This window comes from Oncorhynchus mykiss, chromosome 2 (assembly GCF_013265735.2).
Source record: "Oncorhynchus mykiss isolate Arlee chromosome 2, USDA_OmykA_1.1, whole genome shotgun sequence".
NCBI classification, from domain to species: Eukaryota; Metazoa; Chordata; class Actinopteri; order Salmoniformes; family Salmonidae; genus Oncorhynchus; species Oncorhynchus mykiss.
Genome location: NC_048566.1, coordinates 18,619,809 through 18,887,308, shown reverse-complemented (window position 1 = coordinate 18,887,308; position 267,500 = coordinate 18,619,809). Strand labels below are relative to the sequence as shown.

The window sequence follows — 267,500 nt, the reverse complement described above, 5'->3', positions numbered from 1 at the left end:
AGAGAGGGGGGGGGGAGAGAGAGAGAGAGAGAGAGAGAGAGAGAGAGAGAGAGGGAGAGAGAGAGAGGGAGAGAGACAGAGAGAGAGAGAGAGAGAGAGAGAGAGAGGGAGAGAGAGAGAGAGAGAGAGAGGGGGGGGGAGAGAGAGAGAGAGAGAGAGGGAGCATTTTCTTTAAAAAAGATAGATTAGGAGTTAGATAAACTTGGATTTTTTGTCAGGAACACATACTGGATTCTACCCTCTACAACATACCCCCTACTTCAAATCAAAACTTAAAACCTACAACCTGATTTTCGACGGATTTACGGAATCACCTGGAAAGTTCACAACTACCAAGGATTTATTACCCTATACAGCAAATTCTCTGGAAAACAACAGAAACCTGAAAACACCATCCAACCTGGAACTGAGTGAATAATGTTTAGTCTGAAACTATATTTTATTTCCAAAAGCCAAGAAGAAAAATACACAACATTACTTTATAAGGACTGAATTCTAACATAATTCTGCCAAGCTTGATACAGCTTCAACTAGCACTGACGTGTCAAGTGAGAGGTGTCAAAGCACATTAGCCCAACAATGGCAGGAGAGTCACACAGTCTACCCCAACCAAATGGAGAGGCCTTAGAAGCTCCTTCCCGCTGTTCAGAGGTAATTAAAATACAGTACCCTGTGCATGTAAAGAATGATAAGGCAAGAAAAGATTACAAAATGAAGCTCCTTATGGAAAATCAAGAGACACTTTTTGCTGACTATTACAAAAATGGGAACATCAGCAACCTTATCTTCCACACAAACCATCCACTGGCATGGCACAGTGCTATATTAGCACACTACCCCTTTGTTAAGAGAGGGGGGGTTAACGAGGGGTGGAAACTCAGAATACTTGATAACGAGGACTCTGAGTCAGGTAATATAAATATCTATAAGTCCGGAACAGTAATGGTACAGGGTAACCCCAAACAGTTTCAGCTGGACTTTCACCTAATCAAATAATTAGTCCAGCAGGAGAAGCTCTCCCTTGATAAAGATACCCCCACCCCGAGCGGGTCAGACCAGACCTCTTCATTATGTAACCCCACAGACGAGCAACCCCCAGCGGAGAGTCAACCTCCCAGCACAGATTACCACTCCCTCATTGAAATGAAGGACAAATTCACCCAGCTGGAGGTAAGACAGGTGGAGCTGGAACAGCAGGTAATTACACTTCAGTCAGCACAGACCCAGACAACAGTCCAGCACAACAACACCCCCTTAACCAGACCCGGAGATCTGGAGGTGGACAGAGACATATCTGCACTCTGGACTGTGGTGAGACAACTTCAACAGGAGAAAGAGCAGAATCAGGAGAAGAACAGAGCATTAGAGGAGAGGATCAGACTGCTGGTGGAGGAGAGGTTGAGGGGGATGGAGGAGAGGGTGAGGGGGACGGAGGAGAGGTTGAGGGGGACGGCGTGTGACAGAGAACAACCCACTAGAGAGGTGGCCACCCCCACAGAGAAGCCAGCAGAACAGCCCACCTCAGCACCTGACAAAAGTCCCCACACCACAGCAGAACAGTCCACACCAGACCCTGACCATAGAGTCGACATTAGCAGAACAGACAAAGAAAGAACCACAAGCCCAGCGGCTCTCACCCCCTCTGAGCACCCCCCTGTCAGCCACCCTGATAGCCCTTCTGACAACCCCCTCACACCCACTGAGGACAAACACAAGACACAGATTGTACTACTTATGGACTCAAATGGGAAATATATAGAAGAAAAAAAACTTTTTCCCAAACACAGTGTGTCTAAACTCTGGTGTCCAAACACCCAATGCGCCCTAGACCTTCTGTCTGAGGACCAACTAGGTTCACCCAGCCACATAATAATACACACAGGCACAAACGACCTGAGAGCACAGCAGGAAAGGGTGGCCACAGCACTGAAGGGAGTGATTGAAAAGGCTTCTTCTACTTTCCCCAATGCACAAGTGGTTATCTCAACCCTGCTACCACGAAAAGACTTCCACCCTGCCACAATACAGCGGGTAAACGCAAGTATTTCCCGTGACTGTGCCTCAAAACCAAATGTTTTCCTGGCCCACCACTCCACCCTGGACTTGAACAGTCTCTATGACCAGGTCCACCTCTACAAGGCAGCAGTGCCCACCTTTGCGCGGACTCTAAAGGACATCGCTCTCAAACGTATCCCCAACACTTCACACAGGAGCAACAGATCAATAGACACCCCACCCAGACCAGCGAGACACCCTCCCAGACCTGCAGGACCCCGCCCCTGGACCTACACATAGAGGACCCACGCCAAGAGGAATTACATCCAGACCACAGTACACCCAGACACATCCACACCCCCACCCCAACCAATCAACACCCCCCCACATCAACCATGCCCACACCCCATTTAGGCCCCCTCAGATCAGACCTATGCCACTCCTGCCCACCCCATGCACCCCACCCCCGCAAAGAGGGCCTCAACATGGAAGCCACACATACGCCCAGGTAGTGAGCGGGCAAACAGTCCCAACCCCAACTCTCACACTTGCCCAAGCCAATGGCATGTACCAGATGCTCAGCAGGCTCTGCTCACACTTACTGGCCTGAGGCCAAACCACGACCAACAACATTGGACACTCTATGGAACAAAAAGCCTTCACTATATCATCCTGGAATATCCAAGGCCTGAGGTCATCTGCCTTTGGCCTAAAGAGCAGAAACCTGGACTTCACCAAAGAAATCGGTAATACAGACATTGTCATCCTGCAAGAAACCTGGTATAGAGGAGACGGACCCACTGGTTGCCCTCTAGGTTACAGAGAGCTGGTAGTCCCATCCACCAAGCTACCAGGTGTGAAACAGGGAAGGGACTCAGGGGGTATGCTAATTTGGTATAGAGCAGACCTAACTCACTCCATTAAATTAATCAAAACAGGAACATTATACATTTGGCTAGAAATTCAAAAGGAAATTATCCTAACAGAGAAAAATGTCCTCCTGTGTGCTACCTATATCCCCCCACTAGAATCCCCATATTTTAATGAAGACAGCTTCTCCATCCTGGAGGGGGAAATCAATCATTTCCAGACCCAGGGACATGTACTAGTCTGTGGCGACCTAAATGCCAGAACCGGACAAGAACCTGACACCCTCAGGACACAGGGGGACAAACACCTGCCTGGAGGTGACAGCATTCCCCCCCACATATGCCCCCCTAGGCACAACTATGACAACATAACCAACAAAAACGGGTCACAACTCCTGCAGCTCTGTCGCACGCTGGGTATGTACATAGTCAACGGTAGGCTTCGAGGGGACTCCTATGGTAGGTACACCTATAGCTCATCTCTTGGCAGTAGTACTGTAGACTACTTTATCACTGACCTCAACCCAGAGTCTCTCAGAGCGTTCACAGTCAGCCCACTGACACCCCTATCAGACCACAGCAAAATCACAGTCTACTTACACAGAGCAATACTCAATCATGAGGCATCAAAGCCAAAGGAACTGAGTAACATTAAGAAATGCTATAGATGGAAGGAATGCAGTTTGGAAACCTACCAAAAAACAATCAGGCAACAACAAATTCAATCCCTTTTAGACAATTTCCTGGGTAAAACGTTCCACTGTAATAGTGAAGGTGTAAACTTGGCAGTAGAAAATCTTAACAGTATATTTGACCTCTCAGCTTCCCTATCAAATCTAAAAATCTCAAATAGAAAACCGAAGAAAATTAACAATAATGACAAATGGTTTGATGAAGAATGCAAAAACCTAAGAAAGAAATTGAGAAACCTGTCCAACCAAAAACACAGAGACCCGGAAAACCTGAGTCTACGCCTTCACTATGGTGAATCACTAAAACAATACAGAAATACACTACGGAAAAAGAAGGAACAGCATGCCAGAAATCAGCTCAATGCAATTGAAGAATCCATAGACTCTAACCACATCTGGGAAAATTGGAAAACTCTAAACAAACATCAACACGAAGAATTATCTATCCAAAATGGAGATGTATGGGTAAACCACTTCTCCAATCTTTTTGGCTCTATAACAAAGAATAAAGAGCAAAAACATATACATGATCAAATACAGATCTTAGAATCAACTATTAAAGACTACCAGAACTGGATTCTCCAATTACATTGAATGAGTTACAGGACAAAATAAAAACCCTCCAACCCAAAAAGGCCTGTGGTGTTGATGGTATCCTCAATGAAATGATCAAATATACAGACAACAAATTCCAATTGGCTATACTAAAACTCTTTAACATCATCCTTAGCTCTGGCATCTTCCCCAATATTTGGAACCAAGGACTGATCACCCCAATCCACAAAAGTGGAGACAAATTTGACCCCAATAACTACCATGGAATATGTGTCAACAGTAACCTTGGGAAAATCCTCTGCATTATCATTAACAGCAGACTCGTACATTTCCTCAATGAAAACAATGTACTGAGCAAATGTCAAATTGGCTTTTTACCAAATTACCATACAACAGACCATGTATTCACCCTGCACACCCTAATTGACAACCAAACAAACCAAAACAAAGGCAAAGTCTTCTCATGCTTTGTTGATTTCAAAAAAGCCTTCGACTCAATTTGGCATGAGGGTCTGCTATACAAACTGATGGAAAGTGGTGTTGGGGGTAAAACATACGACATTATAAAATCCATGTACACAAACAACAAGTGTGCGGTTAAAATTGGCAAAAAACACACACATTTCTTCACACAGGGTCGTGGGGTTAGACAGGGATGCAGCTTAAGCCCCACCCTCTTCAACATATATATCAACAAATTGGCGCGGGCACTAGAAAAGTCTGCAGCACCCGGCCTCCCCCTGCTAGAATCCGAAGTCAAATGTCTGCTGTTTGCTGATGATCTGGTGCTTCTGTCACCAACCAAGGAGGGCCTACAGCAGCACCTAGATCTTATGCACAGATTCTGTCAGACCTGGGCCCTGACAGTAAATCTCAGTAAGACCAAAATAATGGTGTTCCAAAAAAGGTCCAGTTATCAGGACCACAAATACAAATTCCATCTAGACACTGTTGCCCTAGAGCACACAAAAAGCTATACATACCTTGGCCTAAACATCAGCGCCACAGGTAACTTCCACAAAGCTGTGAACGATCTGAGAGACAAAGCAAGCAGGGCAATCTATGCCATCAAAAGGAACATAAATTCCAACATACCAATTAGGATTTGGCTAAAAATACTTGAATCAGTCATAGAGCCCATTGCCCTTTATGGTTGTGAGGTCTGGGGTCCGCTCACCAACCAAGACTTCACAAAATGGGACAAACACCAAAATGAGACTCTGCACGCAGAATTCTGCAAAAATATCCTCCGTGTACAACGTAGAACACCAAATAATGCATGCAGAGCAGAATTAGGCCGATACCCACTAATTATCAAAATCCAGAAAAGAGCCGTTAAATTCTATAACCACCTAAAAGGAAGTGATTCCCAAACCTTCCATAACAAAGCCATCACCTACAGAGAGATGAACCTGGAGAAGAGTCCCCTAAGCAAGCTGGTCCTGGGGCTCTGTTCACAAACACAAACACACCCTACAGAGCCCCAGGACAACAGCACAATTAGACCCAACCAAATCATGAGAAAACAAAAAGATAATTACTTGACACATTGGAAAGAATTAACAAAAAAACAGAGCAAACTAGAATGCTATTTGGCCCTACACAGAGAGTACACAGCGGCGGAATACCTGACCACTGTGACTGACCCAAAATTAAGAAAAGCTTTGACTATGTACAGACTCAGTGAGCATAGCCTTGCTATTGAGAAAGGCCGCCGTAGGCAGACATGGCTCTCAAGAGAAGATAGGCTATGTGCTCACTGCCCACAAAATGAGGTGGAAACTGAGCTGCACTTCCTAACCTCCTGCCCAATGTATGACCATATTAGAGAGACATATTTCCCTCAGATTACACAGATCCACAAAGAATTCGAAAACAAATCCAATTTTTGAAAAACTCCCATATCTACTGGGTGAAATTTCACAGTGTGCCATCACAGCAGCAAGATTTGTGACCTGTTGCCACGAGAAAAGGGCAACCAGTGAAGAACAAACACCATTGTAAATACAACCCATATTTATGCTTATTTATTTTATCTTGTGTCCTTTAACCATTTGTACATTGTTAAAACACTGTATATATATAATATGACATTTGTAATGTCTTTATTGTTTTGAAACTTCTGTATGTGTAATGTTTACTGTTCATTTTTATTGTTTTTCACTTTATATATTCACTTTATATATTATCTAACTCACTTGCTTTGGCAATGTTAACACATGTTTCCCATGCCAATAAAGCCCTTGAATTGAATTGAATTGAATTGAGAGAGAGAGGGAGAGTCAGTCTCATTAGAAGGTAGTGTAAAGAAGAGAGAACACCCAACCCTGTCAGTAAACATTAACAGTAACTCCACTCACCAGAGTCCATTTCATTTTGCCTTCGGTTCTGAATCCTCAACTGCAAGACTGAAAGACAAGCAGTAGAGAGGTGGTGAGTTAGATGTATGAGAATACCTGGAATAACCTAAAAGGTAACTCTGGGTAAAAGGTACTGTCCTATGTTCTGTAGTACAATATCCCTCTGTAATCGTATAGTAACATGTGACTGAGCAATCTCTACACACACATACACTGCACACACACTTTCACACTAAGAGGTTCATTGGGGGAGGGGCTGATAGGTTTGGTGATGTTTCCCACAATGCATTCCAGTGCTGAGTTTTGAGATCTGAGAGAAATGGAGGGAGGGATGGGGGGAGGGGACAGCAGTATGAGAAGGGTTTGGGGGGGGGCTGTAACTATTTATCCGTCAGTATGTTTATTTCTGTCACCCCATCCCCCCTTCAGCTGTCCCTCTCTCTCCAGAACTCTCTACCTCCCTCCCTTCATCACGGTCATGCACGCTAAGTCAATTCTTCTTCCACTATTTTCTGTCAGCCGACCGCCACTCGAAAAGAGACCCCATTACATTACTTGTGTAAAAACACCACTTAGCCTGGTTCTACAGTAAACAGCTACCTCTTAGCCTGGAAATACCTACCTCTTAGCCTGGTTCTACAGTAAACAGCTACCTCTTAGCCTGGAAACACCTACCTCTTAGCCTGGTAACAGCTACCTCTTAGCCTGAAAACACCTACCTCTTAGCCTGGTTCTACAGTAAACAGCTACCTCTTAGCCTGGAAACACCTACCTCTTAGCCTGGTTCTACAGTAAATAGCTAGCTCTTAGCCTGGAAACACATACCTCTTAGCCTGGTTCTACAGTAAATAGCTAGCTCTTAGCCTGGAAACACCTACCTCTTAGCCTGGTTCTACAGTAAACAGCTACCTCTTAGCCTGGTAACTGCACCTCTTAGCCTGGTAACAGCTACCTCTTAGCCTGAAAACACCTACCTCTTAGCCTGGTAACAGCTACCTCTTAGCCTGAAAACACCTACCTCTTAGCCTGAAAACACCTACCTCTTAGCCTGGTAACAGCTACCTCTTAGCCTGGAAACGCCTACCTCTTAGCCTGGTAACAGCTACCTCTTAGCCTGAAAACACCTACCTCTTAGCCTGGTAACAGCTACCTCTTAGCCTGGAAACACCTACCTCTTAGCCTGGTAACAGCTACCTCTTAGCCTGAAAACACCTACCTCTTAGCCTGGTAACCGCCACCTCTTAGCCTGGTAACAGCTACCTCTTAGCCTGGTAACTGCTACCTCTTAGCCTGGTAACTGCTACCACTTAGCCTGGTAACAGCTACCTCTTAGCCTGGTAACTGCTACCACTTAGCCTGGTAACAGCTACCTCTTGGTATCGTATTGGACTGGATATTCTGATTGACTCACATAGGCCTCCATGCTGACTCGGTCATGGTACTGTGTGTGTGTAATCGGTTGTGAGGTGGAATAATTGATTGGACTCTCAGAGGTGAAATTTGACCAGATTTGTGTACCGGACCCAACTAAAGTTCCAGACATAGGCCCTGGCCCGCTCCAGGGAACTAACACATGCAATCATCACTTAAAAGGTACCCAGAAGAGTTGATTGACTACTTATAAACCATTTATAAGCCCTGTACAGATGGTAGGTCAATTTAGTTTACTGTTAACAATTAACAATCTGTAACTGAGTGGAAACAAATGAAGCCAGAATCTTGATGACAGATAAGAGCAGGAAGGTGACTGTGTAAACTACTGAAGTTGTGCATGGATTTAGCTCAGTGAGATTATCTTCCCGCTTTGGGCAAGCATTCATGGACAGAGAGAAATAACAGAGATTGGATTGAGGTTATAATCGGCTCCTCAACCATCTATAATGTGATGTAATCTCATAGTGAACCTTATAGGTTATCAATGATCATTGATCATTTAACAGCTACCAAATGCAGCATTTTCGTTACCATGATTTCCCCGCTGATGTAAGTACAGATGTAAGATCTTAATTTGATCACCCTGTTGCTGCAGGAAATGTTCTGCACAACAGGACATGCACATTTGTAGTGTATTCAAGGTTTAAAAATGCTTCTAAAGTTTGTAATTTTCCCTTCAAAATGAATCAACCCCTACAAAAATGTCACATTTTTACCGTCCAATAACGTGCAGGATTATTTTCCTGCCTTGAGAAACTGATCTAATAAAATGGTTGCCTATCACTACCACTGTCCACAGGCACAGCACGCCTACCGCTTTTCAGCTTTGACCACAGTCATGGTAGCATACTCAGGGTATAGTAGTACATCTTCCTCAACACAAGTTACACAACCCATATTGACATCCTTCCATCCATAGGCTATTAATTCCACATCAACCAATCAGACAACATTCACCTATTGACAAAAGTATTGATTGGCCTTCATAGCCTTCAACTATTTCCTCCATAGCTGAATAGATAGTTGGTTCAAAGCAGCAGGACAGCTGATACTTAGTTAGCCAGTCTAACTCACTTAAATGTCTCTTCTAATGAATCCAATCTGGAAACCTCAAGACACTTCCTGGTATTTAAATAAATAAATACACTCATCAAATCTAATCTGAACCTCCAGCTGCCCAAGACAGGCCTGGTAATGAACAGCTGGTTGAAAAAAACAACAGCAGGAATGTCCTATGACCTCATTCCCTGTCCCTACCAAGCCTCTTTATGACAGCAGCAGACTGATAACAACAGAGGCGGCCATTTTTAAGGAGCATGTTCCAATTCTAGAACACAACTGCTGCTAGTTAAAGGACAGTAACCTATGGATGATGGACCTAACACAAAACATTAAGAAATCCAACTTGCAAAAGGATTCAGTAGCTGTACACATTTCTTGCTACAGTTGTAGGATCTTAATTTGAGCCAGTTTGCAACAGCAGGAAAATAATCCTACAGCAACAGAAAATGGAACTGTTGTTGTGGATTATAATTTGTAGAGGTTGATACATCTTTTGTTAGGCAAATCAAGTCAGACATTTTTAAGTGGAAATTGCAAACTTTAGAAGCCTTTTTAAACCTGCAACTACAGGATAATCAAATTAAGATACGGCATCTGTATAATGTCATCCAAACATTTTCCAATCTTATAACTGTACCTGTCACGTTCTGACCTCTATTTCCTTTGTGTTGTATTTATTTAGTATGGTCAGGGCGTGAGTTGGGTGGGCAGTCTATGTTTGTTTTTCTATGTTGTGGGGCAGTTCTATGTTTTCGGCCTAGTATGGTTCTCAATCAGAGGCAGGTGTCATTAGTTGTCTCTGATTGAGAATCATACTTAGGTAGCCTGGGTTTCACTGTGTGTTTGTGGGTGATTGTTCCTGTCTTTGTGTAGTGTTCACCAGATAGGCTGTATTAGGTTTCACGTTCCGTTTGTTGTTTTCGTATTCATTTAGTTATTTCATGTATCGTCATTCATTAAAGAACATGAGTAACCACCACGCTGCATTTCGGTCCTCTCTTTCAACAAACGAAGAACGCCGTTACAGTACCTCTAATGCTGTCTTATTTAATTAGTTATGTGTTTGAATTTTTCTAAAATGGTTGTTTTTAAATGGAGACAGGAGCAATGTGGCAGTGGCTATATGCCTCTTGTCTCTCATGACAGATTAAAATATAGCTAGCTGTAAAACTTAGTTCTGGGTTCTGAGATGAATATGCTACAAATACTGTCATTGGGAGATTAAAAGATTTGTGGTCAATCCTCTGGTATGTCTATTCAGGAGAGCTCTGTGGTTTCAATCAATAAATAGATATACAACGATCAATATCTTTACCTGATTAATCATCCTCATGATTAATATAACCAAGACTAGACTTATCTGCCACAATCATACAGGAACAACTTCTTGCCAATGATGTAGTCATCAATCATTACTAGTTACCATAGTGTCAGCCATGGGCTTGGCTGACAGAGAGAGAAGAGGCTGAGTGACACTTTATGACATAATACAAACAGCACTGTATATATGACCCAAGATCAGCCTAAGGGCAACTTAGTCCCACACCCCAGGCCTAATTCCTCCCTGCCAGCCCCACCCCAACCGTCCCGATCCAGCCCCAACCGGCCTGGCCTGATCCAGCCCCACTCCAACCGGCCTGGCCTGATGCAGCCCCACCCCAACCGGCCTGATCCAGCCCCACCCCAACCGGCCTGGCCTGATGCAGCCCCACCCCAACCGGCCTGATGCAGTCCCACCCCAACCAGCCTGATGCAGCACCACCCCAACCGGCCTGGCCTGATGCAGCACCACCCCAACCGGCCTGGCCTGATGCAGCACCACCCCAACCGGCCTGGCCTGATGCAGCCCCACCCCAACCGGCCTGGCCTGATGCAGCTCCACCCCAACCGGCCCAGCCATACACTCACCTGAGCGGAATTTGTTCCGGATGAGAAGCGACCTCTCAGAGGCCAGCAACGTCATGATGAAGAGGAGGAGGGGAAGGAGGGATGAGAGGAGGAACAGAAAGAAAGAGTGGAATCCTGTTTTTATTCCCACTTGGGTGGGAATCAGGAGGAATGGACTCTTCTGATTCTGTCTCTCTCTGTGTGGAAAGCAGAGAACAGATAAAGGGAGAGATGGAACAGAGAGAGGGAGGTCAATGCTTTTGTTTATCCCTTGAGAAAAATATATTGACACTGAGTACAAGACACAGACCAGAGCAGTAGACAGAAGAGAGTTATGGAGTGGAAAGAAGTAGAGAGACACACCATCTGACACACACAGGATAGAGTGGACAGTAGTAGAGACACACCATCTGACACACACAGGATAGAGTGGACAGTAGTAGAGACACACCATCTGACACACACAGGATAGAGTGGACAGTAGTAGAGAGACAACATCGACATTGACTAGACCACGCCTCTCACGGCAGACTGCCACAATCACAGAAAGAGAGGAGAGACACACACCGTAGATATAACGAGAAAGAAAGAGGAAGAGACAGTAGGAAGCATTTAGAACGACAGAGGAAAAGGAAGAGAGGCGAGGAGAAGAGAGAGACAGGGTGAGTTAGGCCATATGAGTGACAGAGACAGAGGCAGTGACAGATACCCAGATGCCAAACAGTGAGTGCACAGGGGACACTTATTATAATGGACACATAAAAAGCCACAACACCTATCACAGAGGACACAACTGTGCAGAGGCTGGATGCACAGATTTAAAAGCGAAAGAAAGTGAAAACTGCCACAGAGAAATAGATGTTTTTATCTACACACAGAGAACCATGGGAGAGAGACAGAGGTTAATACCACTAATTCACACACACTTCATTAATGCACACACACCATTTATTGACTATATTGACTATGTCGCTGGCCACCCATAAGACAAATTGGGAAAGCCTGAACCGCATGAAAGTGGACACACCGAGTGACTGAGATTATTTACACAAAATCACTGAGCTGGTGTTCATTAACACACAATAACACACACACACAGTTATTTACAAACTAGATTAGAGCACTGCCCATACAGTAGGATATTGATGAGTCCTCATATCACACAGTAGGGCACTGAGACACAAAAAGAGAGAGAGAAAGAGAGCGAGGAAGGGAAAGGAAGACAGAGAGAGAGAGAGAGAGAGAGAGAGAGAGAGAGAGAGAGAGAGAGAGTGAGAGAAAGATAGAGTAAATGAGGTAGAATGAAAGATAATACTTACTGAAATAGAGAGAGAAGTCCCTTGGGGGAACTTGGAGTGGGTTTAAGATTAAATTAGAGAGAGGTGCAAGAAGGAAGAGATAACTTCAAGTGCGTTTAATGATGATTTCTTTCATGTTCCTTTTCTTGTCATATTGTCTCTCTCTCTCTCTCTCCACACTCGTTAATCCCCTGGAAAAGAGTTCTAAAGGTGGACTTGGGGAGGAAAGGATCGGATGTTCCTTCCTTATCATAGAACTAACCTTATCCTTCTCTCGCTCTTTCTCTCTGGACCTCTCCCTAAAGCGTCCTGGTCACTCCCCCTCTCCCCTGTCTCTCTCTCTACCCCTCCCTCACCCCTCTACCCCTCCTTCACCCGTCCCAGCAGCATACATCTGTTGACTGATTGGCTGATTGATGGAGCGCTAGAGTGACAATAAGTGGTTGTGTGTCTTTGTCAAAAGTATTCACAAAATGGATGACTCATGTAAACATGCACTTGGCATTGTTACAAACTTTGGCCAGATACACTACACTAGTCTGAGGCCTATACTTTTTCCTCCCTTATGTATTTAAAAGCAAATAATGATTAGGGATATTGGATATTGCTGAGGTGTGATATGGTGTGGTAGGTAGGTATTACTGTAGGACTTTGCAGTAAGTACTACAGTATGATTTGATGTGTAGAGTTCCATCTGATAATGTTCTATGTAAATCAAGGAATGCAACTTTAGTAAGTCAGCGTCCCTGTCTAAATACCTACGTCATCCTCTTACACATGATGTATTCTGTGTGTGTGTGTGCGTGTCCGTGTGCGTTTGCGTGTGCATGTGAAACATATGGCAGGCACAGAAACCCAGGCCAAGTCAGTTTACGTCAGTGTATATATCTGAATATGAGTGCGAGTGTGTGTGTGTGTGTGTGTGTGTGTGTGTGTGTGTGTGTGTGTGTGCGAGAGACAGAGGTTAATACCACTAATTCACACACACTTCATTAATGCACACACACCATTTATTGACTATATTGACTATGTCGCTGGCCACCCATAAGACAAATTGGGAAAGCCTGAACCGCATGAAAGTGGACACACCGAGTGACTGAGATTATTTACACAAAATCACTGAGCTGGTGTTCATTAACACACAATAACACACACACACAGTTATTTACAAACTAGATTAGAGCACTGCCCATACAGTAGGATATTGATGAGTCCTCATATCACACAGTAGGGCACTGAGACACAAAAAGAGAGAGAGAAAGAGAGCGAGGAAGGGAAAGGAAGACAGAGAGAGAGAGAGAGAGAGAGAGAGAGAGAGAGAGAGAGTGAGAGAAAGATAGAGTAAATGAGGTAGAATGAAAGATAATACTTACTGAAATAGAGAGAGAAGTCCCTTGGGGGAACTTGGAGTGGGTTTAAGATTAAATTAGAGAGAGGTGCAAGAAGGAAGAGATAACTTCAAGTGCGTTTAATGATGATTTCTTTCATGTTCCTTTTCTTGTCATATTGTCTCTCTCTCTCTCTCTCCACACTCGTTAATCCCCTGGAAAAGAGTTCTAAAGGTGGACTTGGGGAGGAAAGGATCGGATGTTCCTTCCTTATCATAGAACTAACCTTATCCTTCTCTCGCTCTTTCTCTCTGGACCTCTCCCTAAAGCGTCCTGGTCACTCCCCCTCTCCCCTGTCTCTCTCTCTACCCCTCCCTCACCCCTCTACCCCTCCTTCACCCGTCCCAGCAGCATACATCTGTTGACTGATTGGCTGATTGATGGAGCGCTAGAGTGACAATAAGTGGTTGTGTGTCTTTGTCAAAAGTATTCACAAAATGGATGACTCATGTAAACATGCACTTGGCATTGTTACAAACTTTGGCCAGATACACTACACTAGTCTGAGGCCTATACTTTTTCCTCCCTTATGTATTTAAAAGCAAATAATGATTAGGGATATTGGATATTGCTGAGGTGTGATATGGTGTGGTAGGTAGGTATTACTGTAGGACTTTGCAGTAAGTACTACAGTATGATTTGATGTGTAGAGTTCCATCTGATAATGTTCTATGTAAATCAAGGAATGCAACTTTAGTAAGTCAGCGTCCCTGTCTAAATACCTACGTCATCCTCTTACACATGATGTATTCTGTGTGTGTGTGTGCGTGTCCGTGTGCGTTTGCGTGTGCATGTGAAACATATGGCAGGCACAGAAACCCAGGCCAAGTCAGTTTACGTCAGTGTATATATCTGAATATGAGTGCGAGTGTGTGTGTGTGTGTGTGTGTGTGTGTGTGTGTGTGTGTGTGTGTGTGCGTGTGTGTGTGTCTGTCTGTCAGTAGGCTTAGCATTGGAGGGGACATTGGGGACGGGAAGGGTAGTCTTTGCAGGAGCACCTGTTCAGTTAGTTTGACAGACAGGCTGGTGTGTGCTGGTTCAGCAGGTCAGAGGGGGGGGGGAGACAGGGAAGTAATGGGAGTGAGAGGTAGAGAGAGAGAGGGAGAGAGAGGTAAGGAGTCAGTACTACAGGAAGAGAGGAATGAAAGAGAGGAGAGGAAGGGAAGACAGGAGAGGAAGTTACAGCTAATGAATTATGTTATCTGGAGAGAAGCCCATATTGATCCACAACCTGACTACACTGAGCACAGCTAGGAGAGACTGACTGCAGCAGACAAGACATTGGTACAGACCATCCAGATGACCACCCATCACAGCCACAGTCAGAGCCACTGTATGGTGAATTGTGGTTGTATAGATTTAGATGACAGTAAAAGATTTCTACAATGATGAGGTTTACTCCTAAATCCAAACTTGGCAGACGTTCTACAGTCCCTTTCCACACCATATGTTGTGTATTGTAGATCCACCTCTAAGCTATATGTCTCACTACCTTTAATTATTTTTTCATTGGCAAGATTAGTAAACTTAGTCATGACATGCCAGCAACAAATTCTGGACCGACACATACACGCATAACTGACCAAATTATGAAAGACAAGCAGTCATTTTGAATTCCGTAAAACGAGTGTGGAAGAGGTGAAATTTGTATTGTTGTCTATCAACAATGACCTGGGTCTGACAACTTGGGTAGAAAATTACTGAGGATGATAGCGGATGATATTGCCACTCCTATTTGCCATCTCTTCAATCTAAGCCTACTCGAAAGTGTTTGCCCTCAGGCCTGGAGGGAAGAAAAAGTAATTCTGGTTAGTCTTCAGTGCAGCTTTTAATATTATTGATCATAATGTTTGTTCTGCTGGAATAACTTCTGTGTTATGGCTTTACACCCCCTGCTATACTGTGGATTAGAGGTACCTGTCTAACAGAACACAGAGGGTGTTCTTTAATAGAAGACTCTCCAACATAATCCAGGTAGAGTCAGGCATTCCCCAGGGCAGCCATCTAGGCCCCTTACTTTTTTCAATCTTTATTAATGACCTGCCACTGGCTCTGAGTAAAGCCAGTGTGTCTATGTATGCGGATGATTCAACACTATGCATGTCAGCTACTTCAGCGAGTGAAACACACACTGATGGCATTGGAAGAAAGATGATGTAATCGTTGATTCCTCTGGTTGCCCCCTCCCCCCGTCTGGGACTCCCTTTCTGATTAGCACCTGTTACCCTCCTCCTTTCTCTCGCTCCCTCTCTCTCTCTCACTCTGAGTGTTAATCCTATACTGTGTCTGGTGCAGCCTTGGTTTAGGGACGTAACCTTTCTCTGTTACTGGTGACGTGAACGGCTTCTCTCACACACACATTGCAGACCTAATTGTGCAGTGTGGCTTCTGCATACAGAAAGGCCTTCACATCTCTTTCTCCTTTCCCTCTTTCTCTCTCTCGCTCTCTCACACACACACACACACACACACACACACACACACACACACACACACACACAAGAATAAAGGAATCCTGTCCTGAAGCCCTCACTGGCCTTAGTAGAGTAATGCATAATGTGGGTACAGCACAGTGAATTATCTGAATAAGTGTGCCCACAAGTGGCCACAGTCTGCAATGACAGGTATTACCGATATACTATCACCATGGCAACCCAGACCAATTCTGCAGGCACTGAGTAGAAGAGACAGCTAAACCTTGCACATTCTAACCTCAACCACGTGTGTGTTAGTGGACTTTAGTACAAGGTAACAGACAACCTTCTATCCTGTGAGTTCTATCCATAGATCCTGATCCTTCTGTTCACATTTAATGTGGAACAAGATGAAGTAACAGTCAGAGGAGGCTGGTGGGAGGAGCTATAGTAGAACAGGCTCATTGGAATGGCTGGAATGGAATAAATGGAACGGAGTCAAACACTTTTTTACCATGTATTTGATGTGTTTCGTACCATTCCATTCTAGCCATTACAATGAGGCGTCCTTATAGCTCCTCCCACCAGCCCCTTCTGGTAACAGTGTATGTGCTGCTGCTAAATCTTTTAATTAAATGTTATTTTTTTTAGTTTGTGAGTGGTAACGTAAAGAGCTTTAAAATTCAACTCTGTCATTGAAAGTTTATTGGAATCTGTGTGGGTAACTGGACGGTTAGGATGAGGTAATTCAGCAATAAGGTTCCATAGGAATTCAATATGAAGCAGAATGGAGTCATTTCGGATCATAACCATTCTTCATAATCATGAGGCGGATAATACATATCGATCAGTTATTCAATCTATAATCTCCATCAGTTTGACATCAGAATTTATCAGTTCAGCAAACAATAATTACGTTTCATATTTCATCCTTTCAGGTTTGTCTTCATATGTACATTTAATTACATATTAACCATATATCAATGGCATAATTGGCCTGTGATGATCTGTAGGGCCATGATCATTGTCTATTTACATAACACAATAGGTTTGAAGTGTGCGCTCCAAGCCGCGCTCCGCGGTATTAACTATAGACAATAACTGATGGCCCGCTCTCCCGATTGCAACCGATAGTTCAGATGAAAGGTAACAGATTCGGTGGATTTACATTGATTCATGGACACACAGAATGTCTGGATTGGACAGAGTTGAGGATGAGAAAGCAGCGAGGTCGGGCGGTGGTGGTTTCCTCCTTTTAATGAGTTGAGATCTGTCGAACATCTCCACCTGACCTAATTAAAGCGCCCTGGGCCCAGCTGAGGCGCCCTGGGCCCAACTCCATGGGCCTTTCTACAGTCATCCTCCTCTGCTGCCATGTGTATCTCTTCAATCGCTTGGCTTTGAGCCCTGGGCCACTCGGAGGCCACAGCCTGTGCCACTTCACTTTTCTCTCTCTCTCTCGTCACACACACACACAAACACCAACCCCACAGCTCTCTGTGTCCATCAGTCCATCTGTCTGTCTGTCACTTCTCTTTGAAGCGCCATCCAAACTGGATGGGAACCAGACACACACACATGTTCATGGGCACGCACACTCACACACACACACGCACGTACCTGCACACAGCTGCACTGAGGCTTTCACACACCTACCCAGCATAAAATGCATCATCATCTCCATCATCAGACTTTATAAACTGTCTGATTCATTGGCAAGCGTTGCAATAGCCCAGTGGTGTCAACAAAGGGAGAGACTCTTTTGAATTAATTAGTCCTTTTTATGGTAGAGTCACATTGAATTAATGACCACATATGACCTCAGTTACTGTACCTCACAGTGGCCTAACTTCAGAGAAACTGCAGTACAGCGTGTCTCCGAAATGGTGGGTCAGGACCCATCATGGGCTCATGCCTTGAGGGTAAAAACAGGGTCATGACTTTAACAAAATTGATTCTGTACTTTGTACATTTGGTGAATCACCAGAAAAGTTCAAGTGGATTGCAGAACAGAACACACGTAAAAAAAACACCGCTGTAGTGTAATAATCTAGCAGTAATACAGTATTGGGGAACAGTGCTGTAGTGTAATAATCTAGCAGTAATACAGTATTGGGGAACAGTGCTGTAGTGTAATAATCTAGAGTAATACAGTATTGGGGAACAGTGCTGTAGTGTAATAATCTAGCAGTAATACAGTATTGGGGAACAGTGCTGTAGTGTAATAATCTAGCAGTAATACAGTATTGGGGAACAGTGCTGTAGTGTAATAATCTAGAGTAATACAGTATTGGGGAACAGTGCTGTAGTGTAATAATCTAGCAGTAATACAGTATTGGAGAACAGTGCTGTAGTGTAATAATCTAGCAGTAATACAGTATTGGGGAACAGTGCTGTAGTGTAATAATCTAGCAGTAATACAGTATTGGGGAACAGTGCTGTAGTGTAATAATCTAGCAGTAATACAGTATTGGGGAACAGTGCTGTAGTGTAATAATCTAGCAGTAATACAGTATTGGAGAACAGTGCTGTAGTGTAATAATCTAGCAGTAATACAGTATTGGGGAACAGTGCTGTAGTGTAATAATCTAGCAGTAATACAGTATTGGGGAACAGTGCTGTAGTGTAATAATCTAGCAGTAATACAGTTCTCCAATCTAGCAGTAATAAAGTATTGGAGAACAGTGCTGTAGTGTAATAATCTAGCAGTAACACAGTATTGGGGAACAGTGCTGTGGTGTAATAGTCTAGATTAACACAGTATTGGAGAACAGTGCTGTAGTGTAATAATCTAGCAGTAACACAGTATTGGGGAACAGTGCTGTAGTGTAATAATCTAGATTAACACAGTATTGGAGAACAGTGCTGTAGTGTAATAATCTAGATTAACACAGTATTGGAGAACAGTGCTGTAGTGTAATAATCTAGCAGTAATACAGTATTGGGGAACAGTGCTGTAGTGTAATAATCTAGAGTAATACAGTATTGGAGAACAGTAATGTAGTGTAATAATCTAGCAGTAACACAGTATTGGAGAACAATGCTGTAGTGTAATGATCTAGAGTAATACAGTATTGGAGAACAGTAATGTAGTGTAATAATCTAGAGTAATACAGTATTGGAGAACAGTGCTGTAGTGTAATAATCTAGATTAACACAGTATTGGAGAACAGTGCTGTAGTGTAATAATCTAGAGTAATACAGTATTGGAGAACAGTAATGTAGTGTAATAATCTAGAGTAATACAGTATTGGAGAACAGTGCTGTAGTGTAATAATCTAGCAGTAACACAGTATTGGAGAACAGTGCTGTAGTGTAATAGTCTAGATTAACACAGTATTTGAGAACAGTAATGTAGTGTAATAATCTAGCAGTAATAAAGTATTGGAGAACAGTGCTGTAGTGTAATAATCTATCAGTAACACCGTATTGGGGAACAGTGCTGTGGTGTAATAGTCTAGATTAACACAGTATTGGAGAACAGTGCTGTAGTGTAATAATCTAGATTAACACAGTATTGGAGAACAGTAATGTAGTGTAATACTCTAGAGTAATACAGTATTGGAGAACAGTGCTGTAGTGTAATAATCTAGATTAACACAGTATTGGAGAACAGTGCTGTAGTGTAATAATCTAGCAGTAACACAGTATTGGAGAACAGTGCTGTAGTGTAATAATCTAGATTAACACAGTATTGGAGAACAGTGCTGTAGTGTAATAATCTAGAGTAATACAGTATTGGAGAACAGTAATGTAGTGTAATAATCTAGCAGTAACACAGTATTGGAGAACAGTGCTGTAGTGTAATAATCTAGATTAACACAGTATTGGAGAACAGTGCTGTAGTGTAATATTATAGCAGTAATACAGTATTGGAGAACAGTGCTGTAGTGTAATATTATAGCAGTAACACAGTATTGGAGAACAGTGCTGTAGTGTAATAATCTAGAGTAATACAGTATTGGAGAACAGTGCTGTAATGTAATAATCTAGCAGTAACACAGTATTGGAGAACAGTGCTGTAGTGTAATAATCTAGATTAACACAGTATTGGAGAACAGTGCTGTAGTGTAATAATCTAGAGTAACACAGTATTGGAGAACAGTAATGTAGTGTAATAATCTAGCAGTAATACAGTATTGGAGAACAGTGCTGTAGTGTAATAATCTAGATTAACACAGTATTGGAGAACAGTGCTGTAGTGTAATAATCTAGATTAACACAGTATTGGAGAACAGTGCTGTAGTGTAATAATCTAGATTAACACAGTATTGGAGAACAGTGCTGTAGTGTAATAATCTAGCAGTAACACAGTATTGGAGAACAGTGCTGTAGTGTAATAATCTAGATTAACACAGTATTGGAGAACAGTGCTGTAGTGTAATAATCTAGAGTAATACAGTATTGGAGAACAGTAATGTAGTGTAATAATCTAGAGTAATACAGTATTGGAGAACAGTGCTGTAGTGTAATAATCTAGCAGTAATACAGTATTGGAGAACAGTGCTGTAGTGTAATAATTTATCAGTAACACAGTATTGGAGAACAGTAATGTAGTGTAATAATCTAGATTAACACAGTATTGGAGAACAGTGCTGTAGTGTAATAATCTAGCAGTAATACAGTATTGGAGAACAGTGCTGTAGTGTAATAATCTAGAGTAATACAGTATTGGAGAACAATGCTGTAGTGTAATAATCTAGATTAACACAGTATTGGAGAACAGTGCTGTAGTGTAATAATCTAGCAGTAATACAGTATTGGAGAACAGTGCTGTAGTGTAATAATCTAGAGTAATACAGTATTGGAGAACAGTGCTGTAGTGTAATAATCTAGCAGTAATACAGTATTGGAGAACAGTGCTGTAGTGTAATAATCTAGAGTAATACAGTATTGGAGAACAGTGCTGTAGTGTAATAATCTAGCAGTAACACAGTATTGGAGAACAGTGCTGTAGTGTAATAATCTAGCAGTAATACAGTATTGGAGAACAGTGCTGTAGTGTAATAATCTAGAGTAATACAGTATTGGTTTTAACAATGAACCAGTAGCTAGCACTGGAACTTGTTTTTTATTTTTTATTTGACCCCTTTTTCGTGGTATCCAATTGTTAGTAGCTACTATCTTGACTCATCGCTACGACTCCCGTAAGGGCTCGGGAGAGATGAAGATTGAAGGTTTTTGTTCCGGCCAAGCTCTAACTTACATGTAAGGGAATAGGTATGTTAGTGCTGTGCTGAATCAAAACCCTACACACTGCAGCCCTCCAGGATTGAGATTGCTAGCCCTTGCTACAGAGCAATGCATTATACATCCAGAGCCTGTCAGACTGTCATATGATATCCAGGAACACTGTGGTATGTCTGGTCAGCAGTAATGGTATGGTCGAGGTCAATAGAAATGGTAAGGTCCTGGTCAGAAATAACGGTATGGTCCTAGTCAATAGAAATGTTATGGTCCTAGTCAATAGTAGGTCAGCAGTATCGGTATGGTTTGGGTCAGCAGTAATTGTATGGTCTGTGTCAGCAGTAATGGTAAGTTCCTGTTCAGCAGTAATGGTATAGTCCTGGTCAGTAGTAAATATATGGTCCTGGTCAGCAGTAGTGGTATATGGTCCTGGTCAGCAGTAATGGTATAGTGCTGGTCAGTAGTAATGGTATGGTCCAGGTCAATATAAATTGTATGGTCCTGGTCAGTAGTAATGGAATGGTCCAGGTCAGTAGTAATGGTATGGTCCGGGTCAGCAGTAATGGTATGGTCCTGGTCAGCAGTAATGGTATGTTCTGGGTCAGCAGTAATGGTATGGTCTGGGTCAGCAGTAATGGTATGGTCCTGCTCAGCAGTATCAAATCAAATCAAATCAAATGTATTTATATAGCCCTTCTTACACCAGCTGATGCCACAAAGTGCTGTACAGAAACCCAGCCTAAAACCCCAAACAGCAAGCAATGCAGGTCTAGAAACACGGTGGCTAGGAAAAACACCCTAGAAAGGCCAAAACCTAGGAAGAAACCTAGAGAGGAGCCAGGCTCTGAGGGGTGTGCCGGGTGGAGAATATAACAGAACATGGCCAAGATGTTCAAATGTTCATAAATGACCAGCAGGATCAAATAATAATAATCACAGTAGTTGTAGAGGGTGCAAAAGGTCAACACCTCAGGAGTAAATGTCAGTTGGCTTTTCATAGCTGATCATTGAGAGTATCTCTACCGCTTATGCTGTCTCTAGAGAGTTGAAAACAGCAGGTCTGGGACAGGTAGCATGTCAACAGGTCAGGGTTCCATAGCCGCAGGCAGAACTGTTGAAACTGCAGCAGCAGCACGGCCAAGTGGACTGGGGACAGCAAGGAGTCATCATGCCAGATAATCCTGAGGCACGGTCCTAGGGCTCAGGTCCTCCTCCGAGAGAAAGAAAGAGAGAATTAGAGAGAGCATACTTAAATCCACACAAGACACCGGATAAGACAGGAGAAGTACTCCAGATATAACAAACTGACCCTAGCCCCCCGACACATACATTACTGCAGCATAAATACTGGAGGCTGAGACAGGAGGGGTCAGGAGACACTGTGGCCCCATCCGATGATACCCCCAGACAGGTCCAAACAGGCAGAATATAACCCCACCCAATTTGCCAAAGCACAGCCCCCACACCACTAGGGGGATATCTTCAACCGCCAACTTACCATCCTGAGACAAGGCCGAGTATAGCCCACAAAGATCTCCGCCACGGCACAACCCAAGGGGGGGCGCCAACCCAAACAGGAAGACCACCGCAGTGACTCAACCCACTCAAGTGACGCACCCCTCCTAGGGACGGCATGGAAGAGCACCAGTAAGCCAGTGACTCACCTGTAATAGGGTTAGAGACAGAGAATCCCAGTGGAGAGAGGTGAGCCGGCCAGGCAGAGACAGCAAGGGTGGTTCGTTGCTCCAGTGCCTTTCCGTTCACCTTCACTCCTGGGCCAGACTACACTCAATCATAGGACCTACTGAAGAGATGAGTCTTCAATAAAGACTTAAAGGTTGAGGCCGAGTCTGCGTTCTCTCACATGGGTAGGCAGACCATTCCACAAAAATGGAGCTCTATAGGAGAAAGCCCTGCCTCCAGCTGTTTGCTTAGAAATTCTAGGGACAATTAGGAGGCCTGCATCTTGTGACTGTAGCGTATGTGTAGTTATGTACGGCAGGACCAAATCGGAAAGATAGGTAAGAGAAAGCCCCATGTAATGCTTTGTAGGTTTGAAGTAAAACCTTGAAATCAGCCCTTTACTTAACAGGAAGCCAGTGTAAGGAGTAATGGTATAGTCCTGGTCAGTAGTAATGTTATGGTCCAGGTCAGTAGTAATGTTATGGTCCAGGTCAATAGAAATTGTATGGTCCTAGTCAGTAGAAATGGAATGGTCCAGGTCAGAAGTAATGGTATTGTCCGGGTCAGCAGTATCGATGTGGTCTGGGTCAGCAGTAATGGTAGTGCCCTGGTCAGCAGTAATGGTATGGTCCTGGTCAGTAGAAATGGTATGGTCCTGGTCAGTAGTAATGGTACGGTCCTGGTCAGTAGTAATGGTATTGCCCTGGTCAGTAGTAATGGTATGGTCCTGGTCAATAGTAATTATATGGTCATGGTCAGTAGTAATGGTATGGTCCGGGTCAGCAAGATTGGTATGGTCTGAGTCAGCGGTAAGGGTATGCTCCTGTTCGGCAGTAACAGTATGGTCCTGGTCAGTAGAAATGTATGGTCCTGGTAAGCAGTAACGGTATGGTCCTGGTAGCAGTAATGGTATATGGCCCTGGTCAGTAGTAATGGTATGGTCCTGGTCAGTAGTAATGGTACGGTCCTGGTCAGTAGTAATGGTATGGTCCTGGTCAGTGGTAATGGTACGGTCCTGGTCAGTAGCAACGGTATGGTTCGGGTCAGTAGTAATGGTAAATTCCTGGTCAATAGAAATTGTATGGTCCTAGTCAGTAGAAATGGAATGGTCCAGGTCAGTAGTAATGGTATGGACCGGGTCAGCAGTATTGTTATGGTCTGGGCCAGTAGTAATGTTATGGTCCTGGTCAGTAGCAATGGTATATGGTCCTGGTCAGCAGTAATGCTATGGTCCGTGTCAGTAGTAATGGTATGGTCCGATTCAGCAGTAATGATATGGTCCAGGTCAATAGAAATGGTATATGGTCCTGGTCAGCAGTAATAGTATAGTCCTGGTCAGCAGTAATGGTATAGTCCTGGTCAGTAGTAATGGTATGGTCCTGGTCAGTAGTAATGGTTTCGTCTTAGTTAGTAATAATGGTGTGGTCCTGGTCAGTAGTAATGGTACGGTCCGGGTCAGAAGTAACGGTATGGTCCTGGTCAGAAGTAATGCTATGGACCGGGTCAGCAGTATTGTTATGGTCTGGGCCAGTAGTAATGTTATGGTCCTGGTCAGTAGCAATGGTATATGGTCCTGGTCAGCAGTAATGCTATGGTCCATGTCAGTAGTAATGGTATGGTCCGATTCAGCAGTAATGGTATGGTCCTGGCCAGCAGAAATGTTAAAATCCGGGTCAGTAGTAATGGTATGGTCCTGGTCAGTAATACTGGTATGGTCTTGGTCAGTTTTAATGGTATGGTCCTGGTCAGCAGTAATGGTATTGTCCTGGTCAGAAGTGATGGTATGGTATGTTCCTGGTCAGTAGTGATGGTATGGTATGTTCCTGGTCAGTAGTAATGGTATAGTCTTGGTCAGAAGTAATGGTATCGTCCTGGTCAATAGTAACAGTATGCTACTGGTCAGCAGTAATGTTAAAATCATGGTCAGTCGTAATGGTATGGTCTTCGTCAGTAGTAATGGCATGGTCCTGGTCTGCAGTAATGGTATGGTGCTGGTCTGTGGTAATGGTATGGTATGGTCCTGGTCAGTAGTAATGCTATGGTCCTCGTCAGTAAAAATGGTATGGTCCTGGTCAGTAGCATCGGTATGGTCCGGCTCAGCAGTATTGGTATGGTCTGGGTCAGCAATAATGCTATGGTCCTGGTCAGTAATAATGGTATGGTCCTAGTCAGGAGTAATGGTATGATCCTGGCAAGCAGTGATGTTAAACGCCTGGTAAGTAGTAATATTATGTTCCTGGTCAGAAGTAATGGTATAGTTCTGATCAGTAGTAATGGTATGGTCCTGGTCAGTAGTAATATTATGTTCCTGGTCAGTAGTAATGGTATGGTCCTGGTCAGTAGTAATGGTATGGTCCTGGTCAGTAATAATGGTATAGTCCTGGTCAGTAGTAAGGGTATGGACCGGGTCAGAAGTATTGTTATGGTCTGGGTCAGGAGTAATGGTATGATCCTGGCAAGCAGTGATGTTAAACGCCTGGCAAGTAGTAATATTATGTTCCTGGTCAGAAGTAATGGTATAGTTCTGATCAGTAGTAATATTATGTTCCTGGCCAGAAGTAATGGTATAGTTCTGATCAGCAGTAATGTATGGTCCTGATCAGCAGTAATGGTATGGTCCTGATCAGCAGTAATTTATGGTCCTGATCAGCAGTAATGGTATGGTCCTGGTCAGCAGTAATGGTTTCGTCTTAGTTAGTAATAACGGTGTGGTCCTGGTCAGTAGTAATGGTACGGTACGGGTCAGAAGTAACGGTATTGTCCTGGTCAGCAGTAATGGTATAGTCTTGGTCAGAAGTAATGGTATCGTCCTGGTCAATAGTAACAGTATGCTACTGGTCAGAAGTAATGTTAAAATCATGGTCAGTCGTAATGGTATGGTCTTCGTCAGTAGTAATGGTATGGTCCTGGTCTGCAGTAATTGTATGGTGCTGGTCTGTGGTAATGGTATAGTCTTGGTCAGTAGTAGTGGTATGGTCATGGTCAGTTTTAATGGTATGGTCCTGGTCAGCAGTAATGGTATTGTCCTGGTCAGAAGTGATGGTATGGTATGTTCCTGGTCAGTAGTGATGGTATGGTATGTTCCTGGTCAGTAGTAATGGTATAGTCTTGGTCAGAAGTAATGGTATCGTCCTGGTCAATAGTAACAGTATGCTACTGGTCAGCAGTAATGTTAAAATCATGGTCAGTCGTAATGGTATGGTCTTCGTCAGTAGTAATGGCATGGTCCTGGTCTGCAGTAATGGTATGGTGCTGGTCTGTGGTAATGGTATGGTATGGTCCTGGTCAGTAGTAATGCTATGGTCCTCGTCAGTAAAAATGGTATGGTCCTGGTCAGTAGCATCGGTATGGTCCGGCTCAGCAGTATTGGTATGGTCTGGGTCAGCAATAATGCTATGGTCCTGGTCAGTAATAATGGTATGGTCCTAGTCAGGAGTAATGGTATGATCCTGGCAAGCAATGATGTTAAACGCCTGGTAAGTAGTAATATTATGTTCCTGGTCAGAAGTAATGGTATAGTTCTGATCAGTAGTAATGGTATGGTCCTGGTCAGTAGTAATATTATGTTCCTGGTCAGTAGTAATGGTATGGTGCTGGTCAGTAGTAATGGTATGGTCCTGGTCAGTAATAATGGTATAGTCCTGGTCAGTAGTAAGGGTATGGACCGGGTCAGAAGTATTGTTATGGTCTGGGTCAGTAGTAATGGTATGGTCCTGGTCAGAAGTAATGGTATAGTCCTAGTCAGGAGTAATGGTATGATCCTGGCAAGCAGTGATGTTAAACGCCTGGTAAGTAGTAAAATTATGTTCCTGGTCAGAAGTAATGGTATAGTTCTGATCAGTAGTAATATTATGTTCCTGGCCAGAAGTAATGGTATAGTTCTGATCAGCAGTAATGTATGGTCCTGATCAGCAGTAATGGTATGGTCCTGATCAGCAGTAATGTATGGTCCTGATCAGCAGTAATGGTATGGTCCTGGTCAGCAGTAATGGTTTCGTCTTAGTTAGTAATAACGGTGTGGTCCTGGTCAGTAGTAATGGTACGGTACGGGTCAGAAGTAACGGTATTGTCCTGGTCAGCAGTAATGGTATAGTCCTGGTCAGAAGTGATAGTATGGTATGTTCCTGGTCAGTAGTAATGGTATAGTCTTGGTCAGAAGTAATGGTATCGTCCTGGTCAATAGTAACAGTATGCTACTGGTCAGAAGTAATGTTAAAATCATGGTCAGTCGTAATGGTATGGTCTTCGTCAGTAGTAATGGTATGGTCCTGGTCTGCAGTAATTGTATGGTGCTGGTCTGTGGTAATGGTATAGTCTTGGTCAGTAGTAGTGGTATGGTCATGGTCAGGAATAATGGTATGGTCCTGGACAGCAGTAATGTTAAAAACCTGATCAGTCGTAATGGTATGGTCCTGGTCAGGAGTAATGGTATATAGTCCTGGTCAGTAGTAATGGTATATAGTCCTGGTCAGTAGTAATGGTATGGTCCTCGTCAGTAGCAACAGTATGGTCCGGGTCAGCAGTATTGGTATGGTCTGGGTCAGCAGTAATGGTTTTGTCCTGTTCAGCAGTAATGGTATAGTCCTGGTCAGTAGAAATGGTATGGTCCAGGTCAATAGAAATGGTATGGTCCTGGTCAGTAGTAATGGTATGCTCCTGGTCAGCAGTAATGGTATGGTCCTGGACAGAAGTAATGGCATGGTATGGTCAGCAGTAATGTTAAAATCCTGGTCAGTAGTAATGGTATAGTCTTGGTCAGTAGTAATGTTATGGTCCAGGCCAGTAGTAATGGTATGGTCCTGGTCAGCAGTAATATTAAAATCCTGGTCAGTATTAATTGTATGCTCCTGGTCAGTAGTAATGGTATAGTCTTGGTCAGTAGTAATGGTATGGTCCTGGTCAGCAGTAATGGTATGGTCCTGGTCAGTAGTAATGGTATGGTATGGTCCTGGTCAGTAGTAATTGTATGGTCCTGTTCAGTAGTAATGGTATAGTCTTGGTCAGTAGTAATGGTATGGTCCTGGTCAGCAGTAATGGTATGGTCCTGGTCATTAGTAATGGTATGATATGGTCCTTCAGTAGTAATGGTACGGTCCGGGTCAGAATTAACGGTATATTCCTGGTCAGCAGTAATGGTATGGTCCTGGTCAGTAGTAATGGTATAGTCTTGATCAGTAGTAATGGTATGGTACTGGTCAGTAGTAATGGTATGGTATGGTCCTGGTGGTCAGCAGTAATGGTATGGTCCTGGTCAATAGAAATGGTATGGTCCTTGTCAGCAGTAATGGTATGGTCCTGGTCACTAGTAATGGTATAGTCTTAATTAGTAATAATGGTGTGGTCCTGGTCAGTAGTAATGGTATGGTCCTGGTCAGTAGTAATGGTTTCGTCTTAGTTAGTAATAATGGTGTGGTCCTGGTCAGTAGTAATGGTACGGTCCGGGTCAGAAGTAACGGTATGGTCCTGGTCAGAAGTAATGGTATAGTCCTAGTCAGGAGTAATGGTATGATCCTGGCAAGCAGTGATGTTAAACGCCTGGTCAGTAGTAATATTATGTTCCTGGTCAGAAGTAATGGTATAGTTCTGGTCAGTAGTAATGTTATAGTCTTGGTCAGTAGTAGTGGTATGGTCATGGTCAGGAGTAATGGTATGGTCCTGGTCAGCAGTAATGTTAAAAACTTGATCAGTCGTAATGGTATGGTCCTGGTCAGTAGTAATGGTATATATTCCTGGTCAGTAGTAATGGTATGGTCCTCGTCAGTAGCAACAGTATGGTCCGGGTCAGCAGTATTGGTATGGTCTGGGTCAGTAGAAATGGTATGGTCCAGGTCAATAGAAATGGTATGGTCCTGGTCAGTAGTAATGGTATGCTCCTTGTCAGCAGTAATGGTATAGTCTTGGTCAGTAGTAATGGTATGGTCCTGGTCAGTAGTCATGGTATGATATGGTCCTGGTCAGTAGTAATGGTATGGTCCTGGTCAATAGAAATGGTATAGTCTTGATCAGTAGTAATGGTATGGTACTGGTCAGTAGTAATGGTATGGTATGGTCCTGGTGGTCAGCAGTAATGGTATGGTCCTGGTCAATAGAAATGGTATGGTCCTTGTCAGCAGTAATGGTATGGTCCTGGTCACTAGTAATGGTATGATATGGTCCTGGTCAGTAGTAATGGTACGGTCCGGGTCAGAATTAACGGTATATCCCTGGTCAGCAGTAATGGTATGGTCCTGATCAGCAGTAATGGTATAGTCTTAATTAGTAATAATGGTGTGGTCCTGGTCAGTAGTAATGGTATGGTCCTGGTCAGTAGTAATGGTTTCGTCTTAGTTAGTAATAATGGTGTGGTCCTGGTCAGTAGTAATGGTACGGTCCGGGTCAGAAGTAACGGTATGGTCCTGGTCAGAAGTAATGGTATAGTCCTAGTCAGGAGTAATGGTATATATTCCTGGTCAGTAGTAATGGTATGGTCCTCGTCAGTAGCAACAGTATGGTCCGGGTCAGCAGTATTGGTATGGTCTGGGTCAGTAGAAATGGTATGGTCCAGGTCAATAGAAATGGTATGGTCCTGGTCAGTAGTAATGGTATGCTCCTTGTCAGCAGTAATGGTATAGTCTTGGTCAGTAGTAATGGTATGGTCCTGGTCAGTAGTCATGGTATGGTCCTGGTCAGCAGTAATGGTATGGTCCTGGTCAATAGAAATGGTATGGTCCTTGTCAGCAGTAATGGTATGGTCCTGGTCACTAGTAATGGTATGATATGGTCCTGGTCAGTAGTAATGGTACGGTCCGGGTCAGAATTAACGGTATATTCCTGGTCAGCAGTAATGGTATGGTCCTGGTCAGTAGTAATGGTATAGTCTTGATCAGTAGTAATGGTATAGTACTGGTCAGTAGTAATGGTATGGTCTTAATTAGTAATAATGGTGTGGTCCTGGTCAGTAGTAATGGTGTGGTCCTGGTCAGTAGTAATGGTACGGTCCGGGTCATAAGTAACGGTATGGTCCTGGTCAGAAGTAATGGTATAGTCCTACTCAGGAGTAATGGTATGATCCTGGCAAGCAGTGATGTTAAACGCCTGGTCAGTAGTAATATTATGTTCCTGGTCAGAAGTAATGGTATAGTTCTGGTCAGTAGTAATGTTATGGTCCAGGTCAGTAGTAATGGTATAGTCTTGGTCAGTAGTAGTGGTATGGTCATGGTCAGGAGTAATGGTATGGTCCTGGTCAGCAGTAATGTTAAAAACCTGATCAGTCGTAATGGTATGGTCCTGGTCAGGAGTAAAGGTATATAGTCCTGGTCAGTAGTAATGGTATATAGTCCTGGTCAGTAGTAATGGTATGGTCCTCGTCAATAGCAACAGTATGGTCCGGGTCAGCAGTATTGGTATGGTCTGGGTCAGCAGTAATGGTTTTGTCCTGTTCAGCAGTAATGGTATAGTCCTGGTCAGTAGAAATGGTATGGTCCAGGTCAATAGAAATGGTATGGTCCTGGTCAGTAGTAATGGTATGCTCCTGGTCAGCAGTAATGGTATGGTCCTGGTCAGAAGTAATGGCATGGTATGATCAGCAGTAATGTTAAAATCCTGGTCAGTAGTAATGGTATAGTCTTGGTCAGTAGTAATGTTATGGTCCCGGCCAGTAGTAATGGTATGGTCCTGGTCAGCAGTAATATTAAAATCCTGGTCAGTATTAATTGTATGCTCCTGGTCAGTAGTAATGGTATAGTCTTGGTCAGTAGTAATGGTATGGTCCTGGTCAGCAGTAATGGTATGGTCCTGGTCAGTAGTAATGGTATGGTATGGTCCTGGTCAGTAGTAATTGTATGGTCCTGGTCAGTAGTAATGGTATGGTCCTTGTCAGCAGTAATGGTATGGTCCTGGTCAGTAGTAATGGTACGGTCCGGGTCAGAATTAACGGTATATTCCTGGTCAGCAGTAATGGTATGGCCCTGGTCAGTAGTAATGGTATAGTCTTGATCAGTAGTAATGGTATGGTACTGGTCAGTAGTAATGGTATGGTCCTGATCAGCAGTAATGGTATGGTCTTAATTAGTAATAATGGTATGGTCCTGGTCAGTAGTAATGGTTTCGTCTTAGTTAGTAATAATGGTGTGGTCCTGGTCAGTAGTAATGGTACGGTCTGGGTCAGAAGTAACGGTATGGTCCTGGTCAGAAGTAATGGTATGGACCGGGTCAGCAGTATTGCTATGGTCTGGGCCAGTAGTAATGTTATGGTCCTGGTCAGTAGCAATGGTATATGGTCCTGGTCAGCAGTAATGCTATGGTCCATGTCAGTAGTAATGGTATGGTCCGATTCAGCAGTAATGATATGGTCCAGGTCAATAGAAATGGTATATGGTCCTGGTCAGTAGTAATGGTATGGTCCTGGTCATCAGTAATGGTATGGTCCCGGCAAGCAGGGATGTTAAACGCCTGTCAGTAGTAATGTTATGGTCCTTGTCAGTAGTAATTTTATGGTCCTGGTCAGAATTAATTGTATAGTTCTGGTCAGTAGTAATGTTATGGTCCAGGTCAATTGAATTGGTATATGGTCCTGGTCAGTAGTAATGGTTTGGTCCTGGTCAGTAGTAATGGTATGATCCAATTCAGCAGTAATGGTATGGTCCTGGCCAGCAGAAATGTTAAAATCCTGGTCAGTAATACTGGTATGGTCTTGGTCAGTTTTAATGGTATGGTCCTGGTCAGTTGTAATGGTATTGTCCTGGTCAGAAGTGATGGTATGGTATGTTCCTGGTCAGTAGTAATGGTATGGTATGTTCCTGGTCAGTAGTAATGGTATAGTCTTGGTCAGAAGTAATGGTATCGTCCTGGTCAATAGTAACAGTATGCTACTGGTCAACAGTAATGTTAAAATCATGGTCAGTCGTAATGGTATGGTCTTCGTCAGTAGTAATGGTATGGTCCTGGTCAGTAGTAATGGTATAGTCTTGGTCAGTAGTAGTGGTATGGTCATGGTCAGGAGTAATGGTATGGTCCTGGTCAGCAGTAATGTTAAAAACCTGATCAGTCGTAATGGTATGGTCCTGGTCAGGAGTAATGGTATATAGTCCTGGTCAGTAGTAATGGTATGGTCCTCGTCAGTAGCAACAGTATGGTCCGGGTCAGCAGTATTGGTATGGTCTGGGTCAGCAGTAATGGTTTTGTCCTGTTCAGCAGTAATGGTATAGTCCTGGTCAGTAGAAATGGTATGGTCCAGGTCAGTAGGAATGGTTTCGTCTTAGTTAGTAATAATGGTGTGGTCCTGGTCAGTAGTAATGGTATGGTCCTGGTCAGTAGTAATGGTATGGTCCTGGCGAGTAGTAATGGTATGGTCTTAGTCAGTAATAATGCTATGGTCTTGGTCAGTAGTAATGGTATGATCCTGGTCAGTAGTAATGGTATGGTCTTAGTCAGTAATAATGCTATGGTCTTGGTCAGTAGTAATGGTATGATCCTGGTCAGTAGTAATGGTATGGTCTTAGTCAGTAATAATGCTATGGTCTTGGTCAGTAGTAATGGTATGGTCCTGGTCAGTAATAACTGTATGGTCCTGGCCAGTAGTAATGGCATGATCCTGGTCAGTAGGAATGGTATGGTCCTGGTTAGTATTAATTGTATGGTCCTGTTCAGTACCAATCGTATGGTCCTGTTCAGCAGTAATAGTTTGGTCCTTGTCAGTAATAATGAACCTTACCCTGATGATGCAGGGTACAGATTCAGTCAGGTCATTTTGGAGATACACCATTTAATGATGTACCGTCAGCGAGGTTCTATTGGCCGAAAGAAGAACTTAATGGAACAGAAAATTGTGGGAAGTAGGAGAAACAAACTGAAGCCTGCCTTACAAACCCAATTCGCCCCTGGAAACATCCCAACTCCACAGGTCACAAACCTAGCACATATATCAGCTACCACAGAGACCAGGACAGAAAGGCCTGAGTGGATTTCACGTTGAATGATGTCAACGTCATTAAAAAATAAAATGCATTATCTTAATAGATCGACACTTGGCCCAAAATAATTAAAGTTAATCACGTATTAAACTTGTATTTAACTTGATTCACTTAATGCCCTTGTTTCCATTTCTCCATGACTACTGATCTGACAGGATTTGATGGATGGTCCTGAAGGAGAGGAGACTAGTGAAGGATGCCAGGAATACCATGCACAAATCTTGTAATATACAATGTAGGTACAGTGCATTCAGGAAGTATTCACACCCTTTCACTTTTTCCACATTTTGTTGTGTTACAGCCTGAATTTAAAATCAATTAAATTTTGATTTTGTGTCACTGGCCTCATAATGTCAAAGTGGAATTGTGTTTTTCCAAAATTAATTTAAGTAATAAAATATGAAAAGCTGAAATGTCTTGAGTCAATAAGTATTCAACCCCTTTGTTGAGGCAAGCCTAAATAAGTTCAGGAGTTATAAATTTGCTTAGCATAGTCACAAAATAAGTTGAATGGACTTAAAGAGTGGTACTCTGATGTACTGTGTTTGATTTGCCCCAAACATAACACTTTTTTTTATTCAGGATATAAACTTAAGCACAGGCAAAATCCTAGAGGAATACCTGGTTCAGTCTTCTTCCCAGCAGATACTGGGAGACAAATTCACCTTTCAGCAGGACAATAACCTAAAACACAAGGAAAATATACTCTGGGGTTGCTTACCAAGACAACATTGAATGTTCCTGAGAAGCCTAGTTACAGTTTTGACTTAAATCGGCTTGAAAATCTACGGCAAGAGAACATGTCTATCTAGTAATGATCAACAACCAACTTGACAGAGCTTGAATTGTAAAAATAATAGTGTGCAAATGTTGTAGAATCCAGGTGTGCAAAGCTCTAAGAGACCCAGAAAGACTCACAGCTGTAATCACTGCTAAAGGTCATTCCAACATGTATTGACTCAGGTGTGTGAATACTTATGTAAATTAGATATTTATGTTTTTCATTTTCAATACACTTGCAAACATTTCTCAAAACATGTTTTCACTTTTTCATTATGGGGTATTGTGTGTATGAGAAAATAATATTTTTAATACATTGTTTTATTCAGGCCGTAACACAACAAAATGTGAAATAACTCAAGGTGTATGAACACTTTCTGAAGGCACTGTACACACACAGGGAGGTTTAACTGAAATACAGTAAGTTAACATGATGGGCATTTATCATAAGCTTCAATTGCATCAGTGGTGCAATCAGCAACAATAAATAAGTGGTCAGAATTCTGTTCTATGCATTTAACAAATTAGGGCACCTTGTTTTGAAGGCATAGGCAGCAGAAATCACAACGTAAAAACCATGTCAGAAGGACAAATTGGAGGCTATTGTTCTCACATTTGAACACATAATCCACTTTTCAAAAGTGCAAACGACAGTGTCTTTAATAGTAAGAAAGTTAAATAATCTCACTCAATAATAAGTACAGCTCCCACAAGAGAATAAAAAAATATAGTAATAAAGAACAGGGGGCCTCCCGGGTGGCGCAGTGGTTAAGGGTGCCGGGTTAGGGAGGGCTTGGCAGGTAGGGATGTCCTTGTCTCATCGCGCACCAGCAACTCCTGTGGCAGGCCGGGCGCAGTGTGCCCTAACCAAGGTTGCCAGGTGCACGGTGTTTCCTCCGACACATTGGTGCGGCTGGCTTCCGGGTTGGATGCGCGCTGTGTTAAGAGGCAGTGCGGCTTGGTTGGGTTGTGTATTGGAGGACGCATGACTTTCAATCTTCGTCTCTTTCGAGCCCGTACGGGAGTTGTAGCGATGAGACAAGATAGTAGCTACTAAAAACAATTGGATACCACGAAAAAAAGGGGTAAAAGAAAAAAGAACAATTTTACAATAAAACATTGCGACAGCGCTTTTTACAACATAATTGTTTGTACTTTGGTAGTGCAAAAGTATTGTTATAGCAGGATGGACATTTTTTAGAATGTCCATTAACATTTTCCGCCCTATAGTTGTGGAAATGACGAAAATCGAAGGAATACTTGATGGGAAATGGTTTATGAGATCAGTGATCATTTCAGACCCTGTAAGGAAATGGAAATAAAATACATTCAAGAGAAATTAATAAATAAATATAACCAATGTTCTCATTGGAAAGTACCGTTCTGATACTTATCATTCAAAAGTCATTTTCAATCCCTTTCAGTGTCAAGAGTTGTCCAAGTCGAACACAGTGAAACTACACCATCTTTGCTCTCCTTCTCCTTCTCCTCTTCCTCCTCCTTCGCCTTCTCTACCTCCTCCTCCTTCTCCTCTTCCTCCTCCTCCTTCTCCTCTTCCTCCTCCTCCTTCTTCTCCTCCTCCTTCTCCTCTTCTCCTCTTCTCCTTTCCTTTATTCAAGAGGATCAGCCTCAGGAAATGACCTCAGAATCTGGTTCAGAGTCAGAGTTGTCCAAGTTGGACACAGTGGAACTATACCATTCTTCTGTGCCCTCATCTCCATCCCCGCCTTCTCTTCCTCCTCCCCCTGCTCCTCTCTCGGACAGCATCTCCATAGCTGCCTGGTGGTAAGGGTGTTTGCGTCTGGTGTGTCGACGCAGGGTGTTGCGCTCGGCGAAGCGTGTGTGGCACAGCGGGCACTGGTAGGGCTTCTCTCCTGTGTGTACCCTCTGATGGCGCTGCAGCTCGCCCGCCTCCCTGAAACGCTTGGAGCAGATGGGGCACACAAAGTTCCTCTCGCCCGTGTGAATGTGCTTGTGTCTCTGTACAGGGTCAAAGGACGAGGGTCACGTTTGTTAGATAATACTATACATTCATGTTCATATATTATGATATGTTTATACCTACTTATTACATAGCAGTCATTACAAGATGAAATCTGACACAAAGGACCTAGTTCCACTTCAAACACAATCAAAACAGGTAACCTGCCTAAATGACTACCAACCAGTAGCACTCACGACTGTAGCTATGAAGTGCTTTGAAAGGCTGGTCATGGCTCACATCAACACCATTATCCAAGAAACCATAGACCCACTCCAATTTGCATACCACCATTTCAGATCCTGCCCTTTCCCACCTCTATTGCACTCCACACTGCCCTTTCCCACCTGGACAAAAGGAACATCAATGCTATTCATTGACTACGGCTCAGCATTCAACACCATAGTGCCCACAAAGCTCATCACTAAGCTAAGGACCCTGGGACTAAACACCTCCCTCTGCAACTGGATCCTGAACTTCCTGACGGGCCGCCCCCAGGTGGTAAGAATAGGTAACATCACAGCCGCCACACTGATCATCAACACAGGGGCCCTCCTGTAATCTCTGTTCACTCTTGACTGCATGGCCAGGCACGACTCCAACATCATCATTAAGTTTGCCGATGACAAAACAGTGGTAGGCCTGATCACCAACAACGACGAGACAGCCTATAGGGAGGTCTGGCCGTGTGGTGCCAGGACAACAACCTCTCCCTCAACGTGATAAAGTCAAAGGAGATGATTGTGGACTACAGGAAAAGGAGGACCGAGCACGCCCCCATTCTCATCGACGGGCTGTAGTGGAGCAGGTTGAGAGCATCAAGTTCCTTGGTCTCCACATCACCAACAAACTATCATGGTACAAACACCAAGACAGTTGTGAAGAGGGCACGACAATGCCTATTCCCCCTCAGGAGACTAAAAAGATTTGGCATGGGTCCTCAGATCCTCAAAAGGTTCTACAGCTGCACCATCGAGAGCATCTTGACTGGTTGCATCACTGCCTGGTATGGCAACTGCTCGGCCTCCGACTGCAAGGCACTACAGAGGATAGTGCGTATGGCCCAATAGAGCACTGTGGCCAAGCTTCCTGCCAACCAGGACCTCTATACCGGGCAGTATCAGAGGAAGGCCCTAAAATTTGTCAAAGACTCCAGCCAACCCAGTCAGACTGTTCTCTCTTCTACCACATGGCAAGTGGTACTGTGGCACCATGTCTAGGTCCAAGAGGCTTTTAAACAGCTTCTACCCCCAAGCCATAAGACTCCTGAACATCTAATCAAATGGCTACCCAGACTATTTGCATTGCCCACCCCCCCCCCCCCCCCCTTTTACAATGCTGCTACTCTCTGTTATTTTCTATGCATAGTCACTTTAATAACTCTACCTACATGTACATATTACCTCAATTACATCTGTACCATACACCCTTATTTTACTGCTGCTCTTTATTTATTTGTTACTTTTATTTCTTATTTTATTTCTTTATAAAAACTGCATTGTTGGTTAGGGGCTTGTATGTAAGCATTTCACTGTAAGGTGAAAGGTGAAACACCTGTTGTATTCGGCGCATGTGACAAATTAAATTTGATTTGATTTCAAAACAATATGTCATCATGAACCCACCAAATCACCACACCACAATTCAAACATTTATTAACAACTGAGCTCACCTGCAAATGGCTGGAGCGTTTGAAGGCCTTGCCACACTGCAGGCAGACATGGGGTTTGTTCTGAGAGTGGGTGATGGAGTGACGCTCCAGGTCAGACAGGTAGTAGAAGATCCTGGGGCAGAGAGGGCAGTAGAGGACCCTTCGTGGCCCAGAGGAGGGAGAGGAGGCTGGGGAAAGGGGGTCCAGAGGGTCCAGGGGGTTCAGGTTCCTGGGTCCGCTGGAGGGGAAGATGGGGGCAAGGGGAGGGGAGGGAGGAGCGGTGGCAGAGGAGAAGTAGAGATGGTCGTCCCATGGGAGGGAGGTGTGCTTTGACTCTGGGGCTTTTGATTGGTCGGATGCCTCCAAACGGAAGTCAAAGGACAGAGAAGGTGATTGCAGGTGTGTAAGGGGAGAGGTTTTAGTAGGAGATGACCCATTTGGGACAGACTCCATTTGGGTTTCTTCAGTAGATAGTGACTGATTATCGGTGTTGGGGTCACAACAGTTTGGTTCAGTGTGTTTGTGAGGAGGTGAGCTGAGTAGAACTGCTTTAGAACTGCCATCAGCACTGGTCTGCTTGGAGGGAGGGGAGGAGACCACAGAGGGGGAGGTCAGGGGGGCGGGAGGGTTAACGATGGGACTCTCTCTTGATAGGATGGTAGGGGAGTTGTTGGGTGTCGATATATTAACTGGGTGGGAGGGATTGGCAGGGAGGGATGACCCTGATGTGGCAAGCTGACCAGAAGAGAGAGAGAGAGAAAGAGGGGATGAAGAGGAGGCAGTGATTTGGGAGAGCTGACCGGTGGAGCGGTCAATAAGAGCAATGGGGGTGGAGGTAGAGAAAGACTGACCAAAGGAAGAGGTGGTGGAGGAGGAGAGGAGAAGGAACATAGAGGTGGAGGCACTGGGAGTGTTTTGGGTGAGGGAGAGGGGGAGAGAGAAGGCCAGGAGGCCTGGGTTGGTATCAGTCTTGGTTAGGGGAATGGAGGAGTGCTGGGGGGAGGAGGAGAAGAGGAGGATGGGGGTGTTGGAGGAGGGGTTAGTCAGGATCTGGATGGGCTGAGGGGGTTGGAGGTGTACAGCAGAACCAGAGGGTTGGGAAACAGCAGCACTAGCCTCACTAACAGATTTCACACCTGAATCTAAAACCTTAGGGGGTTCCGCATTCTGTGAGAGTTCTGGGTTCTTTGAGTGTTCTGTATTGTTTAGAAGTTCTGACTTCTGTGAGGGTTTCATAGATGTAACAGGAGCGGGACATGTGTTTTCCTTGTGTGTGTGTGGAGTTTTTACTAAACTTTGGCTGAGGTAAGTGACCCCTGCTGTGGTTATATGAGACAACCTGTCATCCTCTACCTCCAATGTGCTGGACTGCACCTTTGGCTGGCTTGAGGGGGGGTTGTCTGGCCTGGAAGAGTCCATTTGGGGAACTTTGTGCCCCTCAGGGGTGAGTGTGTATGGAATACCCTGGTCATCTATCAGGAGAAGACCTTCACTTTCAGAGTCTATGGAAGAGAGGGAGGTGAAAACGGAGGTAGAGAAAAACAAGGGAGACAAGAGAGGTCCCCCCAAAATGTCAGCTCCATCCATTCTCAATATAGAATCCTCTTCATCATCGCCATCATCTTCCTCTACTATGTCCCTATCTCCATCCCCCTCTACCTCATCTACCTCCATAAGCAGTGAGCTCTCATGCCAAAGGCTCCTCTCTTTAATCTCTCTCTTTTTAGGGAAGCTCAGATCCAATACTTCTCCCTCCTCTTCCTCTCTTCTCCCCCAAACTCCTTTCCCTGCCTCTGCTCTCTCTCCTCTATCCTCTCCCGGTCTCTCTTTTCCACCATGACATCGACTAGGGGGTAGGAAAAGAGGGATCACTCTCTCATCCTCTCTATCTTTCCTTTCTTTCTCTCCCCTTATCCCTCCATCCCTCTCTGTCTTGGCTGTGTCAGAGATGAGAGGCGTTTCAGGGACAATAGGACTACCATTCCTGTGTTGTGTAACATCACTCTCTCCATCTCTCCTCTCATCCCTCTCTTCTGTCTCCATCCTATAGAGAGGCTCCTCCGTGTGTTTTATCTCTTCAACACACACATCCTCCATCTGACCCGTACCAGTCACAGTAGTGGAGGTCAGGGCATTTCAACTGGTCCCAGACCAAACAGCTCTGGCTTCTAACGTACTCCCTTTAGAATCAGAGGGAGACACGTCTTTGGTAGAGCTGAGAGCTGCAGAGTCTGTGATTGGCCTGTTGCACAATCCAGGAACGTCTGATTTGACTCTGATTGGTTGATCGCACACACCAGGAGACTGTGATTGGTTGGTTGAGCCCGCAGGGTTCAACTGCTTCCTGTAATGCTGGCTGTGTCCCGCTCACATCTGGCGCTCTCCCAGCCCCTCCTCGTTTGGCCTAAAAAGGTTATGATTGGAAACCTGTACTGGAGTACACCTGTTTAAGGGAGCATTATTGGAGGTTACCTGGTGGGCAGGATAAGATCAAGGAGTCCACTGGCTCCTCATGGATCTCTGGCACAGTCCCCAGTCTCTTCAAGGATTGGCCGACACTCCTGTCATCTGAGCCACCATTGGTCAGAGCCCCTGTCTGTTGAGAATCCATTTTGGAACATGCCTGAATCTGTAAAATGGGGATTCAACATTTTATCATCTTAACAAGAGATTAATTATTACATTCAAATAATAAGAGGACTTGTCAATCAAATGACTATAGGCTTCATTGATAAGAAAGATGTCCTGAGGTGGCCAGGTGTCTTTATGCTGTTTCACAGGATATCAGAGCAGCAAAATTAGGAAGTTGATTAAATTAGTTTCATGTTGTTAGAATATCTTACTTGTTCTTTCATTGTGCATAATGAAATATGCCTAGACTCAAACTATTCACATAGACTAAATAGGCTATTATGAATTTCTTAAACTCCTATTCTTGTTTTACTTCAAAAACAGGGCCTTCAGGAAGTATTCACACCCTTCAACCTTTTCCACATTTTGTTGTGTTACAGCCTGAATTGAAAATGGGTTAAATGTAGATATTTTTGTCACCGGCCTACCACACAATACCCCATAATGTCCAAGTGGAATTATGTATTTCAAAAGTTTTACAAATTCATTAAAAATGAAAAGCTGAAATGTCTTGAGTCAATAAGTATTCAATCCCTTGGTTATGGCAAGCCTAAATAAGTCCAGGAGTAAAACATTGCTTAACAGGTCACATAATAAATTGCATGGACTCACTCTCCGTGCAATAATAGTTTTTAACATGAATGACTACCTCATCTCTGTACCCCAATGATCTGTAAGGTCCCTCAGTCGAGCAGTGAATTTCAAACACAGATTCAACCACAAATACCAGGGAAGTTTTCCAATGCCTCGCAAAGGGCATCTATTAGTAAATGGGTACAAAAAAATCCCTTTGAGCATTGTGAAGTTATTAATTACACTTTGGATGGTATATCAATACACCCAGTCACTACAAAGATACAGGCGTCCTTTCTAACTCAGTTGCCGGAGATTTCACCATGAGGCCAATGGTGACTTTAAAACAGTTACAGAGTTGAATAGCTGTGATAGGAGAAAAGTGAGGATGGATCAACAACATTGTAGCTACTCGACAATCCTAACCTAATTGACAGAGTGAAAAGAAGGAAGCCTGTGCAGAATACAAATATTCCAAAACACGAATCCTGTTTGCAACAAGGCACTAAGGTTATACTGCAAAAAATGTGCAATTCACTTTTTGTCTTGGATACAAAGTGTTATGTTTGGGGCAAATCCAATACAATGGCACATTACTGAGTACCACTCTCCATATCTTCAAGCATAGTGGTGGCTGCATCATGTTATGGGTATGCTTGTAATCGTTAAGGACTGCAGAGTTTTTCCAGGATAAAAACAGCTACGGAATTGAACTAAGCACAGGCAAAATACTATAGGAAAACCTGGTTCAGTCTGCTTTCCACCAGACACTGGGATTTGAATTCACCTTTCAGCAGGACAATAACCAAAAACACAAGGCCAAATCTACACTGGAGTTGCTTACCAAGAAGATAGTGAATGTTCCTGAGTGTCCGAGTTACAGTTTTGATTTAAATATGCTTGAAAATCTATGGCAAGCTCTGAAAATGGTTATTTAGCAATGATCAACAACCAATTTGACAAAGTTTAAAGAATGTTGAAAAGAATAATGGACAAATGTTGCACAATCCAGGTGTGGAAAGCTCCTAGAGACTTACCCAGAAACACTCACAGCTGTAATCACTGCCAAAGGTGATTTTAACATGTATTAACTCAGGGGGTTGAATACTTATTTAATCAAGATATTTTGGTGTTTTATTTTTCATGAATTTGTTAAAAAATATATTTTAAAACATATTTGAATTTTTCTTCCACTTTTGACATTACAGAGTATTTTGTGTAGATTGTTGGGGGGGAAACTGACAATTAAAACCATTTGAATCGCACTTTGTAACAACAACAAAATGTGTCAAAAGTCCAGGGGTGTGAATACTTTCTGAAGGCACTGTAGGTTAAATCATCCCCATCACCTTCATAACATCCCCACCACCACCTTGTCATTATCACCATTACATTGTCACCATCATCATCAATGATCGTCATCATCGACAACATTATCATCATCGGTTCCAATTCCTGCTATTATCTCAATAACTTGAGGCGAGATTTGTTTTAGGCTACAGCGTGTGGTCTCATGTTCTACAATCATTGATTACCTGATATGCTTAATTGCTATGAGTGTCAATCTTAAAAATGTAACACAGCATGCGTAAATTACGCACATGTTACATTACATTTGCTGTTATTATGGACTTCACTGGTTTTATATAATTTGCTTACCGGGCTCTAAACAAAGTCGCCAATATACCACATAGAATGAACGCGACAGTCTGCAGTGGAGGGTTCGAGAGAGCATGATGTCAGCGAAATCATACTATCCGGGGGTAAAGCCCATTTTTTCTTTCGATTTCAGAATTTCATTTGTCTGCCATAGTCTATTACAAAATAAGACATTCGTTAAATATCTGGCAACGGGTTTGGGTCGACATCATATTTGTTTTCCTCCATTCGAACCCTTATCCATCCTTGTACTGTATTTATGTTGGAATAAAAAGTGTCGCTGCTCATGGGAGACGCCATTGCGCGCAGTCCGAGGTCCGAATAGCCAAACCCTGTTTCATATCTGTGGATGTACTGCGCATCAATGGACACGACACTCGAACCTGGGCCAATGTTTGCTAACTACATTTAATGTAATATATTCGGCTCACTTATTTTGAATGACGCCGCGGTATTTGTCTAAATTATGTTGGTATTTTTGCCGTAATAACTGCCCTTGCTGTCTATGGACCCACAACCAGCCATTTTACAAGTCGAGGGTTCGAGCCCTGTAGGGAGCGCAGCCCGACCGCTGGCAGAAAAAGCGATGTAGGAAACTTTACCGGCATATTGTAATTTATTTCACTAACTTAATTGTCTGGACATACACTTGTCAATATAACAGGTGTGGGATGCGCCCGGTATACTGCCCATACATTTAAAACTGGATAATAAACTACATACTCCACCCATAAGTCACTCGCTGCATAGACACTGGCTTACCCGAGCTGTGGATACTTCCGGAGGACCAAATATGAATGAGAGGCGGACTAGTTAGGAGTGGAGATTCTGCGCGCAGCCTGCTGCACGAGCAGAGAGAGGTGGGAGCTCATGGTGTCGCAGCATTCGGCTTCGGTTAATGCTATTTCGTATCCTTGGGCCGTCCTAACTTTAACCCCTACCCATACCATAACCTTAGCCCTTAACCAAATGTAAACTTTAATGGGGGGGTATAGACGTCCCGAGGATACCGGATAGCAAGGACAATTCTGGGTCCGACTAGACTCAATCCATGTTGAGTAAACAGTGGGCAGCTACTGTATATGGTATGAGATCAGATCAGCTCACCATTTAATCCAAGTACATGTAACCTTAGAAAATACAAAAGAGGGATGTGTGTGTGTGTGCGTGTGCATGCTCGTGTGGGAGCGAGAGAGAGAGAGAGAGATATCAGGGTGTCCTAATTGTTGTGAAAATCAAGTGTTCATCTCTATTTCATTTCAATTACATGAAAAATCACATTCATCACATTACAGCAAAACGTTGTTTTTATTTCAAAACCGTCACATCAATAGAACTTCCAAGCCTCAGGGCTTGGTTTGTCAACAACAGAAGGAGGAGGAGTATCCTGAGGGCCAGCTTGGGGCAGGAACACACTATGTTAAAACAAAACAACAAGTAAGGTCAGTCAGATCCCGCAGTGGGAGGAGTCAGAGTCACACGATAACAACACATGAAGTGAACATTTTAACTATATGAGTCATGACTACGTTTTACTTCTGTATTAATGCATGTATTATCATTAACACAGCTGTTATTAAGACATGTAGAGCCTATCATTGGTACAGGCTGAGAGAGAGGGGGACAAGAGATAGAGATGGGAGTGTTGGGGTATTAGTCCAGGTCTACAAGAGAGCAGGCCTCGATCTCCGACACCAGCCGATGAGGGAACAGTTTGTACTGCAGCCAGGTGGGTTCTGGGACACAGAAGGAGGGAGGTGATAAGACATGTTACATCAAATGAAGACAATATAAGCACATACTGTCTCTGACTGAACCCTGAGGTCTCCTGACCACTGAACAGTCACATAGAAAGACTAGTAAGGCACCAAGGGGTTTTCCATAGATCCTGTTAGACAGGGCACCAGTTCTGGGTTCCCAACTCACCCAGGTAGCAGAAGGGGGGGTTGAGCCTGCCGTCGAAACAGGTCTGTGTGTAGGGGAAGCTGCACTGCTTCCTGGAGTGTTTACAGTAGAACGTCACGCTCTCCCCGTGAGGAACCACCGAGTCTGTCACGTCATAGGGCCAACGCTTCAGCCCACCAATCAGAACACGGCTCCGCTCCGCTATGATTGGACAGCGCGCTAAGAGCAGGAAGTACAGGATGAAGAACAAATAAAGAAGAAAGGTCAATATTCTACCTACACTCTCTCTGTCTCTCACTCACACACACACACACAGTGGGCCCTGGGTGTATCAGTTAGGACTCACCTCTGCAGTAGGGCACTGTGCTCCAGGTGCCGTTGGGCTGGCATGTGACCCGGTTGGGTCCATCCAGCAGGTGGTTCTTCTTGCAGAGGTAATAGATGGCATCGCCCACATCGTACTCAGTCCTCTGTACCGCCACCAGGTACCCCTGGTTCACCTCCTGGGGGGGCGGGCACCACACCCCTGGATCAGGAGAGAGAGGGTCACTGTATATACACATTTACTTGTTCTTCAAGCCTGCACACCCTGTGAGTCCCTAGGATCAGACCAGGATACAAGAACATTGCTGAATGAATTGGCAAGAGATGTTATTCTCTGTTTAGGCCAAAAGGTGGCAGTAAAGCACTATGAAACATAACAACCGACATTTCAGTCTCTCTCACACACATAAAAAGACACACACACACAAAGTAGAACGATTTCATGTGCAGAGTACAATAACCTCCTCCGCAAAATACAAACACACAACCACACTCAAAAGGCCCCATCCACCCACACGCCAACCATCAAATTCCATGGCTCTGATGCTCTCCCTCTGCTTGCTCTCTCTCTATCAAACACTATATATTATAAAACACACACACGTACTTTGACAGATGGGGTGAGGGTACTGCCAGGTCTGATCAATATTACAGAGATTCTCACTGTTTCCCACCAGCTCCCTGGAGAGAGAATGGGGGGAGAGAATGAGAGAGAGGGGGAGAGAGAGATAGGGAGAGACAGAGAGAGGGGGGGTGGTTATATGACTAATTGACCGGTAATACACTAAGCGGTGTAGCAGGGGTTAAATGTTCACCTCTCCATTGGCTCTGTTTCAGAAAGTGTGTATTTTGCATACAATACATGATTCCAACTGACATATGCATTGGGATGTGATACATTATTAGATGTGAGTCAGTAAAAAGCATATTAATGGCCTAGTTAACAACAGTAATGCAGACAGCCCAGTCTCTACATAATGAAGTTACTCCACTTCCACCCCTTACCACCCATCTCTCTCTCTCTCCTTTGTCTGCCATCTGTCTTTCATCGCTCTCTCTCTCTCTCTGTCTCAAACCTCTCATCCTGCCTCTCGCTCACCCACCCTGCCTCTTCCAACCTCTCTAGCTTGCATCCTCTCTCTCTCTATCTCTCTCCCTCCCTCCCTCTCTCACCCAGACAGACAGGTGTAGCGGATGGTTGTTCCAGCGACTGCGGATCCATCGATGCTGAAGGTGTTGGTCAACTCCTCAGGTAAAGGACATGAGACCTGGGGGGAGGTGGGGGCTACAGAGGGGGCAGACGTAGACGCACATGAGGGAGGGAGGAGGCAAGAGAAGGGTGGAAGAGAGAGGGAGGAGAGAGGGGGGAGGGAAAGGGAGAGTGAGAAGCACATCTGTAACAAAACACATTTGTACATTCTGTTCTGGTTCACACACACACACAGGGTGCTGATTATATTTTGCAGTGCCTTCAGAAAGTATTCACACCCCTTGACTTTTTCCACATTTTGTTGTGTTAAAGCTTGAATTTAAAATTGGATTACATTTAGATTTTGTGTCATTGATCTCCACACAATTTCCCATAATGTGGAATTATGTTTTTATACATTTTTGCTAATGAATGAAAAATTCAAAGCTGAAAGGTCTTAAGTCAATGAGTATTCATGTTACGGCCGTCGTTAGAAGGAGACCAAGGTGCAGCGTGGTAGGCGTACATTTTACTTTATTGTCAAATGACACCAAAAAACAACAAAAGACAAACGGCCGTAAAGTTCTGCAGGCTCCACACCAACTATGCAAAAACAAGGTCCCACAAATGAAAGAGAGAAAAAGGACTGCCTAAGTATGATTCCCAATCAGAGACAACGATAGACAGCTGTCCCTGATTGAGAATCATACCCGGCCAAAACAAAGAAATAGAAAGCATAGACTTCCCACCCAAGTCACACCCTGACCTAACAAACATAGAGAAAAAAGGGTCTCTAAGGTCAGGGTGTGAAAATTCTACCCCCTTGTTATAGCAAGCCTAAATAAGTTCAGGAGTAAACATTTGCTTAACAAGTCACATAATAAATTGCATGGAATAACTCTGTGTGGAATAATGGTGTTTATTAACATGATTTTTGAATGACTACCTCATCTCTGTACCCCACACATACAATTATCTGTAAGGTCCCTCAGTCGAGCAGTGAATTTCAAACACAGATTCAACCACAAAAACCATGGAGGTTTTCCAATGCCTTGCAAGGGGCTGGGTAAAAAAAAAGCAGATATTGAATATCCCTTTGAGCATGGTGAAGTTATTAATTACACTTCGGATGGTGTATAAATACAATCAGTCACTACAAAGATACAGGCGTCCTTCCTCAGTTGCCAGAGAGGAAGGAAACCGATCAGGGATGTCAACATGAGGCCAATGGTGACTTTAAAACAGTTTGTCACACCCTGATCAGCTTCACCTGTCCTCATTCTTGTCTCCACCCCCTCCAGGTGCTGCTTGTTTTCCCCAGTGTATTTATCCCTGTGTTTCCTGTCTCTCTGTACCAGTGTATTTATCCCTGTGTCTCTGTGCCAGTTCGTCTTGTATGTTTCCAAGTCAACCAGCAGTTTTCCCGTACTCCTGCCTTTACTATTCTCTTTTTTCTAGTCCTCCCGGTTTTGACCCTTGCCTGTTCTGTACTCTGTACCCGCCTGCCTGACCATTCTGCCTGCCTTGACCACGAACCTGTCTGCCACTGTGTACCTCCTGGACTCTGATCTGGTTTTGACCTTTTGCCTGTCCACGACCATTCTCTTGCCTACCCCTTTTGTATTATTAAACATTGTAAGACTACAACCATCTGCCTCCTCTGTCTGCATCTGGGTCTCGCCTTGTGTCATGATACTGTTATAGTTTAATGGCTGTGATAGGAGAAAACTGAGGATGGATCAACAACATTGCAGTTACTCTACAATACTAATCTAAATGACGGAATGAAACAAAGGAAGTCTGTACAGAATTAAAATATTCCAAACATGCACCCTGTTTGCAATAAGGCACTGAATTAATGCTGTATTATATGTTTGAGGAAAATCCAACACAGCACATCACTGAGCAACAGTCTTCCTGTTTTCAAGCATAGTGGTGGCTGCATCATGTTGTGGGTATACTTGTCATCGGCAAAGACTAGGGAGGTCTTTTTGAATATAAAGAAAATTAATAGAGCTAAGCACAGGCTGTCACGCCCTGACCTTAGAGATCCATTTTTTATCTCTATTTTGGTTTCAGGGCGTGAGTTGGGGTGGGCATTCTATGTTTTGTGCTCTATGTTTTCTATTTCTGTGTGTTTTGCCGGGTGTGGTTCTCAATCAGAGGCAGCTGTCTATCGTTGTCTCTGATTGAGAACCATGCTTAGGTAGCCTTTTCCCACCTGTGTTTTGTAAGGTAGTTGTTTTCTGTTTTTGTGTCTGCACCAGGCAGAACTGTGTCGGTTTTGTTCGTTCTCTTTGTTATTTTTGTTATTTCAGTGTTCAGTTCTAATAAAAGTATGAACACGAACAACGCTGCACCTTGGTCCTCTCCTTCCAACAGCCGTTACAGAGGCAACGTAAAAAGAGAACCTGTTTCAGTCTGCTTTCCAACAGATACTGGGAGACAAATCCCCTTTCAGCAGGACAATAAACTAAAATGCAAGACGACATTGAATGTTACAGTGGCCTAGTTACAGTTTTGACTTAAATCGTCTTGAAAATGTCTAGCAATGATCAACAATGAACTTGACAATGCTTGAAGAATTTAAAAAAGAATAATGGGCAAATATTGTACAATCAAGGTTTGCTAAGCTCTTAGACTCGTCCAGAGAGGCTCACAGCTGTAATCGCTGCCAAAGGTGATCTAACATGTGGGTTGAATATGCTTCTCTATTCAAAATATAATATTTTTCATGAATAAAAAAAACATGTTTCTTCCACTGAGACGTTACAGAATATTTTGTGTAGATTGTTGACAAAAAAAAATCTATTAAATCTATTTTAATCGCGCTTTGTAACACAACAAAATGTGGAAAAAGTCAAGGGGTGTAAAAACTTGTAACATGTAACTAATGTGCATAATAGGGTTCATAGAAAATACAGGAACACAACACGCAAACACACACAGACAGACACACACACAGAGCAGTGTTTAGCTAATGTGAATAACGGGATTGAGAGAAAGTTAACAGCTGGAGTGCATTCGGAAAGTACTCAGATGCCTTGACTTTCTCTACATTTTGTTACGTTAGTTTTATTTAAAAAAAAATAATAATTTAAATCCACATCAATCTACACACATTTTAGCTATTTTATTACAAATAAAAAACAGAAATAGCTTATTTACATAAGTATTCAAATCATTTGCTATGAGACTCGAAATTTAGCTCAGGTGCATCCTGTTTCCATTGATCATCCTTGAGATGTTTCTACAACTTGATTGGAGGCCACCTGTGGTAAATTGAATTGATTAGACATGATTTGGAAAGGCACACAATTGTCTATATAAGGTCCCACAGTTGACAGTGCATGTCAGAGCAAAAACCAAGCCATGAGGTCAAAGGAATTGTCCAGATCTAGGGAAGGGTACCAAAACATTTATTTAGCATTGAAGGTCCTCAAGAACCCAGTGGTGGAAGAAGTTTGGAACCACCAAAACTCTTCCTAGAGCTGGCCGCCTAGCCAAACTGAACAATGGGGGGGAGAAGGGCCATGGTCAGGGAGGTGACCAAGAACCCTCCCATCCCTGTGGAGATGGGAGGACCTTCCAGAAGGACAACCATCTCTGCAGCATTCCACCAATCAGGCATTTATGATAGAGTGGCCAGACAGGAGCCACTCCTCAGTAAAATGCACATGACAGCCCGCTTGGTGTTTGCCAAAAGGCACCTAAATACTCTACGGCCATGAGAAACAAGATTTTCTGGTCTGATGAAACCAAGATTGAACTCTTTGGCCTGAATGCCAAGCTTCACATCTGGAGGAAACCTGGCACCTACCCTACGGTGAAGCATGATGGTGGCAGCATCATGCTATGGGGATGTGTTTCAGCGGCAGGGACTGAGAGACTAGTCAGGATCGAGGCAAAGATGAACAGAGCAAAGTACAGCGAGATCCTTGATGAAAACTTGCTCTGGAGCTCTCAGGACCTCAGACTGGGGCGAAGGTTCACCTTCTAACAGGACAACAACCCTCAGCACACAGCCAAGACAACGCAGGAGTGGCTTCGGGACAAGTGACGGAATGACCTTGAGTGGCCCGGGCCGGGGCCCGGAATTTAACCCAATCGAACATCTCTGGAGAGACCTGGAAATAGCTGTGCAGCAACACTCCCCATCCAACCTGACAGAGCTTGAGAGGATATGCAGAGAAGAATGGGAGAAACTCCCCAAATACAGGTGTCCCAGCTTGTTGCGTCGTACCCATGAAGACTTGAGGCTGTAATCATGCTTCAACAAAGTACTGAGTAAAGTGTCTGAATACTTACGTAAATGTCCTGTTTCATTTTTTTTATTTTATAAATTTGCCTAAACGTCTAAAAAACAGTTTTTGCTTTGTCATTATGGGGTATTGTGTTTAGACCAATGAAGAAAATAAAAACGATTTAATCCATTTTAGAATTAGGCTGTAACCTAACAAAATGTGTAAAAAGTCAAGGAGTCTGAATACTTTCTGAATGCACTATAGGTGCGAGATGACACAGCAGACAGGGAGAAGTGGAATGAGGGGGACTCCTCTTCAGCATACATAGCGGTCAACACCTCACATGTCCCTTTAATGTTTGTAGGTTATAGGTGTTGCAGGTTGTCGTAGCTATGAGTCAGGAAATTGAATATCCTTTGTGAAAACAGGAATCTGAAAATAGATTATGATACCTAGCTGATAAGCATGCATACTGCTGCAGAGAGAGAGAATGACAGAGTGACAGAGAGAGTGACAGAGAGTGAGAGTGTGACAGAGTGAGAGAGAGATACAGTGGCAGAGATAGAGAGATTGACAGAGAGAGAGAGACAGTGGCAGAGAGAGAGAGAGAGAGAGAGAGATAGAGAGAGATAGCGAGAGAGAGAGTGGCAGAGAGAGAGAGATTGACAGAGAGAGAGAGAGAGACAGTGGCAGAGATAGAGAGATTGACAGAGAGAGAGAGACAGTGGCAGAGAGAGAGAGAGAGAGCGAGAGAGAGAGAGAGAGAGAGAGAGATTGACAGAGAGAGAGAGACAGTGGCAGAGAGAGAGAGAGAGAGAGAGAGAGAGTGGCAGAGAGAGAGAGGGAGAGAGAGAGAGAGAGAGAGAGAGAGAGATTGACAGAGAGAGAGAGAGAGAGAGAGAGAGAGAGCGAGAGAGAGAGAGAGAGAGAGAGGGAGAGTGGCAGAGAGAGAGAGATTGACAGAGAGAGATAGAGCGAGAGAGAGAGAGAGGGAGAGTGGCAGAGAGAGAGAGATTGACAGAGAGAGATAGAGAGAGAGAGAGAGAGAGAGAGAGAGAGAGAGAGAGAGAGAGAGAGAGAGAGAGGGAGAGTGGCAGAGAGAGAGAGATTGACAGAGAGAGGGAGAGTGGCAGAGAGAGAGAGAGAGAGGGAGAGTGGCAGAGAGAGAGAGAGATTGACAGAGAGAGATAGAGAGAGAGAGAGAGAGAGAGAGGGAGAGAGATTGACAGAGAGAGGGAGAGTGGCAGAGAGATAGAGAGAGAGACAGAGAGTGGCAGAGAGAGAGAGATTGACAGAGAGAGGGAGAGTGGCAGAGAGAGAGAGATTGACTGAGAAAGAGAAATATAGAAAGAGAGAGATGCTGCATTAGTTGTGTAACCACATGGATGGCTCATTCCTGGAAGTATGAGAGCCTCTCGTTCGTGGAAATATAAATATCAAGAGAGGCTCTTTGTAGGGGTGTTGAAGTGACCTCAGATTTATAGGGAGGGATGTTCGATGGGTATTGTGATATGCAGAGTAACGACAGCAGGTAGAGAGAGGCTCTCTTCTGTGTAAAACTCTCCCATAGACACACATGAGCAACATCAAAAGGGGTCAGTTCACTGAGTGTCTTTGAAATATATCTAATCCTATACGTAGCTATATAAATTCAGAATGGGCAGGGTGAGTGAGTTGAGTGTGTGGCTGTATGGGGAGTGAGTGTGAGTGCCTGGAGCTGGGTTGGTTCAGTGTTCTAACTGCGGCCCTCCTCTCTCTGTGTGCTCTCCAGCCTCCCTCCCTCCCTGCCTGCCTCCCACACAGCCAGGGCCCAGTGTGAAACTACTGTTGGCTGACAGGTAGCTCTGTCTTAAAGGAGTGATAGTGAAAGCAGAGAGATGTCCATAGATGACCAGGTGGTCAAAGCTGTGCACCTCTTTCCCGGTCAAGTCCACCCCATGCGCGCACACACACACACACACACACACACACACACACACACACACACACATTGCACACCTCTCTCTACAGCCCAGTTCTGCTTCACCAAACAAACACACTAAATAGCCCAGAGCTGCTTACTTGTCCTTGGCTCTCTCTGAGGGGAGAGACCTTATCAGGGGCCTCTCAGATTGAAAAGGATGAGAGGAGAAGAGGATGAGAGGAAGAAAGGATGAGAGAGGAGAGAGGAGAGGAGAAGAGGGAACAGCATGGCCCAGAGCTGCATGAGCAAGAGAGCTCTCTGACTGTGATCCGTCGCCCACACACATCACACACACACACACACACACACACACACACACACACACACACACACACACACACACACACACACACACACACAGCTCTTTGACACTATCTGTGATCCACATCCCACACACATTCAATGTATACACAAAATGTCTTCCTTTCTCTCGCCCCCCTCCCTCTCCCCCCCCCCCCCCTCTCTCTCCCCTCTCTCTCTCTGTCTCTCTCCCTCTCCCTCTCCCTTCTCTCTCTCTCTTTCTCTCTCTCTCTCTCTCTCTCCCCTCTCTCCCCCCCACTCTCTGTCTCTCTCTCTCTCTTAAACTCACACACATACACACAGCTATTTGACACTCTGACAGTGATCTACCGCCCACTGCCTCTCAATAAGCACGATGGAGCACAGCTCGAATACACAAATGTACAGAATACACACAGGAAGACACCCAGCCAACCTACTGCCTGTCTCTGAGAAGGAGCTCTGTGAGATTGGGACATGGACACACACACACACACACATACACAAACACAAACATATAACACTGTAAGTACACACACACACAAACATATCACACTATAATTACACACACACACACACACACACACAAACACAAACATATAACACTATAAGTACACACACACACACACAAACATAAACATATCACACTATAATTACACACACACACACACACACACACACACAAACAAACACGAACATATAACACTATAAGTACACACACACACACACAAACATAAACATATCACACTATAATTACACACACACACACACACAAACACAAACATATAACACTATAAGTACACACACACACACACACAAACACAAACATATAACACTATAAGTACACACACACACACACACACAAACATAAACATATCACACTATAATTACACACACACACACACACACACACACACACAAACACGAACATATCACACTATAAGTACACACACACACACACACACAATAGTGCACAGAGGACACGAATGCATGCAGACCTTCACACTCTTAAAATACACACTTGACTCACACACTGAAACACACAACAGTTAAATAAAGGTTAAAAGAACCCAGCCAGGAGGAGATGAAGACTAGAACATGCTCTTTCACCCTATCTGGCACAGACACTGTGAACTAATCAAGTCCTGCCTCTCTCTGGACTGCAGTCCTAGTATCAACAGCTGATAGTCCCGTTGCTAAGGCAATTTAGAGAACGGGCCCTGGTTACACAACGTCCCAGTCTATGCAAACAGACAAACTGCCAACAAAATAACACCATCACAGAGGGCCTCATTCCTGAGGTACACACACACACACACACTTTTTTTTTCCAGCACTATTGGATAGATTCTGTAAGTAAGCATTTCACTGTAAGGTCTACACCTGTTGTATACGTGACAAATAAACTTTGATTTGATTTGATTTGACACACACACAGACGCCTAGAACCTCAACGGGTTCTCCTATGGGAGCAGCTGAAGAACCCTTTTTGAACCCTTTTTTGTAAGAGTGAAAAACTGCTTCTGGGATAAAATATTAATAGAATAGAATATGATGTAACACATAGAAATGGACTGAATAGAACAGAGGGAGTGAAATATGTTCTGTTCCATTTACTGTGCAATCTACAGTATGTGCATTCCATTCCATTCTTTGGGGGCGGCAGGTAGCCTAGCGGTTAAGAGCGTTGAGCCAGTAACTCCCTTGAGCAAGGCAGATAATCCCCCAACAACATGGACATCAAGTAAGGGAGTCCCCCGCACCTCTCTGATTCAGAGGGGTTGGGTTAAATGCGGAAGACACATTTCAGTTGAATTCATTCAGTTATGTAACTAACTAGGTACCCCCTTCCCTTCCCCTTCCCTATTTCCAGGGTCCTTCTAATGAGCAGAGATAATGTTATCTAAATTGCATCCAGAACATTCTGCCTCTCTTCTCTGTTCTTGTACCCACCTGTGCAGTTGGGATCATCACCGCTCCATTGTCGGTCGCCTTGGCAACGACGGATGGCTGCATCCAAGCCATTGGGCAACATGTAGCCTGTGTCACAACGCACCTCGAGGAGGGCAGAGAAAGAGGGAGTGGGAGAGAGGAGGGAAGCAACAAAGCTGTTCCCTGAGGGCAGGGGCCAGGGACAAGTACGACCTGGGGAAGAAAGAGAGGAAGAGATGGAGGAGTGGAGAGGTTAACGAGGAAAGATCAGATCATCAAGAACAGTTTAGAATGGGCTTAGTGTGTTTCTGGGCAGATGAACTGAAAAGGCACTTCCAGATGGGGCATCACTGGTGATGATGTAAAGCCATGTTGAGTGCCCTCATTTCCTCATTTGGAACACACATGAACATGTGCAATGATTTAAATTAACCCCCGCAGCTAAGGCCCAACTGACAAACCAGAACACAAACACGTACCTGGAGCCACACAGCTGAGGTCCAACTGACAAACAAAGAACACACACATGTACCTGGAGCCACACAGCTGAGCACACACTGACAAACCAGAACACACACACGTACCTGGAGCCACACAGCTGAGGCCACACTGGCCATCACACAGACACTGGCGCTTGTTGCCACAGTCCTTGTCCTGTGTACAGGGTTTTGGACACGTCCTTCTCCGTTCGTTACCCAGCAGCCTCTCTGGACACGCATCAGATGCCTGGACTAGGAGAGAGACAGAGGTGGAGAGATGTGGCCCTCTAGCTCAGTTGGTAGAGCATGGTGAATGCAACGTAAGCATGGTGGGTTTGATATCCGGGACCACCCAAATGAGAAAATGTTTTTTATGTCTGCAAGTCACTTTGGATAGAAGTGTCTACTAAATGGCATATATTACTATATTAGGTCAGAGGTCTTCAACCTTTTCTTGCCCAGGGACCCTCTCCCAGGTAAACCGGCTCCCCAGGGACCCCCTCCCAGGTAAACCGTCCACCCAGGGACCCCCTCCCAGGTAAACCGTACACCCAGGGACCCCCTCCCAGGTAAACCGTCCACCCAGGGACCCACACCCAGGTAAACCGGCCACTCAGGGACCCCCTCCCAGGTAAACCGGACACCCAGGGACCCACTCCCAGGTAAACCGGCCACTCAGGGACCCCCTCCCAGGTAAACCGGCCACCCAGGAACCCCCTCCCAGGTAAACCGGACACCCAGGGACCCACTCCCAGGTAACCGGCCACTCAGGGACCCCCTCCCAGGTAAACCGTACACCCAGGGACCCACTCCCAGGTAAACCGGCCACCCAGGGACCCCCTCCCAGGTAAACCGTCCACCCAGGGACCCACTCCCAGGTAAACCTGCCACTCAGGGACCCCCTCCCAGGTAAACCGGCCACCCAGGGACCCACTCCCAGGTAAACCGGCCACCCAGGGACCCCCTCCCAGGTAAACCGGCCACCCAGTGTTGGGAAAAATGTATGTCCAAGACAAGTCAAGAAAGCTTACTTTCTTAATTGGCTCCAAAAAGTGTAATTGTCTTTATATTAGGAGTTGAGAAATAAAGTTGGCATCATTAGATAGAAGATATTCTCCTATTTTCTACTGTTGATATGTAATTCAAAATTCCTTTATTCTGTTGTTGCTAGCAATATTCATAAAAACACTGAGAGACCATATATACAGTACCAGTCAAACGTATGGACACCTACTCATTCCAGGGTTTTACTTTATTTTTACTATTTTCTACATTGTAGAATAATAGTGAAGACATCAAAACTATGAAATAACACATATGGAATCATATAGTAATTGTATTTTTTAACAAATCAAAATATATATTCTTCAAAGTAGCCACCCTTTCCCTTTATGACAGCTTTACACACTCTTGGCTTTCTTAATTTGGGGAATTTATTTCCTTCTTAATGCGTTTGAGCCAATCAGTTGTGTTGTGACAAGTTAGTGGGGTGTCGTGTCTTTACTATCATTAACTGAAGACTGATAGTTTTTTATCAAAGATTCTCTGTAATTAGTATTACGCGATTAGACTGATTCATCATGTAACCGTAATTACTAGGAAGTCGGGGCACCAAGGAAAAATATTCAGATTACAAAGTTATAATTTCCTAAAATAACTTTTCAGATATTTTATCTGATCAATTAGTCTTTGAATTAATGAATTATTTACTTTACCTCACGGTAGTTTCATTCCAAACGTCGTATATTGTTGGTTATCTGCACGAACCCAGTCTTCACTATGAGTCATCCATACATCAATTGTCTTAAATTATTTATTTATTACTAACTAAGTATATCACAGAAATGCATAAACAAACAAACAACAAGATAAATGTGGTTACATGAAATGATAGGAGAATGTGCCCTAGTGGGCTAAACCAGCCTGGCGGCTTGTTAGACAAAAGGGGAAGTGGGGTCGACTAAGAAGTCACTACAGAGTGATAATTATAACAATTGAAATGCTAATCCTTTGCACATGAACGCTCACTCATTCGGGAACAATTGCAATCAATATATATATTTACGCTCAGTGTGTCGTTTTGATCGCTGGTGAAAAGTTTGTTCATTTTGTAGAATTGTCCGTCTCTCTCCCTCTCTCTCTCTGTGGTTATAGTGAATAGTTCAAAGTGACCTTCATTCGTTTCGTTATAGAATGGATGTTTCGGCGGTTGTCGTTTTTCGCATTCAATGATACCGAATTCCTAGCTGCAGACTAGTAATTAATATCAAAGACTTGTTCTTATTCTGTCGGTATCGATAGTCTAAGAGTTTAACCACGTGGTATGGTTAAAAGATTCAGCAATGGTCTACAACCTTTGTCTCCCCTAATGGAGAAAAACATGGTCTGCAACCTTTAGCCATCTCGTAATTGAGGTAAGCTCCGTCTGCTGATCGAAAACCCGAGTGGGGGTTTTATTCGGAAGGGCCAAAAAAGGGCTGTCCCAGGAGGCCTGACCCTAACTGGGCTCAGTATTTTTCTTCATTAAACAGTCCAAAATCATATTACACAATTATACAAACGGTATCATATTCCCTCATTCATCTTATACAACAATTAGATGTAAACCTCATATCTGAGGCTATTATATAAACAGCGTTATGGTAATGTGGCCACACCGTCTCCCATGAACTACCCCAAGTTGTGACAAACAGACTAGTTTGTGGCTGGATTCTTCACCGATCTTTTATACTTTCTCCGGAACATGAAATTTGTTCGTACCTCAAGTTCTGTGAGATGGAAGGAATTCCTTTGTCTTCTATGAAAATGTACTCTGCCTCTTATACTGTGTGTCCATGAGGAGATCCTCAGGAATTTACGACGTCTCTCTGACCACAGCGACCTACTTGAAGGAGGCAAGGGGGAGGCAGGGAGAGGGGATGGGGCTTGCTATACCCAAAGAGGCCAACGTCATGACAGGGGGTAAACAGAAGATGGCTCAATTTGGTAAAAGACCAATACCTTATTAGAACAGCTCAAATAAGCAAAGAAAAATGACAGTCCATCATTACTTTGAGACATGAAGGTCAGTCAATACGAAAAATGTCAAGAACTTTGAACGTTTCTTCCAGTGCGGTCCCAAAAACCATCAAGCGCTAAGATGAAACTGGCTCTCATGAGCCATTTAGTTTAGTATTGTGTCTCATATTCCTAGCACGCAATGACTACTTCAAGCTTATGACTCTACAAACCTGTTGGATGCATGTGTTTTGGTTGTGTTTTGGATTATGTTGAGCATAATAGAAATGAATGCCAAATAATGTATTGTGTCATTTTGGAGTCACTTTTACTGTTAATAAGAATAGAATAGGTTTCTGAACACTATTACATTAATGTGGATGCGACCATGATTGCTAAAAATCGTGAGTTATTTGTGAATAAGGATGAGTGAGAAGGTTACAGAGGCATACAGTAAATATCATACCACCCAACGACTGCTAACCTCTGAGAGATTAGTATGTTTTGCATGCTTTGTACAAAACACAACCAAAAAAACCTGCAAATGCATTCAATAACTTTGTAGCCGGGAGTGTATCAGCATGCCCCAACCATAACACACAACCAAAACCACAGCCTATGTCAATACAACAAAGACAGGAACAAATATTCAATATGCAGTACACTCATTGAAAAACAAATGCAAGCTCTAGATTTTTAAATGATCTGAAATAATCAACTGATTTACTCATCTATCCAAGGGCCAAACCAAAGCCCAGCTCAGCCTAGGTGGGACAAGCTCTGTCTAGGAATCACATACAGTTCCATAGTGTCATAGACAATGTGTGTGAGAGAGAGATAGAGGAGGTCTGAGCTGAGCTTACCTGCAGTCTGCAGAGAGACAGAGCCAGCCAGAGCCCACAGAGACAGCAGCAGCACAGAGTCCATCCTTCCAGCCTAGACCCTGGTCTCAGCCGTTATGAGGGAGGCACACTGGGAAACAGAACATTTTGGGGAGAGGGGAACAAAAGGGAAAAGGGGGGAGAGAGAGGGAGGGATAAGGTACAGCCCGGGAACACACATCTGGTTTGTGTTGAGTGTTTAGAACACTGGGTAAAATTCCATTGGAAGAGACCTTTCACCCATTTATGTTGATAGAGCTGAGAGAAGGGGGTCAAGAGGTCAAACAGAGCAGCTGACATTACAGTCTCCCACTCACACACATACCTGTAATCAATAGGGTCTACTGATCAAACAGTTACAGGTTCTATTATTACTACCTGAGCCAGATCTCAAACACACACACACAATGATAACGTAAGGGGTGCGTACTGGCGGCAGAGAAGTCAGGCGCAGGAGAGCAGAAACTGTGTTAGAACGGCGCAGTTTAATAATAAAAATCACTATAAACAGAACAATCAATACAATGGGTACAAAACCAGTCACACACCAGAATACCGTGCACAAGCACTTACAATAAACAATTCTGGACAAGGACATGGGGGGAACAGAGGGTTAAATACACAACATGTAATGATGGTATTGAAACCAGGTGTGTGGGAAGACAAGACAAAATGAAAAATGGATCAAGGATGGCTAAAAGACCGGCGACGCCGACCGCCGAACGCCGCCCAAACGAGGAGAGGAACCAACTTCGGCGGAAGTCGTGACAGTATGACGCGCGGCTCCAGCAGCTGAAGCATTGAAGGGTCTAACACGTCCTCGACCGGAACCCAGCACCTTTCCTCCGGACCGTACCCCTCCCACTCCACGAGATACTGAAGGCCTCTCGCCCGATGCCTCGAATCCAGTATGGAACGAACAGAGAACGCTGGGGCCACCTCAATGTCCAAAAGGGGCGGAGGAACCTCCCGCACCTCAGACTCCTGTAGCGGGCCAGCCACCACCGGCCTGAGGAGAGACACATGGAATGAGGGGTTAATACGGTAATCGGGAGGAAGCTGTAACCTATAACAAACCTTGTTCACTCTCCTCAGGACTTTAAATGGCCCCACACACTGCGGACCCAGCTTCCGGCAGGGCAGGCGGAGGGGCAGGTTTCGGGTCGAGAGCCGGTCCCGGTCCCGGCGGGTACCCCAGTACGCACTGGAAGGGAGAGAGGTTAGTGGAGGAGTGGCAAAGCGAGTTCTGTGCCATCTCGGCCCAGGGCACGCACGCCGCCCACTCCACTGACCGGTCCCGGCAATAAGACAGCAGAAACCTGGCCACATCCTGGTTTACTCTCTTCACCTGCCCATTACTCTCGGGTGAAACCCCGAAGTAAGGCTGATCGAGACCCCCAGACGTTCCATGAACGCCTTCCAGATTCTAGATGTGAACTGGGGACCTCAATCAGACACTATATCCTCAGGCACCCCGTAGTGCCGGAAGACGTGTGTAAACAAGGCCTCCGCAGTCTGTAGGGCCGTAGCGAGAACGGGCAGAGGGAGGAGATGACAGGACTTAGAGAACCGATCCACAACAACCAGGATTGCGGTGTTACCCTGTGAGGAGGAGATCCGTAAGAAAATCCACCGACAGGTGCGACCAATGCCGTTGTGGAACGGGTAAGGGGTGTAGCTTCCCTCTGGGCAGGTGCCTAGGAGCCTTGCACTGGGTGCACACCAAGCAGGAGGAAACATAACCCTCATGTCCTTAGCCAAGGTAGGCCACCAGTACCTCACGCTCAAACAGCTCACTGTCCGTCCGATCCCAGGATGACCAAAGGAGCCCAATAGATCAACCGGTCACAGCAGACTGGACGGGAGCGGGCTCTGCACGCAACGCCTGCTCAATGTCCGCGTCCAGCTCCCACACTACCGGCGCCACCAGGCAGGAGTCGGGGAGTATGGGGGTGGGATCCATGGGCCTCTCCTCTGTGTCATACAGCCAGGACAATGTGTCTGCCTTCACGTTCAGGGAACCTGGTCTGTATGAAAGGGTGAAAACAAAACGTGTGAAAAACATGGCCCACCTTGCCTGGCGAGGGTTCAGTCTCCTCGCTGCCCGGATGTACTCCAGATTGTGGTGGTCCGTCCAGATGAGAAAAGGATGTTTAGCTCCCTCAAGCCATTGTCTCCACGCCTTCAAGGCCTTGACGACAGCCAACAGCTCCCGGTCCCCCACGTCATAGTTTCGCTTCGCCAGGCTGAGCTTCTTCGAGAAGAAGGCACAGGGGCGGAGCTTCGGTGGCGTACACGAGCGCTGAGAGAGCACAGCTCCTATCCCAGCCTCGGATGCATCCACCTCCACTATGAACGCCAAAGAGGGATCCGGATGGGCCAGCACGGGAGCTGAGGTAAACAGAGCCCTCAGGTGACCAAATGCCCTGTCCGCCTCAGCCGACCACTGCAAACGTACCGGGCCCCCCTTCAGCAGTGAGGTAATGGGAGCCGCTACCTGACCAAAACCCAGGATAAACCTCCGTAGTAGTTGGCAAACCCCAGATAAACCTCCGGTAGTAATTGGCAAACCCTAAGAACCGCTGCACCTCCTTTACCGTGGTGGGAGTCGGCCAATTATGCACGGCTGAAATGCGGTCACTCTCCATCTCCACCCCTGAGGTGGAAATGCGGTACCCTAGGAAGGAGACGGACTGCTGGAAGAACAGGCATTCCTCAGCCTTGACGTACAGGTCATGCTCCAACAGGCAACCAAGCACCCTGCGCACCAGGGACACATGCTCTGCGAGTATATCAGCTGAGTATATCAGAATGTCATCAATATACACCACTACACCCTGCCATGCAGGTCCCTGAAAATCTCGTCTACAAAGGCTTGGAAGACTGATGGCGCATTCATCAACCCGTACAGCATGACGAGGTACTTATAGTGCCCTGAGGTGGTACTGAAAGCCGTCTTCCACTCGTCTCCCTCCCGGATACGCACCAGGTTGTAAGCGCTCCTAAGATCTAGTTTGGTGAAGAAGCGCGCCCCGTGCATTGACTCAATCGCTGTGGCTATGAGCGGTAGCGGGTAACTATACCTCACAGGGATCTGGTTCAGACCTCGATAGTCAATACACTGGCGCAGACCCCCATCCTTCTTCTTCACAAAAAAGAAACTTGAAGAGGCGGGTGAAGTGGAGGACCGAATGTACCCCTCATGCAGGGATTCAGAGACATACAGTGCCTTGCGAAAGTATTCGGCCCCCTTGAACTTTGCAACCTTTTGCCACATTCCAGGCTTCAAACATAAAGATATAAAACTGTATTTTTTTGTGAAGAATCAACAACAAGTGGGACACAATCATGAAGTGGAACGACATTTATTGGATATTTCAAACTTTTTTAACAAACCAAAAACTGAAAAATTGGGCGTGCAAAATTATTCAGCCCCTTTACTTTCAGTGCAGCAAACTCTCTCCAGAAGTTCAGTGAGGATCTCTGAATGATCCAATGTTGACCTAAATGACTAATGATGATAAATACAATCCACCTGTGTGTAATCAAGTCTCCGTATAAATGCACCTGCACTGTGATAGTCTCAGAGGTCCGTTAAAAGCGCAGAGAGCATCATGAAGAACAAGGAACACACCATGCAGGTCCGAGATACTGTTGTGAAGAAGTTTAAAGCCGGATTTGGATACAAAAAGATTTCCCAAGCTTTAAACATCCCAAGGAGCACTATGCAAGCGATAATATTGAAATGGAAGGAGTATCAGACCACTGCAAATCTACCAAGACCTGGCCGTCCCTCTAAACTTTCAGCTCATACAAGGAGAAGACTGATCAGAGATGCAGCCAAGAGGCCCATGATCACTCTGGATGAACTGCAGAGATCTACAGCTGAGGTGGGAGACTCTGTCCATAGGACAACAATCAGTCGTATATTGCACAAATCTGGCCTTTATGGAAGAGTGGCAAGAAGAAAGCCATTTCTTAAAGATATCCATAAAAAGTGTCGTTTAAAGTTTGCCACAAGCCACCTGGGAGACACACCAAACATGTGGAAGAAGGTGCTCTGGTCAGATGAAACCAAAATTGAACTTTTTGGCAACAATGCAAAACGTTATGTTTGGCGTAAAAGCAACACAGCTGAACACACCATCCCCACTGTCAAACATGGTGGTGGCAGCATCATGGTTTGGGCCTGCTTTTCTTCAGCAGGGACAGGGAAGATGGTTAAAATTGATGGGAAGATGGATGGAGCCAAATACAGGACCATTCTGGAAGAAAACCTGATGGAGTCTGCAAAAGACCTGAGACTGGGACGGAGATTTGTCTTCCAACAAGACAATGATCCAAAACATGAAGCAAAATCTACAATGGAATGGTTCAAAAATAAACATATCCAGGTGTTAGAATGGCCAAGTCAAAGTCCAGACCTGAATCCAATCGAGAATCTGTGGAAAGAACTGAAAACTGCTGTTCACAAATGCTCTCCATCCAACATCACTGAGCTCGAGCTGTTTTGCAAGGAGGAATGGGAAAAAATGTCAGTCTCTCGATGTGCAAAACTGATAGAGACATACCCCAAGCGACTTACAGCTGTAATCGCAGCAAAAGGTGGCGCTACAAAGTATTAACTTAAGGGGGCTGGATAATTTTGCACGCCCAATTTTTCAGTTTTTGATTTGTTAAAAAAGTTTGAAATATCCAATAAATGTCGTTCCACTTCATGATTGTGTCCCACTTGTTGTTGATTCTTCACCAAAAAAATACAGTTTTATATCTTTATGTTTGAAGCCTGAAATGTGGCAAAAGGTCGCAAAGTTCAAGGGGGCCGAATACTTTCGCAAGGCACTGTATGTTTCCATAGCCACTGTCTCTGCCTGTGAGAGGGGATACACGTGACTCCTGGGAAGTGCAGCGTCTACCAGGAGATCTATCGCACAATCGCTCTGTCGATGGGGTGGTAATTGAGTCGCCTTCTTTTTGGAGAAGGCGAGAGCCAAATCAGCATATTCAGGGGGAATGCACACGGTAGAGACCTGATCTGGACTTTCCACCGTAGTAGCACCTACGGAAACCCCTAAACACCTCCCCTAGCACTCTCGCGACCACTCCGTGAGAGCCCTCTGTTGCCAAGAAACAGTGGGGTCATGACAAGCTAACCAGGGTAGGCCCAGCACCACGGGAAACGCAGGAGAGTCAATAGGGAAGAGACTAATTCTCTCACCATGCTCAGAGGAGCGGTGGCCTCCCTAATCAACCCTGACCCTAATGGTCGATTATCTAAGGCGTGAATGGGGAAAGGCACAGCAACGGGAACAATGGGGATCCCTAAACTATGGGCGAACGATCTATCTATAAAATTCCCAGCCACGCCTGAATCGGCGAGCGCCTTGTGCTGGGAATGCGGGGAAAACTCAGGAAAAGTGACATACAAAAACATATGTGCAACAGAGGGCTCTGGGTGAGAATGGTGCCGACTCACCTGGGGTGATGCCAGAGTTTCCTGCCTGCTGCCTCAATCCCCAGAGGAAACAACCCGGCACTGACTGGCAGTGTGACCACTGCCCACAGATGGTGCACGAGCTGGAACTGGAACTCCCTCCGGTCTCCCTGCGCACCGCCCCTCCCAGCTCCATGGGTATCGGAGAGGGGGTGCGGGGGGTGGAACCAATAGTCCCCGATCTGAACGTCCGCGGGTAGTCTGCAGGCCAACTCCCAATGGACGTCCTTGCGCAGACTGCAGCGATACTGGTACCCGGGGTACCTGCCCCTGCTGACTCCATAAGTGAGGTCCGGAATTCTGTAAGGGGTGCGTACTGGCGGCAGAGAAGTCAGGCGCAAGAGAGCAAAAACTGTGTTAGAACGGCGCAGTTAGCTATGTGAAACTAAATGAAGTCTCATGGGGACTGCTGTTTCACCACATGAAATTATTGAGTTTTAGTTCAATCTGTCAGGGGGCGACAGGACTTCCCATCAAGAATAAACAAGTTACAAGTTACAAAGTTGATTCGACACATGCACCGGATACAACAGGTGTAAAATAGTATGAATGCAAATATATATATAATACATATATATATATGTGTATATATATATATATATATATATATATACACAAGTTACAAGTTTCAAGTTGTAATATATATATTTGCATCATCGTGGTTCTTCAACTTATATCCTACTTCTTGTTTTTTATTATATTATTATTATTATTATTAGTAATAATATATATATATATATATATATATATATATATATATATATATATATATATATATATATATATATATATATATACAGTCAGTGTGAGCACCTTATTCAGTGTGCAGGGGTACTGGAGTGGTTGAGGTGGGTTTAAACTTAAAAGGTGACTGGTAGCAGGATATACATGTTAACAGGGCTGAAAGTGACTGGTAGCAGGATATACATGTAAACAGGGCTGAAAGTGACTGGTAGCAGGATATACATGTTAACAGGGCTGAAAAGTGACCGGTAGCAGGATATACATGTATACAGGGCTGAAAAGTGACTGGTAGCAGGATATACATGTTAACAGGGCTGAAAGTGACTGGTAGCAGGATATACATGTAAACAGGGCTGAAAGTGACTGGTAGCAGGATATACATGTTAACAGGGCTGAAAAGTGACCGGTAGCAGGATATACATGTATACAGGGCTGAAAAGTGACTGGTAACAGGATATACATGTAAACAGGGCTGAAAAGTGACTGGTAGCAGGATATACATGTAAACAGGGCTGAAAAGTGACTGGTAGCAGGATATACATGTAAACAGGGCTGAAAAGTGACTGGTAGCAGGATATACATGTTAACAGGGCTGAAAAGTGACTGGTAGCAGGATATACATGTAAACAGGGCTGAAAAGTGACTGGTAGCAGGATATACATGTTAACAGGGCTGAAAAGTGACCGGTAGCAGGATATACATGTAAACAGGGCTGAAAAGTGACAGGTAGCAGGATATACATGTAAACAGGGCTGAAAAGTGACTGGTAGCAGGATATACATGTAAACAGGGCTGAAAAGTGACCGGTAGCAGGATATACATGTATACAGGGCTGAAAAGTGACCGGTAGCAGGATATACATGTATACAGGGCTGAAAAGTGACTGGTAGCAGGATATACATGTAAACAGGGCTGAAAAGTGACCGGTAGCAGGATATACATGTATACAGGGCTGAAAAGTGACCGGTAGCAGGATATACATGTATACAGGGCTGAAAAGTGACTGGTAGCAGGATATACATGTAAACAGGGCTGAAAAGTGACTGGTATACATCAATAATCATTTTAGCAGCAGTGTAGGTGTGTAGTTGTTAGCCATTTAACAGTTTTATGGCCAGGGGGTAGAAGCTGTTTAGGAGTCTGTTGGTCTGGGCCTTGATGCACTGGTACCGTCTGCCAGACGTGAGCATGGAGAACAGCCCATGTCTCGGGTGGCTGGAGTCTTTGACCATTTCTGGGGATTTTCTCAGACAGATAATGTACTTCCTGGATGGCTGGGAGTTCGCCCCCAGTGACGTGTTGGGCCGTCTGCACCACCCTCTGTAGGGCCTTCCAGTTGAGGGCGGTGCAGTTGCCATACCAAACGGTTCTACAACCAGTTAGAATGCTCTCGATGGTGCAGCTGTAAAAGTTTCTTGTGATCTGAGGGGCCATGCCAAATCCTTTCAGCCTCCTGAGGGAGAAGAGACACTGCAGTGCCTTCTTCACAACTGTGCTGGTGTGAAGGGAGCATGTTAAGTCCTCAGTGATGTGGACAAAGAGGAACTTGAAGCTCTTGGCCCTGTCCACTACAGCCCTGTTGATGTGGGTGGCCCCCATGTTTCCTATAGTCCACAAACAACTCCTTGGTCTTGCTGATGTTGAGGGAGAGGTTGTTGTCCTGGCAGCGTGTCTTGAGGGTCAGTGTGGCGGAGGTGTTGTTACCTACCCTCACCCCCTGAGGGTGGCCCGTCAGGAATTCCAGGAGCCAGTGGCAGAGAGAGGTGTTCAGTCCCAGGGACCCAAGTTTGGTGACGAGGGTAGTGTCGTGTCTTTGGCTCTGCCGGATTAAGTGATATAACATGCTATTCTATAAAACAATTTCTCCGTAATTAATATTACATGATTGAGCTAATCATGTAAATGTAATTAACTAGAGAGTCGGGCACCACGAAATAATATTTATAGAGCTGTTATCTTCCGAATAAACTCTTAAAGACCTAGTAATATTTTACATCAATAGCAGTCAATATTAATCGTCATCTTAATTCAGTCTCATCTGAAAGTTGTAAATTCTTAGTTATCTACACGAACCCTGGCTAACAAGTTGAATCAGCAATGCAAAATTGTGTTTAATTATTTATTTACTAAATACCTAACTAATCACACAGAATTACACACAATTAAATCATAACTTGATTACAAATTACGTCATAAAGGAAAACGTCCCTGGTGGGCAGAACAGATATGACTGAAATTGCATCGTCTGTATATCTGTTGAGGCGGTATGCAAATTGGAGTGGGTCTGTAGAGTGACTGGGATGATGGAGTTAATGTGTGCCATGACCAGCCTATCAAAGCACTATATGATGACAAACAATGGCATTAACAATTATCAAATAGTTGCTTTGCTTTAAGCCACAAACATCTAGTTCATGGAGTTCCACCTAAAAACACAACCACTACCACCCACACCCACACACCCACACACACACACACACATATATACATGCACACATACATAGTAAAATATTAGCTAAAATAAATATAAAGAGAGGACATCAAACTATTGCTAAAGAGTAGTACCACTACCAGTGACTTTGCTGATAAATACTTTGTTGAGGGAAAATGTACATGATACGATTGTGATGTGTTGTTGTCTCACCTAGCCACACTACATGACCAAAAGTATGTGGACAATTGCTCGAAGAACATCTCATTCTAAAATCATGGGCATTAATATGGAGTTGGTCCCCCCTTTGCTGCTATAACAGACTCCATTCTTCTGGGAAGGCTTTTCACTAGACGTTGGAACATTGTTCTGGGGACTTGCTTCCATTCAGCCACAAGAGTATTAGTGAGGTCAGGCACTGATGTCGGGTGATTATGCCTGGCTCACAGTCGGCGTTCTAATTCCTCCCAACTGTGTTCGATGGGGTTGAGCTCAGGGCTCTGTGCAGGTCAGTCAAGTTCTTCCACACCGATCTCGACAAACCATTTCTGTATGGACCTCGCTTTGTGCGGGATTATGAGTGGCGCAGCGGTCTAAGGCACTGCATCGCAGTGCTAGAAGCTTCACTAAAGGTCCGGGTTTGATCCCGGGTTGTATCACAACCGGCCGTGATCTGGAGTCCCATAGGGCGGTACACAATTGGCCCAGGGTCGTCCGGGCTAGGGGAGGGTTTGGCCGGGGTAGGCCGTCATTGTAAATAAGAATTTGTTCTTAACTGACTTGCCTAGTTAAATAAAGGTTAAATAAATAAATACAAAAATTGTGCACAGGGTCAGTGTCATGCTGAAACAGGAAAGGGCCTGCCCCAAACTGTTGCCACAAAGTTGGAAGTCTAGAATGTCATTATATGCTGTAGCGTTAAGATTTCCTTTCACTGGAACTAATGGGCCTAGCCCCAACCATAAAAACAGCCCAGACAATTTTTCCTCCACCAAACTTTACAATTGGCACGATGCATTGGGGCAGGTAGCATTTTCCTGGTATCCGCCAAACCCAGATTCGTCCGTCGGACTCCCAGATGGTGAAGCGTGATTCATCACTCCAGAAAACGCGTTTCCACTGGTTGTGTGCGGCTGCTTGGCAATGGAAACCCATTTCATGAAGCTCCTGGCGAAGTTGTGCTGAAATTGCTTCCAGAGGCAGTTTGGAACTCGGTAGTGTGTTGCAACCCAGGACAGACTATCTTTACGTGTTACATGCTTCAGCACTTGGCGGTCCCGTTCTGTGAGCTTGTGTGGCCTACCACTTTGCGGCTGAGCTGTTGTTTCTCCTAGACGTTTCCACTTCACAGTAACAGCACTTACAATTGACCGTGGCAGCTCTAGCAGGGCAGAAATTTGATGAACTGACTTATTGGAAAGGTGGCATCCTCTGACGGTGCCACGTTGAAAGACACTGAGCTCCTCGGTACGGCCATTCTACTGCCAATGTTTGTCTATGGAGATTGCATGGCTTTGTGCTCGATTTTATACACCTGTCTGCAACGGGTGTGGCTGAAGTAGCCAAATCCACCAATTTGAATGGATGTCCACATACTTTTGTATATATAGTTTATCTTAAGATGAATAAGAGCGTCTGCTAAATAACAAAAATGTAAATGTAAAACGTGAGTAAATATAAAGAAAACAGAGAAGCAGTAAGTAAGAACAATCTTTTATTTGTGTTTTCGGGAAAGTTCAACGACATCCCCATTGCCAGCACTGAGTGGGCTGGAACAGTGGACACCACCGGTGCAGATGGGTAGCTGTAGTTCAAGAAAAGTCACTATAAGAGTTATCATCATCCACGTCAGGGAGATCAGGAACAACATCCAGTTGGGAGAGCATACATACAGTCACTGAGGTGAAAATAGGCTGCAGAAAACCAAGAGGAAAACTGTGGCTAGCGTGCATAGTCCATACACAACTAGAGAACTGAACAGACGTGAGATGAGCCAGCGAGATTGTGGAATCCATGATCAACAGAGAAACCAAGATGGCCGCCATCCTCTGGGAACTGTGTTTCAGAGAAGTCCGGATAGAAACTGTCCGTAGGGGTTATGAACAAACCAGCGGCCCTCGACGGACCAAAACAGGATGTACATGGTGCAGGGCAGGAAGTGACATAAAAACCGGGATGCATGTCTGAATAGTCTCTCTGTGAGGATAGCTTGAGATCAAAGATGCTTCAATACAAAACAAATCATGTTCATCCAAAGAAATAAAATCATTCAATTATATATAACAGCAACAATAAAGGGGGGTAACAATAATCATTATAATAGTAATGGTAGTTATTTATAACATGGTCGTTGAGGAAAAGAAGCACTATGACTGGGTTGACTGGGCCCTTTCTCTCCCCTGGGTTTAGTGAGTCGGTAGGGAAACACGACACTATGTGGATACTAAGACGATGCTCAACAACACAGAAATGCCGGAGAACTGACAGAAAGTATCAGCAACCTTAATAAGTCAACATTTAAAATTTTGGCTTTTTTATTAGTCCCAGAAATCTGAGAATTTAACACCATTCCGATCGATGGGGAGAGTAATAATAGCATCATCTCGAATGATAACCTATTCCCTGGGTATATGGGAGAATAGGGTCACATTTGATATGACACCCTACCACAAACCCCATCTCCTGGAATACATTTGCATATACGCAATCATACACGCATCTCATCTCTGCAACATTCACACTTAGCATATACCTATGTAAAATACACAAACTGGTATATTCAATATAGACAATATTTATCTTCTACCAATAATAAGAATGCTATCTAAAATCATGAATATAGTACAATAACACAAGTGTGCTTTTTCCTGGGTAGTTGGTGGACTATTTAGGAGGGTGTGAAGACATTGTGGTATTATGTATACAATCTAGAACCACAGAGACCGGTTGTTAGGATTGGTTAAAGGTAAAAGTAGCCTTTTCGTGATTGGTTGTAAGCGACATTAACCTTGTTGGGATTGGATCAATTCGATATAAAAAACATAGGAAGGAAAAAAACATCACAATGCAGAGAGAAGATCAAAACGGTCCACTGTAACCAGAACAACTAAAAAATCCTACCAACCCAGCTTGGGCAAGATATTCTATATCAGTTAGAACTGACAGCAATCTAAAAGGACAAAAAGTGACAGAAAGAGAGCGAGAGAGAGAGATGGCCAAGGGCTCATCAATATGAGTTCATAGTATACATAATAAAAACTAACAGTCGCCCCATCCATTAGCTGTAGTGTGATTGAATGCCCTGCTAGTCTTGGGGTCACATAATACAATTCTCTATATGACAGAGGAGATAGTGCAGCTGTAAGAGCTGTTGCACCAAAGCCCAGACATCTAGACAACTACTAAACAGTCCAAACTGTTAAAGGTTGCAAAAGTTGTAACAATATGAAGGACTTGTTATTTACAAACACTGGACAAGTGCTGAAGATTGTGCTGGGTTAATAGTGTTTCTCCCATTTCTCTCTCGCTCTCTCTCTCTTTCACTTTCCTACCATTTCAGCCCAAACCCCATCAGTTAGAAACACAACAAAGAAAACAAATTAAGTGCTTGAGTAAAATCCACAAAGAAATGTTGAACTGTACAATTTTAAAATCATTTTGCTCTCTATTTTACAGTTTAAAATGGCCACCTTGCCTCCTAGTCCCTGACTCTGAATCCTGTCTAAAAATCCCTGTCTAACACCTCTAAAATAGCATCTCCTTTATCAATTTACTTTAAAAAGATATTTTGTCATAGCCCTCCATTTCTCTATATCTTACATCTTTCCCATTCATATAGAAAATATACAAAAATGATTTCCAAAATTTGCTCCCCCTCTAGTCTTAATATAAAAATATACAATTCTCCGATATCAAAATCCTCAAAGTCACGTCTTCTCTTCTTTCGTCTAAAGGGGCAACAGTCCTCCGGATTATGTAATCTCTCTGTCCCTAACCTTTAACCCTGCCCACTCTGACATCATCAAAATGTGACACCTGAGCTTCTTTATATCACCCTTGTCATCGTCTCATACATTCATCATCATCATCATCGTTTTCATCATCATGTCACCCCATTCCACCCATCAGTTTCTTCTCTTTCTCCTCCTCTTCTTCACTGGTCTCCATGGCGATTCTCATATTTGTTGAGAATGTTGCGGCAGCGACCGAGCTCCTTCCTCATGTCAGCCACTTCCTGTCTGAGTGCCTGGTTCTCTCTCTCCAGGAAGGCGGCGCGGACAGAGATTTGGTTTTCCTTCAAGCGCCGCGCGTCACGAGAACGCTTGGCTGCCTCGTTGTTCTTACACCGCCGGGACCAGTACTTATCATCCTGAAAAAGGGAGACACCGTTAGATACAGAGCTACTGACATTACCTTGTAGAAAATCATCTGACCCTGGACCAGAGGTTAGGGACAACTTCTACCAACTCTTAATACTTCTACCTACTCTCTGACTACCAACCTTGAGGTCTGCTGGCACCAGCATCTTGCGGGCCTTCTTGATCATGGGCTGTGGTTTGAGTTCGTCCTCGCTGAAGCGGTGTCTGCGGGGGTCGAAGGCGTCCTGGCCGGGCACGCTGGACAGAGCCACGTCGGCCGCGTCGGGTTCAAAGCCACCCATCACATCTGGACCGTTGGATGTGGGCGTCATGAGAGGAGTGCAGGACGAAGAGGAGACAGAGGAACCAGGCGAGCCGCAGTCGTCGTTCATGCTCGATTGACTGCCTCCTGAAAGAGAGAGAATCGGTTGTTATTTTCTTATTAAACCTTTATATGAACCAGGAGATTCCATGTAGATACATTATAACTCACTGACCCCTCAGGTCCATCAGAAAGCAATAACACACAGCATTTATCTGCAAGTCAAAATCTGTAAAGTAAAAGAGCTGTAGAGCTGATAGGCTGCAGTTACAGACCATGTCCACCAGGTGGTGGAAGGGAGCTACTCTCTGCTCTGAGAAACTAATAAACAGGAACGTTTTTCTCCCTGCATTCAAGTGTGAATTCTACAGACCAACGTCTTTCCAAGTATCGTGAGCATGAGTTTCACTTCAATATGAATCAATTATCATGGAGAAATTGAACTCAAATGGGAACTTTACATATGCAAGAGCACTATTCTCAAGTTTTCTTGTGTATAAACATTCAATATCACCCTTTTAGTCAGAGTATATATTTCAATCCTGGTTTAATATTATTATCAACATGCCCAGACTCCTATAAGGCTGGTTTTGACAGTTTTCTTGAAATGTTTCTAAAACTGTTATACAACTGTCACCCCACCCCTTGAAATCAGTTCTTTAAAGCTCACTCATCCCCTTTGGGGCCTAATGCACATAACACCTTGACATTCCTATCATAAAGACTCCAACCAGCCTTTTCCTTTTCCTATTCCTCCTTTACGAGAACACAATCAGAACACAGCCTACACTACACCCACCTCCAGTTAAGTCAATGGTCAGGTGTCTGAATGAAAACTCAAATCAGATCATTACAAATACGTTCTCCTGTCTTGCCTCATAATTTGTGTTACACTGTAACGACTATGTAGCAAACACATCATCCAACCCGCAATATCAATTTTGGCTCCATCAATTCTTCTTTTACATTAATATCCGATTTGTCTTGTAAATGTGAAAGTGTGGTACTTAACTCATGTCTAAACTGTCTAAAGTGTATTATTGTGACATGTGACATTGGAATAAAACTGAAATGCAGCGAAAAAACAACCAGTTTATGAAGGGTTAAATACAATGGCTACTGACATTCCCCATCTACTGTACAGCACCACATCTTAATCATTACTATCTCTGTAAATCTCTCTCTTCTGCATTCAAACATTCCATTTGAACTTCAGTATCAGCAGGCAATGGGAACCTCTTCCTCCCCCCTCGCCCCCTCCCTCTCCCTCCCACCCTCGTGCCTCTCCGCTCCTCCCAGTCCTCCGCTTGGCCCTCCTCTCGTTCTCCTGCTCCAGTGCTCACAGCCTCGGCACGTGAAGGGACGCTGCACGTGCACATTGCTGTAGCGTGTGAGGTGAGGAGAGGAGAGATTTAAAGACACGCGATCACAAGCATTCACTACACACACCTACTTCCTCTCCTTATCTCTGTCTCGATCTCCCTGTGTACAGTAAGACCGTAGTGTTCAGTAAATGGCTGGTTGGACCTGAATTGAACATAAACCAACCAAACCAAACCCCTTTGTCAGTGCTGTGAGATGCATTTGTTAAATGTCTCCTCTGTCTCTTTCTCTCAGGCAGCCTAAATGTTAAACTTAGATCAGTGTGAAGGGTAGTTTGTAGCCTACAGGAAATTCCTGTCGTTGCTTTCTCAACCCCTCCTTGTTGTTCCCTCTCTGTCAAGTTAACTCAGCGTTAAGGGATTCCATTTGGCTTCACAGAAAATGATGCTTGGTCACCATAGGAGAGGAGTTCAATATGAGTACTGAGGACAACTTAAAGAGCTGAATCACATGAAGACTTTGTGCAGACTTTACTACAGCCTTCTCTCTAAGGACATAACCATCCTGTATACAGGGTCACCATGGTAACTGCCATGTCACTGATCCTCCATTTTAGTCCTTCATCTAGTTGCCACTTCACAAGGCCAAAACAACATGGCACCATAATCCTTGCTTCATTTGGCCAAACTGGACCACTGAATACATTGTCGATACCATGTCAACTACGATACATTCACCAATCACCCACCACCCCTACAATCCCTTTCCATAGAATCAGCATTAACCATCTCATCTCCACCCCTCTCCCCATGTTCCTACTGAAGATGTGTACAATAAACAGATGTACAATGTTCCGTATTGTATCCATGGGATAAAATCATCATAGAAATCCCTGTATGTTGCCCTCCCCTCCTCCGACAACCGGTTCGGGTTACTCACCATAGTCAAGTCCTCCCTGCATGTTGGACTGGGCCACCTCCAGGCCGATGAGCGACGGGGAAGATGAGGATGACGAGGAGGAGGCTGAAGAGCAGGGTGGGGGCGATGAGGGGGGACACTGGGAACTCTGATTGGGCACCGCCGACTGGGAACTCTGGGATGGGATCTGGGCTGTACTGGAACTGTTCTGGCCGTGGACTCCGCCCATGCCGTTCTCTGTGAGGAATTCCTCCAGGTCCATGTACTGCAGCTGGAAGAGGCCTCCTTCCACTGGCAGGGTCCTCTCCCACAGGAGGGGTCCCAGGAACGCAGACTGGTTAAATCCTCCAGCTCCTCCTCCGCTGACGTTACTGTTGCTGCTGCTCACCCCGCTGCTGCCGCTACGCATGTTGCAGCCGCCGTTCCCGCCACCCAAGGAGTCCTCATCCATGTCTGTGATGGTTCTGTCTTTGTCTGGGATGGTGGGAGAGAGACAAAACTGAGGTTATTGGTTAGTAAACGATGTACAGGGGTTGGAACTCTCAAGAGTTGTAGTTGTCGCATCAAATGTTTGACCCTTGGTGCTGTCAGAGGTGATTTGGGGATTATAAAAAAAAAAAAAATTTTAAGTGTCATGGTATCCCACTAGATACACTCCCTCAAGTCTGGTTCCTCACAAGGTTTCTTCCATCTACATACACTCTTTGCTTTTTAGTTTTGGGGGGGAATTTATTAGGGTCATATGACAGGATATAATTATCTTATGTCCAAAGCTGTAGGCGTTCTTGTAAACCTATTCAATTTAATTCAATGAGACAAGAGGGTGCTATGGCTCAAGCCTCATAGCTGTTGAGGTCCAGAGGCACAATGATCCTATAGATGTGTCAACTCTATAGATACTGAGAGATAGATGATATCTGTGGAATGGTGTGACCGTTGGATGCATCAGCTGCACTGCTCTGCGCACAAACACCACTGAATGCTTCAGTCAGACCGTAACAGATGGTCATACAAGAAACTGCACAAGAATCCAAATCAGAATGCTGGATGAAAAGCAATATGATTTTTACTACATGTCTGCATGTCTATGTCTATACTTGGTGAGACAAATTAATGTGGTAATATAGGCATCCATGCCACAGGCCTCGCTGGTACTGTTTAGCATGGCAGATATTATACCAAAAGATGTGGTCTTAATCTGCGTGCTAATCTAAAACTATGCCAGGGGATTGGAGGGGCGGAGATTATAATCCATATGAGAACATCATGCTCAGCTCACAGCAGAGTGCAACATGGGATGGCACCATCATTCTATTGGACATTTGGGGGTCATAATTGGACAGTGAGTGACCTTTGTGTTTGGATAAAAGTGTTTGTTATGCTTAATGACCATGTAATAACGTAATGGCATATTGGTTTCCTTACCCTGTAAACTGCCTATGGATAAGGTATGACTGTAGTTTCCCTGGCACTGTTTCCACATGCTAACGTTTTAGCATTTGTGGCACAAATCCTATTCAAGTCATGGGACCGATATTAGCATGTCCAAATCATCCAAAAGTATCTCAAGTTGACTGTGAAGCTCAACAAAGTCACTTATAGATGATTTGAACATGATTACTATCCCATAATATGCTTTCTGGTTTACTGCTCTATACTATAGGAGTGGTTGGATTCGATTAACATTTTCCAAAGAGCATTTGATCCTACACTCTTAGAAACAAGGGTTCCAAAAGGGTTATTTGGCTGTCCCCGTAGGAGAACCCATTTTGGTTGCAAGTAGAATCCTTTTGGGTTCCATGCAGAACCCTCTACATTGAACCCAAAAGGGTTCTACCTGGAACCAAAAATAGTTATTCAAAGGGTTCTCCTATGGGGACAGCCGAAGAACCCTTTTAGCACCTTTTTTTCTAAGAGTGTAAGTTCTGTTCTGAGACAAAGTTTCCTATTGTGGTCCTGACCTGTACTGTCAGAAGTGAAAATACAAAACTGACCATGAATCAGTTCTAAAGGACAACTTCCACCACCATGTATATCCTATGGTGTGTGTTGGTTGCAGAATGTCAATCATGAATCATCATTCAGAGCTGAGCTCTGTACTGAAGAACCACACCAGTATACCTTATCTGTTTTGTTTCCAAACAACAAGTCTGACTGTGGTGCATGTGTCATGTCATGTGCGTGTGACAATGGCAGGGCCAGATATTAAGTTATGCTGGTGAGCACAGCTGTCTTCACTGTACTGTACTCAATTGAGTCAGGCAGACAATAGAGACTGGTAGATATGATTTCATTGAATGTCAGTTACAAAATATGCTAAATAACAGAAATAGGATTGTACCCTGATGAAGACAGCTTGGCTGTCGAAACGTTGGTAAATTATTATTTTTGCATCTGAGCTCGTAGAGTGTGCGGCTCTCCTTTATTTTTAAATAACAGAAAAACAACATTGGCATGCAGTGTCTGTTGTAAGTGCAGCACACAGCAACATTCTTGCACTGTAGAACCTTTAGTGGGAACAGCATGATAACAATGTGCATCAAAGTTCTCACCTTTAACGTCGCAGCAGTCTTTGAGAATTGCACGGTCTCCCTTCATCGGATGCTGCAGGAGGGATTTCAAACTAGCCATGGAGTTGAGGTGTCCACCGCTGATGGAGCCACCAGACTGGTTGCAATTCCCGAACTGCGGGCTAGCGCCGGCTGGGAGGTCCGGGGTCAGGAGCTGGGTGAGCTGCCTGGACATAGTTGGCCGGACCTGGTTGTTGATTAGGATCCTGGGGCGCAGGCGGAGTCGAAATGACTGGCAGATTGATCACCGCTATTTAATTAACGAGAATATTGAATTAACATTTATTATAGTTAGAATTTGGTATAAACCAGGTGCAATATGAATAGTCTATTTGAAATGACATTACAAACTTGTTGAAGTAATATAAAACGCATATGTGAGTGCATATCTCGACAAGATATGAGAACATTAAAGTTTGACTCCCAGGCTCAGTATACCAGTGTAGCCTAATAATAACAAGCAATAGTTGCAAAACGTGTCCCTTTGATTTGTTTAGAATGTCAATAAACATGTTCTTACCTTTCCCTCTATTTAGGCTATGAAGTGTTCTTATATCCACTGTTGTATCATTATAATAGACCGTATTCCAGTAGATATGGTGCAACACTATATTATTTTAAATCCCCGGTGCAGATCAAGATGTTATTCTCCAATAGAGACCAGTTGTAAAACGTCAAACTAATGACTGGTGCCCATGGTCAATTCAAAGGTGGACAAAATAAAATCCGAGCTGGAGATCAATAAATTGTTGTCGAAAAATATCCTGAGTTGATCAACACCCCAAAAAATGACGATTCAAATATGATCAAAATGAAACTCGAAGCAAGGAAAAAGAATGTCCTAGTCCACAATGCCAAATGAACAAATAATGAAGAGCGAAAAGCGGAGAAGGCTCTGAGTACGCGCACTATTTGTCGGGTGACAAGCTGTATTACTTTTTTCTTTAAGCTTTCCTGTCGCTCTATCGTTCTTTCGGGAGGGGGGGTCTTCTTTTCACCCGCGTACTTTGTGTAGCCAACGTACTGAAGCACGGGCTTGGATTTGGGCTGCGCGACGGCTGTCCTCTCAGCTGGAACGAACACGGGCAGTTCACGTGACGTCACAACTCATAGGGCAAGGCGCGAGAGAAAGCATGATTGGCTTATTTGTTCAATATGCATGACAAACACACAACCCCCCTCGTGCCACACCTCGAGGGGGCACGCCAAGCACTTGTTGTTTGTATGCTCATGGACAGACGGACAACAAATGGACAGTTAGCAATCACCCGCCACCGTTATCATCATGACTTTGAATGAACGTCTTTAAAACATATCCTCTATAGAACGTTAATCTAGGCATACAGATTATTGCCCAAATAGAATGCCAATGTGATTATTTCATTATAATGGCAATGGGCCTTGCGCCATTCTATGAGCAAGCAACTGAGTGTAGACTACAGTTTTCCCAGTCCGCTTGTAATCCAGAGAAAACGTGAGTGGCTGCCGGGTTTTCAGGCGAAAGGAACACAGCAGCACGTTGCTTCCTAAAAGCAGAATAGCTGTAATAGCGCACATGGCCCAGTCACGAGGAGGTGCAACCCTTATGCATGTTGCTCTAGTTTCGATTGGTTGGAGAAAATAATGTCTCCTCCCCTAGTGAGCGCTTATTGGAAATAACTAGGCCACCCGCCCCGCCCTACGGATTCCCCCCATGCTACGGCCGCGTGAGACCGATTCAAAGCAGAACAGCGCGAGGTGTCTGCAGGACTGTATTTTAACCCACAGTCAAAGAGCCACAGGAAATTGTTTCCTTTTTGTTGACTGCTAGTCGGACATTGGAAAAACAATATTTAGACAGATCCCAGGAACAATATACATCCTTCTGAGGATATTACTGTGTGTACCAGACACTTGTTTTCTTTACAAATAGACATATGCCAACAGCATGAGTATAATTAATGGGGAAACAATTGATACACTGATTGATGATAAACTATCATACATGTGTTTACTGCAAAACGAACCTTGCATGCCTTTATGCCTGACCTAGTCATGATAATTAATCTGTTAGAACAATTTGAGAAGGTTTGAGAGAGCATAGAACAGACCTACAGAAGAGGTAGTTAGAATATAGAAAAGACTGACAATGACCTTAAATTACATTCACATGGTCTAAAAATTGTTTTCTATTTTAAATCATAATCAATTTTGCTTTAAGATATAGTAGGCTCTTGTTATTGTGGCAGCACCATCTCACCAGGTTAAATGTACTTAGCGAACAAAGGTGACTCTGATTTGATAGGTAGGCTATAATATGCTTCTTCGGCTGTAGGCCTACATGACATGTGGAAAATGCACTAACACACGAACAGACCATGGTATCTAGAAATTAAAATGATAGTTAGCATTTCATGTTTCTTTTTGTATTTAGACATGAATTATTGATGTTTAGTAGTATTTGGTGTTGAAACAGCGGGAATAAGTATAATGAAGCGAAATGTGCATATCTCTCTATAGCAGTAGGTATGACAGTGCTGCTGCCACCTAAAAAATACTTAAGTCAAACCAGAACAACAGACCACAGCTGTCATATTTCATTAAGGTGAACTCTAATACTGTAGTCTACATTACAATAGCCTATATTCACACAAACTAACAGAACTAGGTCAGTAGGGCAGCCATTACTGCCTTGCAATTCTGTATGAAGACTATGTATGTATGCATTTATGTTGATGTTCTATCTGTGTCGTACACAAATAGATTTATCTCACACTCGCATGCAAGCATGAGCCTGCAAACACACACACACATTTGTACACACTGGTCACTCACAAGCACGCACGGCTCAGACGTGCGCACTCACTGACACTAGCACTCACTGACACACACAGCTCAGACATGGACACTGCACGTTTCCGACTCTTGAATCCACCCCCTATTGGTGTAAAATCCATGTGACTGCCACACTCTAAAACACAGGGGCCAGAGTACAGTGAGCAGAAATGAGGTGCCTAATGCCATCTAGTGGATTTAACATAATACTGTAGGCTGTAGATGTCCATTATTTATTTATTTTGGGTGGTTGTGAGTTGTGGCTGTTTCAAATTGGGGTCATGGAAAGCAAAGCAACAAAAAAAAGCATTTCTGGTCGAATATACAACATTAATTGGATTGACCTGCCAATAAGTTGGATAACCATAGTGGTGCTGGATAACTATAGTTGTGCTGGATAACTATAGTTGTGTTGGATAACCATAGTGGTGTTGGATAACCATAGTGGTGCTGGATAACCATAGTTGTGTTGGATAACCATAGTGGTGTTGGATAACCATAGTGGTGTTGGATAACCATAGTGGTGCTGGATAACCATAGTTGTGCTGGATAACTATAGTTGTGTTGGATAACCATAGTGGTGTTGGATAACCATAGTGGTGCTGGATAACCATAGTTGTGTTGGATAACCATAGTTGTGTTGGATAACCATAGTGGTGTTGGATAATCATAGTGGTGTTGGATAACCATAGTGGTGCTGAATAACCATAGTTGTGTTGGATAACCATAGTGGTGTTGGATAACCATAGTGGTGTTGGATAACCATAGTGGTGTTGGATAACCATAGTGGTGTTGGATAACCATAGTGGTGTTGGATAACCATAGTGGTGTTGGATAACCATAGTGGTGTTGGATAATCATAGTGGTGTTGGATAACCATAGTGGTGTTGGATAACCATAGTGGTGTTGGATAACCATAGTGGTGTTGGATATTCATAGTTGTGCTGGATAACTATAGTGGTGTTGGATAACCATAGTGGTGTTGGATAACCATAGTGGTGTTGGATAACCATAGTGGTGTTGGATAATCATAGTTGTGCTGGATAACTATAGTGGTGTTGGATAACCATAGTGGTGTTGGATAACCATAGTGGTGTTGGATAACCATAGTGGTGTTGGATAACCATAGTTGTGTTGGATAACTATAGTGGTGTTGGATAACTATAGTGGTGTTGGATAACCATAGTTGTGTTGGATAACCATAGTGGTGTTGGATAACCATAGTGGTGTTGGATAACCATAGTGGTGTTGGATAACCATAGTGGTGTTGGATAACCATAGTGGTGTTGGATAATCATAGTTGTGCTGGATAACTATAGTGGTGTTGGATAACCATAGTGGTGTTGGATAACCATAGTTGTGTTGGATAACCATAGTGGTGTTGGATAACCATAGTGGTGTTGGATAACCATAGTGGTGTTGGATAATCATAGTTGTGTTGGATAACCATAGTGGTGTTGGATAACCATAGTGGTGTTGGATAACCATAGTGGTGTTGGATAACCATAGTGGTGTTGGATAATCATAGTGGTGTTGGATAACCATAGTGGTGTTGGATAATCATAGTGGTGTTGGATAATCATAGTGGTGTTGGATAACCATAGTGGTGTTGGATAATCATAGTGGTGTTGGATAACCATAGTGGTGTTGGATAACCATAGTGGTGTTGGATAACCATAGTGGTGTTGGATAACCATAGTGGTGTTGGATAACCATAGTGGTGTTGGATAACCATAGTGGTGTTGGATAACCATAGTGGTGTTGGATAACCATAGTGGTGTTGGATAACCATAGTTGTGCTAAGTTGAAATGTATTTGTATATCCATGATGACATCCTGAAATCCATCAGGCCCACACAGCTGTTTACCTATATCTGGGACAAAACTATTATACTGATTTTGGTATTTGTAAAATTCTTCTCATTATAGAGTCAATACCCACATGATTAGTTATCAGTAACTATGCCGTTCTTCATCATTAGCCTTACATGATACATGGAGAAAAAGCACAGCAGAGAACACTTATGTTTTATTCAATGCTGAAGTATAATCAACAACTATCTTTGTTTTAAGTAAATAAAGTGATAGAAATGTACTTAGAACTATTCTTTTTCTTTAGAAGATAAAACAAGGCCTGACAGGGTTATGAACATGATTGCAACTCAGCAAAAAATAAGAGAAGAGGACAGGATAGAATCCAGGTTTGGCAGGTAGACAGATAGAGTTAAACACACATTAATACATGTAATCATAACTGCTTTTGCTACTATGAAGGAACAGTGAAAGCTAAATAAAGTACTTTGTGAAAAGAGAAAAACAGCAGTGATAAGATATTAACACAATATACGTTACAGTGAGCTGTGTTCATCCTGTCTTGATCTCAATATCTTGGTATAAAAGCTACAATTGTTTCCACAGGCATGAAAATTAAATCAAGTCATGATTAGCAAGGCTTTTTGTAAGATACACTTTTTTGTCTGGAAGTGGTATTCACTTCAATCTATTAAGATTCTCAAATGTATTTTTAAAGACGTGATTAAATCACTGGGGACATTTTTCAGGACTTTGTTAACTTACGGTTAAAACACGTCCTTTTTAATCGTCACATAGTGAGTTCACAACCTCCGCAACAAACTGACCAAAAAACACACATGCACCGACAAACAGACTGCCTCTCTACCAACCAGAAGTCTGTGTCCCACCCTCTCCCTACTCCTACTAAATGCACTTTTTACATTAAAAAATCCCCAAAGGGGCTCTAGGTGAACATCAACAAGACATAGTACACAGCAGAGACAGAGTTATCATACAGCTAGGGGTATAGAAGGGATGCTAGTAAGGCTGAGGGGGTAGAGTTAAATTAGCAGGTCAAATCACCTAAACATGTCTAATAACTGCACAGTGTCAGCCAAGCATAGTGTCAATGCACTTAAGGGTTAATGATCATATGAAAACAGTCAAGTCTTTCAACATCCTCCCATACAGTTGGATGGAAGAATTCAGGGTGATCCTTGGTTGATCTACAGTAGTTCATGTTGTTAAAACACTTGTTCTAACAGTCAGTGAGTTGAGTTGATGAGGTCCAGACAGACACCAGACCAATTTAAAACACCCCCCCCCCCCCCCCCCCAAAGGCTTTTGTTTTTAAAAGTCCATCTTCTTCTATGTATAGTCCAAAACTGATAACCTCTCCCTTTCCTATCAATGAAAATCTAAACACGACTACCTTAGAATTCAGCAAGCTCAGTATCTGTACTCTGTAAGCAGGGAGTGCGACATCTCCCCCTGCTCCTCTCTGCTCTTCCTCTCCCCCGCCCTCTTGGACAACTTCAGGCGGATAGCGCCACCTCGTGGAAGTCCCTTGGCCCGATGTCGGCAGGTCACCTTGTGCCTGCGGAGGAGGGGGGCGTTCCAGAAGCGAGCAGAGCAGCGTCTGCAGGAGAAGGACCCTCGGGCGCGATGAGTCGCCCGGTGGATGAAGGCTTCCAGGAGCCTGTGAGACTGCTTCCCACACACACCGCAGCACAGACGCTCCTGGGGGGACAGGACTCTCTGGGTGTGTTTAGCTGCCCTGTGGGCTAGCAGGCCGGCCTGGCGGGCGAACATGGCGTGGGGACAAATGGAGCAGGCAAAACGTTTCACTGGGACTTTGAGAGATGACAGGATTTGTATCTTCATCCCTCTTGTTGTGACCAGCTCATATCCTCCCCCTCCTGCTTCCCCCCCTCGTCTAATCTTCAACAGAATCTTTTTCTTCCTCAGCTGTTTTTGCAAAACAGACCTCCTCTTCCTCTGGTCTTTCCTCTCCTCGTCTCTGACGAAGCCTGAGGACTCCCCCCACATGTCCCCCCTTCCCTCCCTCCTGTCGGACTTTCTCTTCTTCTTGTGCCTCCTTATGCCATCGTGTGATTGGATGTTCCTGTGATGTGGTTGCTGGGACTGTGGCTCTGAACGGTGGAGGTGATGTGAAGAATGGTGGTGGTGGTGGTGGTGGTGGTGGTGATGGTGGTCGGATGGCAGCTCCGTGAGGGGCTGGAATGGAGCTGTGGTGTGAAGGGTGTGACTACTGGACCCAGCTGGGTAAATGTGCTCCCCTTTCACCCTTGCTGGGGAATGCTGGTGCTGAGGGGGCATGATTGTGGAGTTGGGTGGCAGGGGCTGAGAGTAGGGAGGGATGCTGGAGGCTGAGGAGTGGGCCGTACCAGCATCATAGAAAAGGGGGGAGTAGCCAGCTGGGGGCTGAGGTGGCTGTTGTTGATGACTGTGGGTGACAACACTGTGACTCTGCTGCCCCCCGTGGCCTTCAGTGGAAGGTGCCATCTGAAGAAGGGCGTTGGTGGCTGCCTCGCTCTCTGACGCAGTCCCACTTACTCCACCACCAGCTGCACTGTTTACCCCTGAACCACTGCCGTCCCCTTGTGCGTTGTCAGGGCCGGTGCGGGCCAGGCCGTGCTGCGACAGCCTGTGTCGAGTGAGGCTGTTGGAGTAGGCAAAGGCCTTCCCACACACCTCGCAGCTGAACAGCTTCTCACCTCCGTTCTCATGGACCGTCTGGTGATGAGCCGTCAGGTGGAAGTGATGACGGAAAGACTTCCAGCATATGGCACAGGTGTAGAGCCTGGGCGGGGGCTGGCTGTTGGAGCCTTGAGGCTTGACATCTTGGGGGTATGAATAATAGGAGGAGGAGCTGTTTCCTTGGTTCTGTTCCCTGTCTTGGCCCATTCCACATGACGGGTTTGTGTTGAAGTTGTTGAGGTTCTCCCCTCCTGGTGTTGTGGGGACCTCTTCCAGCTCCCCTTTCTGATGGAGTTTCCCGTGCCTCTTGAGGCTCTGGGAGTAACCAAACTCTTTCCCACACAGGCTGCACTTGTAGTTCTTCTCCCCAGAGTGAACGGTGTGGTGCTTGGTGAGGTGGAAGGCCTCTCTGAAGTGCTTCCCACATGTACTGCAGCGGTGGGGCTTCTCCCCAGTATGGACACGGTCGTGCCTACGCAGGGTCTCGCGGCGTGCAAACCCCCTACCGCAAACACTGCACAGATATGGCCGCGGGATGTTGCTCGACTCCCTGGGAGCTCTGGGGGTGTACTGCCTGCGTTTAGGGGGAGCGTTGGGGTCTTTGGGCTTTCTGGGTTTCCGGGGACGTTTTGGTTTGGCAGCAGGGTTCTGTGGATCATTCCCCTGCTGTTGGTTGTGGTTCATATTACCACTCATACCATCCTGGTTCCCTGCTCCTCTATAGGTCTTATCCATCCCAGATGTGGATGAAGGGGACCCCAAGGGGCCTAAGTCCAGCCCCCCCAACAGCCCTCCGATGATATCCCTCCTATCGTCGCCTCTGTTCCCACTGTTCATATCACAGTTGGCGGCAGCTGCAGCGGCGATGGCTGAGATGGCGTTGTTGACAGAGCTGGTGACGTCGTCTTCAGAGTCATCCAGGAGAGAGGACAGGGGGAGGTGCTGCTGGTGGTGATGTTGGGTTTGACTCTGAGGGTGGGGGTGCAGCGTCGGGGCCAATGGTGCCTTCCTCAGCGCCGGGCCCACCATCCCACTGCCACAGGGGGAGGCTCCAGAGTAACACGGAGACGGGTTACCTTGAGAACGGTGGTCGTCATGGTAGCCTGTGTAACGATTCCGAGAGTAATCAGTGGGGTATTTACCATCTGGCCTGTCCCTGCTGTTAGCATTCCCTCCCCTCTCTGACTGAAACAGACCACCATCACACCCTAGCCTTGACTTCTGACCTCCCTCACCTCCCATGATCACACCCTCTTCATCTTCCTCAGTTTTCCCATAAATCACCCCTCTACTACCCTGGTAATCCCCACCTCCTCCACCTTCTCCTCCGCCCCCTCCTCCCATTCTGCCCTCCCCTACAGCTCCTTCCTTGCTGCTGCCCTGTTGTTTTGATGCCCTACCTGGCTTGCCGCATGTGCCAGAGGCAGCATGGTTGAGTAGAGAGGTACTCTCACGGAAGCATCGACCGCAGGCTGGACAGCGGAAGGGCTTGTCCTGGTGAATCTTCTCGTGTCGCGTCAGCGACTCACGGCGGTTGAAAGCCCGGGAGCAGATGCTGCAGCCATACGGGCGAGCCTCTGAGTGGATGACGCCATGCTGGAGGAGGTGCCCCTTTTTCTTGAAGTGCTTGCCACAATCTGAGCAATTGAAGGTCTTGTCAGGGCTGGGGCAGGAAGATGAGGCCTGGACTGAGTTGGAAGATTGTTGGGAGGACAGTGAGTTAGACTGAGAGTTCAGATCCTGGGTGGAGTGTTCCTGGGTGGAGTGTGGGAGAGTGGGGTCAGTTAGTGGTTGGATATGAGTCGGGTTTGGGTTAATGCTGGCATTATTGCTAGTACCTGCTGCCGTAGACTCATGCATACGCAGGTGCCTGCGAAGGCTGGAGAGGTGAGTGAAGGTTTTTCCACACTCACCACAGTTATAGAGGGGCTCAGTGTCAGCCTGTGTAGATGCAGATGGCATGGAGCCCATGTTATCAGGTTTGGATAGGTGAGAACCATTAGTAACCAGGACTGATGCTGCAGTGGAGGAGGGGCCAGAGGAAGAGGAGGATGAGACAACTGATGATGAAGATGAGGATGATGAAGAGGCAAGGAGGGATGGATCTCCTCCCAAACCTGACATGCCAACCCCTCCGCCCCCCCCAACCAGCCCTGGAGAGGGGTCGTGGCCCAGCCCCCCTGCACTGCTGCTAGCATTGGGGTTCCCACTACTGTGGCCGCTGCTGCTGTTACTGCCGCCATCTGACTTCCTCTGTGGCAGGTAGCCAGCCATCGCTTTCTTCCTTCTACTGCTGCTGCTTCCGCCCCCACTGCTGTCCCCCTTGCCGTCATCCTTGGAGAGGGACAGATGAAGCGGCAGGGGGAGCGGCAGGCCTGCTTCCTGCTGCATCAGAGAGGCCAGCTGGTTGGAGGAGAGCACTGGGATGCCCTGGAAGTCAAAACCACCCAGGGAAGAGGGCTGGGAGCCTGGGTGTAGGGGGTGGTGAGGGTGGGAGTGCGAGTGGGGGTGGGACAGGGTATGGGGAGGCAGCTGCTGCTGCTGTGGAGGCTGCTGTTGCTGTGGCTGAGCGGTAGAGAGGGAATGCGAATGAGAGGAATGCAGAGCTGGAGGCGGAGCAAGGCCTGAGCTGGATCCCTCACTCTGACCTAAACCTATCCCCAGGTGGTTGTGGGTTCCCTGTTGAACCAGAAACTGCTCTAAGCTAGTGTTAGCAGGCACCCCAGAGAGAAAGTACTGATTAGCAGCTAGCATGCAACTGAACTGCTGATGAAGACTCCGTGCATCAGACTGGGCCCCAACCAGCTGGTGTCCCAGAGAGGTGACTGTACTGCTACTGGGGGGATTGTTAGTTACCACTGAACTGGATGGGGAGGGGGAAGAGGATGAAGGGCCAGGTGATGCTTGGGGGACAGAGAGGCCTGGATGCAGAGGGGGTGGTGGAGGGGGGGCAACTCCCAATCCCCCAGCACCCCCACTACTGCTACCCCCAGAAAAGTGCTCGAAGCGGCCGACCCCAGAATGCAGTTGCTCCTGTGCCAGAGCTGCCTCTGTCGGGTGGAAGGAACGCAGGAACTGTGGGTAGCCCGACACATGGCTTGAGCTGCTGCTACTCATCTTGCTTGACTTGGATCTTGAGCTTTGTGAGGACGAAGAAGGTTGTTGTTGTAGAGGGGGAGGAGGGGCGCTCATTTTGGCAAAAATAGAGGCAGAATCGGAAAAGGCGTTGCTTCTGGCCCCTTGGAGGGACCCAAGGCCTAGCCCAGACAGGAGAGCTCCTGAGGTCTCGGCCTGCTGTTGTTGTTGCTGCTGGAGCTGGTGCTGGTGAAGCTGCACCTGCTGCTGATGCTGTAGCTGTCGTTCTAACCCAAGGCCTTTGAACTGATGGGCCTGGTGTCCGCTTAACATCTCTATTATGTCCAAATTGTATTTTCCAAATTGGAACATCTCCCACTCACTGGCACATGGGGGTGCAGGAGCCACACCTCCAGCACCAGGAGCAGCGACAATGATCCCACCACTGCCGCCAACGGACGAGCTTCGGCCGAGGGATCCTGCAGTGCCACTATTTGACCTGGAACTGCCTGAGTCGCCTCGGCTCGATCCCGAACTCCGCCCAATAACACTGCCGGTCCCCCCTGTTCGCGCACTTCGGCTGCTGCTACTTCCGCCCGATCGTCCACTGCCCCCACTCTCCATCCAACAGGAGAGGGAGCAAGTGTGTGGGGAATGGGGTTATTTAGTGTAAAGGGTATTTTTTCTCAAACGCAAACAGTTCTCACAGTTCTTTTCAACGTGGATACCGTATTCTCTTTTTATCTTGATGGGTTGGTGCCATTTTATTTAGTCTTAAACACTTTGTACAGTTTCATGGGGAGAAAAGGCCTTGTTTTGGTGTGCAATTGTTGTTGTTTGTTGGTCTCTTGGTATTTTATGGTACAGAACAATCTTTATTAGAGAGCATTTCAGTCAACAGCTGTTGGTTGGCTGTTTCAGTTACAGTGTTTCATCCATATCATCGTTTCCCTTCATCCACGTCAGTTTATTCACTCATTCTCTGGGAAGAGATGATGTTTTCTTCTCCTCACTGAAAAACAGAGACTACATTTGTCAAAATAGATATTTCTGTTTGATAAAAACTGTTAAATTAAAGAGCTTACATTTGTAAATACACCAACATTTGTACCATTATGATACACCAAAGTGTGTAGGATAAAATACAATTTTCTTTAGCTTAAAATAAATTCACACAACAAAAAAAGGTATATAATATATACACACATATATAGAGAGAGATATTTTTTTAAACAATGTATTTTTTAAATTATTGAAAAGGGATAAAGTAGGTGATGAAAATGCAATCACGAACCTTGAACATCACATTCATCGATGCCACAAAACAAATTACACATGGTTTTGTTAACAATGTGTATATTTATGTTGTATTATCCAGGGCGCAATTGAAAAAGAGACCTAGGTCTCAATATGTCGCACCTGTTAAAATAAAGGTTAGATAAAATAAAACGTAGTAATTATATATTTTTTCAAATGTCAGTCTTACTAAAATTAATCGTTTTCCAAATGTAAGTATAGTATGCTGAATGACTATTTTATTACTACTGTTATTCTAATGTATTTATTGTTTATTACTAGAGTATTACTACTGCATATAGTTTCTTATGAACTGAGTGAGCACTGTCACATGTTTTAAGTCCCCCTAACTGTAAATAAAACATTAATTATTATGAATTATTATTGCATGTTTATAAGACGTCGGCGAAATATTGATCAAGTTATGGAAAATCTTACCTTTGAATGTTGACAGGTGTCAATGAGTCAAAATATGTTTCCCCGACAGCGGAGGGAGATGGATTTTATTTCCCAATCGCATCTTTTTGATTACCTTTCACATTAGTAGTGTAGATGACCAATCCTGTGTGGAGGACAGAAATTCAGAATCAGCAACTGTTATTCAGCCACTGCAAAAATTGCATAATTGCACAATACTAGCTACGGGAACTACTAACTTTGGGTTGCACATTGCTTTGACAAACATTGGGGGTTTTGCAAAGAAGCGCTTACATGCAAAACTGACAGCTTTTGGTATAACATTCTGCTATTTAGCTAGCAGATATCGCATGCAACCCATTCAAATACACAACACACACGGCTTGCTATCTATAGCATAAAAAAATATGCATTCAAAAGTCAATGAATGCCTCTTGGCAGAATGAAATACGAAATTGATTATTTACCTACACATTCAAGTACAAGTTCAGGATGAGGCCTGTCACGCCTTCCTACCATCTAGCTATCATTCGCTTAGCTCTCCATTTCTGCGTACTGTTTTCGACTCGTTAGCCATAGCCATGTTCACTGATGCTGAGCTAGGTGAATGCTCGGCTCCCTTTCGCTTTTAAATACTCAGTATTTGAGTCTGCAACCTTTTCCTCGCCATTTGACAGCATCAATCCCCATTGGTAATGATGAGTTGGTGATGTTTTTGTCGGCTTAAATGTTTTGGACGGTCGGTTATAATTTTGGGGGGGTAAAAGGGAATGACGTGTGCTCACTTAACATTGGTCCTTTCCGGCCCGTGAAATATTTCCGGGTAGCATAACCTGTGGTTCAGTAGTTGTTTTGGATAGCAAGCATGCTATCTATAGCTAACTGATATTTTGCATTGAATTATTCTTATTTACATTTAGTAAAGATTTTTTATGGTATATTATGTCAAGTAGTCACCCGTATAGGTATCCGAATGACAAATAATGTGATAAAAATCCGTCAGAAATAGATTCAGACTCTGCGGGAGGTTGAAGCCATTTTAACTGGCTTCATGCTGCAGCTGGGCATAGCATTCACCAACCAGACGTGTTAAAATGGCTGCCGTGTATTTGCTAAATTGCATTTCATTATCATTCATATAAAAGTTTTTAAAAATGCCTAGATGTTTGGACATACTTGCTTGTCATTCTGGCACGTGCGGGGTGCAGGCTTTGTCATGCAAATGTTGGGTTTCATTGAAATGGTAATGTATACCTGGATCAGGGGTAACCCCTGAAGGCTATTGGTGCATGCTTTTGCTCCAAACCCGTGGTAACATACCTGATTCAGTTAATTAAGGTCCTGGGGAACCGTTATAATTTTGTTGAAATTAAAGCTTGCAGGACAGTCGCTCTCCAGGGGGGTGGTTGCCATATTAGCTAGTGATGTAGTTGTAGTCTACTGTAGATTTAGGAACAACTTCCCACAGAATGTCTAACATTTATTCAATCTTACCTGTCAGTAAAGTCACTTCATATGAGAATAGTTGAGTAGGATGGCTAGTTTATCACTACTAATATCATACAATTTCATCAGTACTTGAGTAAGACCCTGATGAAAGAAACAAGTCTGACAACCTTTTCCACCAACTTTATTTTACAAATGTAGTGTTTGATCACTGCTGCATCCAAGGGGATCAAAATGCATTGGAGAAATTAAAAGTAGGCCTTTGTATATTAAAATTAATAATAGTCATGAAAACATTCATGAAGTTCACTTGTAAATATCATCCCATACAAATCTATATAATCTCATACAAATCTAGATTTAGATTTATCCTTCCTCGTTCTATATATGTTTAAATGAATTAATGATGGTATCGAAACACACCTATTCATTCATCTCTTTGTGTCTTATTTTATTCACCATCTATTTATTACATGTGTTATGTGTCATTACTCATCAAAAATATCCCTGTTGCCACATAATAGGCTATATAGAAATATGTTAAATGTTAAGCATTTGGGTGGTCACTGTACATTCCACTAAATACTCACATATAATTTGTTGAAGCCTCAAATTAATATGTTATATAAGAGAGCCACAACCCATTAGAATATTCTGATTGTACTAGCTATACAAAATACAATATACTTACACAAAAAAAGGTTTACCATGTATGAAATAATGGCAGAAGTGTATGTAATGACTGTTTCAATGGTTATGGCTTGTGGCGATAGTACAGACATTGCTACAGACTTTCTGTGACTTGAATACAAATCTAAAACTAGGTTAGCTGTCCTAATTCCCTGAAAAAATACACTGTTACTGAACATTCAGGTAGTTACTGTTATACCCTTTTTTACCTACCTGTGTTTAAGACATTAATGTAAACACATACATTGTGACATCATGTGTTAACCCTTTGGGTTTTATTGGGTTAGGCTGTGGTGTTAGCAAGTGTTTCAATTTGGTCCCAAACCCAGAACTTTCCCCTCCCTAGTCCCTATCAATATTGTATGACCTTGTGAACGGTGAGTGTAATCAATCCACCCCCAACACGTGGAACCAACACAACTTTTGCTAATACCTATGCAATATTTTCAAATAGTCTAGATAGAAGGCTCCATCTAGGGAAAGGGACTAGGGAGAGGTTTGTAATTGGGCCTTTGTCTCAAAACATACTGTAATAAAGCCCTGTATTCAGGCATGTTGTCAATGCATTACCAAGCCATGGAGTTGACATGCATCAAGATTAGACAGTGTTAGTTTGAATCCCCATTTTGTGTTCAGATGTAACAAAAACAAACAAAATGTCATGAGAAAGATAGGTATCTAAAAACATGTAAACACTTCAAATCTCACTAAGAAAAATAACACCAACATCATTACTATAAGATAACCATTAATTATAACAACAATTATAATAATCATTAATAATAACACTTGTTGTAATCATGACAATAACCGACACGGACTACCCAGTGAACACCGTCTGACGCCGACGTCCATGGACGTCTAAAAGATACCATTTTGCTCACTGGGTAAGTTACCATTGTGTATAGGAAGATTGTCAAAAGAAAATCTGTATCAACATGTCAGTCATTTTATCTCCTGAATTATGTCAGATTTTTTTCTTCTGTCCATTTGTAAGCAATATGAGACACTTTGTATACTGTAGATGATATATATATACAGTTATACTTCCCTCTTAGTCGAATACAAGTCTGTTCATTTTCTGAAGTCCCTTAAGTTTATCAAACACAGCCCCGCGCATCACCAGTGACTGAGTGTCCTTTTTTGCTGAATGTAAACCACTAAGATGTGATACAAAATATGTCTGTCTTTATCTGGTGCAAATATCAGGGGATTGTGCAAAAACGTTTCTGTCTTAGTGTTTCCCTCTTTGAGCTGGGCTGGGAAAAAACTGCTCATGTTTTTTTTTACAAGTTTGACTCCAGGCATCTACAGGACATTAGTACTCACACGTCAGTGACAATATCAACACCACAAATTAAGTGAAAGCATTAATATGCTGTATTATATGGTCCAAAGCCACACATGTAGGATAGGATAGCCCTTAATATTAAGCATTATTATTGATATTATGACATTTCTACCTAATGGAGAACGGTTGGAGTGTGTTACTACGAACGAGCAAGGTCCTCTTCTGATAAAGGGCATCCTAGCCAACCAAGTCTCTTCTGAGTCTCACCCTCATATCTGACTGCTTCATCATTGGAGTCGTCCTACAGTATGCATTATAGTCCACTGCCTTGTTACAGTCAATTCCCTAGACACATACACTTTGGCTTGCTCTGAAGTCAATCATTTGTATTGTCCTGTAGAAATGTTGGCTTGTGTCAGTTCTCCACTGGTTTAGATTAATAAAATGGTGATTGTCAGACGTGCTTTCTCTGGTATTTTATTTGTATCCCAATGCATGGCTTTGAAGGTCAGTCGTATTATGAAGTGCAACACCTGCATCATACTGTACTTGTTGTGCTCTATGAAAGAAAATACCCTGTAGTTGCAGTAGCTAATCCTCCTATTGGTAGGCTGATCAACTCAGAAGTTCCTCGTCAAACATAGTGACTCATGGCTCAATCAGATTTGGTTGTCCTTATGAAGACAGGTGGGTCACAGGGGAGCTCCAGGTAGAAGTTGCACTTAGGCACAGATTTAGGATCAACTCAACCTCCCCAAATGCTGAGCATAACTATTAGGCGGTGGTGGGATGCAAAACTGACCTCAGATCAGTTACTGGGGGCAACTAGAGAATGTATGGAAGCAATTTTCCCAATGTCACTCACTCATTCACACAAGAAGCAACAATCGACAGCTCTGTTTTCCTGCGTCACAATGAGGCGGGCTCACTCGTACACCACTCCCCGGATTCAAAACCCTACATAATCCGACATTCCACATCATAGGTCATGAAGATCATCAGTTCAATGCTTCATGAGGAAAATAGCATCCTTTGATACAAGTGTAACCTGTTTTTCTATGTAACACTGAAGTACACAGTCTGGCCGTACACCACTCTTCTCTCTCTCTCATACTTAGATGTATTATCTTGGTCCCTCCTTTCTAATATGGCTCAAAAGTTTCTTTATTCTGTTAAACATTTGATATAAAACACAAGGTTATGCATGAACAAACCAGTTCCTTAACTAAGTCCTAGCTATCTAATTTCTCCCACGTTTTTTTTCAGTTATTCATGGATTCAGTGTATGGTAATATGGCACATTAGATATGAAATATGGCTGATGTATCACATATATAAAAATGGCAGGATAATTCCGTTCCTCTACCATTTTGACCTCTAAGCAAGTCCTTCATCTCCCTATATGTACAGATTGATTCACCATATTTCCTTCTCTACCCTTCCTATTCTCAAATGTCTACTCTCTTCATGAAGACCACACACACAGTAGGTAGAATTTGCCCTAACCACTGATACAGAGTCAGATATTTGTTCATCCCCCTAATGGTTAAGGGTGGGTTTAGGGGTGAGATAATCTGATCCTAGATCTGCAGTTGATGGCAATTTCTACCTGGTGCCCCTCACACTGTCACCTCATTCTTACTGCCTGTCCTGATGCCCTGACTGCCTCCCCCTCCTCCTCCACTTCCTCCTCCTCTACTTCCTCCTCCCGCTCCTCCGTCGCCCCCTCCTGGTATAAAGTGTAACTGCTCGATAGTGTTCTGCCTCTTGGCAGCGAAAGCCATCCTCTTGGCGCTGTGGCCCCCTAGCGTCCCTGTTCCCATGACAACCCCCGCCCCGGGCATCTCGCTACCACCCCAGCCCCCCATGCCTCCACTCATATGCCCTGTCATGCCCTGGCTTCTCTCCTGCTCCCTCCCCGAGGTGGGGTGAGAGTTCATCTTGATCATGTGGTGGCGGTCCAGGGAGGGCGTGGCACATACATTCTGCTGGGACTGGGCTTTCTGCTGAGGGGTGAGACCACCCCGGGGGAGAGTGGGGACCATGCCTCCCCCGCCTCCATGGGCGTATGGATCCTGCACACCCACTCCCATCCCTCCGACACCCCTACCCATGCTCTCCTCCAGGTGATCTGGGGACATGAGTAGGCGATCCTGGGGACGCTCCTGGGGCCAATCCTTGGGCTTCCTCGTCAGGGTCTGGTTGTTGGACTGAGGCCTCTCCTGGGGTCGATCCTTGGGCTTCCGTGTCAGGGTCTGCGTGTTGGACTGAGGCCTCTCCTGGGGTCGATCCTGGGGCTTCCTTGTCAGGGTCTGGGTGTTGGACTGAGGCCGCTCCTGGGGTCGATCCTGGGGCTTCCTTGTCAGGGTCTGGGTGTTGGACTGAGGCCGCTCCTGGGGTCGATCCTGGGGCTTCCTTGTCAGGGTCTGGGTGTTGGAGTTCTTAGTAGCAGCAGCCATGGCTTTGTAGTACTGGTGCTGCTGGTTCTTGGACATCCTGGAGAGGGTCCCAGTGTTCCCGGGGACGTCCCCCATGTTGAGCAGCTGGTCCTGCGACATGACCTTCCTGGCAGGCTTAGACAGGGTGTCGTAGTTGAGGTTGTAGTGCTGCTCGGTTGGGTCCAGGGGGTAGGGGTTGACCGTGGGGGAGACGGGAGGTAGGCCGGTGGGTTGAATCCAGGGGCGGGGGGCGTGGCGAGGGAGGGTGCCCCTCCCACCCATGGTGTTGTAGTCTCCGCCACAGGGGATGTGGTGACTGGAGGACTGGAGAGCGGGCTGGGCCGTGTGGGGACGCCTCTTGGTGGTGCAGTAGCCCGATGAATATTCATCAAGACCACTCTTCTCTGGAATCAGAAGAGGAATAGTGAAACACATAAGTCACAGAGCTATTGTTTTCTGTGTAACGGGGTCTATCTCTATGTTGCTACGTGGTACACTACTCACCCAGGCGTTTGAGCGAGGAGTATCTGTTGAGCTCTGGCTTGGTGGCGTTCTCGTAGGATGGGGGGAGCTGTGCCAGGTTGTGGAGGGAGTGGTGGAAGGAGGGCTGCTCTTTAGTATTGTTGTGTTTGCTGGACAGAAGAGTGCCTCCTGCCGCCAGCTGGGTGTTGTTCATACGGGCGTGTTCTGAGGGGTCAAAAGACAGCTATGTTATGGTGTGTTTGTTTCTTAATTGTTGTTTTTTGGACAACCTTTATCTAACCAGGTTGGTATCATTGACATCTAAGACATTATTGTGAAAAACTGTAAAACATGGAAGGGCACCAGATCCATACATTACAGTATGTCGCTGGAACCAACCATTTACACCACCAGTTGACTTACCGATGGTAGCAGTGTGATTGGGACTGGTTCCTGAATGGATAAAATTGTGTTGAATATTCCCCACTGCAAAACAAACAAACAGTCATCAGCTGTGGAGCAACAGTGTATACATAATGTGTATACATGATGTGTGTGTACGTGAGTGAGACAGCAGAGGGATACACTGTATGATGTGCTCAATTGTGGATGTTATCAGGTGATTTCTAGCTTCATGGTTTATTAACCATATTAAGATCAAGGCATCCATCCTCTTTTACATTACCTGGGCCAATTCCCCTTTACACGCTCACTCACTTATCATTTATTGGGCCTGTGGGAATCGACCAGGTAATTGCACTGTGTTTCAAATACACATAACTGTCCCTCTTCGAAAACTTCCAAGTTCCTCGACATACACATCTCCGATGAGATTAAATGGTCAAACCACAGGGACACCGTAGTAAAGAAGGCACAGCAGCGACTCTTCTACCTCAGGAGGCTGAATACATTTGTCCTGTCTCCGAGGGCCCTCACAGTGTTTTACAGGAGCACCATTGAGAGACTACTGTCGGTCTGCATTGCATCCTGGTACGGCAACTCCACCGCCGCTGACTGCAAGGCTCTACAGAGGGTGGTACGCTCAGCCAAACGAGCCATTAGGTGCTCACTGCCTGCCCTCCAGGACACCTACAACACCAGGCGTCGCAGGAAGGCCAAGAAGATCATCAGGGACCTCATGGCACCCAAGCCATCATGGCCTGTTCTCCCTGCTTCCATCGCTCAGACACTGGCAGTATAGGAGTATCATGGCAAAAACTGTCAGACTGGCCAATAGGTTCTACCACCAACCATCAGGCTGCTGAATAGCCACTAGGGAGCTACCTACTCCCTCCCCCTTGCTTTTCCCCCTATGGATATTCTACCCCCTCCCAATAACACTTACCCTGCCCCTTCCCCCAATAGACATTATCATTGCTACAGTTGTAATATTATTTGTATTATTGTCTCATTCACTTGTCTTTTTTTGACCTGCGCTGTTGGAGCTCGGATCATAAGTATTTCACTGAGCCCTGCGATTACATCGGCAACACTGTGCATGTGACTAATAACCTCATCTAATCTAATCCATTTTACTCCTTCCCCTTTCTTACAAGACAGTTTGAAATAAGCCTAAAGCCCAACAACAGCACAAAACAGGAGAAACGACTTTGAAACAGAAGTGTACTATTAGAGCTTGTCCTCATTTCCCCTTTTCATTTAAAAAACATGTTTCATGTTTGTTCCAACTGAATGCTCCCCTGGCCACTCACGTCTGTTGTCCTTGCTGGGCAGGCCAGGAGCGTAGAGGTTTTTGGGAGGTCTGCCCAGCGTACCCTGTCCCTCCCCTGAACCGCACAGAGCCACGCTGTTGTTCCTCTCATCCTGCTGCACTGGACTGGACTGGTGACGCAACATGTCCACCAGCGCTCTGAGAGGAGAAACCAAAAAGAGAATGTCAAAAATGTAAAAGTATAAGTCATTAGGTGGTGTAAAATGTGTTTTATTGCCTGGAGTAATAACAGTCGTCCCCCCCCCCCCCCCCCCCCCCCCCGGCATTAACGATATCATATCTTGTCTGATCTTATGAATGAAACATGCTATAAACATGTTATAACAACATTATGAAATGATTAAAGAATCTGTGTTTGTCTGTCTGACTGTCCATCTGTCTATCTGTCTGTGTGACTGTCTGTCTGTCTTACTCTCTGTCTGTTCATCTGTCTGGTCTGTGACTGATTGACCCCTCCCCTCACCTTGGCATGTTGATCTCTCCGTTGTTGGCCTGCTGCGACACCTTGTTGAACATTATCTTAATCCCCACGGCAACCGCTACCATAAACACAATGACACCTCCAATCACAAAGCCTGTGTTGTGGCTCAGAGGCTGCAGAGGGTCCAGTTCCGGCTCATCATCATCCAGGAGTATGGCGTTTGGTGGCGGGGTCTTGGCCCAATCCGGGGAGTCGTAGTTGGTACAGCTGCTCTGCTCCAAACGACGGGTGGGGTCGGGGCAGCAGAAGCGGTAGTGGCAGCTGCCACAGCAGTAGATGAAGCTGTCCTTGGAACAATTGAAGGTGCTGTCCAACTGGCCCATGACATCATAGTAACCATGGCACACGTCCACGTCCACCAGTGTGCGGGGAGGAGGAGCCACCTGGGCCGTGCCCAACGGCGGAGCCAGGGCTCCCGCTGCCGCAGACGTCACGTTCTTGGGGAACATGATCTGGGCCAGGGGTCGGGGAGGGGTCTCCAGAACCCCAGGGGATTCTGGAAGTTTCTCTGGAGCTTTGGGCCTGCCCCGGAGGGCAGCGGGGCGGAGGTTGGCATGGATGGTCAGGAGGAGGAGAGGGGGGCTGGGGGCGGACTGAGGGGGGTCGGTGGAGCCCCCCTGGCGAGTCCGGGGGTCGATACGTAGGGGAGAGGGAGAGGGGGAGCTGTCCTCAGCTGTGGTAAGTGGGGCAGCAAGGAGAGAGAGGAGGGAGACGGCGAAGACGTGGAGATTGGTGGTGGGCGTCATCTTTACATGACTAAGAGCTCTATTTTCTGTTGTCGACTCAACGCTGTTACAATGCTGTCCTTTTTTCAGAATTAAACCACTAAAACACTATTTGAAACATTTAGGTATCAGGTATGAGTTGTTTGGTACTCATAGTTTCAAAATATCTCAATTTAATAATGAATATGTCTGATGAACTTCGTGAATTAATTCTAGATATGCTTTAAGAGATGGAAGTCATGAGTGTCAACCAGTTGTTAGTGTCAACCATTGGTGACAGAGGTATTTACATGGCTTTCATTCTGTTACTCTTATCTTCAACATCTTCTGTGATAATATTCTGCACACCATTACAGTAAAATCAGATCTGTGTAAGCCTCACAGAGTAAACAAGGGTAAATTGAAAATGATGATCTTGATCAAACCCAGATCGTCTATTTCTTCTCCTAGTTCTAGAATCTATCTACTATACAAAACCTAGCTATGAATCATGTGAAGTTAGTTTGAGGTTATAACATTCACATGCAAAAATACAAAAATAGATGGAATCTCCTTGGATGAAAGGTCAAACAGAGGGTTTTTACCTTCACCATGACGTATTCCTGAACACGTTGAGCTTTGTTTAGCTGAAGACAAGAAGTAAGCTTCCTCAATGAGTTATGGCAATTTTATACATTTCCTTTCGGTTATGGCACTTGTAAAATAATATGTCAGAAAATGACACGTAGGCCTGTGTTTTAAGGGCAACAGTCCTCTGTAAACATTAATCCTAAAATGTAAACCGTTAATGATTCAATCATGTCGTTTTGGCGCTGGATACATTCCAAGTTTGCACTTAGACTCAACCTGTAAACTAATATTCTCTGAAAAAGTAGAAAAATCTCTACATATAAATGTGTAAATGTTTCAATATTATGCTAAATAAAAGATGTGTACTAAATAAATCTCATGCTAAATAAATCTAAATCATTTGTGTTCCTGTGCTTTTAGATGTTGAGGACCATTTGAATGGCAGTTGGAGAGGTTGTGGTTCTTGACGGGTCAGGGCACTGATTGGCTGTGGCGTAGTGTAAACATACTGTGTGACTGTAAAGCAGGACATTGCGCTTCCAGGCATATAAACATCACAGGTCACTAACTACATAATGCATTGGCCACTTATTTACTTAAATGTTTTATGGTCTTATCTAAAATGCATAGGCACTTGCTGTTCCTCTGATTGGGCTGAAGGCTACAGAGCCAGCGCCCTACATTAAGGACAGAGGACAGTGAATACCACAAATGAGGAGAAAGTATAAAACGGTACGACAAATCGTATTATATCAAATAGACAGCTAGTGGCTGGATGGGTACCTCTGTTTTTAGATGTACAAACTTAGTATGTATGGTCTAGTATAGAATATACAAGGAAAAGAGCTTGAGGTTTAGACGTAACTCTACAGATTGAATTCAGTTGTGTCTCATTATGATGGTTGAGGACTGAATAGCACATTGTAGTTCACATGTGCCATTCCTTCAATAACTCTGATTATTCCTGATTTGGTCCTAAAACTGAAAGAAAAGCATTTTTGGAGAGAAATATGTAAATGCGTGGAGTTATTGTGTCTGAGGTTACAGGTGATAATAGACAGAGACAGCTCCGTCTCCCACACAAATTATAATTACATACAATTATCAAAACAGTTCTTATCTGTTGCTGAGCATGTAGGCATGGATAGGGGAGGCAGGGGGGCTGCTGAAATCACTGATGGCTCTACTTGTTTCAATACATGTGAATAAAAACAATGGAGAATACAACCAGCAGTTCTCACTGTTGTTCCAAGTTTTTATAAAGAACTCTTCTATTCCCTGAAAGTTCTGCTTGATTTCCTGTATCGTCTTCAGATTTGGAAAAAGGGGATCAGGCCTGGAATGTCTTCACAGATTTGTGGATCCTGTATGGAACACAAAAAGAATTGATTAGGAGAATGGACTTCAAGCCCCCCCCCCTGAATTTGTGAGCTGTTGTGTGTGTGTGTGTGTGTGTGTGTGTGTGTGTGTGTGTGTGTGCAGGGCAGCCAGTCATATGCACCTGAATTTGTGTGCTGTTATGCGTGTGTGAGATAGCTGGCCCTCACATTGATGAGACAGAGATAGTGATATTGTAATAAATAGTGTAGTTTTATTAAAAACTTGCAGACATCCCAGCAGTCCCACTCACACACAGAACACCATCCTCCATTTAAACAAACTGAAGTGCTTCAGGCAGCAGGCCACAGGTGTGTGCAAGTGCAATCAGCTAATTAACAAAGCTTGAACGCAGTCAGCTCACACAATTAAAGGGGCATGTCACTCATTCTAACGTTCAAACCAACAGGTAAGGGTTGAGCTGATGAATAAAGATCAATTAACTGGAAGGATGTGATAATTCATTGACAGTTTAGGATACTATATAAATAAATACACAATAAATCCATGCATACAAAGCTACTCCTTCACGGTGTGAGTGCATGTAGGTATGCTAGGTGTGTCTGTGTGTTAGTGTGTCTGCCTTTTGCAGGAGCATCAGCTCCTGAAAAGCAGATGAGAGAGGGAGTGAAAGAAAGAGTGAAACAGAGAGAGAGAGAGAGCAGGGTGATAAATGTAGGGTCGGGATTTAAATGAGCAGAGAGAGTTGGTGGGGAGCGGGAAGAGCCAGAGGTATAGACGCAGAGACGGTCGTGAGTGGGAGGGCGGTGTGTGGGTGGCACAGAATCAAGTACATTTCTCCCAGCACTTACCAATATAACACCGCACAGCACAGCACATCACAGTTAGACAGACCCACAAATGCACAACCCAAACAACATAACAAGATAGGGTGACACAACTAGCATGAAATATGATGGAAGAGAGTGATTTGGATGTCCTTTCACTTGCATTTGCAAGATCTGATATCTGCACAATGAACACTGTTAATGCTGTTGTTGAAGTGGCAGCATGTACGTCAGTCAGAGAGATAGTGTGTGTGTGTGTGTGTGTGTGTGTGTGTGTGTTTGTGTGTGTGTGTGTGTGTGACTGCAGTATACTCTACAGGCATTCTGAACCTTTCTGTAGTCTATCCCTCTCTCCTTTCATTCCTCTCGCTCTCTCCTTTCTCCCATCTCCCTCGTTCTCCCTTCCTCTCTCTTTCTCAGATTTGGTGCGTGGGTTGAGGCAGCTAACTCTCTTAGAATAGCACTGCAGCTCTGTCTGTGTGTAAGAGAGAGAGATAGATGGAGAGAGAGAGAGAGAAAATGAGGTATAGTCCAATCTACACCTATTAGCCAATTCTGAAACTTCTACCTCCATCATCACTGGTAGTCCATGATACCATAATATCTTCCATTTCATCCTCTATCTATACATTGTTCTATCTCCATCACCACATTCCTTGTCACTTCCACTAACAACATCTATTCTCATGAAAAGGCATCCCAACCTGCATTTTCCAGCAGGAAAAACGAATCCAAAAGACTTGTCACGACTAAAGACGCAAATTAGAGTGAAACATCGTGCAGTTATAATTCCTGTAATGTATCACCAGTATCCTAACACACCTACAAGTAAAAATGTAAAAATGACATATGCTGTAACATAAGAAATGAGATATCTCTATAGTTCTATATCTATAGTTACCACCGTATACTGTAAGGTAGTCTCTATAGTTATATCTCTATAGTTACCACTATATACTGTAAGGTAGTCTCTATAGTTATATCTCTATAGTTATATCTCTATAGTTACCACTATATACTGTAAGGTAGTCTCTATAGTTATATCTCTATAGTTCTATATCTATAGTTACCACTATATACTGTAAGGTAGTCTCTATAGTTATATCTCTATAGTTACCACTATATACTGTAAGGTAGTCTCTATAGTTATATCTCTATAGTTATATCTCTATAGTTACCACTATATACTGTAAGGTAGTCTCTATAGTTATATCTCTATAGTTACCACTATATACTGTAAGGTAGTCTCTATAGTTATATCTCTATAGTTATATCTCTATAGTTCCCACTATATACTGTAAGATAGTCTCTATAGTTATATCTGTATAGTTCTATATCTATAGTTACCACTATATACTGTAACATCAGAAGTTAGATATCTCTATAGTTATATCTGTATAGTTCTATATCTATAGTTACCACTATATACTGTAACATCAGAAGTTAGATATCTCTATAGTTATATATCCATAGTTACCACTATATACTGTAACATCAGAAGATAAATGTCTCTATAGTTATATCTCTATAGTTACCACTATATACTGAAACATCAGAAGTTAGATGTCTCTGTAGTTATATCTCTATAGTTACCACTATATACTGTAACATCAGAAGTTAGATATCTCTATAGTTAAATCTCCATAGTTACCACTATATACTGTAACATCAGAAGATAAATGTCTCTATAGTTATATCTCTATAGTTACCACTATATACTGTAACATCAGAAGATAAATGTCTCTATAGTTATATCTCTATAGGTACCACTATATACTGAAAGTTAGTCTCTATAGTTATATCTCTATAGTTACCACTATATACTGTAACATCAGAAGTTAGATATCTCTATAGTTATATCTCTATAGGTACCACTATATACTGTAACATCAGAAGTTAGATATCTCTATAGTTAAATCTCCATAGTTACCACTATATACTGTAAGTTAGTCTCTCTATAGGTACCACTATATACTGTAACATCAGAAGTTAGATATCTCTATAGTTAAATCTCCATAGTTACCACTATATACTGTAAGTTAGTCTCTATAGTTATATCTCTATAGGTACCACTATATACTGTAACATCAGAAGTTAGATGTCGCTATAGTTATATCTCTATAGGTACCACTATATACTGAAAGTTAGTCTCTATAGTTATATCTCTATAGTTACCACTATATACTGTAACATCAGAAGTGAAATGTATCTATAGTTATATCTCTATAGTTACCACAATATACTGTAACACCGTAAGTTAAATGTATCTATAGTTATATCTCTATAGTTACCACTATATACTGTAACATCAGAAGTTAGATATCTCTATAGTTATATCTCTATAGTTACCACTATATACTGTAACATCAGAAGTTAGATATCTCTATTGTTATATCTCTATAGTTACCACTATATACTGTAACATCAGAAGTTAGATATCTCTATAGTTATATCTCTATAGTTACCATTATATGCTGTAACATCAGAAGTTAGATATCTCTATAGATTATATCTCTATAGTTACCATTATATACTGTAACATCAGAAGTTAGATATCTCTATAGTTATATTTCTATAGTTACCACAATATACTGTTTTTTATTTTATTTTTTATTTTTTATTTCACCTTTATTTAACCATGTAGGCTAGTTGAGAACTAGTTCTCATTTGCAACTGCGACCTGGCCAAGATAAAGCGTAGCAATTCGACACATACAACAACACAGAGTTACACATGGAGTAAACAAAACATACAGTCAATATTACAGTAGAACAAAAGAAAACAAAAAGTCTATATACAGTGAGTGCAAATGAGGTAAGTTAAGGAAATAAATAGGCCATGGTGGCGAAGTAACTACAATATAGCAATTAAACACTGGAATGGTACATTGGCAGAAGATGAATGTGCAAGTAGAGATACTGGGGTGCAAAGGAGCAAAATAAATAAATACCAGTGTGGGGATGAGGTAGGTAGATAGATGGGCTGTTTACAAATGGTCTATGTACAGGTGCAGTGAGTGCACAGGTGCATGTAAGCTGCTCTGACAGCTGGTGCTTAAAGCTAGTGAGGGAGATGTGAGTCTCCAGCTTCAGAGATTTTTGCAATTCGTTCCAGTCATGGGCAGCAGAGAACTGGAAGGAAAGACGACCAAAGGAGGAATTGGCTTTGGGGGTGACCAGTGAGATATATCTGCGTGCTACGAGTGGGTGCTGCTATGGTGACCAGTGAGCTGAGATAAGGCGGGGCTATACCTAGCAGAGACTTGTAGATAACCTGTAGCCAGTGGATTTGGCGACGAGTATGAAGCGAGGGCCAACCAACGAGAGTGTACAGGTCGCAATGGTGGGTAGTGTATGGGGCTTTGGTGACAAAATGGATGGCACTGTGATAGACTGCATCCAGTTTGTTGAGTAGAGTGTTGGAGGCTATTTTATAGATGACATCACCGAAGTCGAGGATCGGTAGGATGGTCAGTTTTAGGGGTATGTTTGGCAGCATGAGTGAAGGATGCTTTGTTGCGATACAGGACGCAGATTCTAGATTTAATTTTGGATTGTAGATGCTTAATGTGAGTCTGGAAGGAGAGTTTACAGTCTAACCAGACACCCAGGTATTTGTAGTTGTCCACGTATTCTAAGTCAGAGCCGTCCAGAGTAGTGATGCTGGACGGGCGGGCAGGTGCGGGCAGTGATCGATTGAATAGCAAGCATTTAGTTTTATTTGCGTTTAAGAGCAGTTGGAGGCCACGGAAGGAGAGTTGTATGGCATAGAAGCTCGTCTGGAGGTTAGTTAACACATTGTCCAAGGTGGGACCAGAAGTATACAGAATGGTGTCGTCTGCGTAGAGGTGGATCAGAGAATCACCAGCAGCAAGAGCAACATCATAGATGTATACAGAAAAGAGAGTCGGCCCGAGAATTGAACCCTGTGGCACACCCATAGAGACTGTCAGAGGACCGGACAACAGTCCCTCCGATTTGACACACTGAACTCTATCAGAGAAGTAGTTGGTAAACCAGGCGAGGCAATCATTTGAGAAACCAAGGCTGTCGAGTCTGCCAATAAGAATGTTGTGATTGACAGAGTCGAAAGCCTTGGCCAGGTCGATGAATACGGCTGCACAGTAATGTCTCTTATTGATGGAGGTTATGATGTCCTTTAGAACCTTGAGCGTGGCTGAGGTGCACCCATGACCAGCTCTGAAAACAGATTGCATAGCGGAGAAGGTATGATGGGATTCAAAATGGTCAGTAATCTGTTTGGTAACTTGGCTTTCGAAGACCTTAGAAAGATAGGGTAGGATAGATATAGGTCTGTAGCAGTTTGGGTCTAGAGTGTCACCCCCTTTGAAGAGGGGGATGTCCGCAGCAGCTTTCCAATCTTTGGGAATCTCAGATGATACGAAAGAGACGTTGAACAGGCTAGTAATATGGGTTGCAACAATTTCGGCAGATATTTTTAGAAAGAGAGGGTCCAGATTGTCTAGCCCGGCTGATTTGTAGAGGTCCAGATTTTGCAGCTCTTTCAGAACATCAGCTATCTGGATTTGGTAAAGGAAAAATGGTGGGGGCTTTGGCGGGTTGCTGTGGAGGGTGCCGGGTAGTTGACCGGGGTAGGGGTAGCGATGTGGAAAGCATGGCCAGCCGTAGAGAAATGCTTATTGAAATTCTCAATTATAGTGGATTTATCGGTGGTGACAGTGTTTCCTAGCCTCAGAGCAGTGGGCAGCTGGGATGAGGTGCTCTTATTCTCCATGGACTTTACATTGTCCCAGAACTTTTTTGAGTTAGTACTACAGGATGCAAATTTCTGTTTGAAAAAGCTTGCCTTAGCTTTTCTAACTGCCTGTGTATATTTGTTCCTAACTTCTCTGAAAAGTTGAATATCACGGGGGCTATTCGATGCTAATGCAGAACACCACAGGATGTTTTTGAGCTGGTCAAGGGCAGACAGGTCTGGAGTGAACCAAGGACTATATCTATTCCTAGTTCAACCTTTTTATGAGAGGGGCATGCTTATTTAAGATGGTGAGGAAGGCACTTTTAAAGAATAGCCAGCAATGCCATTCCAGGATACCCCGGCCAGGTCGATTAGAAAGGCCTGCTCGCAGAAATGTTTCAGGGAGCGTTTGACAGTGATGAGGGGTGGTCGTTTGGTTGCAGACCCATTACAGATGCAGGCAATGAGGCAGTGATCGCTGAGATCTTGATTGAAAACAGCAGAGGTGTATTTGGAGGGCGAGTTAGTTAGGATGACATCTATGAGGGTGCCCATGTTTACTGATTTGGGGTTGAACCTGGTAGGTTCATTGATAATTTGTGTGAGATTGAGGGCATCAAGCTTAGTTTGTAGGATGGCCGGGGTGTTAAGCATGTCCCAGTTTAGGTCACCTAGTAGCACGAGCTCAGAAGATAGATGGGGAGAAATCAATTCACATATGGTATCGAGGGCACAGCTGGAGGCAGAGGGAGGTCTATAGCAAGTGGCAACAGTGAGAGACTTGTTTCTGGAAAGGTGCATTTTTAGAAGTAGAAGCTCAAATTGTTTGGGTAGAGACTTAGATAGTAATACAGAACTCTGCAGGCTATCTCTGCAGTAGATTGCAATACCGCCCCCTTTGGCAGTTCTATCTTGGCGGAAAACGTTATATTTAGGAATGGAAATTTCAAGGTTTTTGGTGGTTTTCCTAAGCCAGGATTCAGACACGGCTAAGACATCTGGGTTGGCAAAGTGTGCTAAAGCAGTGAGTAAAACAAACTTAGCGAGTAGGCTTCTAATGTTAACATGCATGAAACCAAGGCTTTTACGTTTACAGAAGTCAACAAATGAGAGCACCTGTGGGGTGGGAGTGGAGCTAGGCACTGCAGGACCTGGATTAACCTCCACATCACCAGAGGAATAGAGGAGAAGTAGGATAAGGGTATGGCTAAAGACTATACGAACTGGCCGTCTAGCACGTTCAAAACAGAGAGTAAAAGGAGCAGGTTTCTGGGCACGATAGCATAGATTCAAGGCATAGTGTACAGACAAAGGTAAGGTAGGATGTGAGTACATTGGAGATAAACCTAGGCATTGAGTAATGAAGAGAGAGATATAGTTTCTAGAGATGTTTAAACCAGGTGATGTCATCGCATATGTAGGAGGTGGAACAACATGGTTGGTTAAGGCATATTAAGCAGGGCTAGAGGCTCTACAGTAAAATAAGACAGTAATCACTAACCAGGACAGTAATGGACAAGGCATATTGATATTAGAGAGAGACATGCGTAGCCAAGTGAACATATGGCTCCAGCGAGGGGTTGGGCTGGCTGGGGACACAGCGATTCAGACAGTTAGCAGGCCGATGCTAACAAGCTAACAGTTAGTAGGCCGGGGCTAAACAAGCTAGCAGCTAGTAGACCGGGGCAAGCTAGCAGTTAGCAGGCCGGGTTAGCAAGCAAGCAGTTAGCATGGGCTAGCAGTTACAGACCGGGCAGGTAAGCTAGCAGTTAGCAGGCCGGGGCCGGAAACTAGCAGTTAGTAGACCGGGGCAAGCTAGCAGTTAGCAGGCCGGGTTAGCAAGCAGTTAGCAGGGGCTAGCAGTTAGCAGACCGGGTAAGCAAGCAAGCAGTTAGCAAGGGCTAGCAGTTAGCAGACTGGGCTGGCAAGCTGGCAGTTAGCCGGCCGGGTTAGCAAGCAAGCAGATAGCAGGGGCTAGAAAGTTAGCCTTTGGGGGACGTCGCGATGGGGGTAAGTCTGCTTTTGCCTCTTCGTGCGGTGACGTTGATAGACCAGTCGTGGAATTAGTAGGATTCCAAGTAGCTCTCGGTAGCTAGCAGGCCTAGCTGGTTAGCATAATGGGCCTTCAGCGGGCGTCGCCTGAGGGGCCTGTTGGGAGTTCTCAGGCAGATTATGTAGGTATTCCAGTCGTAGGGGATCTGCGGGGTTCCATCTCCCATACTGGCTGTAGAAGGGGTCCGGATATTGTAGCCCAGGAGTATACTTCGGTGGTGGCCCAGGAGTATACTTCGGTGGTAGCACAGGAGCTGGCCGGGCTAGCTTCAAGCTAATTTATGCTTGCTCTGGGATGGAAAGGCTAGCCGGGAGTAGTCATCCGGGATTGCGGTTAGCTAGTTGTGAAGATCCAGATGAAAATGTTCAGTTTGCGGTAGGAATCCGGGGATAAAAATAACAGGTCCGTTATGCTCTGGTTAGAGTCACGTTGTTCGAACTGACGAGAGCTTTCCGAGCTGAAGGTTAGCTGATGACCGCTGGTAACGGTTTGCTGACTGATAGCTGGTAATTAGCTGGATAGCTTCAGTTGAGGGATTCCAGATCCGAAGTAAATATAAATACTTTAGGGAAAAAAAAGCAGATCCACGCCACATTGGGTGAGGCGGGTTGCAGGAGAATATTTAGATGTTGAGGATTAGCAAAATATTTTAAAGGATATGTGACGAAAAATATGTAAAACGATATATACAAGGGACACGACAGGACAAAGACGTCTGACTGCTACGCCATCTTGGAACGGGCCACTGTATACTGTAAGTAAGCTATAGCTATATCTCTACAGTTACCACGACTGTAACATCGAAAGTTAAATGTATCTATAGTTATATCTCTATAGTTACCACTATATACTGTAACATTGTAAGTTAGATGTCTCTGTAGTTATATCTCTATAGTTACCACTATATACTGTAACATCAGAAGTTAGATATCTCTATAGTTATATCTCTATAGTTACCACTATATACTGTAACATTGTAAGTTAAATGTCTCTATAGTTATATCTCTATAGTTACCACTATGTACTATGGCATCGTAATTTAGATGTCTCTATAGTTAAATCTGTATAGTAACCATTACATGCTACGGCTTCATAAGTTATAGACGTCTCTATAGTTATATCTCTATAAGTACCACTATATACTGTAACATCGTAAGTTAGATGTCTCTATAGTTATATCTCTATAGGTACCACTATATACTGTAACATCAGAAGTTAGATATCTCTATAGTTAAACCTCCATAGTTACCACTATATACTGTAAGTAAGTCTCTATAGTTATATCTCTATGGTTACTCCTTTATACTCTAACATCAGAAGTTAGATATCTCTATAGTTAAATCTCCATTGTTACCACTATATACTGTAAGTAAGTCTCTATAGTTATATCTCTATAGTTACTCCTTTATACTGTAACATCAGAAGTGAAATGTCTCTATAGTTATATCTCTATAGTTACCACTATATACTGTAACATCAGAACTTAGATATCTCTATAGTTAAATCTCTATAGTTACAACTACATGCTGTAAAATCAGAAGTATGATATCTCCATAGTTACCACCATATGTGGTAACATCGTTAGACGTCACTGTAGTTATATCTCTATAGTTACCACTATATACTGTAACATCAGATTTTAGATGTCTTTATAGTTAAATCTCTATATTTGCCACTGTATACTGTAAGTAAGCTATAGCTATATCTCTACAGTTACCACGACTGTAACATCGTAAATTAGTCTCTTTAGTTATATCTCTATAGTCACCACTATATACTGGAAGATAGTCTCTATAGCTATATCTCTATAGGTACCACTATATACTGTAAAATCAGAAGTTAGATATGTCTATAATTATATCTCTATAGTCACCACTATATACTGTAAGATAGTCTCTATAGTTATATCTCCATAGGACCACTCTATACTGTAAAATCAGAAGTTAGATATCTCTATAGTTATATCTCTATAGGTACCACTATATACTGTAACATCAGAAGTTAGATATCTCTATAGTTAAACCTCCATAGTTACCACTATATACTGTAAGTAAGTCTCTATAGTTATATCTCTATGGTTACTCCTTTATACTGTAACATCAGAAGTTAGATATCTCTATAGTTATATCTCCATAGTTACCACTATATACTGTAAGTAAGTCTCTATAGTTATATCTCTATAGTTACTCCTTTATACTGTAACATCAGAAGTGAAATGTCTCTATAGTTATATCTCTATAGTTACCACTATATACTGTAACATCAGAAGTTAGATATCTCTATAGTTATATCTCTATAGTTACCACTATATACTATAACATCAGAAGTTAGATGTCTCTATAGTTATATCTCCATAGTTACACTATATAGTGAAAGTTAGTCTCTATAGTTATATCTCTATACTTACCACTACATACTGTGAAATCGTAAGTTATATATCTCTATAGTTACCACCATGTACTGTAACATCAGAAGTTAGATGTCTCTATAGTTGTATCTCTATAGTTACCACTATATACTGTAACATCAGAAGTTAGATGTCTCTATAGTTATATCTCTATAGTTACCACTATATACTGTAACATCAGAAATTAGATGTCCCTGTAGTTATGTCTCTATAGTTAAATCTGTATAATAACCCTTACATGCTACAGCCTCATAAGTTAGATATCTCTAAAGTTATATCTCTATAGTTACCACTATATGCTGTAACATCAGATGTTAGATATCTTTATAGTTATATCTCTATAGTTACCACTATATGCATTAACATCCTAAGTTAGATGTCGATAGTTACCACTACATGCTGTAACATCAGAAGTTAGATATCTCTATAGTTATATCTCTATAGTTAACACTATATACTGTAAGTTAGTCTCTACAGTTCTATCTCTATAGTTACCACATAATGATGTTACATCAGAAGTTAGATATGTCTACAGAGACCACTATATGCTTTAACATCGTTAGACATCTCTATAGTTATATCTCTATAGTTACCACTATATACTGTAACATCGTAAGTTAGATATCTCTATAGTTGTATCTCTATAGTTACCACTATATACTGTAAGTTAGATATCTCTATAGCTATATATCTATAGTTACTGCTATAAACTGTAACACCTAAAGTTAGTCTCTATAGTTATAACTCTATAGTTACCACTATATGCTGTAACATCATAAGTTAGATATCTCTATAGTTATATCTCTATAGTTACTGTTATAAACTGTAACATCTAAAGTTAGTCTCTATAGATATAACTCTATAGTTACCACTATATGCTTTAACATAGTAAATTAGATATCTCTATAGTTACCACTATATTCTGCAACATCATAAGTTAGATGTCTCTATAGTTATATCTCTATAATTACAACTATATACCGTAACATTAGAAGTTAGACGTCTCTATAGTTGTATCTCTATAGTTACTACTATATACTGTAAGTTTGTCTCTATCGTTATATCTGTACAGTTACTACTATATACTGTAACATCTTAAGTTAGATATCTCTATAGTTATATCTCTATAGTCCCCACTATATACTGTAACATCTTAAGTTAGATATCTCTATAGTTATATCTCTATAGTTATAGCTCTATAGTTATATCTCTATAGTTACCACTATATACTGTAAGTTATTCTTTATAGTTATATCTGTATAGTTCCCACTATATGCTGTAACATCGTAAGTTAGATATCTCTATAGTTATATCTCTATAGTTATAGCTCTATAGTTATATCTCTATAGGTACCACTATATACTGTAACATCAGAAGTTAGATGTCTCTATAGTTAGAACTCTATATTTACCACTATATACTGTAACATCTTAAGTTAGATATCTCTATGGTTATATCTCTATAGTTACCACTAAATACTGTAAGTTAGATATCTCTATAGCTATATATCTATAGTTACTGCTATAAACTGTAACACCTAAAGTTAGTCTCTATAGTTATAACTCTATAGTTACCACTATATGCTGTAACATCACAAGTTAGATATCTCTATGGTTATATCTCTATAGTTACCACTAAATACTGTAAGTTAGTCTCTATTGTTATATCTGTATAGTTACTACTATACAATCAGTGGGCAGTTTACGAAAATAGTTTGCCACTACAGATTGAATCACATGGTAGTGGCGTGCTATATAAAGCAGTCAGACAGGCATTGAGGCATTCAGTTACTGTTCGATAGAACGTTAGAATGGGCAAAATTAGCAACTTAAGCATGGTATGATATTCAGTGCCAGGCGCGCGGTTTCGAGTGTCTCAGAAACAGCCGGCCTCCTGGGCTTTCACCCACGACAGTCTAGGGTTTACCGAGAATGTTGCGACAAACAAAAAGCATCCAGTAAGTGACAATCCTGTGGGCGAAAACAGCTTGCTGATGAGAGGTCGAAGAAGAATGGCAAGAATCGTGCAACAGGTAGGCCACAAACAGGCAAATGACGGCACAGTACAACAATGGTGTGCAGAATGGCATCTTGGAACGCACAACTCATTGGTCCTTGTCACAGATTGGCTATTGCAGCTGACGACCACACCGGGTTCCACTCCTATCAGCAAAAAAACAAGAAGAAGAAGAAGCGGCTCCAGTGGGCACATGATCAACAGCACTGGACAATTGAGGATCGGGAAAACTTTGGCTGGTCCAACGAATCCCAGTTCCTGTTGCGTCATGCTGATGGCAGAGTCAGGATTTGGCGTAAGCAGCAAGAGTCCATGGCCCCATCCTGCATGGACAGGCTGGTAGCGGTGGTATAATGGTGTGGGGAATGATTTCCTGGTACACGTTAGGTCCCATGACACCAATTGAGCAACGTTTCCATGATCCAAAGAATTCAGGCTGTTCTGGAGACAAAGGAGGTCCGACACAGTACTAGATGGGTGTACCTTAAACTGGCCACTGAGTTTATACTGTAACATTGTAAGTTAGATTCCTCTCTATAGATGTCTCTCTATAGATGTCTCTATAGTTATGTCTCTTCCTGACTAGAAGCACTGCAGTTGCATGAGGAGTGGGGGCAGAGGCAAGGCTGCCTCACATACATTGTTGCATGCTAAAGGATGAGAGGAAAGGAGGGAGGGAGTGAGAGAATAAAAAGTGAAGGACAAAACACTCAGTGCTGTGCAGATCAGAAAGATGTATCCATGAGTTCCATGTCCACTGAAGGAAGGACATCATGACATGACACTAAACTTATTCAGAACAAACACACAGGACTAATCCTGCATGCCATTGTATCACAGCAACAGCATCTTGCTTATTGATTTACGATACTATAGTGTGAAGAAGATGTTAACAAAACTTGTCCATCATGACTCATTGGTTTCAGGTGGCTTTGATCCAATCCGGGTGTGGAGAGGGAAATATCTCCACACCCTGTGAAGAGCAAAATGTTAAATGCTCACATTTGGACAACATTCCTTTCATATTCCATATTGAACAACAATAGAGTCTAATATGCACACTGCACAAAAAAATGGGTTTAGTTCTGATAAAAGGCCAGCAGAGAAGAAGTAGCCTAGTGCAAACAGACGTAAATCTGAAATGCCCATAGTGAGTTTAACTGCGCAATGAACCTGCAGCTGCTTGTGTACCCATATCTGGCTGTAACCGGTCTGTGTATGAATGGATTCCGGCACATCAATATCTTTTACAGGTTAACAACTTGTAGCTCAGCCACTGCACGCATACATTATTGCATGTGGGTTACGGAGGTATGACTTGCATGTATCATTAAGCGTGCGTGGGTGTATAATAACCCGAGTGTGTATACACTGACTGGAGGCGTGTGTGTAGTCTAATCACATATGAAGTATCAATGTATAAAAACTGTGTCAATGTGTATCAGCTGCGTCTTACAAGCGTGTTTGTGTGATAAATTGATTTCTGTGGCGCAGCTTTCAAATCAATACGCTTTATTGCTGTATCCTATATTTATCCATATTGATAGCAAATCACTTTGTGCCATATCTGGAACCCGAGGTAACGAGAAACACGAAGACAATTTAAACTATTACTGAGCATTTGTTTAATGATGTTCCTGCATCAAAAAAGGTTCATATATTGCCATGACTTACCTGCGCGTTCTGCCGGATAACAGCCGGGGAGACCGTGCGCACTGGATTGCTGCGATAAATTCGCTCTGGTTAGGCAATAACGACTGTCTTATAAACTGTTGAAGGAAGACTATTGTGACAAACCCTCCTCATTTTGTGGTCGATAAACTGCTGCCCAGTGTTGTGTACCAGCATATCCGTCGACAATATGACATATCTGCACTATTTATTTTTACTAGCCTGAGCTAAACTCTTTTAGTTGACTCTATCGATGGAATAAACTATTATTAGAATAGCAATGGCAAGTTTATGGAAATATTGTCTAACTTTTCCCGGTGAAATACATTTTGTAACTAAACGATGTGCATAAATTCCATGTGTTGCACATATAATTGTCTGGTAAAAAAAATCCGTACCAGAAAACGCAAATCTAGCTATCCTACGAAACTCACTATAGCAAGCAAGTGCAGCACAATAGGTATATCACACCGGCAAAAGGAAGGTCGCCAGATTTTTTTTCCTGAATTAAACTACACATTTTTCCTCTGCAAATTTACGTTCCATTTATTCCAGGCTGATATAAGAGTTCAGTCAGAAATTCCGACCGACCCCGATCATAAAATGCCTATGGGATTGTGCGACTGGTCTCACTAAGGTCCGCAAAGCTCAAGTGCGCTCCCATTGGTCGCTCGAACTGGTGTTGATGAGAGTTCTCTCCAGGGCTTTCGGATGCTGAATTCCAACCCATCCATGATGGTCTGTAATTGGCTTAAGGAAGTGATTATGCTTCCAATACGATTGGTTCCAATACCAGAAAGAATGTATACAGAAGACATGAGCTATCCTTCTCAATGATGCACTGCAACTGCTATGCAGAGCCGGATTATGGACCATTATGTACGGCAAACGTGCCACGGGGCCCCCGACTTCCAGGGGGCCCCCAAGATAGCATATGAACACGTCATAAGCAATGGCAAAGTGTGTAGAATTTCAGGAAATCAGCTTAAAAACTGCAAAGTTTACTCTCAGCATAATGCCAAAATGTGTAGAATAGCAGGAAATTAGCTTTAAAAGTGGACATTTTTCTCTCAGCCTCATGGTCAAATGTGAAGAATAGCATGAGATAAACTATAAACAGCACATTTTTAACTTTGCCCCATGACAAAATGTGTATAATTGCATGGAATTAGCTTTAAAACTGCAACATTTTCTCACAGCCTCATGACAAAACCCCCTGGAGGTAGGGGCCCCGGGGCCCAAAATGAGGTAGTCCAGCCCTGCTGCTCTACAGTGTCACAGGTGTTAGAAGAAAAACATGACAGCCATCAGTCATCATAATGCTGCTGGTCATCAGATGATAATGTGTAAAAATACATCAAAATGGGGGCCTTTGATATTTTTCTGCCTTGATACAGTCTCTCACTATCTTTTTGGTGTATGTCGGTATTAAAAGAGAGAGCGAGAGAGAGCGAAAGAGAGAGAGAGGGGTGCACCAACGGTTGCCACAGCAACTGTGTAATTATGTTGGTGGCAATTATGAAAGGATGAAAACGGGGTGGGGGAAGAGGACAGGAGCAATCCAAAGCCAGAACACTGATGATGCGCGTGAGTGAATCTGTCAACCATGACGGATAGGCCTACAATTTTTAAATGTGATGACGCTGATGTCTTCAAAGAAGTAAGTAAGTTTGAATCCCTAATTCCATGTAGTGTGCATAACACATAAAGGTATTTTTTTGTATGTGTTTCATTAGATTTCATAGAATAATGACTATGTTCATTTATTTTCGACAAAGCACATCATACTCCCAGATTACAATACTAGCTCTTGTAGCCTCTCAGCCAACAGTAAAGCATGGGGCTTATTCGTGGTGTTAAACCTCACAGATAATAAGAGAAAACAATAATAGCCCTGTATGACATATGTATGTTCTATACCTCTATGAACAGCCTGAAATGTTTCCCAAATGAATAAACCCATGCTGTGCAAATCCCAGAAAGAGATAACAGTATTAGGTTGTGGGTAAAAAGGGCTGGCAGAAGCCAGCATAGGGGAGAGAATACAGACATTGTCCCCAACCACAGAAACAGCAGGGTCAGATATTGGGCTCGTTTGAGTGGTAAGGCGAAAGCAACCGACTGTAGACGAAGGTTGAGGAGTGAAGTTGGGGGAGGTGCATCTGCGACAGCCATAAGTCGGACACTGATGTGGTTTTCCTACAGCGAGGCTCAGTGTAACATGGCAGTGTTGCCATTGATTAGAAAAGTTGTTCTTTACAATGTCAAAATAAACATGTCTCCAGCCCCCATATCACACACTCACAAACTGAAAATATACAGTGGCAAGAAAAAGTATGTGAACCCTTTGGAATTACCTGGATTTCTGCATAAATTGGTCATAACATTTGATCTGATCTTCATCTTAGTCATAATAGACAAAACACAGCGTACTTAAAATAATAACACACAAATGATTGTATTTTTCTTGTCTATATATAATACATAATTCACAGTGTAGGTTGGAAAAAGTTTGTGAACCCCTAGGCTAATGCCTTTTCCAAAAGTTAATTGGAGTCAGGAATCAACTAAGCTGGAGTCCAATCAATGAGACAAGATTGGAGATGTTGGTTAGAGCTGCCCTGCCCTATAAAAAACAACTCACAAAATGTGAGTTTGCTATTCACAAGAAGCATTGCCTGATGTGTACCATGCCTCAAACAAAAGAGATCTCAGAATTGTTGACTTGCATAAATCTGGAACGGGTTACAAAAGTATCTCTAAAAGCCTTGATGTTCATCAGTCCATGGTAAGACAAATTGTCTATAAATGGAGAAAGTTCAGCACTGTTGCTACTCTCCCTAGGAGTGGCCGTCCTGCAAGGATAACTGCAAGAGCACAGTGCAGAATGCTCAATGAGGTTACGAAGGATCCTAGAGTGTCAGCTAAAGACTTACAGAAATATCTGGAACATGCTAACATCTCTTTTGACAAGTCTACGATACGTAAAACACTAAACAATAATGGTGTTCATGGGAGGACACCATGAAAGAAGCCACTACTGTCCAAAAAAAACATTGCTGCACATCTGAAGTTTGCAAAAGAGCATCTGGATGTTTCACAGCGCTACTGGCAAAATATTCTGTGGATAGATTAAACTACAGTTGAGTTGTTTGGAAGGAAGGAACACACAACACTATGTGTGGAGAAAAAAGGCACAGCACACAAACGTCAAAACCTCATCCCAACGATAAAGTATGGTGGAGGGAGCATCATGGTTTGGGGCTGCTTTGCTGGCTGCTTCAGGGCCTGGACAGCTTGCTATCATCGACGGAAAAATGAATTCCCAAGTTTATCAAGACATTTTGCAGAATGTAAGGCTATCTGTCCGCTAATTGAAGCTCAACAGAAGTTGGGTGATGCAACAGGACAACGACCCAAAAGTAAATCAACAACAGAATGGCTTCAACAGAAGAAAATACACCTTCTGGAGTGGTCCTGACCTCAACCCGATTGAAAATGCTGTGGCATGACCTCGAGAGCGGTTCACACCGAACATCTTATTGCTAAAATGAAAGTTTTGTAAAGAGGAATGGTCCAAAATTCCTCCTGACCGTTGTGCAGGTCTGATCCGCAACTACAGAAAACATTTGGTTGAGTTTATTTCTGCCAGAGGGTCAACCAATTATTAAATCCAATGGTTCACATTCACTTTTTCCAACCTACACTGTGAATGTTTACACGGTGTGTTCAATAGACATGAAAACTTATAATTGTGTGTTATTAGTTTAAGGAGATTGTGTTTGTTTATTGTTGTGACTTAGATGAACATCAGATTAAGTTTAATGACCAATTTATGCAGAAATCCAGGTAATTCCAAAGGGTTCACATACTTTTTCTTGCCACTATGTGTGTACATTTGACTATCAATTGGCAAAGGAGAGCCTCAAATATCACATTAATGTGTACATATCCACTGTATCCATGAATTGCGGCAAAGTTGGTTCCTGTTTCAGTCATGTCTTTGGTCACATCGGTGTGGGTCATATAAAATAACCTAATGATTGGTTGACAATAGAGCCTCCCACAATGCAGGTGATGGCTGCAGGATGGAGTTGGTGAAGAGCACCTGCAGAAACTTACTGTCGACTGCAGTCAAACCTTCATGACCTTTGATCACATGATTTATGTAAAGTTGGGCGCGTTCAAGTGGATCACTTTTGCCAAATCGTGACCATCGTTGGTCACTACCATTGAAAGTATGTTGCATTATAGTTATAAAAATTGTCCGCCTTGCACCTACATGTTGACTGCATGAACCTTACAAGAATCATGTGATCAAACGTCATGCAGTTTTTGAAGAAGTCGTTGCAGTTGCTTCTCATCACCTGCACCATGCAGCCATCACCTGTATTGTTGGAGGCACTATTTGTCAACCAATCATTAGGGTGTTTTTGAAGGACCCACGGGAACGTGACCAAAGACATTACCAACTTGCCACGACTCTAAAGCTCCAGGGGTTACAAATGAAAGTGATACGAGACTTTCTAATCATTTAAATGTACACACGTTTTCAGTTTGTGAGTGTGTGATAAACTTCTACATTTATTCTGAAGAACTTTTGCAAACAGCAGCTATGTTGACACTGCCATGTGATCTGAGCCTTGCTGTTGGAAAACCACTAGTGTCCAACTTTCGGCTGTTGCAGATGCACCTCCCCAGACTTCAACCGAGGACTTTTGTCTAGTTTGCTTCATAAGTCTAGTTGGCTTCATAAGTGGGGAACACGCCCATTTTCTAAGCAGTGGCTGTCAATAAGACTTTCTGGACCTCTCTTCCGGACAGTTGAAGGTCCCGAAGCCTTTGTGCATGTGCAAGATTCTGTACTTAACGGTCTCTGATCTACGAACCTCCCTTCACAATTCTATGATAACTCAAGTATTACCGGTGAAACATCCATGCATCTGCATACCAAACATATGGTCTGTTTCAGGGGGATACGCATATTTTGATCTTGAGTCAGTGTACTTGCGAAGTACCCTACAGTGTAGTTACGAAGAACCCTAGTGTTGTTTTATGTAGTGAGCGAACGTGTTAACAAGCAGACAGAGTTTACAAACTGTAGCATAGCCTAGCTGCGCTTAGTTCAAAATAAAATAAAATATTTAGCCTAATGGAGCACGATGTTGTGTTGTAGAAAAATGTGACCATTTGTACAACCATCCTAAAACGTCATAAGAAATTACACAGTAACATACTACGCTATTATTTTTGGTTCTGTTATGTAGACCAGCGTCAGTGTTTTTGCAGACATCGTTTCAGCTTTGATCTAACTTCATCTAAACGAGCGCCAGTCGCAACAGTAGCCTGTTCTTTATGAGTAAAGCCAAGACTGAGTGTAAAGTAGAGAATTTCACACAAGCAAAAGCTTCAGGACCTTCAGCTGTTGGGAAGATGGGGCCAGAAAAGTTGGATCCGCAGCCACTCCATACGTTTTATCCCCATAATCAAGGTGGTAGGGTACTCCGATAGACAGTTGAATCAACCTTTCCACTGATGGGGACTAGAAGGTGAAAAACCTTTCTATAGGGGGGGTTTCCTGGCATCACCTCCAGCCCAACACCCAGGTGTCTGGGGGCAACTACCAGGATCAGGCAGATATTTCCACCCAGATGGGTAGCTGGTTGCTCTGCATGCTGCTCACTGCAGCCAAGCCAGAGGAAGGAGCGCTTCATTACGTACGTCAACTGACAGCCTGCTTGCTGGGGGCACATTCCACTAGACTAAACATGTGTGTATGGAATTCATGACAATGGGTGGAGCTCAAGAGTGTAGTGGCTCCCTCCTTCGACTCGTCTCCCCTGTTGCTTTTTCACCCATCCCGTGTACTCAGACCTTTACAGATTAAATTAATCCTGTTTTTACTATGAAATATGCCCCAGATAAACAACCTACATTGGGGGCTCTCTAAAAATCTGTATTCACACCATAATATGTTCAATATCTTACCAACACTGAAGAAATAACTAAATGATACATTTTCCCAAATTTTTCTAATTTATTAATTTAAATAACTTAAAATGGACACAAAAATACCCACCCATTAAGTTTCGCTCAATGACTGTTTCCCAGGCACCTTTTCCCACCGAAGTAAAAGACAACTGTTGATTGTTTCCCTGGGAAATGTAGGCGCCAACATGCATTTAGATCGGAGGGAGAAAACATGCCCAGGAAACCCAGCCAGAGGAGCATATCGACTGGGGAGTTCCTTTCTATCAAATCTGTTGAGGCTTCCCTATTGACAAATACATTGTTTTTTCCCAATTCTGAACAGGATAGGAGCTGGATAGTGCATATGACCGGAGCAGGTATTTGATCCATACAAATCAAATGAAAAACATTTTACAATAAAAAGGTTCACAAGTACACTATTGGCAAATCAGTACTAAAGACCAGATGTGCCACTATGACCATATAAATAAATATCCATAATTATATATGGGATATAATTAATAATCAATGATATGCACAATCCTGCACCCTAACCTAATCCTGTATGGACAATAACCTACTTCATACACGCACCAAGACATCTGAATATAGGCATGTCACTTTAAAACCACTCTGGCAAATACTGGACAATGAATAAACAATGACAATTTTGTAAAAACGCAAAAACAGAATAGTCATACATGGGGATAAACATTTACAAAAAAATAGGGGTGAAATCATTTTTTGAAGTAATAATCAGACCAAATGTTGCTCCCTTCGTGTCCATCTCATTTCGACCACGACTAGACAAACATTTTCTAGGAAAACTGCTCATTGCCGCTTCCTCATTTGACTACCCAATGAATGACCATCTCATCATGTTGTGTTTCACTCTATGAATAAAAAACATTGCATAATCTTCTAATAAGTCCTCAACCCTTACTCCCTTTCGACAACCTGATCTCGTATAAGGTAACTCAACTCAGACATGACAAAACATCTCACCAGTTTCCCAACACGAGGCTAGCTGGGCAGTACACAGTACCATTTCAGCAACAGGAGCCACGTCAAGAAGGGGTTGGGGAAAGAAAGAGGCATTTTCTGTTTCTGAAAAATATCCAAGACATTTTGTTTAGTGAACACTGAACAGAAAGAAGCCTCATTTCAGATAGGGGAGATGAGTCAGACTGAAGCTCGAACAGTGTTGAGCTGGGTAGCTACTATATGACACACACAATCACTAGTGCTGTGTATGAAACACAATAAACCTTACTCTGATCATGACAGCGAGGAACCATGGAGAGAACTAACACACAGCGGTGAATCCATTTGAATTCAGTCACTTTTTCACAACATCCCTTTTGTTTTAAACGTTCCAGACATGTTTTACCATGGAAGAAGTGGTCAGAAAGTAGTGACTTTTTGGACCTAAATGCCATAAACATTCAGGAGATCAAGGTGCTCAAAGTTGCCTCATTTTGCATACCCCACCCAACCAAGAAATGACTAAATCATTGTGTGGTTCGCAAAAGGGTCAACTTTGATGACCTTCATCTTTTGTGTTTTGACATGGAGGTCCAAAAAGTCACTTTCTGACCACTTCTACAACAGACAAATATGTATGGAAGGTTTCCTTCAAACCACTTTTACAACAGACAAATATGTATGGAAGGTTTCCTTCAAACCACTTCTACAACAGACAAATATGCATGGAAGGTTTCCTTCAAACCACTTCTACAACAGACAAATATGTATGGAAGGTTTCCTTCAAACCACTTCTACAACAGACAAATATGTATGGAAGGTTTCCTTCAAATCAAAAAGGGGTGCTGTCAAAAAGTCATTGAATGTATATGGATTTATCCACAGGGGATTGGGAGAATATATGGCAACAAGGAATGAACAGGGATACAAGATGCAATGAGTACAAAAGGGACAGTAGAGTCAGGGGGATAGAAAGAGTCTGGGAAGGGGAACAATATTCAGTATACACACACACACACACAGAGAAGACTCCAAACAGCATTAGAGTCGCCTCAACGCTCGCTTTTTATCAGTTTTCTTCTTCCCTACAACATTACTATTGCTACTACTACTGCTGGAGGTAGTACTGCTTCCATTGGCTCCGTTACCCAGAGCAGCAGAGGGGGCAACCCCTGGCCCCATCGCCCTCTTGGTAGGGTCCCCTGCGTGTTTTTTGGGCTGGGGGCCATCGGCGGGGTCCTGGGGCACCCCCGACGTCCCCCCATGCCCCCCCATGGCATGGATCTCAGTCAGGAGGCGAGCACGGGACGCATACTCTGTATAGTCCTCCAGGAGCAGACGCCCCGCCTCCTCGTTGAGAGCCGACTCAGGGTTGGGATGGATCATAAGGCACTTGATAGTCTGAGGGGAGAGAGAGAACACCAGTGAGTCATCAGGGTATATTTCAAGGTTTTCCTTGAACTACTAAACAAAATGTTGAGAATAGAAAATGCAGATACAATATTTTCTTTCACCCATTGCTATTTTGGATTATTAAAAGAAGCACCTATAGAGATGCTTAAATGTTTCTTACCAGTAATACATGTCTGAGTCCCAGCTCTGCCCTCCAGTCCCTTTTCAGGACGTTGACACAGATCTCTCCCTTGTGGCCCACATTAGGGTGGAAGATCTTGGTTAGGAAGTAGCCTTTCGGTGGTGCAGCAGGGAAGTCCTTCCCCAGGACCAGGCGCATCCGGAAAACACCCCCGGCAAACGGGGTTCCTTCTATTGAAGCACAATAAATAAACCACGTCAAGCAGGGGTTGACATTACTGGTTGTCCAGGGCAGGTAAACTGAACAGTCGGTAAGGTGGAATCTGCCTTTTGTCCTGAAGACTAGCGTTCATTCACGTCGACTCGTGTTCCATTTGTTCATGTGCACAAGTGACTCAATAAAAAAATTAATCAAGCCAAGTGATCACACAGTTCTCCCTACATTCTCTTTCACCTCCGTTACTCGTCTCACTCCATTCAGATCCGAACGCTCCCTCTACACAAACGAGTTGCGCACCCAAGCTCCCATTAAGACTATAGAAATTACTGCCTATAAAAATGCATCTAACAGATGGGATACACAAACAAAACTGTAGACAAGCTACATTCCTTGCCAAATCACGACAGCTTTATCACAAATTCAAAATGGACTGGTTGATTAAAGTAGGGAAATGTGTTCCAACTACAAGCTGCAGATTTGAAAAAAAATTATGCATCTGGTCCATTTAGCGAACTGCTAGTCTGTCATTTAGAATAGGTTACGGATGGACATATGTAACAAAAACATTGTTTTGATGAAGGCAAATAGCCAATAATAAGCTCATTACACCCTGTTAAAACAGGAGTAGGCTAAACGTGCAGTGAAATTAGTGAGAAAGACGCACCTGTTTCGGTAGCAAATGTCAGTGCTCAAATGGCGGTAGGAGTCCATAATTTAACAAATGACCTTGCAACTCAAGTAGGCCTAAGTGTTTTCCAGTTCAGACAGTGAAGATTGGACAACTAAATAAAATGTTTAGGCCTTTGTGCCAACTGCCTCTAGTAGTGTGTTAGCTAGCCAGTGTGTAATCTCAGCATAGTTGAGGTCTAACCTGAATTAGCCACAAAATCTAGAGTTTGAAAGCGACTTTTCTGGAAGCTGTGCTGCACCATTTCCCCTACATGGGCCAGCCCCAGCCCCTGGGCCCACCCATAGCAATTAGTTTCAGCAAATGTGCTTCAGCTCCTCACCATTTGAGTGACAGCCAACAAGATACACTCAGCAGAGCGATAGTATGCAATTTCCAAGTACCACTTTTGGCTGCTGAGCTTTACTTTCAGAACTATTGTCTAAAAAGTCCACAAAAGTACCGGAGACTTAAATTTCATGCCTCTATGGAGTATTTTACATGTGTGATCATTACTTCATACTTTAACACACACTTTAACCCTTTTCATCAGAAGTCTGTCAGAGTAAAGGCGTCTGCATGCTTCCCAGCCAAAACAGTTCGGAAGAGTTTGTGCATATATTAAGACAATATTTTGCACCGTTTTGTTAGTTTTGGACTTCAGTAATTTTTGTGTGTTGTTGTTTGGGCGTAAATTTTTTCTTGCAGCAAGCCAAAGTTGGTAGCCAGAGTCCGTATCCGAAGTCTACACCCCTTTGTCAGTGATTGGCCAACAGTAGCGATTCTTCAATGAAGTCGATTGTCATTCAACAAGAGACTAATTTTCATGAAAATGTTTAATTGCGAAATACTGCAAACATCCTTGTCAAAAACATCAAAACTATTGACAGATTTATTGAGTTATCTTAGATTAATTCTGCCTATGTTGAGGAAGTGTATACTGGCTATGGCGTTTAAAAATGGACAAACAATACTATTTCTGCTTTTTACTTGTTTTTCCAAGCGAAGGTCTTTTAAGGGAATATGCGAGCACACTCGTCTGGTTCGCCTAGCTGACTTCGGCTAATCGCCAGCTGAACTGAAGCATGCTGACGCCTTAAGAGAACTTCTTTACACAATTAGCATGAAACGTATGAAAAAACAGGTTTGAAGTGTCATAAGTGTGCTGACTCATTCAAACAATGTTCAAATTTTTTACATTTGTATGTGTAAAAGACCATTTTCGTTTTTTGGGCAAGTGACTATGACCTTTGCCTGTACTTGCCCGATGGACAAGCACCTTTGATAGCTTAATGTCAACCCCAGCATGTTCTACATTACATCTTCCCTAGGCAGACAAAACATTTCCCATGACAGAGGTATGCGTTACCTGGTCCCTCAATGGCTGTATGGAGTTCTGTGATGTCTTCTTCGCTGGGGTAGATCTTGATGCCCTCAGGGGGATCTGCAGCTAGTGCAGACACCTCTTTGTACACCAGGCGCAGAACCTGGGGCGGCAAGTTCTCTACATTGGAGTTCTATAAATGGGGCACACACATACATTACTACAGAAAGGTGCAAATATGGTAAATACTATAGATATGGAAACCACACATCCCATGATCACAAACACATTAATAACAGGAAAATCTCAGTAAGGGACAATTTCAGTAAAGCTGTCACCAAAATGGTTGCTCAGAATCAATGTAGCCATCTACTGTCTGATAAGCCTTAGGCCTGTAGCCGATTAAACTCAACTCCACGATTTATGATGGAGATGAGCTGCGATTAGTGTAAACAGACTGGAGCTCCTTAGTCACAAAATCAATTTGAATAAAAAACTACTGATTTCATTTAAGTGTAATTGCGGGCTATTCTTTGGATGCTATAATCCGAAGTTTTTGCTAAAAACGGAATTGTATGGGACTAAGGAATTCCAGTTTGCCCACACTAGTCGCTGCTCAACTCCATCGTAAATCGTGGAGTTGAGTCGAATACAGTACAGGCCAGGTGGTACGTTAATATCATGAGAGTGAGTGGATAAGCTGTGTGTCACAACTGACAACTGCGAATTCAGCCAATGTCTGGCAGTTTACTTCATTGATAAATGTACAAACCGGTCAAAGTTAAGATATTGTATAAGCATTTTCTAGCCATACAAAACGGACATCAAGTTAGCCATTCTGTCTTTGCCAAATAAAGCTAGGTTGTAGCTAGCTAGCGAATTAACAGTTAGCCGAAAGCTAGCTAATGGTAGCATTGCTGGCTAAAATTACTGACTAGTTCACATCATTGTCAAATAGCTAATGTAACGTTACCATTAAATCGCCCAATCGTGTAACATATTGATGTAGTTCTTATTACAACTCATCAATTTCGCTAAAAGAGAGGAAATAAGATATCCAACTAGCAAGCTAACATTAGGTAGCTAGCCAGCCAAATCATCATTAGGTAGCTAGCTAACTTGCATAGGTAGCTACATACGCCAACTTTGGGGTGTGCTAACGTTATGATAGTTAATTTGCTGACAACCGTGTAGAAGTTAGTTAGTGACTAATCTTTATGTTGGACAGTTTCGCATTTAAATTGTGTTCGGGAGAAGTGTCAACACTGAACTAGCCTGCAAAAGAAAATCGTAGCTAACGTTATATCAGCGAACATCAGTTAGTTAACTATAGCAAGCAAATAACCAACCAACGTTAGCTACCCAACTTAACTAGTTAGCTAAGTTAGGTCTCGACTAAGTAACGTTACTGTAGTTAGCTAGTTAACGTTAGCTAAACAGCTGGCAAACAATTTGACTTGCTTTGTTAGCTAGCTAAATAACCAATAATTGTATCCATTTATGAAAGTGTTTGTAGAAAAGTTTAACTTACCATGTCTTCCGAAAAATATTATTATTCAGGTGACTGGGGCTAGCTAACTCTGTGATCCTCGTCTAAATAGCAACGGTAGCTAGCAACTAATAAATAGTTGCAGCTTATGCTTGATCGATGAGAAAGTGGTCCACGAGACCTCAAATAAATGAATAAATGCAGTTATTGCCGACTATTTAGATCTCGAATGCCAAGCAAGCGATCAAGTTATGCTAACGCGTTAGCCAGCTGCAGCTTGCTAGCTGAAATTCTTCTCCTCAAAAGTTCAGACACACTGATAGCACGTAAACCCCAATTCGTTATTCTGCTAAAACCAGTCTGTTTTTTTTGGTGTAAACAACGTATACAGTGAAGGGAAGCGAGCTACTGGAAGAAAGTGTTTTTAGCCAAAGTTATGTGGTGGCCAAGTGCTAGAGTAGCTAGCCAGCTACTATTTTCGTTGACACGGAACACGACTACGTCTCCCAAATGAAATTGTGTTGTCTTGACCAATCGGTATTTTAGCCATACATCACGTGTACAAACAACCTAACCAACAAGACCAATCACATATCGTAGGTGCGCCGTCGTCATCATACTTGACATTTCCACCAACCATCCAAAGTCGAGAATGTCAAAAATGCTTCCAAGCCATAGGTGCGTTTGAAAAACTCATACCCACCCAGAGGGTAGGCCTTCATCTTGACAGACAGCCGCACACAATACAACGTTTTTCTAAACTTCAATATAACCTAATCCCAGTTAACCTAACTCTACCATACAATATACCTATAGACGGCAGTGTCGGAGGAAGGCTCAACAAATTATCAAAGGCTGTTCTCTTTGCTGCCGCAAGTGGTACCAATCAAATCAATGTACCAAGTCTGGAACCAACAGGACTCTGAACAGCTTCTACCCCCAAACCAAATACATTTCTGAGTGGTGCAGCGGTCTAAGGCACTGCGTCTCAGTACTAGAGGTGTCACTACAGAGCCTGGTTCGTTTCCAGGCTGTATCACAACTGGCTGTGATTGTGAGTCCCGTAGGGCGGTGTTGTCTGGGTTAGGGTTTGGGAGGCTCTCATTGTAAATAAGAAATTGTTCTTAACTGACTTGCCTAGATAAAATAAATAAGACTTCTAAACAATATTGAGAAATGGCAACCCTGACTACCTGCAGTGACTATGCACACTCACATATGCATACTGATGCCACACACTTTCACAATCACCACATATGCTCCTGATATTATCTAGCCTGTTGCCTATTCTCTTTACCCCCACCTATATGTACAATACATAGCTTCCTGAAATTACGTTGTACCCCTTCACATCGACATCGGTACATAATTATTCCTTGTGTTACTATTTATATTTTATTTCTATTTATTTTATTTGATCTTTAACTATGTTGGAAAAGGACCCGTATGTAAGCATTTCACTGTGAGTCTACGACCGTTTTCTACAAAGCATGTGACAAATACAATACAATTTGATTTGATTTGATTTTAATTGAATACTAGTTGAGGTACCAGTCTTTTTAGCTAACATTCAACTCCTGTCATTGGGTTTGGCAAGGAGTGGAATGTAATAGCTGAGCAGAGACACAGAGATGGCAACCAGGCTAGAATGCAACAAATCAGAGAGAATTTAGAACGTTTGATGATATCAGAAGCATGAACTGTTAGTCAAAATGTTAGATATGCTTGGGAATTACTACAATAGCAACTTTTTCTAACAATATGGTCGTCATTCTAATGTTCACACATAACGCCATCCATTCCAAGGCCTTACAACAAATGTAGCTATTTCTCAAACCTGTCCACATAATTCTTTAGGATCTTCCACAAATCAACTTTTCACTCTTCATGACTTTTGGTGAGCAGCACAATAAAACCTGGGTACGTAACCCCTTGTTGCATGAGGTAAAACATTTATTTGCTCAAGGTTAAGGTACCAAACCATCAAGCACTGGCATCCAACATTATAATAAGGGGATAAATATCTGTACCTGTAAGACTCTTATCACATGTATTACTTGCATGGAGGAAACTTTTACAGCTCACAGCAAATCTAATGTAAGTGTTGCTTCTGTACAAACAAAAAATAGAAAACATCACAGCCTGCCAACCCCAGTCTACTGACATCAGCTCAGATTGAATTTGAAAGCCCCTGGCCCTGACCAACCATCCTGAGAACTATGGTCACAAAGGCCAGAGTGGGAAAGTGCCTACCATGTGCCAGACAGAAACTTCCCTGTTATTTAAAAGTAAATTAATGTAGATGAGTGATTATTAATGCCATCCTCAAGATACAGTGATACACCTAAGATTTGGAAAGGTACATTCCAAGTAACATTACATTTAAATTATTCCTAGTATCCATCATTTTGGAAGGGAAGGTTTTGGCATCCAACCCCCACTGAGACTTTTTCCTGCAGTATTTCTATTGACCACTAGAGTGCGCCTCATCACTACATTGTCTGCGTGTTTCTATTTTGGGATTATGGTTCTGGATGTTTTCTTCGAATTATTTGTAGGAAAACAGTGCACAGGGATTTCCCTTGTGGCCCTCTGCAATCAGAAAATGTTTTTCGATTAATGACATGATTGCTTGTGTCATGTGCAAATACTTTTTTGTCAAATGTGATTTTTATGGCTGTTAATTGTGATGTTGTAAAAATACAATAAAATACAATAAAGTAATTAAATCATTTTTATTTACATTAAACAGTTAAACAGTATTTTTTTCTAAGGCACTAACTAGTAATGCTCATTTGGACACAATGTTTGTGGCTTTTCCCATTGAGATAGATAGAGGACTCTAGTGCCCAAATGTCTAATATAGAATGGGCAGCGCCATTGAGCACTTTCACCATTTTGAAGTAGTCACTGGGTGGGACTTCCTATGGGTTAAGGAAGGATCACATAATTCCAACCAGGTCACCAGGAGGGATCAGCCAATGCATTATACTTGTGAACAAACATTCCATAACTGCAGGTGGCAGTACATTGGCAAGCTTTATACCTGTTCAAACAACGCACTCCAGGTGGCAGTATGCACCAAGAGGACAGGGTTCCCGGTCTAGAAGAATGGTTTTGACTGCTCCCACAGTTTTGCTTCTGTACAGCAGTTTAATCTTAAGGACAGGACCCTTTTTTTTTTCAATTTTCGCCTAAAATGACATACCCAAATCTAACTGCCTGTAGCTCAGGATTTGAAGCAAGGATATGCATATTCTTGATACCATTTGAAAGGAAACACTGAAGTTTGTGGAAATGTGAAATTAATGTAGGACAACATAACGCATTTGATCTAGTAAAAGATAATACAAAGATATAAAACATGTGTTTTTTAGTTTTTTTTGTACCATCATCTTTGAAATCCATCACTCACAACCGAAGATATTAACATTTTATATTCATCAAATGTCTGCTCTGTTTTTGGACGATGTGATGACGTGATCACTGCTTGCGCTGCTCCTTGTGCGGTTGCATCTCAGATATAGACGGCCCATGAAATGAATCAACATATGCGAAAGTGAGTAGATTATCTTGAAAACAACGGGCGGACATATTGGATGTAGTCTTCAGTTCTTATTATATCTCCGTGGTATGCACATATTCAGTTTGTTTACCAAATCATAGAAAATGGATTACTTCAAAATAGAGATGCCCTCAATTGCGCTGCCCCTTTTCTCACAAACGCCATAATACTGTAGTACATATACAATGATGCGATGTCTATCTAAGTCTATGGGCTTTTCCAGGCGCGCCATCTTTGCTGGCACCACGCATAGTTCCTGGCTTTCAGCGCGCACTAATCACTGATTGGATAGCCTGATGTGCGTTGCAGAGAAATTCAGCAAAGACAAAAACAACGCTCATTCCAATTTACGGGGCGTGACAGTTGAACAACAACAATCAAGCTTCCGGTTTTCCCCCATTCTTACTAGAGAGTTCACTAGCATGATCTTGTGAGCGTAAAATCAACAAGTTTATGTATAATAGATTTACGTGTACGCTAGGTACATTTTATTATTTTGTTTTGTCGTGGAATAAGAGCACCGAAAGAGCTATTACTGACTTTGATACACTGCTTTATTTGACCATTACACTGAGGGCAACTTCCAATACGGTAAAGACTGATCTAGTTAGTTAGCTAATAATTGAATGAAATTAATCATTCTATTGGACTTCGAATGCACGTGTTTTTTTTCTGGAGTATTACAGAGGAGATTGCTATTGTTTTGTTTCCTTGGAAAGTGTTTCATTCATTCCCTTTTCACTGTTTTGTTGAAAGTTCATATTCAACAATGTATTGAACAGCTGCAGTCAACATGTTTGTATTTTGTCTATCAACAGGGTTATTATGAGCGAAGGAGAGGTATTCCATGAGAAGCAGCGACTGGAGTTGTGCGCCATTCATGCTCTGAACAACGTTCTGCAAGAACAAGTGTTCACCAAGGAGACGGCAGATGACATCTGCAAGCGGTGAGGTCACTTAGGTCAGGCGATGTGTGTGTAATGTCAACTTTAGGGGGCGGTGTTTTGGCTAAACAGGGTTCTTTGTGTCAATGATAACACACAGGCTCTTCAATATGCAATCTCTGCATGTAAATCATCAAGTACTGCTATAAGCTTGTGATCCAAAGAGCACCCACCACACACTTTTTCCATGAGTTCCAAGAGCATGTGAATCTGTTTTTACCATGTTCCCCTCTTTCCCCTTCCTCCCCAGGCTAGCTCCACAATGTGTAGTGAACCCTCACCGCTCGATGCTGGGCACAGGCAACTATGACGTCAACGTCATCATGGCTGCCCTACAGAGCAGAGAGTTGGCTGCAGTATGGTGGGACAAACGCAGGTCAGTCTTCAATACCTCAGGGCCAGACAGATTCGGAAGAGATGATTGGCAATGAAATACACCTGTGTAGTCAATTCAAATCCAACCAAGTACCGCTACAGGTCATGAAGAGCTAGTTTTATTGACCAAAGAAAATATTTGGATAAGGAAACTTCGCCACAGATTCTGTCTACTCCTACTGTTCATCACTGTTCCTCCCCTTCACCACCACAGTGACTGTTGATTTTAAACCAAAATCTCCTTCCCTTTTCCTATTTCTCCCTCAGAACAGTACAGAGTCTCTGTGTTGACAAGGTCCAGGGGTTCATCCTGAACGTTCCGTCACGTGTCTCTCTTGGAATTGTGTCCCTCCCCGTCAAGCGGCGGCACTGGCTTGCAGTGCGCCAGGTTAATGGACACTACTACAACCTCGACTCCAAACTAAAGAGTCCTGTCTGCATCGGGAACGAAGCAGATCTCCGGTGAGTGATGGGAGGGACGACAACTATGCAGACATGTATTGTACAACTCCTAATCAAAAGGCACAGTATCTCAAACTTTACAGCTGTAATAAATAGTGATAAATGCAAAAATATGCAAATGCTAAATTTGTCATGCTTAATTGTTTGCAAACAAATGTCTCTGTAATTTTTATTTACATAGTTACCCTGTCAGGAACTCTTGAATGCAGCCCACAATTTGACTGTGGTAGACTACTAGTCAGAGTTTGATCTCATCCTGTTCGAGGAGTGGTCACATGGGGCTTGTTACAGTTTGTACTTTGCACTCTTGTAAACCAGTCTCTCTCACTCTCCCATTTGTACTCTCTCATTCACCACACTCCTCTTCTCTCTTTCTCAGTACATTTCTCAGTGAAGTTCTGTCTCCGGACGTGGCAGAGATGCTCCTGGTTGTGAGGAGGGACGTGGAGGAGTACGGAACCTGGCTGAACTCTGATGACCTCAGGAAGTGATTCCTCTGGCCTGGGCATTCCTTCATTCATTCAGCATGGGACTCAAACTCCTGCTCTACTCTGGAAAAACAAATAACATTTTAGAAAACAAGAGGCGCTTAACAAAAAGTACATATTTCAGGAAATGCATTACCGGTTGCTGAGGAGTGTGGGCACTCTTAGACACACGAAGTGCCAAAGATAATTTAAGATGACGAGGGATTTCTGTCCCAAATGACTTGTTTGTAACAGTTTACTGACTGTTGTTTGGATTTCTATACTACAGCTGCATCTATATATTTTTCCTTCTCTCTCTTCCTTCTTCCTATGCACTGCACTGTCGAGGTAGATCAGTTAGAACTAGTTTGTCTTTGTTATTCTATGCACTGCACTGTCGAGGTAGATCGGTTAGAACTAGTTTGTCTTTGTTATTCTATGCACTGAGGAGGTACAGAGGTGGCACTGGATGTCATGTTGACAACTGACTGAAAATAATGCTTCTATGTTTGTGTTCTGTCTGCGTCTACATCTAACTATGCATATCCAAGTTTAATGGGAGCACTGTCTTTCTGTTACACGCGCTCAACTACACACACACTCAGAGGATATAAAGAAAATGTTATTTATATGTAACGATGTGTCTCGTCTTTCAGAGGTTCAGCAGCACAGTTCATTCACAGTTGAGTGACTTAAACAAGGCAACTTTATTAATTGTTATTATTTTATTTATATTAGACTCTGGAGTGAAAAAGGATGCCATTCAAAAGGAGCATTGATTATACCATACAAACGCAATTCAAGGGTTAACAAGGTCAGACAAGGAGGGTGTTCAATGAAATCTGACATCACATATGTACATAACATCCTATAGAGACCCCAGAAACCCACTGCTATATAGTTATTATTGCTATTTACGGTAGAGCTACTGCAGCACCAGTGGCAGGAGTTTTATTGCTATGTGCCTGCTGTCATTGCATGGGATTTGTAGTTCTAACGGTCTCGTGGTTGGATGGGAGTTGTAGTTCTCAATTCAGCCTACAAAGAGGTGGTACTATAGCCCTCTCTTGAATGTTATTTTTAAGAGCAAAGTTTCATGAGGGGATGGGCAACTCCAGTCCTTGGGGACTTGGTGTCCCTTCTGCAGCTGACTCCAATAATCGCCTAATCATGATCTTCAGTTTAGAATGCAATTAGTTTATTCACCACTCCGGCCCCAAGGACAGGAGTTGCCCATCCCTGATTTAGATAATGTCATCAACAGTGAAATGTATAGTATCAGAAGGTAATACAAAGGAGATACAGAATTTTCACTTATAAAAAGTAAATCAAATAAAAATTGCACGTTGAATACCAAGTGAGGAGACTGCATATTCATTCACTCAAAAATGTGTCTTGTTTCTACGTGTCAGTGTTTCTCTACAACAAGATATAGATATAAAAACGTGAAAATAAACTGGTGCTACATTTAAAAAATATAGAACTACAATGTTGTAACGTCAATACCATTTTGGCTCGCCGCGCAACTGTTGACACTGGACAGACAAGGGGGATTGTAAGGGGTGACTTTGACCAAGTGAACCTGGTTCAGACCTCTTCATAATCATGCTACCTACTGTATCTATTTGACATTAGCTTACTGTGAGGTTCTACAGCAGGCCATTCAACCTTGTTGATACTGACGTTACGCACCTTTAATTTACATCTAAAGCTCGATTTTTGGGGATTAGTTATTTATTCTTCATCTCAATAAAGTGTCCATTCATAAGAAAACAGAAAAAAATTCTATACTTTTTTAAACATAAAAAAAAATTAGCGTGAATACAGGTTCCTTGAATGGGCGGAGTTGGGGTGTGTTTGACTACCCCCGTAACCAGTCAGCATGCTGGGAGAGTACTGTACTTTCAGAAACAGCGTTTTGATTGGATATGGGGGAGCCGCCATTGAAGATCCACAGAGGAGGGTGTGCAGAGAGAAGGAAGACAAGAAAACAAGAAATCTCCATTATTCAAATTTGTTTCAAAATCATCTCTTGTAGGAAGATGAGCACTCACGTGGTCACATTATTCCCCTAACAACAGGGGTAGAGGAGGTAGAAGTTATCCACAACCACTGATCCAGGGTCTTTACCTCCAAATGGTTAAGGTTAGGAATGGGTAGGTAATCAGGTAATCTGACCCCAGATCAGAGGTGTATGGAGGCAACTTCTACCACAAGCACCAGGGACTGTTGTAAAAGTTAAGACTGGGATGGTAATGCTAGAAAGGACAAAGGTAGGGTAATGGTTAGGGTTAGGTCTCAGGTTTGTGATCAGAAAGCACTGTATGTACGTCCTTTCTAGCATGTCCAAAGTCAGAGAGGTGACAACCGACAGAGTTAGTTGTTAGGGGCAGAAAGTGAGCTTTCCCATTCAAGCGATAGTACACATACTTTAGGTTAGTTGAATAAAAAAAGAATGCCAGTTTACAGCAGGTGTGTAGACAGAATTTAGTTGGTAGATGGGCCTACAGAAATTTGGATGGGTCAACGCTACCCAGGCCCACCCTTGCCTACACTCCTGGCCTACAGGGCCCTGTAAGGTTGGAGCCACAACACCACCACCACCACCACCATCCCCACTACCATCACAACCATCATCACCACTACCATCACCACCTTGACCATCGCCACCAATACCATCACCACCACTACCATCACCACCATCCCCATCGCCACCATGACCACCATCACCACCACCAGTTAGTTAGATCCAGAATGTTTATTATCGACTAATGACAAACGTACAGGCAAATAACACCTCGAGTGACGGTTTACACGCCTAGTGATGACAAATGGCACAGATTAGGATGTCACGAATACAAAGGAACTCACAGAGGGGGGTGGGGACTGCCTGTCAGTCAGGGGTAGGCTCTCATAGCCAGGGTTGCCATTGGAGGAAACGTTTGGAGTCCTGTGTAGAGACAGAAAGAGAGAGGAAACGAAAGGAAAAGCAGGAAGGCAGAAGAGGAGGAAGAGGAGAAGGAGTGGAGAATGAGTGAGAGAGAGGGGAAAAAGGGATGAGACACATTGAGAAAGACGAAAAGAGGGAGGTGGACCAAAGGAGGGAACCGAGGTGGGGTAAGAAGAGAAAGGGAGGAAGAGCGATTAGAGAAATGGTGATGTAGAAACGGACCTCCTTATAACTGGTGGTATTAGTGTTATTAGGGCACTATATCTACGTAGGCAGGGGGATAGCTGGAGGTTTCAGCATGGGGGACACAGATATTATACACACAGTGCACTCCTGATAAGTCCACTTTGGGAAATGCAAAGTCATGTACAATGATGAAGTGCACATTTGTGTACAACGTGTACGTGCATGGCAATTTAAAACTTCACCAGTCCCAATTCAAAATACATTCATTTTTAATTGCTCTGGATATCCACATGCTCCACTTTAGTGTGTGCTTTCCAGACGGCCCCAAACCAGAGCATTTATCAGGAGTCCACTGCATTCTTATTGTTTATTGGGTACCTGGAATCTGAGTTACTTTACTCTGGGCAGTTTGGTCATGATAATGTTACTATTAGATCTAGGCTAGGGCCACTGACAATCACAGTGTTTACAGCGCCTGAATACACCAACTGGACTTGGCATTTAGTTATGTTCTACATGCTAAGGCATAAGGTAGGAAAGTACACTTCTTAGGGCATTAACTGGACTGGCAAAGTATAGAAAGAGAGTGAAAGAGAGGAAGAGACAGTGAGAGGAAGTGACAGTGAGAGGAAGTGACATTGAGAGGGAGTGAAAGACCGAGAGAGAGTGAGAGAGAGGAAGAGACAGTGAGAGGAAGTGAAAGACCGAGAGAGAGTGAGAGAGAGGAAGTGACAGTGAGGGAGTGAAAGACCGAGAGAGAGTGAGTGAGAGAGAGGAAGAGACAGTGAGAGGGAGTGAAAGACCGAGAGAGAGAGTGAGAGAGAGGAAGAGACAGTGAGAGGGAGTGAAAGACCGAGAGAGAGTGAGAGAGAGGAAGAGACAGAGAGAGGGAGTGAGAGAGAGAGAGGAAGAGACAGTGAGAGGAAGTGACAGTGAGAGGAAGTGACATTGAGAGGGAGTGAAAGACCGAGAGAGAGTGAGAGAGAGGAAGAGACAGTGAGAGGAAGTGACAGTGAGAGGAAGTGACATTGAGAGGGAGTGAAAGACCGAGAGAGAGTGAGAGAGAGGAAGAGACAGTGAGAGGAAGAGACAGTGAGAGGGAGTGAAAGACCGAGAGAGAGTGAGAGAGAGGAAGAGACAGTGAGAGGAAGAGACAGTGAGAGGGAGTGAGAGACCGAGAGAGAGTGAGAGAGAGGAAGAGACAGTGAGAGGGAGTGAAAGACCGAGAGAGAGTGATAAAGAAATAATAAAGGACAGAGACAGAAAGAGAGAGAGGTGAGAGTAATTTGAGAGACTTGATAACATGAGACTTGGGACACCACAGTGTGGATGGTGGGTGGGAGTGATGGGGTTTTACCTAGGTCAACCTGAGCCTCATATCTCCGCAGTATTAATGTATGTGTCTAAAATGACACCCTATTCCCCATATAGTGCACTACTTTCGGACACTTGGCCCAAAGTAGTGCACTATATGGTGAATAGGGTGTCATTTGAAACACACTCAAGATCTGTGAGTGATCGATCGGACCGGTCTATGTCTGTCTTGGAAGGTGCGACAGACCGATAGACAGACACACAGAAAGACAGACTTCTGGAGTTGTGTCTGTTTCTCTGCCTACCCTGCAGTCCACAGTAGCCCTGTCTGTGTGTCTGTTTCTCTGCCTACCCTGCAGTCCACAGTAGCCCTGTCTGTGTGTCTGTTTCTCTGCCTACCCTGCAGTCCACAGTAGCCCTGTCTGTGTGTCTGTTTCTCTGCCTACCCTGCAGTCCACAGTAGACCTGTCTGTGTGTCTGTTTCTCTGCCTACCCTGCAGTCCACAGTAGACCTGTCTGTGTGTCTGTTTCTCTGCCTACCCTGCAGTCCACAGTAGATCTGTCTGTGTGTCTGTTTCTCTGCCTACCCTGCAGTCCACAGTATATCTGTCTGTGTGTCTGTTTCTCTGCCTACCCTGCAGTCCACAGTAGATCTGTCTGTGTGTCTGTTTCTCTGCCTACCCTGCAGTCCACAGTAGATCTGTCTGTGTGTCTGTCTGCGTTGCGTGTGTTTGATTCCCCTGACAAAGTGATCTGTATGTGTCTATATGGAGGCAGAGTGGTTCTGACTACTCCATCACTGTACATGTCTGGGTAGGTGTGAGGTAGAACTATATCCAATGTATTTCCAATGTCAAACGTTTGCCATGTGTGCATGTATGCTAACATTACAGGGTGTGGTGAAGTAAATATGTGTGTCTTTTCAAGCTGTGCATCTAAAACCTCTGTGTGTCTCTGTTTTGTACCTATCCTTCACTTATGCTCATTAACATAGCAGACTTAGTCAGTAGGTCTGTGTGTGTTCATGCACGCTCCACTACTCTATACTGGGCCTATATGAGTGTCCTGATCTTGTCGGCTTCAGGTGGGAGCTTCGAGTTGAAGTTACACCAAGGCACAGATCTAGGATCAGCTTAATCTCCACCAAGTCTTCATCCTCAGCCACTATAGTAAAAAACTTCATCTTATTCCCGGGGGGTCTCTCTGAGGCAACTCTGTCTGTCTGTCTGTCTGTCTGTGTGTCTGTGTGTCTGTGTTACTCACGGGAGGGGTGGCGCGCTAGAAAATGGAGGAGTCCACTCGGCCCCCTGGTAATTATAGAAGGGGGGCAAGGCCCCTCGCTGAGACCCCACGGCCGGCTGTCTACGTGCCTGATGGGAAGTGAAGGGGTCCTCGCTCTCGCTGTCCGAATCTTCATACTCCTCGGAATCACTGTCGCCGTCAGAGAGAGGGGAGAGGAGAACTCATGAGAACAACAATTAGGGGTTTTGGTAACACTTTGTATGAACCTTTAAATCCTATGGAACAGATACGGAACACACTCTTCATGTGTGGAACACAGCCACAACATCTGTGTACTTTTACCCTACTGTACAAGAAAACAACAAAAAATTGTTGTAAAATAATAATATACAGTACTGTGTGAACGTTTTAGGCAGGTGTGAGAAAATGCTGTAAAGTAAGAATGCTTTCAAAAATAGACATGTTAAAAGATTATATTTATCAATAAACAATATGCAAAATGAATGAACAGAAGAAAAGTGGTGTGACCACCCTTTGCCTTCAAAGCATCAATTATTGTAGGTACACTTGCACAAAGTCAGGGATTTTGTAGGTATATAGTCAGGTGTATGATTAAACAATTATACCAAACAGGTGGTAATGATGATCAATTCATTTCTGAGAAGTACAGGCAGATACTTATCCATCATGCAATACCATCTGGGAAGCATCTGATTGGCCCAAAATTTAATCTGCAGCATGACAACAACCCCAAACATACAGCGAAAGTCATTAAGAACTATCTTCAGCGTTAAGAAGAACAGGGAGTCCTGGAAGTGATGGTACGGCCCCCACAGAGCCCTGATCTCAACATCATCGAGTCTGTCTGGGATTACATGAAGAGAGAGAAGCACCTTAGGCTGCCTAAATCCACAGAAGAACTGTGGTTAGTTCTCCAAGATGTTTGGGCCAACCTACCTGCCGAGTTCCTTCAAAAACTGTCTGCAATTGTACTTAGAAGAATTGATGCTGTTTTGAAGAAAAAGAGTGGTCACACCAAATATTGATTTGATATAGATTTTTCTTCTGTTCGCTCACTTTGCATTTTGTTAACTATTAACATGCCTATTTTTTAAAGCATTCTTACTTTACAGCCTTTTTTCACACCTGCCTAAAACTTTTGCACAGTACTGTATACAGTGAGGGAAAACATATTTGATCCCCTGCTGCATTTGTACGTTTGCCCACTGACAAAGAAATGATCAGTCTATAATTGTAATGGTAGGTTTATGTGAACAGTGAGAGACAGAATAACAACAAAAAAATCCAGAAAAACACATGTCAAAAATGTTATGAATTGATTTGCATTTTAATGAGGGAAATAAGTATTTGACCCCCTCAATCAGAAAGATTTCTGGCTCCCATGTGTCTTTTATACAGGTAACGAGCTGAGATTAGGAGCACACACTTAAAGGGAGTGCTCCTAATCTCAGTTTGTTACCTGTATAAAAGACACCTGCCCACAGAAGCAATCAATCAATCAGATTCCAAACTCTCCACCATGGCCAAGACCAAAGAGCTCTCCAAGGTTGTCAGGGACAAGATTGTAGACCTACACTAGGCTGGAATGGGCTACAAGACCATCGCCAAGCAGCTTGGTGAGAAGGTGACAACAGTTGGTGCGATTATTCGCAAATGGAAGAAACACAAAATAACTGTCAATCTCCCTCGGCCTGGGGCTCCATGCAAGATCTCACCTCATGGAGTTGCAATGATCATGAGAACGGTGAGGAATCAGCCCAGAACCACACAGGAGGATCTTGTCAATGATCTCAAGGCAGCTGGGATCATAGTCACCAAGAAAACAATTGGTAACACACTACGCCGTGAAGGACTGAGATTCTGCAGCGCCCGCAAGGCCCCCCTGCTCAAGAAAGCACATAGACATGCCCGTCTGAAGTTTACCAATGAACATCTGAATGATTCAGAGGACAACTGGGTGAAAGTGTTGTGGTCAGATGAGACCAAAATGGAGCTCTTTGACATCCACTCAACTCGCCATGTTTGGAGGAGGGGGAATGCTGCCTATGACCCCAAGAACACCATCCCCACCGTCAAACATGGAGGTGGAAACATTATGCTTTGGGGGTGTTTTTCTGCTAAGGGGACAGGACAACTTTACTGCATCAAAGGGACGATGGACGGGGCCATGTACCATGAAATCTTGGGTGAGAACCTCCTTCCCTCAGCCAGGGCATTGAAAATGGGTCGTGGATAGGTATTCCAGCATGACAATGACCCAAAACACACAGCCAAGGCAACAAAGGAGTGGCTCAAGAAGAAGCACATTAAGGTCCTGGAGTGGCCTAGCCAGTCTCCAGACCTTAATCCCATAGAAAAGGGGAGCTGAAGGTTCGAGTTGCCAAACGTCAGCCTCGAAACCTTAATGACTTGGGAGAAGATCTGCAAAGAGGAGTGGGACAAAATCCCTCCTGAGATGTGTGCAAACCTGGTGGCCAACTACAAGAAACGTCTGACCTCTGTGATTGCCAACAAGGGTTTTGCCACCAAGTACTAAGTCATGTTTTGCAGAGGGGTCAAATACTTATTTCCCTCATTAAAATGCAAATCAATTTATAACATTTTTGACATGTGTCTTTCTGGATTTTTTTGTTGTTATTCTGTGTCTCACTGTTCAAATAAACCTACCATTAAAATTATAGACTGATCATTTCTTTGTCAGTGGCTAAACGTACAAAATCAGCAGGGGATCAAATACTTTTTTCCCTCACTGTATATATGTTTTTATCTGTTCAATTAATGGGTTTGTGATGGTGCATTCAGCAATGTACTCTGGAATACAGACCTCCTGTTAATTTTACATCGATATTCGCAAATAAAAAAATGAATCCCCTTGTTGATCCCTGAATCTGTTTTTCCCTTCATGTTTCTGGCTGTGACACAGTTGGAAGCTGTTTACTACAGACAGACACACAGACAGAAGCTCTGACAGACCTGGAGGTACAGTAGTGAGTTACATGCCCATCCAGTACGTCAACCCACACCTGCACCTCTATATAGTACAACCTTACCTTGCTGCTGAGCATGTTCAGAGGAAATGTTAAACTATGATGTACAAAACTTAAGCAACAACATGACATCAATAACATATCTCTATCTCTCGCTCACACAGACACACACACCTGGGGAAGCTTCTCCAGGCGCCGGGCAGGGAACAGAGGATGGCAGTGAAGGCCAGAGCCGAAAGGAAAGAGTAGAGAGAGAGGTAGAGCAATCCCTCCATCCCATCAGAGCACAGGCCTTTCAAAGAGTCAATATAATCCTAAGAAACAGAGACAGAAAGAGCAAAAAGACTTGAGAAAACAGCAAGAACACACCAGAGACCATTACACCCCATGTTAAACACCAGGCCTACCTTGTTGAGACCTCGACAGTGGAGTAGCGCCACCAGCTGGTGAAAGTTGCCCTCTGTGGCATTGAGAATCTGCTGAACCTCCCTGAGTGACTTCTACAACGACAATAGGTAAGGATAATATCACACTCAGTTTCATAAACATGACACTGTGCTTTATATATTTGGCAGCCATTTTGTGTCATGGGTTGCACCCTGGCCCAGTGTGATGTACCTCTGCCTTGGGGACCTGTGGGAGAGCATTCCGGTCCAGGCTGGATAGGTGTGTGTGGATGCTGGAAAGGGACCTCTGTGACTGGGTCAGCAGCTGCAGACAACAGGTCATTGAAAATATTGCTTAGCTAAGCATCATCATCATGCTAACACTGTATAATCTATAAACATCCTGAACAGTACCTATCAGAAAATACATGTTTACTTACTGTCCTATATCAGTGGCACCAGGGTTGGAATTACAGCTGCCCAGAAATAATACAAACCCCCATATATTTACATTGGTCCAGCCCACTAATTTCAGGGCACTCGGAAGAGTCCATGTGTTATTGAAACCCTGATCCCCTAACACCACTACGTGAGACACAGCATCTACAGAGAACAGTTACTACCTGCTGGAAAGGGCTGTTCATACGTCTGCTGCAGGTCAGGTAATAATCCAACACGTCTGGATAGGACAGAGGACAGCAGCAGACCATCAATCAGCAATGAATAAAGTGTGTCAGGGCATTTCAGCATCAAAATGAACGGCTATATGAATGAAATAATCAGAGACTCTTTGTTAGTGTGCAGCGATGCACTACTGTACCTGAGCTGGTCCCAGAGTTGAAGTGGGTGGAGTTGAGCACAAAGGTGTTAGGATCTGTACAGAAGTCACTGACAGACTGGAGATGCAGAGAGAGGTAGTGGGGGAAGAGAGGGATATAGAAATAAAGACAGAAAGAGAGAGAGGTAGAGAGATAAAGGGGGAGAGAAATGGAGGGAGAGATCACAAGGGAAAAGTTAACAGAGAAACACTGACTGAATGACACACGTCTCTCCTCAGATATCTGACTGCAGCACTTGGCCCACTGCCTGTTCTATTGATTTACTGAGTGAATCACATGCTGCATATATCTACTGTCCCTCTCCATGCTGCATAGATCTACTGTCCCTCTCCATGCTGCATAGACCTACTGTCCCTCTCCATGCTGCATAGACCTACTGTCCCTCTCCATGCTGCATAGACCTACTGTCCCTCTCCATGCTAAATAGATCTACTGTCCCTCTCCATGCTGCATAGATCTACTGTCCCTCTCCATGCTGCATAGATCTACTGTCCCTCTCCATGCTGCATAGATCTACTGTCCCTCTCCATGCTGCATAGACCTACTGTCCCTCTCCATGCTGCATAGATCTACTGTCCCTCTCCATGCTGCATAGATCTACTGTCCCTCTCCATGCTGCATAGATCTACTGTCCCTCTCCATGCTGCATAGATCTACTGTCCCTCTCCATGCTGCATAGATCTACTGTCCCTCTCCATGCTGCATAGATCTACTGTCCCTCTCCATGCTGCATAGATCTACTGTCCCTCTCCATGCTGCATAGATCTACTGTCCCTCTCCATGCTGCATAGATCTACTGTCCCTCTCCATGCTGCATATAACCTACTGTCCCTCTCCATGCTGCATAGATCTACTGTCCCTCTCCATGCTGCATAGATCTACTGTCCCTCTCCATGCTGCATAGATCTACTGTCCCTCTCCATGCTGCATAGATCTACTGTCCCTCTCCATGCTGCATAGACCTACTGTCCTTTTCCATGCTGCATAGATCTACTGTCCCTCTCCATGCTGCATAGATCTACTGTCCCTCTCCATGCTGCATAGATCTACTGTCCCTCTCCATGCTGCATAGATCTACTGTCCCTGTCCATGCTGCATAGACCTACTGTCCCTCTCCATGCTGCATAGATCTACTGTCCCTCTCCATGCTGCATAGACCTACTGTCCCTCTCCATGCTGCATAGATCTACTGTCCCTCTCCATGCTGCATAGACCTACTGTCCCTCTCCATACTGCATAGATCTACTGTCCCTCTCCATACTGCATAGACCTACTGTCCCTCTCCATGCTGCATAGATCTACTGTCCCTCTCCATGCTGCATAGACCTACTGTCCCTCTCCATGCTGCATAGACCTACTGTCCCTCTCCATGCTGCATAGACCTACTGTCCCTCTCCATGCTGCATAGACCTACTGACCCTCTCCACACTGTATAGACCTACTGTCCCTCTCCATACCGTATAGACCTACTGTCCCTCTCCATGCTGCATAGAACCTACTGTCCCTCTCCATGTTGTATAGACCTACTGTCCCTCTCCATGCTGTATAGACCTACTGTCCTTCTCCATGCTGTATAGACCTACTGTCCTTCTCCATACTGTATAGACCTACTGTCCCTCTCCATACCGTATAGACCTACTCTCCCTCTCCATACTGCATAGACCTACTGTCCCTCTCCATACCGTATAGACCTACTGTCCCTCTCCATGCTGCATAGAACCTACTGTCCCTCTCCATGTTGTATAGACCTACTGTCCCTCTCCATGCTGTATAGACCTACTGTCCTTCTCCATGCTGTATAGACCTACTGTCCTTCTCCATACTGTATAGACCTACTGTCCCTCTCCATACCGTATAGACCTACTCTCCCTCTCCATACTGTATAGACCTACTGTCCCTCTCCATGCTGCATATAACCTACTGTCCCTCTCCATAATGTATAGACCTCCTGTCTCTCTCCATAACGTATAGACCTACTCTCCCTCTCCATAACGTATAGACCTACTCTCCCTCTCCATAATGTATAGACCTACTCTCCCTCTCCATAACGTATAGACCTACTGTCCCTCTCCATACTGTATAGACCTACTGTCCCTCTCCATACCGTATAGACCTACTCTCCCTCTCCATACTGTATAGACCTACTGTCCCTCTCCATGCTGTATAGACCTACTCTCCCTCTCCATAATGTATAGACCTACTATCCCTCTCCATGCTGTATAGACCTACTGTCTCTCTCCATAACGTATAGACCTACTCTCCCTCTCCATAACGTATAGACCTACTCTCCCTCTCCATAATGTATAGACCTACTGTCCCTCTCCATACTGTATAGACCTACTGTCCCTCTCCATACTGTATAGACCTACTGTCCCTCTCCATACCGTATAGACCTACTGTCCCTCTCCATACTGTATAGACCTACTGTCCCTCTCCATGCTGTATAGACCTACTGTCCCTCTCCATACTGTATAGACCTACTGTCCCTCTCCATACCGTATAGACCTACTGTCCCTCTCCATACTGTATAGACCTACTCTCCCTCTCCATACCGTATAGACCTACTGTCCCTCTCCATGCTGCATAGATCTACTGTCCCTCTCCATGCTGCATAGATCTACTGTCCCTCTCCATGCTGCATAGACCTACTGTCCCTCTCCATGCTGCATAGACCTACTGTCCCTCTCCATGCTGTATAGACCTACTGTCCCTCTCCATGCTGCATAGACCTACTGTCCCTCTCCATGCTGCATAGATCTACTGTCCCTCTCCATGCTGCATAGACCTACTGTCCCTCTCCATGCTGCATAGACCTACTGTCCCTCTCCATGCTGCATAGACCTACTGTCCCTCTCCATGCTGCATAGACCTACTGTCCCTCTCCATGCTGCATAGACCTACTGACCCTCTCCACACTGTATAGACCTACTGTCCCTCTCCATACCGTATAGACCTACTGTCCCTCTCCATGCTGCATAGAACCTACTGTCCCTCTCCATGTTGTATAGACCTACTGTCCCTCTCCATGCTGTATAGACCTACTGTCCTTCTCCATGCTGTATAGACCTACTGTCCTTCTCCATACTGTATAGACCTACTGTCCCTCTCCATACCGTATAGACCTACTCTCCCTCTCCATACTGTATAGACCTACTGTCCCTCTCCATGCTGCATAGACCTACTGTCCCTCTCCATGCTGTATAGACCTACTGTCCTTCTCCATACTGTATAGACCTACTGTCCTTCTCCATACTGTATAGACCTACTGTCCCTCTCCATAATGTATAGACCTACTGTCTCTCTCCATGCCGTATAGACCTACTGTCCCTCTCCATACCGTATAGACCTACTGTCCCTCTCCATACCGTATAGACCTACTGTCCCTCTCCATGCTGTGTAGATCTACTCTCCCTCTCCATACTGTATAGATCTACTGTCCCTCTCCATAATGTATAGACCTACTGTCTCTCTCCATAACGTATAGACCTACTCTCCCTCTCCATACTGTATAGACCTACTGTCCCTCTCCATGCTGCATATAACCTACTGTCCCTCTCCATAATGTATAGACCTCCTGTCTCTCTCCATAACGTATAGACCTACTCTCCCTCTCCATAACGTATAGACCTACTCTCCCTCTCCATAATGTATAGACCTACTCTCCCTCTCCATAACGTATAGACCTACTGTCCCTCTCCATACTGTATAGACCTACTGTCCCTCTCCATACCGTATAGACCTACTCTCCCTCTCCATACTGTATAGACCTACTGTCCCTCTCCATGCTGTATAGACCTACTCTCCCTCTCCATAATGTATAGACCTACTATCCCTCTCCATGCTGTATAGACCTACTGTCTCTCTCCATAACGTATAGACCTACTCTCCCTCTCCATAACGTATAGACCTACTCTCCCTCTCCATAATGTATAGACCTACTGTCCCTCTCCATACTGTATAGACCTACTGTCCCTCTCCATACTGTATAGACCTACTGTCCCTCTCCATACCGTATAGACCTACTGTCCCTCTCCATACTGTATAGACCTACTGTCCCTCTCCATGCTGTATAGACCTACTGTCCCTCTCCATACTGTATAGACCTACTGTCCCTCTCCATACCGTATAGACCTACTCTCCCTCTCCATACTGTATAGACCTACTGTCCCTCTCCATGCTGTATAGACCTACTGTCCCTCTCCATAATGTATAGACCTACTGTCCCTCTCCATACTGTATAGACCTACTCTCCCTCTCCATAACGTATAGACCTACTCTCCCTCTCCATAATGTATAGACCTACTGTCCCTCTCCATACTGTATAGACCTACTGTCCCTCTCCATACCGTATAGACCTACTCTCCCTCTCCATACTGTATAGACCTACTCTCCCTCTCCATAATGTATAGACCTACTCTCCCTCTCCATACTGTATAGACCTACTCTCCCTCTCCATAACGTATAGACCTACTCTCCCTCTCCATAATGTATAGACCTACTCTCCCTCTCCATACTGTATAGACCTACTCTCCCTCTCCATAATGTATAGACCTACTCTCCCTCTCCATACTGTATAGACCTACTCTCCCTCTCCATAATGTATAGACCTACTCTCCCTCTCCATGCTGTATAGACCTACTGTCCCTCTCCATGCTGCATAGACCTACTGTCCCTCTCCATGCTGCATAGACCTACTGTCCCTCTCCATGCTGCATAGACCTACTGTCCCTCTCCATGCTGCATAGACCTACTGTCCCTCTCCATGCTGCATAGACCTTCTGTCCCTTTCCATGCTGTATAGACCTACTGTCCCTCTCCATGCTGCATAGACCTACTGACCCTCTCCACACTGTATAGACCTACTGTCCCTCTCCATACCGTATAGACCTACTGTCCCTCTCCATGCTGCATAGAACCTACTGTCCCTCTCCATGTTGTATAGACCTACTGTCCCTCTCCATGCTGTATAGACCTACTGTCCTTCTCCATACTGTATAGACCTACTGTCCCTCTCCATACTGTATAGACCTACTATCCCTCTCCATACTGTATAGATCTACTGTCCCTCTCCATGCTGTATAGATCTACTGTCCCTCTCCATACTGTATAGATCTACTGTCCCTCTCCATACTGTATAGATCTACTGTCCCTCTCCATAATGTATAGACCTACTCTGCGTTTCTCTTTCCATCTCGCTCTCTCCCTCTCTCATCCCGCTTTTCTCCTCTCTCAACTGTTTCCTCCCTTTCTCTATCACTATCATCCTCTCTCAACTGTTTCCTCCCTTTCTCTATCACTATCATCCTCTCTCAACTGTTCCCTCCCTTTCTCTATCACTATCATCCTCTCTCTCTTTTCATTTACATTGATCCCTTCCTTTTTCCTCCCTCCTGACTGCCACATTGTAAAAAGAGCTGCAGGCACACAGACACAGAACAAGGGGCAGTCTGGCCAGGAGAGGGAGTGAGAGACCCAGACACACAGAGAGAGAGAGGGAGTCGGTCCAGGGCTGTTTAGACCCACAGCTGGGTCTTGTTTTGTCTGTCAGTGGCCAGGGACAGAAGGGCTCTGTGTGGACTGCTGGACGGACTCTGAGACATCTCCAGCCAGCTCCACATGACACTGGTCTGCTTGAAGCACTCTCCCTCCAGGCCTTTCAACCTTCTTTCATAGACACAGGGGCGCGCACAGGGGCACGCACACACACAAATGTCGTCCCCCCCCCCCCCCCCCCCCCCACTGCCACTCTCTCCTGACAAACTTCCAAGGCCTGGATTTGGAATGGGACAATTGCAAGAAAGAACACTCCCTGGCAGTTCTCAGCAAATGCCATCAACAGTTCTATATTCCTGGCTCGCTGCCAATTCTTTATCAATGCAATATTGAATAAAGATCTCTATGTTCTCTATTCCCTCCAAATGTTTATTTTGTTTTTATTTAACCTTTATTTAAATGCTAGAATAATTTGTTGCTTTTACTGTAATTATGTGTTATGGTCTATGGGGTTGTGGTCTGTGGGGTTGTGGTCTGTGGTGTTGTGGTAGGCATCAATCAATAGAATGGCCAAGATCGTGTCATAGCATAGAATCAAATTGTGTTTTTACTGTCACTGGCTGTCCCACTAGTCCCATTTCTACACCACCCTAAACAAACACCTTCTCCAACCCCCTCTCTTTCTCTCTGTGGGTTCTGGTGAGTCTTTGGAGAAGTCCTCCCTCTCTCTCTCCCTCAGTTCTCCCTCTCAACTCTCCCTCTCTCTGGGACTCACTCTCTCTCTCTCTCTCTCTCTCAAAAAGGACTTGTGTTCTTCTTCCATCACCCTCCAAGCCACACGCCCACACACAAGCTAACATGCATTAACATGCACTACTTACATACACATGCATGCCCACACACACACACACACACTGCTCACAAACACACAGAAAATACACAGAACACACCTACACACTAATTTCTGCCCCATTTTCCCTCCTTCTTGGTCCCCTGCCATGACTGCAGTGTTCCCTAGGAGGCCAGTCTTTTCACAGTTTAGCACAAGGGGCACAGAGACACACTGAATGCAATACAGAAACACATACACACACATGCAGACAGACACCAACAGAAGTACACAGCCATTCTGTTCTGCTCTGGCCGGGACTTCTTTAAGACATTCCTGAGATACTCTCTAGCCAGCCATGAACGATCAACTCCTTCCCCTCAACAACACACACCACCCCTCCTCCCTTTATCAGTCAATACTCACCACCACAGTGGCAGTCTCCAGGCCCAGGGATCCCCAGCTCAGGAACAGAGCCAGCCAGGCCAGCACCGTCATCCTGGGAGGAGAGAAACCACACACACATAGGGGTCAGCGAAGCACCAAACACACCTCCTAGGAACCATCATATATTACACAACCTACATGTCACAGAGTCGCGGAGCATTACAAACTCAGTGTTGTTCGATGCAATACAACACACAGGGTTTAACTGTCGGTGTGTGTGTGTGTGTGTGTGTGTGTGTGTGTGTGTGTGTGTGTGTGTGTGTGTGTGTGTGTGTGTGTGTGTGCTTACAGGATGAGGAGCCAGCGGGCCTGTTTGGCTAGCCCCAGCAGGATGAACAGACACACTAGGAGGTCCAACAGCAACAGCAGCACGTAGGACAGCCATCTACAGCCCAGGAGATAACAGCCATCTCAGCAATAGGACACCATAGAACCACACAATGCAGGGAGTACACTTCCAAATACATTTCTATGGTGCTGAACGCAAAACTCAATCTTTCAGCAAACCACAAGGGAGTGATATACTGGCACACGCTATGTGTGTTCTTAACACCCAATTTAAAACATTGGAGAAGAAGACACTCCCACTCCCTTCCCTCACCTGTAGTCCTCGTTGACCATCAGTGTGTTGGCTGCCCAGCCAGGGGAGAAGGGGCTTGGCATGACCCCTCCGACTGGTGCCACTGTGGGGGCCATGGAGGGGGGCACAGGGGTGAGGGCTGCTATGGGAGGATCTCCCCTATTGTTACTGCTGTTCCAGCCACCCCCGTCAGAGGAGCGAGCCATGGTCAGCGAGGTGAGCAGGGACACCACGTTCTCTGACAGTCTCCTACAGTTCCGGGTGGACACCAAGTAGGGCTTACTGCCTGTAAACAGCTCCTCCATAGTGGTCAGGGGCCCAGCGATGGACAGCTGTAGCCCAGAAATTGTGTCTGAAACCTGGGGAGTCGGAGAGGGAGGGGTGGGGCAGGACAGAGAGGTGGAGGTCATGAGTCATACAATCAATCTCATGGTCATGTAATCATAGAGAGTTTGTAGTTGTACAATCAACAACATGTGGTGGGTGGAGATTGAATTACAATGAAAAACATATACAGAGGAAAGAGGGCATCCATCACCTAGACATATAAACCACTGAGTGACCGCGTGGGAACAGACATATAAACCCCTAAGTGACCGCGTGGGAACAGACAGATAAACCACTGAGTGACCGCGTGGGGACAGACAGATAAACCACTAAGTGACCACGTGGGGACAAACATACAAAGCACTGAGTGACCCCGTGGGAACAGACATATTAACCACTAAGTGACCACGTGGGGACAAACATACAAAGCACTGAGTGACCCCGTGGGAACAGACATATTAACCACTAAGTGACCACGTGGGGACAAACATACAAAGCACTGAGTGACCACGTGGGAACAGACATATTAACCACTAAGTGACCACGTGGGGACAAACATACAAAGCACTGAGTGACCACGTGGGAACAGACATATTAACCACTAAGTGACCACGTGGGGACAAACATACAAAGCACTGAGTGACCACGTGGGAACAGACATATTAACCACTAAGTGACCGCGTGGGAACAGACAGATAAACCACTGAGTGACCACGTGGGAACAGACATATTAACCACTAAGTGACCACGTGGGGACAAACATACAAAGCACTGAGTGACCACGTGGGAACAGACATATTAACCACTAAGTGACCACGTGGGGACAAACATACAAAGCACTGAGTGACCACGTGGGAACAGACATATTAACCACTAAGTGACCGCGTGGGAACAGACAGATAAACCACTGAGTGACCACGTGGGAACAGACATATTAACCACTAAGTGACCACGTGGGGACAAACATACAAAGCACTGAGTGACCACGTGGGAACAGACATATTAACCACTAAGTGACCACGTGGGGACAAACATACAAAGCACTGAGTGACCACGTGGGGACAAACATACAAAGCACTGAGTGACCACGTGGGAACAGACATATAAACCCCTAAGTGACTGCGTGGGAACAGACAGATAAACCACTGAGTGACCACGTGGGGACAGACAGATAAACCACTGAGTGACCACGTGGGGACAGACAGATAAACCACTGAGTGACCGCGTGGGAACAGACATATAAACCCCTAAGTGACCGCGTGGGAACAGACATATTAACCACTGAGTGACCATGTGGGGACAGACAGATAAACCACTGAGTGACCGTGTGGGGACAGACAGATAAACCACTGAGCGGCCATGTGGGAACAGACAGATAAACCACTGAGTGACAGTGTGGGGAAAGACATATAAACCACTGAGTGACCGTGTGGGGACAGACAGATAAACCACTGAGTGACCACGTGGGGACAAACATACAAAGCACTGAGTGACCGCATGGGGACAGACATATAAACCCCTAAGTGACCACGTGGGGACAGACAGATAAACCACTGAGTGACCACGTGGGGACAGACATATAAACCCCTAAGTGACTGCGTGGGAACAGACATATTAACCACTGAGTGACCGCATGAGGACAGACAGATCTATATCACACCTGACAAGTTTACACCCCACTTTCTCTCCCTCTCCGCCAATATGTCTACCACACACACACACACACACTGCAGGGTAGATATTGTGCATGTCTGAAATTTGCTGGGAGGGAGGAGCTGGAGTACTCACCAGCAGATCGATGGAAGCCAGTGTGTAATTAGCTGTGAGAAGAGATGAGGTCAACTGATATATCCCATCATTAGCCTCGCTGTTGCCATAGAAACCAACGCCTATGGCAACACTGCGAAAAGGGGAACAGGGATTGAGGGAGAGAGGGAGGGAGAGAGATTCATATTTAATTCAGTTTGTACTGTATGTACATATTAAATGAATTTGACACAACAAGATGGAACTGGTGAGAGTGATGTGAAATGTGAGAAATGGATGAATGAACGAACGAACTAACAACCACAGGAAAACTAGAAAACATAAGATAGCTTAGAAGAGTTTTAGCAGCGTCTGCATCTGCAGTCTTCAGTTGGAGTGATATTAGAAACATAACAAATAATCACATATATAATCTATAATCTCTGTTATTCAAATATTCAGATTAAAGCTTAGGCCAGATGTTCACCAAATCCCCTCGCACCCGAGAGCAATGGTATGACCCAATCTCCCACAAAGTATGTGACCCAGATTAGAAAGCGGCGGAAAAAGAGGAGTGTTGTGTTTCATACAGTCAAACGTGTATGTTTTCTCTGACAGCATCATGTGTCATATATGTGCTCTGATGCACAACTTGAAGAATAGGGTGTCATTTGATATTTCCCACAATGCATTTCTAAAACTAAGATGTCTACTACCCTTTTTCATCTAAACAGCAAGAAGGTTGTGTATCAGAGAGAGAGATGACATCATCACGGCCGCAGGGGGGAACAGGACCACCATAACACAAACACCTGCATAATGATGACATCACTGAAGCGGAAATCAGATCTGGAGCACATTGTGCTGTTTGATAAAGCAGTGACATCAACTCAGGCTGACAATGCAATCCGATAACATGTGACATATGACAACGCTATGCTGCTGAGACAGGAGGGGACATCCAACATCATGCGGTGTCAGAGCTGAAGGTGTTCAACTGTGGGTTTTCTATATGAGAACCCAATCTGACTCAGTAAACCCCGCAAATTCTAATCTGGACCGCTAAACCAGTTCCACTTCATTCTTCTCCTCTAATCAGGGACTGATTAAGACCTGGGACACCAGGTGGGTGCAATTAATAATCAGGCAGAACAGACAACCAGCAGTACTCTGGACCTCGTAGGGTCAGATTTGAATACCTGCTGCAATATCCTCATGCAAACGTAAAATTAACATCCTGTCACAATGTGACTAAACACCCTCATGACAGTGGATGACAGCATAGTCACCAGAGAGGGAACAGAGGAGAGAGGATTCAATACACTGAGATGGAACTTCTGACATCATCGTCACGGTGATAGGAAACCACGATTCAATTTCCAAACCACAAACATGCTGCCACAAGCCCAAACACCTAACCTCAGTGGCCTGGTACATGTGGTCAAACGATAACTTGACCACGGTCAGTTAGGTCAACTGTCTGTGTCAGATATTGCCGGGAGCAAAATACTAACCCATTGTAAAGCAGGGACTGGACACTACTTTCTACAGTGCTCTGAAAATAACTTACTTCAAAACACACACATGGTTATTGGACCATTGGGAAATAATGAAAGTTAGAAGATATTACCTCTGTATTATAAAAATGATTTCCTTTCCTCTATCCTTGTGACAAATGGTCATATGGTTTGGTCACAGTTCATGAATACAACACTCATGACACTGATGTCACACAGACGACAGGACATCACAATATCCCAATGGCCCGCATAAAGAGGTCACAATGATCCTCATAATGACATCACATTGACCCTGGCAGTGACGTCACAATAACCTCTCTTACTCACCAGCACAGTGTGACAGCCGCCACCGACACCCAGGTGACGCAGCAGATACCCCGCCCTTTCTTGCCTCCGTATCCATGGCCAGTGCTGCCGTCTTCATCCTCCTCCTCTTCCTCAGATCCCTCGCTCCGGTCACCACGGCGACAGCAGCAGTAGTGTATAAGGAAGGAGATAATGACGAGGAGGGAGAGAACGAGAGCAATGGCCGAGAGACTAGAGAGGACCAGTAGAGTCTGAGAGAGTAAATCAAATTAAACACAGCACATTACAGACTGATGAGCAACACTGTCATTGTACTTGATTGCATAATGGAAAATGCATTTCTAAGTAACATTATCAACATTAACAAAAAAAAATAATCTAAAATTGTTAACAGATGACATTGATAAAATGTTGGTTCAACATATTTTTGCACGTGGGATAGAACTGTATGTCAGAGACACATCATGCACCACTGTCTAACTAATAGAAGGAATGAAACTCCCATGAGCCTCCTCTACACCATATGAGAGTCAAATATTGAGCCCAGACTGTAGCAGCTAGGGCTGGGTAAATGTATCAATATACTGTGTTATGGATAACAACAGGGATTCAGAGCAGCTGGGAGGTGCACGTGTTAGTCATGAGGACATTAGTGCCTTCATCACGGGAACCTCAATATTCTGCAAGAATCCATACAGTGTATTTATGCAAAATAGCAGGTTGATATTGTGATACTGAAAATCGCAATATTAATTTACTGTATATGCCATTTAGCAGACCCTTTTATTCAAAACAACTTACAGTCATGCATGCATACATTTTACGTATGGGTGGTCCCGGGAATCGAACCCGCTACCCTGGCATTACAAGCGCCATGCTCTACCAAATGAGCTACAAAGGACCACAACATTCTTTGGTCCTATAATTCCACTGTGACAAATGGCGTACAGTCCTACCTAGCCAAGCAGTGGAAGTGAAAGGTGATTAGAACATAAAGTGTATAAAGTTATCCAGGGGACATCAACTAAAAAGCTGGAGGCATTTGTCACACACACACACACACACGCACACACACACACACAAACACGCACACAGGCACACAGGCACACGCACACACAAACTAACCTGTATGACTCCATTCAGAAGAGCATACCTACTGCATTCATTAACCAGTAATTGAATGTAATAATATCATTCCTGACTGTTTAACATACATACTGAACATGATTAAGGGTTAAAAGCTACCTTGTATCGTCACACTACTACCTCAGCTGCAAGCTGTAGTGAACATTAAGTTACAAACCCCTGTCACATCTCTCCTGCATCTCATCTTCAGCCTGCACTCTGACATACTAACATCTATCATACTCAACTTTACTGGAGAGTGCATTTAGCCAGAACGCATATCTACAGCATTATCCCTCTCCATCTGCCTGTCTCACTCTCTCCCTCCCTCCCTCATTTTCCTCTCCTCCACCTTATCTCTCATCCCTCTCTCCGCTGCCTCCTGCTCTCTATAGCCACCCCAACCATCCATGTTCCCCTTTCTCTCTCCCCCCTCCCTCTCTCCTCCACTCTCCCTCCCCCCACACTCCCTCTCCCCTCTCCCCACTCCTGCTCCCCCTACCCCCTCTCCCTCCCCCTTCCTCCCTCTCTCCCCCTCCCTCCCCCTTCCTCCCCCCTCCCCTCCCTCCCCCCCTCCCCTCCCTCCCCTCTCCTCTCTCTTTCTATCCACGCCACTGCAACTCTATTAATAATCTGTGACCTACTTAAATACATTCACTGCCACCCTCACTTTCTCTATCCCTTTTACTCTCTCTTTCTGTCCTGTCTTCTGTTCCCCACGACCTCCTCACGTTACTCATCCTCTCCTTTTTACTCTCTCTTTCTGTCCTGTCTTCTGTTCCCCACGACCTCCTCACGTTACTCATCCTCTCCTTTTTACTCTCTCTTTCTGTCCTGTCTTCTGTTCCCCACGACCTCCTCACGTTACTCATCCTCTCCCTTTTACTCTCTCTTTCTGTCCTGTCTTCTGTTCCCCACGACCTCCTCACGTTACTCATCCTCTCCTTTTTACTCTCTCTTTCTGTCCTGTCTTCTGTTCCCCACGACCTCCTCACGTTACTCATCCTCTCCTTTTTACTCTCTCTTTCTGTCCTGTCTTCTGTTCCCCACGACCTCCTCACGTTACTCATCCTCTCCCTTTTACTCTCTCTTTCTGTCCTGTCTTCTGTTCCCCACGACCTCCTCACGTTACTCATCCTCTCCTTTTTACTCTCTCTTTCTGTCCTGTCTTCTGTTCCCCACGACCTCCTCACGTTACTCATCCTCTCCTTTTTACTCTCTCTTTCTGTCCTGTCGTCTGTTCCCCACGACCTCCTCACGTTACTCATCCTCTCCTTTTTACTCTCTCTTTCTGTCCTGTCTTCTGTTCCCCACGACCTCCTCACGTTACTCATCCTCTCCTTTTTACTCTCTCTTTCTGTCCTGTCTTCTGTTCCCCACGACCTCCTCACGTTACTCATCCTCTCCTTTTTACTCTCTCTTTCTGTCCTGTCTTCTGTTCCCCACGACCTCCTCACGTTACTCATCCTCTCCTTTTTACTCTCTCTTTCTGTCCTGTCTTCTGTTCCCCACGACCTCCTCACGCTACTCATCCTCTCCTTTTTACTCTCTCTTTCTGTCCTGTCTTCTGATCCCCACGACCTCCTCACGTTACTCATCCTCTCCTTTTTACTCTCTCTTTCTGTCCTGTCTTCTGTTCCCCACGTCCTCCTCACGTTACTCATCCTCTCCTTTTTACTCTCTCTTTCTGTCCTGTCTTCTGTTCCCCACGACCTCCTCACGTTACTCATCCTCTCCTTTTTACTCTCTCTTTCTGTCCTCTCTTCTGTTCCCCACGACCTCCTCACATTACTCATCCTCTCCTTTTTACTCTCTCTTTCTGTCCTGTCTTCTGTTCCCACGACCTCCTCACGTTACTCATCCTCTCCTTTTTACTCTCTCTTTTTGTCCTGTCTTCTGTTCCCCACGACCTCCTCACGTTACTCATCCTCTCCCTCTCATTCTCTCTCCATGTGCTTTCCATTTCTTTTGTCTTTCTCTACTGGCGGATCATTTGAGAATCCCTCTCTCGGTACTGTAGACATGTTGTAAACATGCAATGTGTGTGACGTAGGGAGTAGGGACGTAGAGCCACTGGAAGGGAATGGTGAAACCTAGAAATGAACAACAACACAACAAAATGGTGTGTTTTCTACCACAAAGACAATACAACATTTTGCTGCTACTACCACAGTGTCTCCAGATTAAAACACTCAAACCAAATCCTACTCAAACCGTACTGTGGAACTTTTACAATTGCATGCCGATGATGAGAATGAATGTGAAATAAGATGGAGTCTGTAGTGGAGCTGAGGGATGTAAACTGAACTGTGGTGGAGATGGGAACAGAACAGTGTAATTAAGTGCTAACAGTTTTGAGGAGAGACAGCCAGGTGGTGTAATATTTCAGATGACTTGAAATCCAGGTCAAGATTCTTCTGAGTGGTCTGGGCTCGTTTCCCTGTCAATAACTAGGCCACTTGCACCACTAGCATGAATAAGCTGTTTAAATGCTCTAATAATACCAGTAGGATTCTGCAGATGCCGCTGTGCAAAACAGAGGGGTGGGGGGATTCTGGATCAGACTTGGTTCTCATTCTTACCAAGTGCAATACATATTTTCCATTGAATCTTAGCTGTCTTTTATTGTCGATCTTGTTGTTTGAACCAAGAGAAAACTTGAGATAAATATGAATCAATCAGTCGTGCTGTATGATTGGCCAGTTGTAGTTTGGGATGGATGTGATTGGCTGTGGGTATTTTCTGTTACCTGTTGGTACTCCCAGCTGTCGGGGATGAATAGGTTGTCTCTCATCGTCATGGTGAGGTCCAGCCGGGGGAGGGCGTGGCACATCCTCACCCATAGCGAAGGGGTGTAGCTGGGCACGGTCGCCATGGCAGCCATACTCTATCGCCTAACCCCCCCTCCTCCACCCTGTTGAAAGGAACTAAGTGAAGAGAAGGGTTAAAATATCAAAGGTGTGTAAGTGATAGACATATTCCACATTTCCACACCAGTGGCAGACCAATGATAAATACTATGAGTAAGCAAAGCCTTATGCTGTATGTGGTGCTGGGTGATGGCTATTGCAACTGAAATGTTGTCCGTCTACCACTCCTTCTTACACACTGGAAGCCAGGGAAGAAAGATAAGATGTTTCAGAACAACCCTGCTGAGGAGGCAGGGAGGGAGGGAGCGAGGGAGGAAGCGAGGGAGCAAGGGAACTAGGGGACATCAACTCACCAACCAACCCTCCTCCAGTCTGTGGGAGAGCCAGCCAATGGTTAATGAAACTTCCTATTTCATCAATCAATGTACTGTAGGTGGGTCAGCACAATGTGAAGTTTGTTTACATTGTCTTCTCCTAAACTCTGATCTAAGGTGATGTTTACATTGTCTTTTCCTAGATTCTGATCTAAGGTGATGTTTACATGGTCTTCTCCTAGACCACATCGAACTCATTCCACGGAGTTCTGAGTGTTTTCGCTCCTCCCTTCTACTTGATTGATGAATTAAGGTCACTAATTAGTAAGGAACTCCCCTCATCTTGTTGTCTAGGTCTTAATTGAAAGGAAATAACAAAAACCTGCAGAAACTAGGATGTCTGTGGAATGAGTTTGACACCCCTGTCCTAGACTCTGATCTAAAGGTGAGGTTTACATGGTCTCCTCCTAATGCTTAAAGTAAGGAATTGTGAAAGTCAAGGTAATCTAATCCTAGATCAGAGCTATCTATGCCTAAGGGCTTGTACCTGGAGCGAGGAGGTATGCAGGGTGAAACCCTGTGGAGCAGAAACCACAGAGCAAGAGCAGACATTGCTAGTTATTTTTGCTCAGCTTCTAATCTACATTTGGATCACGGTTGTGGTCAATTCCATTCCAATTCATTCAAGTACAGAAGTGAAATTCATCTGGCTGAACTGAATAGAATTGGAACCTGCCAAAAACCTGGATTGGATGTGCGCGATTCCTCTCTTATCCAGGGGACATCAACTAAACCAACTACCCTGTCGTCTCTACTAACATCCTACTTCATCATACTCCTCAACCTATGGGAGCAGAGTAGGGGAGATAGTGGGAGGTCCAGTGGCAATCTCAGCCACACCACACAACCAGCACTATATAACAGAGGCAGAGTTGGGTCAATACAAGAGGGAGATTCAACCGCCATCAGACCAACTATCAACACAACACCCCTCAACCATCCTGGAAATTAGAAGATACTATAAGAGATAGTATGTCTACAACAATGATGCACAGTAGCAGACTTCACACAACCACCCTCCAAAGGGAAGGAGAGAGGGGAAACAAGGGAGAACAGGTCAGTCTTTGTAGCCAAACTCCACCACCACACCCTGCTGAGAGACTCTGCTCCCCCTCCCTTCCTCAAGCCCAGCCAAGAGGGAGAAAGTAGGGGAAATACAAAGAGAAATCCGGTTATCCCAGATAGACACCGCAATCTACATTACAATCACAGAGCTATGAAGAGGGGATGAGGGGGATGGTAAAGGGGGCCACGGCACTGATTGTGCAGATTAAGAGAATACCAGGGTTTTACAGTTGAAGACAAGAGGGTTTCAAGAGAGCCTATGAGATGAGATCAGCACAGACTAGACCATTGACAGGAGTTGTACTGAGGAGTAGAGACAGGGGGTTGTACAGTACTGCTCTACATACAGTGAGACACAGAGGAACGTTGAGGAAAGACAATAGTGTATTTGATAGCGTCTATCAGGGGGGAGGGATTCTTAGATTTGGATTCTGCACCAGGCTCCTATCTTGGTTTTGCTGTCTTTGAATGTTTAGAACATTCAGCATTGTATCACATGAATTCTCATCCTTTTTAATGATCCATCTGTATGAGCACACGACACTACATTTGAATAGAAGCACTACACAATACTAAATATGATCAAGAATCGCATATGACCATATCTGATCTATTTTAGAAATATCAATCGTCTTTTTACTGTAGCAGTCATTTAAAATCAATGACGCCTCAACGGACATAATAAGTGTGTGTGTGTGTGTGTGTGTGTGTGTGAGGGTTAAACAGACAACCCAGACAGTCAATCCCAAGCTCATTAGAATAAGCCTGTTCACCTTAATGGCTCCAAACCCCCAACTGTCACTAACTAAATCAATGCCAACACTCGTCCGTCCATCCCCTCACACTGAGGCTGTCAACAGACTGGTGTTATTGTTGTAGTCTCACATTGTTATGGCCAGACTCTGATTAGGTGAATTATAGGAATGTTGTTGTGTGGTTAGACTATAGTGTGAATTGAAATTCAATTCATGTTACTTGCAAAAGTCTACATTAACGATTTTTGGCAATTATCATAAATCTGTCTGTCTGTCCACAACCAGATGTGGTGTCAACAATGGGAACTAGTGCTAACATGAACCCAGAAAGGGATTGAGGGGGCACCAGGGAGGGAGCACCATAGAGGGAGCAGTCTGAGCTGAGCAGTGGTCCAGCAGTAGTTGTCAGAGGGAGGCAGGCTCAAGTTGACGTGATGCTTCCTGCCAGCTTGTTATCATGCTGGTTACCATTGCATAACTGAAGGCAAATAACAGGGAGCAAGGAGAGAAGGGGAGAAGGGGAGAGGAGAGGGAGACGGAAGAAGGAAACACAAACCACAGCCTTCTGTGCTGTGCACGCGCTGCTTCAAAACCAACAAGAGACACTCAGGAACAAAAAAGCCGAGGAGAAATGGATAGAATACAGTAGAATAGACGTCAACTATCTGTCACTGAACCAAGCTGACTGACTCAACCCTGAGAATGGCTCTGTTATGAAACAGTCACTGAGCTATTTGTATTGAGGGAGCCTCCAGAATATGTTTCTCCACGAGGCCATTTTGTAAGGCGGTTTAATGAGGAAGACTGAGGATGTGCAGCTGGGAAGAAAATCGTCTTTGGACAGTAAAGCCACCTTCTCCTTTATCCTGTATTGCACCACATATTCTTATTACTACACATCACAAACAACAGCTTTCCTCTGGGCCACTGGGTATGAATAATGACATGCAACAGAAATCATACCACACGTTAAGGCCCAATGGTCTCCCTAACAACCACTTAAGGACACTCTTAATGATTGCCGTTTATGAGACAGTTATATGGCCCTGTGATACACACCACAGCCCAGTTATCATCAGTCAGTGGGGACATGAACGGCCCATTCAGTGTGAGGACTGTAATGTATCTACACTACCGTTTAAAAAACTTTGGGGTCACTTAGAAATGTCCTTGTTTTTGAAAGAAAAGCACATTTTTTGTCCATTAAAATAACATCAAATTGTCAGAAAGACACTGTAGAGATTGTTACTGTTGTAAATGACTATTGTAGCTGGAAACGGCAGATTTTTTATGGAACATCTACATAGGCCAATTATCAGCAACCATCACTCCTGTGTTCCAATGGCACGTTGTGTTAGCTAATCCAAGTTTATCATTTTAAAAGGCGAAATGATCATTAGAAAACCCCTTTGCAATTATGTTAGCACAGCTGAAAACTGTAGTTCTGATTAAAGAAGCAATAAAACTGGCCTTCTTCAGACTAGTTGAGTATCTGGAGCTTCAGCATTTGTGGGTTGGATTACATTCCCAAAATGGCCAGAAACAAAGAACTTTCTTCTGAAACTCATCAGTCTATTCTTGTTCTGAAGAATGAAGGCTATTCCATGCGAGAAATTGCCAAGAAACTGAAGATCTCGTACAACGCTGTGTACTACTCCCTTCACAGAACAGCACATACTGGTTCTAACCAGAATAGAAAGAGGAGTGGGAGGCCCCGGTGCACAACTGAGCAAGAGGACAAGTACATTAGTGTCTAGTTTGAGAAACAGACGCCTCACAAGTCCTCAACTGGCAGCTTCCTTAAATAGTACCTGCTAAACACCAGTCTCAACATCAACAGTGAAGAGGCGTCTCCGGGATGATGGCCTTCTAGGCAGAGTTGGAAAGAAAAAGCCATATCTCAGACTGGCCAATAAAAAGAAAAGATTAAGAATGGCAAAAGAATCACAGAACCTGGACAGAGGAACTCTGCCTAGAAGGCCAGCATCCCGGAGTCGCCTCTTCACTGTTGACGTTGAGACTGGTGTTTTGAGGGTACTATTTAATGACAATAGTCATTTTTATTTTACCTTTATTTATAGAGGTTTTTTCTCATTGAGACAAGTTTAAACTCCACCAACAAAACTAGATCACCACATTTTAAAATGTTCATGACAGAATTCCAGGACAACGGAGCTAAGTAACTAAAACTATTTCTACCATGTCCTGTTCTCATTTTTAGTACTGTTAGAAGCAAATCAGAATGGGACCGTAATTTATATTTATTTACTGACCTGACTAAAAAAGAACAGAGATAAAAATTCAATTTTACCCAATATGGCCTTATAAATCAGTGTATACCAGTGTTTAAGCCTACGCAAGGTCAATGAGGACCAGTCAACAGCGCTGTAGAGATCACAATGATGTGTTAGACGTTTCTGATTTGAAATTAACCTGAGGGCTGCATGATACACTGAATCAAGTGCTCTCAGGGTAGTTGATTCAGGCTGAGGCCTGCATATATACAGTGGGGCAAAAAAGTATTTAGTCAGCCACCAATTGTGCAAGTTCTTCCACTTAAAAAGATGAGAGAGGCCTGTAATCATCATCTGTTTTCATCATAGGTACACTTCAGCTATGACAGACAAAATAAGAAAAAAAATCCAGAAAATCACATTGTAGGATTTTTAATGAATTTATTTGCAAATTATGGTGGAAAATAAGTATTTGGTCACCTACAAACAAGCAAGATTTCTGGCTCTCACAGACCTGTAACTTCTTCTTTAAGAGGCACCTCTGTCCTCCACTCGTTACCTGTATTAATGGACCTGTTTGAACTTGTTATCAGTATAAAAGACACCTGTCCACAACCTCAAACAGTCACACTCCAAACTCCACTATGGCCAAGACCAAAGAGCTGTCAAAGGACACCAGAAACTAAATTGTAGACCTGCACCAGGCTTGGAAGACTGAATCTGCAATAGGTAAGCAGCTTGGTTTGAAGAAATCAACTGTGGGAGCAATTATTAGGAAATGGAAGACATACAAGACCACTGATAATCTCCCTCGATCTGGAGCTCCACACAAGATCTCACCCCGTGGGGTCAAAATGATCACAAGAACGGTGAGCAAAAATCCCAGAACCACACGGGGGGACCTAGTGAATGACCTGCAGAGAGCTGGGACCAAAGTAACAAAGCCTACCATCAGTAACACACTACGCCGCCAGGGACTCAAATCCTGCAGTGCCAGACGTGTCCCCCTGCTTAAGCCAGTACATGTCCAGGCCCGTCTGAAGTTTGCTAGAGAGCATTTGGATGATCCAAAAGAAGATTGGGAGAATGTCATATGGTCAGATGAAACCAAAATATAACTTTTTGGTAAAAACTCAACTTGTCGTGTTTGGAGGACAAAGAATGCTGAGTTGCAGCCAAAGAACACCATACCTACTGTGAAGCATGGGGGTGGAAACATTATGCTTTGGGGCTGTTTTTCTGTCAAGGGACCAGGACGACTGATCCGTGTAAAGGAAAGAATGAATGGGGCCATGTATCGTGAGATTTTGAGTGAAAACCTCCTTCCATCAGCAAGGGCATTGAAGATGAAACATGGCTGGGTCCTTCTGCATGACAATGATCCCAAACACACCGCCCGGGGAACGAAGGAGCGGCTTCGTAAAAAGAATTTCAAGGTCCTGGAGTGGCCTAGCCAGTCTCCAGATCTCAACCCCATAGAAAATCTTTGGAGGGAGTTGAAAGTCCGTGTTGCCCAGCAACAGCCCCAAAACATCACTGCTCTAGAGGAGATCTGCATGGACGAATGGGCCAAAATACCAGCAAGTGTGTGAAAACCTTGTGAAGACTTACAGAAAACGTTTGACCTCTGTCATTGCCAACAAAGGGTATATAACAAAGTATTGAGATAAACTTTTGTTATTGACCAAATACTTATTTTCCACCATAATTTGCAAATAAATTCATAAAAAAATCCTACAATGTGATTTTCTGGATTTTTTTCCCTCATTTTGTCTGTCATAGTTGAAGTGTACCTGTGATGAAAATTACAGGCTTCTCATCTTTTTAAGTGGGAGAACTTGCACAATTGGTGGCTGACTAAATACTTTTTTGCCCCACTGTATAACATCACTAAAATCTAAAACCGACAGTAATGTACATCGTACCAGCTCATTCCTGGCCTCAAAAGAAAAACAAGCAGGGCCTCCCGGGTGGTGCAGTGGTCTAGGGCACTGCATTGCAGCGCTAGCTGTGCCACCAGAGACTCTGAGGTCCGTGAGGCGACGCACAATTGGCCTAGCATCGTCCGGGTTAGGGAGGGCCTAGCGTTGTCCGGTAGGGATATCTTTGTCTCATCGCGCACTAGCGACTCCTGTGGGGGGCCGGGCACAGTGCGAGCTAAGCAGGTCGCCAGGTGCACGGTGTCTCCTCCGACACATTGGTGCGGCTGGCTTCCGGGTTGGATGTGTTAAGAGGCAGTGCGGCTTGGTTGGGTTGTGTTTCAGGGGACACATGGCTTTCGGCCTTCGTCTCTCCCGAGCCCGTACGGGAGTTGTAGCGATGAGACAAGATAGTAACTACTAACAATTGGATGGCACGAAATTGGGGCGAAAAGAGGGTAAAATTCAACAACAAAAACAGCCTTATGCCGGTAATAAAATCCTATTTTCAGCTTGAGCTTCCTTATCAAGTTCTCTACATGCAAAGTGAAGCTCAGCTTATCATCAACCCACACACCCAAATATTTGTACACTTTAACTTGCTCTATAGTATGTCCAGCCAATGTAGCAATGACATGATTTGTAACATGCCTGGCATTTGAAAATATCATGCATTTTGTTTTACCTGAATTTAGAATCAGCTTTAAATCATACAGATTCTGTTGTATGATGTTAAATGCTCTTTGGGCATTTTCAAAAGCTAAAGATAAACTACCACTTGAATAAAGAACAGTATCATCTGCATAAAAATGAACATCCACTGTTTCAATAAGATCCCCAATGTTGTTGATATACAAAATGAACAACAGTGGGCCCAAAATAGAACACCTGAGCACACCTCTATGGACTCAGATTTACAACCATCTGCCATTACACATTGTGTACGATTTGATAGGTAATTTATAAACCAATCTAGAGCATGACCAGTAATTCCACAACATTTAACCAACAACATTAACAATGTCTACACTGTACTTCTGATCAATTTGATGTTATTTTAATGGACAAAAGATGAGCTTTTCTTTCAAAAACAAGGACATTTTTAAGTGACCCCAAACTTTTGAAGGGTAGTGTATAAATACACATTTCCAGACTCTACTAGAGGTTGAATTGTTTCTTATAAAATTCATATTTAAGTTTCAGTTGAAATTCATGTTTGTGTAAAAAAAATGTCCCACCAGGATCACGTACGTGCACGCACACATGTTTGTTTTACTATCCTTGTGGGTAACGAAGAAAAAAAATCCATTCAAAATCCTATTTTCCTTAACCCTTAACCCTTAACCCTAACCCTTATCCTAATTGTAACCCTAACCCTAACCCTTAACCCTAACCCTTATCCTAATTGTAACCCTAACCCTTAACCCTAACCCTTAACTCTAACCCTTATCCTAATTGTAACCCTAACCCTAAAAGCCTTTTTACTTGTGGGGACCAGCAAAATGTACACACTTGTCCACATTTTGGATACAAGGATAGTTAAACCAAACCATACACACACATTTCACCAAATCAATGAAAGATTGAGTGCATTCAGCTGCAGGCTGCTCCGTGCTTGTAGAATCAATAAATCCAACATGGAGCTTTGGAGTGTACAAGAGTATAACATACAGTACCAAGAGGATGGACAAATGCTCCCACACTAACAATCTCATTTAGAAGCTTGCACAAAGTCAAATGTAGCATTTGAGAGAGGTTTGCTGAAGATGAAGCTAAGCAAACTATTCAGTGAGAAACAATGTGATATTTTATTAATATAAATAAAATATATCTTATCAACTATGATAAAGTAGAGAGATTGACAAAACAATCTAAAACAGAGTGAATCAAATAAACATGGTTCAACCTCAATGTTTTATAAATCATTTCCTAATTTCAACATCAGCCAATGCAGACATTGCGAAAATTCCAAACATTTGATGTAAAACCCAGGCTTCTCTCCCCTTTCCATCATTGAACATAAACTGCAATGGTCTAACAGTGCATGATGAATCTATTTCACTTGACTGCCCATTCATCTTGTAGAATACACAGACAATTCACCCATGGTGAATGAGTGATTGAAGAGTGATCCGTTTCTTACCTTTGACTGTAGCGTTGGGAGAGTGTTCTGCTATCTCTTGCTCTTCTCTGGTGTTCTGTCAAATATCTACACACTCACTGAGGTATACCGTTGCCAACCATCACTGCTGGATCCTCTTGGGAAAAAAACTCATCCTGAAATATATAGGTTTAGGGGACATGAACCCCAAAAATACGTCAAATGTAAATAAATAACAAGGTCTGTTTTTGTTTTTGAAATATTAAACAGCCTGTGATTGGATGGTTGTCTGGTAACAGTGGAGAGGTTGATGGATAAGAGAGGAGCCCTCAGCGCAAGAGAGAGAGGAGAGAGAGGGAGGAGAGAGAGGGATTAGGATTGAGAAGACACCCCAGAGGGACCCTTATCGTCATGTCAGAACCCCATTCATGCAGCAGATCGTTCAGCCAGACTTCACAACAAGGCAGCGACACGATTGTGCCCAGCGATAATGAATCTGTTAACGGGGATTAGGACTCCATCCACTCTCCGCTCACACAAATGATGATGCTGCTGGGCGATACAGACAAAGCTCTTACTGAAACCTCCATCAACACTCAGTCACACACACAACATACCAATCTCTACACTCTCAGATTAGGAGGCAAAAATCTGACCAAAATCAACAAATCATCATAAAAAAAATCTACGATTGTCTAAATTAAAAAAATACAAAACGAGAAAAGGTCCAATTATTCGAGTTTGAGTTACATTTCAGATTTCTGTACAAAAAATCCACAAAATATTTGTTGAAGAAATCTCCTGTGTGGTTAGGCAGGGCAGTGTTTGGCTGTGTTGTGCAGAGAGGAAGAGAGCGGGAGAGGTAGAGATGCACATATATTTAGGCAGAAGCAAATAAGCACACCACTTAGATGGATACTGAGAGCAAGAGAGAATGGGAGGGAGGGAGGGAGGGAGGGATGGAGGGTGCAACAAAGATATTGTGAATAGGAAAAAGATGGGTTGTCAACTGGGCAGTGAGTGAGCGTGAGAGAAAGAGGGAGGGATGGAGGGAGGGAGGGAGGGAGGGAGAGCGATGAATAGAGGGAGAGGGGAGTTGCAAAACCAGTTTCGAGTGGAGACTGCAAAATAGTATCAACACCATGATTCAACAACAACCACGAAAAGCAGAGATGGAGAGAATGAGAGTGATGGAAAGATGAGAGATGATCTTCCATGACCATGAGTGATTTGACTGAAAAAGAGGGGGATTACAAATAAACAATAAAAACAAAGTGAGAGCGGGTGGAATGAGAGACCAGGGTGTTTGTGTGCCATTGGAGGATGGGGGAGAACGAGAGAGCGAGAGGGAGGGGTGGCATTCGTTTTTCTGTGTCACTGAAAGGGAGTGGGGGAAGGGAGTCAGAGAGATAATGTGAGCAAGGGAGCGTACGGGAGAGAGAGAGAGAGAGAGAGAGAGAGAGAGAGAGAGAGAGAGAGAGAACACACTAGTGTGCGTGTATCTAGGAGAAGGGGGGAGAGACAGAAAATAATATTACGTATGCAAGAGAGTTAACTCTGAGTTAACCGTGCCTCCATGGCTCTCATTCAGACCCAGCACTATACTGTAGCAGCCATCCTCTATCTCCTCTCTCAAGCCCCTCATCCTATCCTCCCTTCGTCCCTCTCTCTCCTTTGACATCAATCCCTCTTCACTCTCCATCCCCCTCTCCCCTCTCCATCTCTCGCTCCTCTCATCCCTCTCTCTCCTTTCTCATCGGAGCGGGGCTCCTCTCCCCATCCCTCCCTCTCCCCCATCCCTCTCTCTCCTTTGTCCATCCCTCTCTCCATCCAGCTCTCTATCCCTCTCTCTATCCTCCCTCCATCCCTCTGCTGTTACACAGAAATATCACCACTCAGACATTCACAAAAATTACAAGTTCAATATTTAATGTCCTTGGCAATCCAAATCCAAAAGGTCATAATTCTTTGTAAAAGCAGACATTTTACATGATCAACGTAGCAGCGATCAGTGGGTTTCTGTTGGATTATATTAAAATATTCATATTACAATTATAAAATCATCTCTGTAGCCACAAAGTAAGAGTTGATTGGTTGAGATGCAGTTACCATGATGGAAAGATAATATTTCAGCCATTATTATATTCAATACATTACATTATTACATCAGTAATAAAGTCTGCTAAATGTAATGTGGGTGTTCCTCCCTGTGAAAGCTATAGACATTGATGGATTCTATTTAAATGTAACATGTTTCAAGTTAAACTGTAGTTTGTTTATATCCTGTGTAGTGAATGATTACTGTGAGTATTAATAGAGTCCAGGCCATGAAACTGTGTGTATGCTCATTTAGAAAGGTTGTTGACCTAATCAGATAACAGGAAATTGCCTAGGATCAGAGAGCAGGGTCAGGCCCAGAACAGAAGATGGATGGGGATTCTCTTGGTAATAAACACTTGAAACTTCTCTTGAGCTTTTGGTCTCAATTCCTTATTGCAAAGAGTTTGCAATAGCATTTTTCTTCTTAAAACAACATGGTCCAGTAAATTAGTCATTACAATTACAGCTACTTCATCATGGTCCGTAGCACTTCAGGAACATTGGGATTTCATATTTTAATCAATGGAGTAATTCTCAAGCTGCAATACGAAACTTTTAGGAAGCGGACCAAATTCACATAGAAATGTGAGTTATAGATCTGTCATTGTCATTGAAATCTAAGAAGTCTAAGAAGTGGTAGATCTGTTCTGAGTGCTATTTCTATGCTTCCCGTTCTTAAGTTTCATTGTTGTGTCTTTTACTTCCGGTTTTGTACACCATCTTCAGAAAGCTGAAAATACAATATTTTGGTTATTGAAAAGATATTTCACGGCGGTTTAGATGGTACAATGACTCTCTACACAAAACCAGCAATGATTGCTTGTTTTGTCACAAACTGAACTTAGGCAAACTTGAATTTCAGCAACCAGGAAATGGCGGAGCGATTTCTGCATATTGCACCTTTAAATGTAAAATTATTGAGACTGTGGGGTGTGGAAATGTGGGTTCTGTGCTTTGTAAAATAGCACCTCCATACCTAAACAAACACACACCTACATCTCACCGGAGATTGACCACACACAGTGTCTCATAAAACCCATCCCCAGTCATCCCCATGCTACACAGGTGTAGCCTATTTATAGGCAGTCGCCCAAAATTCACCCCCTTACCCACTTTCAGCTCCCCCACCCCCTCAAACACCCTCGCCTCCTCCCGGTCCTTCACCTTGGCCAGGGTGAGATGGTAGCGTGGGTTGAAGGAGTCCCTGTGCAGCCAGCCCTGCTCTCTGAAGGCCTCCTGTAGGCCAGCATTTAGCTGCTGGAGGTGGGGCTGAGGCTGGGGGCTCAGGTAGAGAACCTTCCCACCAAAGTGCTTCAGTTTCAGGGGGAAGGAGACGGCCACAGGGGGGTTGCGGTCCAGGTAGGCGAAGCTTTGGAGCATCTCCCCAGCGGCAGTAACCTCGGCTGGGCCGGGGAGGACCAGGAGACACAGGGTGACGTGGAGGGAGGAGGGGGGCAACCAATGAGGGGCGGATGAGGGGAGGAGGGAGGTGAGCTCCTCCTGAAGGTGCTGGAAGGAGGAGAGGATGGCAGGAGTGTTGGCCCGGAAGGTGATGAAGTGGGTGGGCTTACGTTTGGAAGGCCGGCCTCCACCCCTCTCTGTTCTCTGCTCCACAGGCACAGATGGACACTGGGCTAGGTCTGGGCCTTTCTCTCCATCCCAGTAATCTTTCCATTCTTCCTCCTTCTCACCTTCATCCCCCCTGCTCTCGCTTTCTCTCTGGGATAGAGACATCTGGTCTGCTATGACGACTAAAACGGAATCCTTCCCAACTTCCTCTTCCAAGGGTTCTGATTCTCTTCCTGCTTCCTGTTGGTTCAGTGAAGTACTTCCTGTGCCTGGTCTGGTCGACTCAGGCATCTGAACACTTGTCTTGCTCTGATTTCTTTCCTCCAAGTGTCCGTTTTCAACATCCTGTTTTATCAGGGACTCGTCACTCTCTTCTCCCTCCCCTGTAGTGATGACTCCATCTTGTTCTTCTCTTGATTCACGGTGGTCGTTTTTTGGGTCTTGTTGTTCAACATCTTGTGTCCCTGTCCCTGACAATAAACAAGCAGATTTTGAAGGTTAACCAAACATTATGACAAAAACACGTTATAGACTAGCAAAGTGAAGTAGAACAGTATGTTAATCCAGGTTCTAGAGCTGTGGAAATCCCTCCCTACCTCTCTCTACCTTCCTCACTCCCTCTCTCTCCCTACCTTCCTCACTCCCTCTCTCTCCCTACCTTCCTCACCCTCCCTTCCTCTCCCTACAGTCCTCCCTCCCTCCCTCCCTCCCTCGTCCTCTCACCCTCTCTCCCTACAGTCCTCCCTCCCTCTCTCACCCTCTCTCCCTACCTCCCTCGTCCTCTCACCCTCTCCCTACCTTCCTCCCTCGCCCTCTCACCCTACCTTCCTCCCTCCCTACCTTCCTCCCTCGCCCTCTCTCCCTACCTTCCTCCCTCCCTCCCTCGCCCTCTCACCCTACCTTCCTCCCTCCCTACCTTCCTCCCTCGCCCTCTCTCCCTACCTTCCTCCCTCGCCCTCTCTCCCTACCTTCCTCCCTCGCCCTCTCTCCCTACCTTCCTCCCTCGCCCTCTCGCCCTCCTTTCCCTCGCCCTACCTTCCACCCTCCCTCGCCCTTGCTTCCTCCTCGCCCTCTCTTACCCTGCTCTTGCTCCTCTCTCCCTACCTTCCTCCCTCGGCCCTCTCTCCCTACCTTCCTCCCTCGGCCCGCTCTCCCTACCTTCCTCCCTCGGCCCGCTCTCCCTACCTTCCTCCCTCGGCCCTCTCTCCCTACCTTCCTCCCTCGCCCTACCTTCCTCCCTCGCCCTCTCTCCCTACCTTCCTCCCTCGCCCTCTCTCCCTATACCTTCCTCCCTCGCCCTCTCTCCCTACCTTCCTCCCTCGCCCTCTCTCCCTACCTTCCTCCCTCGCCCTCTCTCCCTACCTTCCTCCCTCGCCCTCTCTCCCTACCTTCCTCCCTCGCCCTCTCTCCCTACCTTCCTCCCTCGCCCTCTCTCCCTACCTTCCTCCCTCGCCCTCTCTCCCTACCTTCCTCCCTCGCCCTCTCGCCCTCCTTTCCCTCGCCCTACCTTCCACCCTCCCTCGCCCTTGCTTCCTCCTCGCCCTCTCTTACCCTGCTCTTGCTCCTCTCTCCCTACCTTCCTCCCTCGGCCCTCTCTCCCTACCTTCCTCCCTCGGCCCGCTCTCCCTACCTTCCTCCCTCGGCCCTCTCTCCCTACCTTCCTCCCTCGCCCTACCTTCCTCCCTCGCCCTCTCTCCCTACCTTCCTCCCTCGCCCTCTCTCCCTACCTTCCTCCCTCGCCCTCTCTCCCTACCTTCCTCCCTCGCCCTCTCTCCCTACCTTCCTCCCTCGCCCTTTCTCCCTACCTTCCTCCCTCACCCTCTCTCCCTACCTCCCTCGTCCTCTCACCCTCTCCCCCTACCTTCCTCCCCTCCCTCCCTCTCCCTACCTTCCTCCCTCCCTCGCCCTCTCTCCCTACCTTCCTCCCTCGCCCTCTCTCCCTACCTTCCTCCCTCGCCCTCTCTCCCTACCTTCCTCCCTCACCCTCTCTCCCTACCTCCCTCGTCCTCTCACCCTCTCCCCCTACCTTCCTCCCCTCCCTCCCTCTCCCTACCTTCCTCCCTCCCTCGCCCTCTCTCCCTACCTTCCTCCCTCGCCCTCTCTCCCTACCTTCCTCCCTCACCCTCTCTCCCTACCTCCCTCGTCCTCTCACCCTCTCCCCCTACCTTCCTCCCCTCCCTCCCTCTCCCTACCTTCCTCCCTCCCTCGCCCTCACCCTCTCTCCCTACCTCCCTCGTCCTCTCACCCTCTCCCCCTACCTTCCTCCCCTCCCTCCCTCTCCCTACCTTCCTCCCTCCCTCGCCCTCGCCCTCTCTCCCTACCTTCCTCCCTCGCCCTCTCTCCCTACCTTCCTCCCTCGCCCTCTCTCCCTACCTTCCTCCCTCACCCTCTCTCCCTACCTCCCTCGTCCTCTCACCCTCTCCCCCTACCTTCCTCCCCTCCCTCCCTCTCCCTACCTTCCTCCCTCCCTCCCTCTCCCTACCTTCCTCCCTCCCTCGCCCTCTCTCCCTACCTTCCTCCCTCCCTCGCCCTCTCTCCCTAACTTCCTCCCTCGCCCTCTCTCCCTACCTTCCTCCCTCGCCCTCTCTCCCTACCTTCCTCCCTCGCCCTCTCGCCCTCCTTTCCCTCGCCCTACCTTCCACCCTCCCTCGCCCTTGCTTCCTCCTAGCCCTCTCTTACCCTGCTCTTGCTCCTCCTCCTGTCCAAAGGGGGGCGCCAGACACTGTCCAGTGGATCCAAACACCCTGTCAGTCCTGTTGTTGCGGTCCCACACTCTACGCCCTCTATGGGTGAAGTACTGAATCCTGTGTCTGGGCAGGGCTAGCTCAGAGGAGTAGTCACAATCGCAGGGGTCGGTGTCCCAGTTGAACTCAGAGAAGGGCCGCTCCAGCACCCCAAGGAAGCGGTCCACGTACCCCACCACAAAGTCCGCCGGCTCCACCGACGGGTCCCACAGGATCCGAGAGATGACGTCATCAGCTGTACGCATGCGGGGCTTCTTGGTTGATCCTGATGGGAGAAACACTTTGTTAGTTAGTTATACTTAGTTTGCAGTAAACAGGTATTTTAGTGGGTTCACATATTTTCAGTTAGATTTAATGGAGGGAAATTGTACCTTTTCCCTCTGTGTCTTTTGGCTGGTTTGTTTTATTCCCTATTGCTTTCTTCTTGAGTTTTCCCTCTTTTTCTCCCTCCTTCCTGTTTTCCTGGTCTATAACAGCCTCTGGGTCGTCTAATGTTGGAGTGCTGAGAAAGAGGGAAGGAGAAGAAGGGATTGTATTCATCACTGGTCAATGTAAGAGCTAACCTGTTAGGTCTTCCTCATACTGATAGGACAGTGACCTTCAGATGGATGTATTTTAAGAAGTTTATCTAGATGTCTAAACAGATACATTCATTTAACTCTGCTATTCTACCTCTTCACTTTCTTATTCTATGGAGTTAACTACCTATCTATTATATTTCTACTGTGCTACATGACTTGATTACCACTTGGTTCAGAGGCTCTGTTTGCTGTGAGGGCAGACAGAGCCAATACCACAGATGCTGCTTCTCACAGGAGGAAAAACAATGTCTTCCTCTGAAGATTCCACTGTCGCCAGGCAGAAGGATTAGTGATGAGAGGGAGGACTCTGAGATTCTGAGGGCCATCTGTTTAGGGCTGGCAGCTATATGCTTTGAAGATTTCTGTCTTTCAGCCTTATTTAGTTGTTCAAGTGGTTAGAAGTCTGAAATAGACTGAACTGTGAGTAAATATTAGCCCCTAACCCCTGGGCATTTTCAGTTGTTCGAGGGCTGCACAAACATTATGCATCAGACAATTTAAATCATGCTTTAAAAAAATTGCATGAGTGTGAATGCATGTTTAGACATCACAGTAACAATGGCATCATGGCACCATCAAAAGTCAAAATGCAATGTTACTTAGCCATTGCCCTGCCATAGTTTTTGGTGGTGATCGTGTTAGCTACAGACCTGTGAGATCGACGACACCCGTTTCCAAAACGACACTTTCCCAACAGGAAGAACTGACAGACACCTGCTTCCTCCTCCTGGCCTGGAACATCAGAGAGAGAGGAGGGGGGGGGGGGGGGGGGGCAGTTATTTAGCAGCCCGTCTCACCCAAAGTCAGTTACAAAACAACATATAATATCTGTATGGTAGTTTGTCCTTCCCAGTGTTCTCTGTGTTATCAGTGTCGTGTCTTTGGCTATGCCGGATTAAGTGATATAACATGCTATTCTATAAAATAATTTATCCGTAATTAATATTACCTGATTAAGCTAATCATGTAAATGTAATTAACTAGAGAGTCGGGCACCACAAAATAATATTTATAGAGCTGTTATCTTCCGAATAATCTCTTAAAGACCTAGTAATATTTTACATCAATAGCAGTCAATATTAATCGTCATCTTAATTCAGTCTCATCTGAAAGTTGTAAATTCTTGGTTATCTGCACGAACCCTGGCTAACAAGTTGAATGAGCAATGCAAAATTGTGTTTAATTATTTATTTACTAAATACCTAACTAATCACACAGAATTACACATAATTAAATCATAACTTGATTACAAATTATGTCATAAAGGAAAACGTCCCTAGCGGGCGGAACAGATATGACAGCTTGTTACACAAAAGAAAAGGTCTGGATTTGAGTGAAAGAGCGGGAAGACTGAGGAACAAAGGGCGAAGCTGTGCTATCGTAAAGGCAGGTTGGTGGTAGATGGAAGGCCGTGTTGCCCAACCGAGTCCTTTGTCCTTTGAAGAATGTCTCTGCTGGTAAATTGAATACGTTGTAGTAACGTTGTTGTGTGGTAGACGGGATACTCTGTCTGTTCCTTTCTAAACCTCGTTTGCAGCGGCTGTTGCTAACTCAACGACTAGGAGGTATCACTTCTGTAGTGAATAAGAGTTAAAAGTTCATACCATTCGCAACCAAAGCTCACGCTGATGTTGGCTTCGTTCTGTAGTTATTATCTGAACCATTCTGACATCGGACCGTCGTCCTCACATCCTCGGAACAGGAGGTTACATTGTCGTCAAGGCTTTATATGGGAAGGGAGAGGAGGGCGTGTTTGAAAAGTTTTATAGCCCATGTCCCTTCACAGGGGTGGGCCACTGATTGAGCAGAGCCCTATCTTATGAAAACCCAAATCTCACATTTTAGAAGCTAAAATCACATTTCATCCCATCACGAATAATTTCATATTCAAACATTTGAATTGAACAACAATTCCATGTGAATCCGATAACTCTGATGTGTAAACTTTATGTAATTTTATCATTGATGAGAATGTCTCAGATGACAACCGAACTGACATCATATTCATTAAGTACCACCGCATATGTTCAATTGGTCGGATTACCAGAATATAGTTCATTATCCCCCACCTTCTGATGTTCCCAGAATCTCTATGTTAACCAAGGGGTTTGCAAATGTAACATCAGTAGGGTAGAGAGAGGAAAAATGGGTATTTATGACTGTCATAAACTTACCCCAGGCAAACGTCATGACATCAGTGTCCTTGGATTTACCTGGTTTTACATTGAGAACACATTTTAAATTCCCATGTATTGGTCCACCAAGACCAGTGTGTATATACTGTGAAGTAGGGGGGGGGGGGGGGGGGGGGGGGGGGGGGGGGGTCGCTGAGCCCAGTAGACTAGATTAGTTCATGGGCTCATGGAGAGATTGGAGCAGTCAGGGAGAATGACATCACTCAACAAGGACACGATGACCCCGAAATGAGCCCCAGACACGCAACCTGCCAGACCAGCCAACCTGACCAAGTCTTTACTGAACTGAAGGAGCTGAGAGAGATGGTGGTGGAACAGAGAGTGGAGCTGAGGAACATGGTGGTGGAACAGAGAGTGGAGCTGAGGAACATGGTGGTGGAACAGAGAGTGGAGCTGAGGAACATGGTGGTGGAACAGAGAGTGGAGCTGAGGAACATGGTGGTGGAACAGAGAGTGGAGCTGAGGAACATGGTGGTGGAACAGAGAGTGGAGCTGAGGAACATGGTGGTGGAACAGAGAGTGGAGCTGAAGAACATGGGGGCCAGAGTGACAGCTAGTGACAGCCAGGTGAAGGAGCTGAAAGGAGAGGTGATGAACCAGAGAGTGGAGTCATTAAGACTTGTTCTGTATGTTATTGCAGTCTCCAAAACAAATATTAAAGAGCTGAAAAGATAATATAGAATTTGTATTTATTTATCATTCTAACAGTTTAAGGATGTACAGCTCTCAAAACATGTTCTCTGTTTTTGTTCTTTCTAATTCCAGGCCAAGCAGCAGAACTGTCAGCCATGCAGGCCAGGGACAGAGAGTGAGAGTGAGAGCTCAGGTACAGTATTGAAAGAGCTTAATGACGACAGATGAATAATTTGTTTACAGTAGGTAGGATTATTCATTTCCCCCAGTAGATCATTGAAGAGTTCATATTTGCTCTGAAATGTCTCTCTAGCCCAGGAGGCCAGACTGAGTGCCAGTGAGAGAGGTGGAGGAGCTGAAGGTTAGAAAACACACAAATGTAGTCACTGCGCCACATTGACATTATCTTCACAGGTGAAGGATTGCTGTGTATACTATATCATATAATGTGAAATAACATACATTAAACTATATTCACAGACAGGCAAAAAAGTGGCATTCTATGCTGCTTTGACTGACTCTGGGAGGATAGGACCCTTCAATGCTGACATCCCACTGGTCTACAGTAAAGTCTTCCCCAACAAATCGGAAAGGCCTACAACTCACTTACAGGTAAAAGCTACAACTACCTACATGTATGGACATGAGAGTACATTATGGGCCAGCTAATGTTACTGAGTGCTGATGGAAATTGCTAATCTCTTCCTGGATCAGTTTCTGCTCTGATGCAGATATAAGTGATAAAAGTCGACTAAATCAGATTCACTGCCAGTGATGCCCCTAGCCCAGGAGACATTGGTGTTTACATATACAAGAATTACAAGAGAATCTTGTTTAATTATGCACACAGTCCTGGTGGAAATGGTAGATTTGTGGTAAATTCAGTGACTCTAGAGCTGCAGGTGGATGTGGTCTACATGACTCCCCCCTCGGGCACGGGGCTGTATGATGATTCAGATAACCTCAACGCCAACAGTGGCTTCCTGCTCTTCCTTATGTGAGGGGAATCAATTCAAATCATAGGCCCAATAAAACTATTTAACTACCAATGAAAACTCTTAATACAATTATATTTCTGAAAACTGATGGGAGTGATATCTAATCTAAATCACATACCTTGAATGATGTCATAGTTGAGGATTTAATGAGCCTGTTTTTGTGCAACTTCTGATTAGGACAACCAGGAGTCATTATGTCAGGGGTGTCAAACTCAATCCATGGGGGACCTAGTGTCTGCTGGTTCTTGGTTTTTCCTTTCAATTAATACCTAGACAACAGGGTGAGGGGGAGTTTCTTACTAATCAGTGACCTTAATTCATCAACAAGGGAGGAGTGAAAACCTGCAGACACTTGTTCCTCCTGGAACGAGTTTGACAAGTGCATTATTGCATTTCTATTCCTTAAATCTCCCAACGTATTAGCTGTCACTGATTTCCCAACATGAATGTTACACCGTATATGACACACATCTGCAGCATTACTTGTGTGTAAAGGCACATATTTTGTCCTTAGGAGGGGTTTCCCATAAGAAGTATGATAGTGCATAAAACATTGCACGTGTAATTCCATCCGTTCTTGGCACTGACAACATTTGGACTGGACTGACTTGGCTTGCAACCGAATGACACTAGAGGGGGTACACTGACAGTTTGGTTGGTTTCTCCCTTTCCCAAAAGTAGGAGTAGGAAGAACTCAGCCCTAGACACTGACCTAGGTTAGTTCTGTGTTTTCCTTAGAAGTTAGAGACAGTGAGCTGGTACTCGATCTGTGCTTCAGAACAACTTCTACCAGGAGCTTTCAGAGAGAGTGGGGGAGTAACAAGTGGGAAAAACACTGCTTTCTCCCAAATATCAAATCCAATGTTATTAGTCCCGTGCTTGGTAAACAACAGGTGTAGACTAACAGTGAAATGTTTACTTATGGGCCCTTCCCAACAATGCAGAGAGAAAGAAAATAGAGAGATAATAGAAAAGTAATAACAGGTAATAATACAAGCAGATCTCAGAGAGATCATACTGTCTGATGAATACACTGTTAGATTCTGGGTTAAACTTGGAACATTGTTATACTCAGAAGTATAGTATCTGAGGAGTGATGGAGACTGGTTTTTACATCAGAAGTTAATGGTTATCTGTAGGAGCCAGATGGCTTTGGAATGTGTTGGGTGGACAGGAGGAAGTCACAGGATTGCTATAGGGGATACGGGGGGAGATCTTTGGATTAGGCATCAAGGGGGTTGAGGTCAGGTCAGATCCCCTTAAGAGAGAAGCAATGGTTTATTACCCTATCACTTCGTCTTCCTGTCGAACCATAAAAGATGTAACGATTAGAGAGAAGGAGGAGTGCCTAAATTGGAGTATATATACTTGTGTTGGTAGAATCATGTTTTGTCTAATGCAGCTGTATTGATCCTCTGGGAAGAAATAAACTTGGTTAAGCTTTCATGGTGTCCGATGAGTTATTTACTCTGAGAATTAGAACCTAACAACACAAATCAAATCAAATCGTATTGGTCACATACACATGGTTAGCAGATGTTATTGCGAGTGTAGCTAAGATACAATCAGTGTGGAATTTCTGTGGAACATATCGTTACTCAGGCAAACCCAGACTTCCTTCAGAGAAAATGAGGATGGGGTGAACACCAGTGGAGGCTGGTGGGAGGAGCTATAGGATGGTCACATTGAAAAGGCTGGAACGATATCAAGCACATCGCACATATGAAAACCACGTTTGACTCCGTTCCATGTATTCCATTGAAGCCATTACAATGAGCCCGTCCTCATATAGCTCCTCCCACCAGCCTCGACTGGTGAACACCCAACTTCCTCGGTACCTCGATATTAAAAACGGTCCTTCATAATTTGATCATACCTTGATAAACTTCAGTGTTGTGTAAATATCAAAATATGAACGTTCTCTTTCACTGTCATTTCTGCTCTGCCTCTAAAGAAGCGTATATGCCCTAGTTAGGCCTACATCTCATATGTCTACACCTACCAGCAGTGCACACAGAATCCAACTGAATGACAAAAAATTACCTGCCGTCACCTGAGGTCCATCTTGGCTGGGACTGGCTGGGACCTCTGTCTTTGGCCCCTCTGTAGCTCTATGCTCCTGTGCTCTTCTGTCCTCCAGGTTCTCAGCTGAGTCCAAAGGCACACCTGTCTCCTCTGACGCCATAGTCAATCAACCTGTGGGGGTAAACGATTATTATACAAAAGTGTTAACTCTGTTTCTCACTGTTAACATGGCAATACAAACACAACCAGTTAATAAATCAATAAATTAAGCAATAATAGACTTTGTAAATATAGTAGCTATATATTTAGAGGTAAGTTGTGCAATGTAGCTATAGTAGCTACCTAAGCTAAGGAGAACTGAGAGGTAGCCTGCCCTAATGAGGATGTAGCTACAACACACCCAAGAGTCAAGATAACAAGTTATACAATGCAACCAACATGTTAAACATGAATAAAACGATAATGTAGTACTGTATAATATATGCATTATGATACATTATTGTTGTTAGTTACCTGAATGTACACCCTCTGACTTATGAACAGATATATCACAGATTCTGTCTGAAGCTACCGTAAATGTGTACTTTGACCTTTGTTATGTTTGTACTGAGGGGGCTTGTGGGAAATGTAGGTCTAGGTCTATGTACCTCAGTGATGAGAACAGGCTTTCTTCTCTTCGTTTAAATAATCATTCAAATCCTCAAAACAATTGATGCTATAATATTTTATATTCTAGGCCGTTTATAAATTGACAATAGTTTGTTATAATTTCTTACCGAAGAGAGTATACCAAAACTGTGAGTCATCTGTGCGGTCCTCCTGGATCCAAAGCGCGTGACTCTCCTCGTCACATGACGACTACCACGAACCTAGAGAGCGAGCGTATCAGAGCAGTGAAAAAGTATAAACAAAAGCTAATACAGCAACAAGACTACTTTGGGAATTAACTAGAAATTAGAATTTGCGTGTGCATTGGCGATGTATTTCCCATGCTTGTAAGAAAAATGATCATGATCTATTTTCGAGACATTGGTTCGTGCTGTGCTAGGGGTTAGCTTGTCAGTAATGTCATTTTGTGATGCAATATGATCGTCTGTAATTTGTTGCAGTGATTGTTCACGCTGCTTTAATCAAGGTAGGTGTGCTTGACTTATAGGTTTCCATTTAGAAAGGTTGTAGGAAACTTTCCCCAGCAATTAAATTTGATTACACAGAAAGGGTTTATAAGCGCGGAAATCGAATCTGCCACACGAGCATGCTTTTGCGGCACAGTCGATAGCGCGCCGGACCTCGAAGGTCGAGGGTTCGAGACCTGCTCCCTGCTGTTTCATTACATTGGTGTCAGAAGTCATCGGACCTTGCATCCACGACAGTGCGTGTGCTTGGCCGGTGAGCGCGTTCCTGTAAGACGTAGAGTCGCAAGCTAGCGCGAGGCTCTTTGAAAGGAGGGAGTAGTGTAACGACCCTGGGTTTATAAGCGGGGAAATCGATCCTGCCGCACGAGCATGCTTTTGCAGCGCAGTCGATAGCGCGTTGGACCTCGGGCTAGAAGGCTGAGGGTTCGAGACCTGCTCCCTGCTGTTTCATTACAACATCAATGTTTACACTGAATCCAAAGACAAAGCATTGACAATAACGCACCTCTGATCACCAGTCATCTCTCCCAGGCCAGGTATTTGCCGTTCTCTCCCGTGCCAGGTGTTGGCCCTTCTCTCCCGGGCCAGGCGCTGGCCGTTCTGCCGCAATAGGCCAGGCAAAACAAATTGTCGAATTGATGGTACAAAACAAATACAAAATAACTTTTTTTTCTTTGTATTATCTTTTACCAGATCTATTGTGTTATATTCTACTACATTCCTTTCACCTTTCCATACACTTCAAAGTGTTTCCTTTTAGATGGTAACAATAATATGCATATCCTTGCTTCAGGGCCTGAGCTACAGGCAGTTAGATTTGGGTACGTCATTTTAGGCGAAATTTTTTTTTAAAAAAGGGGCTAATCTTTAAGAGGTTTTTTAAAGATATGTTTGTTAATGTGCCATATTCGATGCACTTTTTTTTGTTGTTGATTGGGCGCAATTTAGGTTATGCTATTTGATTCAGAGAAACGTGCATGGTGTAAAAAGTGTCTCATGACATTGTCATAAATTTGATCTCTACTCCAGCCTGTATTCTACAGAAAAGGCCATATACTCTTTCTACCTTTTCTATAGGCTACATGATTTGTGTTAGATTATGTTTTTGACTGAATGTTGGTGGAGTGCCAACAGCACCCATCTCTCCAACAGCACACTGGAGAGACAAGAAAAATATTTAGCTTCCCTGCTTTTGACAAAGTGAGCACTGCTTATCACATGGCGGCATCGGCATTCAACTGAATAGCCCATGTGCCAAAGGGTGAGAAATTGTCATTCATTTTGGGCAGAATTATGTGACGTTTTATGTGCTGTTGGTACATCTTGGTCAGTTTAGCTTAAAATACGCCCTCGTCAATCTGCCACTGTAGGCGGCCGCCTGATCCTGCCTAACGGGAGGGCCGGCCCTGTTCTCTCCCCCTTCAGATGAATGCTCTGGTAGCTCTCTGTCATTTCTGTGAGCTCCATGGCCCCCGGACCCTGTTCTGCACCGAGGCTCTGCACCCCCCGTCTATGTGTATGTGTGCGTGTTGCCATTTTTCTTGCATTAAGACTCATAACTGTTTGTCAATATATAAGCCTTTAGTTAAGGGTGGCAGGTAACCTGGCGGTTAGAGCATTAGGCCAGTAACGACAAGGTTGCTGGGTCCAATACCCAAGCCGACAAGGTGAAAAATCTGTCAATGTGCCCTTGAGCAAGGCATTAAACCCAAATTTTCACCAGGGGTGCTGTACTATGGCTGTACTATGGCTGTACTATGGTTGATCCTATAAAACAAGATATTTCACTGCAGCTATCTGGTGTATGGAACAATATATATCAGGGGTCTCTAGCGTGAGAGCTACTTAACATTTTTTTTTATTTTTTTTAATTTTTTTAATCGCAAGCTACTAAGTTTTTGTTCAAGCTTTCAAAATGGCACATTCTTCTCTCCTCTGCAACTCTTCCCTGGGTCCTTAGTGTACAATGGCAAGTAGTGAGTGCACTGTTCTGTCAATATACCTGGTAAAATAATGGTTAAACAATTCTAAGAGGGGCCCTATCAAATATTTTATATAGAGTTGAAGTCGGAAGTTTACATACACTTAGGTTGGAGTCATTTAAACTCGTTTTTCAACCACTCCACAAATATCTTGTTAACAAACTATAGTTTTGGCAAGTCGGTTAGGACATCTACTTTGTGCATGACACAAGTCATTTTTCCAACAATTGTTTTCAGACAGATTATTTCACTTATAATTCACTGTATCACAATTCCAGTGGGTCAGGAGTTTACATACACTAAGCTGACTGTGCCTTTAAACAGCTTGGAAAATTCCAGAAAATGATGTCATGGCTTTAGAAGCTTCTGATAGGCTAATTTACGTCATTTGAGTCAATTGGATGTGGATGTATTTCAAGGCCTACCTTCAAACTCAGTGCCTCTTTGCTTGACATCATGGGAAAATCAAAAGAAATCAGCCAATACCTCAGAAAAAAAATTGGAGACCTCCACAAGTCTGGTTCATCCCTGGGAGCAATTTCCAAACGCCTGACGCTACCATGTTCATCTGTACAAACAATAGTATAAACACCATGGGACCATGCAGTAGTCATACCACTCAGGAAGGAGATGCGTTCTGTCTCCTAGAGATTAACAAACTTTGGTGCGAAAAGTGCAAATAAATCCCAGAACAGCAGCAAAGGACCTTGCAAAGATGCTGGAGGAAACGGGTACAAAAGTATCTATATTCACAGTAAAACGAGTCATATATCGACCTAACCTGAAAGGCCGCTCAGCGAGGAAGAAGCCACTGCTCCAAAACCGCCATAAAGCCAGACTACGGTTTACAACTGCATATGGGGACAAAGATCATACTTTTTGGAGAAATGTCCTCTGGTCTGATGAAACAAAAACTGTTTGGCCATTATGACCATCGTTATGTCTGGAGGAAAAAGGAGGCGGCTTGCATGCCGACGAACACCATCCCAACCGTAAAGCACAGGGGTGGCAGCATCATGTGGTTTGGGTGCTTTGCTGCAGGAGGGACTGGTGCACTTCACATAATAGGTGGCATCATGAGGATGGAAAATTATGTGGATATATTGAAGCAACATCTCAAGACCTCAGTCAGGAAGTTTAAGCTTGGTCGCAGATGTGTCTTCCAAATGGACAATGAACCCAAGCATACTTCCAAAGTTGTGGCAAAATGGCTTAAGGACAACAAAGTCAAGGTATTGGAGTGGCCATCACAAAGCCCTGACCTCAATCCTTTAGAAAATTTGTGGGCAGAACTGAAAAACCGTGTGCGAGCAAGGAGGCCTACAAACCTGACTCAGTTACACCAGCTCTGTCAGGAGGAATGGGCCAAAATTCACCCAACTTACTGTGGGAAGCTTGTGGAAGTCTACCTGAAACGTTTGGCCCAAGTTAATCTATTTAAAGGCAATGCTACCAAATACTAATTGAGTTTGTAAACTTCTGACCCTTTGGGAATGTGATGAAATAAATAAAAGCTGAAATAAAAAAAATCTTATTTTGACATTTCACATTCTTAAAATAAAGTGGTGATCCTAACTGACCGAAGACAGGGAATCTTTACTAGAATTTAATGTCAGGAATTGTGAAAAACTGAGTTTAAATGTATTTGGCTAAGGTGTATGTAAACTTCTGACTTCCAACTGTATATTCCCAAATGATGTTCTCAGTTTGAATTTTCACTCTGAAAATTACAATTGTTCATAGAGAAACAATGAAATTGGATGTGCTGAATCCATGTTAATGCCTAAATCACAGCAGAAGACAATTTTTGGGGGGTCTGGAAGAAAACAAAAAAACTCATTATTTTGGAGTGTAGTTCCACCTTGTGCCTCTGGCCCTTTTAATCGTGCATCTAGGGAGTGAGGAATGTGCCGGTCTAGCGATGGTTCTGCGCTGCTGCTGCTCATTTCATGGCAAAGTTTGCAAATAACCAAATAATAGATACAAATGATATACTTCTGCCAGGTAAGCCTACTTTGCAGTTAACATTTAATTGAGAAGGTTTTGGGGGAAGTGTTTCTATCAACCCACGAGATGGTTATCACATTATAAAATCTACCAGCCACTCAGAATTTTTACCAGACAAAATATTTTTCTCCCGCTAAAATTACACCAACAAAACGCTCAAAAACAGATGACATGCTTTTTAATGTTTGTAAAACAATAAATGTATTACTAGTAAGAAGTAATTATATTGTTTAATTTCATTCTTTTAACCAAAATAATCACAGATGAGACATGTTCACCTGCACCTTTAGGGTAACGTGACTTTAGGCCCTGGTGGCTAACCAGGGGTGGGATAATGTCAATGTTGCATTGATTAGATAGTAGCTGGGAGCTTGTGGTGTCTGAGTCTACTTGTGAGATTTGTTTGCTGACGAACACGTGAAAATTGCATGTACTTTCAGAGCTACTGCGTGATCTACCTGTTGGAGACCCCTGATAGATAGATAAATAAATAGATATCACAGGAGGTTGGTGGCACCTTAATTGGGGAGAACGGGCTTGTGGTAATGACTGGAGCGGGGTCAGTGGTGTCATGTCTTTGGCTATGCCGGATTAAGTGATATGACATGCTATTCTATAAAATATTTTCTCCATAATTAATATTACCTGATTGAGCTAATCATGTAAATGTAATTAACTAGAGAGTCGGGCACCACAAAATAATATTTATAGAGCTGTTATCTTCCGAATAAACTCTTAAAGACCTAGTAATATTTTACATCTATAGCAGTCAATATTAATCGTCATCTTAATTCAGTCTCATCTGAAAGTTGTAAATTCTTAGTTATCTGCACGAACCCTGGCTAACAAGTTGAATCAGCAATACAAAATTGGGTTTAATTATTTACTAAATACCTAACTAATCACACAGAATTACACATACTTAAATCGTAACTTGATTACAAATTACGTCATAAAGGAAAACGTCTCTAGCGGGCGGAACAGATATGACAGCTGGTTACACAAAAGAAAAGGGGCTGGGTTTGAGTGAAAGAGCGGGAAGACTGAGGAACAAAGGGCGAAGCTGTGCTGTCGTAAATACAGTATCTTATGCATTCTAAATTACCGCCCATTTGGAAAAGGAAAATGCAATAAATATTTACTCTGAGCTGCGCTTCAGTAGGTTGTGTCACGTTCGTTGAATGGAGGAGACCAAGGCGCAGCGTGATATGAATACATGTTACTTTTAATAAAGACGGACACTAAACAAAACGAACGTGAAGCTATAATATAAATGTGCAGACACAGGCAACTAGACATAGACAATAACCCACGAAATACCCAAAGAAGATGGCTGCCTAAATATGGTTCCCAATCAGAGACAACGATAAACAGCTGCCTCTGATTGGTTCTCAATCTAGGCAACTATAGACATACATAAACACCTAGATGGTAAACAACCCCATAAAACCTACAAAACCCCTAGACAGTACAAAAACACATACATCACCCATGTAACACCCTGACCTGACCTAACCAAAACAATAAAGAAAACAAAGAATACTAAGGTCAGGGCGTGACAGGTTGGTGGTAGATGGAAGGCCGTGTTGCCCAACCGAGTCCTTTGTCCTTTGAAGAATGTCTCTGCTGGTAAATTGAATACGTTGTAGTAACGTCGTTGTGTGGTAGACGGGATACTCTGTCTGTTCCTTTCTAAACCTCGTTTGCAGCGGCTGTTGCTAACTCAACGACTAGGAGGTATCACTTCTGTAGTGAATAAGAGTTAAAAGTTCATACCATTCGCAACCAAAGCTCGCGCTGATGTTGGCTTCTTTCTGTAGTTATTATCTGAACCATTCTGACATCGGACCGTCGTCCTCACATCCTCAGAACAGGAGGACGACGGTCCGATGTCAGAATGGTTCAGATAATAACTACAGAACGAAGCCAACATCAGCGTGAGCTTTGGTTGCGAATGGTATGAACTTTAAACTCTTATTCACTACAGAAGTGATACCTCCTAGTCGTTGAGTTCCGAGGACGACGGTCCGATGTCAGTCAGTTCTCTCTTATATTGTCGTCAAGGGCTTATATAGGAAGGGAGAGGAGGGTGTGTTTGAAAAGTTTTATAGCCCATGTCCCTTCACAGGGGTGGGCCACTGATTGAGCAGAGCCCTATCTTATGAAAACCCAAATCTCACATTTTAGAAGCTAAAATCACATTTCATCCCATCACAAATAATTTCATATTCAAACATTTGAATTGAACAACAATTCCATGTGAATCCGATAACTCTGATGTGTAGACTTTCCACTGTAGAGTTTATGTCATCTTATCATTGATGAGAATGTCTCAGATGACAACCGAAATGACATCATATTCATTAAGTACCATCGCATATTGGTCGGATTACCAGAATATAGTTCATTTCCCCCCCACCTTCTGATGTTCCCAGAATCTCTATGTTAACCAAGGGTTTTGCAAATGTAACATCAGTAGGGTAGAGGGAGGAAAGAGGTATTTATGACTGTCATAAACCTACCCCCAGGCCAATGTCATAACAGTGGAATGGTATCAAATACATCAAACATGATTTCCAGGTGTTTGATGCCATTCCATTTGCTCTGTTCCTAATGTCTGTTCTCCCCTCAGTACCCTCCCTCTCTCCCTCCCTGCCTCTCTAGGTGTGTCCAGGTCGTGAGGGTCCTATCTTCTTTGGGGATGAGCAGCATGGTTTTGTGTTCTCTCACACGTTCTTCATCAAGGACAGCCTGGCCCGGGGCTTTCAGCGGTGGTACAGTATCGTCATGGTAGCCATGGACAGGATCTACCTCATCAACTCCTGGCCCTTCCTGCTGCGCCACCTCAGACTCACTATACAGAGTCTACAGAGCACAGCACTGAAGGTAAGGACACACACACAAACTAACACACCATGTTAAATGTATGGGACATAGATATATACACACACATTAAAACACACTTACTATTCATAACGTGAACATAAAACATAAGACAAATAAACATGAACACTAACTCTTACTACCAGACAGAAAAGGTGGGCAATGTTTGACTTCTCTCCCTCTTATTTCTCCCCCCTCCCCCTATCCTCTACAGGTGTTTGACAGTGAGCAGTGTGTGTGTCCTCAGAGGGCGGTGAGGATGAACAGTGTGTTCTCTCCTGCTGTCTTCCCCCACCAGAGGAGTGGTAACGCGGCCCGCTCCCTGCCCTCCCTCACCCAGCACACCAAACTCTGGGCCAGCCTACACTCCTCCTTCAGCTGGTGAGACGGCTAACTGTCGCTAACGATCACTAAGGTTACTAATCTAAACAATAGCAGACATACAGTCAACATCAGGGGTGGTCGGGCAGTGTTCTATCTGTCTATCCCAGTTGTTTGATACACTCTATTGTGTTTTTCTCCTCTACTGCAGGTTACTGAAGGCCTGTGGTAGTCGTCTGACAGAGAAGCTGCTGGAGGGAGCTCCCACAGAGGACACACTGGTTCTTGTAGAGAGACAGACCGGTACGCACGGGTGCTCATAGAGAGACAGACAGGTGCGCACGGGTGCTCATAGAGAGACAGACAGGTGCACACGGGTGCTCATAGAGAGACAGACAGGTGCTCATAGAGAGACAGACAGGTGCTCATAGTGAGACAGACATGTACGCACTAGTGCTCATAGAGAGACAGACAAGTGCGCACAGGTGCTCATAACGAGACAGACAGGTGCGCACGGGTGCTCATAACGAGACAGACAGGTGCGCACGGGTGCTCATAGAGAGACAGACAGGTGTGCACAAGTGCTCATAGAGAGACAGACAAGTGCGCACAGGTGCTCATAGAGAGACAGACAAATGCACACAGGTGCTCATAGAGAGACAGACATGTGCGCACAGGTGCTCATAGAGAGACAGACAAATGCGCACAGGTGCTCATAAAGATACAGACAGGTGCTCATAGAGAGACAGACAGGTACACACTAGTGCTCATAGAGAGACAGACAGGTGCTCATAGAGAGACAGACAAGTGGGCACAGGTGCTCATAGAGAGACAGACAAGTGCGCACAGGTGCTCATAGAGAGACAGACGGGTGCGCACAGGTGCTCATAGAGAGACAGACAAGTGCGCACAGGTGCTCATAGAGAGACAGACAAATGCGCACAGGTGCTCATAAAGATACAGACAGGTGCTCGTAGAGAGACAGACAGGTACACACTAGTGCTCATAGAGAGACAGACAGGTGCTCATAGAGAGACAGACAGGTGTGCACGGTTGCTTATAGGGAGACAGACAAGTGGGCACAGGTGCTCATAGAGAGACACAGGTGCTCACAGGTGATCATAGAGAGACAGACAGGTGCCCACGGGTGCTTATAGAGAGACAGACAGGTACACATGGGTGCTCATAGAGAGACAGACAAGTGGGCACAGGTGCTCGTAGAGAGACAGACAGGTGCTCATAGAGAGACAGACATGTGCGCACAGGTGCTCATAGAGAGACAGACGGGTGCGCACAGGTGCTCATAGAGAGACAGACAAGTGCGCACAGGTGCTCATAGAGAGACAGACAAATGTGCACAGGTGCTCATAAAGAGACAGACAGGTGCTCATAGAGAGACAGACAGGTACACACTAGTGCTCATAGAGAGACAGACAGGTGCTCATAGAGAGACAGACAGGTGCTCACAGGTGCTCATAGAGAGACAGACAGGTACACCCTAGTGCTCATAGAGAGACAGACAGGTGCACACGGGTGCTTATAGAGAGACAGACAGGTGCTCATAGAGAGACAGACAGGTGCGCACGGGTGCTCATAGAGAGACAGACAAGTGCGCGCAGGTGCTCATAGAGAGACAGACAGGTGCGCACGGGTGCTCATAGAGAGACAGACAGGTGCTCATAGAGAGACAGACAAGTGCTCATAGAGAGACAGACAAGTACACACTAGTGCTCATAGAGAGACAGACATGTGCGCACGGGTGCTTATAGAGAGACAGACAAGTGTGCACAGGTGCTCATAAAGAGACAGACATGTGCGCACAGGTGCTCATAGATAGACAGACAAGTGCTCATAGAGAGACAGACAGACACATGGGTGCTCATAGAGAGACAGACAAGTGTGCTCAGAGAGACAGACAGGTATGTGCTGGTGCTCATAGAGAGACAGACAGGTAGCCCGAATGTTAAACGGGTAGACAGGTACACATGGGTGCTCATAGAGAGACAGACAAGTGCGCACAGGTGCTCATAGAGAGACAGACAAGTGCGCACAGGTGCTCATAGAGAGACAGACAAGTGCGCACAGGTGCTCATAGAGAGACAGACAGGTATGTGCTGATGCTCATAGAGAGACAGACAGGTAGCCCGAATGTTAAACGGGTAGACAGGTACACACTGGTGTTCTTAGAAAGACAGACATGCAGACAGACAGGATAACTCTAGAGGTGGGAGACACCGTGAGACCAGTTTTAAACTAGTCAGAGACATATTATCCCATATGGCTCAAGTTAAAAGAAGTGAATAAAAATATTGTGATCTGATATCTGGGTAAAGCGTTCCTGACAGCATTATCATGAGAAGTCATGTGTTTGCCCAGTGTGTCAGAGTGGAACAGGAGTCCGTGTCTACAGTAAACGTGTGATTAACACGGTTAGACCACGAGGACAGAGAGCTACGATGTGACTCACTCAACCATATCACACAAATTCCATTCTGATTACCATTTTTGGGACTAAATTTTTTTCCATTGCTCCCCCTGTTCAGCTCTGATATTGCAAGTCGCTATGACACTTGAATACTTCCAATCAGGAAAATAGTTGCAATTGTTACTTTGTTTACTATCCTGGCTAAATAAATTTAAATAAAATAACAGTATATATACAGTATATATCTGGGAATTAGTCCCGATATTGGGTGTTTTGTATGTCTTTTTAACAATGTCCTGTTGTCTTCTCAGAGCAAGAGGAGGAAATGAGTTGCTGGGAAGGAGCAGAAGGGGGCGGGTCTAGACCCCAGTACCACCAATCGGAAAGCGAGCTGTACAGAGACTTCTTGTTTGACGAGGGGAAAGCAGAGGGGTATCCTGGTCCAAAGTTCAGGTCCTTGAGACATTTAAGACAGGTAAACATTGGTGTGCCTTTCTCCCTACCACATCATGAACACTTTCATTTCTAGCACATCATACGCCATACTTAATTCTGTTAACCACTTGGTTTAAAAAAAATTAACTTTGTGAGCCAATTGGTTAAAAAGGGAAACCAATATCGTCTTATTTTGTGAATGCATTTCTTGTCTGTTTCCTTGTGATGATATCTGTTATCTGATTGGTACGCAGGTGCTCGGGACCACTAATTTCCGCCAGCTAGCATGGCATGTGCTCATGGGAAATCAGGTCATATTGAGAGGGGCTGACCCAGGGCTCATCCATTCAGCATTCACCATGCTGAAGGTCAGCCAATCAAAAGTTTACTCATCGTATCCCCCTTTAAAGAATATTCCTCCTAACATTCATCGCTAATCACATGGTTTGGTATATGTCCCATCAGGCCTTGCTCCCGGTGGGCTGTGTCCGCTCTGTGACGTACAGCGCCCAGTATGAGGAAGCATACCGATGTAACTTCCTGGGCCTCAGCCCTGACGTGCCCATCCCCACACACGTCAGCTCCTCAGGTACACAAACCCAGAATACATCACTGTGGTTACTGCTTTATTTGGAGGTCTGCTTACTATTACATATGATAGTAATATGCTAATAATAAAATACTGTATGATAATGATATTAGTTATAAGTGCGAACAGAACAATTTACAAATAAAATGTTTTCATAAGGTTTTGAATCCTAAAATATCCATAAAATATGTCCATCTTGCTGTGTCCCTTCCCAGAGTTCTCAGTGTTGGTGGATGTGGTCAGTCTGGAGAGGGGCTCTCTGTACTCTGCTGCTTGTGGTGAAGACATCCTCTCACTCTATCAGTTCAACATCAGCAGTACCAACTCACAGCCTACAGATAAAGGTGAGGATATACCCCATCTGGACAATATACTATATACATCGTCAACATGAAGGTATACATTATACATGTCTTCTTCAAGGCACCTGTAGTTGTTAACAATCATGGCAAAGGTCAAAGACAATTAGTTGTGTGAAATTTCCCTCCATTAACTTTCCAGTTTCAATCTATTGACCTGCATCTCTCCCTGTCTCTCGTCACCCCTATCACTCTCCCTCCCTTGCTCTCTATCCTTCCCTCCCGTCCTCTCTCTCTCTTCCCCCCCACCCCTCTCAGGTCCCACGTTGTTGAATAAGATGGAGGTGGCGTTGTCCAATGAGAACCTGTCAGTGGACGTGGTCTCTCACTGTCTGCTGTGTCTGAAGGAGGAGTGGATGAAGTGAGTAACAACAACCCCTCTGATAAGCAGGGAATTTCCCTCAACTTTGAAGTTTCATTTCTTTGGCTTTTTATAAACAGAGGTATGTAGGTATGCAACTGTAGATAGTGGGGCATTAAAGAGTCAAACAAGTCCCCCTATGAAACCCCCCAAAGCCCCAGCCTGGTTACATTGGCTGTGCAGTACAGGATGATGTGGAATGCTTAATGTAGTCCAGAATCATTGGGAAATTCCAATAACTCCTCTCTCTCCCACTTCTATCCATACCCCTCCCCTTAACCCCCCCCCCCCCCCTCTATCCCTTCAATTCCTTAGTAAAGTGAAGGTGCTGTTTAAGTTCTCCAAGGTAGATGGGCGTGGGAGGGAGGACACCCAGAAGGTGTTGGCCCTGCTGGGTGCCACGGGGCCTGGGGAGGAGGACAACGTCAGGCTGCTCAAGTTCTGGATGACAGGACTCAGCAAAACCTACAAGAGCCATCTGATGACCGCTGTCAGAGGAGGGGAGAGGCCCCTTAGCCAGTGAGAGAGCAGTGGAGGAGAATATGAGCGGTAGCGGGAGAGACCATACAGCTGGAGTGAAATATACTGTATCTCAGTATAGGAGGCTGGTGGGAGGAGGTATAGGAGGGTGGGCTTATTGTAATGGCTGGAATGGAATAAATGGAACGGAATCAAACGTGATTTCCATATGTTTGATGTGTTTGACACTGTTCCATTTATACCTTTCCAGCCATGACAATGAGCCCGTCCTATAGCTCCTCCCAGCACCCTCTGTGCATCTACTACTGTATTTGAACAGACAGAGAGAAAGGGAAAGAAAACGAGTGTGAATGAGTGAGTAATGACAGATAGACTGAAGGATATGTTTGTGTCCAGGTGCTGACTTGATTAAAACCCATCCTTCACCATAAAGAACAAAAATCCACTCCATGGGTCGGTTTTAAATTAATAATTCATTCAGATACATTACGTAATAAGTAATTTGTATCTTTTTTTTAGTAATCAAATGGGAATTATTATAGGAACACTGTCCACAATTTTATGTCTAAATTATTATAAAAGTTTCAATAGTTTTGTTAACACATTGTACAGAGATATTCAAATAAAATAACTGCTTGAGCTGAAACTGAAATATTGGTGTGGCATTCATCCTTTTTCCCAACTGGCACCATCTTGTGGAGAATCATTAAATCTAAGAAAGAAGGGAGAAGGAAAAAGAGTGGAGGGGAAAAAAACGTGTGTCCTTTGCCAGTTCCCTCTCACATGCTTTTTTTACAATGAGTGGCTGTCAGCCAAGAGACCTCAATTGGTGTAAAACAACAGTTCTAGGTCTTCGGGTGACACGCAACATAAAAACCCTTGCATAATGAGATCTCAGTCCCTCAACATATCATTGTGTTGTATACTACCACATCAGCAGGGGGCTTCTTCACTAACGAGCTAGTAACTCATTATTAAAACGAAATAACTGCAAAGCTTTTTGTGTTTTTGCAGTTATTTGATCCCTTTCAGAAGGCTTTTGCTGAAGTCTGCAGACTTGTAAAATCCAGTACCACGAGGCTTTGTTCAAGTTCATGCCCTGTGTTTTTTTTTTTATACTGTGTATGTATATAATGATTGAGCAAATTAGGGAGTATTATAAATAGAATGTACCAGTGAATCATACCTACTTAAAGTGTGTTTTCAACACAGAACAAAGAAATACAGTTGGTTACACATGACCCAGTCGATGTTTGATTTGATATTGTAAACTGTAGGCCAGCCCACTGGTGGAACGTTAGGTCATATAATATAGTAGAGTAGACAATAAAACAAAGTTACAGATGCAGAAATATCATACCCCCAAGAGATGCTAACCTCTCACCATTACAATAACATGGGAGGTTAGCATTTTATATCATACCCCCAAGAGATGCTAACCTCTCACCATTACAATAAAATGGGAGGTTAGCATTTTATATCATACCCCCAAGACATGCTAACCTCTCACCATTACAATAAAATGGGAGGTTAGCATTTTATATCATACCCCAAAGACATGCTAACCTCTCACCATTACAATAACATGGGAGGTTGGCATTTTTGGGGTGTATGATATTTGTGCGTCTAACTTCCTCAATCATCATTATTTACAATTCATTCAGGATTATCCGTAATCATGGTAGCATCCACATTAATTTAGAAGTGTTTAGAAACATATTATATTCTTATTTACAATGGAAGTGACTCAATGAGACAAAACATTATTATTTGCCATTCGTTTCTATTGGGCACAAAATAATCTGAAACACAACCAAAACAAACCACAAATGCATCCAACAAGTTTGTTAAGTCACAAGCTTGTAATCATTGAATGCAAAGAATATGGGACCAAATACTAAACTTTTGACTACTTTAATACACATAAGGGAATTTGTCCCAATACTTTTGGTCCCCTAAAATGGGGGGACTATATACAAAAAGTGCTGTAATTTCTAAACAGTTCACCCGATATGGAGGAAAATACCCACAAGTTAAAGCTGACAGTCTGCGCTTTAACCTCATAGTCATTGTATCATTTCAAATCCAAAGTGTTGGAGTATAGAGCCAAAAGAAAACATGCATCACTGATCCAATAATTACGGAGTGCACTGTATATACACTCTGGATAGAAGCTCTTAGACACAGATCTAGGACCATCTTATCCTTACCACATCCTAACCTGAACCATAAATGAAGAATATGCTAAACTGACCTGAAGATAATTCTTGATTTATGAGATCCTCTGGTGACTCAACAGGGTGAGTATTACTAACTGGCTCACTGGAGACAAGGAGGCAGGCACACACTCAGGCACACATAGGGGGGATTGAAAACATATGGCATGACTTAAACCTTCTGGGGACTCATTTGGATTGGGGGTGACAGAGAGAGAGGAACTTTTGTGAGTGTAATATTTACTGTTTATTTTGTATAGTTTACTTGACTTTTGTTTATCTATTTCACTTGCTTTGGCAATGTTAACATATGTTTCCCATGCCAATAAAATCCCTTGAATTTAATTTCATTTAATTGCGTGGGAGAGGGGGCTTGGTCAGTCAATAGGGAGGTGAAATGACTGGTGGTGGGAGGGGCTGAGAGATTTACAGGGAGCAGATATCAAGCACTTTCACTTTCAGGCTAGCCTCTGCCTGAGCTCACACAGACAGACTGCCCAGAGGGCGAGAGAGAGATAGTGGGTCTGTTTCTCTCACTCTGTCCATTAGCCATTTAAAGGGTGAGAAGAGAGTGAGGTCTGTAATATACTGGGTCAACAGGGGAGAGAGAGAGAGACTGACAGACAGACAGACAGAGAGGGAGGGGGAGAAAGAAAGGGAAAGGCTGCAGTTTGACAAACTGGGAGGTGGGAAAATCCAAAGTGAGAGCACAGTGCAGATTGAATGAGAGAAGGGGGTGTGGAGATTTGGAAAGTACCAGGGAGACAAAAGGAGGAATTCTAAAAAAGAGGTCGACTAAGCTGGAGTCTCAACAGTAGAGGAAAAAGAAAAGACACACACTTGACGGAACCGCTGAGGAAACTTTGCCTAGTCAGACCAGAGGATTTATTTCAGCTGCGTATTGCATGCTTTCAAACACAGAAATGGAGAAGTGGCCTTTCTCATGAAGATAAAAGGATGTTACGATCAGGTAAGAGAAATTCAGTGATGACATAAATTCAGAGTATGCAAAAGTTAATTGATTGATTCGTGGATTTGTATTTGTTTAATTCATTTGACCAGATTAGTGGATTTGTATTTGTTTAATTAATTTGACAACATTACCATTGTACTGTAATTCATATAGTGGTTCTGTAATTTGGATTTGTAGTTAATTTGCTCAAACTATTAATTAAAGCAACAAGTTAACATGAAGTCATGATGTTTCTCATTAAGCATGTGGCTGGAACCACATGGGCAGGACACATACATTTTTCATCCATTAACCTGCTGCATCTCTCTCTCTCTCTCTCTCTCTTTACTTCGATCTCTCACAGTTTTTCTGTTGCTATCAATATTGACACTCCAAGGTAGCGGATGTGATTACTTTTTGAGGGGGGTTGTCGATAATCTTCAAACCACCCTTAACTCAGACCACGCTGGATTTGTGAGTTGAACGTTGTGGCTATTCTTTTGTATCTGCATGCACCCTGAGTAATGACAGTGGTTTAAACAAATATGCGTTCACTTCCTAGTGGTTACATTTTTTTTATCAATTCGATGTTTTGTCTATTGGCATAGATACTCTTGTGAATACTGTGATTCCTGAACCAGTTTTTTCCTCCAAGCGTAAGGTGTTCCCTAAAGACTATAGGATTTCCCACCACTACAATGTCAACCTGCTGTGCAACACTGATCCGGTGAGGCACCATCTATTGATTAAATGACACCATTTTAATAAATAATTTATTCTCGTGTTTTATACAAACATGTCACACTTAGTGTATCTGCTATGTCTATCATTAAATCCTTAATTCTGATTCTCTGTTGAGCAATGCGGGAGGACCGGCTTGTGGTAATGGCTGGAGCGGAGTTTGTGGAATGGTATCAACCATTCGCTCCCTTCCAAACATTTTATGAGCCGTCCTCCCCTCCCGCAGCCTCCACTGGTTCCAGTACTCTAAAGTCTAAATTTGTGTTGTTGTCAGCGTTACTGGGCAGGATCATCAATAACCTCTGATTAGCACAATGATGATCAGCTCTGTGTGGTGCTGTCTATTCAAATCATCAGCGTAACCTCTGTGTCTAAAATTCTGCTTCTGCCTCGGCTGCCCCTCCAGTGTTGTGTGTTCCGAGCTGCGACTGTTCTCTCTGACTCCTGGCTCCAGCTCCGCAGCCAGCTGTGGCCAGAGCACCATAGCTTCGAATTCATCTCCAACCTTATACAAGCCCTGGGTGACAGGGGTATGACAAAATGGGTAGGTATTACCTTACCATGTCGTGGACATACTCTAGTCATAGCCGCGGGATGTTTGGGGCCGAGGGTCCCCCCCCCCCCCCCCAAAATGTAACTTTTTCACTAAAGTCGTGCATTGGTCCTGTATTAGCGAAACAATATAGCCGTCTGTATTGCCGGAAAATCTTTCTTCCCCAAACTACTTTCCGAGGCTATGACTCTAGTAGTCTATATGAACTGTTTTGGATAGATAGTGTACTGTAGGTTGCCAGTGGGGGTGAACAAGTAGCAGCATGTACTCAAAAGAGACGGACACAGCAGCCTTAAACATTTTGGACTAAGTTATGTAAAACATAAAACAACTATGCCCTAGCAAATGCAACAAAACAATATAAAGATGCCATGTTGTTGTAGTAAAAAACATGACAGAAAATGGTTAAAACAGGGGAGAATAACGTTTTTTCAAGGCTTAGCCAACCGTTCACATAACAACAGAATGCAGCACCCGACTGAAGAGAGAAGAGACAACAACAGCGCGCTCTGGAAAGAGAGTGGAAGGGAGGTTGCAAGTTCATTTACAGCAGCGCATCCCCTGAACGATAACGAGATGTAGGTGAGAAGCCTGACCACGGAGACGGGGGTGAGAAGGTGATGAAGTGTGTACTTCATGAGCTGTAACCGAAAAACAACTGGTATTTGGAAAGTTTGAGGTGAGGGAGAAAGTGTGGTGAAACAAATATTTTAAGTATCTTGCTAACGTTAGCTGTATCGAATTACCCGTTAGCTAGCCAGGGAAATGTTGAGCAACATTAGCCAACTTAACTGATCAAATAATTGAGTTTATGGTGTGAAAATTAGCTGGCTAATGAAGTCAGACAGCTACAACATCAGATGAGCTAACGTTAGTAACCTAACCAGTTACCAGTATTAACTGGTAACTTTATACGACTCCTTGCCGTTCCTCAAGTTATAAAGCGTTAGTTGCTTACTGGACTCTGGCAATTTGAAACGTTATCGTTAACTAGAAAACGAACTAACTACTATCTGTGAACTAATATTTTCCCTCTACAGTACAGTATGTGGTTAATTTTCAGAATGGGAGAATTAGGTGAAAATGAGGCGCTGCTTGTTAATTAAGCAGTTAAGTGGAGCTGAAGCTGGGCCTGGGTTAAACTGGATGTCACTATAGAGGTGAATGGAACACCACACACTTTCTCACTTTTTCAATCCGGCGCCAGTGGATAAAAAGGGCTATGCCAGGTGTAGTACTCTGCCTGAAAGAGATCAATTCTGCCAACAAAAGGTATCATGCTCTGCTGGCACATTGAAGAACAGATGTACTCAGGCAGAAAGTGTACAGTGTATTAATGTGCAGTGTAGCCCAAAGATATTGCTTTTGTTGTGTTGAATTTAACAGTAACACGTGTGTGAGTGAGTGGGGATTATTTATTTTTTTTACTCAGTGAATGTTATTTTTGCACACATGTAGCCTTGTGCACTGGATCAATGTCTACCATAGTGGCCGCTATAATAGAGCAAAAATATAATGCCTGTTTGTTTCTTTCTATTTGTACTAAATATGTTTGTTTTTTTCCCAAGTGCAATATTTAGATGTGTGTGGTCACAAGCATTCCATTATAAAGGCTGTCATGGCTAACTGCAATATTAGTAGATTGTTTTTTTCTCAAGACATAAGTGTCATTTGCAGTAAAGTCTAGGCAACAAATAACATTGGATTTCTTGCTTTACATTTTTTTAGCTGTGAGTTAGGTTCACTTTAACCACTTTTTTTATTTTGCACACAGTGACTGATCATGTAGATCATATTATTTGTTGTTTAATTAGTTAAAACCTGCATTTCCCCCTAGCAGGGATTTTTTTTGCATGTTTCAGGGAGGGGGGGAAAGTTTCACCTTTTTGGGCCCTCACCAGTTTGCATCCCTCTTTTTCTCCTGACCATGTGGCTTGACTATGCAATGACCAGTGCATAGTTTTCCTGTTTAGGTCACCTATAATGTATGCAATGTATATCACAGAGGTTAACTCCCCAGAGAACCGACTATCAATCAATGACAGTGCTTGCTCTGTATGTTTGTTTAATAACAACTCCTCTCCTCCCTTATCCCCCATTCCTCTCCTCCCTTATCACATCCCTCTCTCACAGAGATTTGAGGATCCTGACCCTTCAGTTCTTCCCTCTGTCTCCTCCTCTCCAGAGAAACTTCTCAACTTCACTTCATCTGTTTTCTCCAAATGGCTGGAGCTGGGGTGCTCGACCCCGGTGGACACTTGTCCTTTCCCCACTCTGGCCTCTCCTACTGGGGAGGAAGAAAGGGCAGCTCTGGAAAGTAAAAAAGTGAGGTTATTAACCACACGAGCAGTTCACATGGAGAATGAAGGGGAAATAGGGATGAGGTTACACACACCTCCACCAACCAATAGGAGCCCACCATCCAAAGGTGGGCTCCTATTAGTTCTTTCTGGGTCTTTTTTTTTAAACCTTTATTTAACTAGGCAAGTCAATTAAGAACAAATTCTTACTTACAATGACGGCCTACATTGGAGCCTCCTGTTATGTGGACTGCCTGGATGCTACTGTAGAGCTGTTGCTAAAGTTACTGAAGTGGATCTCTAATGGCGCACACAAAATGGTTTGGAGCACTTGTTGGCTTTTTCTTCTCAATCTGTCCATTCTAGCTGTTCTAATACAGTAAGCTTTGTCAATCAAGTGACTGACATGCACACTTAATTGTTGCACTGAATGTACAACTGCAGTCAAGATTATGTATAGAATAACAACCTTTTAATTTACTGTCTGCACACCAGAGTTCTATTATCGCCATAAGAAACTATTACGTTATACAACATAGCCATATGTATAAAAAGCCATATTCTATGAAAGCTAACTAAACACTAACAAGTGTTTTATATTGAGCAAGATACAGAACATAAATTATTGTCCAATATTTCTGATCAAATTCATATGATGTTTACAATGCAGTGGAATTTGAATATTTGTTTATTTGTTGGTCTTCAATGAATGTTGTTTTTTTCTATGAACTTTTGTACATACTGCATCTTGTAAATAAAAACCATGCAGCCGTTATGAGTTTCTCTGATGTAGTCTTGTGTAGAGATCCCTGAGTGCTGACTGTTACCATCCCCAGTGTGGGGAGTATTTTGCAATTGCTGCAGAGCTGCACTGCTGCCTGATTCTCAACAGCTATCCTTTTTCTTTCTGTCTCCTACAGGAAGACTTCTGTCATAAGTAAGTTGTAGTTCAATATAATATTTATGTCTGCAGCTACTGGGTAGGCCTACAACTGAGCCAAATCACTCATATTAATTACACACATCAACTATATGTACAGTGGGGCAAAAAAGTATTTAGTCAGCCACCAATTGTGCAAGTTCTCCCACTTAAAAAGATGAGAGGCCTGTAATTTTCATCATAGGTACACTTCAACTATGACAGACAAAATGAGAAAAAAAATCCAGAAAATCACATTGTAGGATTTTTAATGAATGTATTTGCAAATGATGGTGGAAAATAAGTATTTGGTCAATAACAAAAGTTTATCTCAATACTTTGTTATATACCCTTTGTTGGCAATGACGAGAGGTCAAACGTTTTCTGTAAGTCTTCACAAGGTTTTCACACGCTGTTGCTGGTATTTTGGCCCATTCCTCCATGCAGATCTCCTCTAGAGCAGTGATGTTTTGGGGCTGTTGCTGGGCAATACGGACTTTCAACTCCCTCCAAAGATTTTCTATGGGGTTGAGATCTGAAGACTGGCTAGGCCACTCCAGGACCTTGAAATGCTTCTTACGAAGCCACTCCTTCGTTTGCCCGGGCGGTGTGTTTGGGATCATTGTCATGCTGAAAGACCCAGCCACGTTTCATCTTCAATGCCCTTGCTGATGGAAGGAGGTTTTCACTCAAAATCTCACGACCCATTCATTCTTTCCTTTACACGGATCAGTCGTCCTGGTTCCTTTGCAGAAAAACAGCCCCAAAGCATGATATTTCCACCCCCATGCTTCACAGTAGGTATGGTGTTCTTTGGATGCAACTCAGCATTCTTTGTCCTCCAAACACGACGAGTTGAGTTTTTACCAAAAAGTTCTATTTTGGTTTCATCTGACCATATGACATTCTCCCAATCTTCTTCTGGATCATCCAAATGCTCTCTAGCAAACTTCAGACGGGCCTGGACATGTACCGGCTTAAGCAGGGGGACACGTCTGGCACTGCAGGATTTGAGTTCCTGGCGGCGTAGTGTGTTACTGATGGTAGGCTTTGTTACTTTGGTCCCAGCTCTCTGCAGGTCATTCACGAAGTCCCCCCGTGTGGTTCTTGGACTTTTACTCACCGTTCTTGTGATCATTTTGACCCCACGGGGTGAGATCTTGTGTGGAGCCCCAGATCGAGGGAGATTATCAGTGGTCTTGTATGTCTTCCATTTCCTAATAATTGCTCCCACAGTTGATTTCCTCAAACCAAGCTGCTTACCTATTGCAGATTCAGTCTTCCCAGCCTGGTGCAGGTCTACAATTTAGTTTCTGGTGTCCTTTGACAGCTCTTTGGTCTTGGCCATAGTGGAGTTTGGAGTGACTGTTTGAGGTTGTGGACAGGTGTCTTTTATACTGATAACAAGTTCAAACAGGTCCATTAATACAGGTAACGAGTGGAGGACCGAGCAGCCTCTTAAAGAAGAAGTTACATGCCTGTGAGAGCCAGAAATCTTGCTTGTTTGTAGGTGACCAAATACATATTTTCCACCATAATTTGCAAATAAATTCATTAAAAATCCTACAAATGTGATTTTCTGGATTTTTTTCCTCATTTTGTCTGTCATAGTTGAAGTGTACCTATGATGAAAATTACAGGCCTCATCTTTTTAAGTGGAGAACTTGCACAATTGGTGGCTGACTAAATACTTGTTTTGCCCCACTGTATGTATGCCAATATATGCACACACACACACAGAACACTTGCAAAATCTTTGATACAAAAAGAAGGGGCCCCTTTTTTCCTGCTGTTTAAGACAACTTCCATTAAACTCAGCCAGGTGCTCTCTTTAATGCACACAAACTTTTAAAAAACAAGGCTCAGAGACCAACAACAATACATCCAAGGCATGTCTCACATCCTTTTGTAAATGGAGAGGTAGCAGAATGAGCATCAGCCTTTCTGAGAAACTATGATAAACCTCTGCAGACACAGTTGAGAGAGTAATGGTGAAGGTGTGAACTCGGCAGTAGAAAGCCTAAACAGTATATTTGACCTTTCAGCTTCCCTATCAAATCTAAAAATGTCAAACAGACAACCTCCTAGAAGTTGAAGTGAAATGTCTACTATTTGCTGATGATCTGGTACCCTTCTGTACCCAGTCAAGGAGGACCTACAGCAGCACCTAGATCTTCTGCACAGATCCTGTCAGACCTGGGCCCTGGCCTCCCGAGTGGCGCAGTGGTCTAAACTGTGCCACTAGAGATCCTGGTTAGAGTCCAAGCTCTGTCGCAGTCGGCCACAACCAGGAGACCCATTGGGCGGCGCACAATTGGCCCAGCGTCGTCCGGGTTAGGGGAAGGTCTGGCCGACAGGGACGTTCTTGTCCCATTGCGCACTACCGACTCCTGTGGCGGGCCGGGCGCAATGCACGCTGACACGGTTGCCAGGTGTTTCCTCCGTCACATTGGTGCGGCTGGCTTCTGGTTTAAGCGGCCCGTTGTGTCAAGAAGCTGGGTTGTGTTTCGGATGACGCACGGCTCTCGACCTTCGCCTCTCCCGATGTGAAAAGACTGTAACTACCAATTGGATACCACGAAATTTGGGAGAAAAGGGGTTAAAAAAAAGAAAGACTTGGGCCTTGACAGTAAATTTCAGTAAAACAAAAATAATGGTGTTTTAAAGTAAGGTCCAGTTGCCAGGACCACAAATACATATTCCATCTAGACACACGAAAGAGCAAACGAAAAACTATACCTACCTCGGCCTAAACATCAGCACCACAGGTAACTTCCACAAAGCTGTGAACGATCTGAGAGACAAGGCAAGAAGGGTCTTCTACGTCATCAAAATAACATACAATTCGACATCCCATTTATGATCAAGCTAAAAATTGTTGAATCGGTTATAGAACCCATTGCCTTTCAATGTTGTGAGGTCGGGGTCTGCTCACCAACCAAGAATTCACAAAATGGGACTTTGCATGCAGAATTCTGCAAAAACATCCTCCATGTACAACGTAAAACACCAAATAATGCATGCAGAGCAGAATTAGGCCGTTACCCGCTAATGATTAAAATCCAGAAAAGAGCTGTTAAATTCTACAACCATCTAAAAGGAAGTGATTCCCAAACCTTCCATAACAAAGCTTTCACCTACATAGAGATTAAGCTAGAGAAGAGACCCCTAAGCAAGCTGGTCCTGGGGCATTGTTCACAAACACATACAGAAAACCACTTGTTCCTTTCCCACTCTGGATTCTCCTGCTTGTGAGTTGAACATTGTGGCTATCCTTTTGTACCTGCATACACCCTGAGTAATTGTCACACCCTGACCTGTTTCACCTGTCTTTGTGCTTGTCTCCACCCCACTCCAGGGGTCGTCCATCTTCCCATTATCTTGTGTGTATTTATCCCTGTATTCTCTGTTTGCCAGTTTGTCTTGTCTTGTCAGGTCTTACCAGCATTCTTTCTCACCTTCCTGTTCCTCTTCCTGTTCCTCGGTTATGACCATTCTGCCTGCCTTGACCCTGAGCCTGCCTAGCGTCCTGTATCTGCCTGACTCTAACCTGAACACAAACTGTGTTTCTAATGAATCATGTGAGAACTGTACTATCCGCCTCCCGTGTCTGCATCTGGGTCATATCCTGAGTCGTGATAGTACAAACTGGCCATGACTGACCTAGCAGACTCCGATCAGCTCCGCAACGCCATCTCCTCCCAGGGAGCCACCATTGGAAGACACAAGGAGTTACTTCAAGGTCTTATGGAAGGATTCTAGACCTTGGCGGAATGCCAGGATTGTGCCTTCAACATATTGCTGGAGCAATTCCGAGGATTGTCTGTGATGCAGCCCGCCACTACAGTAACCCCCCAAACTGTCAATTACCCCACTACCAGTGGCGTTTCTCCCCAATCTACCCTGGCTTCCCAAGAACCTCTCTTACCTCCTCCTGAGCACTATGCTGGAGATCCCGGAGATCCATCTCTCTCCCAGTGTTCTCTCATCTTTGAGCTGTGACCCTCTTCAATTCCCTCAGATCACTCGAGGATAGCGTACGTGATAACGCTGACGTCGACGAGTTCCTTCACGGGTTGTCGGAGGTGATTAAAGACATGCTCTTAGCCCGGGAGCTACCCCCGGACCTCGACTCCCTCATTGCCTTGACCATACGGATCGATGGGTGGTTACAGGAACGTAGGAGGGAGAGGGAGTCAGCTCCCTGTCACTGACGCGCGTCCTTGATTTCTACCTCGCCTCCGAGGAATCACGGAAATCCCAAAACCCACATTTCCAAGTGGATCCGATGTCGGACGAAGTCTCTCGGAGGGCACCGAGGGCTGTCGAGTCGTCTCCTCCAGAGCCCATGCAACTGGGCAGGGCTAGATTGTCTCCTGCTGAGCGCTTACGCAGACTTAACACCCAGAGCTGTCTGTATTGTGGAGCTACGAGACATTTTTTATCTATCTGCCAATTAAAGAACCAGGCTCATCAAGGATGTACTAGTACGAGTACGCTGGTGAGCCATACAGGGAGTTTCCCATCTTCCATTGCTCGTACCCCTCTCCATGCTACCCTGTTGTGGGGTGACCAGTCCAAATCCATCCAGGAGCTCATTGACTCTGGGGCCGACGAGAGTGTCTGAGCTGGGTATCTCCACTCAACCTCTTTCCATTCTGATGGGCGCTCTATTGGCAGAGTAAACCACAGTATGGTTCCTATCCACCAGCGAGTGTCAGGCAACCACAGTAAATCCATGCAGTTTCTGCTCCTGGAGTCTCCTCATGTACCCATTGTTTTTGTGTTTTCATGTTTCCTGAGGCACAATCCCTTTATTGACTGGGCTACAGGGTCCATTAGGGGTTGGAGCCTGCTTTTCCATGTATATTGTTTGAAGTCGGCGCAGCCTGCCCCGGGACATCTCCCTGCTGGCTTGGGAAAAACCTTAGCTCCACAGACTAACCCCTAGAATGAGTAGGGTGGGCTATAACTCCACAGACTGGCCCCTAGAATGAGTAGGGTGGGTAATAGCTCCATAGATCTCTCTGCCATTCCCACGGAGTACCAGGACTTACAGGAGGTTTTCAACACTGCCCAAGCCACATCTCTTCCACCGCATCAACCCTATGACTGTGCTATCAATCTTCTCCCGGGGCACCGCACCGCCTCGAGGGAGACTTTATTCCCTTTAGGGTCTAGAGACCAAGGCGATGGAGGGGTATATTGAGGACTCTCTCACTGCAGGAATATGCGTCCATCTTCCTCCACCGCCGGCGCAGGGTTCTTCTTTATGGAGAAGAAGGACAAGATCTTGTGTCCGAGTATCGACTACCGGGGTCTCAATGACATTATGGTTAAAAACCGTTACCTGCTGCCACTCATCTCCTCAGATTTCGAGCCTCTCCAGGGGGCGATCATCTTCTCCAAGTTGGACCTTCGGAACGCCTACCATCTGGTTCAGCTACGGGAAGGAGATGAGTGGAAGACTGCCTTTAACATGGCATAAGTATACAGTGCCTTGCGAAAGTATTCGGCCCCCTTGAACTTTGCGACCTTTTGCCACATTTCATGCTTCAAACATAAAGATATAAAACTGTGTGAAGAATCAACAACAAGTGGGACACAATCATGAAGTGGAACGACATTTATTGGATATTTCAAACTTTTTTAACAAATCAAAAACTGAAAAATTGGGCGTGCAAAATTATTCAGCCCCCTTAAGTTAATACTTTGTAGCGCCACCTTTTGCTGCGATTACAGCTGTAAGTCGCTTGGGGTATGTCTCTATCAGTTTTGCACATCGAGAGACTGACATTTTTTCCCATTCCTCCTTGCAAAACAGCTCGAGCTCAGTGAGGTTGGATGGAGAGCATTCGTGAACAGCAGTTTTCAGTTCTTTCCACAGATTCTCGATTGGATTCAGGTCGGGACTTTGACTTGGCCATTCTAACACCTGGATATGTTTATTTTTGAATCATTCCATTGTAGATTTTGCTTTATGTTTTGGATCATTGTCTTGTTGGAAGACAAATCTCTGTCCCAGTCTCAGGTCTTTTGCAGACTCCATCAGGTTTTCTTCCAGAATGGTCCTGTATTTGGCTCCATCAATCTTCCCATCAATTTTAACCATCTTCCCTGTCCCTGCTGAAGAAAAGCAGGCCCAAACCATGATGCTGCCACCACCATGTTTGACAGTGGGGATGGTGTGTTCAGCTGTGTTGCTTTTACGCCAAACATAACGTTTTGCATTGTTGCCAAAAAGTTCAATTTTGGTTTCATCTGACCAGAGCACCTTCTTCCACATGATTGGTGTCTCTCCCAGGTGGCTTGTGGCAAACTTTAAACAACACTTTTTATGGATATCTTTAAGAAATGGCTTTCTTCTTGCCACTCTTCCATAAAGGCCAGATTTGTGCAATATACGACTGATAGTTGTCCTATGGACAGAGTCTCCCACCTCAGCTGTAGATCTCTGCAGTTCATCCAGAGTGATCATGGGCCTCTTGGCTGCATCTCTGATCAGTCTTCTCCTTGTATGAGCTGAAAGTTTAGAGGGACGGCCAGGTCTTGGTAGATTTGCAGTGGTCTGATACTCCTTCTATTTCAATATTATCGCTTGCACAGTGCTCCTTTGGATGTTTAAAGCTTAGGAAATCTTTTTGTATCCAAATCCGGCTTTAAACTTCTTCACAACAGTATCTCGGACCTGCCTGGTGTGTTCCTTGTTCTTCATGATGCTCTCTGCACTTTTAACGGACCTCTGAGACTATCACAGTGCAGGTGCATTTATATGGAGACTTGATTACACACAGGTGGATTGTATTTATCATCATTAGTCATTTAGGTCAACATTGGATCATTTAGAGATCCTCACTGAACTTCTGGAGAGAGTTTGCTGCACTGAAAGTAAAGGGGCTGAATAATTTTGCACGCCTAATTTTTCAGTTTTTGATTTGTTAAAAAAGTTTGAAATATCCAATAAATGTCGTTCCACTTCATAATTGTGTCCCACTTGTTGTTGATTCTTCACAAAAAAATACAGTTTTATATCTTTATGTTTGAAGCCTGAAATGTGGCAAAAGGTCGCAAAGTTCAAGGGGGCCGAATACTTTCGCAAGGCACTGTAAGTACCTGGTGATGCCATTTGGACTGACCAACTGTCACGCAGTGTTCCAGACCCTGGTCCGTGATGTGCATCCGAGACATGTTGCGAACCGATTTTTGTTTGTCTACCTCGACGACATCCTAATTTATTCCCGGTCAGCTCAAGAACACGTCCTCCATGTCCGACAGGTCCTCCAGCGTGTCCTGGAGAACCAGCTTTTCGTGAAGGCGGAGAAATGTGAGTTCCATCGCTCCACCATCTCCTTCCTAGGATACATCATCACTGCAGGGAATATTCAGATGGACCCTGACAAGGTGAGAGCGGTGGAAGATTGGCCTCAACCCACATCCAGAGTGCAGCCGCAACATTGACATAACGCTGATAGGCTTGACGAGACAAGATGAACTGGCAACAACAGACAAACAGAGAATACATGTATAAATGCACCGGGAAGATGGGTGACACCCAGAGGGGGGCACAAAGACACGTGAAACAGATCAGGGTGTGACAGTGTCATTCTCTGCTCAGCTTCCTGACTGATTCCTGTGAGTAACACACTGACTGAACAGTTGCAGCTGCAGAGCTGAAGAAATAGGCTGTTGGTAAAGCACTTTGGATGGAATGTAGCTTCACAACTCAATTATAGGGGCTCTTCTCACACAAACACAAATCGCTCATGCCCATGCATGCACGCACCCTGACCCACCCAGACATGCACATGCACATACACACTTTAGACAGAACACTTGCAAAATATTTGATACAAAAAGAAGGAGCCCCTTTTTTCCTGCTTAAAGCAGAACTTCCATTAAACTCAGCCAGGCGCTTTCTTTGCACAAAAACTTTAAAAAGCAAGGCTCAGAGACGGACAACAATACCCCCAATGCATGGCTTACTTCCTTTTGTAAATGTAGAGGCAGCAGAATGAGCATCAGCCTTTCTGAGAAACTATGATAAACCTCTGCAGACACAGTTCAGAGAGAGAGAGAGACACAGTTGAGAGAGCGAGAGAGACAGAGAGAGAGAGAGGATGTTGCACAACATCAAAACAGACAGTGAGAGTCGAACAAACAGATGCACACAGATAATGTTTGCTGTCCTATCATGAGGAGAGGACAACCACAGAGAGGACAGAGAGAGAGTTTTCAGTTTTTCTTTCTGTTTTAATTAACTGTTTCATAGCCCCGGGTGTTGGGAAATAACATAAGACAGCAAAAATACACATTTACGAAAAATAAGGTCTGTGGTAAATACAGGCTTAGGAGATTTGATACGTTTTGTTCTATGAGGTAATCTTCATCAGCTAACGGCACTTTTTGTGAATTTTGAAGCATTTATGTGATCAAAAATGCACTTCAAGCACATAAAAGACTTCATAATTCATAAAGGTCGTGTTAACTGACTGATATCTCATAGAACAAAAAGTATAAGATCTCTGATCTTCAAAGCTTGTGTTAACCTTATTTTCGGCATTTATTACAAAACCTTATCCTTTCCCCATTCATTTTCCCAATAGAAATGGCTCAAGGAACCTGAGGTAACTCATTTCTGTTTTTGAGGATTACAAGCTGGCGAGCTCTATGGCGCTTCCTGTGTTAAATTAATACAACCTTTTGGCCACTAGAAGCCTCAATCATTCTCCATGGTAAATACCCATCACCATTACACCAGAAGTAAACATGATGATACGTAGTATAGTATTGATATTGCATGACTGAAATTGCAATAATAATGCTCAGGCTCAGCAATGCAAGTGGCTGGAGTTTGGACAGTAGGCTCAGTGGCAATTTTAGTATGTAAATCTTGGTGGGGCAAACTCCCCAAAAATGTTTTTGATGCATGCCAGCAAAGCCACAACACAAGAAAACACTAACAATACATTCATTCCACTATAATGGTAACAAACGGTGCCACAAAAACTGTTAGGGCCTACATAAAGCTGTCCCAATAGCAGAGCCTTCCTTTCAGCACCATGGAGTGAATCCTTACGACCGTAACACCTGGCTATCAGCTGTGCCTTGTCTGGCAGCGAAGAAGTTAATTCAGCCTAATTTACTGCCTTTAAAAAAAACATAGCTGATATGGCTGACTTGTTTATACAAATATGGTTTCTACTGACAATTGAGATGTACAAACTATGGCATAAGGGAACGATAAGCGGATAAGAGGCTATCGTAATTTCGATTAAGACATTAATGAGTGAGCTAAGATGGATGGCATCAATATAACTATTTGTTCAGCAATTTTGAAATGAAGAGCCAAAGAATTCAGAACATGGGCCGTTCTTACAGTATTTTCCCTGTACACCAAGTCAGAACCGTAAGATACAGTGCCTTGCGAAAGTATTCGGCCCCCTTGAACTTTGCGACCTTTTGCCACATTTCAGGCTTCAAACATAAAGATATAAAACTGTATTTTTTTGTGAAGAATCAAAAACAAGTGGGACACAATCATGAAGTGGAACAACATTTATTGGATATTTCAAACTTTTTTAACAAATCAAAAACTGAAAAATTGGGCGTGCAAAATTATTCAGCCCCTGTTCAGTTCAGTGAGGATCTCTGAATGATCCAATGTTGACCTAAATGACTAATGATGATAAATACAATCCACCTGTGTGTAATCAAGTCTCCGTATAAATGCACCTGCACTGTGATAGTCTCAGAGGTCCGTCTAAAGCGCAGAGAGCATCATGAAGAACAAGGAACACACCAGGCAAGTCCGAGATACTGTTGTGAAGAAGTTTAAAGCCGGATTTGGATACAAAAAGATTTCCCAAGCTTTAAACATCCCAAGGAGCACTGTGCAAGCGATAATATTGAAATAGAAGGAGTATCAGACCACTGCAAATCTACCAAGACCTGGCCGTCCCTCTAAACTTTCAGCTCATACAAGGAGAAGACTGATCAGAGATGCAGCCAAGAGGCCCACGATCACTCTGGATGAACTGCAGAGATCTACAGCTGAGGTGGGAGACTCTGTCCATAGGACAACAATCAGTCGTATATTGCACAAATCTGGCCTTTATGGAAGAGTGGCAAGAAGAAAGCCATTTCTTAAAGATATCCATAAAAAGTGTCGGTTAAAGTTTGCCACAAGCCACCTGGGAGACACACCAAACATGTGGAAGAAGGTGCTCTGGTCAAATGAAACCAAAATTGAACTTTTTGGCAACAATGCAAACCGTTATGTTTGGCGTAAAAGCAACACAGCTGAACACACCATCCCCACTGTCAAACATGGTGGTGGCAGCATCATGGTTTGGGCCTGCTTTTCTTCAGCAGGGACAGGGAAGATGGTTAAAATTGATGGGAAGATGGATGGAGCCAAATACAGGACCATTCTGGAAGAAAACCTGATGGAGTCTGCAAAAGACCTGAGACTGGGACGGAGATTTGTCTTCCAACAAGACAATGATCCAAAACATAAAGCAAAATCTACAATGGAATGGTTCAAAAATAAACATATCCAGGTGTTAGAATGCCATTTGCCGTCTTATCGGCTGCTATCTGAATAGACAATCGGACAATTTTTATTTTATTTTTATTTATTTATTTATTTTTCTTCTTGGGCCTCTATAACTATATCTATTGTTTTTATTTTTGTTGTTGTTGTGTGATTTGGATTAATCCCCTCTACCACACGGAAACCCACTAATCTACTGACGGAACGCAAGAGTTGGCTAATAACAGACCTCCATCCTATGCTAGCTTGCTACCGATTTAGCTGTCTAAATCGCCGTGACCCCCAACCAACCTCTCCACTCACTGGACCCTTTTGATCACTCGACTGAGCATGCCTCTCCTTAATGTCAATATGCCTTGTCCATTGCTGTTCTGGTTAGTGTTTATTGGCTTATTTCACTGTAGAGCCTCTAGTCCTGCTCATTATACCTTATCCAACCTATTAGTTCCACCACCCACACATGCAATGACATCTCCTGGTTTCAATGATGTTTCTAGAGACAATATCTCTCTCTTCATCACTCAATACCTAGGTTTACCTCCACTGTATTCACATCCTACCTTACCTTTGTCTGTACATTATACCTTGATGCTATTTTATCGCCCCCAGAAACCTCCTTTTACTCTCTGTTCCAGACGTTCTAAACGACCAATTCTTATTGCTTTTAGCCGCACCCTTATTCTACTCCTACTCTGTTCATCTGTCGATGTAGAGGTGAATCCAGGCCCTGCAGTGCCTAGCTCCACTCCTATTCCCCAGGCGCTCTCTTTTGACGACTTCTGTAACCGTAATAGCCTTGGTTTCATGCATGTTAACATTAGAAGCCTCCTCCCTAAGTTTGTTCTATTCACTGCTTTAGCACACTCTGCCAACCCGGATGTTCTAGCTGTGTCTGAATCCTGGCTTAGGAAGACCACCAAAAATTCAGACATTTTAATTCCAAACTACAACATTTTCAGACAAGATAGAACTGCCAAAGGGGGCGGTGTTGCAATCTACTGCAAAGATAGCCTGCAGAGTTCTGTCCTACTATCCAGGTCTGTACCCAAACAATTTGAACTTCTACTTTTAAAAATCCACCTCTCTAAAAACAAGTCTCTCACCGTTGTCGCCTGCTATAGACCACCCTCTGCCCCCAGCTGTGCTCTGGACACCATATGTGAACTGATTGCCCCCCATCTATCTTCATAGCTTGTGCTGCTAGGCGACCTAAACTGGAACATGCTTAACACCCCAGCCATCCTACAATCTAAACTTGATGCCCTCAACCTCACACAAATGATCAATGAACCTACCAGGTACCTCCCCAAAGCCTTAAACGCGGGCACCCTCATAGATATCATCCTAACCAACTTACCCTCTAAATACACCTCTGCTGTTTTCAACCAAGATCTCAGCGATCACTGCCTCATTGCCTGCATCCGTAATGGGTCAGCGGTCAAACGACCTCCACTCATCACTGTAAAACGCTCCCTGAAACACTTCAGCGAGCAGGCCTTTCTAATCGACCTGGCCGGGGTATCCTGGAAGGATATTGATCTCATCCCGTTAGTAGAGGATGCCTGGATATTTTTTTTAAATGCCTTCCTAACCATCTTAAATAAACATGCCCCATTCAAGAAATGTAGAACCAGGAACAGATATAGCCCTTGGTTCTCCCCAGACCTGACTGCCCTTAACCAACACAAAAACATGCTATGGCGTTCTGCATTAGCATCGAACAGCCCCCGTGATATGCACCTGTTCAGGGAAGCTAGAAACCATTATACACAGGCAGTTAGAAAAGCCAAGGCTAGCCTTTTCAAGCAGAAATTTGCTTCCTGCAACACTAACTCAAAAAAGTTCTGGGACACTGTAAAGTCCATGGAGAATAAGAACACCTCCTCCCAGCTGCCCACTGCACTGAAGATAGGAAACACTGTCACCACTGATAAATCCACCATAATTGAGAATTTCAATAAGCATTTTTCTACGGCTGGCCATGCTTTCCACCTGGCTACTCCTACCCCGGTCAACAGCACTGCACCCCCCACAACAACTCGCCCAAGCCTTCCCCATTTCTCCTTCTCCCAAATCTGCTCAGCTGATGTTCTGAATGAGCTGGAAAATCTGGACCCCTACAAATCAGCCGGGCTAGACAATCTGGACCCTTTCTTTCTAAAATTATCTGCCAAAATTGTTGCCACCCCTATTACTAGCCTGTTCAACCTCTCTTTCGTGTCGTCTGAGATTCCCAAAGATTGGAAAGCAGCTGCGGTCATCCCCCTCTTCAAAGGGGGTGACACTCTTGACCCAAACTGCTACAGACCTATATCTATCCTACCATGCCTTTCTAAGGTCTTCGAAAGCCAAGTCAACAAACAGATTACCGACCATTTCGAATCTCACCATACCTTCTCTGCTATGCAATCTGGTTTCAGAGCTGGTCATGGGTGCACCTCAGCCACGCTCAAGGTCCTAAATTATATCTTAACCGCCATCGATAAGAAACATTACTGTGCAGCCGTATTCATTGATCTGGCCAAGGCTTTCGACTCTGTCAATCACCACATCCTCATCGGCAGACTCGACAGCCTTGGTTTCTCAAATGATTGCCTCGCCTGGTTCACTAACTACTTCTCTGATAGAGTTCAGTGTGTCAAATCGGAGGGTCTGCTGTCCGGACCTCTGGCAGTCTCTATGGGGGTGCCACAGGGTTCAATTCTTGGACCGACTCTCTTCTCTGTATACATCAATGAGGTCGCTCTTGCTGCTGGTGAGTCTCTGATCCACCTCTACGCAGACGACACCATTCTGTATACTTCTGGCCCTTCTTTGGACACTGTGTTAACAACCCTCCAGGCAAGCTTCAATGCCATACAACTCTCCTTCCGTGGCCTCCAATTGCTCTTAAATACAAGTAAAACTAAATACATGCTCTTCAACCGATCGCTACCTGTACCTACCCGCCTGTCCAACATTACTACTCTGGACGGCTCTGACTTAGAATACGTGGACAACTACAAATACTTAGGTGTCTGGTTAGACTGTAAACTCTCCTTCCAGACCCATATCAAACATCTCCAATCCAAAGTTAAATCTAGAATTGGCTTCCTATTTTGCAACAAAGCATCCTTCACTCATGCTACCAAACATACCCTTGTAAAACTGACCATCCTACCAATCCTCGACTTTGGCGATGTCATTTACAAAATAGCCTCCAATACCCTACTCAACAAATTGGATGCAGTCTATCACAGTGCAATCCGTTTTGTCACCAAAGCCCCATATACTACCCACCATTGCGACCTGTACGCTCTCGTTGGCTGGCCCTCGCTTCATACTCGTCGCCAAACCCACTGGCTCCATGTCATCTACAGCTCACAGATTACTGCACCTGTACATAGCCCACCTATAATTTAGCCCAAACAACTACCTCTTTCCCTACTGTATTTAATTTATTTATTTATTTTGCTCCTTTGCACCCCATTATTTTTATTTCTACTTTGCACATTCTCCCATTGCAAATCTACCATTCCAGTGTTTTACTTGCTATATTGTATTTACTTTGCCACCATGGCCTTTTTGCCTTTACCTCCCTTATCTCACCTCATTTGCTCACATTGTATATAGACTTGTTTATACTGTATTATTGACTGTATGTTTGTTTTACTCCATGTGAAACTCTGTGTCGTTGTATCTGTCGAACTGCTTTGCTTTATCTTGGCCAGGTCGCAATTGTAAATGAGAACTTGTTCTCAACTTGCCTACCTGGTTAAATAAAGGTGAAATTAAAAATTAAAAAAATGGCCAAGTCAAAGTCCAGACCTGAATCCAATCGAGAATCTGTGGAAAGAACTGAAAACTGCTGTTCACAAATGCTCTCCATCCAACCTCACTGAGCTCGAGCTGTTTTGCAAGGAGGAATGGGAAAAAATGTCAGTCTCTCGATGTGCAAAACTGATAGAGACATACCCCAAGCGACTTACTGCTGTAATCTCAGCAAAAGGTGGCGCTACAAAGTATTAACTTAAGGGGGCTGAATAATTTTGCACGCCCAATTTTTCAGTTTTTGATTTGTTAAAAAAGTTTGAAATATCCAAAAAATGTCGTTCCACTTCATGATTGTGTCCCACTTGTTGTTGATTCTTCACAAAAAATACAGTTTTATATCTTTATGTTTGAAGCCTGAAATGAGGCAAAAGGTCGCAAAGTTCAAGGGGGCCAAATACTTTCGCAAGGCACTGTAAATAAAGGGGGCATACTGTATAAGCAGACAATGAAAGCTCTTAAAATATTAAACGATTACATCTGTCTAAAACAGGCTATACACTACATGTGCACCACCAAGTCAGAACAGTAGGCTAAGTTATGAGGTGGAAAGGGACCAAGTTATTAGTGTGAAGCACATGGGCTGCTAACAGCTTACTACACAACATACACTTAATATTACTTTCTTAGCTACAGTATACATATGTCCCTGTCATATTACAGCATTTATGCAGCAGCATAAAATACATTTTTGGACTCACTATTATGCTGTGCTCACTTGAACAGGAAGGTGGCACGGGGGTCCTTCTTGTGGGCAAATCTTGTCTGGCATTCTCTGGATTTATGGTTCTTTCAAGACAACTGGGAACTCAGAAAAAAACATGGTTGAATCAGGACGTCAGTGATCTTCAGGTCGGAGCTCCCGACTTGGAATTGCGAGTTGGATGACCGTTCAAAACGTATTTTCCCAGTTGGAGCTTGTTTTTTCCCCCCAGAGTTCCCAGTTGACTTGAACTCACTAAAGTCTGAGATTTCCCAGTTCCGAGTTTCCAGTTGTTTTGAACACGGCAGAAGTCATTCTGGATTGACAGCATGGACAATGTTTTCAGCCTTTTCTGGCCTATTGTGTTGCGTGTGAATGTTTATCCATTTAAGTTTGGAAAAGAGACTCTTAAACCCAGACTTGGACTACACACCCTCTCCAACAAATAGAAGGCTAGTGATTGCTTTGCAACACTTGCAGTTAGCCACTGATTCCTTCCAAACCACTCATTGTTGAATTTGCGATTTCCAACTTTCTGTGTAATGTTTATGTCCAATGGCCGATGAGCACTGATACGTTTTTTCTATAATTTCTCTTCATATGACAAGAATTGAAAAGGATTTGCCAGTAGATTGTCGACTTAATTCATGATGATGACTGCTTGTCTAACTTGCTAGCTAAGATTTTTTTAACGTATGATGTTGATTTTTAAAGTATGATCAGTCCAATTAAAGCTGCGGTAGATATAACGTGATTTGACGTCATTTTATCTGTGGCCAAGGACCTTGAGCCTTCTTGGATGGGCACTTCTTTTATGTAAATTTATGGCACCACCCAAGGGGCTTGAACTTTCTAGCTCTACCTGTAGCTTTTGTGGTGATGTAATTTCCCTATGAGTGACAGAACACTGAGCAAATCATGGCACAACTAGAGAAGATTACCAACTCCTACGCTCTGGCTGCCCCTCCACCACACAAAGCACTAAGCTATGCTGAAACACCTGCATTTCTGATCTGCCTTACTCAAGAAAGCAAAAAAGAGACCATGTTTGTATTATTTTTTACACTGTTTGCAAACTGATATGTGACACGTAGTAATGACAAAATAACATACGAAACAGGGGAACAAATATTTCAGCTAAACAGGTGGGGCTCAAAAACCCACCTGCCTTGAATGTTCGCTTTACATTTTGTAATACTTTTTGTTTATCCATAAGATTACAGTAATTCCTTCCTTGGTTAGATGCTTTTAGAATTAGTGGACTTTACTGGCAGTAGCAAGGGTCAGGAAAAATTCCAGGCTGTCTGCCAATGAGGTCAGGAATAGAGGGGGCTCATCAGCTGAATTATCGCAAATGAGCGAGCGAGAGACAAACCACGTGATCAATCCACCGGAAGTAAGCAAAGCCTGGCCCCTCTCAAAATGTCGGCGCCCGGAGAAGACACGCTTCCGAACGAAGATGGAGAGATAGAAGAAATGGAAGGGGGTGGCAGCGACGAAGACGAAATGGAAGAAGAGGGAAAGGATGGAGAACAGGAAACTCAAGTTTATGTCCCCGGAAAACAGCCTCTCCAACCCGGAGAGGAGCTCGAGATGGACCGGTCGGCTTACCGCATGTACCACGAGTGTCAGACAGGTTGGTCCAACAGTTAACTAGCTAATAGTTATTTTATTGCCCATCAAACAAATTAATTAGAATGTTTTAAACTTACAATGTCACGAACTGTTATTTCAAATGTATTGGATAGCTTGTTTGCTAACGTTATAGCATTAGTTTGTAATTCACCAAAGATTGATCTAGATGGGCACTTGCTGATTGTTTTGCTTTGTCACCATATACCCCCCGCCCCAGGTGCTCCTTGCCTGAGCTTCGACGTGTTGAGAGATGCGAATGGAGACGGCAGGGAACAGTATCCCCTCTCTATGCTGCTCTGTGCAGGCACACAGGCTGACGCTGCCCTCAGCAACAGGTAGCTGTCACACCCACCGATCCATAACAATGACACTCAGCATACACTCAGATTGCCTTCCTATTGTGAGGCTGATGTGAAGGGATCCCCAAATACTTACATTGAATATACTTTTTGCACACCCCGCTATTGGTAGTCCTTCATTGCCCAGGCCTCATTGACTTATCCTACCATAACTTTTCTCCTCCTTCTACTAAGACTGCTTCTCATACGCATGCACAACCTCCACGGTACTACAGAGAAAGTGAAGGAGGGGGACGAGAGCAGTGATGGAGAGAGTGATGAAGAGGATGATGATGAAGATAAGAAGCCACAGATGGAGTTGGCCATGATGCCTCACTACGGAGGGATCAACAGAGTCCGAGTGAGTTTAACTGTTCTCATTGTCTGAGAGTATCTGAATATCTCTTGCACCCTCAGTTTGTTCTTCTGTACATGCGCCCTGATTGGACTGTGTGTGATGTGAGGCAGCAGTGGTTTGAAAGGCTCAACATTAACGCTGTCTATTTTCCCACCAGGTGACCCATCGTGGAGATCAGTCATTGGCTGCTGTCTGGTCAGAGAAAGGTCAGGTGGAGATATTTGACCTCCGATCCCAGGTGGAAGCCGTCCACAGTTCAGCTGCCATGTCAACCTTTGTTAAACAGCAGAAGGAAGCCACGCCCCTCTTCAGTTTCTCGGGTCACATGAGTGAGGGCTTTGCCATTGATTGGTCGCCCAAAGTACCCGGTGAGTCGGTCCATTGCCACGTCTGATGTTTTGGTACGTCTAAAGCAGAGTGCATATTCCTCACCATCCGCTGTGTAGATACTGTTCTATGTATAAGGGGACGTCTACTATGTTGGCTTCCATCCGAAATTAATGAGAATGACTGGCTCAATCTAATTACCTTGATGATAAATGGTTCTGGGAAACTGTCCCTAAATAAATGTGAATACAAGAGTAGAATAATAAGCTCATTTATTAGTATGTTTTGTCTAAAAGGTCGGCTGGTCAGTGGCGACTGCAAAAATAACATCCATGTGTGGGAACCACAGGAGGGAGGGACCTCCTGGCAGATCGACCAACGGCCTTTCAGTTCTCACACCAAGTCCGTGGAGGACCTGCAGTGGTCACCCACAGAAGCCACGGTATGATGGGAGAAGCAGTGGGATGTTAGGCTGAGTGACAATATCAGTCACTTTTTTAATGTCAGAAGAAGCAGACATGAAATGAGGTCAGTTGCAGAATTATAGCTAGAACTGCAACTTTCTTTCTCGTTGTCCTCTTTTTCTCCCTCCTCCCTCTCTTTCATCCTACCCCCAAGGTTTTTGCGTCCTGCTCTGTGGATCAGTCCATCCGGGTCTGGGACACCAGAGCCCCGCCCAACTCCATGCTCTGTGCCAAGGAGGCACACTCCTCAGACGTCAACGTCATCAGTTGGAACAGGACTGAACCATTCCTCCTGTCTGGCGGGGATGACGGACTTCTGAAAGTTTGGGACTTGAGGCAGTTCCAGGTAAGAACTGCAGTGGGGTTAATTTGCCCCTAGACCTAGACTTAGACATTAGTCTAAGGTTGGGATTTAGGGAGAGTCAGCTGATCCTACGGTACCAACCAGGGCAAGTTTATTTTGGGAAACTGAAGGCTAAGTTTATCGTTAGAACCTTCGTAGGAGTATCATTACATCTCAGAGCTGTTTCCCAAAACCATCATTGCTAAAGTTGCACTTGAAAACATTTGTTATTTAGCATTTAAAGGCAGAGACCGTACAGGTGCATTAAAGCTGGGACTGAGAGACTGTAAAATAGCTGCTTTCTCTAGGCCATCAGACTGTTTAAATAGTCACCATTAGGGTTGCACATTTTAGGGAATATTCAGAGGTGAACATTTTCCGTGGGAATTAACAGAAATTAATATTAATACCATTTAAATGTAGATGTTTCTTTGCTTTGGATATACACTACCGTTCAAAAGTTTGGATTCACTTAGAAATTTCCTTGTTGATGCTGGCCTTCTAGGCAGAGTTGCAAATAAAAATCCATATCTCAGACTGGCCAATAAAAATAAAATATTAAGATGGGCAAAAGAACACAGACACTGGACAGAGGAACTTAGCATCCCCGAGTTGCCTCTTCACTGAAGCTGACAATTGGCGTCAGTACGCCTATGTAGATATTCCATTTACAACATTAACATTGTCTACACTGTATTTCTGATCAATTTAATATTATTTTAATGGACAAAAATATTGCTTTTCTTTAAAAAAAACAAGGACATTTCTAAGTGACCCCAAACTTTTGAACAGTAGTGTATTTTCCATATATGGAGACAGAAACATATTCCTTTTACCTTATCATAAGTAGACAGAATTGCAAATTATTAAATACTTCCAATAGACATTTTTAAAATGATTTAGTTGTGAATTGAACTTTTTAATTAAATGAGTTCACTGAACAACAAAAGAAAAGGAATATTTAATGGTCCCCAATGATCCATTGTAACCAAAAATGTTTTCAACATACATCTGTAAAATGATATTCTAGAAACAAAATATTTGGTTGTCTTCCGCTCAGGCTTCCATCTCTTCTCCCTGAATCTCATCAATGTTCACCTCTTGAACATCAGACTCTGAGGCCTCATCTTCACTATCACTTTCCAACCTTGTTGAGGATGGCTCGTTGTCAGGCTCAAAAAGCCTCAGATTTGCCTGTTTTTCAATTTTTCAACCCTTGTATTGGTCAGCCTATTGCGTGCTTTGGTGTGTGTGTTCCCAAACAAGGACCAGTTGTGCTCTGAGGTGGCTGATGTTGGTGGGATTTGGAGTATGATGGAGGCAACAGGGGAAAGAGCCTCAGATCCACAAAGTCCCTTCCACCACGTGGCTGATGAGATATGTTGGCACAACTGCCATATTGCATCTCCATCCCAAAGCCCTTGCATGGAAGTGTACTTCGCCAGACTGCCAAGAATCTTGCCCTCATCCAAGCCAAGGTGGCGAGACACGGTAGTGATGACACCATAGGCCTTGTTGATCTCTGCACCAGACAAGATGCTCTTGCCAGTGTACTTGGGGTCCAACATGTACGCTGAGGCGAGTATGGGCTTCAGGCAGATGTCATCACGCTTTTTGATGTATTTCAGAACTGCAGTTTCCTCTGCTTGGAGAAACAGTGAAGCTTACATCTGCAAGCAGTCTGAACATCAGACAGGATGGCATTGTCTCCCTGAATCCGTGCAATGGCTTCTGCTATAGGTTTCAGGAGTTTCAAGCTGTTACCACCCTCTCCCAAAATACATAATCCAGCAGGATCCTCTTGATGGGGCTTGTCCATATCGGCAGGCTGTGATATGGCCATTTCTTGGAGAGACTCCTTCACCTCCAGGAGACTGTCAAACATGATGACAACACCACCCCAACGGGTGTTGCTGGGCAGCTTCAATGTGGTGCCCTTATTCTTATCACATTGCTTGGTGAGGTAGATTTCTGCTAAAACTTGATGACCCTTCACATACCTAACCATTTCCTTGGCTCTCTTGTAGAGCGTATCTATTGTTTTCAGTGCCATGGTGTCATTGAGGAGAAGATTCAATGCATGAGCAGCACAACCAATGGGTGTGATGTGAGGTTAGGACTCCTCCACTTTAGACCAAGCAGCCTTCGTGTTCACAGCATTGTTTGTCACCAGTGCAAATACCTTCTGTGGTCCAAGGTCATTGACTGACTGACTTCAGCTCATCTGCAATGTAGAGACCGGTGTGTCTATTGACCCGTTTCTGTGCTCTTTTAGAATACTGATTGAGGGGTGGAGATGATGTAGTTAATTATTCCTTGCCCACGAACATCAAATCAAATTTTATTTGTCACATACACATGGTTAGCAGATGTTAATGCGAGTGTAGCGAAATGCTTGTGCTTCTAGTTCCGACAATGCAGTAATAACCAACGAGTAATCTAGCTAACAATTCCAAAACTACTACCTTATACACACAAGTGTGAAGGGATAAAGAATATGTACATAAAGATATATGAATGAGTGATGGTACAGAGCGGCATAGGCAAGATGCAGTAGATGGTATCGTGTACAGTATATACATATGAGATGAGTAAGTAAACAAAGTGGCATAGTTTAAAGTGGCTAGCCGGGGCGGCAGGGTAGCCTAGTGGTTAGCGCGTTGGACTAGTAACCGGAAGGTTGCAAGTTCAAATCCCTGAGCTGACAAGGTACAAATCTGTCGTTCTGCCCCTGAACATGCAGTTAACCTACTGTTCCTAGGCTGTCATTGAAAATAAGAATTTGTTCTTAACGGACTTGCCTAGTTAAATAAAGGTAAAATAAAAAAATAAATACATGTATTACATAAAGATGCAGTAGATGATATAGAGTACAGTATATACGTATGTATACATATGAGATCAATAATGTGGGGTATGTAAACATTATATTAAGTAGCATTGTTTAAAGTGGCTAGGGATATATTTTACATCAATTCCCATTATTAAGGTGGCTGGAGTTGAGTCCGTGTGTTTGCAGCAGCCACTCAATGTTAGTGGTGGCTGTTTAACAGTCTGATGGCCTTGAGATAGAAGCTGTTTTTCAGTCTCTCGGTCCCAGCTTTGATGCACCTGTACTAGCCTCGCCTTCTGGATGATGGTGGGGTGAACAGGCAGTGGCTCGGGTGGTTTTTGTCCTTGATGATCTTTATGGCCTTCCTGTGACATCGGGTGGTGTAGGTGTCCTGGAGGGCAGGTAGTTTGCCCCCGGTGATGCGTTGTGCAGACCTCACTACCCTCTGGAGAGCCTTACGGTTGTGGGCGGAGCAGTTGTCGTACGAGGCGGTGATACAGCCCGACAGGATGCTCTCGATTGTGCATCTGTAGAAGTATGTGAGTGCTTTTGGTGACAGGCCGAATTTCTTCAGCCTCCTGAGGTTGAAGAGGCGCTGTTGCGCCTTCTTCACGATGCTGTCTGTGTGGGTGGACCAATTCAGTTTGTCTGTGATGTGTACGCCGAGGAACTTAAAACTTACTACCCTCTCCACTACTGTTCCATCGATGTGGATAGGGGGGTGTTCCCTCTGCTGTTTCCTGAGGTCCACAATCATCTCCTTAGTTTTGTTGACGTTGAGTGTGAGGTTATTTTCCTGACACCACACTCCGAGGGCCCTCACCTCCTCCCTGTAGGCCGTCTCGTCGTTATTGGTAATCAAGCCTACCGCTGTTGTGTCGTCCGCAAACTTGATGATTGAGTTGGAGGCGTGCGTGGCCACGCAGTCGTGGGTGAACAGGGAGTACAGGAGAGGGCTCAGAACGCACCCTTGTGGGGCCCCAGTGTTGAGGATCAGCGGGGTGGAGATGTTGTTACCTACCCTCACCACCTGGGGGCAGCCCGTCAGGAAGTCCAGTACCCAGTTGCACAGGGCGGGGTCGAGACCCAGGGTCTCGAGCTTGATGACGAGTTTGGAGGGTACTATGGTGTTAAATGCCGAGCTGTAGTCGATGAACAGCATTCTCACATATGTATTCCTCTTGTCCAGATGGGTTAGGGCAGTGTGCAGTGTGGTTGAGATTGCATTGTCTGTGGACCTATTTGGGCGGTAAGCAAATTGGAGTGGGTCTAGGGTGTCAGGTAGGGTGGAGGTGATATGGTCCTTGACTAGTCTCTCAAAGCACTTCATGATGACGGAAGTGAGTGCTACGGGGCGGTAGTCGTTTAGCTCAGTTACCTTAGCTTTCTTGGGAACAGGAACAATGGTGGCCCTCTTGAAGCATGTGGGAACAGCAGACTGGGATAGGAATCGATTGAATATGTCTGTAAACACACCAGCCAGCTGGTCTGCGCATGCTCTGAGGGCGCGGCTGGGGATGCCGTCTGGGCCTGCAGCCTTGCGAGGGTTAACACGTTTAAATGTTTTACTCACCTCGGCTGCAGTGAAGGAGAGTCCGCATGTTTTGGTTGCGGGCCATGTCAGTGGCACTGTATTGTCCTCAAAGCGGGCAAAAAAGTGATTTAGTCTGCCTGGGAGCAAGGCATCCTGGTCCGTGACTGGGCTGGTTTTCTTTTTGTAATCCGTGATTGACTGTAGACCCTGCCACATACCTCTTGTGTCTGAGCCGTTGAATTGCGATTCTACTTTGTCTCTATACTGACGCTTAGCTTGTTTGATTGCCTTGCGGAGGGAATAGCTACACTGTTTGTATTCGGTCATTCCCTTGGTAGATAATGCGGTCGACATTTGATTGTGAGGAATTCTAAATCAGGTGAACAGAAGGACTTGAGTTCCTCTATGTTGTTGTGACCACACCACGTCTCGTTAACCATAAAGCTTACGCCCCAGCCCCTCTTCTTACCAGAAAGATGTTTGTTTCTGTCGGAGCGATGTGTGGAGAAACCAGCTGGCTGCACCGACTCCGATAGCGTCTCTCGAGTGAGCCATGTTTCCGTGAAGCAAAGAACGTTACAGTCCCTGATGTCCCTCTGGAATGCTACCCTTGCTCAGATTTCATAAACCTTGTTGTCAAGAGACTGGACATTGGCGAGTAGTATGCTAGGGAGTGGCGCGCGATGTGCCCGTCTCCGGAGCCTGACCAGAAGACCGCTTCGTTTGCCTCTTTTACGACGTCGTTGTTTTGGGTCACAGGCTGGGATCCATTCCGTTGTCCTGGGTGAAAGGCAGAACACAGGATCCGCTCCGGGAAAGTCATATTCTTGGTCGTACTGATGGTGAGTAGACGCTGCTCTTATATTCAGTAGTTCTTCTCGACTGTATGTAATGAAACCTAAGATGACCTGGGGTACCAATGTAAGAAATAACACGTAAAAAAACAAAAAACTGCATAGTTTCCTAGGAACGCGAAGCGAGGAGGCCATCTCTGTCGGCGCCGGAAGTATTTCAACCACCCATCAGAGATGATTGCAATAGTCTGCTTTCTCAATGATTTGCTTGACCTTCACTTGAACTCTGTTGAGCTCTGCATCCAGCAAATGAGTAGATAAAGCATGGAGGGGTGTATGCTGGGCAAAGAACATTCAGAAATCTCTTCCAAGACACATTGCCTGTGAGCATCAGAGAGGAACCAGTTGCATACACAGCTCGATCAAGACATTCATCAGCATTTCTCTGACTACGTTCCTCCATTGAGTAAAAAAAACTTCTGATTCCAGGAGGACCATGAGCTGTTTCTATCGGTAAGGTGTCTGATTCATCATTTTCACCTCGAATAGAAGTCGAGGGACTTTTGTCAACGGTTGCTTGTTGTGAGCGCTGAGAGAACTTTATGCACTTGGCCAGATGATTCTGCATCTTTGTTGCATTCTTCACATGATTTGGCACAGTATTTGCAAATGTACACAGCTTTTTCTTCTTCATTAGCTGCAACTTTAAATAGCATTTCCGGGTTGAACAGGAATACCAGGATGGTTGCAATTTTCTCAAAGGTATTTTTAAAGATTTTCTGGAAAATATTGAACCCATAAAAAGTAATGGAAGGATGGCAAATACCGTAAATGCCAACTTTGCATCATTATTGCACCATCTGGGTTGGTTTGTTTGTGTTTTAAAATGGCTGCAGTCCCAACACTCTTAACAGATTAATTGTCACTGCACGCCACTGTTGCTGAACAATCACACACTGCCATCAATCTCTACCTGTGTTTTCTGTGCATTGGACAATAATCAAATACAATTTTATTAGTCACATACACATGGTTAGCAGATGTTAATGCAAGTGTAGTGAAATGCTTTTGCTTCTAGTTCTGACCGTGCAGTAATATCTAACAATTTCACAACAACTACCTTGTGCACACACAAGTGTGAAGGAATGAGTAAGAATATGTAAGTATAAATATATGGATGGCCGTGCGGCATAGGCAAGATGCAGTAGATGGTATAGAGTACAGTATATACATATGAGATGAGTAATGTAGGGTATGTAAACATTATATAAAGTGACTTGTAACACATTTATTACATCCAATTTTTTATTATTAAAGTGGCTAGAGATTTGAGTCAGTATGTTGGCAGCTGCCACTCATTGTTAGTGATGGCTGATTAATATTCTGATGGCCTTGAGATAGAAGCTGTTTTTCAGTCTCTCGGTCCCAGCTTTGATGCACCTGTACTGACCTCGCCTTCTGGATGATAGCAAGGTGAACAGGCAGTGGTTTGGGTGGTTGTTGTCCTTGATGATCTTTTTGGCCTTCCTGTGACATCGGGTGGTGTAGGTGTCCTGGAGGGCAGGTTGTTTGCCCCTGGTGATGCGTTGTGTGATAAGTCCTCTTGTCTCCCCCGCCCCTTCTCTACACCCACGGCAATCCTGTCCTTTCCTGTATGATGGCATTTCAAGATGTGGGTGGAATGTAGAGGAAAGTTGGCTCCCACACACTGGCCCTCTTATTTTATTTATTTTTAGTTTCGAGGTTTAGAGATTTGATATTACTCTGATGTGCTGGAGGAGCACCAAATCAACAGTGGTTACATGGTCTGACTCGTATTGTGCTTTAGAACCCTTAACTTGGGAGGTCGCCCATAGGACTGGTCTGGGGTCAATGTGTGTTTGACAAGGCAGATCTTAAACATGGTTATGCAGTTATTCTAAACCAGAATGCTCACAACAGAAGTGAGGAGAGATGATGCTAAACTGTAATATTATCTACCTGTGCTTTCAGTCGGGCCGGCCGGTGGCTAACTTCAAGCAGCACAGCGCGCCAGTGACATCAGTAGAATGGAACCCTGTGGACTCCAGCGTGTTCGCCGCCTCTGGAGCGGACGACGTGGTCAGCCAATGGGACCTATCGGTAGAGTCAAGTGATGTTGGTGCGAGGGCGGAGGGGGTGAAGGACCTGCCCCCCCAGCTGCTGTTCCTGCACCAGGGTCAGACAGAGGTCAAGGAAATCCACTGGCACCCGCAGATACCTGGAGTGATGGTCTCTACTGCTCTGTCAGGCTTCAATGTGTTCAGGACCATCTCTGTATAGTTGTGTGTGTGTGTGTGTGTGTGTGTGTGTGTGTGTGTGAGAGAGAGAGAGAGAGGGTCTAAGTGTGTGTGCCTGTGTTTTTTACTTCTCAGTCCCCTCACTGCTCTGTTGGCATGCATTTACCATGTACTGTGCATGTATGTTATTCCTTCTGGCCTTCACAAGTAGCATGTGTACCAACATGTTCAAAATAAAACACTTTACCAAATTACTGTTTTGGTGTGTATTTTTTCTCAACCCAACAAAATGCCTGTTGGTTGACATGAAGGAATGAGATCATGAGCTATTCATTTCCATTGATGTACGCCCCCCTATGTCTTTATTTCTAGAGTGATGCTAATATTTTGCTTTTAGATCAAAGGGTTTAGTACAGTGTCACCTTTTATTTGAGGGTGTTTTTATCTTCAGCTGTGGAAAAGATGAAGAGACCACTGCAAAATGATCAGTTTCTCTGGTTTTACTATTTATAGGTGTGTGTTTGGGTAAAACATTTTTTTTGTTTTTATTCTATAATCTTCTGACATTTCTCCCAAATTCCAAATAAAAATATAATTTAGAGCATTTATTTGCAGAAATGACAACTGGTCAAAATAACAAAAAGATGCAATGTTGTCAGACCTCGAATAATGCAAAGAAAACAAGTTTGTAATCATTTTTCAACACCATACTAATGTTTTAACTTAGGAATATTTGGTGGAATAACCCTGATTTTAAATCACAGCGTTTATGCGTCTTGGCATGCTCTCCACCAGTCTTTCACATTGATGTTGGGTGACTTTATTCCACTCTTGGTGCAAAAATTCAAGCAGCTTGGCTTGTGACCATCCATCTTCCTCTTGATCACATTCTTGATCTGGTGGTCCTCCATCCACACCTTGATTGACCTGGCTGTGTGGCATGGAGCATCGTCCTGCTGGAAAAAACTATCCTCAGAAACCAATCCTCGCATCACCGATCCTCCACCAAGTTTCACAGTGGGTGCGAGACCAGGAGAGGCCTACAAGCCACAGTGTCTCACACCCACTGTGAAATTTGGTGGAGGATCGGTGATGATCTGAGGGTGCTTCAGCAAGGCTGGAATCGGGCAGATTTGTCTTAGTGAAGGACGCACGAATCAAGCCACGTACAAGGTTGTCCTGGAAGAAAACTTGCTTCCTTCTACTCTGACAATGTTCCCCAACTCTGAGGATTGTTTTTTCCAGCAGGACAATGCTCCATGCCATACAGCCAGGTCAATCAAGGTGTGGATGGAGGACCACCAGATCAAGACCCTGTCATGGCCAGCCCAATCTCCAGACCTGAACCCCATTGAAAACCTCTGGAATGTGATCAAGAGGAAGATGGATGGTCACAAGCCATCAAACAAAGCCGAGCTGCTTCAATTTTTGTGTCAAGAGTGGCATAAAGTCACCCAACATTAATGTGAAAGTCTGGTGGCTAGCATGCCAAGATGCATGAAAGCTGTGATTGAAAATCAGGGTTATTCCACAAAATATTGATTTCTGAACTCTTCCCAAGTTAAAACAGTATTGTGTTTAAAAATTCATATGAACTTATTTTCTTGCATTATTCAAGGTCTGACAACACTGCATATTTTGAATTTGACCAGTTGTCATTGTAAGTAAATGCTCTAAATGACAGTATTTGTATTTTGGAAGAAATGTTGTCAGTAGTTTATAGAATAAAACAAAAATGCTCATTTTATTCAAACACATACCTAAATACACATACATAAATAGTGACACTGATAATTTTGCAGTGGTCTCTTAATTTTTTCCAGAGCTGTATATGCACACAGTAGTCTTGTCCAAATACCCATAGTAGCATACTACATACTTAAACTCACCGTTGCGTTCTATTTAGCATGAACCGTTTAGTAAAAAGTATGCAGTATGCCACAGCTGCAACTCAGTAGCGGCTCCTGATTGGCTGAGTAGGTGGGGCGGGGCAGAATGTGGGTGGATTTTTTCCAAATTCAGCAGACATGCATTACATTAACCAGCCTAATAATAGTTAATTTCCGATTCGATTCATTTCTCTAAACTCTGAATAAAATAGGAATGGAGTTATAGGCCTACTCAGGCTGGTTATAGGAAGACTCACATTTGACCTAGACCATATAGCTCATCTATCCTATTTAAGGACTGAAGACAAAATTTGGTTCCATTTCAACAAAGTGCTGTAACAGAAAATAATGACATCAAACAGCCTAGTAGTACACACAAACGTTTAAAATGTTCAAATCAAAGGGCTATTGCACATAAAACGTGGACAGTCGGGTGCATGCAAATTCAGAACTGCTGGACAGCACCATAAACTGAAGTTGGGCTGAGGCTTGATCCATTCATTAAATAGATAGCCACGCCTACAACACAAAAACAATCCATATGTTCAAATCAAAAGGCCTGATTAATATGGCATTAATAACACAGCCACATACCAAGTCCCTGGTGCCTACACATTCACAAATCAAAAGATAGTTTAGTATTTAAAAGCACCGACGAAAGCCAAGAGAACAAGAAACACTTTTCAATTAGAAAACATAAATCCACGTAGTTTTTAAGGAGAAAAAAGACTAGTCTACGATGCGATACTCGTGATCATTGTAAGAACAAAAACGGCATTTGAACACCACCGCAAACAACCTGGTCTCAGAGCATTTTGTAGTATTCTGTATTTAAAGCAGATACACTCCATTTACAACGATGTTACGTTTCGTATTGTATGTATTAATTTTTGGATGTCCAATACACATTTCATAGCTTACGAATTTGCAAAACGTATGATATGTTACGAATTCTAGCTAGGTGGCTAATATTAGCTGGGATGGGCGTTCGGGTTAACAGAAGGGTTAGATAACATGCTAAGTAGTTGCAATGTAGCTCAAAAGTAGTTGAAAAGTTACTAGACGTTCACGTTATACGCCAACCCATCCTATCCACACGACCAACCACCCTCCTTTTGTTTTTGACTGAAGTAACCATCTGTCTTATGTAACCATACCAGACGTAACATATACTAAATGGAGTGTCCCGGATTTATATACACAATAATATAAAATGTTCTAAGACCAGGTTTCCGCAGAAGCTTGCTATTGGGCATCTTCCCAATTAATAATAGCCTAGTTTTGTTGAAAGAGAACTCGGGGCTTATCACTCGCAGCCCACCTCTTCCAATGCATTGTGGAAACGTGTGCATCGAATTCTACTATATGAAGAGCCAAAATTAGCATAACATTTGGCATTTAAACCATACACGATTTAAGAAAATTCACATAATATAAAACGTTCTATTGTCGCATAATGAGTGCGTCATGCTGGACTGCATGGTTTCGCATTTGTGACTAATTTCGGTAGCACATCCCTATTGATTATCAGCTGTTGTCAAAGCCGAAATGAGTGTGACATCTGCACATTTAAAGTATACTCGATTTTTGAAACGTCACATACTGTAAAAAAACATCCTATTAGCAGTTGTGGAAAAAGTACCCAATAGCCATACTTGAGTAAAAGTAAAGATACCTTAATAGAAAATGACTCAAGTAAAAGTGAAAGTCACCCAGTAAAATACTACTTGAGTAAAAGTCTAAAAGTATTTGATTTTAAATATACTTAAGTATCAAAAGTAAATGTAATTGCTAAAATGTACTTAAGAATCAAAAATAAAAGTAAAAGTATAAATAATTTCAAATGTCTTATATTAAGCAAAACAGATGGTACCATTTAATTTTTTTATTTACTGATAGCCAGGGGCACACTCCAACACTCAACAGACAACATTTACAAACCAAGCATTTGCGTTTAGTGAGTCCGCCAGATCAGAGGATGACCAGGGATGTTCTCTTGATAAGTGTTTGAATTCGATCATTTTATTGTCCTGCCAAGCATTCAAAATGTAACGAGATGTAACAACAACAACAAAATGTAACAAAAATATAAATAGTAAAGTAAAGTACAGATACCCCAAAAAACGACTTTAAAGTATTTTTACATAAGGATAAAGCAGTTGTTATCTAGAATGCTTACGCTCGTTGATATTGGCTGTAGCAAAAGCTAGCCGAAATATCCATTGGTTGAAGTATAATGCAGTGCATTTGCGATGATGACACAAACATTATATTAAGAAGGACATTCATACGAGCCTTAAAATCCAATCATAATCCAAAAGTAGTGTGAAAGGCACTCATAAACTACATGTAAATAGGCTTTTGTTTTTTGCTGGTGTTCGATCAGAACTCCCCCTTGTTCTGCCACCAACTTGCACAGCTTGCGCACAGCGCACTCATGCGGCAATATTTGTAAACACAGCTTGTTTTGGTTGTGTTTCGGATGATGTTTCTCCAATAGGAAGTGAATGGTGAATAATGTACTGTCATTTGAGACACTTTTATCGTAAGTTAAGGTGTTTGTGAAGACCTACATGAATAAGAATGATACCATGATTATAGATATGTGAATGGTGAGTGAGAAAGTTAGAGGGATGAAGATCATACCCCCACCAAAAAATGCTCATCTCCCCCATTATTGGTAATGGTGACAGGTTTGCATGCTTTGTTGGAGCCTAACTTTCACACTCATTATTCATGAATGATTTTTCTTAATCATGGTATTATCAGGATTGACTTAGAAGCGTTCAGAAACATTGTATCTACTCACTTAGAAAATGTCTCAAGTCATCATTCAGTTTCTATTGGGCAAAAAAAAAAAAAAAACTGCAAATGCATCCAATGAGTTTGTAGGGGGGGGGGGGGGGGGGGGGAGAAGAGACTAGATCTATAAAGTGCTTTCATTTCTAAACAGTAAAATACACTCAAATAAAAAGGTGACATTCTGTCCTGTCATCTCATATGAAACATTATCTCATATCCAAAATGCTGGAGAATATAGCCACATTTTAAAGGTTGGCATCTCTGTCCAAATACAGATATAGTAGAGTGTTTTCTCGCATTAATATTCCTGCCATCTTTCCACATGAAGTTAACGAGTACACTGACACAAGGAAACACTTTGCTGAAACATTACGCTGTAAGGAAATATGTTTATTGAAGTAACCAGCATATCCAAGAGGATCCATCACGAGATAAAGAACATGTCCAGAGACAATTCTTTCCAGACCCCCTCCTCTTCTCCCTACAGCATTACTTGTAAGGGGAAAGGGGGATACCTAGTCAGTTGTACACCTGAATGCATTCAACCCAACCCCCTTGTACAATGTTGGTCCAAAAGAAGCATTAAATATAAGGTCATACATGCTTTGCAACTGAAATTCAAAACATGAGATGAAGCACATCAATTTCAGAGATTGTCAGTGGTTGTTAAAAACAAAACTAAGAACTTCTGTAATTTGACTACACAGGCTAAATGCATTCAAATAAAAATAGGCCTACATTGGATGTAATTTAGGTCAGAAAAATTCTGACGTGAGAAATTAAATATTGGAATGTGAACAGTTCACAGTTTAAAAAAAATAGGAATGACAGATTTATTTAATGAAAACACCATAGATATTAAAGCTCTAAATAAGAGGAAATTCTTAAAATGAGGTATCCATAAACAGAGTAGGGTTGTTCCATGAAATTAGTTGCTTTTGCATCCTTTGATATTTTAAGTAGAAATTGTGCACCAATATTGGATTTAAAAGCCTGTTATATTAAAATTAAGTAGATTCTATAAATCCGATTTTTTTTATGAATAAAATTCAGCATTGACATGTCCCTCTGTGCACTGACTTCTTAGAAGATTTTAACCCACTTCACCCCAAAATTGTAAAACCCTAGTTATTCTGTTGCTTTTCATTTCTGAAGATAATTTATTTATTGAGTTTAGTGATTCATTAAGGTAAACATTTTTTTTTAATATAAAAAAAATAAAGATAAGTCACTCATTTTAAGGTCAACCCTGTTACGTGAACTGAACTTATCTTAATATCGTAAAACGACTCATTTTTAAATATTTTTTTCAAATAAACTAATAGTCAAATCATAGTGTAAACGAGAGCTGGTTTTACTCTTTTTGGCCATTTTCTGGTGTTTTGTGGTGAAAAACTGATACCCTGCTACAGGCTAATAATGTTTAACTTAATAAAATGTTTTGAACCTGGCATTCAATTGCCCCTCCCTTTTGCAAGCAACAAGCTTCCATTCCCCCTGTCACAAGGTGATTTATGGCTGATTTAAGATTAAATCATTAACCCTGTTACAGTCAACACTTATTTTATTTGGCAGTTATAGTATATTGAGCTGGGAAAACATGTTTTATTAAGTTGAAAATGTGCTCATCATTACAGAAAGTAAAATTTTTGGTGAAATATATATTTTTTAACCAAGTTACACTACCTTAAAAGGACTAATTTCGTGGAACAACCCAGTGGTATTTAACAATAAAATCACTCAGGAAAAAAACAACACTTTCCATGCATTAGGTGGAGAAACAGGTGGCAAAAAAATCTATATTTGTCCTAAAAAGGCTGATTCATTTAGTTTGTTTCTAAAGAGCATTAAGATGCAATGCAAAACGGACAACAAAGCAATTTGCTCTGAGCAATACATGATATGAAAATACAACATAAAGAAGGAAGACATGGCTATGGTGAGTTAAAGCACAGGGATATGAACAATAACTCCCTTTAAGGCACCTTCAGCATAAGATACTAGTCTTTCTGTATCATATGCACTTTCTCTTAAGAAACACCTTTGAACTGGTAAAAACTAAAACATGTTAGTTAAAACACTTTAATTTGCCTTAATCATTGTCATTTAAAAAACGGTCATTATATTTTACTGAGCACTGATTTAACAGTAAAGCTTCCAGTTTCTTGAAATTAATTAAAGTGCTGCAAACTAGGCTATTTATTCACTGAAAACCTGCTTGGCCTAAAACAATACTAGGCTATTCTTTGTATTTTCAATTGAGACATAATAAATTGAAGTACAGTGTCTGTTAAAAATGTAGCATTTCAAATCTGATGTCAATACATAGGTGGCTATTTCAAAGGTCATATTTTTCTGTCCATCAATTGGAGCTTATAAGATTGATTCAATGAAACGGATTCCTGTAGTAACTGTTTACTAACTGCATGTCTATGACTGAGGATCCAAAGGAGCAATTTGGTCCCAAAAACATTTCAACAGAGACTCTTCAAATATCCAGTTCTTCTGAAATACTTAGCTTTGGTTAAACCTCCCTTTTGAAGGATAATTTGCAGAACAATGCATAGAGGAAGTAAACTGTACATAGTTCACAACCAACTAGGAACCATTTTATCCTCTCATTGATTGACGTAAGACACTCTTAGCACTCTTATAGGCCGATTTCATCATCAAAATCATCTTCGAATGTGTAGCCCCGTCCATTGTCTCCCCCTTCCTCCTCCTCCTCCTCGGAATCAGTCTCTGAGTGACAGTTGTCAACCCTCCTCCTGTCCAATGGGGTGACACCCTCATACCCTGAGCTGTGTGAGGAGGCGGGACTGGAAGGTGAATCCGCCTTGTGGTTGGTGGGCTGTACCTCTATTCCCACGATTGGCAAGCTGATGACGTTGTTCCCTCTCTCTCGATCTTCTTCGGTGGGACTCACATACTCTTCCTCAACATCTAACCCCTGACCTTCCTCCTCTGACGCTTGGCGAATGATCTCCTCTCGTTTGTCGCTGAATCTCACCTTCGGCCTCTGGCCTTTGGCCTTGATCCCTCCAGTCCCCTCTATTATCCTTCCATCTCCCACCTCATCTCCCTCGATCTCTAAAAGCTTCTTCTCATTCAGCTCGTTCCTTATGCTGACAGACTGATCCTCCGCCGCCATTTTAAAATTCTCCACTTCAACGACAAGACTTTTGCTTGGACTGGAGACGTCTTCCTCATTAGCGCGAGTCCTAGTCCAGTCTGAGTTCAGCCCCAGTCCATCCATCACCCCCAGCACATCACCCATGATGGATGGGCCCAGGTCGAAATCCATATCGAGTGTGAAAGACGACACCGACTCGGAATGCTGAAGCTCACTGTTCAGTGGGCTTCCGAAGCCATCCGTGACATCATCAGTGTGGTTAAGTGGCGTCTCGGAATCAACGGGCGCCATTGAGTCGTTTGTTGCCGTGGCACCCGGAGACCCAGGGTCAGGGCTGGGGCCGACGGTAGCCAGGAAGGAGGTGTCACCGAAAGCATCTCCGCCTCTCCCGATGTGCATGGTGTGGCGGAAGTCCCCCAGTGGAGCTGAGATCATGGTGGGGTCCAGGCGAGGCGCCTTGTGGGAAGACTTGTGGAGTGGCATGACAGCTGAGAGAGGGAGAAAGAATTATGGAGAAAGGAGGCAAGAGGGAAAGAGAAGATGGGGTACAGAGGGAGAGAAAAAGTGGTGTAGAGAAGAGAGGGTGAGAAAAAATGAAAGAGTGACAGAAAGAAAGAAAGAGGCCAGAGACGGGGAGAAAAGAAAACCAGTTGGGTGAGACAACACATCAAGCAGAAACACTTCTATGCATCAGAAAACACACTGGCAGACTAAATGAAACTAACAAACTACCTTGATGTTCTTACTTTGACGTGATCTATTTATGCGGACACTGAGCCAAGTTCAGTCAGTGTGAGACAAATATCAACTCAATAAACCTATTTAGAAGACACATAACAGAAATAAAATACCTTCACAAAAAGGTATTTTGACAGTATATAAACCTACAGTGAACAGAGAAGTCCATTCTAGACTGTCAACATAGATAACAGAGAGAAAGTGAATGTGAGGGGCCCTGAGCCAAGCTGTCACTGAGGGGCCATTTCCCTTGATTAGTGTCACTGTACAGGGCAGACTTCTATGGTCTTATATACAGTGACCTGTCATGACAGGCCTACATGAAAACATCGCTGTTGTGCAAGAGTGTGAGAAACCAACTAGTCTTTGGCATTGATATTTATGCCAAGGCCATGCTGGGACTTGCAAGTGAAACATACTTCTGCCTGGATTCCTTCCCTCGGGGTGGGGGACTTTAAAGCCACAGACAAACACTATATAGGGCAATACTAAAAGCAATTACAATGATTCACTATTGCATTGAATTGAAAACTATATTGATAATGGACTCAACCCGGTGTTACTGAGCTTTTAAAAACAATGAGGTAGCCTACATTTAAAAAGCAGTCTGTCATTAGTTTACTATTTACCAATAACTTCCATCAGAGGATGAAACAGTAAGCGGTTGAAAGTTAATTAGTCCCTATGTGCGTCCCCTTGTCCTTGCAGGTGATGCCTAATCAAAGCAAAATCAAAAACTCCTCATAAAACTGATCGCTTTTATGCGGCAGGGCAGGCTACATTATGTCAAACTTACTGCCAGCCATAGCTAGGGACCCCATTTCAACAAATAATAATGGCTGCTTATTGAACTCTAAAACGTATCATATAGATTGCCCAGGAGTACTAGTCTATGGAAGGCCATAATGAGTGATGTCGATGGGGAGGGAGGAAAGGGGACAAAACTTGCGCTCCGCCGATCAAGTTTCTGAGGGGAGTGTTTCCAAAGCAGAAAAAGTATGGAAAACTTACTTTGATTACGCTTGTGTTTCTCTTCCTCCCGCCTCACTATCCCTCTTTTCATCGGTCTTTTCTTCTTTATCCTTTATTCTGGCTTGTTCTCGCTCTTTCCCAGCGTCGTTCGTCCCTTTCTAATATTTCTTTTTCTAAGGGATTGGCAAGGAAGTGACGCGATATTTTATTAGGGAGTGTTTTATGGAGGGAGAATGACGGGGTCTAGGGTCCACATCAAGTGCACACATGATCAAACAATCAATAACTAAATGTTTTTATACAAGGTTACAAGTATGTAGCATAAGGGGCTCCCGAGTAACGCAGCGGTCTAAGGCACTACATCTCAGTGCAAGAGGTGTCACTACAGTAACCTGGTTCGAATCCAGGCTGTATCACATGCGGCCGTGATTGGGAGTCCCATAGAGTGGCCCAGCGTCCTCCGGGCTTGGCCGGCGTGGGCCGTAATTGTAAATAAGAATTTGTTCTTAACTGACTTGCTTAGTTAAATAAAATACAAATAATTAAGCTACATTAATGAGAGATCTTCTCTCTCTCTCCTTCAGCCAACTCCCTTAAAGCTGAGGGTGGCAGTCAGAGGTTGGTGTCATTCCTTTACATGATAGAAACTTAGCTAATTACTATGGGTGTAAGAAATTGGCTACAATTCCTCCCTTTTCGGGAATGCTGTCAGGCAAGTCAGTCGACATACTCAACCACTGAGCAGCACAACATGCTTTGTCCTACAGCGCACTGCCTGTGGTGTCTAACACTCAGTTCCTCTTCGCTAATTTGGGTCAGTCCCGCTATTATCCTTCTTGAAAGGGGACTTTGAGGAAATCCTGGATCTAGGTAATCAGAATGCTGACCGCTGCTGTAGGAAGACCTTCCGCTTGTTGTGGGACAAGAGAAACTATCTCTGAGCTGCCTCCCCATTCAGCGCCATCTCATACTTCAGGGAATCACAGAATGGTGAGGCATGGAAGTGACTCACTGTTTTGTGGGATATCGTCACCCAAGGTTTACGTAGCTGTGGGAGGACGTGTTTAAAGGTTAAATTGAATGGGGGGGGGGGTATTCTACTACTGTGAGAATTGAAAATATGCTTGGCCTATCATGAGGGTGTCTGTGTATGTTAAAAGCAACATTTTGCATCATATGATGTGACTAGCGGAAAGGCTGTGGCTGGCCTTGAGGTATAGGTAGTTATCATGAGTTGTGGGAGACAGGTACAGACGTAGGCAGTTAAACATACTGTATTTTGTTAGAACTCAAACTTAGCAGTAACAAGAACCAGATGTGAGATAACGGTGAGCGTATAGATATTCTACCCAGCAACAACTACACCTGCCAAGGGGAGCGCCCGGGGGCTGGGACCAGTTGGGGCGCCAACAATCAACATAGATTGAGTAAATTTAAACCACACTTGATCTCTACTCTGACAGGCCAGCTCAGAAGCAGGAACTACTACTGTCAGAGTATTGTCAGAAGATATCTTTAGGGTGTTGGCCAGTTCTCTGTTTGCCCTGTGTGGTGTTACAGCGGACGCGCATATACGAAAATTGCATTTACCACTTATTACTTAGCTAATAAAAAATACATAGCATAAAATCGGTGACTCAGTGTCATACTTATCCTGATACCAGATTCGATCAGCGCAACCCTTTACACTACCCATCAAGTCCCAAATACAACCCCTGGATGAACCAGTAGACTAACAGGAACCAGTGAAGGTGCTTGTGGTCACACTGATGAGTGCCTATGGGAATGTTTTTATTTTTTTAATTTAAAATGTATTTTACTTAATTTAAATATTAATATAGGATACTGCATCTAAGTCCTTGCTCTCTGTCTCTCTGTGTCACACACACATCATAAGATCGTAAGATATCCTCCTTTGCTGACCATTTGTGTGTGTGTGGGTGCGTGCATTTGTTTTGCGTAGACACTGTGCCTAGGGTTGTGAGTTTATGAAAAGACATACATCCTGCAGCAGTCGAGGTGCAGGGCAGGAAATAGAGGGAACAGCAGGGGGGAGGAGGAAAAGGGGAAATTAGGTACAAATGTACGTGTGTTTATAACGCCATATTACTCACCTCTCCTGTGCTCTATTCTGTTTGCCAAACATCACCTCAGAAATATAATAGAGCCAGGTGGGAAATCAGAATCTGCTCAGTAATAAAAATATATAATTATTTGGTCTTATCTGACAGAAGTTGGACTTCTGTCTCGGGTGACATGACCTAGCCATTAGCCAAATAATGTTTAAAATGAAAGCCATGGGATTAGTGGCCCATATAAACTTATTTTTTTAAATTGTGTCTGCTGTTCAGTTCAATGCCACAAGAGGACGCTATTAATCTTTTATAGTGCTTGATTCCACCCGATTGTATTTTCTACTATCACTGTAAATCAACTGTTAAGGTTCATGAGTCAATGCATTTAAGACACTACAACATAGTATCAATATGTCTGATAAAACAGTGTCGGTTACGCATCAGTCATAATTTTTCTATGTCTGTCCTTACATTGTTAATGTATGGCTCCGTAGACAGGCTCATCGCTATTAAGACACCGACGTCTTGCTCCCAGACAAATTAAACAACTTCTTTGCTCGCTTTGAGGACAATACAGTGCCAGGGACACAGCCCGCTACCAAAACATGTGGGCTCTCCTTCACCGCAGCCAACGTGAGTAAAACATTTAAACGTGTTAAACCTCGCAAGGCTGCCGACCCAGATAGCATCCCTAGCCGCGTCCTCAGAGCATGCGCAGACCAGCTGGCTGGTGTGTTTACGGACATATTCAATCAATCCCTATCCCAGTCTGCTGTTCCCACATGCTTCAAGAGGGCCACCATTGTTCCTGTTCCCAAGAAAGCTAAGGTAACTGAGATAAACGACTAGCGCCCCGCCCCGTAGCACTCACTTCCTTCATCATGAAGTGCTTCGAGAGACTAGTCAAGGATCATATCACCTCCACCCTACCTGACACCCTAGACCCACTCCAATTTGCTTACCACCCCAATAGGTCCACAGACGACGCAATCACACTGCACACTGCCCTAACCCATATGGACAAGAGGAATACCTATGTAAGAATGCTGTTCATTGATTACAGCGGACAAGATTAATATGAAATTAATGGCGAGTTCCTAACGAGTTTGGGAAGCTAAGCTAGAGCTTTGTGAGACATTCGCAGCGATGGGGGTAGACGTTTTCATCAAGAGAGACCTTTAGAAAATATGCACATTTTCTCTAACACTAAACATATAAATATGCATTTCACAGTTACAAGGAAGGTGGAATCTTATAGTAAGTAGTTTTATAACTTGATTATGCTGTATTTAGAAAGCATATAAGTCATTTTAAGCCTTCTTCATACAGTTTTGTTGAATAGGAAATACATCACATAAAATATGTAATATGTTTATCGTATTTGTACTGTGTACTTGAGCTTGTGTCCTCAAAAGTGACTACACCTCAGCAATTTACAGCTATTTTAACCAGAAAGGTGAGATTTAAATATTTCTTTGAATATGGAGAACTTGTTGGGGAATAATCAGAATTAGGTGGTAACATAGGTAAGATGTTTTATATTCATCATATGTTTGTAAATTACTTCTCATCAGAATGTTATTTTTGTATAATACTGTGGCAGGGTTGCAATATCTGTTCTATGTCAAGACTAAGTTGTTTGGGCTGGAGAGGGGAGAGGTCAAGCGTGTATCTCTTGGCTCCACAATGTCTGTGTGCCAGTCAGTGTGTCACTGTGATCTTGTCAAGATAGGATGGATTTGATATATGCCTGTTAATATGGAGGATTGGTTTATGGTTCTGGGTTTGAGTAAGGAGACAAAGCTGAAGGATTTATTATGTCTATGCTGTCTGACAATGTGTGTTTTTGCTATTAAAGGATCTCAGCTGCAATGTGTAAGGGGCTCTCAGAGAATTCATGGATAGACACTGAATTGATCTGAGAGTCACAGGGTTGTGATAGAGCTCATATAATTAAAGATGGACTTTGATAACTAACTCTGACTTGTGTTGTGGTTTGCTCTCATGATTTGGTAAATAGAGGAAATTTCCACGACAAACTACTAGTTATTGTTTATGGCCCTCTCATGATAAATAATTACTTTTGGGGCTTACTTTTCTGATTGATTTAGTTACATTGAACTGGTTAAAGCCATGTTTTCAAAACGTTCAGAGAACATTAAGAAACAACGATCTTCTGTGGGAATTTCTGTACGTCAGCATAAGGCTTTGTGCAGGCTTCCTCATGTTTTTAGAACATTAAGAAAACGTTCCATAAAAACCACAAGAAAACATTAGTAACGTTCAAAGAAAGTTCGAAGAATATTATTTAAAAAGAACGGAAGTTAACATTTAGCCTTTTCTGGGAACTTACATTTTTAGTTTGCAGAGAGGTTCTGAGACCGTTTTACTATGGTTCCCTGGAAGTTTTCGTAGGAGGTTTTATTAACATTCTGAGAATGTAAATTATAGGCTATTTGGATGTTTTTGAAGAACATTAAAACTTTCACAGATTTTTTTTCTTCATAGGGCAACCAACCCATCATCAGCATCTGGCTCCGAGGCACATTCCTCTGAGACAAGGCCAGAACTCAAACTATTCAATAAAATTGACATCTTTGCCCAGTACGGGTTGTCATCCCTGGACAGTCCCATATCTCAGACCCTTTTCAGGTGTCCCAACTTTTCTTTTTATAAAAAATTTATTAATTCAGGTTACAAGAGCATAGACTCAATGACAATCGCTGAATGTCATTACACTTTTTGGTGCTTTGTAACAGATTCATCAAATTGCGTGAGTGCACAGTGCATTGTTTCGATGCTTGAGTGGATGAACATGCGCAGGTAGCCTACTTTGTTAAGTAATTTGTTTGACAATAAATATGAAAACTTAATGACTGGTTGTGTTCATGCTAAATAAAAAACAGGCAGTTAAATATCATGGCTTTACTATTAGGCCCATACATTTTTTGGGGTGTGCACACATTGGAGGTCCCATGAAATAAATAGAGACCCCCGAATGTCACAGTATAATTCGCCCTCTGCGAACAATGTTGCTATGACCCAAGTCAAATATTCAAATTGAACTGGCTGTATGTAGACCAGAGTTTAGACCAGGGATGGGCAACTGGCAGACCCCTTTTGTAGGCCCATGTATCAAGGACTAGGAAAGGCCCCGTGGGCTAAAGGCCCAGTGCAGTACTTTTAGACTCCAACCACCATAGACTATTTTTTCTGCTGCCGCACTGCAAGTGGTACCGGTGCATCAAGTCTGACTCCAACAGGCTCTTGAACAGCTTCTATCCCCAAACAATATGATTGATAAATAGCTAACAAACTTGCTTCATGGACTATCTGAGTTAACCTTGTAACTTTACACACAAGATAGACTTTATTGTCTCTATGTACATTCACAGGACCCTACACACTAACACACACTGTCACTCGAACACACTCACAAATACTCACTCCATCATTTGCTTGCTCACACATAATATGCACAGACATTTATACCGACTCCACACACTTGCACACTCACTCACATACAAACTGCTGCTACTCTGTTTATCTTATATCATGGTGCCTAGGCCCCTTACCCTTTTACACATCTACCTCCATCACTCCAGTATCCCTGCACATTGTAAATATGTTATTGGAACTGACTTTTAAAAATATTCCCTGTATATAGTATATTTACTTACTTATTTGATTGTTTATTTCATATTTCTTATTATTATTTCTTGTGTGTTTAAAAAAATAAATAATATATTGTTATTGATTATTGCATTGTTGGGTTTTGAGTTTTGAGTTTGCATGAAAGGCATTTTACCATACTTGTGCATGTGACATTAAAACATATAACTTTAGTGAGAATTTTTTGTTATTAATACTTTTTTACTTTCAGATTTTTCAGGGGGCACCCTCAGCATACCTACTTCCCACAGCTATATGCAGATCAATTTCCCAAAACCTAATAATTATTATTTATTTGTAATTCAGGAACTCTGTCGGGGTCTTGAATTACTATTTAGAGTTAGAATAGTAGAATACACAAGGTGCAATTTCGAAATTTGGTTGTGGATCAGCAGTTTTTCTCTTGTCAAGTTAGTCACTACACAGTCACTCAATTAGCTCATGTCAGATAACATTTTTTAAATTGGTCAATTATTCGAGCCAGCTATCTAAACTTGAAGTAATCATGGTCGAATTACCGACTGGGGGGCCACCCACTCTCACTTAGGGCCCCCAAAAGGCTATGGCCGGCTCTGACTGCACGTGTGGGTATGGATCTGGGTACAAAGACCAGCAAGCTACTGCGGCCCCTCATGATGAGTTCAGATTTTTTTGTGGCCCCCACTCCCATCAAAGTTGCCCATCCCTGGTTGAGACTATCTTATCACATTCACCTTGCATCAAGGGTTACGGTGTTTAACAGCAATAACTTTATTATGCAAGTGTAGAAGCAATAGTAGTAATGAGAAGGCAAAACTTACTTTGAAATCTAGGAACAAAGTTAAGTATTTTACTCCAATGAGAGGAGGCGAGGCAAAGGAAACGGAAGGCGAGGCATACTTTGTATATCTAATACAACTGCCATTTTGTTTTTCAGTTGAAGATCCAATGCAGCTACGGTTGTTATTGTGAAAATGGCTTTATTCGACGTTTAGATATTGCTTTTAGTGTGTTTTTTTCTTAAATTTAAAAACTGTCTTGTTGAGAAGTAGTGGATGGTAGAGTAAAAGACCGAAGGACCAACTTTCCTTGTATATTGTGATTTAATTGTTCATGTTTACGTTACGGGTCTTCTGGCCTACAACGTTCTATTAGATTGGTACTGTAGCTAGCTAGTTATCTCGGTGGCAAAATGGCGGCGAATACGACCCAGACAGCTCCAGCTGCTAACTGGTAAGACCTAAAATTATCAAGTTAAACATATCGAGCTTTAGAATATGTTCTCACTTTACTTTGACCTGTATTCTAGCTAGACATTAACATTTAACGTTCGAAGAAAGCCTGCTATTCGCAGAGTTCGTCTCGTTCCGTTTAGTTAACGTAGCTAGCGCTAACTAGACAGTAAATTAACGTTAGCTAACTCCTACTTTCCTGCAGCTTCGTATCGGCTAGCCTTCTCTACTAGCAACACCACCAACTATGTAGTATGTAGTTATGATATACAAGGTAATTAGCTAACTGGGTCACAGTACAGTAACCTAGTAACATCCATCCAATACTCTCACCAAGTTAACGTTATCTTCCTGGCCGGATCACAACAACTTCTAGTATCAACACGATTTTCATGTCTACGATGGGTCATCAAGAACTAGTGTAATATGGCTAATGGGTTGATTCCGGACCGGCCAGTTGAGCTTCTCTCTCAAAGCTTGGGCAGTATTGTCTAACTTGACAATGAATCACTTCTATAAGATTTGGAAATGGCCTAGCTAGTTGTCAGCAAGGTTACTGTCTCTTAAATATAGGCAGGGCCAGGCGATGACTGTTTTATTTTGTACTAGCAGGGGTTATTGCTATTCATGTGGAGTCAAAACACTTATTTTGAGATTCGCTCAACACACCCTCTGCTAACAGAGACCACCAATGAGAATGTCCCATTTTTATTTAGGGGCCACAGAAATAACAGGCTTTGAATTTTATGTGTGTGGCGGGGCCATGCTCAAGCAGCTGAGATGCTCATTCAACAGGTTACCTTACCAAAATGTATTCATATACACAAAGCAAAAATATGAACGCAACATGTAAAGTGTTGGTTTCATGAACTAAAATAAAATATTCCAGAAATGTTCTGTATGCGCATAAAGCTTATTTATCTAAAATGTGCAAAAATTACATATGTTAGTCATCATTTTGCCTTTGCCAAGATAATCCATCCACCTGACAGGTGTGGCATATCAAGAAGCTGATTAAACAGCATGATCATTACACAGGTGCACCTTGTGCTGGGGACAATAAAGGGTGACTCTAAAATGTGCCGTTTTGTCACACAACACAATACCACAGATGTGGGAAGTTTGGAGGGAATGTCCAACAGAGCTGTTTCCAGAGAATGTAATATTTATTTATTTACCATAAGCCACCTCCAATGTCGTTTTAGAGAATTTGACAGTAAGTTCAACGGCCTCACAAACGCACACCACGTGTAACCACGCCAGCTCAGGCTCTCCGCATCCGGCTTCTTCGTCTGCAGTATCGTCTGAGAACAGCCATCCGGACCGCTGATGAAACTGGGCTTGCACAAACTGTCAGAAACTGTCTCAGGGAAGCGCATCTTCTTTTATGGTGTCATTTGGGCAAGTGATTTGCTGGTGTCAGCGTTGTGAACAGAGTGCCCCATGGTAGTGGTGGAGTTGTGGTATGGGCAGGCATAAGCTACGGACAACGAGCACAATTGCTTTTTATCGATGGCTGTTTCGATGCACAGAGATACCATGACGATATCCTGAGGCCCATTGTTGTGCCATTCATCTGCCGCCATCACCTCAAGTTTCAGTATGATAATGCACGGCCCCATGTCGCAGGGGTCAATACACAATTCCTGGAAGCTGAAAATGACCCAGTTATTCCATTGCCTGTATACTCACCAGACATATCACCCATTGAGCATATTTGGGATGCTCTGGGTCGACGTGTATTACCGCGTGTTCCGGTCCCAGCCAATATACAGCGACTTCGCACAGCCATTGAAGAGGAGTGGGACAACATTCCACAGGCCACAATCACAGATAAACTCTCTGCAAAGGAGATGTGTTGTGCTGCATGAGGCAAATAGTGGGCACACCAGATACTGACTGGTTTTCTGATCCATTACTTTTTTTAAGGTGTCTGTGACCCAACAGATGCATATCTGTATTCCCAGTCATGTGAAATCCATAGATTAGGACCTAATGCATTTTTTTTTCGTTTTAGCTGCTGGGTTCCGTTTTAGCTCGTGGTGTTCTCAATTTTTATTAATCATCTGGGAAATGGGATGCAACCAGAAAAGTTGCATCTATATGCAGGTAGTCATACAGTTCCAGTCAAAAGTTTGGACACACCTACACATTCAAGGGTTTTTCTTTATTTTTACTATTTTCTACAGTGATGAATAATAGTGAAGACATCAACTGTGAAATAACACATGTGAAATCATGTAGTAAAATATAAAATATATTTTATGTTTGTCTTTATCGAAGTAGCCACCCTTTGCCTTGATGACGGCTTTGCACTCTCTTGACATTCTCTTAACCAGCGGTTACCATGCCTGGCCTGCTAGGTGGTTGCTACTTAGTCCCCAGAACATTTACAGTATTTGGCAAGACAGCATTCTCGTCTTGTGCACCAGAGGCATGGAATAGTCTACAATCCATGCTTCATCTAGATAAGTTAGTGCCACTGAATGAATTTTACATTTTGAAGGGAGTCTGTTACAAAGGAGTGTAAAATGCATTTTAAAGCTGGATCATGTTGTGTTGTATGTTTTAATTTTGTGATGTATTGATTGTTGCTGCTGCCTTGGCCAGGACTCTGGATCTCAATGGGCTTTTCCTGGTTAAAAAATAATAACAAAAATAATACAAATATTTCCTTTGAACTGTAACTCAGTAAAAGCTTTGAAATTGTTGCATTTATATTTTTATTCAGTGTAGTTACACATTTCCAAAAGTAATCAATCTTATCTCTTGTGTAAAGAATTGGTGTACTGTAAATATTGCTGTTTTGGTGGTAGTATCTTCCAAGTTAACACACCTGAAACTTGGTCATGTTATTAAATGTATCAGACATTTGTTTGGTTTCCGTACTGACTGACTGACAGTCACATGTCTCCTGTCTGTTGTAGGTCGTATGGTGCAGCAGCAGGTCCAGAGGGCCAGACGGTCTCGGAAAACCCAGAGTGGGAGAAGGCCAGACAGGCACTGGCCTCCATCAGCAAGACCCAGAGCGCCACCAAGACCGCTCAGGCCAACCGGACCACAGCACAGGTGTGTTTGCTTATGTGTCTGTTTTTTTGCTTCTCGGATGCTTTTGTTCACTTACTGTAAGGCACATTACCTACGATAATTAAGTGAAATTCTGCTTATGAAGGGGTTTCATGTCTTGCAGATGGATGGCAGTTCTATTAGTCTAATTCAGGGGTTCCTAAACTGTTTTGGCCCGCGACCCCATTTTGATATACACTGCTCAAAAAAATAAAGGGAACACTTAAACAACACAATGTAACTCCAAGTCAATCACACTTCTGTGAAATCAAACTGTCCACTTAGGAAGCAACACTGATTGACAATAAATTTCACACGCTGTTGTGCAAATGGAATAGACAACAGGTGGAAATTATACGCAATTAGCAAGACACCCCCAATAAAGGAGTGGTTCTGCAGGTGGGGACCACAGACCACTTCTCAGTTCCTATGCTTCCTGGCTGATGTGTTGGTCACTTTTGAATGCTGGCGGTGCTTTCACTCTAGTGGTAGCATGAGACGGAGTCTACAACCCACACAAGTGGCTCAGGTAGTGCAGCTCATCCAGGATTGCACATCAATGCGAGCTGTGGCAAGAAGGTTTGCTGTGTCTGTCAGCATAGTGTCCAGAGCATGGAGGCGCTACCAGGAGACAGGCCAGTACATCAGGAGACGTGGAGGAGGGCAACAACCCAGCAGCAGGACCGCTACCTCCGCCTTTGTGCAAGGAGGAGCACTCCCAGAGCCCTGCAAAATGACCTCCAGCAGGCCACAAATGTGCATGTGCCTGCTCAAACGGTCAGAAACAGACTCCATGAGGGTGGCTGCCTGCAACATCCTCCAGCATGACCGGTTTGGCGGTGGGTCAGTCATGGTGTGTGGTGGCATTTCTTTCGGGGTCCGCACAGCCCTCCATGTGCTCGCCAGAGGTAGCCTGACTGCCATTAGGTAGCGAGATGAGATCCTCAGACCCCTTGTGCGACCATATGCTGGTATGGTTGGCCCTGGGTTCCTCCTAATGCAAGACAACGTTAGACCTCATGTGGCTGGAGTGTGTCAGCAGTTCCTGCAAGAGGAAGGCATTGATGCTATGGACTGGCCCGCCCGTTCCCCAGACCTGAATCCAATTGAGAACATCTGGGACATCATGTCTCACTCCATCCACCAACAGACTGTCTAGGAGTTGGCGGATGCTTTAGTCCAGGTCTGGGGTCCGCCACCTCATCAGGAGCATGCCCAGGCGTTGTAGTGAGGTCATACAGGCACGTGGAGGCCACACACACTACTGAGCCTCATTTTGACTTGTTTTAAGGACATTACATCAAAGTTGGATTGGCCTGTTGTGTGGTTTTCCACTTTAATTTTGAGTGTGACTCCAAATCCAGACCTCTATGGGTTGATACATTTGATTTCCATGTATCATTTTTGTGTGATTTTGTTGTCAGCACATTCAACTATGTAAAGAAAAAAGTATTTAATAAGAATATTTAATTCATTCAGATCTAGGATGTGTTATTTGAATGTTCCCTTTATTTTTTTGAGCAGTGTATATAAAAATGCGACCCAACCATGTAAAAAAAAGTTGCCATCAACGGCAAATGTTCACTTTTTAAATTGGGGCTATGATCGTCTATTACAAGACAGTCTGACAGTACTTTTGACTAGGGATGCACAATATATTGGTGAACATATCGGAATCAGATGTTATTAGTTAAAAATGCCAACATCGGTATTGGCCCGATGTCTAGTTTAACGCCGATGTGCAAAACCAATGTCAAAGCTGATGCTCATACCTATATAAGGTAGGTACATGACATAATGACGCCACGTAACATTTTGCACTACACGTTCAACACAGCATTCCTAACCTAGCCAACAATGTCTGCTGGTGTGGATTGAGCAGTCAACAAGTAGAGCAGTCATTTGAAAGAGTAAGAACATTTCAGAGAGAGAACTCAAAGGCGAAATCCATTTACGCCAAGATAATGGAATTCATTGCTTGATTCTCCTTTACAGTCAATATCGAGGGTCTTATTCTGGTGACATGATCGATTGCTTGACTGCCGTTTGATAAATACAAATATCAATTAAAAAAAAAATATATATATTTCACCATTATTTAACCAGGTAGGCAAGTTGAGAACAAGTTCTAATTTACAATTGCGACCTGGCAATAATGTAGACTATCCTACCTGCACAGCCTACCTGCACTGTATCTGCAAGCTGTTGGCTAGAGTGCATGTGCCAAGACCAGAATAGGAAAATGTGCTATTTAACGCAAGTTTGTGACAAAACTATCGGTGGAGTTGAAAATTCTATGGAAACACACTGAATGTTTCATTTTTATTAGATATATAAAAACTTAAGCGAAAAATTACATTTTGTGTGCACTATGTCATAAAGCACAGATTTCTCCAACAAGTCCGTTTGGTGGAATCACACCACTGGAGGGAAAATTAGCATATTTTCTTTGTGGATTTTAGAATATGCACATTAAAATGTGTTGCCAATTGGATGGAAATCTAACTAGTGATGTGCTTTTTCCTCCAGTCTGATTTAGTGCCTGTTGGTCCATTCTGTTCTAATGAGTTCTGCGTGACTTGTGGGCATTGTAGAGTGAAACAGAATACACATATGTTCCTGAGGTTTCTGTTTTAGTGATGGGGCCATAATATTTTGTAGCTTAAACCATTCCAAAAAAGAGCCATATTTATAGTCAAAAGACCTGAAGCCGCTCGGTTTCTTACAACCCCATTTAGCAGCTACTGAATGTTGCTGACGTAACCCCGGTTCTATGAACCAAGCACTTTTATTTTTTTTACTTGAACGTTTCTCCCGTGATTTATTTTTAAATGAAATGCTTGTCTAGTTGTTGCAATTATTGGCATAGTAACAGTGCCTGTTTTTTAAAGCCGGGTGGACACTACACGACTTTCAAAGTCCTAACATCGCCGAGCCTCTAACATTAAATGACTGTCTTTCCTGTAGGTTTTTTTTCTTGCCAATGTAGTGGTCCGCACACTAAACGATGTGGCACAGACGGGGTCACACACTACAAGATTGTTGACCTGGTTGTGAGGATTCTCCGTACCATGCTGTCTTTCCAAAATAACAATGTTGTGATTACATTTGACGTAGCTACTAGCTGTGGCTCAAAGCAGCCTGATAAGTGTTTTGTCATTCACGCTTCCCATACAAATTTGAAATATCTAGCTTCCGTTTTGAATTAAATAACATTGCTTGTGAGCTTCAGGGCTTTAACAATTTGATGCTTTGGTTAAAGGCAAGTACAAACACATACTAGTAGTAGTCATCGCTCCTGCTCGAGTCATCTCACTGGCTTCTCTGGCGAGCTCTCATTGGCGATTGCTGATCATCGTTCTCAACTTGTCGTTGCACATCTCACACTACAAGACCATTGCAGATTTGCTTCCGATAAAATCAAACATGTTTGAAAATATCGGGATGTCTGGGATTGCTCAAAGACGAGATCAGTAGCCCTCAGATTAAGTCTCTGACCCGTTCACATTAAACAAGCATCGGTGACGGCCACGTGCCCCGAGTAGGCAATGACATGGAAATTTTATCTCCAATCTCAAAGACTTGTCTGGGACAGCTAAATCAGAGCCGAAATAGTGTAGTGTAGACCCGGCTTTAATCTCAAAGGCGCTTGTTATTGGGTCTAATGTATTACCTCAACAGTTGACTTGACGAACTGTGCAGCATGGACCATTTTTTTCCTTCCTGACACAGACATACAACTGTCTGATCTGGGCTCGTATCCACAAAGCGTCTCAAAGTAAGAGTGCTGATCTTGGATCAGGTCCCAACCTGTGTATGTAGTCTTATTGATTAAGATTCTAAAAGGCAAAACTGATCCTAGCTCAGCACTCCTACTCTGAGGCTTTGTGGATACGGGCCCAGGCCTTCCTGTCTTTATACCCGAATATGATTCAAATGGACGAGTAGGCTTTCATTCTGATTTAATCTCTCATCACTTAGTAGTTGTCTGTTTGTGTTTCCAGGCTGGTCAGTTTCAGCCTGTAGTAACTGAGTCCACAGCCATACAGCAGCAGCAACAGCAGCAGTACTACCAACAGTGGTACCAACAGAACCAGCAGCAACCGTATCCTGGATACACCTACCCCTACAATTACTACTACCCCATGGCGCCGGGCCCCGTACGTGTACATATCCTCCACACCCTCCACATTTCAGATTAACTGTAATGTAGTCCTTGGTAATGATCTCCGCGACACTGATGCCGGCTTTATGCACTATGGCATTTAGATAAGGAATTGGAATTGTTAGATTTAGCCTACACATTACAAAACCGGCACTTTGCAACTAAAAAATCAATGAACTGTTAATACATGATACCCCGACAGAACAAGCCAAGCCAGTACCATATTTGAAGTGTGTTTTCCTCTGATTCTCCAGTATGGTGGTGGTGGCTATCCTCCTCAGGGCCAGTATGGTGTACCTCCAGGACCTTACCCCTCTCCCACCACTCCAACTGGACAGGTAACCATCAGAAAACTGCTACTGTTGCTACTTAAATCAAGTTTTCAGTTTACTTCACTCTTCCTCTATTGCAGTTTATGAATTATTGACTAAATGAGTCCCCAATGCCAGGCGTTTGTGTAAAAATGACTTTCTGTGTCCGGACAGAAGTGCGCCAGGGATCAAATGCATGAATTAAGATGCTATTGATGACTGGCATTTGAATAATGTTGTATTTCTACACTGACAAGCGTCACAAATTATCTCACACTCTCAGGTACAACCCTACACTGTTGATTGGTCAATGTGTCATGCTGCCTTGTTGACAAAATTACTGAGCGGCACAGATTATTGTTTGGTTTGAGAAGGGGCACAGATTACTGTTTGGTTTGAGAAGGGGCACAGATTACTGTTTGGTTTGAGAAGGGGCACAGATTACTGTTTGGTTTGAGAAGGGGCACAGATTACTGTTTGGTTTGAGAAGGGGCACAGATTACTGTTTGGTTTGAGAAGGGGCACAGATTACTGTTTGGTTTGAGAAGGGGCACAGATTACTGTTTGGTTTGAGAAGGGGCACAGATTACTGTTTGGTTTGAGAAGGACGCTCCTCCCTCCCCGCTTTTGACCGATGGCGTAGCGGGCCTTTACCCGGTGCCTCGCGGCTCAGCATAATGTAATCCTCCCACTAAGAATCTGTCTGGAGCTGAAGTCTGTTGCAGTTAGAATGTTTTGCTCTTCAGTTCTCCTTTCATATTGAGATATTCTCAGTTTTAAGTTTTTGGAATCTGCAGTTTACCTTTTTCACAAGTTTCTTTTCCCACATGTATTATTTGTCCCTACCTTCCCAGCCTCCATCCCTGCCCGTGATGGATGACCAGTCCTCCAGCTACCCCTCTCAGCCCCAACCCCCTCCTCCTGCTGCACCTCAACCACCCCCCCAGAGCCCCACCAGCTCTGAGCAGCCCCCACCCCCCCCTCCCCCAGCCATCCCTCCCCCTCCCAACTCCCAGTACCCCCTTCCTCCAGGGCAGAACTCTTACAACCCCAACAACCCCATGCCCTACCCCAACAATGACCCCAACCAGATGAGAGGTTACAACCACAACCAGGGCAGGCCCAGCTATGGGCAGAGCTACCAGACTCAGAACTCGTACCAGCAGCAGCAGAATAACAACCAACACCAGCAACAAGGACAGGGTCAGTATGGACCAGGAGCTGGGAGAGGAGAGGCCAACAAAAACAAGAACCATCAACAACAACAGCCACAGCAACAAGGACCGCAGCTCTGGCACCGCATGAAACGTAAGTGTGTGAGGGTATTGAGTTGTGTGTGAGGGTATCTCAAGCATGTTTTTTTCTGTCAGCTTATTGTATTTGTTTCCCATCACTTGGTGTTATTTTCTTTATTTCAATGCCTTCATTGTTTTCCACAGAGGCACCTGGAGCAGGTGCGATGAAGTTCAACATTCCCAAGCGACCCTACGTCATGACCAATCAGAGTTTCCCTCCTGGGGAACAACCCACTGGATTGGCTGCTACTCCTTCCTCCCCAGCTGCTGCTCCTGCGACACCTGGCGGTGCCCAGACACGGTGAAGAGACCGCTACTAATGACACCAATATATCGGTCTTTACTATCCTTAATACCTACTGGGGAATAATTATGTATCTCTACTCATGATCAGAAGATGACAGGGGTTTAAAATCTGCATCCAATAGATTTCAGAAGTACCATGTCCCCCTAGTACTCCCAAACCAGTTTCCTTTCCCCCTGATTTACTGTTGCAGTGCTGATTATAAAAATGATTCCCTCAGGCCCCAGGACTGGCCCCAGGCGATGAAGGAGTATGTTCAGCGCTGCTTCACAGCCTGTGAGAATGAGGAGGACAAGGACCGCACCGAAAAGGGTCTGAAGGAGGTCCTACAGAAAAGACTACAGGATGGGTCTGCCTACACCATCGACTGGGACCGCGAGCCTCTGCCTGAGTGAGTGGAGCAGTTGTTCTTGAAAAAGCCTGATGTTTCACTGTCTAGGCACTTAGCCTGATGTTTCACTGTCTAGGAACTTAGCCTGATGTTTCACTGTCTAGGAACTTAGCCTTGGGTTTCACTGTCTAGGAACTTAGCCTTGGGTTTCACTGTCTAGGAACTTAGCCTTGGGTTTCACCGTCTAGGCACTTAGCCTGGGGTTTTACCGTCTAGGCACTTAGCCTGGGGTTTCACCGTCTAGGCACCTAGCCTGGGGTTTCACCGTCTAGGCACCTAGCCTGGGGTTTCACCGTCTAGGCACCTAGCCTGGGGTTTCACCGTCTAGGCACCTGGCCTGGGGTTTCACCGTCTAGGCACTTGGCCTGGGGTTTCACCGTCTAGGCACCTAGCCTGGGGTTTCACCGTCTAGGCACCTAGCCTGGGGTTTCACCGTCTAGGCACCTAGCCTGGGGTTTCACCGTCTAGGCACCTAGCCTGGGGTTTCACCGTCTAGGCACCTAGCCTGGGGTTTCACCGTCTAGGCACCTAGCCTGGGGTTTCACCGTCTAGGCACCTGGCCTGGGGTTTCACCGTCTAGGCACTTAGCCTGGGGTTTCACCGTCTAGGCACCTAGCCTGGGGTTTCACCGTCTAGGCACCTAGCCTGGGGTGTGGGGTTTCACCGTCTAGGCACTTAGAAAGCCTGAATCCCCTTTTGGAGACCAAATGCCTAATTTCTGCCTAAGCCCTATCAAGAGGTGCTAGTCATCCTAATCCCTTCTCTCCTCTCTCTCCGTCCAGACTGAAGGCCAAGCAGTCTCGCTGGGAGGCTGTACCCACCCAAAGGACTCTGGAGAGTTCTGTGGGCCGTGGTGGGGGTACAGGTGGGGCTACGCGTGGCAGGGGTGGTGGGGCCAGGCTGGGACACTACAGGAACGTCTTCTCCCAGAGAAGCCCCTCATCCAGCTCCTCAGGCTCCTCCTCTCGCTCCCCCTCTCCCTCCCACAACCGACACAGGGACCGCAATGGCCAGAGACACAGGCGCAGGTGAGAGACAGTGTGTTTGTATGTTTTGGGTTAGTCCAGTGATTATTATTATTTATTTATTTTCATAATTGTCTAGGTGTATTATTTGTCCCAACCTGCTTTGTTATAGGTCAAATATTCCCCTTAGTATAGTATAATCATAGCCACTCTAAAAAGAGAAAGTATGCTGTGTAGTTCTGTTGTAATGTCCTGTTCGTTCTCCTCTTCCAGTGACTCTGAGTCCCAGTCGGACAGCAGCATGTCCAGTGACCTCCGAACCCAGCTTCCCCGGCGCAATCAGAAAGGAGGGCGTGGCCGTGGGGGCGACAGGGACCGAGGCAGAGGGGGTGGAGAGAGGGGACGAGGAAGGGGCGGAAGAGGCAACAGAGGACGGAGGTAAACAAGCATGTTTTGGCCTAAAGAAAAATTCCAGACTAAATGTTTTGCATGTCAGCAATCGAGTTTTCAAGATATGCAACTTTCAAAATACAGAAATATAGCCAGAATAATGCATTTTGCATCATATGATGCCAAACTTGGCTGTATTTTGAAAGTGATACATCTTGAAAACTTGATTGCTGACATGCAAAACATTCTGGGACTATATCAACAATGGACTAATGAAACAAATAATAAAAGCTAGTTTTGGGTGAGATCTTCTTTCAAGTCATTGGCCTTGACTCACCCACAGACTGATATTCACCTTTCCCTCGTTGTGCTGATCACATTTTGGCTTCTCTTCTCAGAAACATGGATGACGCTAACTCCACCGTCCTGGGCAAGAAGAGAAAAGGTGGGAACGCCGGCCTGGACTTCCACGACCCCCACCGGGAGGCCAAGAAACAAAGCCGAGCGGCACGCTTCCACAACACCAAGATGCGCTCAGAGCCCCTGGTGCTGTCCATCAACAACCTGGAGCTGCCCAAGGAGGACCTGAGCTGGGACGACTGCCCCATTGTGGGCACCTGCCAAGAGATCACCAAGATCTACCTGAGACTCACCTGTGCCCCTGACCCTGCCACCGTGCGTCCCGTATCTGTGAGTATCACCTGTCACGTGGAATGAGAGGATCCTTATTTGAGGCCTCCCTTCAGATTGTGTGATGTTTGTCTCCTAATCCCCTGTCTCTGGCCAGGTGCTGAGGAAGTCTCTGTTGGCTGTGAAGGCCCACTGGAAGACCCGTCAGGACTACCCCTACGCCTGTGAACAGATGAAGTCCATACGACAGGACCTCACGGTCAGTTTACTACATGTCCTTTTTAGTTTAGTCGAACAGGCACTTTGTCCTATCTCGGTATATGAAAACAGGAGGCGTCTCTCCTCCTTTCAGGTCCAAGGAGTTCGTACAGAGTTCACAGTGGAAGTATACGAGTGCCATGCACGCATTGCTCTAGAAAAGGTGAGAGGTCCTCTCCATACACTGTCCCCTTTTCGCTACCTCGTATTTGATGTCGGGCGCCGTTTTTGAGTTTAAAGGTGCGGTGTCGTACTAGATGTGCATTCTTCTCTAAATGTTTGCGTTACCAGGGCGACCACGCAGAGTTCAACCAGTGCCAGATGCAGCTGAAGGCCCTGTATAAGGACAACCCGTCAGAGAACATAGGGGAGTTCACTGCTTACAGACTACTCTACTATATCTTCACTAAAAACTCTGGAGGTAACTTACCACCTGCCTGATGTTCCTCATCAATCATATTTCTGCATTGGATTTTGGCTCGCATAGAATTGAGCTTAATGTCCTGATTTTCTTGGTTGCGTGTTTGCCCCCCACACACAGACATCACGACTGAGCTGGTGTACCTGACTGCGGCGCTGCGGGCGGATGAGTGTGTGTCCCACGCGCTCTCCCTCCGCGCCGCCTGGGCTCTGGGAAACTTCCACCGGTTTTTCCAGCTCTACCGGAGAGCCCCACGCATGGCATCCTACCTCATAGACAAGTTTGTAGAGAGGGAGAGGATGATCGCTCTCAGGGCCTTATTCAAAACGTACGTCAGAGGCCTTTCATCCAAACTCCATGGTTCCTAACAATTCATCATTTTATGTAATTGTATGTAGGATAGAAATGGTCCCACTTTAAATTGCCTCTCCCCCTCTGTTTTCCCAGATTCAGACCAGACTTGCCGGTGGAGTATGTGCAGTCCAGTCTGGGCTTCCTTTGTTTAGACTCTTGCATGGCCTTCCTCACAGGCCTGGGGGTCACCTTCTTCCCCTCTGACCCCAGCAAGATAGACTGCAAGATCAGCTCAGCCTGTCTGGCAGCCTCCTGAGGGGGTGGGGTGTTTACCGGGGAGGGGGGAAAGCACACTAAAGTGAGATAGACAGGGTCAGGAATGTACCCTACAGTTATACTGCACTACACTTCAGGAGGGAGGCTAGTGGTTAGACTGAAACTACAATTTAGTCCTGTAGAAAGAGGGAGATATGCACTAGGACCCACTAAATCACTTAGGGCTGAAAATTCAGTGAGGATCCCACCCACAGATGCAATGTGCTCACAGATATGGACTGTATAACAAGAGTGGGGGAGATTATCTGCATACATGCTGCACATCAAATACATTTAGAATAGCTTAGTCCCACACATCTCTGATCAGCTCAAGATATTAATTATACCTTCGACTTAGAACATTTTAATGACGAACAGATGATGTTAGGCATTAGTTCAATGTAAGACCCGAAGATCAAGCACCAACTCACACAGATCAGGGAAGAGTGTAGCCTCAAGGTCTCCCATCCACTATCGCTCTCAGAAGTTTTAAGCTAACAGTGTTCTGTTATGTTTTTCCTTCCCTCAAGTCAACAGCCTCAAAACTCATGCGAAGACAAGCCTTGAGAACCCAAGAGGGAGATGAAAACGAAATGAGCTAAAGTCATCCCTCAAGCCCTCATCCAACAGGCTGCTCATCCACTCCAAAACCAAACCATCAACCAGAGAAGAGGTTTGTCTGTTCAGGTGTTCAGCTCTAGAGACTGTGCTAGCCCTTTGCTGCCTTCAGGAAGCCTTCGTGATCCAGCGTCCAATCCGGGAGAGGAGGAGATGGTGGTTTGTATGTCCTGTCCCCCCTTCCCTCAAGCTGTCTACGATTGGCGATCAGGTGGGGAAAGTTACCCCCACTTCCTGTTCCTGCGTAGCCCTGCACACTTGTCACCCCTGAAAGGTATTGACTGAGAAATCTAAAGGTTCTGATTGGCTCCTTGCCCAGGTTGGCCACAGCCATCCTTACCCCACAGTTGTCTGCTACCCACAGTCCCCTGCTTCACCCTTCAACAGTCGTCACCCAGAGTTCACCAAAGTTTGACCACAAAGTTCACAATATAGAAGATCTCTAATATAGAAGATCTCCAAGCTTGGCGTCTAGTCCCTTCTGGTAGGCATTGACTTATAAAGTGTGATGGTGGATACAGTCCCCTAATATTTACCAAGAATGGCCTCTGCAATCCCTCGGTATGTGTCCAGGAGGCAGGATATCCACCTATAGTCCATCTATCCCCTGAGAGCAGACAAGGAGGCAGTCTCCCACCCCTTAAGAGTACCAAATAACCAAGTTGAGGCCCTGAGCGAGCCTGTGGTGTTTCCTGAGTTACCCGATCAACAGCCCCCTCAGCAGCATGGAATAGCAGTCGTCAAGCACTCCCATCACACAGGAAGAAGTCAGCTCCATCAAGATGGTGGCAAAGTCTTCACCTTCAAATATGGTGGCTGGATCAGTCCCGCCACACAACAGACGGAGATGAGATCGCTGTCTGTGCAGATGGCAGCAACGTCTGGGTTTGTATGCTCCACACTCCGTTCAATAAGGCTGAGTATGTATGGCTGGTAAGAAAAAGGACTCTTGGTGTGCTGGAAGGAGGTGGAGGACAGCACGGCAAAGATCACCTGGTATTCACTATTGGCTCATTCACAAACACTAACCATTGGTTTGGGTTAAGGTGTATGATATCAAGTTTATGGTAATTACTTAAATTCCATCCACATCATGATAGTGTGTCTGAAATTGTGATATAAAATTAAGGGTGCCAGTATTAACCCCCTCATTTTTAAAAGAATGATGAAGCCAAACTGTCAAATTATACAGGTGCAGATACACAAATTCAGGTTTAAAAGGTAACTGTCCTCAATTGAAAATTGTCATTCTGCCACAAAACATTAGTTTAGGACATTAATGTTGACGGCTAAAGCATACAAGACTCTGCTTATCAAATGTTTGTCTGTAATCAAATAATCTGCTTATTTATTTAAAGCTAAGAAATCATGTGATATTTTTAAAACCCCATTGCAGACATTTTGGTTTTCAGTAAAGGCAGGTGAGAGTGAAGGATTGTAGAGTAGTTATTTTGGGGTCCTATCCAGCAGTTATACATTAGGCTACATCCCTGTGTATACTCTTGATAAGATCTGATGCGAGGAGACTAGTGTGGAGAGTTAATTGTAAATCAACATAATTGTCAATACATAAATAGAACCTAGAAATGGAACATGGGTTGGTGATATCAGTTGGTGATATCAGTTGATCTAAAACCCCTTGTTTTCAGGCATGACCTTGAAGAGTATTAACTTGATTCACATCAAAGCTCGAGGTATTTTAGTGAGTTCAGTTCCATTGCGGAGATATCAAATGTATTTGTCACATGCACTGAATACAACCGGTTCAGACTGAAATGCTTCCCTGCGAGCCCTTTCCCAACAATGCAGAGTTAAAAAGAAAAATTATATAAATTCAAAAAGGATTTGGTAACACAATAAAATAACTAACGAGGCTATACACAAGATAGGACTCAACTTTCAGGATGACCAGAAGTCTGTGCTGTAACAAATGTCCTGTGTGCTCATCTATAGAGTCTGTGTCAGTATCTAATGTACATTGTTATGGATTCAGTTGGCCTTGTTATGGATTCAGTTGACATTGTAATGGATTCAGTTGGCCTTTATTCATTGGACATTTTGATATGTTTTATGTTTACCAGGGCAAGTGTAATTTTGACAAACGTATATGGTGAATGAGAAGCTGAAGCATTTTAGATATGGGTAATAAAAAATGTGTTCTTAAGACAATTGATGTGAAAATGTAAATTATAGTTACAAATCTAAAGTTGGATGATTTGGAATACATTGCCTGTTTTTGATATTGCCGTGGATTTAAATGGGGAATTGATAGTAACTGCTTTTTGTAGTGCAAACACTTGCGTGGTTTCTACACTATATTTTTGACCGCTCATTCAATAAGTGTGCAGTGCAGGTTTATACTTTGGGCTTTTACAGGGATTGAAAATGGGATATTTGCTGTATAAACCAAATATTTTTCTTGCCAAATTTCCCTTAGATATGAACACTTGGTTGACCACTTTCATTTCTTACTCATTTTTTTAAATGCTCATCTTTTGTAAACCATTTTTGTTTTTAGATTTGATTTACTGCATGTCTGTGTCATCTCAACCTTTCTGGCTTTCTGTACTCATGAACCTCTTGCAGTGGTATTCAAAGTCAGCATCGCGACCCATGAGGGAAATGCAAAAACATTCATAGGTCATATTGTATGGGACAATATAGAAACGATTTTGAAAAGGATAATTTGAAAAATCCATTTTTATTGAGCAAATGTATTTATTGGTTTATTTTCATTTCGATGAGATGAACATGTAATGAATTGAAGGTACATTTTTTTTAAAGGGTGTCAGTAGGTTTGGAAATTCTGCTGGCCAAAAAAATAGTTCCCCAGAAATTCTGGTGGAAAATAATGGTGTCCCCACTGAAAAAGTTTGAATATCACTGCCTTAGAGATAAGTAATGTACTAAAACCCCCACACAACATCCTGATGGCAAGAGAAAGGTTTGGTTGAAGGCACTGCACTCCCATCAGCCAAGAAACAAACTGTTACGGTTTGTGTTGCTCAAGTCTCCCGTTTGTCAATTTCTTTGGAAGTAGTTTGTCAAGGAGCAAACCCAGACCTGTTTCAGATTAACAGTGGTTTGGCTGGTGTGAGTCAGTGTTTTGATATGGGAACATATCAATATGGTACCGTCATTATGTTATTAATATTCTTAATGATTGGATTGAGAGCCTGTGAGAGAGAGATATATATATATATATATATATATATATATATATATATATATATATATATATATATATATATATATATTATCGACTGCAGGATCCGTTTCAATATGAATGTCTGGATGAGTAATCAGTCGTCTCAGCAACTCGTCTACCCATTTATAGATCCCTTTGTTTCATTTGACTGGCACTATTTTGTGTGATATGTGCTCTCTTCGGTCATTAATTTCAGCAGTTGTACTCATGACTCAACTTGTCCCTTCTCTCATCTTCTTATTCTCTGTCCCTCTTTACTTTGCCCCACTCCCGTCACCAGTCCTTTTCTCTTATTTTTCTTCTTGCAGTACTGCATTACAGGAGCAAAAGGAATGTGAAAAGAGAGCACCTCCTCCCAGCCTCCAGAAGCAAGCTGGAGAGAGGGAAAAGTGTGAGAAATGCAAGACTTGATACTGGCAACTCAAGTTCAAGCCATTTTGTCAATATGACCTGAAATGTTGCTGTGTCTTATCCATGGGAGCCTGACTTCAATTGTTTTAGTCAAGTCTTTTGAATGTATTTTATTTGACTATTCTTAACTTGAATCAAGAAAACATTCAATGTCACATTTTTTTCCACTCTAGTTTTCCAGAAACAATTTTGGAACACTGTTGCACGTTCTGTCTATAGTTAGGAAGGAAGGCCTATACCTCTAAACCATCATATGTGTTAATGTATACTGTTTGTCCAGAAACATTTGCATGTGTTCTTGTTTTTCATAACCAGGGTGTTCTCTAGAAATTGCTTTGTCATTATGTCAACTTCTCAAGTACAGATAAATATTTGGTATGGCAACCTTTTTTGGTCAGTGAATATTTGGCGTCTCTGTAACCTTGATGTATTTTTGTCAGCTGCCTCGTGGTCTACCTGTAAATTAATTTGCCTGCATTTGGTATTTGTCGTAATACAATGGGAGTTATTTTAACTTAGAAACCCATTAATTGGTATCTCTAGCATGTAAACTACTTTTCGGGATTTGAAATGGATCTGGACATACAGCACACAATTTCCATTATATCAAGGAAAACACATTCTAGATATTTTTTTTTCTTATCTGCTTATATTTGGTCACATTCCTTTTAAGTTTTGAGTAGTCCGGTAGTAGTTGGCTCCCATATCAGAATGTTGCTCTGTCTTGCTCTGTACCTTTCCTAAACAGGATGCTTTTCTGTCTTGTCTCTATTGATTTCAGACACCTCTTCAACAGTGAAGTCAAGTTCATGTAGCGTGCTATCTCCTGGTCAGATGTTTAACATTGCAGAACCTCTCATCTCACATTGATGCTTTAGTTCTGATACATTCATATTTTTTGTTCAATAATGGTTTATAACTGTACATTTCCATTTAACTAACAATGCTTCTCCTTTTTAAAATGTGCTGCTCCTTCTTACTCTCTCAACTGTTCCTTCTGACACCTGTGGGTTTGTTTTTTTCCCTCTCTGGAACTTCTTGAAGCCCATCACTGTGTAACTCCTGCCTCCATTTGTCCTATTAGACTGCACTTGAACAATTCCCTTTTACTTCAGCCTGATGCGCCGGTTCATTTTTAATTCTTCAATGTCTTTAGTGGATTTATTCTGTTGCTCCTTTTCTCTCCTCACTCTTCTTACCTGCATGTGTCCCCTCCTCTTCCCTTCTATCAGAATATCTCCTTTCTCCACCCTCTTCATGTTGAGTATCTGTTTGCTAGTGACTATTGTTGCTGAGTAACTATCCATTCTCGGTAGTAAGTATTGCTTCTACGCTGCTCAGGTGGTTTCTGTTGCAGCTAGCTGAAACTAAAGGATATACTTGCAAAATATCCCTCCCCAGTCTCAACCCTCCATGGATTGTATTTGAAATTAAATACTCCTGTTTTGTAAATACTGTGTACATATGTATTTTTGTCTTGAACCTAATAAAATAAAAGTTTAGAAATAAGTATTTGTTTTGAGTTATAGAAATGACATGTTGCATTTCTACTTAATGTAAAAATTGTTGCTCAAGATTGAATCAAACCCAGAAGACTACTCAAACTAAACATTGTTAAAGGCATTTTATTTTTTTGAATCCGAACTGAGAGACAGCGATGGACAATCATTACAGGGACAGTTCAGTGAGTTGATTGACGTCAAAATCCTGAAATTCTGGCTTTCATGTCACTGATTAACATTATTGCACTGTTTCTAGGGATTGGCACTGAACTTAAATTCAAGGAACAATATTAAATGTCAACAATGGCCGAAGTAAAAAAATTAAAATAAATAGCTCCGTTTGACCAGAGAGCAGTTGGAAAAGGCATGCAAAATAAGGAAGAGGAAATTGAGTAGGCTGATAGCTATAGGGTGAAGAAGCAACAAGCACTAAAGCTACAAGCCAAGGAATAGCTAACTACTAAAAGATGAAAGCAGTTTTTCACAGGAGCTAAGAAGTCAGGAAAGAATTCAGAACAGGTAAATGGAGAAGAAAAACAGCATAACAGATAAAGAACTAAACACAAAGCTGATAGAGGACCTAAAAGGGACAGAGTGGAGCAGAGGACCTAAAGAGGGGGATGAGAAGAGAGGACTAGAGGAGGAGCAGAGGGAAAGAGGACCTAAAGAGGGGGATGAGAAGAGAGGACTAGAGGAGGGAAAGAGGACCTAAAGAGGGGGATGAGAAGAGAGGACTAGAGGAGGAGCAGAGGGAAAGAGGACCTAAAGAGGGGGATGAGAAGAGAGGACTAGAGAGGAGCAGAGGGAAAGAGAAGGACCTACAGTGCCTTGCGAAAGTATTCGGCCCCCTTGAACTTTGCAACCTTTTGCCACATTTCAGGCTTCAAACATAAAGATAAAACTGTATTTTTTTGTGAAGAATCAACAACAAGTGGGACACAATCATGAAGTGGAACGACATTTATTGGATATTTCAAACTTTTTTAACAAATCAAAAACTGAAAAATTGGGCGTGCAAAATTATTCAGCCCCCTTAAGTTAATACTTTGTAGCGCCACCTTTTGCTGCGATTACAGCTGTAAGTCGCTTGGGGTATGTCTATCAGTTTTGCACATCGAGAATTTTTTTCCCCATTCCTCCTTGCAAAACAGCTCGAGCTCAGTGAGGTTGGATGGAGAGCATTTGTGAACAGCAGTTTTCAGTTCTTTCCACAGATTCTCGATTGGATTCAGGTCTGGACTTTGACTTGGCCATTCTAACACCTGGATATGTTTATTTTTGAACCATTCCATTGTAGATTTTGCTTTATGTTTTGGATCATTGTCTTGTTGGAAGACAAATCTCCGTCCCAGTCTCAGGTCTTTTGCAGACTGCATCAGGTTTTCTTCCAGAATGGTCCTGTATTTGGCTCCATCCATCTTCCCTGTCCCTGCTGAAGAAAAGCAGGCCCAAACCATGATGCTGCCACCACCATGTTTGACAGTGGGGATGGTGTGTTCAGCTGTGTTGCTTTTACGCCAAACATAACGTTTTGCATTGTTGCCAAAAAGTTCAATTTTGGTTTCATCTGACCAGAGCACCTTCTTCCACATGTTTGGTGTGTCTCCCAGGTGGCTTGTGGCAAACTTTAAACAACACTTTTTATGGATATCTTTAAGAAATGGCTTTCTTCTTGCCACTCTTCCATAAAGGCCAGATTTGTGCAATATACGACTGATTGTTGTCCTATGGACAGAGTCTCCCACCTCAGCTGTAGATCTCTGCAGTTCATCCAGAGTGATCATGGGCCTCTTGGCTGCATCTCTGATCAGTCTTCTCCTTGTATGAGCTGAAAGTTTAGAGGGACGGCCAGGTCTTGGTAGATTTGCAGTGGTCTGATACTCCTTCCATTTCAATATTATCGCTTGCACAGTGCTCCTTGGGATGTTTAAAGCTTGGGAAATATTTTTGTATCCAAATCCGGCTTTAAACTTCTTCACAACAGTATCTCGGACCTGCCTGGTGTGTTCCTTGTTCTTCATGATGCTCTCTGCGCTTTTAACGGACCTCTGAGACTATCACAGTGCAGGTGCATTTATACGGAGACTTGATTACACACAGGTGGATTGTATTTATCATCATTAGTCATTTAGGTCAACATTGGATCATTCAGAGATCCTCACTGAACTTCTGGAGAGAGTTTGCTGCACTGAAAGTAAAGGGGCTGAATAATTTTTCACGCCCAATTTTTCAGTTTTTGATTTGTTAAAAAAGTTTGAAATATCCAATAAATGTCGTTCCACTTCATGATTGTGTCCCACTTGTTGTTGATTCTTCACAAAAAAATACAGTTTTATATCTTTATGTTTGAAGCCTGAAATGTGGCAAAAGGTCGCAAAGTTCAAGGGGGCCGAATACTTTCGCACGGCACTGTAAAAAAGGGACACAGAGGAGGACCTAGAGAGGAGCAGAGGGACAGAGGAGGATCTAAAGAGGGACAGAGAGAAAGAGGACCTAAAGAGGGACAGAAAGGAGCAGGGGGAAAGAGGAGGACCTAAAGAGGGATAGAGAGGAGCAGAGGGAAAGGGGAGGACCTAAAGAGGGATAGAGAGGAGCAGAGGGAAAGAGGAGGACCTGAAGAGGGGAGCAGAGGGAAAGAGGATGACCTGAAGAGGAGCAGAGGGAAAGAGCGGAGCAGAGGATGACCTGAAGAGGGTCAGAGGAGCAGAGGGAAAGAGGATGACCTGAAGAGGGACAGAGGAGCAGAGGGAAAGAGGATGACCTGAAGAGGAGCAGAGGGAAAGAGCGGAGCAGAGGATGACCTGAAGAGGGTCAGAGGAGCAGAGGGAAAGAGGATGATCTGAAGAGGGTCAGAGGAGCAGAGGGAAAGAGGATGACCTGAAAAGGAGCAGAGGGAAAGAGGATGACCTGAAGAGGGTCAGAGGAGCAGAGGGAAAGAGGATGACCTGAAGAGGGTCAGAGGAGCAGAGGGAAAGAGGATGACCTGAAGAGGGTCAGAGGAGCAGAGGGAAAGAGGATGACCTGAAGAGGAGCAGAGGGAAAGAGGATGACCTGAAGAGGGTCAGAGGAGCAGAGGGAAAGAGGAGGACATGAAGAGGGACATGGGAGCAGAGGGAAAGAGGATGACCTGAAGAGGAGCAGAGGGAAAGAGGATGACCTGAAGAGGGTCAGAGGAGCAGAGGGAAAGAGGAGGACCTGAAGAGGGACATGGGAGCAGAGGGAAAGAGGATGACCTGAAGAGGGTCAGAGGAGCAGAGGGAAAGAGGAGGACCTGAAGAGGGACATGGGAGCAGAGGGAAAGAAGAGGTAATAGAGAAACAAAAAATAGAAGAAATAGACAGCACAGTAGAGTGAAGGAAAGCAATGATGGCTGAGAAATAAAAGATGGACATAACATTTAGAAAACTTTAAAATTGGAAAGCAAAATAAAAGACAGAAAACAGAAAAATAAGAAATTGGAAATGGCTTAAAGCAAACAGAAAAATAGAACTCACAAGAATCAGGAGGTTGTGATGTTAGTATTAGGAAATAGTTTATGTTAATAGAGAAAGTATATACCAAAGTGTAGAGCGAAGCAGAATTACAGAAATGATCAAAGACAAGAAATGTAAAAGTGGCACAGCTAGATGACTACAAGACAGCGAAGAGAACAGTGTGTAAAAGTGGCACAGCTAGATGACTACAAGACAGCGAAGAGAACAGTGTGTAAAAGTGGCACAGCTAGATGACTACAAGACAGCGAAGAGGACAGTGTGTAAAAGTGGCACAGCTAGATGACTACAAGACAGCGAAGAGAACAGTGTGTAAAAGTGGCACAGCTAGATGACTACAAGACAGCGAAGAGAACAGTGTGTAAAAGTGGCACAGCTAGATGACTACAAGACAGCGAAGAGAACAGTGTGTAAAAGTGGCACAGCTAGATGACTACAAGACAGCGAAGAGGACAGTGTGTAAAAGTGGCACAGCTAGATGACTACAAGACAGCGAAGAGGACAGTGTGTAAAAGTGGCACAGCTAGATGACTACAAGACAGCGAAGAGAACAGTGTGTAAAAGTGGCACAGCTAGATGACTACAAGACAGCGAAGAGGACAGTGTGTAAAAGTGGCACAGCTAGATGACTACAAGACAGCGAAGAGGACAGTGTGTAAAAGTGGCACAGCTAGATGACTACAAGACAGCTAAGAGAACAGTGTGTAAAAGTGGCACAGCTAGATGACTACAAGACAGCGAAGAGGACAGTGTGTAAAAGTGGCACAGCTAGATGACTACAAGACAGCGAAGAGAACAGTGTGTAAAAGTGGCACAGCTAGATGACTACAAGACAGCTAAGAGGACAGTGTGTAAAAGTGGCACAGCTAGATGACTACAAGACAGCTAAGAGAACAGTGTGTAAAAGTGGCACAGCTAGATGACTACAAGACAGCGAAGAGGACAGTGTGTAAAAGTGGCACAGCTAGATGACTACAAGACAGCGAAGAGAACAGTGTGTAAAAGTGGCACAGCTAGATGACTACAAGACAGCGAAGAGGACAGTGTGTAAAAGTGGCACAGCTAGATGACTACAAGACAGCGAAGAGAACAGTGTGTAAAAGTGGCACAGCTAGATGACTACAAGACAGCGAAGAGGACAGTGTGTAAAAGTGGCACAGCTAGATGACTACAAGACAGCGAAGAGGACAGTGTGTAAAAGTGGCACAGCTAGATGACTACAAGACAGCGAAGAGGACAGTGTGTAAAAGTGGCACAGCTAGATGACTACAAGACAGCGAAGAGGACAGTGTGTAAAAGTGGCACAGCTAGATGACTACAAGACAGCGAAGAGGACAGTGTGTAAAAGTGGCACAGCTAGATGACTACAAGACAGCGAAGAGGACAGTGTGTAAAAAGCAAAAGGAGAGTTTAGAAAGAAAGAGTCAATCTGAAACAAAGAGGAAAGAATTGCAGAATATCAGTAGCAGAGGAAAAGTGGAATAAAATTCAGAAACAGAAGTTGGGAAAAGAAAAAGCAATATTGTGTAAATAGAAGACAGCAAGAGGAAAAATTAACCTAGAAAAAGGACCATTTAGGGGAAAATAGAGAAGAGGACAGCAGAAGTAAGAGGCGAGGAAGGTAACATTACAGTGAAAGAAACTAGCAAATGTACAATTTAGAGAAATACATGATAAGATACAGAGTCAAGATGCTGAGGAAATGATTTGAAAGCGTCAAAGCAGAGAAATAAAGTTTAGAAAATGAAGACAAATGTGTCAGTAAAGAAGAAGACAAAGGGTGAAGAAAGAAAGCCATAAGATGAATACAGAAAAGGTGAAACGGATAAAGAGTGAAGAAACACGAGAAGAAATGAAGCTAAATAAGTTTAAAATTGCCATTAGATTGAAAGAAAGGGCAATTATAAATCTGAAAGCCATGCATAAAGAAAATAGAAAAATAACAGACTTGAAAGCAGAGGAGTTTGAAAGAGAGAGCGAGAGAGAGAGAGAAAGAACGAGAGGACGAGAGGACAGCAGAGTAGAAGTAAAAAGGCATATTATTCCATATTATACATTTTTACTAGATGTCAAAATACCCATCACAGTCAAACCGTTGTTGAAAGTGAATAATACCATGATAAAGTGTGACTTTAGTTTCTATTTCAAATTGATATTGTAGGCATGGTTATCTAACCCTCAATTATATCTCGTAGGGTTAAGGTTAGGGTTAAGCTCCCCTTAGAAATAGTGAGAAAAAAACAGAACAACAACAGTAAAGCTTGGAAAGAGAAGTCTTTTTCCACTTCCTAGAAGATAGGAAAATGAAGCAGTAAAGAAAGAGGGGAAATTGGTATACAAAAACTAAAGCTGAACTTTGCATAAAGAAGAGGTTTAGCCCATAGGTTGAAACACACGCAGTAAGACCACACACTACAGCAAGGCAGGTACAGGGCTGGGTGTCTAGGGTAAAATACTGTTGCCCCCCTAGAACTCAAATATGAAGTTATATGCGCTGATTTTAAGTTAAGATTCAGTCCATACAGTACAAAGGTACTGAACCAGAAACAGTTGCATAAACATATGCAGACAGTCATTTCTGTAAAACACCCACAACCTTCTTGCACTGGTATCAGTCAGCCTCAAAACGTACAGTTATGTTGAGAAAAGGAACACTGAGAATATAAGTTTGAGCAGAAGAGTGAAGGACTGCAAAAAGAGGCATTGAAAAAGAGAAAGGAAAATGACATGAATCAAAGAGAGGAGAGGAAAGGGAAACAGAAACAATGTTTTATTGAGAGGTCAACAGCAAATAAACAACAGTGAAGCTCGAGTACAGGATGGAGAAGGAGAGATGACCCATAGAACTAGAACTCATCTGATTATTTCTATGGATGGAACACAGATCCTCAAACAGAATGGAGAGAAGCAGGCGAGAGAACAGGAAGAGGAAACCAGACAACGTCCTAGAGTTTAACAGGACAGAGGAAATAAGGGAAAGCACCATAGAGGTTACAGGCTCGTCAGGCAGAGCGAAGTAAAACCCAGAATGAGGCTGCCATAGAAAAATGATAAAGTGGGGTGAGCATTATGCAAAGCAGAGAGAAGATGGATAGAAGCTCAACAATGAAAATAAGAAAACATGTTTTGTTACAGTTAATTAGTTGAGAGAAGTAATGGCTCCTGAATGCTTTTTTGACAAGTGAAACATTTTTAGAATCAGAGGTAGATTGTTAGGAAAGCAAAAACATATGTACATTTTATGCAAATTATAGTTTTAGGGTTCTAGAAGCATTTCAAAAAAGATTACTGTGCACATTTACAATACCAGTGCCATTGCTGTCTCTCATAGCTTGTGTTTTGAGTATTGATGTCGTCACATACTCCCACACACAAGCACACACACACACACACACACTTCAACGTCCTCAAACAGTGCTCTACATCATTGACAAAACCAGTGTCATCAAAACTAAGTAATTTAACTGTATAAAATGTCATTGTACTCTACAATTTGACTCTTGAAAAGTCAAAAGCTCAGACGTTGATCAAAAACGTTTTTTACAAAGGTCAACATGTAGAGAAACCAGTATTGTTGTGCCACTTGAGTTGCAGTATTTCACCATGAAGTCCAGCCAATGAAAAATAAAATGGCTCACATTCAACTCTCTCTGTTAGAATAGTGAAAGAGTAGCTTATAACCCAGGTACGGAGGCAGAAATCTTTACATTCTTAAACCCTGGAACAAATCTGTGGCACAAACAATACAGATTAAGTGTAAAATAAAGATTTTAAATAACTGTCTATACATTAGATCAGGCTCTTTATCCTATATGTATTCTCTGATAGAATAAATAGTGAATAACTACTACAGTATTTACACGTCCAGTCGGTTGGATCGGTCTCCAAGTGGAGGGAGTCAGACAGGAGGTGACACAGAGCTCAGTGATGTCATAACCTGTCCTGAGTTATTGTCCTGGGACTGGCCAATCCCGGATGAGGTGGCGGGGTCACAGAACGGCTTCCAGGCTCTCATTGGGCAGCTCAATAAGGGGTGAAGCGGTTGTATCCTCCTCTGTACAGACTGGCCTAGAAATAAGTAGAAGATATGATGGTGAATCGGTGCCCACTGGCGGGTTGAGACAGATTCCTTTTTGAGGCTCGATTAAAGTCTGGCTCGTGGCTAGAAACAATGGTCTGGATGACTTAGTGGGTAACATGAACACTTTAAACGTTGGAGAGGTACTGCTTATGAGTTTTAAAGGGGCTCACCATTGTTCCGACGCCGTATGTTGCCGTGGGTCCCACTGAATGGTGGTAGGGATCCGTTGCAGCAGCATAAACTCTGCCATATCTGATGGACAGACAAAACAAAACCCCAAATGAGAAAACATACTAAACCAGCATGGTCTCATAGACTAGACGTAACATAGTTAACAAAAATCCGGGACACTCAAATTAGTATGATATGTTACGTTTGGTACGGTTATATTTGACAGAAGGTTACTTAAGGCAAAAAGGAAAGGAGGGTGGGTGGTTC

General features: G+C 43.7%; 16 protein-coding genes across 50 annotated transcripts in view; 5 read left to right on the top strand and 11 right to left on the bottom strand.

Moving 5' to 3' along the window:
- The window catches only part of si:dkeyp-69b9.3 (myocardin), a 57,074-nt gene extending 43,249 nt beyond the window's left edge, over window positions 1-13,825 (bottom strand). The window contains exons 1-3 of one of the 3 annotated variants that reach the window (XM_036940756.1): window positions 13,526-13,825; window positions 10,876-11,051; window positions 6,472-6,519 (exon numbers count right to left, since the gene is read on the bottom strand). In XM_036940756.1, coding sequence (XP_036796651.1) covers window positions 6,472-6,519; window positions 10,876-10,930 — 103 coding nt within the window. In that variant the 5' untranslated portion in view covers window positions 10,931-11,051; window positions 13,526-13,825. Of the gene's footprint in view, window positions 1-6,471; window positions 6,520-10,875; window positions 11,052-12,173; window positions 12,474-13,525 lie in introns of those variants that run through there. The other 2 variants (XM_036940751.1, XM_036940757.1) reach the window with 2 other exon arrangements.
- Window positions 13,826-34,508: 20,683 nt separating this feature from the next.
- LOC110534353 (mucin-17) lies at window positions 34,509-42,910 on the bottom strand. Of its 2 annotated transcripts, none has more exons than XM_036940740.1 (3): window positions 42,812-42,910; window positions 37,208-39,815; window positions 34,509-35,534 (listed from the first exon to the last, which is right to left on the bottom strand). In XM_036940740.1, the coding sequence occupies exons 2-3, from the start codon at window positions 39,281-39,283 to the stop codon at window positions 35,184-35,186; spliced, it is 2,427 nt and encodes an 808-aa protein (XP_036796635.1). In that variant the 5' UTR covers window positions 39,284-39,815; window positions 42,812-42,910; the 3' UTR covers window positions 34,509-35,183. The 2 variants fall into 2 exon arrangements, with proteins under 2 accessions (XP_036796635.1, XP_036796631.1); XM_036940736.1 differs by lacking the exon at window positions 42,812-42,910 and adding an exon at window positions 42,050-42,558.
- A 428-nt stretch (window positions 42,911-43,338) lies between these two features.
- On the bottom strand, window positions 43,339-63,978 carry ntd5 (ntl-dependent gene 5). 2 transcript variants are annotated; one of them, XM_021622715.2, is made up of 9 exons: window positions 63,719-63,978; window positions 58,225-58,333; window positions 54,470-54,616; window positions 53,907-54,098; window positions 45,452-45,563; window positions 44,886-44,959; window positions 44,301-44,480; window positions 43,976-44,173; window positions 43,339-43,785 (listed from the first exon to the last, which is right to left on the bottom strand). In XM_021622715.2, exons 2-9 carry the CDS (start codon window positions 58,286-58,288, stop codon window positions 43,703-43,705), a joined length of 1,050 nt encoding a protein of 349 aa, XP_021478390.1. In that variant the 5' UTR covers window positions 58,289-58,333; window positions 63,719-63,978; the 3' UTR covers window positions 43,339-43,702. The 2 variants fall into 2 exon arrangements, with proteins under 2 accessions (XP_021478390.1, XP_021478399.1); XM_021622724.2 differs by lacking the exon at window positions 63,719-63,978 and having other exon boundaries at window positions 58,225-58,638.
- Window positions 63,979-68,608: 4,630 nt separating this feature from the next.
- On the bottom strand, window positions 68,609-77,953 carry dbpb (D site albumin promoter binding protein b). Of its 2 annotated transcripts, none has more exons than XM_021622695.2 (5): window positions 76,923-77,953; window positions 76,385-76,652; window positions 73,854-74,306; window positions 71,398-71,678; window positions 68,609-71,280 (listed from the first exon to the last, which is right to left on the bottom strand). In XM_021622695.2, exons 2-5 carry the CDS (start codon window positions 76,575-76,577, stop codon window positions 71,065-71,067), a joined length of 1,143 nt encoding a protein of 380 aa, XP_021478370.2. In that variant the 5' UTR covers window positions 76,578-76,652; window positions 76,923-77,953; the 3' UTR covers window positions 68,609-71,064. The 2 variants fall into 2 exon arrangements, with proteins under 2 accessions (XP_021478370.2, XP_021478378.2); XM_021622703.2 differs by having other exon boundaries at window positions 71,413-71,678; window positions 76,923-77,947.
- Window positions 77,954-81,223: 3,270 nt separating this feature from the next.
- si:dkeyp-69b9.6 lies at window positions 81,224-89,536 on the bottom strand. 5 transcript variants are annotated; one of them, XM_021619150.2, is made up of 4 exons: window positions 88,987-89,536; window positions 88,541-88,664; window positions 85,132-87,818; window positions 81,224-84,834 (listed from the first exon to the last, which is right to left on the bottom strand). In XM_021619150.2, exons 3-4 carry the CDS (start codon window positions 87,428-87,430, stop codon window positions 82,460-82,462), a joined length of 4,674 nt encoding a protein of 1,557 aa, XP_021474825.2. In that variant the 5' UTR covers window positions 87,431-87,818; window positions 88,541-88,664; window positions 88,987-89,536; the 3' UTR covers window positions 81,224-82,459. The 5 variants fall into 5 exon arrangements, with proteins under 5 accessions (XP_021474825.2, XP_036796584.1, XP_036796593.1 ...); XM_036940689.1 differs by adding an exon at window positions 88,101-88,225 and having other exon boundaries at window positions 81,224-87,818; window positions 88,987-89,534; XM_036940698.1 differs by adding an exon at window positions 88,101-88,225 and having other exon boundaries at window positions 81,224-87,818; window positions 88,991-89,534.
- Window positions 89,537-90,132: 596 nt separating this feature from the next.
- On the bottom strand, window positions 90,133-114,017 carry LOC118938256 (protein shisa-7-like). 2 transcript variants are annotated; one of them, XM_036940709.1, is made up of 7 exons: window positions 113,389-114,017; window positions 97,042-99,718; window positions 96,559-96,716; window positions 95,270-95,332; window positions 94,889-95,071; window positions 94,362-94,788; window positions 90,133-94,304 (listed from the first exon to the last, which is right to left on the bottom strand). In XM_036940709.1, exons 2-7 carry the CDS (start codon window positions 97,803-97,805, stop codon window positions 93,566-93,568), a joined length of 2,334 nt encoding a protein of 777 aa, XP_036796604.1. In that variant the 5' UTR covers window positions 97,806-99,718; window positions 113,389-114,017; the 3' UTR covers window positions 90,133-93,565. The 2 variants fall into 2 exon arrangements, with proteins under 2 accessions (XP_036796604.1, XP_036796600.1); XM_036940705.1 differs by having other exon boundaries at window positions 90,133-94,788; window positions 113,389-114,015.
- Window positions 114,018-119,402: 5,385 nt separating this feature from the next.
- Window positions 119,403-126,466, bottom strand: ube2s (ubiquitin-conjugating enzyme E2S). Its single transcript, XM_021622663.2, has 4 exons — window positions 125,615-126,466; window positions 124,129-124,276; window positions 121,913-122,103; window positions 119,403-121,740 (listed from the first exon to the last, which is right to left on the bottom strand). The coding sequence occupies exons 1-4, from the start codon at window positions 125,615-125,617 to the stop codon at window positions 121,381-121,383; spliced, it is 702 nt and encodes a 233-aa protein (XP_021478338.1). The 5' UTR covers window positions 125,618-126,466; the 3' UTR covers window positions 119,403-121,380.
- Window positions 126,467-129,512: 3,046 nt separating this feature from the next.
- Window positions 129,513-132,018, top strand: josd2 (Josephin-2). The gene is given in 5 exon segments (NM_001160513.2): window positions 129,513-129,728; window positions 129,956-130,084; window positions 130,332-130,457; window positions 130,724-130,918; window positions 131,298-132,018. Coding segments are annotated over 4 exon segments (555 nt in total). The 5' UTR covers window positions 129,513-129,728; window positions 129,956-129,962; the 3' UTR covers window positions 131,410-132,018.
- A 90-nt stretch (window positions 132,019-132,108) lies between these two features.
- On the bottom strand, window positions 132,109-165,894 carry ttyh1 (tweety family member 1). Of its 9 annotated transcripts, none has more exons than XM_036940656.1 (16): window positions 165,752-165,894; window positions 165,044-165,177; window positions 156,433-156,610; window positions 152,580-152,809; window positions 150,775-150,886; window positions 148,681-149,018; window positions 148,369-148,464; window positions 148,059-148,131; window positions 141,292-141,367; window positions 141,095-141,150; window positions 140,704-140,796; window positions 140,493-140,585; window positions 140,260-140,399; window positions 137,099-137,266; window positions 134,257-134,335; window positions 132,109-133,281 (listed from the first exon to the last, which is right to left on the bottom strand). In XM_036940656.1, the coding sequence occupies exons 3-16, from the start codon at window positions 156,565-156,567 to the stop codon at window positions 133,198-133,200; spliced, it is 1,773 nt and encodes a 590-aa protein (XP_036796551.1). In that variant the 5' UTR covers window positions 156,568-156,610; window positions 165,044-165,177; window positions 165,752-165,894; the 3' UTR covers window positions 132,109-133,197. The 9 variants fall into 9 exon arrangements, with proteins under 9 accessions (XP_036796551.1, XP_036796544.1, XP_036796571.1 ...); XM_036940649.1 differs by having other exon boundaries at window positions 165,619-165,891; XM_036940678.1 differs by having other exon boundaries at window positions 133,107-133,281; window positions 137,206-137,266; window positions 165,044-165,889.
- Window positions 165,895-166,909: 1,015 nt separating this feature from the next.
- Window positions 166,910-179,674, bottom strand: leng9 (leukocyte receptor cluster (LRC) member 9). Of its 2 annotated transcripts, XM_036940638.1 has the most exons (7): window positions 179,488-179,674; window positions 178,623-178,715; window positions 177,865-178,017; window positions 172,646-172,727; window positions 171,786-171,916; window positions 171,350-171,679; window positions 166,910-169,140 (listed from the first exon to the last, which is right to left on the bottom strand). In XM_036940638.1, the coding sequence occupies exons 3-7, from the start codon at window positions 178,004-178,006 to the stop codon at window positions 168,101-168,103; spliced, it is 1,725 nt and encodes a 574-aa protein (XP_036796533.1). In that variant the 5' UTR covers window positions 178,007-178,017; window positions 178,623-178,715; window positions 179,488-179,674; the 3' UTR covers window positions 166,910-168,100. The 2 variants fall into 2 exon arrangements, with proteins under 2 accessions (XP_036796533.1, XP_036796526.1); XM_036940631.1 differs by lacking the exons at window positions 178,623-178,715; window positions 179,488-179,674 and adding an exon at window positions 178,360-178,454.
- LOC110536927 (folliculin) lies at window positions 178,678-191,476 on the top strand. Of its 2 annotated transcripts, none has more exons than XM_036940644.1 (10): window positions 178,678-178,981; window positions 185,636-185,857; window positions 186,069-186,235; window positions 186,387-186,478; window positions 188,912-189,075; window positions 189,290-189,403; window positions 189,501-189,624; window positions 189,840-189,968; window positions 190,242-190,344; window positions 190,660-191,476. In XM_036940644.1, the coding sequence occupies exons 2-10, from the start codon at window positions 185,759-185,761 to the stop codon at window positions 190,865-190,867; spliced, it is 1,200 nt and encodes a 399-aa protein (XP_036796539.1). In that variant the 5' UTR covers window positions 178,678-178,981; window positions 185,636-185,758; the 3' UTR covers window positions 190,868-191,476. The 2 variants fall into 2 exon arrangements, with proteins under 2 accessions (XP_036796539.1, XP_036796543.1); XM_036940648.1 differs by lacking the exon at window positions 178,678-178,981 and adding an exon at window positions 179,275-179,518.
- A 2,012-nt stretch (window positions 191,477-193,488) lies between these two features.
- On the top strand, window positions 193,489-198,361 carry LOC110536908. Its single transcript, XM_021622588.1, has 5 exons — window positions 193,489-194,010; window positions 194,357-194,466; window positions 194,648-194,719; window positions 195,140-195,277; window positions 197,420-198,361. Exons 1-5 carry the CDS (start codon window positions 193,998-194,000, stop codon window positions 197,780-197,782), a joined length of 696 nt encoding a protein of 231 aa, XP_021478263.1. The 5' UTR covers window positions 193,489-193,997; the 3' UTR covers window positions 197,783-198,361.
- Window positions 198,362-214,898: 16,537 nt separating this feature from the next.
- grwd1 (glutamate-rich WD repeat containing 1) lies at window positions 214,899-224,705 on the top strand. Of its 2 annotated transcripts, XM_036940626.1 has the most exons (8): window positions 214,899-215,206; window positions 215,423-215,540; window positions 215,739-215,904; window positions 216,059-216,269; window positions 216,525-216,670; window positions 216,847-217,038; window positions 224,189-224,519; window positions 224,550-224,705. In XM_036940626.1, the coding sequence occupies exons 1-7, from the start codon at window positions 214,993-214,995 to the stop codon at window positions 224,495-224,497; spliced, it is 1,356 nt and encodes a 451-aa protein (XP_036796521.1). In that variant the 5' UTR covers window positions 214,899-214,992; the 3' UTR covers window positions 224,498-224,519; window positions 224,550-224,705. The 2 variants fall into 2 exon arrangements, with proteins under 2 accessions (XP_036796521.1, XP_021478253.2); XM_021622578.2 differs by having other exon boundaries at window positions 224,189-224,705.
- A 4,809-nt stretch (window positions 224,706-229,514) lies between these two features.
- On the bottom strand, window positions 229,515-234,349 carry cdc42ep5 (CDC42 effector protein (Rho GTPase binding) 5). The gene is made up of 2 exons (XM_021622568.2): window positions 234,028-234,349; window positions 229,515-232,766 (listed from the first exon to the last, which is right to left on the bottom strand). Exons 1-2 carry the CDS (start codon window positions 234,077-234,079, stop codon window positions 231,796-231,798), a joined length of 1,023 nt encoding a protein of 340 aa, XP_021478243.2. The 5' UTR covers window positions 234,080-234,349; the 3' UTR covers window positions 229,515-231,795.
- Window positions 234,350-240,424: 6,075 nt separating this feature from the next.
- On the top strand, window positions 240,425-257,314 carry LOC110534340 (leukocyte receptor cluster member 8 homolog). Of its 2 annotated transcripts, none has more exons than XM_036940606.1 (15): window positions 240,425-240,947; window positions 243,850-244,015; window positions 248,017-248,172; window positions 248,432-248,515; window positions 249,343-249,796; window positions 249,928-250,084; window positions 250,308-250,478; window positions 251,261-251,506; window positions 251,717-251,881; window positions 252,232-252,523; window positions 252,621-252,722; window positions 252,816-252,884; window positions 253,013-253,142; window positions 253,263-253,470; window positions 253,590-257,314. In XM_036940606.1, exons 1-15 carry the CDS (start codon window positions 240,907-240,909, stop codon window positions 253,750-253,752), a joined length of 2,604 nt encoding a protein of 867 aa, XP_036796501.1. In that variant the 5' UTR covers window positions 240,425-240,906; the 3' UTR covers window positions 253,753-257,314. The 2 variants fall into 2 exon arrangements, with proteins under 2 accessions (XP_036796501.1, XP_036796507.1); XM_036940612.1 differs by having other exon boundaries at window positions 240,427-240,947; window positions 243,874-244,015.
- An 8,414-nt stretch (window positions 257,315-265,728) lies between these two features.
- The window catches only part of LOC110536807 (RNA binding protein fox-1 homolog 1-like), a 15,507-nt gene continuing 13,735 nt past the window's right edge, over window positions 265,729-267,500 (bottom strand). For all 13 annotated transcript variants that reach the window (XM_021622495.2, XM_021622506.2, XM_021622489.2 and 10 more), the window contains 2 exons: window positions 267,233-267,314; window positions 265,729-267,049 (listed from right to left, as the gene is read on the bottom strand). In XM_021622495.2, coding sequence (XP_021478170.2) covers window positions 267,005-267,049; window positions 267,233-267,314 — 127 coding nt within the window. In that variant the 3' untranslated portion in view covers window positions 265,729-267,004. The remainder of the gene's footprint in view (window positions 267,050-267,232; window positions 267,315-267,500) is intronic.

Excerpts from the sequence above, each read along its gene's own strand:
- ttyh1 (XM_036940656.1), bottom strand. The coding sequence starts at position 156,567 with ATGGCTGCCATGGCGACCGTGCCCAGCTACACCCCTTCGCTATGGGTG. Across the intron at positions 148,465-148,680 it reads ATGGTCAACGAGGACTACAG|ATGGCTGTCCTACGTGCTGC; the intron begins GTGAGGGAAGGG and ends CCTGGGCTGTAG. Across the intron at positions 148,132-148,368 it reads GCCCGCTGGCTCCTCATCCT|GATGACGGTGCTGGCCTGGC; the intron begins GTAAGCACACAC and ends CTCTCCTCCCAG.
- dbpb (XM_021622695.2), bottom strand. The coding sequence starts at position 76,577 with ATGTCCAGGCAGCTCACCCAGCTCCTGACCCCGGACCTCCCAGCCGGC. Across the intron at positions 71,679-73,853 it reads GCAGGGAGGACTTGACTATG|GAGGCAGTCAATCGAGCATG; the intron begins GTGAGTAACCCG and ends TCTCTCTTTCAG. Across the intron at positions 71,281-71,397 it reads TCAAGGTTGGTAGTCAGAGA|GATGATAAGTACTGGTCCCG; the intron begins GTAGGTAGAAGT and ends TCCCTTTTTCAG.
- LOC110536908 (XM_021622588.1), top strand. Across the intron at positions 194,467-194,647 it reads ACTCAGACCACGCTGGATTT|CGTAAGGTGTTCCCTAAAGA; the intron begins GTGAGTTGAACG and ends TTTTCCTCCAAG. Across the intron at positions 195,278-197,419 it reads ACAGGGGTATGACAAAATGG|AGATTTGAGGATCCTGACCC; the intron begins GTAGGTATTACC and ends CCTCTCTCACAG.
- LOC118938256 (XM_036940705.1), bottom strand. The coding sequence starts at position 97,805 with ATGACGCCCACCACCAATCTCCACGTCTTCGCCGTCTCCCTCCTCTCT. Across the intron at positions 95,072-95,269 it reads CAATCACACTGCTACCATCG|AACACGCCCGTATGAACAAC; the intron begins GTAAGTCAACTG and ends TTGACCCCTCAG. Across the intron at positions 94,789-94,888 it reads CTCCTCGCTCAAACGCCTGG|AGAAGAGTGGTCTTGATGAA; the intron begins GTGAGTAGTGTA and ends TTCTGATTCCAG.
- grwd1 (XM_036940626.1), top strand. The coding sequence starts at position 214,993 with ATGTCGGCGCCCGGAGAAGACACGCTTCCGAACGAAGATGGAGAGATA. Across the intron at positions 215,541-215,738 it reads GACGCTGCCCTCAGCAACAG|ACTGCTTCTCATACGCATGC; the intron begins GTAGCTGTCACA and ends CCTTCTACTAAG. Across the intron at positions 217,039-224,188 it reads GGGACTTGAGGCAGTTCCAG|TCGGGCCGGCCGGTGGCTAA; the intron begins GTAAGAACTGCA and ends CTGTGCTTTCAG.
- LOC110536927 (XM_036940644.1), top strand. The coding sequence starts at position 185,759 with ATGGTAGCCATGGACAGGATCTACCTCATCAACTCCTGGCCCTTCCTG. Across the intron at positions 185,858-186,068 it reads TACAGAGCACAGCACTGAAG|GTGTTTGACAGTGAGCAGTG; the intron begins GTAAGGACACAC and ends TATCCTCTACAG. Across the intron at positions 186,479-188,911 it reads TCTTGTAGAGAGACAGACCG|AGCAAGAGGAGGAAATGAGT; the intron begins GTACGCACGGGT and ends TTGTCTTCTCAG.
- leng9 (XM_036940638.1), bottom strand. The coding sequence starts at position 178,006 with ATGGCGTCAGAGGAGACAGGTGTGCCTTTGGACTCAGCTGAGAACCTG. Across the intron at positions 172,728-177,864 it reads TGGACCTCAGGTGACGGCAG|GCCAGGAGGAGGAAGCAGGT; the intron begins GTAATTTTTTGT and ends CTGATGTTCCAG. Across the intron at positions 171,917-172,645 it reads GGGTGTCGTCGATCTCACAG|CACTCCAACATTAGACGACC; the intron begins GTCTGTAGCTAA and ends CCTCTTTCTCAG.
- cdc42ep5 (XM_021622568.2), bottom strand. The coding sequence starts at position 234,079 with ATGAAAAGAGGGATAGTGAGGCGGGAGGAAGAGAAACACAAGCGTAAT. Across the intron at positions 232,767-234,027 it reads GAAACACAAGCGTAATCAAA|CTGTCATGCCACTCCACAAG; the intron begins GTAAGTTTTCCA and ends TCCCTCTCTCAG.
- si:dkeyp-69b9.6 (XM_036940689.1), bottom strand. The coding sequence starts at position 87,430 with ATGGAGAGTGGGGGCAGTGGACGATCGGGCGGAAGTAGCAGCAGCCGA.
- LOC110534353 (XM_036940740.1), bottom strand. The coding sequence starts at position 39,283 with ATGGAGGATGTGTGTGTTGAAGAGATAAAACACACGGAGGAGCCTCTC. Across the intron at positions 35,535-37,207 it reads AACGCTCCAGCCATTTGCAG|AGACACAAGCACATTCACAC; the intron begins GTGAGCTCAGTT and ends GACCCTGTACAG.
- LOC110534340 (XM_036940606.1), top strand. The coding sequence starts at position 240,907 with ATGGCGGCGAATACGACCCAGACAGCTCCAGCTGCTAACTG. Across the intron at positions 252,524-252,620 it reads CCACCGTGCGTCCCGTATCT|GTGCTGAGGAAGTCTCTGTT; the intron begins GTGAGTATCACC and ends GTCTCTGGCCAG. Across the intron at positions 252,723-252,815 it reads CCATACGACAGGACCTCACG|GTCCAAGGAGTTCGTACAGA; the intron begins GTCAGTTTACTA and ends TCCTCCTTTCAG.
- ntd5 (XM_021622715.2), bottom strand. The coding sequence starts at position 58,288 with ATGGACTCTGTGCTGCTGCTGTCTCTGTGGGCTCTGGCTGGCTCTGTC. Across the intron at positions 45,564-53,906 it reads TGATGATCCCAACTGCACAG|CCCCCACCTCCCCCCAGGTC; the intron begins GTGGGTACAAGA and ends CCCCCTCTGTAG. Across the intron at positions 43,786-43,975 it reads CCCCCCCTTCTGCTACCTGG|AACCCACCTGGCTGCAGTAC; the intron begins GTGAGTTGGGAA and ends TCTGTGTCCCAG.
- ube2s (XM_021622663.2), bottom strand. Across the intron at positions 122,104-124,128 it reads TACAGCCATTGAGGGACCAG|AAGGAACCCCGTTTGCCGGG; the intron begins GTAACGCATACC and ends GTGCTTCAATAG. Across the intron at positions 121,741-121,912 it reads GACTCAGACATGTATTACTG|ACTATCAAGTGCCTTATGAT; the intron begins GTAAGAAACATT and ends CTCTCCCCTCAG.